Raw genomic sequence first — 203,233 nt, forward strand, 5'->3', positions numbered from 1 at the left:
CAACGACAAATCTTTTTAAAAACATTCTTCAGGCACGTAGGTACTAAAATATTGAACAACTCGCTTGAATAATAAAATTGACGCAGAAGATTTCTGAAACCGGAAACGGAACGTACAAACAAATTTACAGACAGATGACAAATATACTATCGAAAAAGAGAAAAAAGCAAATTTTAATAAATTGAACAATCTCTATCAGCGCTTCCAAAATACTTCATTTTATTTCCAAAACTGATTTTGTCTTTTCTTTTTGATTTGTCATATAACCAACGATTTCAATTGCGCTTGATTTGTCACGTCTTTCAATACAGTTCTAAAATAAATTTATTTATTTTTCTTTATGGAAAAACTAGCTTTCGTGTACCCAGCGTTGCTGTGTGTTATCCTTAGGAGATAGACATATACTAAAACAGACTTTTCTGTGTGCCTTTTTAAGATATACAATTCCGTAGTATATTATGTTCATATATCAAAATAATAGAAGCGTCTGAAAATAGTTCTTTTATGACTTGATTACAAAACATGGTCTTTCCATAAATATAATATTCATGAATTATATATAAACCATAAGAAGTTCTCTAAATTAAAGTGAAAACCTTATCAAAATACGTTGCGTTGTTTAGAAAAACAAAACACAATAACAGACAGATGCGGATAACGGCTTAGTTTTATAATATTTAGAAATTAACCAATGCCCGTTTGTGTCCAAATTAAAACAACTTTTCGTTCTTTTCAATTAAATCGAATGTGATGCTAAAGTTCGTTCAAAAGAATAAATTGGCGTTTTATTTATTTTTTTAATTCGCAAATTTTACTAATGTAAGTAATTAATTATTGGATTTTTAACTTCTGGTTTATTTTTAATTTTTTTTTTTTTTTTTTTTTTTTTTTTTTTTTTTTTTTTTTTTTTTTTTTTTTTTTTTTTTTTTTTTTTGAGTTGAATAGATACTTAAGTAGAACGTGTTTAGGTGAATCTTCATTGTTTTTTGTGTGGAATCATCTTCCACGAGTATCTATTGAATGTTTCTTTGTGTGGAATCATCTTCCACGAGTATCTATTGAATGTTTCTTTGTGTGGAATCATCTTCCACGAGTATCTATTGAATGTTTCTTTGTTTGTTCCGCACTTGTTCCTTTACCGTTCATCCGATTTTGCTGAAAATTTTCAAAGTTTGTTCTTATTAGTGCCAGAAGTGTTTAGTGAGTGGTTTGAATTGTAAAAAAGTCGGGGACCCTCGAGAAAGACATAACGCATCATCTCTGCACTTGAACGCCCGATAAAGACTAATCATTATTTATAGTAAAATGAGACGAAAGTGATGAACGAAGAATACGGTGTAAGGACAATGTATGACTTGGAAGTAAATGGTTGAGGAAGTTGAGGATGCCCAAGGAAGACATGGCACGATGAAGTGAAACCAATCCTTATTAAAATACAATAATATTATTTCGAACTCAAGGGTAATCTAGAATTCACAACCTATTACACAAACCATTTACAAGTCAAGAAACATATCTGGTTTTCTCATTGGCGAATTTTCAAATATTCGTCAAAAATTAATCTACTTCATGTACGGGTGTTTTTTTTCTGATCTGTAAAGAAGATTATTTTAATAAGTTATGCATTAAAATATGTTTTGAATTAAAAATACATCAAATTTGTTATAACTATAATAGTATAATATAATATTATAACAAGCATAATCTAAAAATAGCGGTGAGTTCAGATAAATAGCAAATGTGTTCTGTTTAGGCAACAAAGATGGTAAATTCACGTATATTTCAGCATTTTTAATTCATAACTCAATTTTGAAAATCGTTTGAATTTACATTAGCGGTACGTCTTCATTTTTCTTATTTTCTTCTTCTCAGATGAAGTTAAATTCAGAAACAAACATTTTGACATCGGCATCGATTGCTTGTTTTTCTTTTTGTGCTAGTATTATACACATTGGTGTTCGTAAATCGTTATCTTCATCGCCAGCCATTTTTACATTAAATAGTGTTATGATTATCTCTTTAGTTTATTTGTTTTTTTGTTCGTGTTTAAATTCTTAAAGTCAAAACAATTTAACGATCGATACTTTTTCCGCTTTTGAGAGGAACGGATTAGTGACATTTTTTCATATAAAACTTTTTGGGTTTGACGCCAAAATATTTAACTAAAGCAAATATCTAGTAATTTTGTATTTAAATTATAAAATAAAAGCCATAAAAAATTAGCTATTTCATAATTTCGAGGCAACTTTGGCAATGCGTATAATTTAGCGGGTGGCCTATAAGGGAGAATAAAATAACTTTGTTGATATCGCTGAATATTTTAAAATTTGTTCTTATTAGTGCCAGGAGTGTTTAGATTGTGGTTTGAATGGTCTCTACCATTATACCTCTGAATACTTAACACAATATCTCTGCACCGTAATGAGATACGGAGTCGAATCAAACTCTATGTAATGTAGTTTTTTAACAGTAACATTGAACGGTGGAAGAAAAAGGAGACACCTGAAAAAGACATTAGCAATAAAGAAACATTACGGGGTCCACTAGTCGTGAAATTATCAAAAGGATAAAATTTTATCAACCGATTTATGTAGGAACCCAAGTTTGTTGTAAGTTAATAAAAATTTATATTCCAAAAACAAATGCTTTTTTAACCACTCGAACGATCGCGCGTCAAAAAACTTTTTTCTCCGATTGCTCGCGGTTTTTTGGCGACGAATTTGAATATTTTCCGCCAACATTAAAAAAATCAAACCTCCGAATTTTAATACGGAGACATAAAACTGATTGTAGTGCTATACAGCCAATGAATTCACCTATATTTTTATAATTATTCTATATTTTTAGAATTGATAGATAAATTATTAAAAAATCTTAAACTTTATGAATGCGCGAAATTAGCGTTTTTGTGATTTGAAATTGCCGCCAGTGGCAGTTTTAAATATCTTTATAGAATATTTTCTACGTTTTTATGTTCTCTATGGCCTGTTTGATAACCACAGATGCAAGAATATAATGGGAAAATAATTTTTTGTACGTTATGCTCTCTTCAAAAGTTTGGTTAGAAAATAATTTTTTAAAATTTGAGTGCGTGACGTGTCAAAATTGAAATCACTGTATTATACTATATAATAAATTTACCACAAAAACTGGTATTACGTTAGGAAGATACATTAACTGTCTACAATTATTAATAAGCATAGTCGCCGTGTTGGCTTTATTTTATTCATTTGATGAATTATACAGAGAGCCTATTTCACGATGTCAAAATCATGGTGCTACTTTTTAAATAATTGTAAATTAGAACTGGAGATTTGTAACCATGTTTTTATATAACGTGCAAAACGAGGAAATAAGGCTTAAAATGAGATATACATCATAGATATAAACATTGCCAATATTTCAGGGGGATACTTTGAAAGTTGATGAAATTCACCAATATTTGACGAAAAATCACTACTGACAGCTACCTTAAGGTCAATCTACATAGGGTATATCGGAATATGTAAAATGATGATAAATTTGTATATATATATATCAAACCTTTGTATGACCGTAGAATGGCAAATAAAATCATAGTGATAATTTTATATCTAAACGCAAAGGTATCGAAAAAAAATGGATGAGGGGAAAATAATTGATGGAACCAATAATTGATTTATTTATTAAGCCCTAATATCCTTTTAAATCAATATTACAGTTGTATGGTTACAATGAAAGAGCAGTATTTTGATTTAAACATTGTTTACACACTTTGTCATAATAAAAATGTATTCAGTTTATTGGTTTATTCATAATTTAAGAAAATCAATACATAATAATATCATTGTGCCTCGCTATAGAGTGAGATTCTGAGTATCGCTCTGGTGAGGGACCACCATTCAGAATTGAACATTGCTTGAATTGGCTTAGTTATGTTTAGTGACTAGATCTGGAAAAGACTAATACCTTGATACATTAAAATTGCCAAGAATACATACATTTCCTCTTTATTCGTGGGAGCCCATTTATTGGTACGCGCATGACGCTTAAATTGTTTTTTCGCAATCCATTGATCTGCATACCTGTTGGTCTCTCTCGCGATCAGTTCAACGAAATCTGCATCAAAGATTTTAAGAAAGGCATCCACAGGTTTGCCCATTTCGTCGGTATTGAAAGTTGGTCCCGGCGTGCCTGTGAAAGTCTCCCTTATCCCAGTAAAACGTAAGATATCATTAGACCAATCGAAAGAGTAACCTTCAGGCGGCAGAATCAAACGCATTGCCTCACTATCTACCTGGTCTTGTCTACTAAAGTCTATGGCCATAGCGGAGTTAGGTGAAACGTTGATAATATTATGATAAGGTATTGGCGGCATGCAGAAGGTATCCTCATCGCTCTCTTCGTGGTCGACGTCACTCGCTTCGTCATCCTCGTCGCTCGATCTGTCCATTTCTGAAACAACAGAAAACCCAAATTAATTTAATGTGTCTATATTACGATAACCCACTGCCTCTGGTACGGCTTATGACTCGCAATACGATGGTCGCGGGATCAAATCAAATAAATTATATTTGAATAATTAGTGTTATTTTCACACAAAATTCATTTAAAATAATATATATTATATTTGCGGCACGTTCCAGAGTGGAAGATACCCATAGTATCGCCCTGGTGTAAGACCCCATTCAGAATTGAAACGTTGCTTGAAATGGCTTTTGACGGCCGGCATAGTCCAGTGGTAACGCATTGGACTGCCATTCCGAAGGTCGCCGGTTCGAACCCGGCGTGCGCAAATAAATTTTATTTGATTGATTTGTGTTATTTCACAATTAATTAATTAAAATAATAATTAAAATAATATATAGTATATTTGCGGCACGTTCCAGAGTGGAAGATACTACCAGTATCGCCCTGGTGTAAGACCACCATTCAGAATTGAAACGTTGCTCCAAATGGCTTTAGCCGTGTTTAGTGACTAGATCTGAATAGCCAGGTACTTCCCCATCTTCCTCTTTCCCTTCCCCACTTACCTTCAGCCTCACAACATCCCCCAATTGGGGATGCCATAGTCTCACTGGCTCCAGCTGAGGCTCTTGTGAGGTATTCATATAAAAAAAAATATAAAAAGTTAATCAAATACTTGAGGCGGGCAATGTCAGGAGTCAGAATAGCACAGTCAGGTAGGTATGGAATGAAGAAAAGAGTGTGTGTGCCAAGATCGAGTTGCATGGTGGTTCATCCTCTCTGCCTACCGAAATGGCGTGAAGGTAAGTTAGTTAGTTTTATAACTCACGGTTTCCAAGTACAGACTCTTCTAGTACAGCTGCCTCGTCCACGTTACTTTTTCTGCCCATGTCTGACTCTGAAATAAAAGAAAACACAAATTTACAGTAGAATTTGGATATAATGACTTTGCATTTAACGGTCTACTGTTTTAAGTGACGATAATGTAAACTCTAGTAAGGTTTCATAGCTTTTAGTAGGAAAACGTATCCGTTTAAAGTGACCAACTACGTAAAGCGACCTATTTTAATGATAATTTGTCCGGTTACAAAACCCACCTACCAATACAGCCTCGCAACACAATGAGTCCCGTGAAGCGAAAGTGTTTTTTCAATTTAAGAAAAAAATGCTGTATTACACCGTTTAGAAGCCGGTGAATCAAATGTAATCCTCGCAAAGAAGTTCGGCATGTCTTATTTCTCACTCTGCAATACCCGTTACAGAAAAAAGATGTGTAATGATGCATCCACGACATAACAACAATACATTTTGTATGTTTGTTATGTGGAATTTTTAAGTACTATGCTTATTTCCTGCCAATATACCAACAGTGAAACTGTGCTAGGGATATCAATATAAAATATAGATAATTGATTTTATATTGAGCCCCTGGTATGACATTTCAAAAAATAAACTCACCGTTCCCAAACGCCGACAATTCTTCGTAGAATGGTACGTCCACCCACAGCTCGCTGTGATAGCCGGCTTCCGGAGAGAAGAGTTCCCCACTCCGCGATGTCCCAGGTAACGGCTCGGGAGATGCTGCACGGATAGGCATAATTGGTGCATTGGGAGCCGTTGATTGGGTCTGTGCGGGAGTGGACATCCACGGTGGTGGTACGGGTCGTGGCAACGGTGAAGGCGTCCCTTGTGAAAAGGGACACGTTGTTCTCTCCGGAGATGGAATTCTGAAAACATTTACATAAATCATAGAAAATTGTTCTCATTCACGTGTGAAACAGTAAGTACAGTATGTAAATAAACAATAAAATAAGAACTCTGTAAAATATGCACTGAATGTGCCAAATGCACAGAGCGCTGAACTTACCAACTCTCACTGTAAGAGTGGAACGCTGTCAGGAAAAAACAATAATATTGTACCAAGCATCTAAATACGATTACTTACTTTTGTTTAGTTTTTCTTGGAGGTGCGGTAGGGAGCAAAATGCGCGCCGCCTGCTTCTTGAATTTTCGGCTTTCCAGCTCTAGCCGGATGGAAGCAGGCAGGGCCCTAACAGCCTTTAGGGCCTTGACGCGATCTTCTCGCACCAGTAGCAAAGCAGGGTCGCTGTTTAAATAAATACAAATATATGATGAGTTCAACGGCCACAGCAAAGTACTTTCATAAAAAAACATTAAAAAATACTAACACTCCAGACGAGGCTGCAATTGCAGCTCTGCGTTGACGTCCACGTGCAGGTAGTCCGGCACCAGCTCGTACCCCACGTCTCCCTTTTCCTCTGCCTCCTCTTGCAGTCAGCACCGCTCTATAAATTTTAAATTGAAAACACTTAATGTAAGTACTTAAATGTTTAAATTTTGTTAAATATTGCACTAATATAAAATTTGAAAATAATTATTGGGTTGTGGAGTGATCCCTTTCCCTGGACGACAGCTGTTTCTGCACAAATTTGGTAAAAGTAAACAAATTAATTAATTATACAACTAAATTACTAAATTTTTATTGTGTGACGAAGGCTTTACACCATTTTACATGTGAAAAAGAGTCAACTTTTGACATATGACTTAAAATAATTGGTTAGCAAATATCTGTATTAATAATGAACCAATTCAAATAAAACTTATATATATCTCTTTGTTTTGAATCACTGTGATGGAATATCTATATTTCAAATGCGCGAGTGCAGTATTTAAGACATTATTGTAAATCAAAAACAGATGACGTCTTCAGTTGACGTAATCTTACACAAAAACTTCAACCAAAACAATATAATACAAACAAACGAATTAAAAACGCATTTCAAAGATAGATAAGTCAATCATGATTACACAGATATATAATTATGCGTTAAAAACCCAATAAATTAATTACTTACGGCATTTTAGGAAGAGTCCAAAATTTCGTGAATGTTGAAAATTTATAATTTTGTTTTTGACAGGACGCCATAAAAAAACCGCGAAAACTCGTTAAATAACACTTCAAAGACAACGGATAAGTTCATAGACAAAGAGAATATATTATCAGCTATTCGATAAAACAAGTAGCTGGCCATAGAAACGTTTTAAATAATTACAATAAATATTTTACGAATGGTAGAAAAATCGGTCCATTTTTGGACCGATATCAATCGCAGAAAAATAAAAGTGGTCGATTTTTCGACCGAAATCGTTCCAGTGGTTAACAAGTTTCCTTTTTTATTTACTATTGCACAGGAGATAATAAGTAGAGCAAGATTGTTTTTTTTAAATAAATACTCTTAACTCACAAATAAATACTCTTAACTCCCAAATAAATACTCTTAACTCATAAATAAATACTCTTAACATACAAATAAATACTCTTAACTCACAAATAAATACTCTTAACTCTCAAAAAATGTGAAAAATAGCTGAAAACGTGAAATATCTAATTATTTAATGGCCTACATTTTATAGATCAAAACATAAATATGAAAAGTAGCTCTAATACGTACTAGATAAATAAATGTATTATTTACCATACATTTGATGTCATTCAGATCTCGTGTCGATCATTCTCACCTTCATATCTCAAGGTCTTTGTAATTCGTCGCTTTTTTGATCTGTGCTGGAAAATTTATCATACTTATTATTATTGAATATTGTTACAGCCTCCTTCTGTTCTAAAGAAATTATTTGAGTTTTTAGTTCTTTAGTTCCATGTATATGAGAGCTGTTTACTGAAGTTAATGCATTTGGAACCCTGAAAACTTATTATTTTATCAGAATGAAAGGCTGTATCTTTTACTATTCTTCCACGGAGTAGTCTCACTAACACATAAACACAAAGACACACATCGGAGTTTGTTATTACGATATTGGTTCAATCTATACCAGACCAAGCAACAGTTTGCAGTGGGCACAAAACATATCGCATGTCTGACTGAATCCTCGCTCCATACACCTCAAAAACAAATGGCTCAATACAAAAAGGTACAAACCTACAAAACCAGCAAAAAAATGAATGGATGTGGTTAATATTACTCTTTTTACGCGGGTTTTTAAAATTAATCGCAACTCTGAAAGCAATTTTTATAGTCGAAATCAGGCTTTAGCATCACTGTGAAAACTTTTGGATGAAACTGATCTGCAAGTGAAAAATGCTTAAAAATCTGTTTTAAAATTCACTAACTCGTTAAAAGGTTCACATCATTTTTTTAATACAACAATTTTGTTGTTTGTATTGAAATGTTCCTTTTTGCGTTGGAGTCGTTCTATTTCCAAATTGTTCTACGTGGCAAGTGCTACGAAATGCTTCCACTGTACAGTAACGCCACCTGTGGCTCTGAATTTCGTATGGCCGCCTCTCTGTCGCTCGTATGGACGCGTCCTCCTCGCTCTAACGCTTCCGCCGAGTCTGCCAAGTGACGGCAACTGGTTGACGCTGTAACCGGGTACACTTTGGAACACGTCCGATATACGTTAAGGACACGTTAAACCTTAGTTTTGTGCGAAATTGGGCAATAAAACGTATTTCACTTCAAATAAATATGATATATAATACTGATTTGTAACCATCTTAATGACAATTCTTTTTTCAAATTTTTACACACTGTGTAGGTACCATAATATGAATTATTCAGATTTAACGGCTCGTAGAAGGGTCTATCCTCATCCAAAATCTGGTAGGATAAAAAGGCAGTATACAGCATGGACACCATCATGAAACGGAAACAGAAGGACTTATTAAACAGGACATCGCTGCACTGAGTAAAAAAATATGTGAAAATTGTGTAAGGAAAAATAATTGCCTTCCTAGCCATGAAAAAAATCTTGCATTTAATTTTTTTTTATTTATATCTATTTTTATATGCATAAGGTGTTCGCATGTACGGCGTAAGTGTTATATTTTAAATCTATCGCTGACATTATGAGCAAATTGCTACCAATAAAAAGAATTGGTATGAAGTTCTTATCTAAAAGTTACTCAGATGGTTCTAATAATGAAATGGTATGGTGAATAGATATGAGTTGAGTAGCTGAGATATGTTTTATTACCTCGTGTTTTATAAAGCGCAAAAACTTTTTAATAGCATTGCAAAAGCCGTGAAGGAAGCAACAAGTCTTTTCGTACGTTATGTACTGATTACGTAAAAAAATATGGTTTGAATACTTACCAAAATTAGTTTTAGTTATTTATTATAAAAATCAATATCTAATTACCTGTATTTCTAAGACTTAATCTTTGCTCCTGATTTATTTAACTTTATTGTGAAATGTATTATTTCCACTTGATGCATGAAAACATTTCGCACCCATCTAAATAAACATAAAAAAATCAATGAGATTAAAAAAAAAACAAAGCCAGTGAGCATACGGAATCCCCAATAAGGGTATGTGTGAGGCTGATAGAAGTATGGATAGTAAGGAGATAGGAAAGAAGAAGGTTACGCGATGTTTCTATTACGAATTGTAGTCTTCTATCCAGCATGAATTGGGATGCAATGGTACTGTGTAAATACAACATGATGTTCAATTAAAATATTACGTCAAAATCCTTGCAAATTAATTAAAACGAATTTTATCCTATCTGTGTACCGATACAAGAGGATTACCGTTTTACCACGGAAAGTGTCAACTTGTACATTTAAATTAGGGTATTATCAACGGAGCTACTTATAAAAATTTAAAAAAAAAAAAATTATTGTGTGAACCGTCCTCTACGGCCAAATAAAGTATCACAATATGTTGGTAACGCGCACTGTATTGTTAGAGGTGTTGTTCGAAGGCTGTGTTTGTAAGAGACGTAGCGCCGTAACCGTACTACGGTTCTACGACATAGAGCCTTAGCGTATTCTTCCAACTATTGATTGCTCATGTATAGAGACATGGAATCGCGGGAATGACAATTGTTAAGTATATATATTTCGGTAGTCGGTGCATGCATGCGTGATGGAAATATTCTTACGTAAAGCGTAAAATTATTTTATTTTTAATAATTAATAATAATAATTCTTAATTTGAAATGCGTATTTCTTTTATTTAAATATTATTAAATCTAAATCTTTGACAGATCTAAATCTTAATGATGTTTTAAAGTTTACTAACGGTATTCATTCGAATGTAAAATTTCTAATCGTCTCTTATTATTTTTCTGCTAAGCAAATATTCTAAGGCAAATATTAATGAAAATCGATATCCTAGGCAAATATCTTATAAATACTTCCAGTGTTACAAGTTCTACCGATACGCGAATATACTGAGGCGAATATTAATAAATATCGATATCCTAGGCAAACATCTTATAAATACTTTCAGTGTCACAAGTTTTTCTGATACGCGAATACCCTTAGGCAAATATTTTAATATCGATTTCCTAGGCAAATATTTCCAGCGCCAGAAGTTTTTCGTTAATTATAATATCCGGTAAATATGTTTAGTAACATTTGTATAAAGTGAAGGGAATTAGTTTAAATGTAAGGCATCCAAAAAAAATCAGTTATTTCAAATACTCACTGCTTGATGTTCCTTGTTAGTTAATTAGTCTTACAAACCGATTTCTGTCGAGCTACGTTGCTCTTTTTTAATAAATATTTTATCTTATTGAAAAATTAACGAAGTTGAACCAAAAACTATCTTCTTTTTTTCCTTCATTTTTTTTATATTTTTCTTTTTATAGTAATAATAGTTTTTATAGACATAATATTATTCAAATGTATTTTCTGTTGTTGCTATTAATGAATATTTCATAAATTTACTTTAAAATATAAAGTTTTGAACTATTCATTGTAATAACCAAGATTTCTAAGAAAAAATACTTTCCTAATGTTATGATACAAATCTTTTTTTTTCAATTTTTGCTGTTTCAGATATCTACTTTATATCTTAAAAAACTTGCGATAAACATCGGTTGTTGGCCTGTATTTAGAATGAGAATAAAATCATTTGAACTTACATTATTTCTCATTGACAGAGATATAAAATTTCTTTTTTTATAAAAAATGGTTTCAAATGGTAAATGATTTTATATTTTTCACCTGTAGAACTTTACAAAACTATATTAATATATTTTTTATGTTTGTAACTAGCCGATTTTAGATATTTATCAAAAAAGATAAAAGTGATTTGAGTGACACTAAAAGTTAACTTGGCAGAAAATATATTTTTAAAGGTGATTTAGGAATATAATTTAATTAATAATATATTGACAAATAATATATAGAGAATTCAATACTACTAAAGTATAGGAATCTGCCACCACTCCTGCCATTTGGTCGAAAAAGTAAATTAATATACATAGTTAAGCTGTGATTGGTTATGAAACGGTTTTTATTAAATTACGTTGATAACTACTCGTAAAAATTATTTGAAACATTTTTCCCTTCTTGTATTGGTTTTATAAAACTATATCTTCAAATTTGTATTTACATAACAACCAACAAAATTTTACTTTCTTGTAAATCGTATAGTGGAAAATTAATTTTTTTAAATATCGCCCATACATTTAAATGTAAAAATTTGCAGTTTTTTTCTTAATCCGCAATCAAGTGTGATTCTGGATAAAGGCAAATCCAAGCTTCTTAACCTAACTATATTTTACCTCACTTTACCTTACCTAACTAAACTCAATCTAACTGTATCTTACCTTACCTTACCCAACTAAACTCAACATAACTGTATCTTACCTTACCTTACCCAGCTAAACTCAACCAAACCGGAACGAACCTAACCTAAATTTTTAATCCCGTAAGTCTAGCACGTTGTGAAGCTCTCTTAAGCTACCAGTGAAAGCACTAATAGCGAGATTTATCCAAATCTTTGAACCTTTCAGACACGTAGTGGTATCTTCTGCTCTGACACTATATTAAGCGATTTTCACGTCTTTGAACTCTTGCTATTTGTATTGTTCATATACAAATAGCAAGAGTTCATATACAAATAGCAAAGATTCTCTTTGTCAAATATTTTGGTATGTTGTTTTGACCATGTATCTTTTAATCATAAAAATACTATTTCGTTAATATCTTCAACTGATTTCCATATTTTGTTGGCTGCTATATTTTTTTCAATTAAAAAAATATATATTTGAAAATATCTTTAACCTATGCAGTATCTGTGTTATGCCCATCCAATCTGTATTTATTTATATGGGACAGCTTTTTACTTTTCTACAATAAATTATTCATTTGAAATTTGAGATCGATAAAAATTACGGAATTTATCAGGTCTCAAAAGCTTAGTGATCATAGTATTTTTGTTTGGTTCGATCCCAACCCACCATTATCTCTTTATTTTCTATATGCAGTTATTTTTCATATTTCGTTTAGCTTTTTAAATATCATCCTCTTCTTCAACTCAATGCAAACTTTTCTCAAAGTAAGCGAAAAATCCAACAACATTAAAATATGATATCTAGTAAGAAAGTTAATTAATCTATAGATTTCCGCCGACAAACACCCGTAACACAGTCATACAACACACTTGCAAAAACACATACTAAAGGGGTTAAAATATCCTGAGAAAAATAACAAAGCAATCGCCCACCCCCTCCTTCAGAGGGGGCGTGAGGGAGGGTAGAATCGGGGGGGTGGTTTAAGGGGTCAGGGGGTGCGTTCCCCGCGTAGTACGGGGGGGGGAAATAAGATAAAAAGTGCACGAAAAATTGATATGGGGGTGAAACGAAAAGAAGAGAGGGGGAGAGAGAGAAGGAGAGTGGTTGAGACAGACAGAAACTATTGATCGGCTACGAAAATTCGGTTGCGCTTTGGGAGGGTGCAACTGCGTCTTTCGCATAAAAACCCCGTCACAGCTAATCTTAGACGTGAACGGCGGCGGTGTACCAAACTACCCATCATTTTCAACGTATTTCCAAAATTCTTTAGTGATTTTATGATCTCACAACGCTTATTCACTCTTTGAACAATAATGTATTGAAGACGTACTGCGTCTATGTACGTTTCCTGATGTCTAAGAAAATATATACGCTGCATGTTTCTAAATTAGTTCATGAACCAAATCAAAAACCATGACTGATTTGCATTGCATTTCAATTATGTTTTAGCAATTTGATTATTTCTTTAATTTCATTTTTTTCTGTGTGAACACTGTACTAAAGATATGGTGTGTATTCTATGATATATTTAACGATATTTTGTGTGTTCTGTGATATATTTAACACTGTATATTTAACCATATGTCGTGTGTTCTATGATATATTTAAGGCTGAATACTTAACGATATGTTGTGTGTTCTAAGGTATATTTACCTGTTTATATTTAACGATATATTTTGTGTCCTATGATTTATTCAACGCTGTGTATTTAACGATATGTTTTGTGTTCCTTGATATATTTAACAATATATTGTGTGTTCTATGATATTTCTAATGTGTTCTCTATGATGTATTTAACGATATATTGTGTGTTCTATGATATATTGAACCAGTATATTTAACGAACTGTTTGAAAAACTAGGTGATTTATAACCAACTTTTGTGTGTGTTACAATAATAATAAATGTTTTTTTGTCTTCCTTTTTTGTTATAATTAGAAATAATGATATCCTCAATGGGATCTCCCGTATATTATAAATACACTATGAAGTAACTGAAATAATTATTAATATTTTGTTGTATTTTTTTAGTGCGGTAAAGTGGTTTTTGTCTCTTAATATTAAATAGCACAATGTTTGTTTATATTGGCATAATATATTTTTTTATTTTTTTTTCACTATGCTGAAATGTATTTTTGATCAATCGAATTGTACTTGGAATTAAGAGTAATGAAAAAAAAAACTTTATCTGAGATGTACCTTTTTCAGTTTACCTTACTAGCACAAATTCTGCTCTTGAGGTGTTCCGGAAATACTTCATAATAACATATATTTGTATTTTCTTGTAACTTTTACTTGCATACAAATTTGGTTTTACAACCGGTTAGTGGCTGAGTTGGAATCGCGTCTGGTTCCCAACCAGGCATCGAGAGCTCGATTCCTCGAATGGCCAAGTCCTTCATCACGACACAATCAACATTTTCCGCTTAGTTTGATGGTAGTAAGAGATTTCAAATAATGTCAAATTATTTGTACATAACAAAAAAAAATACTTCTCAGATAAAATTTTATACTACTCTTTCATTGGAAGCATTCTTTTCTTAAAATGGCAGAGTTGATATAGAAATTTAAACCACATTTTAAACCGGCCTTAGCACATTTTTTTAAATAATTTTTTTTTTTTTTTTATTGATTTCACATAAACCTTTTTAAGGATGCTGTCTGGGTAGTATTTTATGGGAAGGAAGAAGAGACTCTAAATTTTGAACAGATCAACGTTATAAGCGCGGGGAAACACAAATGCTGGAAAGTTATTCCACCGTTGAGCTGTTGAATTAGGAAAACTTATATAGTAGATCAGAGATGCGCATTATTGTGACTTGAAAAGACACTTTGACAATTATTTTGTCGTCACGATAGAATTTAATCAAAAACTTTTACGAAATTGGGTCAATATGTATTTAACATACGTTCGTATACGACGCCGTTGACGGCCGGCATAGTCCAGTGGTAACGCATTGGACTGCCATTCCGAAGGTTGCGGGTTCGAACCCGGCGTGCGCAAATAAATTTTATTTGATTAATTTGTGTTATTTCACAATTAATTAATCAAAATAATATATAGTATATTTGCGGCACGTTCCAGAGTGAAAGATACTACCAGTATCGCCCTGGTGTAAGACCACCATTCAGAATTGAAACGTTGCTCCAAATGGCTTTAGCCGTGTTTAGTGACTAGATCTGAATAGCCAGGTACTTCCCCACCTTCCTCTTTCCCTTCCCCACTTACCTTCAGCCTCACAACATCCCCCAATTGGGGATGCCATAGTCTCACTGGCTCCAGACGGGAGCAGTTGGGACTCTTGTGAGGTATTCACTATAAAAAAAAAAAGATAGTTCCACTGTGGTTTGACATTTGAAAAAATTAACATACAGGATTGAAAATATATAATTTAAAATATTACTTCGTAAAATCTTTACATAAGGTAGAGGATAAGGGATTTAGATTAGCTATTTTAATAATTAATATTATGTGTCTAATGGGCGATTATTAAAATAAAACACATCTGATGAAAATTCAGTAGTTTTATTTTGTTATTACATAGGGTATTTACGAAACTACAAAAACCTACAAAACAGCCAAATCAAACGCATTTTAAAATATATCATATTTGAAGTCGAAACCATGTACGTGTATCCTAAATAAATATTTTGAATACTGGAAGAAGAGAATTACTTTATCTAATTATCGTTTTTGATATTTTTATACAAAATTTTAGCCATTCTATTATTTCTCCGGAATATCCAATCCAAAAACAACTAATTTAATGATTTTTTAAGTGTATCCTAAAACTGTACAAAAATGATTTCACACCTGACAAAGAAATTGAAAAACAATCAAAAATCATTGAATCACAATGAGTGGAGAGATAAGTTGAAGATAGCAGTTCGTAGGAAGCTAGAAGGTAATATGGAATGGGGTGGAGGGGAGAAGGTAGTGTGCTTGCAGTTGGGTGGTCGGGAGGGGGTAGGGTATGAACGGAGCTACGCAACTACGACACCGGATATATAATTTTTCCCGCGGATGTGTTAGAACGCCATTTTCGTTCCAGTGTGCGTGTTTCCGGCTATCCCTTGGTATAATTGGTGCGATTCAAAAGTAAAGCTTTGATTAAAGAAATTATCTTTGTTATAAATACCATAGGCCATGAGGAAATTATCTTTGTAATAAATACCATAGGCCATGAGGAAATTTTCTTTGTAATAAATACCATAGGCCATGAGGAAATTATCTTTGTAATGAATACCATAGGCCATGAGGAAATTATCTTTGTAATAAAGACCATAGGCCATGAGGATATTGTTCTATCGGTATAACAATGGAAGATGCTCTGAGGAACTAGCGTCATTGATCCCTTCGGCACCGGTGTGTAGTCGGAATACACGCCAAACGCGCGCCCAACATTTGTACACGGTTGACATTTGTCACATGAGAACGGGTCGCTTCTACGATTTGTTCTTAAGTTCAACAGCTCGGCTGTGGAACGAACTGCCAGCCTCTGTGTTTCCTCCCTCCTACAACATGGGACTCTTCAAGACCCATGTTCACTCCTTCCTCTCCACAAAAAGACCCTCCACACATCATCCCCAAAGATGACACAGGCCCTGAGAGAAATTATTTTCTTCGGGGCCTCCTGTGTGGAGTTAATATAAAAAAAAAAAATTTAAAAAATTATCCAATCATTTTGTTTTAATTTTTACCATTGGCTCTATCCTTATTTTAAGGAACTTTCCTATTCACATGAGCTTACTAATAAAATGTTGTTTTTTTAACGATAAACTAATGTTTATAAGATAAGGCTTTTATGCATATCACAAAGAATAATAAATTATTAAAAGCAATAATTAGTCGCCTGCCAAAATAAAGTTGGTTGTTTACAGGTGAAAAAATATAATAAGCAGTAGTTGTTGATTAAAGTACTAGTACATATTGAATTATTTGGCGTGTTGGAAATAAGCCGACGTGGCTCAGTGGTCCAGAGCGTCTGACCGGACATCAGAAGGCGTGGGTTCAACTCCTGTCGGTTTTAAATTTGTATTGATATTGCAGACGACTAATTACTGTTTATAATAATTTAATAATTTTTTTACAAAGCACTTACAACAAGTATCAAATAATTAAATGAAAGAGATACATAAATAATTCTATGCCCTAGATCAGGGGTCTCCAAACAACGGCCCGCGGGCCGTATCCGGCCCCCCAGTGTCTTCCATCCGGCCCGCGACATCTAATGACCAGTGTCATCAAGGACCCGTGACAGCTAATGGCTAAGACTTTGGTCAGAAGGGGCGAAAACTCCGCGAATTTTTTCGTGCGAATAAATAAATATGCTCGTTGGCGAGGTACTTGGCACCAATACATTGCGTCCACAAGTATCGCGCGAATATATCAAGAGGATTTTTTTGAAAAATCTTTATTTGATTCGCAATGATATCAAGGTCTGAGAAACGAGTATCAAAAAATATCTTCAAAGCTACGTTATCTAAAGCTATATTTTCATCGCTGAAAATTCTATTGTCTACCCCCCCCCCCTCCCTAGGACAGAAAATATGGGTGTCTAGAAATTAAAACGGTTTTGGCCCTCCGAACTCACTGGAGTAGTCAATGTGGCCCTCCGGCTGAAAAGTTTGGAGACCCCTGCCCTATAAATAACAAAATTAATTGCCCTTACCTACGTACCTACATCTTAACATTTCCTTCTCTTTTCCTTGCACCTGTCATATTTATATAATTGTTTAATATTAATAAAATAAAAATGATGCGAAACCGCACAAGAGACCCAACTGCTTCCACCGTCTGGAGCCAGTGAGACTGATATCCCCAATTGGGTATATTGTGAGGCTGAATGTAACGGGGAGAGACACAATATGGGTATGTTGTGAGGCTGAATGTAACGGGGAGAGACAGAATATGGGTATGTTGTGAGGCTGAATGTAACGGGGAGAGACAGAATATGGGTATTTTGTGAGGCTGAATGTAACGGGGAGAGACAGAATATGGGGAAGAGAAAGGGGGCAGGTACCTGGCTATTCATATATGGGGATTTTTGAATTATGGTCTTACACCAGGGCGATACGATACTAATAGTATATTTCACTCTGGAACGTGTCGCAAATATACTACATATATTTTTTGAATGAGTAATTGGTTTTTTATGTTATGAGGTGAAGGCAGTGAGGAGGGGGAGGAGATGGGAAAGAGGAAGGTTGGGAAGTAACTGGCCATTCAAATATGGCAACTTTAAGCAACGTTTCAATTCTGAATGATGGTCTTACACTAGGGCGATACTGAGAGTATCTTCCTCTATAGAATATGTGAAATAATACGATTTAATCAAATGAAATTTACTAACCCGCACCGGGATTTGAACCCGTGACCTCCAGCTTGTTAGTCGGGAACTATTTTTGTCTCATACTCAATTATTTATTTGTGACATAGTTACCTGTGTTCTAATACAATTCCTCACAAATATTTTATTTTTTTAATTATCTGTTAGTATGAAGTTTGTTTTTATTTTCTTCCAATTTTATTTCCTTTGGTAATTCGACTAATTTCTGAATTGCTCCGTACATCTAGTACTTTGTACTTATCATTTTTTTAGAAGTTCAACACAAACACTTCTAGTAATTTTTTTTATTTTAAGAATATAGTATTAAAGTAAATAATTTATATAAATGACAAGACAACCCTTTCGACATTTCATTGATTTTCGTATTTCATAATCCTTCAGTATAATCATCATAGCTCTGTTTTGTAGTATTGTCAATTATTTAATTAATCCATGGTTGGTGAAAAATATTACGTTACATTTTATGTAATGTTAGACTTTATTATTCCGAAACTATTAATAATAATAATAATACTTATTTTTCGGAATAACTTTATTGAGTAAAACCTCAAATTGTAATATTTAATTATTGAAGACAATATTAGCGATTTCTAAACGAAAATTTTAAACTTTTTCCTGGGTTCGAGTCCTAGATGTGACCGTATCCTTTTCTGATTTTTCTGTTTCAGATTTTCGTTTAGAAATCGCTAATATTGTCTTCAATAATTAAATAATAATAATATTTGTATAATTTATAAAGCGCCGTTTTTGTGCAAAATAACCTCAAAGGCGTTGTACAAATATATAATACACTTCTACAATGATCTACTAACTATATATGGAGATAATATACAGTACCATACTTATCTCTAGGTCACTTGAGATTTACTTCATTAAAATTAACTAATTGTTTATTAGCAAAATTTAGATACAGCATTTAGAATTTAATTGGAAAATTGGATATAATTGGACTTTCTTTCAGGAATGGTATTTTTAATTCAAGGGTATAAAATTTCGACCAAGCAGCAAAATCTAATTTGATTATCTTGGAGATTGCTCCCAAATTTGATAGTTGGACGTACTTGAAATTCATAGTGTTAGCAGCTGGTCACTATTAAACAATCTGCTAGACCTATGCAAGACGCCCAGTTCCTTAGAAGTCCAAATTAATGACACTGTGTCTATGCATCCTAACATGGAAACAGTTCTACACAATTTATTTTTTTGTGGAGACAATGCAAACCATCGAAAAGAAACCTTACCTTTCAGTTGCACCACGTAAATACGGTCGGGATGTTGGTATTAGGGGTAGTTCTATGGAAGGAGTTGGGTGGGATAGGGTGAAATTAGTGTGGGCGTTAGAAAGATGGGGGGAACGTCTATGGAAAATTTATGGTGCTCTTAATGAAATTTATTTTCAGAGAAAACGCGATATTTTATATGAAACCCGTTGACACCGGTGTAGAAAATACTAGATTAGTAAACCACACACTGTTTAAAATTGATTGATAATAATTTATGTAAACAGCAAACTAAAGAATGAACTATGATTTTATTTTATTTTATTAACTATTGTTTAAGGGCGTGGTGTGCCAAGATTGATAAAATAATATATTTGGCTATCTAAAAACTTATACTTCGCATTGGATCCCAGTATTACTACTCTAAAAATCACTTCGTCGTGAGACGAACGTAAAAAATCGAAACTTTGGGTTTGGTTTAAATGGTTTACGCTGTGTTTAGTTCCGTTTTTAAATATTTGCGAACTTTTCCACTTGTTTATCATCTCTTTTTAACATTTTTTTGTGGTCTGGTCCTTGTGTGGCATATTTGAAAATAATACTACTTGATTACAATTTACTTACTGATTTTTTAAGATACATACATAACTGACTATTTTCGATGAGAACTGTTTGGATTTGTTAATATAACATAATATTTGATTCAACTACTATGAATCCGAAATTCTTTAAAGGTGTAAATTAAGAATAATTGCTAAAAATTTTGCTTATTTATTGGACAAATTTCTCAAAGCTTCTTGCTTAGATAATTGTTTATCAGTTATATATTACTGGTAGATCCTACCCGTTCCACCATTAATAAAAATGTTTGAAAAGTCGCTGAAGGAAGATAAAGCTAAACACGGCTTATTGCCCAAAAATTATTCATTATTATAATCTTTATGGTCAGAAGCTTAAATCATAATCGTCCAGCTCTTAAACCAATCGGGCTTTACAGTGCAGTATTGTAGTTCTTTGGCGATGAAAATCTTTAAATATAATAATAGTCTTGCTCTACCAATCGGGGTTTGTGGTCGAGAGGTAAGGCTCTCCACTAGCAAGCCAAATATTATTTGATTTATTTGTGTTTTTCAAAATTTATTCAATTAAAATTATATATAGTATACTTGTAGCACGTTCCAGAGTGGAAGATACTCTCAGTATCACCCTGGTATAAGACCACCATTCAGAATTGAAACGTTGTTTTGAATGGCTTAAGCCAGGTACTTTTTTACCTTCATCTACTCCATCTCCTTCCTTTTTCCACTTCTTTGAGTCTCACAACACACCCCAATTGGTGGTGTCATAGTCTCACTGGCTCCAAACGTTTGAGAGCAGTTGGGACTCTTGTACGGTGTTCACATAAAAAAATCGTACTACACAGTACAGTATCATAGTACTTTGGCGATGAGAATCTGAAATCATAATAGTCTTTTTATACTAATCGGACTTCACAATGGTATCATAGTACTTTGGCGATGATAATCTTAAAACATAATAGTCTTTTAATACCAATAGTATTATAGTACTTCGGCGATGAGTATCTCAAATCATAATAGTCTTTTCATACCAATCGGACTACACAATAGTTTTATAGTAATTTGGCGATGAGAATCTTAAATCATAATAGTCTTTTTATACCAATCGGACTTCACAATAGTATTATAGTAATTTGGCGATGAGAATCTTAAATCATAATAGTCTTTTTATACCAATCGGACTTCACAATAGTATTATAGTAATTTGGCGATGAGAATCTTAAATCATAATAGTCTTTTCATACCAATCGGACTACACAATAGTTTTATAGTAATTTGGCGATGAGAATCTTAAATCATAATAGTCTTTTTATACCAATCGGACTTCACAATAGTATTATAGTAATTTGGCGATGAGAATCTTAAATCATAATAGTCTTTTCATACCAATCGGACTACACAATAGTTTTATAGTAATTTGGCGATGAGAATCTTAAATCATAATAGTCTTTTCATACCAATCGGACTTCACAATAGTATTATAGTAATTTGGCGATGAGAATCTTAAATCATAATAGTCTTTTCATACCAATCGGACTACACAATAGTTTTATAGTAATTTGGCGATGAGAATCTTAAATCATAATAGTCTTTTCATACCAATCGGACTACACAATAGTTTTATAGTAATTTGGCGATGAGAATCTTAAATCATAATAGTCTTTTTATACCAATCTGACTTCACAATAGTATTATAGTAATTTGGCGATGAGAATCTTAAATCATAATAGTCTTTTTTACCAATCGGACTTCACAATAGTATTATAGTAATTTGGCGATGAGAATCTTAAATCATAATAGTCTTTTTATACCAATCGGACTTCACAATAGTATTATAGTAATTTGGCGATGAGAATCTTAAATCATAATAGTATTTTTATACCAATCGGACTTCACAATAGTATTATAGTAATTTGGCGATGAGAATCTTAAATCATCATAGTCTTTTTATACCAATCTGACTTCACAATAGTATTATAGTAATTTGGCGATGAGAATCTTAAATCATAATAGTCTTTTCATACCAATCGGACTACACAATAGTTTTATAGTAATTTGGCGATGAGAATCTTAAATCATAATAGTCTTTTTATACCAATCGGACTTCACAATAGTATTATAGTAATTTGGCGATGAGAATCTTAAATCATAATAGTCTTTTTATACCAATCTGACTTCACAATAGTATTATAGTAATTTGGCGATGAGAATCTTAAATCATCATAGTCTTTTTATACCAATCGGACTTCACAATAGTTTTATAGTAATTTGGCGATGAGAATCTTAAATCATAATAGTCTTTTTATACCAATCGGACTTCACAATAGTATTATAGTAATTTGGCGATGAGAATCTTAAATCATCATAGTCTTTTTATACCAATCGGACTTCACAATAGTATTATAGTAATTTGGCGATGAGAATCTTAAATCATCATATTCTTTTTATACCAATCGGACTTCACAATAGTATTATAGTAATTTGGCGGAGAGAATCTTAAATCATTATAGTCTTTTTATACCAATCGGACTTCACTATACTATTATAGTACTTTGGCGATGAGAATCTTAAATCGTTAAAGTCTTGAATTTATACGAACCAGACTTCATAGCACAGAATCAGTGGTAAACATTTCAAGTTTAGTCTAATACATTTGCGGTCACTGACAGAGGATGGTGAGGAATTAAATAAGACTTGTTTTTGCATTTGTCCGGTTTCCGTTTGTTTGTTACGTAAACGTAAAAAAGCTTCACGGGAAGTACTACACAAAACTCTGGAACTTCGGAACAAAGCTTTGCCACGTGATATGCAATGTATTTATATCTTTAAACAGTTGGATATTTTTGTAATTTTATTTATTTATTTGGAGTAAGAATTTATACCTTTCGAGAATGCATTTAAAACAATACCTATATAAAATTTCAGAGAAGAGAGAAAAGAAATAAGAGCACAAGAGTCCCAACCATATATAACCGTACATAAAACAGGAGTGCCAATCATCTGGAACCAGGAAATAATGTCATACCCAATTGGGGTATATTGTGTAGCTGAAGGGAGTGGGTAGGGGAAGGAGATGTGGAAGGGAAGGTGTAAAAGTACGAGGCTATTCAGACCTTGTCACCAAATACAGCTAAAGCCATTTCAAGCAACATTTCAATATTAAATATTGAAATGTTGCTTGAAATGGCTTTATAATTGTATATATTATGATGGTAAACAAGTGCTGTTAATTTTTTGACAATTTTGTGAGTTTTCCTAAAAAAACGTTTAGTTATAACAGTTATTCTTAGATTTGAATGAAATAAGGTAATAAGGTATATCAGGTGAAATATATATATAGAAATATATATATATATATATATATATATATATATTGCACCTGATATACCTTCAAAGATATATTCAGAATTATCTGTTAATTAATAATATAATATGAAGACAAGATTAATATACAAAAGTATCTTATTGTGGTATAATTTGTTATACTAAAAGATCAATTTACCCATATTGTATTAAGTTTCAAAAACATAGGTTATGTTGGAAGGTCAAAACTGATGCTATATTTCAATGCGTAATATTATTACGTTCTTTCATTATGATATGATATCTGGCTATTTGAAAGGGTAAATATTATTAGTTTTTTCGTGGAACTTTTACAAAATAATTGGTACGTAGTTGGTAACCTAATAAATTGACTTCATATGTACTTTCTGCTTTAATGTTGATAATGAACTAGGACAATCAGGAATGATTTTATTTTATAAATTGAGTTTTATACATTTATTTTAATAACCCTTCACTTATCTAAAATAGATTTTTTTACAAAATATAATATAATTTACAAACAATTTTTGTAATTTTTTTATTTCAAATTGATCATATCAACGTGATAAAAAAACTGAATATCATAAAAATTAAGTACTTTGTTCAATCATCACCAAATTTTGTAGCTTCATGATCGTGTGTGAACAATTTGTTTTGCATGGAATCTACTTGGAAAATTTCAATTTCAGCGTCAAGCAATATAAACGGCTAACAAGCAAACGCTTCGTGGCATGATATAATTATGGATATAATGCATTTATCACAACTTTGTTTTACTCAGCTGTTTATTAATATGTCAATGCCCAATGGGTTTGGCTATGGAAGCTTCACAGAAGATACTTGGAAAAATTCTGATATTAATTCTTAGATTCATTCTAGGCTTGAGTCCACGCGCACGTTATTTTTATTATCGATAAAATTATTTTCAAAATCAAAACATTATTTTTAATGCTTTTAGCCATGGTTAGTGACCAGATCTTAGTAGCCGGATAATTCCCAACCATCCCCTACTTACCTGCTCTACTGCCGCCCCTACTTCTTTCATTATTTTAACATTCACCGATTTGAACGCGCCATAGTCAATGAATGTGGGCATTGGAACTCCTAAGGCAAAATCAGGTACTTTTGAATTTGTTGAATTTGCCGCTTAACCCAGGCAGCCTTATTTTTATTTATGCAAGTCACTTCGCCAAAATTTTCTAGCAAAAACTTAATTTGCCACAATGTTCAATAAAACCATGTCCAAAATGGGGATCTTAGTATGAGATTTTGAATATAAAGGCTTGAAACAACATTTTTTCTAGGTTTTTTTATACCAACCCCACATAGGACGCCCTGAGGAAAATAATTTCTCTCAGGGCTTATGTCATCTTTGAGTATACTGCGTGGAGGGTTTTTTAAGGAGAGGAAGGAGAAGAATCTCTGGGAAGGAAAAAGGTATGAATCTAGGGATCAGTGTGTCCAGCGGTGCAAGGCTATGCGTCGGAAACCAGATGGAGAGTTCAGAAGGTTCATCACCTCCCCTGATGAACCCAGGCACCCCTGCTAAATATTATGGCAGAGGTATTGGTGATCCAAAAATGGTTCCAGGGGTGGCGATAACAAAACCTGCCTCCCAAATTGAGACTCGTACGATTAAAGCATATCAAATGAAAATATCAACATATCTAAGCGAGCAAAAATTTAAATGAAAAGACGAGATTTTGCTTTACTTTGCATTGCGTCGCATTAAGAAAATTGAAAAGATACACATTAAAATACATAACTAACAGGTTTGCAATGCAAATAAATTTCAATTTATTGGTTCAACTTGTCAAAAGGCAACGAAATTCATAAGATTTACTGCAAAAGATATTTTTCTACCATATAAAAACTGCCGTGTCCTTAAACATCGTAAAGATAAAAAAAAACTTTATCACAGGTTGACAACGAACTGTATATTGCATACGTCACACTACATCATCAACATTACTTTCCTTTAAATATGATTTTTTAATCATATAAGGTAAATACTTATGATATTATATTTTAACGAGAAAGAACCGAAACACCTACTTACATTAATTTAATAACACGTTTATCATTTCAATCATCAATCATCAATCATCAATCATCAATCATCAATCATCAATCATCAATCATCAATCATCAATCATCAATCATCAATCATCAATCATCAATCATCAATCATCAATCATCAATCATCAATCATCAATCATCAATCATCAATCATCAATCATCAATCATCAATCATCAATCATCAATCATCAATCATCAATCATCAATCATCAATCATCAATCATCAATCATCAATCATCAATCATCAATCATCAATCATCAATTATCAATCATCAATCATCAATCATCAATCATCAATCATCAATCATCAATCATCAATCATCAATCATCAATCATCAATCATCAATCATCAATCATCATTCATCAATCATCAATCATCAATCATCAATCATCAATCATCAATCATCAATCATCAATCATCAATTATCAATCATTAATCATCAATCATCAATCTACAAGCACTTTACTATTCAACTGCATGTGATTGTATGTGTTGTGTGAGACAGTTGCCTACAGCGTGTCTGTAACCCCTGACACATATATTCTCAGCGGCCGTTGATCCTTCAAAATGTCTGCGATATTAGAACGGACAAGCTGGTTTCAAATTTTATTTTTGTTTAACGTTTGCGGTGGGGTGGTGAGGACATGTGATTTCTTTCAGGGAAATTTGATTTCTTTTACAGCTTAGAAGCAAATAGTTAATCTAAGCTACGTGTTAATGACCCGACGAAGTTCAAATGAAAATTTTATCGTTTTAATAAATTTAGTTTTAATCAAATCAATTATGTGTTGAAAATTATTGGGATTTCGGGGGGTGCATGCTAAGAAGTTTCGCATTCCTAAAAAAGGCAAGCACAATCAATGTCAGTAAAATTGTAAATAATTCAAAATAGAAGTATGCGAGCAGTATTGACTTGTTGTAAGTATTCTAAGATAATTATTATGCAGAAAAAACTTGGAATGTTAAGTGTGAAACTGCGAATATTTTACAATACCCTAATATTTATATTTAAGCTAAAAAATGAGATGCTCTCTATATATATGTTTAAGAATGTTAATTTTAATTTTGGAATACATGGCTACCCCACAAAAAACTGTGGAGATTTTAGATTTCCCAAAACAAATTTGTCGGGAACCCAAAATAATCTCTATTTTAAAGGATTTAAATTTTTTAATGAATTACCGACAGATGTTACAGAAGCTAAAAGTCTTGCTTCTATTCGTGGGTTATGCCTAAATACCATAAAGAATAAGCTGTATTGTAAAGTGTCATTAATGTAATAGAAATAAGTTAAAAGGTTTATACTAAATTTAAAAAATTTACAGCTAAATAAAAAAATACAAAAAAAAAATTAAAAATCAAGTGAACGGAATACTTATGTAGAGTCATGTCAGTAGTCTGAGTTACAAAAGTTTTTGTATACTAATAAATGTGATTGAAACATTGCGTATGGGCTGAATTAGAATTTTATATTGGTTCATCCTCTTTATCTACTTTTACGGTGATATAGCATGATAGTTAAATAGTTAGAAAGTTTAAACCTGACAATTTAAAAAATGTATACGTGAGACCATATTATATGAATTTGACTTTAACAAAGGGAATCTGAAGAAGACATAATTGACTTATGTAAGTTTTCCATCCCCTGTGAAATATAATGATTTTGATAAACCTTCGTATCATATTTTATCAAACGAAAGAGGATATAAAGCTTTGGCAATGACGTGCTTCTCTAAAAAATCTACTTAAAATTGCAATAAAATTCTACGTATTATTGTCTTTGTAGATAAGTATTAAAACTGTCGAGTATGTAGTATTTGTTACAATTTTCCGGAAAACTGTAATATAGAATTTAGAAGAGCGGACATTTTAAAAAGCGTTATTAACGAGGTGTCATTACGTCCATACCCATCAATTTCTATAACAATGCACATCAGATGAAATCCAATAATGGTGGCGAAACGGCATTTCCACCAGAAAGCAATTTCCTTCATGGCCCGAAAGTTATCGAACCCGAGACGTGCACACAGCCAGCAGGCGCACTACCACAAGGAAACGCAGCGGAATCCGAACGGCGAATCTTGTCGTCCCAAACCTACCCACCCCCTTCACCATCCTCCTGGACTCACACCATCCTCCGAAGTGGAGGCTCACACACTTGGCTCCAGTCGTCTCCACACAGACTCACCGGTCGTCTCAACTTCGCCCGAGTCTATGCACACAGCTGTTTGGGATAAGGGCGGAAATTTTGTGAAAATTTAGCTAAAGATAATTCATAATCTGTGAAATTAAGAATTGACAAACTTTTTAAATGAAACAATATTTTACCAATAAATTCACTAAGCCTGTATTTAAAAATAACCTACATTATAACGTTTTAAAAAAGCACATAAATGAAAAGTTATTTGCCCTAAAAGTGTATTCAAAATATCAGAAAAATTATCGAAGGAAGCAAAAACTTTGTGGCTTGACATTATTACAAAAATGAAACAATATCTTTGTTTTAAACCACTTTATTAAATTTATATACGTCGACCGGTTTCGGTTGAACTCAACCTTCATAAGGACAGTACAAATATGTCGACGTATATACATTTAATAAAGTGGTTTAAAACAAAGATATTCTTTCATTTGTGTAATCAGAAAAATCATTTCGAAACAAATACGGGTAGACAATATTTTTCTCAAAATGAAACATAAGCTCCGGTGTACTTAAATTCGCTCAGGTTTTCAGCCAGCAGCGTCATTTCCATCGTTTGCTGTGAAGTTTTTAAATGTCAATTTAATATACGTACATATTAAGAATTTACTCAAGAAGCCAGTTGGTATCATAAGGACGTTAATATTAAATATGCATTTTATTAAATACTCGGACAAAAGAGCATTTCTATATTTTTTGTTGAGAACATCGGTCACCATTCTACATGTATTTATTTCTGTTCCTACGTTTTTGGGATTCGGCCACTGGGGAGTCCCGCTAACCCCCTTCCCACCGCCTTTTGGGTGGTGAACCACCCCCAGCTAACTACCCAACTACCCCCGCAGAGATGTGGAAAAGAAAAGAACGATAAACGAAAGGAAAGAAGGAAGAAAATAAAAGAATAAGAAACGCCGGGCAGATGGCTGATGCAACACGTACTTTGTCTTTACGTTGCTATTAAAAGCGTTAATATTGCATTTTTAAATTTTTTGTTTGTATGATATTTTTACAAACAAGAAACTCATATTTGTCCTCCGATACGAGCTGAATTATTTTTTTATTCCAAAAAGATTAGTATGTTACAGATCCAGATTTTTTTTATATATACAGGGTGTTAAGGGATGTACTCGACATACTTTAACCAGTGATTGCTGATCTTATTATTGTTTTTTTTTTTTAATTTAATTAAAATCAAATTAAATTAAGTTCTGCAAGTATTTTTTGGTTTTTGTTATTGTTACAGCTGTTTCAGCTTTCAAGGCAATTCAAACTGTGTTTGACACAATTTGAAAGCCGAAACAGCTGTAACAATAACAAAAACCAAAAAATACTCGCAGAAATTAAGAATATAATTATTAAATTTAATTTAATGATTATATTATTAAATCTAATTTTAAATAAATTTAAAAAAAAAATAAATTGAATTCTACGAATTAAACCCAAAAACAATAAATAGACATTATTTGTAGTAAAAAAAATAAAACCCATTTTTTTCTACAGTCTTTTTAAGGTTTTTTTTTTTTTAATGTTTTAAAATATTTTTTTCTTCAAAAACAGTTATTAAAAAATTCTTCAGATTGTCGTCACTGGTCACTCAGCCGAGTAACTGCCCAATTCTTTACATCAACCCAAGCTGTCCGATACCTACTGATTTTCTATGTTAAAAAAAATGGTATAAATGTCACCGGAGGACAAAAATTTAATTACATTTTGTTAATCATTGATTAAAGTAAGTCAAGTACGCCCCTTAACACCCTGTATACAATATATGTAATGCATATATTAATAAATGATACATTTTTTATTCACAAATATTTGTTTGAATTCAAGTTGTTTTTTTAATATTTTGGAAATCAAGGTATTAAAATTAAATTGGAAATTATTAAAAAATGGCAAATACAATCTTAATCACCTGATTATGTATTAGCTACTATTATATATCTTCTCCGTAATATATTGGTGTATAGGTTAATAATTCATCTTTGTTTAAAAATCTAGGTAATTTTCTGGTACGAGCGCAGTTCCAGTGAGTTATTCCAAGCTGCACTCATCAGTGTAACCTGAAAAGAGAAATTCAATCAGGAGTCTTGAAAACCTTGTGTTATTTTTAAAGGGAAGTTATCAAAAAAGGTTTTTACTATCTGTTATTGGTATTTTTCAGCAATAAAGTACCACGTTAAATACATATTTCAAAACCATAGATGAAGGCACAAATCTTTATTAAATATTCACATAAACATGTCAAAATTCGTGTAAAAATAGCGAAATAGCTGCACAAATATATAAGTATATTTTCAAAGTCCCTAGTAGTATTTTTTAGTGGGTAGATACATCGTTATAAAATAATAATTAGTAGTATTTTAATTATACATTATATGAACCAACGCATTGCTAGTTTTCATTCCCACATTGACCTATTTAAAGAAATAATCACGCATTAAGTCATTAAATCCAATTGGAGTAAGTTTTGACCACATACAGTATCTAAACAATGATATATATTTTAAACACTAAATACCACGTCGACGGCAAATATCTTCGGAAGTATTGCGTCTTCGAAAATTTTCCTTAGTCTGAATTATCGTTGAACCGTACAATTCATGGAAACCTTATCATAGACGAATTTGTTTAGAAACATATTTAGATATCCGAAAACAGCCTGACCTTTTGACGTTGGCAGAAGTGATAAATTTCGCTCACTTTACTTTACCAGCTTGCTGTGACCTTTCCCATAATAAACAAACTACTTTGACTGTATGCAGTTCCATTGGCGTACGTTCTTGAGGACAGCATGCTCTCTGAATATGATCCGTAATGGGGAATCACGAATTAAGTCTCTCTACTTTTTTATGTGAGACTAGAGAGTATGGAGAGAGGAAGGAAATGGTTCACTGCGTTTGGTGACTTGGCGAGGGTGCCAGGTTCATGGGGTGGGATTTTTCTAGGTCTTGGCCGCAGATACGTCTACGTCTGGACATATGAAGGAGACTTTTTGATCTATCCAGCCGGAATATCCTGACTCATTGCATTGGATTTCAGTAGGGATGAATTCATATATCCGTCACTCCTGAATACTCTGACCCACCCTTTAAACCTTTTTCCTTTGCAGAACTTCCTCTACAAAATACGAAACACACGGCATCCCTTAAGACGACACCAGAGCCTTCCTTGACGGAAATCATTATCTCAGGACCTGCTGTGTGAAGATAATGTTAAAAAAAACATAGGGAGAGTGAAGAGCGGATGTACGTGTTTATTCAATAATGAAATCATATACAATACTGATAGTACATATCTACCACTCTGAAACTAGTAATAAAACTATAATATATTATTTTATATTAATAGAAAGATATGACTTCTTCATTTTGGCCACATTAAGTACACCACCCAAACAATAAGCAGTAAAACTTATTTCATTGGATCGGGATCGACACCATCATAAATTCCAAACAAAAAGTGTATTGCCATGACATCTTACTGAGCCCAATTAGACAGCACTATAGGCGGGCTCTTGTAGTGAAATATATTTCAATGGTCAGGACGTACTCGAATGTGTTTTGTTTATTATTATCAAACAGTTGAAATAAAATAAGATCGTACTTTGATATTCAAATAAAATAGTGTTTTTGTTAGCATAACTAAAAATGCAAACAACGATTTTATCTAACTTTTCATTGAAAAAAGCTCTATGACGCGAAATATATTGGAAGATTCAAATAATATCGTTCATTTCTCCTTGTTATTTCTATTATATTGGAGGTTTCGCGGAATAAAGCTGAGATATAAATTTCAATATTAGAGTCATTGTTATAAATCGGATATTTCTTAGTCACGACTTAAGGCGATGCACCACTTCGTGTAACATTTGGAATCGAGCCGCTAACAATAATAATGCTTATATAAATGGCGATAAGGTTTAAATTTCGGCTTAACACCAGCAAAAAAAAAGTGTTTCAGTTTACTTTGCAAAATCCAGGCACAAATATTTTGTTATCATTTTCTAAAAATTTAATTTGCCACATTAAATAGTAAAACCATACCAAAAGGGTTTTAAAATTATGATTTTTTTTTAAATATAAAGCAGTTTTTAAATGCCTGATACCTTATCTTTTCTGAAATTATAAAATATTTATTTGAAAAAGCACTATTTTTTCTAACGCCAAGATATGTTTTAATTTCAGAATTTAATTGAAGTATTCAAAATATATTTATCTACGCGATCATGTTTTTGATACAAAAACACACGATTTCGCATTATTTTTTTGGGCTTATTTTTCTAATAGAGATCCCCACATAAGCTATATCGGGACCCATATGAAATTTTTTTCCTTTACATGATCATTTTTTTCAAAATTAATATTTCGTACAGATAGCAATACCTTAAACTATAACCATGAAAGAATCTGTCATTTGCCTTTACCATCGTCAAAAAATCAAAAATTCACATTGACACACGTTCTCAATCAGTAATATTGTTAATAGTTTGTTTATTTAGTTTAATAATGTTATATATTTAACTAAATAAACAAACATTTCTGCATTATTTATTTATTCATTTTTGTAAAATCGACAGTTTACATTTAATCAGTTTGTACATAAGTATTATATAGTAAAATGAAACCAATTATGGATTTCCTCATTGTGACTTTAACTGAGACAGCATAATATGGATTAAGTTATTTAAATTTGTGAGAAATGAATATGAATAAAAAAATGTATTCAAAACAAAAGATTAAATAAAACTAAAAATTTACAAAACAATACATTTATAGCCATGGAGAGAGGTTGTAGATATAAATCAAATCATAATAGAGATATAAACAATAGAGACATAAACAGTATTCACAAACCATCAGAGGAATATTCTTTTATGGACCTCTTGTATTTGGTAAGTTTGCAACTGAAAATATCAACCTTGGATAATACGCTATTGTAATTATTGCATAGTCTGTTCAGGCAAGAATTATATATTAAATAGTAACCTACGTAAAACAATGACCGATCAGTATTAATACAAAACACGACGTACGCGCAACGCCCTGCACCGTTCCAATAATAGTTTTCTAAATATACTCAAATAAATAAAATAAAATCGCTTTAATATCTTAGAATTATATATATTTTTTCAGGATATTTTATATGTAGTAAAAATGTCTTTATAATATCATGACGCTAAAGCTCTAAGTTTCGGAGCTTTAGATTACAAATAACAGTTTGCAATTTCTACTTTACCATAAAGAAACATTATTAAACGAAATTCTGCCAACAGACCACCTGGTTTTGACTCAACTATGATTTTATCAGGACATATTTTAAGTTGTATATGTACCATATAAAATATGTTTACAATATCACCAAATTTGCTGACATCGAAATGCATGTTCTTAGTGTAAAAGTGATCAACAAACAGGTATCAACGTTGAAAATGGTTCAATTTAAAATCTCCCAGAAGCTATTTAGGATCCGCAATATCGAATTTGATTATTGAAGCCACCTCTAGTATGGAGCCCCTACATACGATAAAAACCATTGACTTGTTTGATAGAGTCCACTATATTTAGAGCCCAGGCATCAGGTAGGAATGCTGTCCTTGTTCTACCAGTATTTCAATAAAAGATACTCCGAGGAAACATATATTTATACATAAGAACGTGTGGTTTCAACCAATCTGTTTCAAGGTTAACAGCTCGGCTGTGGAAGAATTGGCTTGCATCTGTGTTTCCTCCTTACTACAAAGAATAATTAAAATAATTTACACGTGTAATGTTTTGAATAATCTTTTACAATGATGCAATGCCATAATTACAATACGGCTCTAAAAAATCCAGCACAACGCATGGCCGTGATATTATCAATCGGAAAATAAAATCGTTCAGCCTTGAAATATTACGATAAGAAAATGCATCACCCGTGCTGCGTACATTTCGGCAGCGCAAAGTGCATCTTATCCACTGCGTTGCAAATGCACTTTTTGGCTGCACTGACCGACGTAATGTTAAATTCAATGCAATCATTCAACTATCGCCAATTGAGAAATTTAAATAAACTATGCACATAGCCAATTTTATATTCCAATGCCAGTATATTATAGTTCAAACGCATAGTAACAGAATGCATTGAATAATGTAGTGCGGATAAATTTTTTCGTTCTTTTGTGGTCATGTTGAAATTTACATTCCGTTGTGATTCAAATATTGTGTTGAAGAAATTTTTTTGCCGTGACGAATGTGATGCAACTGCGATGTATATAAAAATATATTTATTCAATAAAAAATAAATTAAAGACATTATCTATATTATATATAGATAAGACACTGTATATATTATATGTAGATAGTGTCTTTAATTTTTACTAATAATTTTTTTTTTCTAATCTGCGTTCCAAATTTTTCATCACCTCACTGGCGTTTAAGTGGTGTACATTTTAATTATTCTGTGGTTAACTTCCTTATTTTAATATAAATCTTGGTGTTGTCTCTTTCTAGCACCGTTTGTTTCATATTTCTTACTATGATGATTTGTGAGACAACGATTTCTATGAGACCATATGAGCTGTTCCGAAAAGCGAACAAATTTAACTGAGGAGTTGTAAAAAATATGTAGTTTCATTATAATTTTCCTTTTCGCTACAATAAGGAACTGCAGTTTAAAATATTGTGGCTAAAAAATATACCCACATATCAATACACCCCGATTCTAAATATATAACTTTAAGTAGATTATATTATTAGTTGAATTTAAAAATCATCATTTAAAAACGAATAAAACACTATCACATTAAAACACACTGTTTGGTTGACACGAGTGAACCTGCTGATTCTGACATCACCACCAGTCTACGTGAATAATATATCTATGGTCACCCATACATTTTCTTTCGTGGTAAAGCTTATTTTAAAATACCGGTAAATTATTTTTCAGTTACGGTCATGGATATATTTTTGCACATTGGTTCAATACAATAACATTAGTGACGAGTTGCTAACATTTTAACTAGGGTTCTTAGATTTTAAAAGTGGGTAGTCTGAAAAATTAAAAAAATCACTTGACTCCCATCCAAAACACAGCGCCGATTGAAAAAAACAAAGGTTTTTTGAGACAGGGACTGGTGACGTCGAACGTCACGTCCGTAGATTTGGTGTGATTTTGGAAAAATTAAAAATTATTTTAACTACTGAAAAAAACTTCAATAAAAAATTTAATGGTATTTAAGCTAGAATATCATTATTCACAAAAAATGGACTGGAGTTCCTTATCTAATCGGGATAAATATGCAAAGTCGTGACCATATATAAGCCTCAAGAAAATTTAAATGATTTATATGAAAATTTATATGCATTGTTTACATATATGAGATAATAAAGACAGTCTCTAACTAGGAAGGATTTCCGTTTTGATGACACTAAAATTGACAATTTATAATTTAGACTACAGATATTTAGCAATATAAATTCATTTAATATCAAAATTGAGTGCCAAAAACATTTAAAATCATTTTTTCGATCAACCCTTAACAACCATACAAAAATGATCACATTCTCTTGTATCGTATTTCTTGCACTTGTAAAAATTTAAATTTTATATTTCTTAACCATACTATGTTTCGATTAGATCTGCGAGAAAATCTAGCGAATTAGCTAATAATTGATAATCATGTCAAAGTGAATATCTATGTCGAGATAATATATCACTTTCTCACACAGCTGACAGTACTAACAGCCATATACTGTACGCTGGTAGTACAAAGGTACCTACTGGGAAAGCCGAGAACCCACTTAACAACCCCTAGACTTTTTTCGAGCCCGAAAACCTTTGACTGCAGCTACGACACCTCGTAGCCGACTTGAGGCAGCTACGCCGTCCTTTGTCTTCGGGAAAATTCTGGAATTTCTGGGAAAAAACTGCCGGAAATTCTTGTTTTTTACGAGAAACTTGACGTGTTTTTTGCAGATGCAGGCCATTGTAGCATGCACTTCGAGCGTTTTATTATGCGGGCGTTAGAGCACGTGTGAATTTTCAGCAAATTTGTGAAATGACTTATTTTATTTTTATTTTTTTAATACACCAACTTTGTGTCTTTGGCCTCCCTCGTTATGTTACACATTTAACACAAAGGATTACAAAAGAAAAAAAATATATTTTTAAACGTTGCGATAAGGTGCCTTTATGATATCTTACACTCTGTATCAATCTATCTTAAAAATTCCATTGAGTTCCAACCTCTCGGAGTTCGTATTTTTTGATTACATGAAAAAAATGGTTTTTCTTTAATAAAGTTTTTTTTAAAATAATAATAATACTTTAATCTGCTGTAAAATTTAAAAATGTATTTTAAAACTAAAAAAAACATTGTTTTGACGGATTATTGAACATAGAGACTAAAATGAGCGAATCGCGCTATCACTTGAACCAAAACCTAATTGGATGGTACTGAAATTTATTTCGTATTTTCGCTGCCGTTAATTTGTATAATGTCATTCAATTTCTGAGAAATGGGTATGTGTGTCACCAAAAGTTGATAGAATGCATTGTCATCGACAACAAGTCTATTTGCTGAGTTTCGGCTAAGTCGGATTTCGGATATTGGGTTAATTTCCTTTTCCATGATTCCATTTTATTTATTCATTCAATAAAGCAAAATAGAATTTCAAAAAGATGTATATAAAATAAATAAAATAATATTTTACAGGAAAGTACAACAATAATATATATTTCAAATAATACGCTACACTAAAGTACAATAATAATATATAGTACAAATAATACGTTTCACGAAAGTGCTATAATAGTATATATTACAAATAATACTTTTCACGAAAGTACTATAATAAGGAGATAACAAAGATGTAAATAACTATCCTTGCTAAATACGTTATCAAAAATAATAGAGAAATTAGCTAAAATTAGGTTGATGTCTTATGTAAAAAGATATGAAATTCTCTCAGATAATCAATTTGGCTTCCGAGAGAACATGGGAACAAGTGATGCTGCATTAAAAATGATCACCACAGTCGTAGAAGCTCTTGATACTGGCAATAAAGCAATGGCCGTCTTTTTAGACTTGTCTAAGGCATTTGATACCGTATCCCACGGTTTACTCTTAAAAAAACTCAGTTCAATGGGTATTGTTAATAAATCTTTAGATTGGTTCAGAACATATCTTGAAAATAGAACACAGAGAGTAATAATTAATGATCACATTAGCTCAAATAAATCAATTGTATATGGTGTTCCTCAAGGTAGTGTTCTGGGTCCAATTCTATTTTTGTTATATATTAACGACCTCTGTAAACTGAAATTTTCTGGATCTTCAATTGTATTTGCAGATGACACTGTCTTGGTGTTTGCTGCTGACACATGGAATGAAACGTATGCTAAGTGCGAGGCAGGATTAAGGGCAGTCAAAAATTGGCTTGATCAAAACTTGTTAACCTTAAACATGAACAAAACTAAATATATTACTTTTAGCATTTCCTCTGTAAATCAACCATCTTTGGAACGTTCATTAAAAATACATTGTTGTGTGCAGGAGTGTAACTGTCAATCTTTGGAAAGAGTAGACAACATCAAATACCTGGGTTTAATTATTGATAAAAATTTAAAATGGAACAATCACATTACTATATTAAGAAACAAAATAAGAAGGCTAGCCTACATTTTCAAAAATCTAAGAAACATATTGGACAAAATTACATTAAAAACTGTATATTATGCTCTTGTTCAATCAATGCTTTCATATAATGTTGTCTGTTGGGGTTCTTGTAACAAGACTACCTTAGAGCCTTTGAATGTTGCGCAAAAATTAATTTTAAAAATAATGTATAAGAGAAATTTTATGTATCCATCAAAGTTATTATATAGTGAAAGCAAAATTATGACAATAAGGCAGTTGTACATAATACAGGCTCTCTGTAAATTTTTCAACAACACTATTACTGCTAAAAGATCTCAACAAGTGCGCAGCACTAGAATGGGTTCTTCTTTAATGTATCAGCCGGTGTATACCAGAACATCCTTCGAACAGAGGAGTTTTTCATATAAAGCTCCGTTGCTATATAATATGCTTGGAGAAAATATAAAAACTATAGGTATGTTAAATTCATTCAAGAAAATGGTCAAAATCTCCGTACTAGCTGAGAGTGATGATTTTGGATCACCCATGTTGTCGCTTAAATCATAATTCCTTGTGGAAGCTCTGTTTCGATACAATCCTTATTACTTCTAATACTTATTTACTTCTAAAATAACTTTTGGTTATATATTATTATGTTACTTATTACTATTATTATCTACTTAATTATCGTATTCATATTTACTTTAATTATTGTCCAGCTAAATTATTTACTTACTTACTTTTTACTATAATATTATCTACTTACCTATCGGTTATTATTTACCTATTTTTATTTAGTTATTTTTATTTTTTCTTATAATCTATTATTCATACTATCCATGTTGTAATTGTTAGTATGGTTACCCTATGCTTGTCTGATAAGCCAGCACAGGTACCTTGTACTTTAGTTAACAGAAGAATATTATTGTTGCCAACTTACTTACTAATGCTTCTTTTGTTGACATTTTGTTTTTATTTTTTTCATACATTTGTTAATAAAATTTTGTTTATTTTGTCTACCGGTCTCGAAACGTCCGCGTCATAAACTTTTCTTTTTTGGTTTAAATTTAATTTAATGTTGTTATTATTTTAAATTTACATATTTGTATTGTTTTAAATGATATTATTGTAAAGCTGCACATCTTGATACAGGAATGCCCTAGTGAGATGTGCAGAGCATGCTTTTTATGTAAAAACTGTTTTTTGAATGAAATAAATAAAATATATATATATATATATATATTACGAACAATACGTTGTACGAAAGTACTATAATAATATATATTTTTGGAATACCTTCCTAAGAGACCTCGCAAACTTATCTATTTTTATCTTTCAACGACATAAATCATTGTTTTTTTCCAGGCATATATAATTATATAGCCTCTAACAATATATACGCAATTATTATTAAAAAGTTTACTTAATTATGTTCTTGAAAGTAGACAAAAGAATATTAGTTTCCGGCTTAGTAGTAATTTTATTTAATATCTTCCCGTTATTGAATATCTCCATTCCTTTCTCTCTCATTTTTGGACTTTTTAAAGAAAGGAACAGTTGTAAGCCCATTTTCGCTTTGAAATATGAAAAACGTATGAAAAAAACAAACCGTCTACGGTTTTGCTCAAAATCCAAGTCAAGGAAAAATAGCATTCGTGGTAAGGGAGTTTAAGGTCAATTTGAAGTGAGGACTTTTATTACGTCCAATTTTTCACCAAAAGCCAAGCGGATGTAAATAAGTTTTTTAATTTCGTTTTTCCTCCGTCTCAGACAAAAATAGGTGCAAAAGTGCTCCTGGATAAACTAGCGCGTCTTTCTTCAATCAATACCTCACAAAAGCAGCAGCAAAAATAAGAGATTATTTTTGGTACCTAGTTTCCAATAATAATTAAACAAAACAATCAGTCCTTTTTAAAAGTCGCACAGTTTTATGCATTCATTCCTATTGTTCAAAAAATTCTACCCCTTATTTTATGGTAATTTTTGGATTAATTTATTTGATACTTTTAAATTTTACTTTTCGGGCGTTTCGTCTCTTTTGATGGTTGCTTATAAAAACTTTTAATATTATAAGAATGACTTGAAAATACTATTCGGAACGGTAAAAAGACAAATTCTTCTCATACCGCAATAATTGTTAAACCAAAAACTATTTGAGAATTATTAATTTTTTTCTGACTGAACATTATGCTAACTTTTTTACATTAATTCTACAGGGAACCTCGAGGAAAATAACTTCCCTCGGGCCCTGTGTCATCTTTTTTGGTGTGGAGGGTCTTTATGAAGAGGGGAAGGAGTGAACATGTGTCTTGAAGATACTCGTGTTGTAGGATGAAGGAAATACAGATGCCAGAAAGTAAGAAGAACTGAAGAACGAGTCGTAGATACAATCCGTTCTCATGTCACTATTATATTAACATTTAATGCATTTGGGAATTATCTTAGCTAATTAGTTCTTTAAAAACTATGTTACTTTTAGCAAAATACTAATTCATATTCCTTTCTCACAAATTTAAATAACTTATTCCATATTATGCTGTCTCATTTAAAGTCACAAGGAGGAAATCGGAAAAAGGTTTTATTTTGCTAAATAATACTTATGTACAAACTGATTAAATGTAAACTGTCGATTTCCCAAAAATTAATAAATAAAACAGGCTAAAAATACCAAAACCACATATGCATTTTTATGGATGCCTTTTCTATGGATTCCTCATTTGGGGGATATTATAATTGTGAAGAATGAAGGAGAGAAAAGGAGAATAAGAATTTTGTGTAGAAACTACTAGAATTATTATTCATTTGTAGTTATTGAACAGAGCTAGAGACATTTAAAACAACATTATATTTCAGGACGACTGATGCTGTGCTGCAGTCCCATACAAAAATACTATGGACAAAATAAAAAATTTAAAATTATAAATTATTACATAAACAATTTACACTCAAACAGGTTGGCTCAGGGAAAAAACTGTTTTCTGAGAAATGATCACAGGGAACATGTCTAATGAACCAGGTCATTAGGCATAATGCATTTGTTAAATAGAAAGGTGTCATCTCAAACACAAAGCAAATTAAATTATCGAAGAAAGCAAACAGTTTGTAGCTTGACACAATACAAAATGAAAAAGTTTTTTGTTTTAAACCACTTTATTTTATTATATACGTCGACCGGTTTCGGTTTTACCTTTTAGTTTATATAATTTTTTCCTTTAATATTTAGTTTATATATTTATTGTCCTGAAGAAGGTTGAGATCAACCAAAACTGGTCGACGTATATAATAAAATAAAGTGTTTCTTCATATGAAGCGGTTACTTTGTGATGTGACATTATAATTTAAAATTAAACAATAACTTTGTAAACATCACTTATAGGTAAATACTTAATGCCGACCGGGTTTCGCTACAACCGTAGCTTCATCAGGACAGTATAATATGTATAGTATTTATATTTATTATCATTCATCAAATTAAACTCGTTTTTACATTTTATACCGGTTTTCACCATATAAATGTTTTATTTTTTTAACGAAGCACTCCTTCCCTTAGCACTAACACGAACTTACACCAGAAAAGAATATAATATTGCACAAAATTGTATACTGCAAAATCTATTGATCATGTAAAATTATTCAATATAAAAATACTGCCTAATAAAGGCACATATGTAGTTTTTTTAGCAAAAATAACATGCAAAAATAATTTACACACCTTTTTAGAAGACTCAGTACTCGAAACAATCACAAAAGATTTATCTTTTTAACACTGATGCTGACACTTGCTCACTTTTCTAATTAAAGTTGCACTTTTCTAAGTATTATGATTAAATTAATCTTGTTTCATCGTTACCTGTAATAAGTGTTTCGAACTAATATGTTTTGCTCACATGGGCTATTAGACACTCAACCTGCAGGAATTATTAGTATTACCTTTTTTTCGTGGCAATTACGTAGTAAAATATAACACTTTATGTTTAAGAGAAGCTACAAGCCAAAAATGTGTATATTCTTGGTGTACCTTATATTGTAGTTAATAGGCATTAAAATCGCTTGATAAACGGAGTCCATAAACATCCGATTTCAAGTAAACTGGTAAACTTCACAAAACTGGTTTTTATTTATTTAGTAAATAATTTTATAAAAAAACTTAATCAAGTGAAACTGTCACGGATAATCTTAGCTTTAATATTGTATTTTTTGAAGTTGTTTCCTTTACGCGTTCATACATTTCTATTGAAAAAATTTTTTTTTAGTACTTCACATTTATATTTTTTACTGAGTAATTTATTTTAATTTGTATTTTAACGAAACGATAGGAAAACCGTCAATTTATCTAAAGCATATTTTTTTGGTATTCATAATGTACACCAATTCGATATAAAGATTAATCAAAATAGTGATTTAGCACTAAGCTTTGCCTTAACCACCATAATTTATTATTTTACTTATCGACCGGTTTCACTTAACCCAAGCTTTTCAGTATTTAATAATTTTATTATTTTGTTGAAAAAAAATGTTGGTCTCTATCGTTGAATGGATCGCAGCACTGTGCGACGCATCTCTCTTTCTAATTCAAATATCAAACTATAAATATACCTCTAATAATTTATAAATAAAATTGTGTATCTCTACAATAAAAATATTTATAAACATAAAAAATTTATGTATATACATTTAAAATTTTATATTATATTTATGCACAATTTTTTTAATGAAGTAGACTTTGTATATTTTGAATCATTAACTTCTGGGTCTAGAGCCAAAATTATTATTGATCTCTCATTGAGCTATTTGGAGAAAACAACAGAAGAAACACAGAAGACAACCTAATTAAAGTTAGCTAAAGTCATTTAAACGGTAATAGGTTAAACCTAATAACTAATAGCGTTTTGTCTGCTCTTCACACTTCTTGAAAGTTGTTGCAATTGAAAAATTTCGCTTAGTAAAAGAAATCTTTAGTAAAAAAACTTTCAACTAACTAATATATATAATAGCGTTGATAATATTATGTTACATTTTTTTATCTTCCAAAAGGCTATTTTATACTTATGAGAGATAAGGATCTAAAGTCATTTTTTTATTTCAAGTTTTAAAATGGTTATTTTTGTTCCTAATAATTTTATCTTCGTTGTTGTTATTATTTAAATTTAAATTTACGAATCTTTTTTGTGGTTTTATTTCGATTACTGTATAAATAATGACTTGCCATTTAATAAATAAAGATTCGAATTTTTAAAATTGGAAATTCATATGTCATACGGCATATATTCTGGTCTAGTAATGTGTAATTTCTATCACTTAAGAAATTCTAAAAATAAAGTACTATAGGATTCATATGTCTTAGACTTATTTATAAATGTGGAAATTTTAACTATACAATTGTAAATGTTCTTCAAAATGCCCTGGAAAGGATCTCAGACTTGTGATGTCCCAAAAGGAACCATTCATCTATTCTGAATGCAATTACTAATGTTATCCAAATTGGCTCTGGTAATAAATTACATCTTTGCGATTATTTCTAGGATAATGAAACCATCCTGTCATTTCGAATGCAATCAACAATGTTCTCAAAATTTATTTTGACAGCATCGCCATTCCATTGTAAGAATATTATGTACTAAATACACAATTTGGCTGTCCTGAAACGGGAATCCTTCCCAGTTGGACAGACAAAGGATCATTTTGTTTGTATTGTTTGTAATTTAAATATATAAAAACTAAAACTATAAAAAAATAAAATAAAATAAATTAACCATTTCGCTACTTTTCCGAGATGATGGACTGCAATACAATTTTCTCCCGTCACAAATTTCTAGCTTAATTCACATTCATACATCATCTTTCACATATTATTCTACAGCATAAAAATAAACACACTCATCCACCAAAACACATTTGATTACCATAGTCCAAAATCAATATGAGTCCGCGCGACAATATCTCAATTCTGAAACAAACAAATTCAACTGGCTATTTTTAATTTAGCAATATCTGTTTGATCTTGAATGCAATCATACCTCTGCAGTATGCCTACAAGCATGCATATTGTAAAATCGTTTAGATCCATGTATGTACATGTAAATATTGGTTCGAATGCACCCAGCACCTGTTGAATTTGAAGCTCACATTGCAGCCAGTATTCGCGTCTCCACAATAGAGCCACCATTTAATAAAAATATTTTTTAAATTCCTTTCCGATGTCTGTGAATTTTATTTATTTTATCTGTGCTAAGTGAGTTATCTGTTAAGGGCATTATTAGTTGTAGATTAAAAAATAAAAACAATTTTAAAAACTAAATAATATACGGCATATATATTCGCCTAAGAATTCTTTGGAATTTTTTTTTAATCTTATAAAATGCTTTGTGGAGAAAATGTTAAAAGATAAGAAGAAGATGATGTATTTTTCACTCCTTCCGACTGTGCACTTATACACATTGATGTTATGTAGAACATCTGGCATTATAATATCGCTAAAACAGACACAGTATTCAGTATTGCACGTCGCCTGATATCTAACTACTATAAACCAATCATTTATCCATCCGGTTAGTGGCTGACATGCCTCTCGACGCGTCGTGAAAATTCCTCGACCGGGTAAGTCCTCCTTCACGATACAAGCAATATTCTCCGCTTAGTGTGATAAAATTTAAATTAATATATATTTACATATATTTTTTTTTAAACAGCCAAATTTTTCACTTTTGTTTATTTTTTTAATGGTAAAATAATAGCCCTGTGGTTAAATCGTCACTGGTTCAATCATCTATTAGCTGTCCTCCATCATTTCAGAAGTAACATTTTGCATCATAGCAACTTCTAATTTGGTAGGGGGATTTGTGTTATGTCTCTGCTTTACTTGTAGATTACTGTGTTGGGAACTTTTTGATAAAGTAAAATGTTCTACTTATAATTGCGTTTATTTACGTTACAATAAACAGTTTTGGATTTAGCTACACTGTTTATTACCCGAGGGTTGGTAATTCTCTGTTTCTAGAAGCTTGTTGTCTGTCGATAATATCCCACCGGCAATTGCTACACTCTAGCGACATCTGTCGGACTCTGGAGTAAGCTTTATGACTAGTGCCATCTATCGCTCTAATACCCAACTTATTACATACATCACAGGAACCCCACCCGGGTACCATTTATTGGATAACCAACACCTTTGCTATTGATCACCTTAAGTCGTGCGCTACGTTTGGTGATATAGCATGAGTGTCCGGGTTCATCGGGTCAGGTGTGTTCAGGATGCCAGATCGGGAGAGGCTAGTTTGGGGAGACTCTTTAACCTCTCCAACTGGTCTTTCAACCAATCACCTTAAGCCGCAGTAGAGGGGTATTTCCATATATCCTTCACTCCTGGACTCACTGATTAAATTGATGAAATTATTTTTCTCAGGGTATCCTGTGTAAGATTAATGTAAAAAAAAATAAAAATAAAACCTTAGGAAGAAATCCAAAACAGCTCTAGAGAGACTTTGCATTAAATAGTCATTAAAGAAGCATAGATGATCCTTGTTAAAATGATGAGTTCCCGATTTGAATAAGACCTAAAGAAGAAGATCGTGGTATTAAAATACTGTTATTATTTTCAGTGGCAGTCCGTGGGGCTGGCAGTGCATTGCGGTGAGGGGCGGCTGTTATGGCAGATTGCTCGTACGCTCGCTGCCTGCAGGAGAGACGCAGCATCCGTCGTGAGCTGCAGCGCTGGACCAAAAACATGGTGTACGTCGTAGGTGAGTAACGTAAAAAAACTATAGTGGCAATTCTCGGAACCAGCAGAACATGGAAGAGGTTACTTATCACTTTCCCAATGAAGGTATAAGGAAACTGGTTGTTTCCACCTTTGTCTTCTAAAACTCTTTGTTCTTATTAAATCAAGCAACATTTAACAATGAGAACGATTCTAGACCCTCAATAACATATATATGTAGTACATGAAATTATTTCTACTCGTTATGACCGAATCTAAAGAGAAACAGTAAAAGTAAAAAAAAATGTTAATTTAATAGTCAAGTTAAACTTTGTATGAAAATTTAAAAATAATAACAACACAAGTAAGGTAGTTTACTTTCTATCACATGACAGTTCAGTCATAAATATTCGTCATAATTGGCCTGAAGGTAAAAAAAATCAAACTTCTACCCCTTAAAACCAATTCACCAAAATTTTCCTTGAAAGAATCTCAATTTAAGAATTGGGGAGAAACTCCCGAAAATTTCGTCGATCGACCGACGCGTGGCACTGTTTTCATCCTTAGGAATATCGTGTCTAGATAGCAGAACATTGTCGTAATAGCCCGGCCCGCAGGAATGGTTGTTTGTTCTTACGCTCGCTGCCTGCAGGAGAGACGCATCATTTGTTGAAAGATGCAACGCAGGTCCAAGCAAATGGTGTACATTGCGTCGTAAACGAATAAAATCTTTTTTTTAAATTAATTCAATGACTTTATTTTCAACGATGGGTGGGCATTTAATGATACCTCTCTGCACTTTAATGAAGAGACACAATATTTTATGATATCTTTCTGCACTCTAGCGAGGAGACACAATATTTGACTATCCTTCAAATGAACACATACGTTGACTATCATAATTTATTATTAGGTTTGTACGTTTTGAACAGCGTTACATTGTGCATCAGCAGGGCAGATGTAAGGAACACTGTAACGTTAACAAAACGGCAGGATAACCCTAAAAATAATCTTGAAATACTTTGGGTTGTGAAAAACCTTAATTAACAAATTTTGATATCCGATGAATTTTGAAAATTATTTAATGTTTATTGGGGGTAGTTAATTAGTATTTCCAATCATTGTTTATAAATTTAAACGTTTTCACGATTTTGGGTATATCTTGCTGTAAAGTACTAGTAAATTCTGTCACATATTTTGGCACAAGAAACATCATCATCATTTTCATCCCCTTTTTCTAGACACAGTTTGGTGATGGAAAATGCCTAGGTATTGTACTTTTTCAGAAATATCTCCACTCAGTCAACTTCATGAAAATATGAGGGGAGAGTAGAGAAAATAAAAATTTCATTGATGTGCCCAAAGTTAAAGCATAAAAATGCTGCTCACCAATTAATTTTAACACTAAGTCATGTAACAAACAAACATTAGATTTAAAGCTTCGCAGTAAGCATGCAAAAAGAAGAAGAATAAATTTGGAAAGAGAGATATGTAAGTACAAATGTTATTGAGAGCGCACTATAAAATGAATATTAAAAAACTAATATATTTAATAGGCGAAAGCGAAAATATATTATAAAACGTAACTTATTTAAAACAGAGCGTAGCGTTTAAAAAAGCGCTGAGAATTTAATTATTCCTAAACGTGTTAAATAACAGAACCCGGACTGTTTTTTACAATACGTGGAGCATACTTGGTGATTTTTTTTGTATTTTTTATTTAGTTATAAAAAAAATATTTTTTTATATCGAGTATAAACCTTTTAACGACTTATTTCTATGACATTAAAGACACTTTACAATACATCTAAAACTTTTTTTTATAGTATTTAGGCATAAACCACGAATTTAAAAAATAAAATAAAAAATTACATGATTCACTTTTCAATTCTTCGAATATGCAGAGATAATCTTAAAAAATAAAGTGTATTTTGAAAGTTGCGAGCCTCTTTTCGGCATCATAACATAAAAATTATTCAATCAGCAAAAAAAAATAATTATTGCAAAATAATGTAGTAGTAATATCCTGACTGACTGAATATTTATTTCTTTTATAAATTAAAAAAAATTGTTTATTATGAAAAAATTTCCAACCAAAAAAAACCTCTCATCAGAATATAACAACAGATTGGATATTTTTTGGTGATGTTTGATACTGAAAATGAGGCGTCATGGTTTTCATCAGTTTTCCGTGTATTAGCGTAAAAAATAATGTTAATATTAAAATAAAAAATTAATCATTGTTGAAAAGTTAATAAGAATGTGATATCACCTTTAAAATAATTTTTCAAGCCTACTCGGTAAGAGAAGTACAAACGAGTTTGTTATAAATCGGTAGAAAGTCTGAATGCGAGTTCATAAGACAGAAATAAGAATAATATTGACATAAATAACATTACGGGGTATTTATTATATATTAAAGACATTTAAAACTGTATGTTTTCCCAAATAAATTACAAGTATTCATCAACTTTCAATATAAAACGGTTAAAATCAGAATATAATTGCTGAATTAATAAAAACTCAGCTGTGATATCTGAAAATGGCGGTACCTGCAAATTATTATTTATCGAAACAAATTCTTCGCTAAAAAGTAGGGGATATTATTATTGTAGGATTTGTGCCGAAAGAATTTATAAAATATTTGATTCAAAAACGAATATTGCCAATTTTCTTTCATTAGATTATGTTTTTGTAGAGCAAATTAGAATTTTAACATAAGTAAAAAATTAATAAAAAAATACTCGTTTCTATAATGCGGTTAATTAATTAATTAATTCAAATTCAAAAAAATATTATTTTGGTAAAAAAAATGTCAGCCTGTAAAAATTTTGGTTCCGATTTTGAAAATTTAGAGTTCGTTGAACGCATACTCAGAATGATTTCACATCACTTCACTCATGCACCGATACACCGACAACCAAAATGAATATATTTAATGAGACTAAATTGAACGGTCATTTAAAAATGCAGAGTCAAAGCTCAAAACCATTTCCAATACTTGTTCGATATATACGCACCGCGAGCCTTATGTTTTAAAGTTAATCGAGTAGTATGGCGTGAAACGGGTGCTCCCTTCCCTCCCCAAACCCCAAAAACCTCCCAAACCACCCATGAAACCTCCCAAAAAACCTCCCACCTTCCCCATACCCAAGAAGGTTCTATTCTCATGCTGCCTCCGTCTGTCTGCAGGGGTTGTGATAGCTCCCTCTCACCACCTGTTGCCAAGCCAACGCTCTCATCCGATGCACCAATTTTCTCGAGAAGAAATTTTAAGTTCTGGCAGACTGGGAGACTGGGTCTGGCTTTTCCTGGTTCCGTCTCACGCTTTCCTTTGTCTCGGAAAAATAATTAATTACTTTCTTGATGATAATAAGACCGCGTAAAATATATTTTTCTTAACATGCGAAATTTCTAAGAAACCTGGCTCTGGTCATCATTGAGCATATAAAATAGCATAAAAATTAATTGAAATTTTATAAAAATGTGTTTCTTTTATCAAAGAAAATTTTAAATTCATTTTTATTTTTAGGAGGTTATAATTATTAGTTTTTTTTAATATCTATACATTTTTAAGTATTCCGATCATTATCTGATTTTCATTGTTTTATTGTAGAACAAAAATTAAAAAAAAAAAAAAACCAAAAATACATTAAAATATCACATTTCTTTATCACGAATAAAAATTCGTTGATGTGTGGAAGGAAATCCACAAACATATTATTTTAAATATACAGGTTTTATCATGCATTATAATAAAATATATTTAAAACGTTTAAAACTTAAGAGATTTAAACGCTCTGCGATTGATCGGCGCGTTCTGACCGAACTTCTTTTTTTTTATTCTTGCCACTTATTTATTTTATTTGTTTTTTTTATTATTATTTCATACCGACAAATGGACTCTTCACGAGGACGTCATGCCTTCCATGGACCTTATGACGTCATGCAAACTTCGTCAAACTTCTATCGTTTTGGCAGGCTTTGAAAAATTTAAATATTGAAAATTATTTTTTCTATGAAAACGACATACAGTCATAGCGCTTGCAACACCGGCTATGTGAGTTTACCAAATTTTACAAGGGAAGCAAAAACATTTAAGACGGGTTGTATCTTCATGGTTAATTTTCAAGTTCTGTAAAGGTTCTATTATTCTACTATATAAATACTCGAACGTTGATGGTCAGACCCAAGTATACTTTTATAGTCGAAATTGATACACTTTATTTTTTCCTTTTGATTGCCTAATCATTTATTTGTTAATTAGAAGTAACTTTTAAAACTTATTGAAATATTGTTTTCGTAGTATTATAAATATAAATATTATTTAATAACGCAAAGGTTTTAAATTTTTTTTTAGTAAAGACATGTTTTCATGCACCTTTAATTTGTCTCGGATTTTTATGTAACCATACGTATATTAATTTGAAACCCGCCATGTAAATTCTATTAAGAACCTCCTTTGTGTAAAATTCAGGAAAAACAGTATGGCAAACCATTTTCCTTAGCTTAAATCAGGAAAAATTGTTCCAGACCAGTCTAGCCTTCGACGTGGAGGTTTTGAGGGTTGGGAGGCTTTTAGGGAGGTGCAATTCGTGAGGAAAAGGGTATGGAGGTTTTCCCCAAGGATGGGGGAGATCTGTGAAGTCACTCATAACAATGAAAACGAAGCAGTGTTAGTAAAACGCGCCGGTGTGGGTAGTGCGTTTTATTTTTTATCCCATCCCCTCGCTGTGTCTACGTTTTTTTTTCAGTTGTTATATAATTTGCGGTCAGGGCGTGTGAACATAAGGGTTTCAGACGTTCCAAATGGATGTTGCTTGTTTACACATGTTTAAAAATATATTTTACAAGTTTAAAATGTGTTTTAAAACTTTAAAATGTATTTTACAATCTTAACGTGTATTTTTCAAATTCAAAATGTATTTCATGAGCGTTTATTTGGAGTGTGTTTGACCAATTTAAAACGAATTTTACAAACTAAAATGTATTTTACTATTTTCAAAGGTATTAGTAGTTTAATATAAATTTAAAATATATGTCTTAGGTTTAAATAATCTAATTTTAAAAAAAACGGTGGAAACACGAAAAAATACATACATGAGTTCAAATGAATTCAACCTTAGAGCGCAATCTCGTTTACTGATTAAGGCAAGAAATAGTGTATCTTCTTTCCCTGCACAAGCAGAAAATACTACAAACGGTGAGTTTTAGCGTTGTAAAATTTTCACGATGATTTTTTTCTAGAATTTCATTATCAATGCGATTACGTTTATTTAGCAATATCAAATCTATATTCAGTTATGAAAATATGAAAACACATTTAATTTCTGATATATTTATATGCATTATTTTATAATTACAGGCAATATTAAATCGCAAAACAAGTATTCATAAAACGTTTAAGATTTTTTAAATAATATCCTGGTAAAACTTCATCGGGGTTAATATATTAATTTTATTCATATGGTTCACAGTTATATTTTTTAAAAAGCTGCAGGTTTATTCGATAATCATTTCTTCCGTACATTCAAATCTGATCACATAATCCGCTCCAGGCGATAATAAAAGAAACATAGTATGTTCCCCATAGACGCCCTTGTAACGGCACTACGACCCGCTAGATGGTGTTTTATTCCATAAAGACATGTACCAACTCCCAAACAAAATGCATCGGTATGTCGCGACTAGCTTTGTCCCGTTCTTACCCAAAGGATCGAAGGAGAATAATTTTTCTTAGTCTAGCCACCTTTTAAGTATATTAGTGCATCAATGTATGGGTTTCCTATTTTTGAGTCAGTGTTGGTGTACAAACCGTGGATGATCAAAGTATTTCTATACTTAAGTGAATTTCGCGAAAGTATTTTTGTACTGAAGTAAAAGTTCGTCCAAGTGTAGGAGACTAGGTCAGGTTGGACTGTTTTTCTTGTCCGTTAGAAAAGGCGTTGCAATTTTTTAATTATTGTTCCTTAATTGTTAATAAAAATGCAAATTTTCTCTGTCAGAGACTTTTCTTATGTGAATTTGTACAAGATACAAAACATTAAGGGAAAAGTTGGGAAGGGAAGAGTTCAGACAAGGGGAAGGTTGGGAATTACAAGGCTTTTCAGATCTGGTCACTAAATACAGCTAAAACCATTTTAAGCTAAGTTGTTATGCTAAACGGGGGTCTCACGGGGATTGCGTATATATCTGTTACTCTGAAATGAGATGGAAATAAAAAATAAAACGTTTTAAATTATAATTGAAACAAAACTTTTCTCGATTTAACTCTTCGGATTTCAAGCCCGTGTCTCTTAGTTCGGATCAACGTGACTTATCACTCGATGGAAGAATTTTTCAGATATGTAGTTAATTAAATATTTATTGTTTTTTAAGATGTGGGTAAGGTCAAACCCATTCAAAATAGAAATTTCCTGTTGAGGAAACTATTGGTTTTGAAACATGTTGATAACTATTAAATTGGCCGGTCGGTGGCTGAGTTGACATCGCGTTTGGGTCTCACCCAGTCGTAATGTGTTCAATTCATCAGCTGGCTAAGTCCTCCATCATACCACAGAAAAAAAAATTCGCTTACTGTGGTAGTAGTAGGAGATTTTCAAATATTGTCAGGTTATTCTTAACCCTAGAATATTAGTCTTTCGTTGAAAAAAAATATTGGTGTACAGGGTTTGTTTTTTAATCATTGAAGGAAAAGATAATACTAAGAAATCTAATCAAAATATGAAATTGAACAAGACACAAAAAATAAAAAAGGTAAAAGTCTCAACCGGGAATCGAACCCATGATCTCTGTCTTACCGGCACAACGCATTCAAACCACTCAGTCACTGCGATATAATTTGTAATGTAATTTTTTTCGATCTTATAAGATTTAAATTATATTTATGGGAACCAACTTCAAAAGTTATTCCAATGGAATTGAATAGAGTTTATAATTTTTAAAATTATATTTAAAAGATATTTTAAATTACGCATTCAGAAAACACCAACAATCTACAATGAATACAACTTTTGGATAAGGAAATTTTCAATATTGCTCTTTAAAATTATTTAATATCCCCCGCAATAAAAACCATTAAAAAAAATAACCGACTTAAAAAAAGAGGAAGTACCAGCATATGAATTATGGCCATGGCAAGGAGGAATAAAGATACAATGTAGCAACCTATGTTATGTATTTTTCTAGAAATTGCTATTTTTTTCTAAAAATTACGCACAAAACCACGTACAATGTGAACTTAGAACGAAGTACCCCAGTAAGATCACATTCTTTTCAATATTTGTAAAAAATTATAAAAAAATAAAATATATAAATGTTTTTTAGCGAATGATATTATTAGTGTCACATCTGATCCTTATCATTTTATGTTGAACACAACATATTATATAAAACATTAGAGCGATAGAGGTACATCGAAATATCGCGTTTCAAAAATTATCTCTTAAGACTCATCGCTAAATAAATACATTTGTCATGTTATTATTATTCTAACGAATTTTAACGGTGTGAGTCTGCGGCTTCTGACTAAATATTAACAAGTCGAAAATAAAAACGGTACCCATACTGATAAAACCCATACTATTAAAATTCGTTAGAATAATTATAACATGACCAGTGGCTGAGTTGGTATCGCGTCTGATCCAGGCGTCCTGAGTTCAATTTCTCGGCTGGCTAAGTCCACCGTGACATAGGCAACTTTTCCGCTTACTGTGGTGGTAGTAGGAGATTTTCAAATATTGTCAAGATCTTCGCAACTCGGGAATGATATCTTTTCTTTAAAATAATTAAAAGAATATTTTTCTTTTAAATGTTTTGGGTACTTACATAATATTTTTTTATGTATACTATTATTTTTTTTTAAATAAATTATTTTATAAAAATGATATCAAACTTGTAACTTTTTTTGCTCACACAAATAATTAAGAACAGAATATGATTCCGAAATAAGCCTCTACACACCTACGCATATGAAAATTTTCGGTCTTTTTGAAATGCCTTTTTTTCATAGACATATGAATATTAGTAGACCTGCCCTAAGTGATTAAAAGCGTATTATCCCCACTCCCCATACCAGTTCCATTGGAGCCGGCTGGGCTCGCGTATGGCCTCAAGTGAAATTTGAAAACGTGACGTCATCATTCTTGTGCGAACTATGGTCGAGGCATCATCGGTTCATTTTACGAAATAACACGGCAAAATGTTGACTTGTGATATGAAAACTTGTAAAAATAGATGTGAAAAAGAGAATAAACCCAATTGTCGTATTACATTCCATAAGTAAGCATTATTTTACTTTATTTTAAGCTTATTCACACCGTATTATATGGATCAGTTTTAGAAACATATACTATCACATCACAATGTAGCGATTCTCAAGTGTGCTCATCGTTGTTTACTGGGGTAAGTAAATTATGAAACATTTGTAAAAGTGTCTTAACTAAATACTCTGAAACTAACTACGACTCTGCAAACAGATGAAATTTACTTTGCCGAATTTGGACTTCGCAAATTAGTTCATAACGTGGTGAGTAATTTGCGCTCCCATGTAAAAATGTCTATTCATTCAAAAGCAGATTTTACTTTTAAGAACTAAATGGTGATATTATAATGCGAGATGCCTATTTACTGTCAGATTGATTTATTGACGAATCACAGTCAGCTTAACCCCCTTCGTTCTTCAACAGTTGATTTTACCCCTCGCCATTATCTTCTCGTCTATTAATTCCTATGTCTGTGCTTTTTTATATTTTTGAACCCTTAAAACTAATTTGTTTTGATAAATCAAATTTCTGTACATATTTTTATATTTCGGGAGCTTAAATAAAAAGGTGTTCAACTGATGGCTTCCTCAAAAACTGTTATGTCTAGATCTTATGTTTAAAAAAAACGATAAACATTCGCGCAGTAGTAAACATTTCACAATTTATAGAATAACGTCTTAAAAATATCTAATAATTAGCAGAAAACATTTGTTTTTTTTTTCTCGACATCATTCTTTCCTATCTGCAAGTCATTGGCCGATAAAGCCCCTAAGAATGGCATATCTGTGTGTTCATATTTCACAGTCCTGGGATGAATGACATTTAAGCATCTATATGGAAATGACTAGATGGTCCACGAAGACATTTTCACAAATTTTACGAATTACATTGTTGTTATTTTCTCGACTCTAGGCTCATACCAGTATTACGCTAGTCGTACGTGACTTTAATTATAATGTAAAATCTAGGGAAATAATATTTTGTAGAAACAAAGAAAACAAAATAAACATTTTAATCATAATTAAAATAAAACGTAAAGATTAAACCACCGCCATCATTTATTAATACAAGCCGTGCTGTAGAAAATCAACTAAAAGTGAAAGAGAACTATTTTTGTACTTTTGTACTAGGTTTAGCAGTTTTTGATACTAATCTAGTACTACTTACTACTTACCAGTACTAACTATACTACTATATATTCTAACAGGTACCTTTAACCGTCAGTTTATTTTCTATAGCACGGACTGTATTAATGAAGATAGCAGTGATAAAATTGAATTATAAAAAAAACATTTTAAAGTAAATAGAAATAAAACCATGTAAAATAAACAAAATATTTTACAAAAGATAATTTTAAAGTGCATGTTAATCGTGGAAGGATAATCTAGAGGAGTACATATTTATGGTCACATTATCAAATTAGAATTTTTGGTATGATAAAAAAAAAGAAATTAAAGAAAGATAGACTAAGAATTTTCTATTTTTTAAACGGTGTTAGGAACTTTTTAACGTTTACCTTAAAAAATCTCGTTCTCTTTCAAATATCAAATTTTAAACACGGATAGTAAAAATGGATATAGTATTATTTGATTTTATCTCGGTATGCTTTGTATTTTTTACGAGCCATGATTAGTGTGAAAGTAAAAAGTGTCATATTGGTATAAATGCCGAAAAGAGTATAAGAAAATATACTTGTTTACATTACCTATTCGTATTTTTATTCGATAATCAAATTTTCAGAATAATTCGGCAATTTTAAAAGTTGTAATTTGATTGTTTAATAAATATCATTAATTTAATCACTTTTTAGTTTCACTACTACGATATCTTAAGTGCTTAGGAACCTTGAAATACGTGCACATTTCTATTTAAAATAAATGTTTAATACAGTATTTAAATATCTTACTAACGTTTAAGAAGACCTCCGTAGTTGAATGGTTACTAATTTGGTGGTGAGGGGTTGATATTCCTTCGTGCGCAAGTAAATTTTATTTGATTAATTTTTCACATTTAAAAATTTATTCATAAAATTATAAATATTATAGTAAATTTGCGACACTTCCCAGAGTGGTAGATACTTTCAGTTTCGACCTGATGAAAGACCACCATAAAATGGCTTTAGCTTATTTGGTAACCAGGTCTGAATATCCAGGTACTTACCCACCTTCTTCCGCCGCAACCCCTTCTCCTTCCACTTACCTCACCCTCACAAAATACCACAATTATTGGAGATGTTATAGTCTCATTGGCTCCTGACGGTTGGGATTCTTGTGCGGAACTCAGATAACAAATTAATGTTTTAAAATTCTAAATTTTCCTCATTTTCAAAATCCGGTAAGATATGATTAACTTTTGAAGAGGTATGTTGCCAGTGTGAAGATTTTTTTTTTAAATTTTTTTTTGTCTCTGATTGATATTATTGTTACAATAAATATTTGTTTTTATTTCATAATTGTTTATATCTATATAACTTATCGGTTAATTACATGTTTTTATGCTACTTCAGACAAGTTCAATAAAATAGCTAAGCAGGTGAGAATAAAATTTCTAACGGTAATAAGTAACAGTTAATTAAAATAATAGTGACCTAAAGGTTTGATATATTTCAAGAAATATATCAAATAGCATTAAATTTGTGCTGTACCTAACGACACTGTTGGACCCACGAAAAGGAAAGTTGAATATAAATTATCAATAAAATAATTAAATTTCAAAATTTATTTGAGACTACCTGATGGCGTATCTATAGTATTAGATTTCAAAGTGTCTAGCTCAGAAAGTTATCAGATTGCTTATTTATATACGTTCACGAAATTTTGGAATCAATAAAACCGTTAAGTTTGTCTTTTATCTTTGTAAATATCTGCAGCTCACTTTTGACTTTTTCGGACCCATTGAATTTTTGAATTGAAAAATCGAGATTAAGCACGAATGTCACTTTTCAAATTTTATCATGGCAACAGACTGAATAAGTAGCTAGAATCAAACGAAAACAATCGTGCGCAAAGTCAATACTTTCAGCAACAATTGGAAAACGGAAAGAGGAAAATCTATGTATCTTTTTTAAATGTACTTACGATCAACCACTTTCATTTTTCCCTAATTTGGGGTTAATAAATTATCTTAAAATTGAAAATTTTCCGCCCCTGTTAGAAACAAAAAATTTCACAATACATATTCAAAAGAATAGTTTCATTTCATAAAGAACTTTTCCGCACCAACTTTTCCTCTAACTAGTGTAACTTGTCCATATTGAGACTTCATATCATTTGTTTTAAATAATATTTTTCTGTGAATATTTATAAATTAGGATTTACGAAGTTTCAATTAATGAAATATTAAATTAATATTACGGTATGTTTTTATTTTAATATTTTTCATTGTACTTTGTATCATTTAAGCTATATTTGTGTCCATTTTGTTTCTAATTTATAATAATTATATTTATCTTCATTATAATTATTTCCTATATGGACATAATAATGTTGAAAGTGTTAACGTAGAGTGTTTGAAGTTATTTTTACTCCTTGAAAGAATATAGGAACTACTTTGCTATGAAAATATTGGTATTCAAATCTGATATAATACAATAAATAATAAAATATATTCAGATTTTTAATAGTAATAACCTTTACGTCACAGTTAGTTAATAATTGACAAGGTTCTTAAAATCAATGGTTTTCAGAGGAAATAAGATTATTGTGCGTCATGTTAATACCAAATTTAATGGGAAATAATTAAAGATAATGTTAGAAATAACCCATGTAATAAGGTGGTAATAAGTCAATTGGCGTAGAGTTCCAGCTTTGGTAATACTGGAGAACCTAGGTTCCAGTCTCAGTTGTGACCTTTTTTATTTTTTGTGTCTGACTGTACCATATTTTTATTGAGAATTTTTGTTATTATCGTCGTGAATGATTAAATATTTTAAACCATAACAAAGTAAGGAAAATGAAGATTAATGAAAGTAAAATATTATTCGTTAATTTACTGTATCTCCTGCACATGTCAAAAACAACTTAATCCAATCGGCCAAATCAAAAAAAAAAATCGGAAAATAATATGCAAAAATTTTGAAAGTGATAAAAAAATCCAAAGAAACGAGGCGAGTCTGCATTCAAAAAAGTCTTAGTTATGAAAAAATCCAAAAAAAATTTAAGGTTGCTGTAAGAAAAATGAATACGCGTAAATTTTCGGGACATTTATAGTGCATGGATGGAGAAATTGGTGTGAGTATAATATTTGAAGCGTTGGTAAAGGGGATAATATGATGCCTGGGATAAATCAAATAAAACCCTTGATGTAATGTGTTGAGATTAATCGGTATATGAGACGATGCATGAATATCATTGAAGCAAGAAATGTGTTCCGAGACATATTTGTTTGACTTTATATCCTGAATACTTAGTTAGTAAGTTACAATTATTAGATATTCGGCAAAAGACGTGTATCTATAAAAAAAATCAATCACCATCTTACATCGCAATATTTTATTTGTTTTTACTTTTGAATTTACTTCCCATTTGATTTGAGTTCAAATAATTACGCCAGTCAAACCTCCAACAATGTCAAAGACTCCTCGTTCGGCCGACTGTACGCGTACAGTCCGACAATCGCGCCAGTGAGACCAATACAATAAAAAAAGTTGATACACACAGTAACGTCCACACACCGCCAACTTCTTCACGGAGGCACGCACACAGCCATACAATTTTTCACCAACAAATACACAAGAAAATTATTTGTCCGTTCTGACGCGCCGGCGCAAATCTCCAACACATTGACGCGACATACTGACGTCTGTGTAAGATACAGCAAAGGTTACTAATACAGTGATAGCGTACAGCAGAAATGCACCGAGTATTTTATAGGTACTTGCAGGTTTGTGTGTGTGTTGAACTGTATCCGTCATTATACATTGCACCAACGCATACAGCTACACCGTCTCCCTAGTACGTAGAGTTCTAGTATGCATTTCAGCCGGTAGATTGCAGTAGGGTTTATGCACATTCGGTTGACGGTCGTCTTTGTATTAAGTAGTTGCTAGATCTAGAAGTATGCAATGTTATGGTTTTTATATTAATTGCAACGCGCTCCTGAATCCTCTCGATTAGTTATCGTGTCGGGTGTTGTCTACGTCACGTATCCGTGACTTTGGGAAAATTTTGGGATGCAAACTCAGTTCAAGATGTTCGGGGCCAAATCTTAAAAGATGCCGCTGCATTTCTTAGCCGAAGTGAATTTAAAACTTAACCCAAATAATACAATAATAATACCTTATTTAACCATATCTTTTTCCTATTACTGTGTGAAATTACCTTATATTTGTTTTGTTTCAACGTTTTAAAATCAAGTTAAATATCAATTAGCATAGTGACTTGTATCTTCAATATATTTATTTTGTCGAGACAACCTTGTGCCCTTTTGAATGCATTCTAAATATATTTAATTATCTGTTTAATTAATTGTAATTTACTGGTGTTCTTTAAATTGCGAGTGATTTTATTAAATGCAGTTTTGACCATGTTTTTATTTTTTTAAAGTTTATTGCTAAGATTTTAATCGCCAAATTTTTGTTTTGAGTTTACATCAGTGAAATTTTAACTCCAATTCCAGTTGTATTTGTTTTTTTTGGATCCCATCATTATGTAATTTAAATTTGATTGATTAATTAGTAACAAATTGTTTAATTAGCTTACCGATGTAATGACCTTTTAATTTTTTAATTTAATTTTAATCAAAGTTTATTTATTAATTACATCATCTTAAAATCGGAAAGTATTTGTGGATTCAAAAATATTTAAATAAACTGTGAAAATTAAGGATTCATTTCAAATTCAAGTAGGTTTTATTTGTTACCTTTTAATTTTTAGATAAAACATATTTTCAATAGTCTAAAAATCAAACAAACATATCTCAAAAAATTCACCTTACTTGGAACGCGAATTTAAAATTCAAAAACAGTTCCGACGGCCGTTAACAATAAACAAAAAAGTGTGCGCAAAACTCTCAAACAAAAATGAAGGTAAATAATTCAAAATGAGGCCAGTGATATTAACATTAAGTATCCCGAACGAGAGAGAAATCAATTTGTCCCAAATTCGAAGTGTAAAAGAATAAAACAACTGTAATAAACTAAATACCTATCGAAAATCGCGCGAGAGAAGTTTTTTGGCCTCAGGCAAACGGAAAGCCGTCGGAAAGAAATATTCGCGATTGCATTATTTGCGGATGCGTTTTGGGCGCGTTGCATCATAAAGTGAATTGAGTTAAAAAAGCGAGTGCATATTTCCGAAGGACAGCTGTATACTCGTCTGGACTCCATTCCGCTCAGGCCATGTCCTTCCCCAACACGAAATGGAGAGACGCCGCTTGATTCGGGCGCCAAAAACCGGATCGCCGTACGTGCTATGGACTAACACGACATATCGACCATAATCAGCAACAATATAAACCTAAAACCAGACCAATTAGAAGAATAAAGCATAAAGAATCAAAACTGCTACACAGTGCGTAACAGAAAATGTCAAAATCGGCGGGAAGGCGGCGTTTGAAAAACGAACGTTTCAAATCTCACCGTCAGATGTCAGCAGCATGCAATGAAAACTAAAAACTAGTGGCACAAGCACACTACCGCGAAGCTGAATTTTCAGTAGGGGGCTACCGGGGTATCTAGAGCCTAGTACCTACCCAAAGTAGTGCGTTGTAAAGTGCATGTTGAGTTTATATTTCGTTGTTGTTATTAAAGTACCCCCCTGTACCCTGCAGGGGAGCATTGAAAGAAAGAAAGACTACAAATAGAGTACACACGCATACGTTTCGTAGTATTCGCAGCTCGGAGGGGGTTTTCGGATTTTGGAGGGGGTGCCATTTGGTTTTAGAGACGGACCTGCTCAGCCGAAGGAAGGGGCCCGACAGTAAGTACTTATATGCAAATTAAAAAGTGCACCACAGATATGCCCACAGTACTACGTCTGGGTGCATTCTGAATGCATTTTTCGTTTTAATTAGAAATACATTTCGCTTTTTTGGTACAAATGCTGCGAGAACGGCGCTCTCTCGCGCAACTTGATGAATTATGTTCACCGTTTTTCAGATACTTGCATGTACGTGTTTGCTTTTTTGGAGAGTTATTTGTAGATTGCAACTTTACGATTTTAAAGAGATAAATATTTTCGTACCTACATAAAATTTGAAGTGTGTTTATAATTTGAAAAATGAAAAAGATTGAATTTATACGTAAAAACTTTTCAGAAGGACATTTCAGGGCGTACCTACATATATTTTTTTATGTGAAACCGCACAATAGTCCCAAACGCTCCCAATCATCAAAAGCTAGTGAGACTATGGCATCCCCGATTGGGGTATATTGTGAGGCTGAAGGTAGTAGGATGAAGATGAAAAAGAGGAAGGTGGAAAAGTATCTGGCTATTCAGATCCGATCAACATACACGGCCAAAGCCATTTTTAGCAACTATTCATTTCTGTGAAAATAATAATCTGAAATATACTAAATATTATTTTATATTAGTAAATTGTGAAAAAACACAAACCTGATTTGCGAATTTATGATATTGTTTGTATAGTTACCTACTCAAAAAGATTTTTTGTTTTTTAAATACTTATAAATGCATATTATAAAGTCAGCGAATGTAGGAAATTGAATTTTTAAATAAACGTTTCGGTACCTACCTACTTTCAAAACTCTAAAAATTAGCTTTATTTGGAAATATTGCTCACCTTAAGGTTTTTCTGCTATTTTAGTTATTTTTAGAGAGCAGCTTTGAAATATTCAAGAAGCTTTATGATATCGGTTGATGAAAATAATATTTATTAAACAAATAAAATATTGAGCAACACCGCAATGTAACCGGCAGGGAAAAATGCATAATGTACCTACTCGGCATTTTGTGTTGATGAAACACATTTCTAATTATTTGTGCGTAAGTCAGGCAATTATATACAAATATGAGACGAGCCTGCCTCTCACGTGCTTATTCTGAAAATAAAACGACGAGTTTCTTGCGCGTAACATTCTGCCGAAGAAATAAAACCATATTACAGTTACGTCTTTCTTCCTCCGAAGCGGCAGTAAAAAACAAGTTGTTTACGAGGAGGAGCGCTGCAAGTCGACTTCCACATATGTCGGTGCATTTGTGGAGAACTGCAAACTGCACTTGCAGTGGTACGTGCACTCGGCAAGCAGAGATGCGTCTAACAACACAGGCCGGGGAAAAGTACCGCTCACATTATGTTTTCCTGGTAATTGATTGATTGGAATACAAAACAAATAAAACACATTCCCGAGTTAACAAATAAGCTGGAAATATTTGATTTTTTCTTTACTGCCATCATTGTAAGCGAAAAAAGTTGTTTGTGAGGAGATAAATAACTTATTAACGAACGGATACTGTTGCGTTGAATCTCTTGTTTTGAACTGTCTGTTTATCAAGGATCGAAAAAATACATCTGCCACGATTATGGACACTGTAAGACTAATCAAAGCGTTGGGTCAAGAATGAGGAGAAACTGCAACATGGCTAAATACTTCAAAGCTAACAATGTACTATACAGTGAAGATATTTAGGTTTAATTGACAAATATCATTAATACATATCTGAAATAAGGTACTCCCAGTTGGGATCCTTGTGAAACTCCCCATAGTTAATGCTAAAATAATTATATTTATTTTAAGAGCAAGTAAAGTTACTACTGTCTTTTCTTTATTTCGTGACTCACGGTGTCGAAGGCTTTTTGGAGGTCTACAAGAATTGCTACGAGATAGTTTCCACTATCTATCTTGGTTCTATTCTATTAGATGTAGTCTTTCACCTGGTCGATACTGAAATTACTTTTCAATGTGCTTTATTACTATAAACCCTAACTCACAACAACATCAGTACATGATAATCCGTTAAATGAATGCCACACCTTTTGATTCGTCTGTACAAAACTGAGATAATTCGAGTACCTACTCACTGCACGCAACTATTAGCAAATATAATGCATAATAGCTACATCATTATATCTGTACAATGTGCATCTATAATGCTCTCTTCTTTTTTTAACACGCATTCCTTCACTTCCTCTTATAGAATTACACTGTGAGAACAAAATATTAACCTTTACGGCGATTTTAGTGGCATCTTCTAACTTTTGTGAGAAATGTCCATTTCAGGAGTGAAAATCGTATTTAAATCAAAATATCAATAATAAAATTATTTGTAGGTTTGTTTCACATTTGAAGCCTAATATAACCTTTTGTATAACCTTGATGAAGGTTCGGGGAGAATCGAAACAGATTGGTTTATAAATTGAAAATATATAAAATAAATTGGTGTCGAAACAAAATTATTTTATTAAAATTATTATGATTCTTTTCAAGTTCTGTTACTATATCATTATTGCACAATTGTTTCTTACAACTGAAAAAAGAACGTAATTTTAATAGAACCATCACAGAAATTAAAAACGAAGTTTTAAATTTGATGAATTGTGCAAATTCGGTCTTTCAACCCAACTTAAATAAAAATTACAAACCTGCCAGTGAAAATATCGATGTACCTATTTGATTTTATTGCTGCTTTTATATAATTCAGTGGAAATAACATTCCACACTTGTATCAAAGCTATCAAGAAAAGTATTTATGAAAAATAGGAAACGTTGTAATCATATTAACAAACCAGATATATTACAAAATAGAGTCCTTTAAAAAGTGTTTTCATGTGTGTATTTTGACGTCATATCCTATTTGCCTATCCTTACAAACATAGTGTCATATTGTGCATGCTGAATACAGCAAATTTTACTCAGTGGTCTGGCAGATAAAATTGGCCTTCCAATCTGAAAGTCACGAGTTCGATATCCGGTAAAGTTTATAAACATAAAAGCCGGTGAGACTCGACATAAAGCTGATACAATCAACACACGTGACTTGTAAAAAGAAAAACTTAAAAGAACTTAAACAAACCATGTTTGTATTTGGGTATTTCCGCTAAAATTTGTAAACGTTTTTATTAATTTTTTTATGTTTTCCATTCCGTTATTTTTACGTTTTATTTTTAAATTTTTACCATAACCAGATTATTACAAGTTGAAAATTTTTCATCGCAGAAATTGTGGTAGTGACGACCATAATATGTAATCTTATTTGTCCAAAATATTATTAAATGTAATAACGTAAATTTATTAGTAGACGTCTTAAATTTATCACTTAAAAAAGCAAAAGATTGTTACTTCAAACACCACAAAAGTAATCTCATACCTAAAATGATCGAAATCAGACTTTGTTTCATATACACTACTTTTCGAACTAAATCTAAATACTTAATTAAAAACCATAATTATGTTAACTGACTAAATAAAGTAAATTAATAAATTAACATGTTAAAAATATATAATTTTTCAATATTCTATAATATATTACTATTAAAAAATCAAATTACGATCATGAGACATTTCAAAAACGCAATTTACAAACTTTGATCAAAATGCCATTTTTTAAAATATCGGTATAATGTTAGAATTTGTGTGACTGAGAAAGGTTTCAATAAATTGTAAAGCAGATTTTTTTTCAAATGAAGCAAACACTTTGGGGTGTGACATTATATATTGATTGAAAAAACACACTTTGTAATACATCACTTTTTATTTTGAATCAATAATGACAGCCGACCGGGTTTCGCTTATCTCAAGCTTCACCAGGGTTTATTATGTTAACTTGTTAGCCCTGATGAAGCTTGAGATAAGCGAAACCCGGTTGGCTGTAATTTCTGATTCAAAATAAAAAGTGGTGTATTACAAAGTGTGTGTTTTCAATGAATACAGATTTTTGTTATTATTTTTTATGAGTAGTGTCATGGGTTACATTTTGTTCGTGTAAGACTTGTAACTTTTGCTGTTATATTTTACATACTGTAAATTGTAGCAAAAAGTGGCATTTTAGCTAATGTTTTACACATTTTATAGCTGACTAGTTACTACCTGATTTCAACCTAAATTCTAGGTTATTTAACATTAATTGATAATGGCTCGTTGTACAAAATGTGTATTCTTAAAAGAAGGTGCTTTATCCTAGAAATTTCACCACGCTAAATCTCAATGTTGGAGTGATTTTTTAGAGACAAAGATAGGGAATTTCTTCTCCACAGTTAAGGGATATTTTTTATTTTATTTAGTCGCTTACGTGGGAGTTACGATATACGAAAAAAGAAATATTACGGCGCTTTAATATATTTGTATAGTTACAGCGTTACGTATTAAATTCTAGCATTATCCATCAGTTATTTTCATCAAACCTCTTCCCAAAATTCAAAACACGGGTCAAAAGGAACACGATTCATATTATAACAACGTCTCGCCGAATATACAACAAGCGGAGATAGGTGCTGGGGTTGGGTGGTTAGGTAGGTGGTTTGTTGGGAGTCTGTATAGTCTTGTTGCATCACACCTACTGAAAGGCTGTGCAGGAATGATTTGGGTCCAGGACACCTGTTGTGCCGGAAGTGTCCGGAAAATGAACACGTTTGGATACCGAACGCATCCGGCGAGAGCTTGTATTCCCGGTAACAAGTACCTATATGTTAACGGGCGAGTAATGTGTTAATGGAAGAATTAAATTACAACGCTACCTTAGAAGTGCCGAATATCAATAATTGATTTTGTTTTCCAATAGTAAACAGGTTTAAAATCATCGAACATTCAAAAACTCGTGAATAAACGAGCATCTTTTAAAACAATTTCAATTTAGTTATAATTAACAGTTTTATAGTTTGATTAAATAGCGAGTAGCATAATGCCTCATCCTGAATTTATAAATGTTCATTATTCTAAAACAGCCAAAAAGCTCTTGAACTTTGAGTTCTGGCGTTATTAAATGTACACAATGTCTAAAATTTATCGGTCAGTGTACTTCTTTTGCTCTCAACTTTTGTTTGCACCTTTAGCTACGAAACTTTTAAATATTAAATCAAAGGCATAAAATTATGACATATCTATTCGTACATGTAATAGGTCCAAATATACTTTTTAAATTAATTCCTCATAATACCCATTTATGAATAGTTAATTTGGCACTTAAACAACACTGCAGTATTGATCAGTCATTTTTACAACATTTATCAAAAATTCAAACAAATATTTTATCTTTATTAGTTTGAATTACACTATTGAGTGATTCAAACTAATAAAGATAATGGCTTATTTGATAAAACCTTTCACCACACGAAAGTACTATAGAAACGGCCAGCTCATAGTTCACCGTATGACCTAATACGATCGTTCCGCGAATACAAACCCCATTTACCTATATTTGTTTCATCCACACAAAAAAGGTGAATTGTTTTAGATTATGCTTTCTCCATTCGTGGATGAAAAAGCGTTTGGTAGTCTCTTAAAGTCACACTCATCCAACAAATTTAATGTAATAAGTGTTTCTCAATATGTATTAGGAACTTATTAGGGTTAATGGTAAACAAGGTTCAGTCACAATTTAATGAGATCCACGGATAAAAATTGAGTAAGGCTTTTTTATCAAGATACTTTTAAAAAATTGACTGCATGAACATTTTCTTATAAAATATTAGTCACTAAGAATATATCTGAACACGTTTTCACGCAGATGGCATTGTCCAAATAAATATAGTGGACGAAAAATAAAATGCAAACGGTAAGATGCGAAAATATAATTATTTTTAAGAACACGTTTTCCGACTTCCCGATACCATATTTACTAATACATATAACATACTTTATATATAACATACTTTACTGATAGTTTGCTATAAATTTTTTTAAATAATTCTTTATAGACCTCCAGTCCCGTTTTTAACATGAACACAAAAAAATTACCAGATTTGTGATAAATTAACAATATTTCATATTAGTATAAGATTATAGTATAAGATGATGTATAGCTAGTAGATTAATTAAAACCTGGCCCTATAACATCAGAAGAAAGACGAAGGTATGGAAGTGGAAATCAACAATGACTTAAGTGAACATTAAGAAACAAGATGCTTAGTAATAACGTTTTCATAATGGTCCTGAATTATACGAAAATTTGGTCACTTATCTACACACCGAAACAAAAACAAAAGCGTTTGAATACAGAAACGCATCATTTAATACTTTTTTTATTGATATATTACCAGTATTTTTTCATGATACAAAGATACATATTAATTATCGTGAGCCTCACAATAATAAACTGTGAGGCTCACAATAATAATGTGCTGATGTCCCTATTTCACAATTTTATAAGAAAAAATATGTTTGTAAATAAAATTGACTGTATTGAAATCGATTTAAATTAACAAACTAAAAATAAATATTAAGAAATAAAATAAAACAAACAAATAGAAATATATTATTAAAGGCAGTATTAAAAAAATTGTCAATAAGTATCTAATGATTGGTACAGTATTGGTATGATAAAAGTTTTTTTTTAATATGGCCTCTTTTATTCTTTAATCCAAATCTTAATTTTTTTGTGATATTTTTTATATTATTTCGTTCATTTTATGTGTCGAGTGTAAAATTGTAGAATGCTTTTATTTCCTGGTATTCGATGTGTATTTGTCCAATTTACAAACAGGTACATTTAGGTTTGAAAATTATAAGCATACGTGATGGTGTTTTCCCCTTCTGAGTTATTAACTTCAAAAGATCCAACAGGATTGATTAAAATTTGCGCACACGTATAGTTTCAAGAAACACCAATTTATATTGGGACCTAATGAAGTGGTTGCGAAGGTAGTGGAAGTTTTTTAATTCACTCATAATCACAATATAGTCCAATTTCCATGCATACCCGTCGATTAAACTTCAACATTGAACATTAGTATTGAATTATTGAAGATAAGATTATCGATTTTTATCTAGGATTTAAACTTCGCCTTGCCGGGGCGCAGTTCCATCAACTGAGCTAATGGGTCCCTAATTCGTTTGGTTATATTTAACTGTGTCATACTTCAAATAAGAACTATCATTTGCACATTTTCATTTCTCAAGATTCAATTTGAACTAAATGCAATCTATGATAGTGTCTTGGATAAATAAATACTATTTTAATTTTAATGTGCTACATCTATTGACTTTTTCTGTAAGCCTAGGATGAATACATATATAATATTTTATGCATATAAAATATTCACGTTCACTTGCAGAAAACGTCAATAGATGTCGAAAAATGATTAAATATTACAATTAAAGACTTTTCTTATACAGTTATTCCAAAATTTAAAAAAAAAAAAAATCTCAAAATATTATGTTCTGATAGATTAACAAATAATAAAAAGAGAATAAAACTCCATTATCTGGGTTACATCATTAAGAACAACTACTACAAAATTAGTTTATTGATTTTAAAGCGAAGCTAGATTTAAAGCAATGGAAGACACCTCGAACTTCACTATTTCAAAATATTTATAAATGATTACGAGTATGAGATCTGTTGAATTATTTTGCAAGTCAGTAGATTGTAAAGTTGCAATATCATTTTTAAAAATTCCCAACTTCAGACAAAACAAGCAGCGGTCCGTTAAGAAATTTAATACAAATGTTCGATACTTGTTGTTTTAGTGAACACTCCAAACAGAGAAGTCGGCAGTCATCAAAGCAATTCGCACTTTGTAGAAATGCCGCTCGGAACGGAAAATCGAGTTACATCAACTTTAAATTTCGGGACGTGTTCAAGGACGTCCATCTTATACAGAAATTCATTCTTTGCCATCTTTTACAACGTTTTGTTTTACTCGATCCATATTGTATGTCTAAAAGTTTTTTTTGGGTAGGTTCATAGAAACGTATTTTTTTATTAAATATTGACGGTTGTGCTGAAACCACTTTGCGTTAGTAAAATAATGCACTGAAATACAGATAATTTTTTATATTTCTATTTTTATATCTCAATTTGGTAGGCGGGTATGAATAGCGCCGTTCCGGGAACCATTTATTGGATAACCAACACCTATGCCGTAGGTCACTCCAAGTGGTTCGCTAAGTTGACTTTGCAGGGGTGCCCGAGTTCATGGGGGTAATGTTTTTTTAGGTCTTGACGGCGGGTTTGTCTGCCCGCTTACTGCATGGCGGGCCAGATCGGGAGATCGTTATCTCTGTCAGACTTTCCACTTCTTATAAAATTATTCCAAATGCACAAATCGATCCACCAGCTCTAAGTATTCGTCATTCACAACTATACTGCACGCTGTTTTTGTACTGTCTGTTTTAAACACCATGGCATTAGACTCAAATTCTTCATTAACTCATTTTTCATACACGTTTTGATCATCCTAGACAAAAGAGACTGAATGTACATAGATCTATGTTTTCTGTTTTAAAATATCTTAAGCAAAACTCTGTGTGTGAGCCACATTAAAGTTTCGGTCGCCTACCGCTTAGCCACCCTGCATTATTAATTATCGCTCGTCATCGTGGATTGATTTTTTTTTCAAAATGCCTCAAATAATAAAGCACACAGTACCTTCGTAGTGTGCGGAAAATGGTTTCGGGCAGTCACATGGCTATCGCATGATGTCACGAAGTAAACTCGAGTGCTGCATCGATTCTCTTTGTTGTGGCTTTAAAAAATGCATTCGCTCACAGATTAACGACGGATAAAGTGGTTTTTGTCATTTTTAGGCCAATTTTAAATGCGTTTTATGGCCAAATGGAATTTAAAATAAAGTAAAATAATTATATATAATATTGTCACGTGCAAATATGCATTTTGTGACGCTAAAATAAATAGGTAAATGCAGACATAAAAATAGATTCCTATACTTTTTACTACAGTAACCCCACACAGGGAAAATAATTTCTCTGTTTTGGGTTACTCACAGGGAAATTATTTTCCCTGTGAGTAACTGTATCTCATCCTTTGGGATGCTGTGTGGAGAGTCTTTTTTAATAAAAGGCAGGAGAGTAAATTCTTGAAAAGTAAAAGGTATGAGAGTTGGTTAGGAATCTAGGGGTTAGTCCAGAAATCCAGAAGTGACAGACATATATATCTCGCTGCAGCGCAAGGCAGTGGGTCAAAAGACCAGTTAGAAAAGCCAAAAGGTCTCTCGAAACTAGCATCTCCTCAAATCAGCCTCTACAGGTCTGGCACGCCATGCAGTTGGTGGGCAGGCACATCCTAAATACACCTCATCCGATGAACCCGGTGGCTCCTGTTAAATCACCAAACGTAGCGAACCACTTGGAGTGATCTATTACAGAGGTGTTGGTAATCTAATAAATGGTTCCCGGACGGCGGTGCCCAAGCCCGCCTCCCAAATTAAAAATGCTTGTTCATAATTTGCCCATTTTTTATGGGGATACAAAATAATTACAAAAATCGTCGTGTAGGTGAATATGGAAAATTAACTGATTTGGACAAAGGATTTCACGTTTCTAGATTAAAATAACTATCGAAAGAGTAGATTAAAGGTGCTCGAATACGTAGTTTGTTTTAATTGTTTCGCGTGTAATAATCGGGTCAATAAGACATTATAATTTTTTTATGCAACAATGTGTAATAGTCAGTCAGAGGCAGTGGGACTATACAAAACCAGGTGATGTAATGTTAGAAATATAGAATAATAGAGTGAATAGAGTGAAGATAAAAAAAAGGTTTATCTACTATCGATTTTTCACTAGCGTTATGTTTGAAAATAATATGTTTTCAAATTCATTACACTTAATTTTTTTGAAAAGCGTTAAAGTTTAAAATTATTTTCAGCATTTTTTTCTGAAAGTGGATGAATCTATTCTGTCTAGGTGCTATGTAATTTGCCTATACATAGGAGCTTTTTTCTAGGTGAGAAACCTGTGATTAATCTAAAATCTATTTTGTTTGAAAAATGCATTCGAAATGATCCCAAATTGTACTAAATTCATTAATATGCTTTATAAAAGATTCTTTAATGTTTTAATTTCAATAACTATCTCAATCTACAAATTATTACATACATTAATAGCTTGGTAAGCTATGTACCGAAAAATAATGGTAAAAATTATCTAAGATAACATTTATTTTTTCCTTATTATATTTGTCAAAAACTAAAAATATATTTACATAAACGTTTCCATCGAAACATAAAAACATAACATTAAATTAATACACTAGTACATATAAATATTACTTATCTGATTTAAGCCAGAAAATCAAAATTACTATTAAATTCCTTTGAAAACTTTCACCTCATTTTAAAACTAAGTTTTTCATCAAAGACCAAAAAAATATTTAAAACAAAGCAAACAGATTGTGGATTCTAGAAATTAATTGATTTCTTTAATCTTTCATTTAAATTTCATCGCATATAAAATGGATCAATGATTTTGGTTCCGGAAATTCAACAATATCGCAATAATAACGACATTACCATAAGGGATCTCCATGGAATCATGATGCCCTGTTTGGAACAACATATTTCGCTATATTGGAACCGCAAATTCTACAAGCCGGAAATTAAAAATGCCACCAATATCCGCGGTAAAATAGCTATGGAGAATGTGTTATAAAATATATAAATTAATTTTAAAAATACTTTTTCCTCAAAGATCACAAAATGACTCTTCCTTTTTGGTTAAAAACTAGGTTTGAGAGAAGAAATAAAAATAAATCGTTACTTCTATTAGAAAGTGTTTGCTCATAAGTTAAAGCAAAATTACATTTACTTTTTTCATTCGAATTACCTAAAACTAGTTTTTAACAATAATTTTTAATTCGTGATGTGGGGAGGTAGTGCAATCCCATACGTCCTATATAGATACGAGTTTACATATTTTTTGTACAATAGATATGTGATAAATTCAAAAATAGATTTAAAATTAAGGAGAACTATGCATGGCGTGGTCTTGAGTGAGCTCGGGCCCAGCGCTCACTCAGGAGTGGCGCTTGGTGCTGGTAGGCTGCGGTCACCACCGTGTTGTTTTTTTGTGTTTGACAGCTGAATTTCTAGATTTTGGAGCGTTGCTGAGCCGTGGCGACGTTTTTTGCTATACTCCAGGTTTCACGTAACCCACTTTGGGAACCGCTGCCATAATAAATTCTTAAAATTACACTTCATATCCTGAGTCAGTTTTTAGTTTTGATTAAATAAGTTGGTTCAGTTTTATACCTTTCGCGATCAGGATTTGGTCCGCGGTTGCAATCCCCACTCTCATTTTACTTCAAATATTAACTCCAACATATACACTATATTCCGATCACATGTTAATCCTTACAGAAGTCATTAGTCATCAAAACTGTTTTGCTATAAGTTATTCATTTTTGAAAACGTGACCTTTCAAATGTCTACCTTGTTTCTGGTATTATGTGTTTTCCGGTTTCACAGTTATAAAATCCTAGTTCCATTTGCCTTTGCGCGCTTTTCGTATAAATTTTTTCAAAGTTTTTAATTTAATTGCTGTCTTGGGAGAGATGTAGTAGCACCAGTAGCTGCTCGTGTTTTTTTACTTATTTATTGCCAAGCCCCGCCCTGTTTTCCGCTGCCCGGTGAAATATTGAAACTGCCACGCCACTGAGTTTTTATTTTTACCATTTTATGTTTTCCGGGGAGAAATTGCGAGTTTGTCATTTTCAGCTGCATAAAACTTTAGCTATTCTGATAAAACGGTTAAAATATATTATACTAGATGAAGACCCCGGCATTGCCCGGGCATTGCGCAGAATTTTTTAAAACTAATCTAGACCTCTCTCTTGTTTTGAAAGTCAGATGTGCAAAATTTCATCAACCTCTGAATAAAACTGTAGATTTGTATACAAATCAAATCCATGCCACCCGCACACTTCTAGCTTCATTCACATTCATACATCATTTCATACATACTCTTTTGTAATTCTGACTCTTGACACTACCCGATTCAAGAATTTGATTCGTCCATCGTGCTATTTCTTCCTCAGGCGTCCCCGACTTCCACCACCATAAATACTATTTTCAACATTTATTTATTTACTACACGCCCTAATGGGCTTATTCACACTGCAAAGTTTAATAGTTGAGTATCACAGTTATTATAAATTCTAAAAAATTAAAACAATAAAGGAAACATAATACAACAAAAAAGAAAAAAATATTAAATGTTACAACAAAAGCTATAATAAAATAAGATACATTAGTAAAAATGATAAGAAGTCTCACATAAATAGATATTCAAAATAAAAAATAAAAATATATTTATTGCGGAAATTATAGATGTCAATTTGTGTCTCGATATATAAAAGAATTGAAATAAACAATATTTATATATGGATTATTTTTAAGATGAAATATATTTCCCAGATCAGAATATTTATTTCCGAGACTGCGAAGTCTTGGAATCGGGGAATTTTGATAAGACAGTGTCCTGGTGTTGTAAAAATAAAAGGGTAGTAAATTTCGGCAAGATCTTTTGAGTATATGGATGCTGATTAATTGGAGTAACTCAGGACAGTCACATGTTCAAATTATATGAGCGTCCCTTACTGTATCGTATAAATTTATTTATTTTTGCATTCTCATCTGTATAAATACACTTGTGAAAATGTAAATGCAATCATTAACACATTTTGACCTCGAAAAATGGCCAAAAACAAATCTATATACATATAACCGATATTTCAAATTTTTTTTTAAACCAAATTTACATAACAAAAAAGGGACAATTTGTTGTTTTAAAGGTACGATGAACAAACTTACTGTACAACCTTTCATTTCGTATTTTTGATGACCTTTTTACTTTACTTCAACAGTTTGTCGACTGTACAATGCTCGTGTCTATTCCCATCATATTAGAGTTAGTCGTGCACCGTTAGCTAGTTTTTTTAACTGAAACAACGGTAAAAAAACACAGTGACAAATCAACACACTTTGAGCGTGACATAAAGTCATGCAAAGTGACGAAAAAACCAGCTTTATGCCAAATCACTATTTTGATTAATATTTATAAAGAATCGGTGTACATTATGAATACCAAAAAATATGCTTTAGATAAATTGAAGGTTTTCCTATCGTTTTGTTTGAGTAGAATACAAATAAAAAAGTAAATTACTCAATAAAAAATATAAATGTAAAGTACTAAAAGATATTTTTTCACAATAGAATGTATGAACGCAAAAAGGAAACAATTTTTAAAAAATATAGTATTATAGCTAAAATTATCTGTGACAGTTTTACTTGATTAACTATTTTACTTTCTTATAAATGTATTTACAAAATAAATAAAAACCAGTTTTGTGCTTTAAATCGAACGTTTCTAGATTCCATTTATCAAGCAATGCCTATTACCTACGATATAAGGTATACAAAAAATATACACATTTTTGGCTTGTAGCTTCCTCTAAAATAGGTAACATTAGGTTAGTATAGTGATTTATTTTTGGGGTATTACGCCGTTTTGTACTACCCACTTCTTTAGCCAACGTTTCAGACAGCATTATAGTGTCCATCATCAGGGCAGGTAACACTGTCCAAAACATAACGTAAAGAAGGAGGTGGCGCAACATGACATAATACCCCAAAAATAAATCACTATAGAAATTATTGTCCATGAAAATATGAAATCGTATCTACATTAGGTTAGGTTTACAGGACAGTTTTTCAACACTTTTATTGACTTTTTACACTTTTAAAATGTACGTGTAGTGTAAAACCAACTAATTTTTGCTTTTATAGTCTCAAGTACGTTAAGATAAAAAGTATACACCAGCACGAAAAATCAATTCACTTAAAACAAAGTTTTTTTACTATACTACATCTAATTTTGTTATTAAGTGAAACAATTTCAACTTTCCGTCACGGCATCAAACGGCACGACCAAGTTGCGCCAACATTTCATCCAATTTCAGTAAAATGTCTGTGTGTGTATACGCGAATGCCACCAACAGTTGATAGGATGCATTGTCATAGAAAACAAGTCTATATTTCACGTTTTAGTTCGATCGGATATCGGAAAGTGGGTTAAGTTTTACTTCAAAGATTTGCATTCATTCATTACCGAAAAAGGAAATTGAAATTGGAATGGATGTATTTAAAAAAATACTTTTTTGTTAAGTATTCTGCGAAGAGTTAAACTACAATATTATGTGCAGAGTCATTTTGAGCTAATTTTTAACTGGCAGTTCAGGTTCGTTTATTCGACACCTAAGTCGATAAAATCAACAATACAATTCGATCGCTATATTCTTAAATGAAGCGTACGTGTTGCTGAAATTAGCACTCTAGTAAGCTAATCAACCTTCATTTATCTAAAAACTCGTAAAGCAGCACACACGCGCACACAAACATATTGTGGGGCTTAGCAAACACGACTTACATATATCTACGTGTTAGAAACCCACACTACGTGATACCTTACACAGGGTTTGGCCAAACTACGTCAATGATCAAAAGTCACTTGTCTTAAAATTTTGTATTAAAAACAAAACTTGTAACTGTTAATTAATTGATTAACAGTGCTGGCATTTTTACCAAGCTTAACTTGTGTTTAAAATGGATCATGTTTGATATCTGCTGTGAGTAAATCATCTTACGCACCGGATTTCTTTATTCAAACCTTTGACACAAAAATAAATATACCTCAGGTAGGAATTTTTCATAAGCGGGAGATACAACCAAAATTTTCCTTGTGAAAGACCTCTACTAAAAATCAAAACGTTGGTGACTTAGTAAGATTTAAATAAACAGGTTCTTTCCAACCTATATTTTTCAACACATCTCACAAAGTACCCCAAATAGGGATACCACTGTCCCATCAGATCCGAACAGTCGAGACTCTTGTGATATATTGAATTAAAATAAAAATTATTTAAAATAAGGTGTTTCTCAAAACCAGCGTCATTGAATTCTTCTTCGACAAATATACGAAAGACACCCAAAAATATAAATAAAATATTTTTGCAGGACTAAGAACAATTCATTTTTATAACTCTTTCTTGAATCCAATAACTAAGCGATGTAATAAATTGCTAGCGTTTTCTCCATTCACTATTTATTTTCCATTAAATGACCTGCCACACAGCATCCCCCGAAAAATACTTAGCAACGTGCGTAAGTGCGCGCTAACCAAAAGTAAGCATGCACTTTCCTTATGCATTAATTATTACATAATTTTAACCTAATGTCATTCTTAAAGAAAGAAAACTTTATTTTTATTCAGTCAATCCATTATACAGATTAATGATAATAATATCATTTATCAATTTGAAACTGTTAGAGACTCAATAACACGTTACCAAGAAATGTCTCACCCTGCTCTGCGGCGTGAACTGTCAAAAGAATATCGATTGCCTTTAAATATAGGACATTGCCGTACATATATACTTACGTATGTTCTTATTTGTCTCACTCGAGTAGACATAGACATAGACACATCCCACGAAGCTAGGCGAGGAGACACCTAGACGAACTGTAACGCTTCTGAAATTGTTTTATATGTAAAAATGTTACTTCTTCTTAGAAATTCATGGTAGTATAATGACTAAACGTGCAACATACACATTTATCTTTATTTCAATTTCAATATTTTTTCAAAAGAGGGTCATTAATTTACTCTGAAGAGGTTTGTAGCAGCGTAAAACTGGTTCAGCCAAAAATAAACTAGTAGATAAGGGTAACATAAGTATTATTGTGTTTTCACCGAATAATGGGCTAGGTGTTTTTTTCTAACTACCGCAAAGAGTCTTACAATTGTATCCCTTAATCTGATATATTGTCAAACAAAAGGGAAAAGAAGGACATGGAAAAAAGGAAGGTCGGAAAGTACCTGGAAATAAGTGTCTCAATTACCAGCAACATTATCTATATATATCTAATAACATCAAGACACGGGTTCAGTTCCCGTTGGCGGCATTTATTTTACTCGGGAGATATTTTAAATTTGTATTGATATTTCAGGCGACTAATTATTGCTTATGATTATTTGTTATCCTTTATGCTATGCATAAAACCTTATCTTATAAACATTAGTTTATCATTAAAAAATAGTAACATTATCGATTAAAGATTAAAATACGCTCTTTATTACTTTAATTAAAATTTTCACGAAATAAATTTCTACAATAATTTATATCAGCAACGGTTTATTCAGAATTCTAACCATTCAAAACGAATTTGTTGCCTGATCGTCAAATAAATAATTCATCGAACTTCGTTCTAGTTGAAAACGTTCGTATGTACCAATTCAACAAACACAGTAATAACATATAGTATGAAATTCGAAGTTGAGCAGGTAATTACAATGGGACACATTTGAAATTAAGGCGTATTCTCGGATTCAACGATCCATTCAATGAAACCAAAGTGCATTTTGCTAAACAGATTAGAACATTTTAATTGTCCCCGTAAGAGAAGTAGTTATTATACGATTGGGATGCATGTCAAGTTAAAAATGTAGAAAACGTTAAAAAGAAAACATTTTCTGAATAAATAATATTATCCAAATAGTTCAAATTTAGGTGCATGTAGTTCAGAAGCTTAATTTTTTTTTAGTTATTAGGAAACGAACAGTTATACGTATTTCATTTTTTTAAAATAAAGTGTTACATGGTTGCATGAACCATTGATGTTTCAATGAACATACAAAAAAAAACTTACAGTAGAATTGATAGAATTTTTTTAAACACAGATTGAATGTAAATATATAGATAATGTAAGAATAAACAAAAAATATATTTTTTTACAATTTTTTTTTTATTTTTATTTTATTTTATTTTATTTGGGAAACAAACAGTTATACAAATATATTTTAATACAAATCATTTTTACCAAGTTGCATAAACCAGTAAAGTTAAAGTTAAATTATCATTGATAGTCAAAATAAAGAATGAAAACGAGAATCTTACACGTAACAAGGGTTTAGGGTTCGAAAATGTTAACGTTTCGATTATTTTTTTTCTTATAAGCATTCAGTAAATTAAACTGAAGACAAATGGAAAAATGTCAGCGTCTGAAAAGATTCTATTTTATCCTGTGCACGTTCTTCTGAAAAATTGGCGTTGTCTTCAGGTAGTTTTTGAGTGTGGGATGTGGAGTTAGTTTTTTCGCACGTTTTGTACTGGACAGTCGATAAATGTTTTCTAGATGGTAGTCATTATCAACAGCCTTGTTGATGATGTCAAGTTTAAAAAAAAATGGTGGGGTATATTTCAGTGTTGATAATTAATGGAATGCTAATGAGTCTTGTTGTTCGGGTGTTTGGAAGAACTAATAAATGGATGCTTATGAGTCTCGTTATTCGGGGGTTTGGAAGGACTAATTAATGGATGCTGATGAGTTTAGTTGTTCGGGTGTTTGGAAGGACTAATTAATGGAATACTTATGTGTCTAGATGTTCGGGGTTTGGAAGGACTAATTAATGGAAATCTAATGAGTCTATTTGTTCGGGTGTTTGGAAGGACTAATTAATAGAATGCCAATGAGTCTATTTGTTCGGGTGTTTGGAAGAACTAAACTAAGTGATTCAGAATATTTACATTAATAAGTGTATCGACATGAAATCAAATTCTATAAGAGTACGTATGAGATGATATATTATTTTCGTTATTTAAGCAGTGGCGTCTCGTGAGTTTTGAGTGCGATAGGGTGCTAGGTTTGACAAACTCGACATTATTGATGCTGATGATTGATGTTCAAAACTTTTTTTTTATTTTTTATTCAAAATATTCGTAAAAAAATTTTTGAAAAAAAAAAAAATGTTTTCGGATACAACAACATCAAGAATGCTATTTTTTCGTATTATTACCATTCTAGTACAAACAAAAGTCACGAGCCGCCACTGAATTTAAGAATGGATCTTTTGCCATGAAAGAGTTGTGTGAAGTTTCAGCATCTCTCACGCCTTCAGAGTAGCGACATTATTGTTAATTTTTCTTTTATTAACCATAACCAATTAATTTTTATAAATATTAACCGGAAATAAGGAATTACAGAATTTTTCCAAAGAAATATCACCATCTCTATGACAAATATTTTTTCAAACTTTTTTCAGGCAGTAGGTACCATAAAATTGATTATTCGGATTTTTTCAGCTTGGAGTAAGAACCACGACCATTAGAACTATGGTGACATAAAATGTAGTAACCAAGACGGCCGCCGTCTTAAACCGGAACCGGAACGTAACAAATAAATTTACAGACAAACAAAATGCCAGATGATCTAGACACGACTTTAGTCTATTAACAATAAGAAACTACAGCTAAGACTTTTAACCAACCAACGTATAGCAACATTTCGATTCTTAATTGTGGCCCCCTATCGGGGAAATACTAAGAACCTATGTATGATGTATTGCAAATTACATATTTATTTCATATTGTGCGTGTCAAAATACACATTTTGATAAATGTTTTAATATTGAACTAATCCGGATTTCAAGGAGGTCTACCAAAAAGTTCGTCATCGAATTTATTAAGATCAGAAAATGTCTTTTGATAAAATAATTTAATTGACATTTCAAATACAATGAGAGAACTTTAGGAGAAAGTTTTTTGTGTTTTTTGTACACCACACAACTGCTCCCAACCGTTTGGAGCCAGTGAGAATTCGTCATCCTCAATTGGTGTGAGTTGTGATGCTAAAGGTGTTAGGGAGGAGAATAATATGGGGAAGAGGAAGGTGCAGAAGTATCTGGCTATTCAGATCTGGTCACCAAACACGTCTAAAGCCATTTTAAGCAATGTTTCAACAAGACGAAACTTAGAGTATCTTCCACTCTGGAAGATTCTCTTCGTCAAAGCAGTACGATACTGTACTGTGAAACCCGATCGGTATACGAGTAAAAGCAAGACTTTTATGATTTAAGATTCACCAAGAATATAATGATTATAAATTAATTAAAGCTAATTTACTTGCGCATGCCGGGATTTTATCTGGCACCTCCCAATCGCTAGTCAAAAGCTTTACCAAAAAAGCTCACTTAATAACAGTACCTAATAAGAATTTAACGATATTTCTTCTAATAATTTTAGAAATTCTTTCTTTTAATTGGTAGTATAAAGCTCGAATAAATTTCCAAACAATCCATGGTTCCGTACTTCCCATTTTTATCAAGACATCAACATTTATTTATTTACTAAGCGTACCTCAAAAAAAATCGTTTTAAATCAACTCATAGTTTACAAAAAGGGTTTTTTCACAATTATTACTCCTATTGTAGGCTTGGAGCAATCTTATAATATAACTTCGATTCCCACAGTTAATCCTCTGTCTATCATTTCAGACCGTCCATCATATGTTAGCATAATTATATTATATGTTCTGGCATACCGCAGTCAAATTGTAAATAATTATAACAAAATTACTTTGTAATTGAGATTCTTTTTGTCCATCTTCAAATATTTATCTGGTCATCTTTGTGTAACATACATTCACATAAAATTGAACGAAAAAAATATCATTAATTTGGAAGGCGCTTAAATTATACATAACATGTTCCAATTGATTTTTTTTACATCAACCCTACGCAGGAGGTCCTGAGGAAAATAATTTTTCTATGTCATCATTGGGAATGCTGCGTGGGAGGTCTTTTTTTATGGAAAATAAGGAGATTTTGCTCTGAGAAGGTTAAAAAAATGAGGGATCAGTCTGTCCAGGAGTGACGGACATATGAATTTATTCCACCCACGGCGGTGCAAGGCGATGGATCGAGAAACCAATTGGAGAGGTCAAAGGGTCTCAATAAAATAAACCTCTCCCGATCAGGCACGACAAGCAGCTGGTGGGTAGGAGAAACCTGGACACACCTCACCCGATAAACCCGGTCAACCCTGCTGATTCACCAAAGGTAGCGAACCACTTAGCACATACGTCTGTCTTAGGTCGCCACCTATGGCAGAGGTGTTGGTTATCCAATAAAGGTTTCCCGGGGTGGCGGTGCCCAAGCCCGTCTCAGAAATGAAATACCAGAAGACGAGATTTATGCCAGAAATTCTGGTACTAACTACTATTTGTATTCCTCATTGCCCAGAATAGAGGGAAATAATCATAACGAGTCAGTGGACTTCCATAATTTATCACTTAACAAATACAAAAGAATGTTACTGAGGCAGTTAAGTTGTGTAAATTAAATATGTATTGTATTAACATATGATTTTACATTCGTAAAAGCCCCTAAAAGGGACTTTAATTAAGTAAAGTAAAGTATTAAATTATAGTGAATTTATGTAATTAGTTAAGTAAACTACCCGAATTGTCACAATTTTTTGGTATTTTATGCTTATTAACGGGCATTAAGACAGCCATGAACTAGTGATTACGATTATTTATCTATTTATTGCACACCCAATAAATACCACACTATACTACATACCCCATTGAATGTATTTGCTTCTTGAACTAATTTTATTTACACATAACATTGCTTCCTTTAAAAAGCAAAAATACAAGCAGATATGCGAAAATCCTTAACTACATCAGTTTGTTATTATGATTAAAAGATTAATACAACTATAATGTACTATTATTATTTATTATTTTTTGTATCGTTGTACTCGTATGTAAAAGCCTAATGGGCCTTTAAATAAATAAATCATTTTCCCGAAACCCCTGAATTAAAAAAATATTACATATTTGTAATAAGCATTTACTTTGTGGCTCGTCATAATTTACAATAAAAGATATAAAATTGTTTTAGACTACTTTAATTTTAATTGTACTCTACCGGTTTCGGAAGCACCCTTCCTTCGTCAGGAGAGTGTTAAAACTAACCTTTGGTACAAAATATTGACAGATATATACACAAAAATATAATTCAGGTGTTTGAGTGGGAGGTTAACAAAGGGGGACGGGTAATTGGGGGAATTTCAGCAATAACATAGCGGCTTACTGGAAATATATCTAGAATGGGACTAAACGATAAATTAATTTGGTTATTCAATATTCTAGCGTTATTATTTAGGGATTTTTTGATTTCAAGAGCTTCTAAGTTATCCAATGCTAGTATATTGAATAACCAAATTAATTTAAAATTAAAAATATTACTCCAAATATTATAACTTCCAGAATTTTTTTGTAGAATACATTCGCACTTATTTTTCGTTAATATTTATTAACAAGATTTTCTAAAACTGGGACGGCTCCACTGGTCAACATATGGAATATACAAAGATAGAATACGAGAACAAAGGGTTTTTTTATTCTTAAATTACAGGATGAAGTAGTGTAGATAAAGTTATAATTAGGTGAATACATGGTAGAGAAGTAAACACAATATCCTTGGGCATGAGAAACATGAGTTTCTCCAAAGATGACTTCTTCGATGTCTAATGATGACATATGAAGTTAAAAATAAATTAATTATTGAAAAAGAAGATATTATCAATCTGAATGAAACATGAAACAGAGCAAGACACAGAAAATAACAAAAAGGTAACGGTTGTCACTGGGAATCGAATTCAGGATCTCTATCTCATCAGTACAGCACAATGAATGATGTTGATCAATGAATTCGGCAATTTACGTCATTTTTATCGATCTTATATTTCAAATTCAAACTCATTTTCCCATATTTCTAGCTGCTGTCTTTTTTAATGATTCCAACGTTCTAGCTCAATCATTTTCCACTTCGGAGGCTTGTCAAATATGTAGGTATTACATTATTAAAAATTTTGGGAACAAATACTCGATATGTAAATATAAATATGGCAATTTATTGGTCCTTTTCATCTAGTAGAGTTGATTTGTTTGATGAAACTGTTTAACTCTGGATGTGCAAATATTTTTTGTATTTATATTTATATTTTTGAAGAAAGACAAACATTCTCCGGGTTACAAATAACCTGACAATATTTCAAAATCTCCTACTACCACCACGGTAAGAGTAAAATGTTTGTAAATAAGCATTGGTTCGATGGCTATTTTTTTAAAAATGAAGTTGTATACAGGGTGTCCGGGGGTAAAGTGTACTAACTTCGGGGGATGGCTCTACATGCTTTTAGAAGTAGAAAAAATGAATAACTTTTTAGAAATTCCAACGTTTTAAGGTAGTTTTTATGTTAAAAAATTTGAGTTGTTTGTATGGGAAAATAAATTATTAATAATAATCCCAGACACCCTGTATGTAAAAGCATTTTGAGCGTAAATAAATAAGTATGCATATTTTTTTGTATATGAAGTACTTTGTTTACACCACTTTTTAATTAATAATAATCCACATGTTTCAAGACCAATGGCTTCTTCGTCAAGATAATGAAAACTAAGCATTTAAAAAAAGATAAGAATAGACAAATAAGTACATTTATACAAAAATATTAAAATATCGTACAAAATAAATTAAATTATCGTGAAATAATTAATTATTACATATATATGTGCCAAAGCATTTTTTTATAATATGTATTTCAAATTTATGTATAAACCAAAAATTTTGATAATTTAACATAAAATAATCAAGGAGTAACTAAATAACGAAAATAAAAATACAAAATTAAATTAATTAATAATGATATTTTTATTTTTTTAATGACACCATAAAGGTAATTTGCGATTTTCAAACATAAATTTTTCTTTTAATTTTGATAAAATTATTAACCTTTGCATAAATAAATCTTTCTCAACCACTAGGCCAAATTTATGTCGCTATTATGTCTTCAGTTTTTATGCATGAATAAAAAAATACAAAGTGTCACACAATAATGAAGTTTTAACAGAGAAACTGCAGATCGCAGACTGAAGCAATTTAACCCCGTCGAAGCGTGAAGGGTTAATTATTGAAGAAATCGGCGCAGTGGAAGTAATACGTAAATGATTGGAAGTAGAAAGGTTTAAAATGATAATTACGTGTCGATAACTGATGACGTTAAGTATTGAGCCAATAAAGATAATGTTGTATTATATATACTAAATGTTAGTTAGAAATTTGTTTAAGCAGTAAGTATTAATAGAAGCAAGATGGATCTTGTATAATTATATAATAATTATAATAATAGTGCCCTGACACTATACATTTGCTATCTTTGCATATACCTCCAAAATATACTAGACGGTATATTTTATTCTACAACAATAACTTCGCTACGAATTCTGTGTTAGAAAGAATACATAGGTCGGGCAATGAACTAAGTGATGTCGCTGACATATTTAATTTAAACTTCAATACATTTAAAGCCAAAATAGTCCACCATTTTTAAAATGTAAATAATGTATTAGAAATCATTATATTTTATTTCGATTTTCTTTTGTTTGTTTTATACTGTTGTTAAAAATGAAATTTGTAATTTTCACGTACTTAAAAGCCCAATAAAGCGTCAATAAATAAATAATTAATCGGGTTTTTGGATGTACACTATGTGCACTGATGTGTTATATTTAGATGAGACATGAAGCGAAAAAATAGGTTTCGCTTTTTTACCTGCAACATAGCAATTTTTATATAAAATTTCACATTTATGTATAAACCGAATTTAACATAAAATAATCAAGGAGTAACTTAGATAACAAAAATAAAAGTACCGAAATAAATATATTAATAATAACATGCTTATTTTTTAAATGACGCCACAAAGTGAATTTGCCATTATTAGACATTCCATTTTTTTTAATTTTGATAAAATCATTAATCTTTGCATTGCATAAATAAATCAATACTGGGATCTTTCTAAACAACTATGTAAAATTTATACCGTTATTATGCGCCTCTAATTGTAGCTCCATAACTATGTGTACAATTTTTCTGCAAGTTCGATTAACAGCACGAAAACACGAAATGTGCCAATATGATTACAGGTATATTTGACCGTTTTTAATGAGTTTTCGTAAAACAAAATTCTCAAACAAATACCAAAGTACTTCTTAATTTTATTTTCAACTGCCAAATAATATGACCAACACCCCTGCCATAGGTTTTGTGTCTTAATGTTATCTTCTCAGAACTTTCTCTCCTTCCTTTCCCTAAAAAGACCCTCCACACAGCATCCCTGAAGATGACATAGACCATTAAGAAATTATTTTTCCTCAGGATTTGTGTGGTGCTAATGTAAAAAAAGTAGTAATTTTACAAAGTAATATTTTTTTAAAGATAATTATCAAGTTTTTTTGCAAATCATTTAAACGTCTTTGTTTTCTCTGATTACAAAATCTTACGATATTTGAATAAAATATATTTGTGCAGTTCACAAATTAATATTTATCTCAATTTTTATAATTGAGTAAAAATTAAAAATCATTAAAGTTACTAACAACTTATTTCTATGTTATTTTGTCATAGAAATATGTGGGTTATGGATCCATTATTTTGTTTCATGGTTCTGCGTTATATTCCGATGTTTTTTTAAAATAAATATTAGTGTAGATAAAAATTGATACATTGCTACAAAATACAACATAATTTCCAAACAACAGACAATTTTATAATTTATATGACTTAAATAATAATTGTGTATAATTTCATGGTGATCTCAGCACGTCGAGGTTTTTACCGTTCGTGACTTATTATGAAAATATCCGTATCCCTATCTGCCAACGTGATTCAAAAATATAAATGTCCCCTTCATAAAACTAAATAATAATTTAGTGCCTTATCTACAGACTGTTATCAGAAAAGCAGCAAAAAGAAAAACACGTTTCGAGGTGCCATTTTTCAAACCTAATCAAATTGATAAAATGTTTAATATGTTGGCGCTATCAACGCTTCAAAAGTGTTCTTGCTATTTCAAAACTATTCAAGGATAGCCAGATGTAGCCATTTATATTTTGTGATTATAAATGTATGAGTTTTTAAAGTTAACCTTAAAAAAATGTTGTCTAAATTATTTTTTGAATATTGAATTGACTTGGGTTTCTCAATGTAAAATCTTGGATTGATGGCAAATGGAATCCATCTAAAAAAGTAAGGACAAACGGGTTATATGTTTTTTTTGGTAAATTCACCACCATGAATTCACTGACCAAATGAACCAATCACAATTTCCCTACCACAATTCACCGCAAGGAAAGTTCACCGCGGGGAAAGTTCACCGTGGAGAAAGTTCGCCGTGGAGAAAGTTCACCGCTGGGAAAAGTTCACCGCCTTTAAGTTAAGTAAGTTAATTGCAGTCGCGATTTATACATTGTATAAAAAAAAACCGTAAAAGGGGGTTAATAAATACATTATTTCAATTTTAAAAATTCGCTGCGGTGAATTGGGTTCGGCGAAATATTGTACTTAGTAAATTGTGGTCGGTTAATTGTGAGCAGCGAATCAATATGGTCGGTGAATTTTCCTAAAACATTTTTCGACATTCTTGTGTGTGACATGGAAATCTAAATGAACTACACGTATGAGTGAAGTTTTGTGGATCTATAGTTGCATCCAAATGCATACCTCGAACACAAATAACATATGAGGACACACGACTCATATATGAGTACTTTGTAGAAATGCATAAAATTACGAATTTATACAATAATTAGATGGTAGATGCAAGAAGGAGAAACCTTCATATTTGATTATTTTCTTCATGGTCCTATTCTGTTTAGTGAATACAACTCAATGGTACCACTGGGAGAATCAGTAGGGCTATGACGTTCCAATTAAGAAATATTAGATGAAGTTAGTGTGGTACTACCTAACTGGTAATTCATTCAAAAGTATCTAATATACTGCAATTGTGAATCCATGGCCGGTAGGGTATTATAAATAAAATAGGGTTTGATAAGATACTAAATGAATCTTTGTTCATTCCTTCATCTTGGCAGTATAATTGAAGATCTACAGTGTCTGCCCAAAAAACGTGGTGGATCACCCCTCTAGCAGTAGAGAGGGGGAGAATTTTTCAAAAATACATGTTTATAAAGTAGATTGAGTGAGGTATCTTTTACAATGTTTTCATTCGTGCTGAACCGAATGAGACCACTCTGAAGTCGATAGAATCAATATTTGGTTAGATAAATTAGGTGTTTAGCATAGACATATGAATATTAGTAGACCTGCCCTAAGTGATTAAAAGCGTATTATCCCCACTCCCCATACCGGTTCCATTTGAGCCGGCTGTGCTTGCGTATGGCCTCAAGTGAAATTTGAAAACGTGACGTCATCATTCTTGTGCGAACTATGGTCGAGGCATCATCGGTTCATTTTACGAAATAACACGGCAAAATGTTGACTTGTACTATGAAAACTTGTAAAAATAGATTTGAAAAAGAGAATTAACCCAATTGTTGTATTACATTCCATATATAAGCATTATTTTACTTTATTTTAAGCATATTCACATCGTATAATATATATCAGTTTTAAAACAATATACTATCACTTCGAGAAACGTCTGGACGCGAAACACAAAGCTGGTTGGTTGCTGGGAAGTAAATTATGAACATTTATAAAAGTGTCTTAACTAAATACTTAAACGAAATATTCGACTCTGAAAAGGGAACCGAATTTTTTTGCCGAATTTGGACTTCGCAAATTTGTTCATAACGTGGCGAGTAATTTGCGCTCCCATGTAAAAATGTCTATTCATTCAAAAGCAGATTTTACTTTTAAGAAGCAAATGGTGATTTTATAATGCGAGATGCCTATTTACTGTCAGATTGATTTATTGACGAATCACAGTCAGCCTTACTCCCTTCGTTCTTCAACAGTTGATTTTACCCCTCGCCATTATCTTCTCGTCTATTAATTCCTATGTCTGTGGTGTTTAGTAAAGAAGGCCTCCGTAGTCATGGGGTGGGGCTCGCGACTAGCAAGCTGGAGTTCGCGGGTTTAAGTAAATTTTATTTGATAAATTGGTGTTGTATCACAAATGGATTAAAAATAATATATAGTATTGTCTCAATATTGCCCAGGTGTAAGACCACCATTCAGAATTGAAAAGTTATTTGAAATGGCTTTGGCCGTGTTTGGTGACCAGATCTGAATATTCAGATACTTCCCCACCTTTCCCTTTTCCATTTCCTTCCCCTCTCTACTACCTTCAGCCGCACAATATACTCACCCAATTGGGGATCACATAGTCTCACTGAATCCAGACGGTCGGGAGCAGTTGGGACTATAAAATAAATAAATAAAAAATAAACCTTGAAAGTAAAGAAAATAACAAGGTTTATCTTCAAAAATGAATGTATGACCAATATTTTTTTGTAATTTTTATTTCGTCATTTATTAAATGCATTTTGATATTATTTTACCTGAACCTATTATTATTTTATTTCATACATTACGACAATCCACAAGTCGAATGCTTTATATGTAAAAATAAATAAAATGTTAAGATTATTTTTCAATTTGATTAATCAGAGGCTTAAAATAATAGAATATTTCAGGTGCCCTGAGAAAGAATTAATTATTAATATTTCAGAATGATGAGTTATTTTTAAATTATTTATTTCCACTTTGCGTCAAATACTTTGCTACGCCAGCATTGAATCGCAATAACAATAATAGTTTTAAAAATTATCGTGATAACGCCGTAATAATATTTCATGCAATAATAATTGTAATTACGAACACTCGTGTAATTCTATCGTACTTACCAATTATTTCAATTGGGAATGTTATCTTTAAAAAACGATTTACAGAATTGCACACGTTAATGCGCTTTGAAAATTTGTTGAAACGTTCGACTGTTTAGAATTTATTTATCGAATTGATTCATGATTGCTTGTGATTTTAAATCTTCCACAACGCAAAAGGTTTTTGATTACTATTAGTGTAAATTATTAAGTAAAAAATTTCAATAATTAAAAAAAAATGAAACCATCTTCAATTTATCAATATTTGAAAATAAATAAACAATACACTAAATACGATACAATTTTCTCGCCGAACATGTTGTTTTTTGTGGTAAACTGCTCTCAATCGTATAGAGCCAGTGATACTACGTAATCCTCAATTGGGGTATGTTGTGAGACTGAAGAATGTACCTGGCTATTCACATCTGGTTACTAAACACTGTTTTTTTTATTTTTTTATTATATATTATCCACTTTACAAATATAAGACAAAAAAATAGCGATAAGCCAGTTTGTCTAACGGGTTCTTTACATTATACATCTTATTATAGTGAGTTTACAGTTACATTTTTACAATTGTATGCATAAAACAAAAAATTAAAAAATTTACTGATATATAATAAAATAAAATTATGAAAAACATAAATAAAAATTTTAAAGTTTTTAGAATAATATATCATTGTAAGCTAATACAAATTATTTCTTTCAGTAAGCCAAGTCTTCAGTAATTTCACCAATTGTTTGTTTTGGGCACAGTCAAAGCCAATTGAAGCAACGTTTCATTTATGAATGGTTTTCTTATAACATGGCCATACTCGGAGCATCTTACACTTCGGAAAGTGCCGAAAATATATTATGTATTATTTTAAACGAATAAATTGTGAAATAACACAAATGCATCAAATCAACTTTATAGCTGAGAGACTTACTCCTCGACCACGGACACCATCAAATTGCACAATGTTAATAGTTTGGGTGTCGTTTTAATAATAGTTTATAAATTCAAGTAATTTTAAGAATATATAATTTTTTTTTAAACATAAACTTGTTATTATACTAATATGGTAAAACTGCTGTTTAGCCGTTTTGTTAAAGCGTTGACTTATTTTAGGCAAAAAGAGCCTCATTTCTGCTTCCCCTTGCGTATACATCATAAAAATGTACAAAGTACGTCAAAAATAATATCCTTAAAAGTGTGAATTATTATCAAAGACAATATTTGTAGGGGAGCACTTTGACTTTTTGTGAGGTTGTAGTGTTTTTTTTAGTAACGAAAACTTTTTCTATTTAATTTGTGGTCTTATCGGCTATGTTTCATTCCAAAAATCTTTAAAAAAATAAAAAACAATAGTAAAATTATTGATACCCGTAAGCTTTTGAAGAAATTTGAATAAAATTAAATATGGTGACAGAAAAAACAAGCTGACAAAAGTTTCGATAACTAAGAAAATTCGGACAGAAAAATGACGCCAAAGATCACTCACTGTTTATGAGTTTTTGATACTTTCTAACTTTAAACAAATTGATTTGAACGTAATAGTCGACCATTGCTTTAGGCTAGTTATTGCAGTTTTGCAAATAAAGTAAGCCGACAAAAGTTACCAAGACCTAAAAATGTGGACAGAAAAATGATCCCAGGGATCATTGTTCAAGAGTTTTCGATAATTATTTTAAGTTAGTGTTTGCTGGTTTTCATTACAAACTATTGACTATTGTAAATATACGAATACAGTAAATTATTTATCTACGACTTGCAAAGAAAATGCATTTATTTTAAATTATAAAAAATAAATGATTACCCTGTTTGTTCATTTTTGAATATCGTAAAATTTTAACAATTAACAACCAACTTGGAAAATGGTGTTCAAAAACTGAAACTTTATTTATTTTTAGATTTCACTCTTATCGTAAAATCGCTAAAAGCACGACCCTGAAACAATATTTGCCATTCGCGCAAGTTTGTATAATTTTCCACGCCTCTCAGCAGAGTAGCCGAATTGCATCAACTGCACAAAACCCTCTCTATCACACTGCAAACTATCGGATTAGCACGACTGATAGTGGCAATGAACAGATAACCGATAGATACGTGATGCAGTCCGCTATTTTAGGTCAGTGTCTGCCCTAGTAGCTGTGCAGTTGCTTCTTTTTGCAGAGATGAGGGCACGGTGGCTTTTTCAATAAATTTAATTTCATTATTCTGAGTATCATTGTGAATATGAAGAATGGAAAAGGTAAGTTTGGTCTCAATTTTAATCTTCTTTATGTCGCTCTAGTTTTTTTGGTATTAAGGCTTTTGAGATAGTTTTAACTTTTCAGGTGAATCTTTTGTCTTCGTTTTAGGATTTTATCGTCCAAAATTGTATAATATCCATCGTAGCATTAAGATGGTGGTAGTTCTGTATTCGGTTCATTCAAATTATTTTTCTATTATTTACAATTCATTTCTCTTCCTGGGGTGTGCCCGGCTTCTTTTTTTCATGCAGTTAAACGTTCTTAATAGTTGTTTTTTTATAGAACGTTAATCATAACTTTATATATTGGTTATTATGTTGCGCTTTCTCCTTATTTAGCCAACGTTTTGGACAGCGTTGAAGTGTCCACAATATCAGGGCAACTGCCCTGACAACGTAGTCCGAAAGGTTGGATAAGGAAGGAAAAAACTCAACACGGCTTAATTAACCCAAAAGTAAATCACGATAATCAACCAGCTGGTTGAAAACGGTTCAATTACCTTAGGTTAAGGAATAAAATTTTGCCAGATTATATGTCGTGTAAAAAGTATTAATAGTACAATTCATGGCTATCCTACTTGAAGCTGCAAGGATTTTAGGCTTCCTGAGACAAATTTATTGAGAACACAAGACAATATTTATTATTAAGGTTTTAAAATGTTCAACGGACACACTAAAAGGTAGCCGTTTTTGTGGGTTATGCCTCAATATTGTGAAGTCCAAATTAAAAAGAAAAATTTTGATGTTAGTATTTGTATTTATATTCTCTGATTAAAAATTGTTGGAAAACAGAAGACAGCTAAAAATGCTGTGTCTTCTCTATCGGTGATTCAGTGGAAACTTCTTAGTGCTTATATCAAATCCAAACTATACCCACCACATAATAATTTATATACAGTACTATACTTACATGGTAGGTCACTTAAGATTAACACTTAATTAACATTAGTGTATACCTTTAACGTCTGTCGTGTAATTTACATTCACATTCAAACATCATTTTACATAACATATACACATACATCTTTTGGTTAATCGCCTCTTTATGTAATCTGACACAACTGTCATATGTCATACGATTCATTTTTATGTCTTATTGGAGCGAGGTTTGCTTAATTTTTAACAGCACGCATTGGGTGCTTAATTTTGTAAAAATCCCATTTCATCTTGTTTCCCTTATCCTATTCGGGTTGGAAAACCATCGCTTCGATAAGGCGCCTCCAGGCGTCAAATCTCCTAAATTCTTAATAATCAGCCATTTCATTTAAATTCTAAAGACGTATTGTTTCACAGAATTAGAAAAAATCATCAAATTTCTAAGTTAATTTTCAGGTTGTGTCAAAATTTTATTTGAGTTTTGTTATTACATCATAAGGGCCAGTTGGTTCACAAAACTGAAATAATAACAGCACTTTTATAGGACTTGAACATTAACGTTAAAATTTGATGAATTGTTCTAATTCTGTAAAACAATCCGTCCATAATAATCAATAATTGATTCTGAATTCCAAATAATAATCAACCACAACGACATGATTGGTAAAATTTCTTGATAAAATTGGCCTTCACATTTGGCCATTAATCACATTTCTTTCATCTCCATTTGTTTGCATTTTTTCTTGCAATGCTATTGTATTCAGATGTTCAGGTTCCTATTTTTGGGAACCTTATACCATACAATTTTGTAATCACTAATACCAACTCTAAGCGTTTATGTCAAAACAATATTCTATAATCATCTGTATATTTGTCTAAACTCATTTTCTGTATTTTTATTAAGTTTGTCTATTTCATAGTTTTATTTTTTTTTAAATGTTACCAATTTTCGAAAAATCTATTCTTTCAAATGACGAAAAACGCCCACTGTTATTGTACACGGGTTCGTATTTTTATAATTTTGTAATTGCCTACCATTACCAGCGCTGTACTGTTTTTGTTAACTATTCGAGTGATTTGTGTCACATATATACATTTACTATATTACTTAATTATTACCTTTCCTCAAAATATAATTATGGAAACAAATAAAACTGCCAAATGCGGTTACATGCCAATGATTTCACCTATAATTCACCGTTTATCTTATATTTTTAGGTTCTATTTATTTGGCACATTATGGCAAGTGATCACTCAAAACGTTTTTAAAAGATGGCAAAATATGCCAAAAATCTTTCAAGTGGTTAAGACACTATTCTGTAATCATCTATATTTTTAGCTGCACTTATTTGCTGTATTTATTTTTAATTTTGTCTATTTCCTGCAACTACAGGGTTTTCTAATAAGAGGTGTTATTTTGGTATTCAATCGTAAAAGATCAATGGTTTCGTTGCTTGTGTGGCACGTAGCTCCGTTTTGTTGAAATTAAACGTTGTCCAAATCAATACCATCCAATTCCAGCCATAAAAAATCATTAATGATCCCTCGATAGCGCAATCCATTCACCGTAACTGTTACTCCAGCCTCATTTTCAAAAAAGTAAGGTTCAATGACTCCGTCCGACCATATACCGCACCAAACAGTCACACGTTGAGCATAGAGAGGCTTTTCAACAATAATTCTTGGGTTTTCCGAGCCCGAGATGCGACAATTTTGCTTGTTGACGAAGCCACCGAGGCGGAAATGGGCCTCATCACTCAACATGATTTGCATTTGATTCACTCAAGTGAATTTCAATAATTTCAATGCGTTGTTGAAGCGTGTATCGTTCCATTTTTATTAATGACGTAGTTTCTACTTGTCAAATGTTAAAAATGACAGCTTCAAAATTAACATCTACCGAAATAGCGGGCTATTCAAAATAACACCTCTTATTGGAAAACCCTGTATAATTTTGTTTTTAAAAACTATATGTCCAAGATCATTCTTAAAGGGTGAAAGCAAAAATAAATCATTTATAAAAAACGACGATTTCATTAGGTACTGTTTAACTGTTTCGAATATATTGCACTTGTCGTTGATTGTAAGATGCTTGTCAGAAGTTTGCATAAAGTAAGTAATTAGTTTCATTACCGGCATTTTCGTGATTATTATAATTATGACGTACATCAATGAAAATCTGGAACATTCAAAGATGAAGTTCGTCTTAGAATTAGAACGAGTAACGTAGCAACCTACGGATTATGAATGTACGTTGGTCTTATTTGAGGTATAGGTTGCGTGCAAAACGCAAGATGTAAAATTATCCCGTTACCCGTTAATCTTCTGCTTTATGTCATCTTCGAGTTACCTCCCATATCCGGCGAAAGGCAGGGATGTTAAACATTTAGAAGTAAGGTTTTGATTTGCACAATTTAATATCTACATACAAAATTAACATCAATCTCAAAAATACATTGGACTGTTCTACAATTCCACCATTTGGAATCGCACGTTGCTTGTAATTGCTTCAGCTGTGTTTAGTGATCAGATTCAATAGGTCACGAACTTTTAAACTTAAATTTTTCCAACATTCTTACCTCCCTTCTATATTCGGTTAGTCGATTAGGTTCCATTTTGTTAGGATTAGGATTAGAGTAGGATTCTAAATAATAAAAAAAAAAAATCATTTTTTGAGGAGGAACCCCGGGAACCATAATCAACCCCTCTGCCATGAGCATCTTCCACTTTATTTCATTTAAAGATCCTCTACACAGCATCCCCGAAATCGTTTTTCAACATTTTCTGAATATTAACATTCGGGATAGTGGTTCCATCCCAGATAACTATTATATCTAACCTATCACACACCAATCCTTAACCCAATTTGCTTCCCTGCTCGTTTTCTAAGAAAAAATCTGCTATCCCTCAAATAAACTATCTGTTAAAACAACTACCTTATTTTTTTACGTTATCTTAATAATGGAACAAATTTAAAATAAAGGAAAATATTTGTATATATTTTGTTGGAAAGTAAGAGCTTCACAAATGCACTCATAGAGGGCAGTGTATAGAGCTTGCGTGGAAGTCCGCAAGATGGCAGCTAGTGGCCAGTAGTTGCCAGGACCAGTTAGAAGGCTTCCAGACAAACTTAGTGTCTCAGATCCCATTTAGCCAGCTTCTATGTTGGTCGTCTACCGAGTCACCATTGTAATACGCGAAGCATTAATAAATCCCTGATTTATCATAAAACCTATTATTTATAATCTCCTTCCACGACGAATTGGAGAACTGTTTGTGGGAACACAACATATGTCAAAACTTAACATCAATTAATCGAATATTCTAATTTCGGTTACATGTTGTGCGTTAGTCCGACGTGAAATCTGGTTCAATAACTCTAATTTGCTTTCATTTTCATAATTGGAACTGATCGACAAAGTACCTACATATAATAAAATATATTTAACAGAAATTTATTTTAATTGTCGTCTTCAAAATTGGAATAGATTTGTCAAGAATTCAGACTATCCTGTGATATTTCACAGGTCTTCGCTAATTATTGCATCATTTATTTAAAGAAAAGTCCTTTTGAATATCTGTTTACGATTCTTCTTTCACAATAATATTGTAAATAAAACGCAAAGTATTTTTTTATTTAATGGGTCAATACTAGGTTAACACGCGTAGAGCTTATCTTTACTTCGAAAACTTAAAGGAAAATACTTGGTAATAAATATTTCCCTCCGATTTCTCATTTTTAGTCATCTCGAAAATAGAACAATTAAAAATAAACGAAATCTTTAATGATAGGTCAATACTTGAGAGTATGTTAACAAGTCAAGAAAACAGTCGTAATACAGGGTTTTCCAATAAGAGGTGTTATTTTGAATAGCACGTTATTTCGGTAAATGTTACTTTAAATGCTGTCATTTTTTGACATTTGACAAGTAGAAACTAGGCCATTAATAATAATGGAACGATACACGCTTCAACAATGCATTTAAATCATTAAAATTCACTGGAGTGAATCAAATGCAAATCATCTTGAGTGATGAGGCCCATTTCCACCTCAGTGGCTTCGTCAACAAGCAAAATTGTCGCATCTGGGGCTCGGAAAACCCAAGAGTTATTCTTGAAAAGCCTTTCTATTCTCAACGTGTGACTGTTTGGTGCGGTTTATGGTCCAACGGAATCATTTGACCTTACTTTTTTGAAAATGAGGCTGGAGCAACAGTTACGGTGAATGGATTGCTATCGAGAGATGATTGATGATTTTTTATGACCGGAATTGGATGGTATTGATCTGGACAACATTTACTTTCAACAAGACGACGCTACGTGCCACACAAGTAACGAAACCATTGATAGTTTACGATTGAATATCAAAATAACACCCTGTAAAACCCTTGTAAAACCCTGTACTATGATTATTGAAGGAAAGGGTTTCCTGAATATCTGCCTCTGATTCCTCATTCAAATAATGCCCAAGAGATGGTAACTCGTGTGTGATTATAATCTCTAAAGTTAATACGTATGTGATTGTGAATTCGCTGTGTATTATAGAAGTGTATGTATGTATTAGTGAGCGTACAGAGGCGGTTCGTAAATGAAAACATTTTTGTTAAATAGCTAAATTGCTAAAAACGTCACAATGAAGGTACACTGTTTCAAACCCCATATTTTTCGACTTCTATTGATATTGGAGCATTTATATTGATATGTGATACGAAATCTGCTGCTCGTGTTTTTGACATCACGATAATGTTTACAAATAATTTATTTAGTATATATCACTATCAAAATGAAGTTAAAATACTAATACTAAAAATATATATTTATAAGTGACGGTTGTTTCGACATATGTGTTAAAATGACTGTAAGTACATTTCGGAACTTTACGATATTGATTGGTCTTATGTTAATTTTTTTTTACGAAATGGTAAATCAAGAAAAAAGAATAATACCTTTAATTTGTACGTTTGTTTCATTTCTGTATCTGAGTAAATCAAATGTTTACGTCCTCAAATAAATGTATTTTATTTGTGTTGTGTTGTTTGTTCAGACTCAATAAAATAAAAGAGCGTAAATCATCGTCAGTTAAATTCTTCTTCTCTTTGAATGGTTACTACGGAACTTTAAACATACGCTACTGTTCTAATGTTTACCTATACACTTTGACACAAATATATTTATGAACTTTGTGAGAATTGGTACTTATATAAACATACAACAAGTACAACATTCTCATGTGTATAGGTGTGTGTGTCACGGTGAATTAATATCAATCAAGAATATACAATAAATATCCATTATATATATTCATATTCAGTAGGTACCTACATACTACGGTGACAGCCTTATTTCATGATTTGAACCAAAGTTTCAAACTATAAACTACAATTTCCACTAATCCTGACGTTCGAATGACGTCCTATTCGTGGGGGATGGAAATTTGGAAATCAAATCATAAGTTTTCATATTAAGGCTTTGTTTTCCTACTAGTGAAATTTCAATGATAACAGTAACGTCTAGAGGGGTGTAAATATGGTTGATTTCAATATTATTAGTAAAAAAAAACACATATTTAAAAAAAACATATTCTAAAGCAATTAAGTGTTTTAGAAAAGTATTGAAAAAACTCTTATAAATGTAAATAAAATCACAGATGAGGAGTTGAAACGTTTCAGATGAGAAGAATCTTTATTATATGGTTTTCTTTTCAATAAAATTTATTTAGCACACTCTAATATTCAAACCTATAACAAAACAGATTATTTGACGTAGATTTTATTCTCTCCATGTATAATTTTGACTTTTTGCTATGTACAATTATTATTAGTTTAAATAATACGTTTTTCTTTTTATTGTGTCTTCTCTCATTGGTTGTTTGCTATCTTCAGGGTAATGTTCACCTTGTAAGCTGCAGTCCGGATCAACTTAACGGAAATTCACTAATCACATGGATCTTTATAGCGGCGAATTCTCACTACGTTTTTCATCAATTTAATCTGGTTCTAATTAAAAATTCTCAATACAACTCCAAATTCAAGTATATATCACACATAAAGTATGCAGCTAGCTTCGACACAAAAATTCATTATAAAATGTCACGTTTCTTTTCTCTCTTAAATTCTCTTTTAAATTCCAGTGAATGCGTTGTATACTTTTAACCTTATAAGAAGATAAGTAGCATTTCTGCTTTTGTTCGCACTGCAACACGTGTAAATTTGTTGTTGCATAACATTCCGAAGATCCGTAAAAACACATAAAATAAAGAATTTTTGAAACACACATGTTTTCGCTTCGAAAGTTTCAAAATTAGATTGTTGGTTGTTTGTTTGTGTCAAAATGCATTATAATTGCACGTACATACTCGGCTATTTCTACAGTTGGTGAAAAGAGGAACTAAATGACATGGTGTTTTTCATTATTCAGTTGTAATTTTTTTTCGTATTGTGTTTCTCATAGAATTTTATTTTTGACATTATGATCAGAGCGATGCAAGTGGGAAAATCTAAGAAAAACAATGCATGATGCATTAGTATCAATATTTTGATATTATAGTTTGAAAACATGAAAAAATTCATGCAGAAATTCTGAGACTAACTACCATATGTATTCCTCTTTGCCCATAATACTAATAGAAGGAAACAATTATATCAAGTCAGTGGACATCTTCAATTGATCTTTAAACAAATATAAAATGTATATTTTTTAATATTCATTTGTAAAAGCCCCAAAAAAGTGCGTTAATTAATGAATAAATAAATAAAACCTGTGAATCAATTCACGATAAATTCAGTGTTAAGACAGGCTGCTGTTATTTTATGTTATCTTTTAAGCTTAATGATAAAATATTAACATTAAATAAATTCTCAAACAATTTATAAAAACAATATTTACAATAATGTAGATACTGATGTTTTCACATTATGTTTTAGCATGTGTAAGTAATTATTCAAGCTCTGTCATTTGAATTTCAACAATCAAGGGCCTTACAATTAGGTTCGCAGTTCTTACGTACCTAGGTACTGTGTAAATAAATCAATAGGTAACTAAAAGATTGCGCAACCAATCACGAAAGCGGGTTCAAGTCTATTGCTTTTTTTTAGTTATTTTGTTGATTAACATCAAGTAATTACATACATAAGCCTTTATATATCAAGATTTGTAAGCAATCGAAAGTGATTAGAAACGCTTTCAATGTTTAATTGAATAGTGGAACACCATCGTCATACTCTTGTAAAGATATTTATTAGACTACTTAACCAACTAAAAAAATTGAATTAATTTCATAATTAGTTTGCTTTAAATACATGTATTTATTTATTGCATCTCACTATACATAAATCATGTTTTTTTCTCATAAAAATCAACCTCACTAGGGCTAAGCATGTATCAAGTTTAACAATTTATATTTGAGTGAAGCAAACATAGAGTAATCACAAACATAAAGTAATACTACATTCAAACAGAAAATATTTCAAAAAGAAAGAAAAAATACGTATCCGATGAGTTACTACATGGGTAATTTGACAGTATATTGTAACAATATTTGAACCATAACTACATATTAATAATTATTCCCAAGAAGAAACAAGTAGATAATAAAGACAGCTAGGGTGACATTCAGTTTTTAGCAAATGGATTTGATTAGTTATTCATAATTTTTCATTAGGAAAAACCTAACTATATACATTATAAATAATTCTTTCGAAACTGTATCTGCATATATACTTTTTTTTCTTAATGTTTTGCTTCTTTCAAAAAGCTTGGACAATAATACTATCGACATAACATTAGCCTTTGGGATTGCGGCGAGAGAAACAAAGACAAATAACAATTGATTACTAAAATGGTAACAGAACACTTTCGAGCATGTAAACTCGGCCACCCGGACAAATCGGCAATTTTCGAGCATTTAACTGAAACCGGCCAATTCTTAAAGCTCAATAGTTATTTGTTATTGGTATCCAATAATTAAAAGCTACACCTAAACTAAACGCAGAAAATCATTTTAAATTATACTGTAATACCAGCTCTTAGAGGATTAGAGTTGGCGACACGGTATTACATCTACATCCTTAAGCTCTCACTTCACCACAATATTTACACATATGCCCTGATGATGGACGCTCTAATGCTGTCCAAAACGTTGGCTAAAGGAGGAGGCATAATACTCCAAAAATAATACGAAAATTTTTTTGCAGTGAAAAACTCAAATCATATCAATTTATTACTATTTTCTTCACAACACCGATGAACTTCGATTAGTTAAAATATTAACTAATTCGTTTATGTAATCATGTTTGTGTAACTCTGGTTCAAACTCGGATTTGTTTTCAATTTGTCATATGATAACTCAACGCAATGATAATTCAAAACACATTTTAAAAAAGATATAAAGTCAATAAAAACAATTAAAAAAACTAACCTCTTACCTGTTTAATTTTGTTTCATAACTTTCTAGCACTTTTTAAAGGTGTGTTCAATTGTCATTTTGATGAGTTATCCGGACACCTATTTTCATAATGTTTTCAAAATTGGAACTGTTGAAATCTCTTGGAATGATTCTTGAGAAGTAAGGTCAGATCTCGTGATTTTTCAAAGATGTAGGTTTTTTAGCCAACAGGCAATTATCAATTCTACAATAATTACAATAACCTGTGATTTTTAAGGGTCTGCGCTAGTAGTTTACGCATAAAAAACACACCTCTGTTCATTTAATTGCTTACTTTACGATGACCTAAATTACATCCCGACAGTTGGTTTGATGCATTTGTTTTGCACTAATGACTTGCAGCTACATACGTGAAATGGAAGCATCTTGTACAGGGTGCACTTTCGTCGTGCTGCAACAATATGCCAACAAAAATTATTATGTGTGAATGAATTTTAACATTTATCCTAAGAGATGCAAGAGTGTAAGAAAGCCTACTTTTTATGAAAATTATAGAAATTTTGTCGGATGATGTTCAATAGTGATTACTCATGTACATCATCAGCGATAGTTTCTATCTCTCGAATTATCTATCTGACTAGTTATCAAAATATAGTCAATTATTATTCAAATATTGTTCTTCTTATCTCTATCATATTTTATATCTTCACATGTTTTATTACAATATATAATAAATAATAAAAATTATTTCTCACTCCAAAGGTCACCTCTCTGTTCCTCTATTGTGAAATTATTTGTATTTTTTTATTTTAATTATTTGAATTCATATTTTAGACGGGCGAATGGCGTGGATATGTTTTTTGTTTATACAAATCTACAGTTTTATTCTTACATTGATGAAATTTTGTACACTTAATCTTCAAAAAATGAGGAAAGTGAAATGTTTATGTTACATAAGCTTTCAAAAATCCACCCCATTCCTTAAAGTGGAATATATCTCGGGCAACATCGGTTTTTTCAGTTTATTGTAATTAGAGACCATTATGTTCAGCCAAATAAATCTGTTATTTTTAAGGCCATAATTTCCTCTAAATAATTGGTAATAAGTGGTAGGTGTTTGATGAAATTGTCTAACATGATCATGCCAACTGAATACCTACACGACGAGTGTCGAAGGTCAAAAGATGAATAATTTTGTATTTTAAATGGACACAAAAAATACAATACTCAATTTTACAATGTACGAATAGTATTTATAACAAATTTGCTTTAATTTATTTTTTAACGTTTATAAAATAATTCTTTAAATTTTCAACACCCTATCAGTTTTAGAGCGTGTGCAACTAACGGCCGCATGATGATTGCGTAACCTCAAAAAAACACCAAAATGTTTATATTAGTTGATTCATCAGTTTTATTAAATGTTTCTATTGCCCATAGTTATATTGTGATCTTACTATGATGAATTAAAATTTTATGTATTTTTAAAAAATAATTTACAAACCCGCAAATACTCAACTTAATTCATAAAACAAAACATATTTGTTTGTCTAAAAAAATATAGTTTGATAAGCACTGATGTCATTTCATGTGTAGAAATTTTAGATTAAAGCCACTAGTTTTAGCTCGCTGCATCATTTCCAGCATGAACTACAGAAGTTTGAATCTTATCGCTATTTAGATACCAGCGATACGTGCTTAAAACTATCCGCCTAAACGTGTAGCATTAAGAATTAGCGGAAATCACGTACTCCTTACGCAGATGTCGATAAGGTAGATATTCCCGCTTAACGCTGGCTGCTTATTTTGATTTTTGTAAAAAATATAAATTTTAATTTATATCTTATTTTTTTAAGTTAAGGCACAGATATGTAATTTGTTTTTAAAAGAAAGGCAAACATTCCCGGGTTACAAATAACCTGAAAATATTTTTAAATCTTCTACTACCACCAGAGTAAGCAGAAATGTTGCTTGTGTCGTGATAGAGAACTTAGCTAGCCGAGGAATTGAACTCACAACTCCATGATTGGACCCAGACAAGACGCCAACTTAACCAGTGAGCGGTCAAAAATTTGAAAATGTTTTCCGTCCAAATTCTGAACAACTTAATTTGCCACATAACACATTAAAATCATACCCGAAAAGGTGTAACTAAGTAGAATATTTTGCAATTCATAAAATTGAAACTTTTTTGAAGTGAAACTTCTTTAGGCGCGTAATGGATTTTCGATGGACGGAGTAAAACCGAGTCAGGATCGACACGAAAATGCGGGTACCCCCACCACCGCTCACCGTTCACTGTCCCTCTCTCACCATATGCGCTTGTTGAGGTGGGGGAGCCGCTCACGAACGTTCTCTCTCTTCTCTTCTTTCCTCTCTCTCAGACACCAGCGAACTGCGCCACGCCAAGCATCAGCTGCTTGGTTAGTATACTGCGTCGTGAGTGTAATACGAGTGAAATACGTAATTGATTGTGGTTCATACGGTTTAACAAAAGAAGTTTCACTTCTGTCTTGCGTAGGCTTGACACACCCACTTTTTTTTTGTAGGTTTAAATAGACTTTTTTTAAATACTCGAATATAGCAACGATTTTTAAACTAAAAACGCATAATTTCAAATTGTTTCTTATTTCATCGCGAAATTTTTGTAAAGAATCTATACACTTTAAGACCAGATTACTAATTGAAATTTGTTTATATGATAGCTGTTTTTTTTTTTCATAGACATTCAAATTAATAGACTAGCCCTAACACGAAATCTCGGTATCATTTCGACAAGCTATAGGCAAACCAATAGACAATATTTTTGGCACCAGGAATACTTTGAATGAACTATGACATCATTCGTAAACACCAAAGAGCGCACATTAAAATATACAGACCATGCGCAGAAAAGTAAAGTTCGCTAAAGTAAGGTAAAGATTTGCAGCGCAGTTCATTGTGAGACTCTTCTGCGCATGATTTGAATGTTCGTTCTTAAACGAATTTCCTGACGTAGTGACGCTAAAATAGGGTAACTAAATTGTGTAACATTAATTTTGGAAATAAGCACTAACTTTGTTTACCGGATTAGGGATACGTGGTTTAGTTTTATAAAAAATGTACAAAGGACTAATAATTCGTAAGCAGATTTTATTTTCAAATACCGAATGGTTATATTACAATGCGAGTTGCATGTATATTGTCAGATTCATTCATTTATTGATAAATCATTGAAAGTGGTTCCGCGCTCTGCGCAATTTGGTTTGTTCCCCTCTCCCGGATAAGCTCGTCTATTAATTTCAATGACTATGGGTTCTTACGTAATTTCGCACGTTTTTTGTCAGGGTAGCACATCTGAGTTATGGATTAATTGTGATTTACAACAACGATCTTTGATTAAATCTTACAATTTGTTATAAGTACATTTTATACGCTAATGTATGCGACGAAGCTGTACAGCGAATTTCCTTTTTTATCAAACTCGGTAATCAAGCTCACAACTTCCAGATTGGCAGGGTCCTAATATTGTGAAATGAATCTATGTCAAATGCTTATACCGTCTTACTAATGGTATTCTCCTTACATAATTGACTCCAGTTCGTGCTGAGCAACGTTAATTATTTCTTAATCAATTTGTTCGTTAGTGACAGTCATCGATTACACTATTTCTAATTGCCAACTTTCTTATCACACTCGACAATTCTTACGTATGGTCAATTTTCAATTTTACATTTCATTTCAAACTAAAACTCAACACCGAATATCTTCGATAGTTAATATCATCTAATATAAACCTAGAAATATGTACCTACGTTTCGCTTATCACAAGTATACACCTAGTTACGTGGTTTCATCCGAGATTAAATATGTATGTATGTTTTTAATGTTAAACCTCACAAGAGTCTCTGCAATCTTTAAAGACAAAGGCATTGTGGTAAGGCGGGTTAAGGTGGGAGCTATAGGAAAGAAATTATTAATGCAGGCCTTGAAGAGTAACAATTTTATGAAGGAGGAAAATAGATTATGTAAATCCAAAGATCAACACCACTCGAGAGTATTTTTTAACTAAGATAAATAAGGAACAAAAAAGTTTATGTTTTCCAGTAGGTTCACGATAAATTATGCCAAGTATTTAAAAAAATTACAAGTAAATATCGAAAAACAATATTATTTATAAACTGTATTTAATGCGAGAAGAAAACAGATAGCACAAGTTTTTAATATAATTTCTTAGATCTTCGTTAAAGTTAATTTTTTACGCATAAAAATAAGCGTGTTTTTATATATACAGTTATGCAGACCCTCCTTGCCTGACTCTCATTTTTACGTCATCTCAATCGTAGTCTTCTGGAATTTTTACTCGTGATATGGCCCTACTCAAGTATTTGGTTCATTTGATTGTGCCATGGCTTCCTTAGGCATCCTCGACTTTTTTTTACTGTTCACATTTGCGTTATATATTCTCCTTACACTTTGTCCTTCGTTCAAACCATCTGAACGTTCCTTTCTTAATCTTAGGTACTTATTACGTATAACGCTGACTTTTTTACCATTCTATGTGCTTTTATTACCTATGTAACGAATTAAACAAGGCAGTATAAAATTCATCACTTTAAAACTTTTCAAGTATGTGTTAATATTTTTCACTTTAAAACTTGAAAAGCATGAGTATAGGGTTTTCCAATAAGAGGTGTTATTTTGATATTCAATCGTAAAAGATCAATGGTTTCGTTGTTTTTGTGGCACGTAGCGCCGTTTTATTGAAATTAAACGATGTTCAAATCCATACCCCTTTACACACGAGTTTTAGACTCTTGTAAAGGTAAACATGTTAATTTTTATTGAAATATGTTCTTACTATGTAAATTTAAACATTATACTGTATTTTATAAAATAAATAAAAATATTAAAAAAAAAAAAAAAAAATACCATCCAATTCCGGCAATAAAAAATCATTAATCATCTCTCGATAGCACAATCCATTCACCGTAACTGTTGCTTTAGCCTCATTTTCGAAAAAGTAAGGTCCAATGACTCTGCCGGACCATAAACCGTACCAAAAGTCAAACGTTGAGGATAGAGAGGCTTTTCTACAATACTTCTTGGGTTTTTCGAGCTCCAGATGCGACAATTTTGCTTTTTGCCGAAGCCACCGAGGTGGAAATGGGCCTCATCACTCAAGATGATTTGCATTTGATTCACTCAAGTGAATTTTAACAATTTCAATGCGTTGTTGAAGCGTGTATCGTTCCATTTTTATTAATGACGTAGTTTCTACTTGTCAAATGTCAAAAAATGACAGCTTTAAACGTAACATCTACCGAAATAGCGGGCTATTCAAAATAACACCTCTTATTGGAAAACCTTGTACATAAATACTGCGTTTCGCGGACGAGTCCAATAATGTGATGAATCAAAAACGCACTCGTTGCACTTTACGAGTACCAGTGCATCGCATGGTCGACAGATGCCCCTTGCACATTATTTTTCAGTCCCGACTGCTGACTGCAAGATGCACCGGCGACTTGTAGCCAAGGACATCTGCTTTTGGATTTTCATTCACGCACACTTGTGGCGGTGCTAACAATGCACTAAAGAGCGCAGTGTATTGGTGTGGGTATAGGTGCAATGCATACGAAGATTTAATCTTATCTACCCATATGAACTAGCTAGGACGCTTTATTGAAGATATTTGATACGCGTTACTTCTTTAATAGTGTAAGCGTACATTTTTTTAACTGGTATGCATTCAAAAAAGGTCCTGTAAATATCTACTCGTATACACTTAAATATCTATTTGTACACTTGACTTATTTATAATTATACGCACATTTTGACAATTTCAACGCACTGAGGACAGGAATAAGTGAACCTCGGTCGTTTTGAGGATTTTGGGTTTGCCCTTTTTTATGTGAAACAGCTCCAACTGCTCCCAACCGTCTGAAGCCATTAAAATTATGACATCCCCAATCGCGGTATGTTGTGAGGCTAAATGTATCGGAGGGGGAAAGGAGATGGGGAGGAGGAAGGCGGGAAAGTACCTGGCAATTTACTCATATATATGGTGATTTCTGAATGATGGTCTTACACCAGGGCGATACTGATAGTATCTTTCACTCTGGAACGTGCTGCAAATATACTATCTATTATTTTTTTTATATGAGTAATTTGTGAAATAACACAAAATAATGAAATAAAAATGATGTCCCATGCACGTCGAGATTTGAACCCGCGACCTCCAGCTTGCTAGTCGAGAGCCTTACCCCTTCTCCAAGGAGGCTCTCATTTTAACTAATTCCGATGAATTCGTAAATATAATATTTATTTTTGTAACGAATACCCACGGGATGTGAGTTACTTATATTTAAGGCAAACATAAACAGAACCTTACCATTAAAATATTATACCTAAAATGATTCTTATTACCAAGATTATTGTTGGCTAGTTATTATGATAATATCTGTCCCTAAAGTTTGCAAGGAATAATGCATAAAAAAAATTGCAGAAAACTTGAAATACTGGGTGGTTCCTGTTATGTTAAGTTCCGCTACGCACAAGTTACCATTGAAACTAGACTTTAGCTTGCACCCCTAAAATAGTTAAAATTCATGCAGAGAAACGGTGTAACGGGGTTTACTAATAGGTTTTGCAACGGCAAATACCGTTTTGAGTAGCTTAAGTCAAAAGAGAGTTATTTTATTTTGTTTTATTTGGAAAACCAACAGTTATAATATTTTATAAAGTGTAGCAGTATAAGTAATATAAAATACAACCAATAATAGGTTTCTACTGATGGATCTTAATTATTTAGTGAATATAAGAGCAAAAAAGTTACATTGGCCTATAGGGATTGGATGGGAATTAGAGAAAGGGAAGGGTATAATAATAATAATAATAATAATACTTGGATGACTTGTATAGCGCCGTTTTTGTGCAAAAACACCTCAAGGGCGCTGATCTAGTAAGGCGGATGGATCTAGTCTATGTGATGAGTAACTTGCTAATGTAAATGTTATTTTATGATTTTAGATTTAAAAATGCGAGGTGTCATGTTAAATAAGTCAAATGCGTTGTACGAATTGTTGAAAATATGGGAAGCCCGGTGAATGAATGTATTTTGTTTTGAATTAGTATTACAATGAGGGATGTTTAGTATGTGGTTTTGTCTGGTTTGTCTGATGGGTACTGTACCCTTAATTGAATTCTTTCAAGTAATTCTGGGCAATCTATCTCGGAGGTGGCTATTTTTTGTAATAATAGTACATCTGCGGAGTTTCTACGACTTTCTAGTGATGAAATCTTGAAAAACGAGTTAGTGACATTTTAGCTAAAATTAGATTTTTGGGGAATTAAGTTCCTTAGAATCATATTTATAGACAGCGAAAAAGCACCGAAAATATTCTTACTCATTTCGAACATTTAAAAAAGTCCTTTCCTGATAAGTATCAAAATGTCCCTTGATATTATAATAGTGGTATTCAGTAAACTGTGTGACAGAACGGACGATCTCCAAAAGAATATAAACTCAGCCATCCTGACAAATTGGCAATTGCCGAGCATGTAAACATATAGAATACCTCTAATTACGGATGCAATTGAAATTCTTAAAAATGCCAAATAAGAGTCAAAAGAGAAAGGTCAATAGTTTTTGATATCCGATAATTGAGGGTTGCATCAAAACTTAAAACTAATGTATTACCAGCTTTAAGAGGATTTGAGTTCGCAATAGTAATAAGGCCAAATAAGCCGCAATACTAGTTGGTTAGAAACTTGAAAGTGTATTGTTATAAACCCTATCTAGTTACGAGGATTACGAAAGAATCCATAGAATCAAAAATTTACACATTCGCCCTGATGATAGAAATTGTAATGCTGTCCGAAACGTTAACTAATGAAAGAGGTAACGCAACACGGCATAACACCCCAAAAAATCACTTTTATACTTTTGGCCGTGAAAATCTCAATAATATCAAACTGTATGACAATTTAAAATTCGGAAAGTTTTTAGGAATGTGGATTATTCACATATTATATTAATAAAATGAAATGGCTTGAGCCTTTTTTGTGACAAGATCTGAAAAGTCGTGTACTTTCATCTTCCTCGCCTTTCCCCCGATAACTTTCAACCTCACAACATACCCAATTGGGTTGCCATAGTCTCACTGGCTCCGGTTATGTTAGGTTTTTTTATAAATACGTGTAGCATAATATTATTGCACCGAAAATAATTAAAAATAATTTTATAAAATGAGTATTAAAAAACACTGTATGTAACTAAACACTTAATTGATTTTAATCAAATGCACATTCTGTTAGCAGAATTGTATAAACAGAGACAGCCAAAATTAAATGCATCTTTATTTGATCAGTTGTGTTTTTTTAAATATTTTTAAGAACAAATTTGAACACTGTACAAATAACAATGCACGGTCCTAGTTTGTTTTGAAAATATTTCCACATGTCGTACAATTTAAATGCCTTACTCACGATCCGATTTGCAGAACAAATAGCAGGACAGCGTGTTGAACCACCAATCGAATTATTATTGTTCTGACGGCCCGACAAGAAGAATAATAATATATCACTGAAGAAGAAGATAATACTAATAAATATAAATGAAACATGAAACACGAAGAGATACAGAAAAATAGAAAGGTAACTGTGTCAACTGGGAATCGAATCTAGGATCTTTGTCTTACCGGGACAAAAATATATATTCATAAGTGACATAATTATTTCATGTTGTTTTCGTCGACCTCAATGTTAAATCCATAATTAACAATATTATCTTCAACATACTTTACATATATTGTATATTTTTCTTCAATGATATATTACATAAACGGAATAATAATAATTCGGCTGGCGGTTTTGCCTACGCACCATCCGACTTGCAGAACCCCAGCATGCTGTCCTGCAAGCTGTAAGTTGACGTGAAAATCGGATGATGAGTAGAGGCTTTTAGCAAACTGCGTTCGTTTAGCGACCGTTTGTTTAGTGCAGTAATTATGTGGTATATTTGTTTATTTCACCTATTTATTTGCATTAATGCACCGACGGACGAGTCACAGGTGTTTTTGTCTAGATTTTATTCTGGCGTGACAAGGAGAAAAGTGAAATGTCATATTTATGACATTCCAAAATGTTTACGTTAGATGAAATTGTTAGTTTAATAGGGGTATAATATTTCGTCATATAAATTGAAGTGAACCCAGCTTCACTATAATAAATCTCATTTAAAATAAGATGAAATAAAATATTTTTTATGTATATATCAAATATAATCCTTTTAGTTTACTTTGTATCCTGGTGAATGAACCTTTGTTTTTTTACATCAATTTCACACAAGAATTTATGAGGAAAATAGTCTCTATGCTGTGTGGAGTGTCTTTGCCGAATTCAAGAACGACCCGTTCTCGTGTCACAAATTTTATCCGCATACAAATGCTAAGAGCGCGTTTTTTGTGTTTCCTGACTACGCACGGGTGCTAAAGGGATCAATGACGCTAGTTTCTTGGAGCACCTTCCATTAAGATAATGGTAGAATAAGGATAGTTTTTCCACCTGACGCCTGTGCTCTTAAGATTACAATCCGTTTTTTAAGATATGGACCACTCGTTTCTGCACAGAGTCGAGGGTTTTTTTTCAAGTACCTTTGGGCTCCAAACCAATGCCAAAAAATGTACACCTATATGAAACCAAAGGTTTTAGAACCTTTCGTATCAGCCCGACTTTGCGATAAAAACATTATTTTTATTAGGATTTTATTGCAAAGCGGAAATACACGCAAATTCTCCGATCTTCCAACAGCGTTTTTAAGAAAAATAACGGTCAATAAACACGCAAATTCTCCGATCTTCTGACAGCGTCTTTACATAACTTTCAATACACACGCAAATTCTCTGATCTTCCGACAGCGTCATTAAGAAACATAGCGATCAATATACACGCAAATTATCCGATCTTCCGACAGCGTCTTTAAGAAACATGACGGTCAATATACACGTAAATTCTCCGATCATCCGACAGTGTCTAAGAAACATGTCGGTCAATATACACGTAAATTCTCCGATCTTCCGACAGTGTCTTTAAGAAACATTGCGGTCAATATAAAAGTAAATTCTCCGATCTTCCGACAGCGTCTTTAAGAAACAAAAGGTCAATATACAAATGGTTTGAGGGTTAGAAATAGTGATTTAAACAAAATAATTATTTTCATGTAACGTAAAAAAAGAGTTTATTCGCATAATCAAAATGATATTTTTCGTCAAATTATTGTTTTTAAAAAGTTTTGCAGAAAATGTTGCCTAAAAACTTTTTCTTGTATTTTATGAATATTTGGAGCCAGATGGTATCATTGATAGTTAGATTATATAAATTACTTACCTGATTTATTTACAATCGCATATGCCCTAATAACACTCTAACACTGTCCAAAACGTTGTAAAAAAGGAAGAATCGCTGCATGACATCAGAACCCAAAAATTAATATTAGTGAAAATCTAAAATCATATTCAACCAATTTTTTGAAACACATTACAAATAAATCACAATAATATGAGAGATATTTTCACCATACCGCCAATAAAAACTTAAAATTACGATTTGATGAGAATTATCTCTATCAAGTACTAAGATTTTATCTCGGAGAGAAGATCTGAAACGCATTTAAAACTCGTTAGCCTAGAAATATGTAAGCCGTAAAATAATAATTATTCTAGTAATTAACCATAATCCTCAAAGACGATGTAAAATAATCAATTATGCCAGCATTAATGATTTAATCAAAAGCATCTTTAGTAATTTTTTAATGATAATTAGTGGTGAGTTTACATTTTTGCCTGTAAAAATAAGCAAAAATACTTAATAGTGTTAAATTATATCAAAAATTAAAAACTAAATAATAATTTAGTAAATAACATATTTTATTTTTTATAGTTAATCTCGACTGGGTATCGCTATAACCGCAGCTTCTTCAGGGCAGTAAAATACTTTACTAAAATCTAAAATCTACAAGTGACACGTGTTTATAGTATAATTTTATATTATATATAGCTATCACAAAGGGTTGCAAAATTGGGTTGAGCTCCAGATGGTGGTAGGAGCAGGCGGAGGATTTGGAAAAGAGTTCTCTTTGTCAATAGGTTACAACCTAAATATCGGAAATTTATTTAAGTAATTATTTATTTTTTTATTAATTTTTGGGAAATCGACAGTTTACATTTATTTCAGTTTGTAGATGAGTATTATGTAGCGAAAATAAAACCAATTATAGATTTCCTCATTATGGCTTTAGCTCTACTGAGACAGCATAATAAGGAATAAGTAAATTAAATTTGTAAGAAAGGAATATGAATTCAAAAATTTATAGAAAAAAAAAGATTACATAAAACAAATATTTACAAAACAAAACATTTATCAATACATTTGTAGCCATGGAGAGGGGCAGATATAAATCAAATCAAATCAATCAAATCAAAATCAAAGGGTAGATATAAATCAAATCATAATAGAAATATAAACAATACACACATAACATTATTCACAAATCATCAGAGAAATATTCTTTTATGGACCTCTCGTATTTGTTAAGTTCGCAACTGAAAATATTTACCTTGGATAATACGCTATTGTAATTATTCAATAGTCTGTTCAGGAAAGAATTCTGCTTATTTTTAACTGACCGGTCGCTGACTGAGTTGACATTGCGTTTGAGTCCCCCCAGTCGTAGTGTTCAGTTTCTTGGCTGGCTAAGTCCTCCATCACAACATAAGTAACATTTTTCGCTTATTGTAGTGTGAGTAGAAGATTTTCAAATATTTTCAGGTTATTCGTTAACCGGAAATGTTGGTCTTTCTTTAAAAAAAATAAAATAATATGATGAATATAATAAATATATACCGCCGCCTTGGTAACCATTTACTTGATAACTGCCATAGGTCATCACAAGTGGTTCGGTACGTTTGGTAACTTAGCAGGGGTGCCCGTGTTAATGGGATGAGGTTTCTCCGGGTCTTCGCGGCAGATGCATATGCCTAATTAGTGCATGGTGGACTGAGAAACGTCTCCAGACTCTCTCGACGCCTTGCACCCAGATTCCTACCGTCCCCTTTTACCCGTTTCCTTCTCAGATCTTCCTCCTATTCATTTATTTAAAAAAAACATCACACAGCACCCCTAACTATGATATAGGCTCAGAGGGAAATTATTTTACTCAGTTCCTCCTGTTTGGAACTAATGAAACAAAAAAGTAAATAGCCTCCAGTTAATGACGGTCCATTTTCTAATGCATCGAGCTTTCTTAAACGTAGTGAAAGTTACTTCATGTAAAATATTTGAAAGCCAGCTATGTTCTAGAACACCAAAAAACTAATAACCTATAACAAATGAAGTTAAACATAAATAAAAATATCTGCTTTAACGATTATTTATTAAAGCATTTTATGTTTTAGGACACCAAAAAACTGTTAAACTTTATATATATGCAGCTCTACAGAAACATAAAACTTTAACTATTATTTCTTTAGTACTTAATTAATTGATTGCCATTCAAAAGAGATTGTACTAAGTAACATGACATTTAATCAATTAATTGTGCCAATTTCCTAATAAGATCAATAAAGTGGCAAATTTACGAGGTTGATGTAATAATTTTTAGTCAGTTAAAAAAATTTCTGTTACAATTTTAGGTTGTGCATTTCGGGAACATTTATGAGAGAAAAATCTATTTCTAGAGTTGAAGATGCTCTCAGTATTGCCCTGGTGTAATACAATCATTCAGGTTCCAGATCTTAATAGCTGGGTACTTTTCCGCCTTTTTCTTCCCCATATTCCCCTCTTCACTACCCTCAGCCTCACAACATACCCCAATTAAGGATGTCATAGTCTCACTGGCTTCAGACGTTTGGGAGCAGTTTGGACTTTTCACATTAAAAAATAAACTAATTAGATTAACAAAATGTTTACATTTTTGTTTTACTCGAATTCTAGTTTTGTAATGGAGTTATTTAGAACTTCGTGTTATTTTTTGTTTCGCTTAAATTAACAAGCAAAGCGGTGCTAAAACAAACACACTATTCAAAAAGTCACAATAATTACGATAAATTAATGTAACGTTTTTAAAATTTAGAGACTTTTTATAAAATTGTTTCAATAAGAGTGCTAACGTTTATGTGTTTTGTCCATCTTACCTCTCTACAAAATTATAGAAAACTTTGTTTGGAGAACTTTAAAAGTAGTTAAAGAAACATTAAAATTGCGCGATTAGTGGCCGAGTTGACAAATATCTCTGTTTTCCACTCAAGCGTCGTCCATTCGATTGCTCTGATAGCTTAGACCTCCATCATTACACAAACAACATATTCTGCTTATAATGATGGTAGTAGGAGTTATTCAAAGGAGTGTTTTGTTTTAAATTACATCATATTAAGTATTTTTATCACTTTATTATTATGTCGTGAAGCGCTACCTCAATTGAAATCCACAATACACCACTAATTATAGAAATAACAATAAAATGAATTCGATGAAACATCACTAAAAATAAAATAGAAATATCCGGTATCCGGACGGCTACACCAAAACTAAACGCTGAAAACCACATTAATTCAACTAATTTTTACTTACATAAAAGGATTACAGTCCGCAATACGGTATCATTTCTACGGTGACCGGATAACTCATCAAAATGTTATTTATTTATTTATTTATTGTAAGAAACAAACAGGAATTTTATACAGGATTAGTTATATAAGAGGTTAAATATGAGGTAAGCCAAAATAGTTTCTTATGCCAATGTTGGTTAATGTGATATAATACAAAATTGTAACTGGTTATAACCATTAACTGAAAATGAAATAAGTAAAAAAGAAATTTAAAAAAATCATATATATTAGAAATATATTCGAAGGAATGAGGAATAGGAAAGGGCAAGAGGCAGAGGAAGATGGGATAGGGACAGGAGATGCTCATTTTGTACCTTTTCTATAAATGTGCATTAATTTAATTAACGTTTGTGCGTACGCTTGACTATGATGTTAATTCATCACATCTTTAAAAAGTTATATAAAGTCATGGAAAGTGATGAAACAAAAACTTTTTTAACTGGGTTAAGTAGGTTAGGTTAGATTAGGTTAGGTTTAATTTTTTTTTTCATCGTTTCTAATGACTTTATATCACTTTTAAAAAGTGTGTTGAATTGTCACTGAGTTGAGTCACCACAACCTTAGATTACACATATGCCCTGATGATAGACACTGCAATGCTGTCCGAAACGTTGGCTAAAGAAGGAGATAGCGCAACACGGCATAATACCCCAAAAACAAATAATATAATACTTTAACAGAATTCACACATTTGACTTGATCATGGACATTGTATAGTTGTCTGAAACGTTCTAATAGTTTTGAATGTGAACATCCCCTGAAAAAGAACCTAATTCGTCTCCTTAAAAGCCTCCCGCGTAACCGTGGCAACCGTCACGTGACACTTGCAACCGTAATCCGCGTTGTTCCTGCGGTCATTGGTTCAAGGTTCCGCTTCACCTTATTCCGCGGCTCTAGTCACCGGGCTGTTCTAGGCTCTCCGTCTGCAGTAGGCCGGGTGCAGGCTGTACTTGCATCGCTGCATGGACAGTTGCTTCGGGGAGAGGTAGGTACGGCCTGCACTGCTCCGTGCACCATGCACCGTGAGCTATCATAGAGTTGCATAAGTGGCAATGCATTTATAGCGACATTTGCGGTGCTGTTCCACGTCAACGCTAGCAATTCACAACAATGTTATTTTATTATATTTAAGATATTGTAAAATGTTTTATGAAAAACCAAAACAGTTCCATTCATTATCTGGGTAAATAAACAATTTTACATACTTGGTACTAAAATTTCAAAAAAATATATTTTGTGAATATCGCACAACAGAATTGCTCCCAATCATCTGAAGTAATGTTAGAGTTCATGTTTAAAAGCATGAAAAACATGTAAAGCTCCCGACTAACAAGCTGGAAGTCAAGGGTTCAAACCCTGGCGAGCGCAAGTAAGTCATTTAATCGATTTGTGTTATTTCAAAAATTAAAAATTGAATAGTTCCTCTAGAGTGGAAGATACTCAATACAAAGATAATGGCTTTAGTCATGTTTGGTGACCAGATCTGGATTGCCAGGTACTTCCCTACTTCTTCTCCCCATTTCCTTCCCCTCATCATACCCCAATTGGGGATGCCGTAGTATCACTGGCTCCAGACGGAGCACTTGGGACTCTTTTGTAGTTTTTTTTTTATTTATGTGGTAAAATTACATAAATTTTTAAAAATCATTTTCAAAAAGTACAATGTGAAAAGGTCATCCTATCAAACATACAATTTTCGGTTATCCGTGCTTCTAGATTTTCTCTGAATGTTCTGTCGTTTAAAAAATTCGAACTGATTGTGTGATGAATTTAGACTAGCGATAAAGTAGGTAACTTCCTATAATAATATAATATTTTTAACACTTCTTTAAAATTATAACAGTTTTGTCAAGATTTCAGGCTTTTCCGTGATTTTTCACGATTCTGCGCTAGTATATTTATATTTAACTTCAATATGAATGCGTTGCTAGCGGTTTCATAGAATGCACCAAGTGCATTCTATGCAGCACCGTATTACTGCACCGGAGAGTAATCCCACGTTTTTTGAGTCAAGGTGAAGCGTTGAATGGCTCAATGGTAAGGAAAGGTAACACAAACAGCACGACTTTGGCATTGGACAAGACACAGCACAGTACTCGAGTACTCCTTGATACTCGCAATACTCGAATACTCCTCGGTACTCGAAGTACTCTATTCTAGGGCCTTAGAATCGGCACGTTATGGGTGACAATTTGATGAACGATAAATGAGATATTAGGTGTTCACGGAATTTGTTGCGAGACTTTTGTAGTTTTTGAGCCTACAATAATTACAACGACATCATCTCACCATTGGTATATCTACTCTGATGATGGGCAATAAAAACCATTTCAAAACATTGTTTAAAGAAAAACGAAGAAAAAAGAAAAGAAGAAACGCAACCCGGTTCAATCACCCAAAAGTAAAGGAATAAAGTACCTATTTACAATAGTTTTTACAACTGATTGTTCTAATCAAATTTATAATACAACAAGAACAAGAAAGCTTTCGCATTTTATTGGTAACATTAGAATTTTTTGAATTAATAGTTTAATTTTTTCATTTAATAGCCCTATATATATTTTTTTACAAAATTATGTATATTTATGTATAAGAATTATAGATATTGATTATATTTGTAATCCTCATCGCTAGGATATCCTGAGTTGAGGGGGACTAGTTTTTGGAAGTCTTTATTTATTTAATATCAACGGTATAAATATACCATAAACAATAAATCAAATACAATGACATCAGAAAGTATAAAATGATCAGAAACTCTAAAATGATATTAAAGTAAGAGATGCAGGTACACGCAAAACTTCTAAGTAGACTTTCTAGGTTTAATTAATATTTATTGAAAATATATGATATTATAGCTTTCTTGCAGTTAAATAGATCCTCCACATCTGCTTATCTATTACTAACTTCATGTAATTTAGGTATAAGTGAGTATTTTCAATGCTCAATCCTGGCATTGATACATTTAAACATTATTTTGGAACAAGTAGCTCGCGCAAGTTCATGAAATTTTAGTTAATTAATTAAATTTTAATTAGTCTATGGTTCGACTTCATGTTTTGGGTAAGGTTTTCCAGAAACTTTTAAGACAATGTTTTAAATATGCTAGTTAGTTCTTTATCCGGTAGTTCCGTAAGCCAAGTTGCTAATGAGTTTGTCGATTTGTGGTTGTCACGATACTTAATAAGTAGTCGAGTTTTAATCTCGTAGTGGGTACCAACTTGTACAATAAAAATGATTTTTCAATAAATATCAACGTTCAGAGCTTATTTTTGTACGTTGTCTATGTATAAAGCACTGTTAGTAGTTATACACAGCATAATAAATATACAGTTAAGTGTATACAGTCCCTCTTACTAATAAAATTGTGCTTAATTTTATGCACTTAGTTAACAATCATTTGGCAATATTAAATGTTATTTATCAGTTGTGCGAAATTTGTAACACGTTTATTAGTGAGGCGCGACGTATAAATATGTGAAAAGATTACGCAACCATACGCAGGAAAAGATTTTTTTGTCTACCTTTGATTTTCACTAGCATGACGAAATGATGAAGAATTTGGTGAAGGTCTGACTAAAATCGATAAAAGAATTCAAACTGTGAAATTGCGTGTATCATATTTGTTACATCCGCACAGATGATACGCTGTCAAAAAATAATGACACAGCAGCGACCGTAAGGTTAAATCTACTCTGTTTATTAGAGTGTCAATTATTATATTATGTAAACTTATTCTCAAAATAAGAGATAAATTTATTTATTTTGAATTTCACGCCCAGCTGGGCTTTCACGTGTTTATTTGTTTTACGCAAAGAACATAATTTTAACAAAATGAAAAATACTCTAAAATGCAAGATGGAAAACGAGTAGATTACAAATAACCCAATAAATAAATTAAATAATTTGAAGCATAGCTAGGTAGTCTGTGTCAATAGATTTGTTGTTCTGCTTGCCGATATAAATTCTACTAAGACCTGTTTATATTTAGTTATTTATGCGTTTTTAAGATGTCAACATCATCAATTCTCCCGTCGGAACGAATATTAATAATAATATAATATTGAAAGAATACAAAATAATTTTAAAATGGGAATTCCAGCAATTTTTTTGAACTACAACACTCTAGTAAATGAAATGAATATGCTTCAATTGTCTGACAAAAGGATTTTCACTGATTTTGTATTCGTATATAAAATTCTAAATTATGCATTTGATAGTACAGAATTGCTTGCATGAATAAGCTTACGGATTCCACTATTTAATACTATAAAAGTTGGGATTTATTTCAGTGCGGAAATTCTGGACTTACTACCATATGTATTCCTCATTGCCCAGAATACTTATGGAGGGAAATAATCATAACGAGTCAGTGGACATCTTCAATATATCACTTAACAAATACAAAAGATTATTAATGAGATAATTTAGATATTTTTATTAAAAATGTTTTATATTAATCTATAATTTTTACTATTCATATGCAAAAGCCCCTAAAAAAGGCATTGATAAAGTAATAGAGTAGGTAATACAAAATTATGCTCACTACCCAAATTCTGTGTACGGCGAATAGAAGTATAAAATTTGAATTCCTTACTGGAGTTGTCGCAATAATACGGTGTATACTGCATCGATGTTGGTTTATAAGGTATATGGAAAGAAATCGGGGTTAGTAATTCAAGACTTTTATGGAATTTTTATTTAAATAAGTCATTATTACTATCCTTCATTCGGATAATTTTAATATTTTAGTTGGCACAGTAGATAATCATAATTGACACATTCCCTTGTAATGCCGATTCTGAAGTTAACCAATTTTAAGAATGTATTGTGAATTATTTCAACCCATTCTGAATTCTTGAATTCTTTCGACACATTCTGAATTATTTCAACCCATTCTGAATTTTTGAATTCATTTAACACATTCTCAATTCTCGAATTATTTCAACCCATTCTGAATTCTTGAATTCATTTAACACATTCTCAATTCTCGAATTCTGTCAACCCATTCTGAATTCTCGAATTCTTTTAACACATTCTAAATTCTTGAATTCTTTCAACCCATTCTAAATTCTTGAATTCTTTCAACACATTATGAATTCTTTCAACCCCTTTCTGAATTCTTGAATTCTTTTAACACATTGTGAATTCTTGAACTCTTTCAACCCATTCTAAATTCTTGAATTCTTTCAACCCATTCTGAATTCTTGAATTCTTTCAACACATTCAGAATTCTTTCAACCCATTCTGAATTCCTGAATTCTTTCAACACATTCTGAATTATTTCAACCCCTTTCTGAATTCTTGAATTCTTTTAACACATTGTGAATTCTTGAACTCTTTCAACCCATTCTGAATTCTTCAATTATATCAACACATTCTGAAGTTAATCGATCTTACAAAAATATTTTGAGTTGTGAGCGAGTGAATAGATTGTCTCTTGCAACAATTTTTCAGGTTCTAGAGCCAGGAAAATAGTAAGCATTTACACCTACAATATAGACATCCAGGATTTAAAATCCCACGCCCCAAACTCATAAATTAATAAAATATTCAAGTTTTTATTTTTTCTTTTATAACCGTTAGATGCTGCTGGTTAAATTAACCAATAATTGGTTCAAATAGAATCAAGACAAAACTGGTTCCAGCTGATGATTGGATTTTAGCATCCAGCGGATGCTGAGATATAAGTGCCGTGTAAAATAGCTAGATAACATGTAATGATATATAGATAGATAAGTAAATTTAACTTGCGGATGTTGGTTATTAAATTAATGTTTGAAGGGTGAATAAAACGAGGATTTGTAACACGTTGTGGCTTAAGTTATAACGACAAACAGCGGATCCAGAGATCTCTTTACAGTTTACAACTGATGTTACATACACATCGACCAAATATTATATTTTATATATGGGACTTACTAATAAACATATTTAAAATTGTGCACACTTTATGAACAACCATTCACGTTTCGTAAATGTTTTTTTATCAGTTGTATAAAATTTAAAATATGTTTATATTAGTTAGGGGTAAATCAATTACTGTATTCTCTGATAAAAATGAGTACCGGTGTTTTTATCAAGTTACTGTTAAAAATGTGACTGCATGACCATTTTCGAATAAAAAATTAGTAATTCAGAATATATCTTAACACTTGTTCACGCAGGTGGCCTTGTCCGAATAAATATAATGGACGAGATTCTAAAATATTAATATTTTTAATAAGACGTGTTCCGACTTCCTCATAACGTATTTGTGCTTTACTGAGAGGTTGTTGTGAAATTTGAGAATCCATCGTTGTAGGCCTCCAGTCCCTTTTTTAACAGGCAAATGAATAATTTTACCTGATTTTAAATAAATTAACAATATTTCATACCAATATTTTTTTCCGTGTACATTATTAATTGTTTTTGTGTTTGATTCGTACATCCCTATTTAATTCAAATCTATTTAATTCTTACATCTCCATTTAATTCGTACATCTCCATTTAATTCATACCTCTCCATTTAATTCGTACATCTCAATTAAATTCGTACATCTCCAATTATTTTTTTATGTAATTCAATGTCAATTAAATCATTTGATTGTAAATTAACATGATTTACGTCACATTTAAAAAAAAACTTTATACCTAGTTGTTTTAATATTTTTTTGTCTGAATAAGTAGGTACGTCTTGACAAAACGACAAGTATAATGTATATGACAATACGATAAGTATAAATATATATTTTGGTGCGTTTTTATAGGAAGAAACAATAAAATATACATATCACGTCACCGAACTGCATTGTGAAAACGAGATCCCTGAGGCGTATGTATGTTTAACTTATATACGAACATTTTATGGCTGTGGAGATCTGATATGAATGCAAGATTGATGGAAGTATAATGAACAAGATGAAGAAAGGGTCTATTAGATGATTTGGACTAAGATATTAAAAGGAAATTAAAAATGTGACACATTTCTAATAAAAAAATATTTCCATGATTTTGGTCAGGAACTTATATGTTCATTAATTTAGTTTACATAACAATAATAAATGATAAAATGGCCATTTTCTAATATTCAATGCATAATTCTTACCGGAACTCGAAAAACTACACACAGATTTCCATTGGTCATAAACCAATGTACGCCACTGCTAAGCAGTTAATACAGGGTGTTCGGGGTAAAGTGCACACTTCAAACTTATGGTGGTGATTCTACTTGATGGTACCCATAAACTACCTTAAAAAGTTTATTGTATTTTTTATTTGTATTATCATAAAGAATCATGTCCCGAAGTTAGTGCACTTTACCCCCGGACTCCTTGTATAAGTGTTAGTTAGCAGTGTGCATTTTCAATACAATGCTATCACATTTGACCTATGTTTTTATGAATGTAAAATAGAAAACATGATATGATTATTTGAGAAAATCTCATTGTTAAATATGATTATGGGCATTTCAACCTAACAATTTTTACCTTAGACATAACAAAGATAAACTAACCAGCTCAATTAAGAAGTTCGGCATCCTTTTGATACTCGAGACGTTTAAATAAATTTAAAACATGAACATAATATTATCAAGATAAGTATTTAAATAACAAAGTATGGAATATTTTTTAGATGCGGAGATACGTACTTCTTAGTATTTAATTAAATCTACCTATATGTGAACAAATGGGTTCAAGAAATTAATGAATTAAGGACAGAATAACTGACTTGACAAACAAGGTGATATAGATATCAATTTCTTTACATCTTCTGGTGCTCTTTCCTATCAGAGGTTGGCTATTATCAGGATATTTTGATATAGCACGTTGATGTTATGTGACAAAAATAAATCCATAAATTTGTTGACACCATATTACTAATCTGTATAAATTCATTAACACTGTATTACTAAACCTGTTTGAATGTGTTGATATAATATTACTAAAACTGCGTGGATTTATTTACACAATATTAATAAACCTGCATGAAATTATTGACACAATATTACTAAACCTGTATGAAATTATTGACACAATATTACTCAACCTGTATGCATTTCTTGATACAATATTACTAAACTTATATGAATTTATTTACACACCATTACCAAACATGTATGAATTTATTTACGCAATATTACTAAAGATGTATGAATTTATTGACACAATATTACTAAACCTGTATGAATTTATTTACACAATATTACTAAATCTGTATGAATTTATCAACACAATATTACTAAACCTCTATGAATTTATTGACACAATATTACTAAACCTGTATGAATTTATTGACACAATATTACTAAACCTGTATGAATTTATTGACACAATATTACTGAACATGTATGAATTTATTTACACAATATTACTAAACCTGTATGAATTTCTTGATACTATATTACTAAACATGTATGAATTTATTTACACAATATTACTAAAATGTATGAATTTCTTGATAAAATATTACTAAACATGTATGAATTTATTTACACGGTATTACTGGTGCATGAAATCTACGAGGATATCTTTTGAAGAAAAGTGTAATCGGATAACTTAACGCATTGACAATTCAACACACCTTTAAAAAGTGACATAAAGTCATGAAAAGTGATAAAACAAAAACTGTGAAATATGTTACCTAGGTTAGGATGCTATTATTAAATACAGCGAGTAGAACACATCTTGACCTTTGAAATAATCGAGTGTTTTTTATAGTATTTTTATAAGCTCATAAAAAATAATAAATCAGACCTATAAAATCTGTTTTAATATTCAAAATCTTCTAGCTACGAATCAATTTTTGGTTATGGTTTTATTACATAATGTGGAAAATTAAATTATTTATAAAATGATGGAAAAACATTTAAATATTTGTGCCATAACGTCCGCAAAATAAAATATTTGTGCCAAAACGTCCGAATAAAATATTTGTGCCAGAACGTCCGCAAAATAAAATATTTGTGCCAGAACGTCCGCAAAATAGAAGATTTGTGCCTGAACGTCCGCAAAATAAAATATTTTTGCCAGAACGTCCGCAAGATAAAATATTTGTGCCTGAACGTCCGCAAAATAAAATAAATTTTGACGATGCCACTTTTTGTCGATGTTTTTTCATGCACAAATCAAAACTTAAGCCTTAATTTAAGCCTTATCGCCATCTTCATAAGGAGTGTTATTATTAGCGGCTTGATTCAAAATGTTAAACGACGTAGTCCATCGCTTTTATAACTTTATATCACTTCTTAAAGGTGTGTTGAATTGTCAAAGTGTTTAGTTATCATGAAACTGAAGATAAGATAAGTGTTTATGTTGGACCAATGAGAAGACTTTTATCAGAACAAGGGCCGAAATTGTTTAAACACGGCCGTACAAAGTACCCGCGTTATCAGCGAGATAACTCGTTGACTGAATGCATCGCGGCGTACTGGGATGCAACCGTGGTGGCTTGAATATTTTAAATCGTGGCTATTAAAAATGTTATTTTTTCTGGTTTTACGTTGACCAGCATTCACATCTCTCTAGTTGATTAATAAATCGTTAAAACTATTTTTAAACACGTCTATTTGAATTGCACTTTTGTATTCGTGAATGAATACATGTCATGGAAATGAAAATTAATCCACTTGACGACATTAAATCAAGCTGAAACTCAGCATATAGACTCGTTGTTGATGAAAATGCATTCTATAAACTTTTGGTGGCATTCACGTATACACACGCATTTCTGAAATTGGATGAAATTAGCGCAGCTAGGTCATGCGTAGGAACGTGGCGGAAAGTCAAAACTGTTTCACTACACGATAAAAATAGGTTTGCTCCATCATTGCACAAGCATTTTTTTTCATTTCATACTGATGTTGGTAGGGAGAATACAAATAGTTGTCGGTTATTCGCAAACCACGAATGTTTTTCGTTCTTAAAAAATAAGAGAAAAAGAAAGAGTTCTTGTCACAACCAAAAAATTATACATACCTTCATAATATTTAGTTTATTTGATATTTCAACTATTGTGAAAGCTTAAATTAAAATAGTTTGTCTAATTTATTGACATTTAAATGGCAATTTAAAATTAACCAAACCCATTTCAAGCTGAAAAAGTTTCGTATAGGTACTAAGAAATCTCATGCAGTAAAGCTCTGCAAATAATGCAAAATAAGCTCATAATGCAATTTGCACGTACGTTTACTACTGGTTACTTCTAAATATTAAGGAAACTTTTTCCATTAATTAAATTACTATTATAACATCCACATGATTAATTTACTCTTATAGTATCGACCTAATCACAGAGTAATAATAAACGGTCTAACCGCCCTTGAAAATAAACGCCGCTGGCCAACTGGCCGCTGTATTTCCCACCCCTTTCCTTCGTTTACAACAAATGCTAGCTAACAACAACATTCGTACACAACACATAGTATAGTATAGTGTAGTGCATAGGTCGGCATAGATTGACCAGGAGGTATGCACATATATGCGGTACTATTTTTATTGGGCAGAAACGCCGAGGGGCGGAGCCTCGGGACCGCCCCTAGCCCGGATCGCTAGTGCAGTGCGGGCGCAGTATTAGAAATATTTGAATTTAGAACTATGCGACTAAAAATAATAACGGTTTATTGCGTTCAGTGGAAATCGTAGGAAGAAATATTTGCATGTTCGAATCTAGTTTCGAGTTTCTGTTCTTTGTAGATAATTTGAATTTAGAACTAAAAATATCAAATTTAGTGTGTACGATTAATAAATTAGTGTCTTATTGGCTTATTGGAATGGTTTGAACTTAGAACTATGCGACTAAAAATATTCAATTCATTGAGTTAAAGGAATTGGTACGATTAATCGTTGTCGTGTTTATGTGTAGTTGTTTTTTTGGTATTTTTCATTTATTTGAATTTAGAAATATGCAGTTAAATTCACCAATGCGTAAGATTAGTAAATAAGGCAATTAGTTGATTATTTGGAATATTTGTTCGATTTAGTGCTTTTTTGTCTATGTGGAAATATTGTCCTCACTTTCCGTAGATATTTCGTTATAATTTTTGGTAGGAATAAGGCTGACAGAATGGGGGAGACGAAGGAGAAGCATGGGAGGAAAGTTGGGAAGACTCGACTGTCCACATCTGACTGGGTTTAGTTTATTTTATTTTAATTTTAAATTGTTTTCTTATGAAGTCGATACATTTTCGAATGAGGGGAAATTTAAGAAGGTGGGTACTATACAAAACCCATTTTGGTAATTTTTGAGAAAAAAAATTATTTATTTAATAAACTTACCATTGTCGAAATGGTAATTAATTTGATGGCGTCTAGAGTCAAGGAGCTTACTGCTATGCTATGGAGATCGCTGTTTTTTTTTATTTATTTTGGTTCATTTTTCATTTGTAAGGTTCTGATAAAATTATAAATAATGTTTTTTTACAACCATCTATTGTCAGTGAGACAATGGCATTCCCAATTGAGATATGTTGTGAGTTGTGAGGCTGAAGGTAGACGAAAGGTAAAAGATGGGGAAACACCTAGTTATTCAGATCTCATTACCAAATACGACCAGAACCATTTCAAACAGCATTTCGATTATGAATGTTTGTCTTTTACCAGGGTGATACTGGAAGTATCTATAGCAGCAAATATACTAAACACAATATGATTGCAATATTTGAAAAAGGTTGCTTATTTATGGAGTGCATTTCAACAGGAAACCGTAATTATTTTAATTCGCACTATCCTTATACTACAGACTTGCAAGTATCTCAATAGGTGTTCTATTAAATTATTCACTAAATTTTGTTGTTAAACTCGATTATTTTCCCAATGCTTCCCACTTAAAAATACATCACCAGTCCTGTTTAAAGCCTAACCCCAACATCTACGAGTAGAATAGGTACTAGTTATATTTAGCAGTGCAAGTCGTAGAGGCCCATTGCAAGCTCTACGCCGCGCCGCCGCGCCGCAGCAAAACACCTGCCCAATCGTAGGCCCTGTAGCAATCATGAACCGGCTGAATTATTAATGCCGACTTTGCGATAAATGACTGCAAAAGGTAGTGGATTTCAACTATTACAAGGATTGTACATGATTGGCATTATGATTTTAATGATATCGTGGAATATTCATTGGTGGGAAATCGGGGAGTAAGAATGAGCCTGTTTAATTCATGTGTTCCATTATTTAATGACTGAGCGTAGCAAAATCTTGTTTTAACTTGACTGTTTGGAATTTCACATTTCTGTAAATTTGTTTGTGACGTTCAGGTTTCGGCTCAAGATGGTGACTATATTAGATAGGGTGACCGGATAATTCATCAAAATGATAATTCATCACATCTTTAAAAAGTTATATAAAGTCATGGAAAGTGATGAAACAAAAACTTTATTAACTGGGTTAAGAAGATTAGGTTAGGTTAGAATTAATTTTTTTTCATCGTTTTTAATGACTTTTATATCACTTTTTAAAAGTGTGTCGAATAGTCACTGTGTTGAGTTATCATGGAACCGTATAGTAATTCATAAAAGCACATAAGTGTGGGTACGCATGTAAAAATAGGGACTAGTATGTCATTACCATTAATAATCGAAATAATTAAAAAAATATGCTAATAAGTTATATAATAATTAGCATTTTTTAATCAAGCTCTATCATAATTATTCATATATCATAAGATTGTTATAATACGTTAATAATTTATTACATGGACGTGTATTAACTGCTCGTCTATTTAATTAAAATAAAACCTACATCAAATTAGCACCCTGCGTTGGGTTATTACCTACCTAACGCGTTGGATCAAATCTCATAAATATGATTGAATTAACTCTTGCATTGTGCATTCATTCGTTCGAAAATACTGTATTAAAAATTAAGTTTTTTTATAGTAAAATTACGTTACGTAAAAAAAATTCACTCGACCGTTTTGCCTTTCGTCCGTCTGTCAATATGAGCGTACGTTCTGTTTCAGTTTCAAGGTGGTGGCTGCTTTAATTGAAAGATTATTTCTTCAAATATGAAATCATCGTATTTATTTGGACTTTCAAAGCCATCTAAGTTAAAGTTTCTCAAAGGAACTCAAATGGCCCAACATACTTGCGACCAAATTCTTTCTGATAGTATTATTTTTTGGAATTAATAGTCAATGCAGCTTCTGTTACCGTAACACAGACAATTTTTTCTACAGATTTTCAAGTGAAATTTCAATTTTATATTTGCCTTGAACCTTACAACCTTTTATTTTTTTATATTGATATTGAGGAAAATAATTTCCCTCAGGGCCTATGTCATCTCTGGGGATTCTGTGTGGAGGGTCTTATTTGAGAAGATGAGGGAGTGAATATAGCTCTTGAAGAGACCCATATTGTAGGAGAAAGGAAACACAGAGGTCGACAAATCGTTCCACAGCCGAACTGTTGAACTAAAGAACGATTCGTAGAAGCGAACCGTTCTCATGTGACAAATGTCAACCATGTACATAAGTTGGCTGGTAACGAAGGGATCAATGACTTTAGTTCCTCGGAGCATCTTCCATTGTAATACCGGTAGAAAAAGGACAGGATACCTACCTGACGCCCGTGCTCTAAAGTTTTTAATCTTTTTGCTAAGATAGAGGAATCTAACAAACAGATTTTTCTGCTTTTTTTTAATAAATATTGCTTGAATAAAATCACAGTCAATCGTAAAGCTAAGTTAATTTAATTATAAGTATTAATTGAATCATTTGAAGACGAGATTAGCTATTAAATCTTATAATAATAGTTTTTACAAGCTTCTCAAAATTACCAAGACAGTGTTTAAAACTCGAGAAGACTTCAAATTAAAATAACAATATTCATGGTTGCATCCAAGATAAAAATTACAATTTTACTGAACTCGTTTGCAAAGTATTACCATAATATTCGCCAGCATGTTAAAACCTGTTTTTCCTGCATTTTATTTCTGTTTCTTCGTTTTCGGTCTAGTAATGCAAGTGCAAAAGTGCTTTTTATCTATTCAAAATTGATGCATTAAAATTGCAGTTTGCGTCCGAATACTTACATGTGTTCAATTATTTATGGCAGTGATGCGCTTAGAGCGTGACGGTTATTACTGTGAGAAAGGAAATTCTCATGGAGAATGCGTGCGGACTCACATCCTAAGCGCTTTGACCGTTACTTTTCCTAGGTTGATACTCGTACCTTTCAACGAAAAGATTATGCAAGAAATGTTTTATGTTTTTGCTATAAAATTAACAATATTTGTTGGAGATAATAAATTGTTTTATGTGGGTGTTTCTTGCTGCCATGTGGGTGAGAATGTGTAATTGGTACTGTCGCAGAGGGCGAAATAGGTACGAAATCTAAATGTTAGTTATATTGCAAGTGTTAAAAGGTATTATATAATGTGGTCCTGCCTCTGAAATCTCCATTGTAACCTTTCTTCTGTTACATGTATCCCTAATATTATTACATAATTAAATACGTATGATGGTGACAAGTTTCTACATAAAATCATTTAATGCACCTTAAATTATATGATTTATGCCTTTTACGCAAAATAAAAACACGTATTTTAATATGTGCTTTTTTAGTCCAATTAGGAATTATTTCATCAACTGCAACATACCCATTTAATAATAATAATTCACAATCTAGGTAAAAGTTTCAATGGAGTCTATAAAAAGTGTATTAATTATTAAAATATTTTGACAAATGCATTATGTTATTCCACTTGACGAATTCAATTGTATAAATATCTTCCAGCCAAAAATGGCGTTTGCATGGTTATGAAGATCTTTCTCTTAATAACTTGACCCTTATTGGAGGTTTACTATCATCAGAGCAATCTTCACCTTCTAAAATCTAAACTGTGGTTAGAACATCACTGAATTCCTTTGACACATGACATAGGCACAATTGTGCCTTCATTTATTTTGTATGAAAAATCAGGCAACCTATTTGCGATGAACATTCAATATCAAACTCAACGTGTAATGCTTGTGAAAAAAAAATCTCCCATCATTTCCTTGCAAAACGTATAAAGGCACAATTGAACCTTTGCCGCCTATTATGATACTATATGATTATATACCCACGAATATATATTTTTTTAATTTTGCTGGTATAATTTAATTTAAAAAATCACTTCCTTGCAAATGTATGAAGGTACAAATGTAACTTTGCCGCCTGTTATAGATTTTGATGTTTTGTTTTAAATTGTGCTTTTATTATTCAACTAAAAAATTTAGAGATTTCACGAAATTTCAGGTCAATAAAAGATCTACAAAAAACAATAACGATCTAAAATCGTTAAAGTTACAATTATAACTCTTCCGTTGGATAAGTATTCAAAATGCAGATTATTGTACACTTATTATTGTACTTCTGGAAAAGTAATTATTACAATGTACACAGAATTAAAAGTAATTTTCAATGAGATTCATTGCATTCGCAAACGTTACGTGTGTTTCCAAGTCAACAGTTGCAATAAGTTTGTCCATCAAGTTCTATTTCTTCTGCCTTAATAATAATTCTATGAGACAAAAAATAATATACAAAGCTTTGTTAATTGGCAGTACTAGTATAATTATGGAAAAAAACGAAACTTTTTTTAAATAAATTAAATTTTTTGTACATGATAACAGAATCGTTTTTAGTACTTTTGCTAAGCCGAAGTTGTTTTCTTATTTATTCTTACAAAATGATAAATACCTGGAGAATTTCAATAATGATATATAATTGCCATGTTGAATCTCTTATAGCCAATTATTATTTTTAACTCGCTCTGTTGATTAATAATACTTATTGAATGCGTAAATTAAGTATGAATATATTTCAGAGTTGACAGGCTCCTGCATTGATTTAAAAGAAGTATTGAAATAATCGCAATAGACCGGTTTGTTGGCAATCCACTGAATGAAATTAAAACCAAGTTCAATGGTGTTGATCGTCTTACCGTTACACGTGTTTGATATTGCACAACTGAGATGTTTGAAGGAGATTGTATAATACAATTTATTTTTAAATGCCTTTATGATAGCTGCGTGGTTAATTAGAAGAGTTTAATAGAATAAATCGCTGTCTTCAGACCCAAAATAACATCGCTAAAGCTGTGGTCGCCGGTTTGTAGCCATTTTGTCGACATCTTGTTATTTTTATATATATTTATAACCCCTTTACATAAAAGGGATCAACGACAACCATCAGCAACAACTAGCACTGCACCTTACCACCTCCGTCATAAGCGTTGAGGGCGGTGCCCAACACGGTTTGTGACTACTTCACTGCCACCATTCAGAGACCTTAGCGCTCTGACCACTGTGATCCTTTCCTTCCATCGCAGCCCTCATCTGTGCTGCTATAGTTACACCTACACCTTCAAGATTTTCGAGACACCTGGAAGCTCCTAGACTCCAAAGCTCACCGATCTAAATGCAGTTATCCATAGTTGTATAGTAAATTCATTTATATGTTTACTTAATAATATGAAAACCAGCATCTGCCACAGATTTTTACCTCTTCCCGCATACAAAATACAGCGTAGTTTGTAATTTGTAAACACCTACATTTTTTCCACACAAATGATACGATTTCAATTCGAGATGCATGTAAAATTTCATATTTTCCTCTTTACCAATGCCATAATTATTCTAAACCGGTTATTCAATTCTTGTTATATTTATTACCTTCTTATATTTTTTTCCAAACAAACGCGTTGGCTATTTGCAAGTACCTAATGAGATGACGTCAGAATATTATAAAATTAACTACCTGTTTCGCAGTAATTTTGTAATGAATTGTATCATTGTTTTGAAAATATTTTGCATCGGATTTTACGTAATTGTTTATCAGGTTTCATGGCCATCTTGACGATTATTACAACATATATAGATGCAATCTTATCTACTTCTCTAGCGTAGTGGTTTTAAATGCCACCTTTTGACACGAGATTGCGATGTCTTCGTACAAAAATGCACAATATTGACAATGAGAACACAATAATATTCTTGAAATTAATGTCAATAAATTCGCGATTGAGCCCTAAACAATTGCAATTTATTTAAAGTGATGACCTAACAGAACTCGTTTTTATCGTTGTTTTGTTTTGTATTTTATGATATTCTTCAAAAATTTCTTCCGTTTTGCCAGAAAAAAAGTATTTATTTGGTAGCTCATATTACACATTTATTCACAGATTTTTTTTTGAAAACTTCTCAAGCGTACTAGATAGTTATACCAATACCATAAATCCTATTTGGTACAAATTTTTCAATGATACAAACATCTTCGCATTTTCTCTTTAATTTCATTGATAAAAATATTTATTTGAGAAGACAATACATCTTATTTTAAAAATGGATATAGAAAAAGCCCAAAATTTCATGATCCTATGGGATTTTTTTTCTGCTTTATAAATGATGTGGGACGATTTGCCGACCTCCGTGTTTCCTATCTCCTACAACATAGGTCTCACTCCTTCCTCTCCTTAAAAGACCCTATTACACAGCATTCCAAAAGATGACTTAAGATGTGCGGAGTTAATGTGAAAAGTTGGAGCTGGGTGTTAAACTGGAAAGTTCATAGTTTTGTCAGTTTCGGTAGGACGTTAACGCGTTTTAAAAATATTCAGATGTACAGTTACAACTGAGCACCATTTTGAAAAAAAAACCCTTTCGATGATGTAATCCTAGTCAAACGCATCACAGCCTTTAATTTTTATTGGATTTTTTAAGATAAAATGGTTATAAATCTAATTATACAAGTGCTCCTTATAATCATAAATAAAATCTTACATCTAACTCAATAATTAAAGCGTAATTGTTTTACTTAAGAGCATCATTCTCGTATAATTTCACTGTTAAATAAAATTAAAATGGATAAAATGTTCAGAACAGCAAAAATTTAATTCATAATTACCTTATAGGGTGTTTCGTAATGTAGTAAAAATTCATATTTGTTTAGGGCGTTTCTTTGTCAGCCATTTTAAGGTTATATAGAAAGTCTGCCGCTGCACGTAATGCGGAATAAATTATTCTAGTTTAAATGTAGAGGGTTCTCAAATAGTGTGTACTCTATCCATGTATGGAAGCTATACATATGCATTTTCCGTAACAAGGTATACAATGCAATGTCTGTTACAAGTGGAATGCTGGAATATGACGGATTGATGGGAAGAAAAATATGTAAGTGATGTATTATAAGAAAGGTTTCACTGTGAATTTTTTAAAAGAAATTTTAATTTAATAAGGCTGGGTTGATCAATATATGTTTGGCGTACAGTATTTTTTTCTGATTTTCGAACAGTAAAATTATTTTAGCATGTAAATTTTACTCAATATTTGTTTACGGTGTCCGGAAATTCATAGTAGGTACAATTGAGAAAATGATACATTACACAGAAAACCCAAAAAAAAAATGTCATCAAGGTTTCTGAAACACATATATAATATTCTTTAAAGGGGCACCTTTCAGTTATTTATTATTACTTACTAGTCATGTAAGTAAGAACTTACTTTCAAATTAGTTTTATTTCGGCAACTAAAGGGTTAAAAAATTGTGGTGGAGTCTACGGTTCGGCGCATTTTAAAATATACTAAACAGCTGATATTTACCCCCTAGCGACTTAGTGGACGATTTATTTTCAATTTTTTCTTTAAAATTTCACTCCAAAACCAAAAATCGAAAAAAAATTACTTCAAAATCGACTACAAATGTGATGTAGATTCACAAGTTTCCCGCTTGCACGTGATTTTCCATAACACCATGCATATATTAAATAAGGTACTATTAATTTATCATTATTCTGCCTTCCTGTACAGAATGGAAAAGTAGTACCTATCGGTTATTCGAATGACTTTGTTTAATTCAGGACGCCATAAATACTAGTGTCATAGAATCAATATCAATTTTCTCAGTACTAAAATATTCCTACAAACGCCGTTGGACATCAAACTAAATGCACATCTGAAAATAAACCTTTGTGTAGGCTTCGAAGGTTCGGACAGTCGGAGAACGGAGGTACGGAAACAAAGCCTGAATCGTTGCGTAGTAAATGAAGAGACCTTAACCAACTTAATCTTTGTTCTGGCAAAATGGGCATGTTTTGCCTTTGTTCCAAATATTTCATAATGATTTTTAACGTATTGATAAATTGTTTATTTTATTTGAAATAATTAGCAAATAATTAGTTCCCTCTGCACTAGGAGTTCAATCGTGTTTTTAACTTTATTGAACTAAGATTATTTCCAATTTATTTTTTAAATTTGTGAAGTATAAATTTTACAAATGGCTTTTTGATAAATATAATACAAACGATATGACATCGTCTCTTTTTAAAGCAGTTTAATGAAAATTTCTAAGTTTCCGTAGATTACGAAATCAATAATATTACGTGGTTGCGAAAGCAAATCAATTTCACACAATAAAATTATAGTTGTTAAGGAAAATTATTTAAAGTTTCGAATAAAAAAAAACTGAAATTATGTTAAGATTCAACTATAGTAGTTTTTTAATGTAATTTTGTGAAACTAAGTTAACCTGCTGAAAGTTTTTCTGCATCATGATAAAGAATGTTATATTTATTTATTATTATTAAACGCCTTTTTTCGGGGCTTTTACATGAGAATATTAGGATCTACATTATTATTGAACATAACTGAATTGCTTCATTAAAAAAATTTTATATTTGTTTAATGATAAGTTGAAGATGTCCACTGACTTGGTGTAATTGTTTCCCTCCATTAGTATTCTGTGCAAAGAGTAATACATGTGGTAGTTAGTCCCAGAATTTCTGCACTGAAATAGATCCCGACTTCTAGTATAACGAAGCGGAATCCGAAAGCTTATCAATTCTAGCAATACCGGACTATCAACTTAATCATTTGGAATTTTATGTAGTAATACCAAGTCAGTGGTAAAATCTGTACCCGAGAAGCATACGGATGCAAGTCCAAAATTTGAAGAAATGAGTTTTTGATGAAGACATGAAGTAAATTATCATGTTCATTAGTGGCAGAAAGATGCAAGCCCTATCTTGAATATTTATGGTATTTTCAAAAATATTATAAGGATGCAAGAACCATTAGCACATTCACACCGTAGAAGCATAAAGATGTACATTGGACTTGCATCTTTCTGCCTCTAACATTACTACGCTTTCCATGGAAGTAAACATTCGAATGTAGACTCAAGTCCATTTTGCGTCCTTCTGCCTCTAATTTCTATGTTTTCTGTGGAACTAAACAGAACAATCCCAGTGCTCTCATCATTATTTATTGCATTCCTGCAATAAATAATGATGAAAAAGAGTATTTCCGTGTATGAATGTATGACGAGGTTCAAGAAACAGAATTCTTCTTAAGAGACTGATGGAAACATAGGTGGTGATATTATTATTGAAGACCTGACCATGTCACTTATTTATTTATTTACTTACATTTACCTTACCTCATCATTATACTACTGAATGGACTATATAGGGATGGAAAACAGGTGGCAAATGAAGTAGCTTCTTGCCTCTTAAAGTGGATATACAGCGATATGGGGAATAATGTTGAAGAAATAACCGTATGGTCTGACAACTGTGCAGGTCAAAATAGAAATATAACAATAGCCATATCCTACGTATGGCAGGTTTTATAAAAAATTAAAAACCTCAAGATCATTCATCTTAAATTTTTATTACCTGGAAGTAGACTCTGTCCATTCAGCGATTGAAAGGGCAAAAAAAAAACTACCCAATTCCAAATATTTTACCGCACGACAAAAAAAATTAACGGAAACAATTCATCAGATATTGCAAAACTCATATCACATAGCACTCTATTTAGGGTGAATTGCCTAATACAAAAAAAAAATCAGTTCATTGTACACTCAATGAACTTAGAAAATTTCAAATATTTAAATTCCCTTTAAAACTGGTTCACAATCACCTTTTGTATATCGAAAGAAGAATATAAATGGTAAGGGTTTCCTAATATCAACGGTATTATGGCTACGAGCTGACGTAAATGTGTCGGGGATGCTACTGTATAAAAATGTTTTTCAGGAAACTGAATTTAAATATTATTATATTAGAAGAAAAAGGAGAGGTGTTTTGAGCAGTGACCGGATAAATCATCAAAATGATAATTCATGATAATTTCCCATTTTTAAAAAGTTATATAAAGTCATGAAAAGTGATGGTAAAGTGAAGAACAAAATCTCTATTAACTGGGTTAGGTTAGGTTTAATTTATTTTTTTCTCGTTTCTAATGACTTTATATCACTTTTTAAAGGTGTGTTGAATTGTCGATTTATCATGGAACCGTTTTGAGCACCCCGGAGGTATTGCCCCAGGTAAATACAATTCCAATCGCATTAAATACACCAAATTTTGGTGTCCTACAAAAGATGTTACAGTGGGTACCAGAGCCACTGCACTTTTTTTACACTTATTTTTTTTAATCTTTTTTTTCTCTGTCAGATGACGAAGATATGGAAAATACCAATAATTTGTAAAAATAATTATAATTAAATAAAAAAAATATATAAATAAAATATATATTTATATATACCGGTTTTATAGTTATTATTTTACTTCCAAATGAAATTTCAACATTGATCTATTTTATTTATATTTATATTTACCTATAAATATCTATTTGATTTTTTAAATATGATTTAAGATTTTCACGGCCAAAAGTATTTTTGTTATTTGTTTTTGGGGTATTATGCCGTGTTGCGCTAACTCCTTCTTTAGCCAACGTTTCGGACAGCATTGCAGTGTCCATCATCAGGGCAGATGTGTTATTTATAACCTGATGATGGACACTGCAATGCTGTCCAAAACGTTGGCTAAACCCAGTAAATATAAATATCTATTTTATTTATAGGGAAATATAAATAAAATAGATATTTATATTTACCTGTTATATAGTTATTATTTTACTTCCAAGTGAAGTTTTCAACATTGATCCCTTTATAATATACCATGTGTCATACCAAAATATTCAATATCATTTTTAATCAGAAGGACTCAAGTCCACAATGCTTTTTTTAAAACATTTTTTTTAGGCTTTGCATATAAAATATTTTATTTTATTTTCTCATTTTCGATACAAAATTAATTGATTTAATAGGATAAAAAATAAAAATCAATTATCATGAATATCCGCAGAAGTTATGAGACCAAACTTACAGAAAAAAAGTATTTTGGCTCTCCTGAACATTTAGCTTTTTGGACTTGCATCCGTATGCTTCTCGGGTACAGAAATATTTAGCGGTTTTTTAACTAATTGCTGTCAATTCATTGTTTCAGGACTAGAACGGGTCGCTGAGGAGTTGATGGGTCGCAGGAAATGGAAACTCTATCAGGACGTATTACTAGCCAGAAACCTTCCACTTCAGCAGCCAGATCAGAGCGACTCACCCGTGGAGCCTTCTTCAGCAGAAAACCACAGCCTCCCGGAGGCGCTGAACCTCAACCCCCAAGCAAACCAGACCTCCGAGGGAGAAGACCGACCCATGATAGCCACCACGGAAGCGCTTCAGCGCAACAACAGCGCTACAGACCTCGCGCAGGATCCGCAAGACCTAATCCCGAAAAAAGAACAAGAAAAGCAACCAGATCTTTCAATTTCGCTGGACGAAGACTTGAAAGAAGTTCAAGACCTAAAAACAGAAGACGGGCCAATACTTAGAGAAGAAAATTGCAGTATTCCTCAGACCACAACATTGAAAATCAAGACCATAGAAGAGATCAATACTGTAGGTGGAAACAGTAATAATGGTAATAATGGTGGGGGAGGACCAACAGAAACTATTTTGGAGAGTTTGATCAAGAGGAGCAGCACTGGACCTCCGAGGAAGCCGCAACCGGTAGACTGGAGACCGCAGGACAAGTGCTACTTCTGCGTTGATGGTGAACTGGTGAGGCCAGGTGTGGAACAGACTCCTGCCGCACCAGAACCTCCTCCGGTGAGTCTCATTATTTTTCGCTTCTTTAACCTGGGATAGTTTTAATGCTATATCAGCAACATTGGTGTTTTCCTATAGACCTTGTTCACAACGATTAGAGTAGTTTAGATTGTGGAAGCGGCTTCCTCACTCCATTGGATTGTTTTTTTTTTTTTTTTTTTTTTTTTTATTAACGACAAATATAATTACAAAGTTAAGTATATTATTCGCAGTCCTCTTCACTAGGTATTCCTGTTCCGAGACGGACTGTAGGTTTTTGTATAGGTGTAGATCGTGATTTCCTTGTTAATTTCTACAAAAAAAATTTAAAAAATTGTCTTCACATTTGTTCAATTCATAATTTTATTGATTTCCTCATCTTCATGTTTACTTAGCCATAATTTGATGTCGTTTTTAAGTTTTTGTGTCTCCGTTGTGTTTTTGAGTTCAATTGGGAGGGCATTATATAGTTTTGTAGCATGGAAATGATGATTTTTCTGGCCAAAAGACGTATTTAATTTTGGGATGTTCAATAGTTTTGAGGATTTCTTCCTTGTTTTGTTGAACCGGTAGTTTTATTTAATCCATTCCAACAAACACTTTTAAGCGTTTCCAAATCTAATGTTAAGTTGTCTCTAAATGTTGTATGGAGTAACAAATAATGTGCTCTAAGATAAATGATGATAAATTAATTATCTGATCTTTACTGTCACATTTACACCCTAGTATTTCGGCTTGATATCGGAAAGAGTATTTTATAGTATTTTTTGGGCAGTTCTCGGTAGACTTGCATTGTAAAATCATTATTATATTCAACACCATTATCTTCTTAACTTGTTTATTCGTGACTAGACCAATTATCCCTCCTACATGCATCCTTAGAAGGTTAGATATTACTAGCAGTAGTAAAACTGTCCATTTTATTTTGTTCGTCATAAGAAATTAGGTTTTTTTGTTTATACTTCCGTTTGGCTCTATTCATCATTGTAAAAACGTTGTTTTATCTACTTGGTGACTCCTAGACAAAGTGACTAACATTATTAAATCATATAATTAAATTATTTCTTTTGTATGACGATCTGAAACCTATTGATGAGTGTTCCCTTCGGCTGACTCATTAGATGATTTTTGTTCAACTCCTAACATAAAATTATGTTGCCTGCGTGACTGATTTGAGTTTTAACAATACCTATGATGAAAAAATAATACGTAAAATAAATTAACAATTTGAAAGAAATCATTAACTCACAGATTTTTTAAATCTACATGTTTAATTAGCTTTACGCAGAAGTTCTAAACGAAAATTTTTTTTTTTTTCAAAATTTTATTATTTGAAAATTTAAAAAAAGCCATCATCATGTTAATTACCTTCTGATATAGGTATTACATTTTATTTCATATTGTTCAACTATTTCTTCATTATAACTAAGTTAGTGTTATTAGAGTGTATTATTTTAATGAATTTGAATTTTAAAACATGTTACATTTTTAGTAAGTCTTAACCCAGAAACACCTATTGTCCTTCTAAATGACACACATTTTTACTCCCATAGGATGTAGATTTTTTTTAGTCTTGAACTGCATTAAGCGATAGAAGCGTAGAAGGACGATAGATAATAATATATATATAAGCTTAAACTGATTTCACGAAAAACCTCGGTGTTTGCACGAAGGACGTAACCTTTTCTTCAGTTTCCCCAATACCTTCTGCTAAACTTTTCAATTTCCGGTTAAATTCATAGTGCTTAGATACTCATTTCTTGCGCTTCCTCCAGTTTCTGTCTCAATCTTGTATTTCCTTACGTATGGAGAATCAATTTCACTAAAACATCCAAAAAACATAATGCTTTTGTGTTGAATTATACAAAAGAAATACTTATAAACCCGTGGCGTTTCAAAACATCCACTTGGATTTGCTTGAAGCTCAATGCACATATCCGTTTTTATGGTGTTTCTAAAGTAAAAAACGGTTCCTAGCGTACAAGAATATTGTTTTTTACAGGGAATTAAAGTACATGTTAACTCTTGATAGGCCAAGATGCCAAACAAAACGTCTGTAATCAAGTGGGTCTTCCGACGACCCCATATATTTTTCTGTCTTATGTGCTTTTAGAATATAGAAATCCCAATTATTCAGTCAATTATTAATGGTAACTTAAGTACTTGCGCAGAAATACGTAAAATACTAAAAAGGTATGTAAAATATTTAAGCTAATATAAGGAGGATGGTAATATTGGGTACTACCTACTCCCCCACTTGGCTGCGGGATAGTTAATATTATTTTAGTTTGTCGTTTTGTAATTTGCAAATACGTTTATTTTATCAGTGAAAAAACGCGCAAAAATTATAAAACTATGTATTTACAGAAAATCTTCATATTACTTATTTTTACTGTGAAGAAAGCTTATTGCGGGAAAATATAATAAAAATCAAGAATATTTTCGATGACTTTCATTATATTATTGTCGAGAAAAAACATTTTTCAGCATTCTCAAACCCTATGAGCCTTAGTCGTAAGTCACTAGAAATAAGTCTTAAATGTAAATCACTAGTCATAATGAATCCTAGATGTAAGCCAGCTGTATTTATTATTTAATAAATACATTTGTATAGCGCCCTTGAGGTGATTTTGAACGAAAATACGCTACATAAATTAGACAAATATTATTTATTTTCCGACTTTATGTCCGGGTTAAATCTTCCCCACGAGAAAAACTGAACCCTTCCACACACTTTTCCACAAATGATCATCGAGTCGATCCACATTATGCAAGTGCATTATATAAGCATAATAAATACAAAACAATACAAGAACAACACGTCAACTCACCAGACATCAAATGGGAAAATAATTCACCGACTTTAATTTTATATAGGTTCGGCTCGATAGAACTCCTAATTGGACGTATAAATCCTACTGATCTTTCAATATAAATATTTTTTTTAAATATATATACAAATTTTTTGACAGATCTAATACGCCTAAATTTTGAATGAGAGAGCTAGGTATAATGCCAGTAGCCGAAATAACAAATGGTAATATTTTTATTGTCTGAGAATGCTAAATTCTTTTTATCTCATTTCCTACATCTTTGTATTTTCTTGTTTTTTCAGAAACAGATTTATGAATTTGGAATAGTAATTATTATTATTATCAGTAGTTATTACGTGGAAAATTGTGAAAGAAATATTAAAATTTCATATATATAAAAACACATTTTCTAGTAGGACGGTAGAATTTACAAAACCATAATTTAGCGAAAAACAAGTACGGCGGGAGATTGCAATTTTACCTCTGGTATTGCAAGGGTTAATGACAGATTTTTCCTACGCTATTCGGAATACTTCCATTTACAGCATACCAAGTCAAATCCCATTCCCAAGTGAAGCCTATCACGCGCAAAACAACAAAACCCATTTAAAATATCAATCGAAAAGCGCCCTAGGCGAAAATTTTGCTAGCTCCTAGTTTAAATCAAAAATAAATATAAGAAAAACTAGATTTACTACATGCAGTTCAAAAAAAATACTATTAAATAGATATATCATTTCAACAGCATAATTAGAAAAAAAAATACTGTAGGACCTTTATTTCAACGGTATTTCTGCGTATTTTTTTGTAAATTAAAAAGTAATATTACATCGAAAGGGTTTATTGTAACCTCCCCTATCACCCCGCATAGCTTACGGTACACCCTATATAGTAATATGTATTCCCATAAACTTGCTAATTGCAGATATTTGTTTGTATTGTAGAGTCCCCCAGCGGCCAACGAGTCGGGCTCCGAGTCGGAATCGAGCCGCTCGGGCCCCAGCCCCGCGGGCACGGCTGGGGGGCCCGGCGCCGCCCGGGCGCCCCCTGGCTACCTGCTGGGGCACCAAGCACAGGCTCTGGCGCACCTGCTCCAGTTGCAGCAGGCCAGACACCCCACCATGAACCAGGTGACTAAACTTAGCAATTAAATATTTTATAAAATTTAATATTGTCAAAATACATAGACAAATTAATATTTAGAAAGTATAATACCTATAATTTTCATACTTTATCGTGATAAATGCGAAAAAATTTTCATTTATCGAAAGATCTCTTCTTATATCCTATGTTAGTGGATATGTACTGTAAATGATTTATATATTATCAGCGCATATTAAATAATTAAAATACAAATCATTAGTAGAAAAAATGTCCCTTCACCTTATTTTGTTTATTTTAAGACATCCTTAATAAAATTGCTAGTTAAGCCTTCTTTCTTATTTTCCTTCGTTTTTTTAGTGTTTTTCTAGTGTGGTATTAAACTACTGTTAAAAAAATGTTAATAATCTTTTACTGATTGCTATCTATCGGATAATTACATATAGTTTTAATCACTGTCAAACTTGACTCTTTTCATTTCTTGAAGTTTTTTTGCAGAGACCCTTTTTTTAAAATGCAACAAGTTCACAATTTTTTTTCATCATTTTAATTGACTTTACAAACGTATGTTGAATTTCCACCGTCCTAAAATGTCATGGAACCATCATGAACACCTCGCTATGAGAATCTATGCTGAAGTGTTCAAGTATTTTTGATGCAGTATCGATGTGAATTGATGGTTATTTCATTGTTTCAGGTCCAGTCGATGGCAGCATCACTAGCAGCCGTGGCTGCGTTAGGTTCTCCAGGTCTCAGGGGAATGCCCTCCATTCCCCAAGCCCTGGTACCTCCAGGACTCTTGGCCCCACACTGGTATCTGCAGCAGAGGCAGGAAAGGTAATTCATAATTTATATCTTTTTTAAATACATCTTTTAGAATTTTGATTTTTTTTCGAAAATGAATTAATGTAAATCTTGGATGTGGAAATTTATCCACTTTCGATTTGATTCGATTCGATCAAGCTGAAACTTGGCAAATATACTCGCAGTCGATGACAATGCATTCTATGATTTATTTTGAGTTAAATACCTACACGAAGAAAAATAATTATTACTAATTTATTAAAAATCTCTTCAAATTATAGAACGGGTTTGCATGACAGGTTTCCTGAAAATTTTTAAATAAATTACGAATATATTATCATTTCTATATGTTATGCATTTGATACATATAGAAATGATACCTTGATGAAAAAACGATATTTTTTACATCGTTTTATTAAAAAATTATTTTTTTAGTATTATTGTTTATAAAGTAGCTCTGGAATTCATAATTATATCATGTTGCATTTTTAAATATTCGAAAAAATTCCACGGACAATAATACGGTTCTGTCACAAAAGAGATAAACCGATTGTTGTGTGTTGTGTGTTGTGGGCACATCCGTTATGCTTTATTAAGGTCAATTCTTAACTTCAAATTAAATTGATCAATTTTCTGTTCTGCACAGATAATCCATTGACTAGGAGACGAATGGTCTTAAGTAAATTGGCGACATCAGTTTTTCTTTCAAATTAGTACAGGCTAAAAAATGGGATGGTCCAAATTCTTGACAAATCTTTCCAACTGAACAGACAATTAAAATAATGTAATAAATAAATAATTAAAAATATTATATAGGACGGCCGCCGGTCGAGAGGAAAGACTTTTTCTTGACCAGCATCTTCAAATCTCGACGTGAAAAAGTAAATTTTATTTGATTAATTTGTGTTATTTCACAATCTATTAATTAAAAATAATATATTGTGTACTTGTGGCACGTTCTGAAGTGGGAGATACTCTTGGGACGGGTTGTTTCGGAAAATTTGAACAATTCTTCAAATTTCAACGTCCTTTTTCGGGTTCTGTGAAAGTCCCATTCAAGTTCTGTTATTATATCATTATAAGCTATCGGCTTGAAAAACCTGAAATAATAACAGAACTTGAAAAAATATTTCATAGAACTTGAAAATTAACTTTGAAATTTGAAGAATTGATCAAATTCTCTGAAACAACCCGACCTTATTATCGCCCTGGTGTAATACCACCATTCAAAATTGAAACGTTGCTTGAAATATCTTTAGCTGTGTTTGGTGACCAAATCTGAATTGCCAGGTACTCACCCAATTCCTCTTTCCCATCTCCTTCCCCTCCACAATACATTCATTCTCACAACATACCAAAATTACCAAAAAATAGGTAGGAACTTTATCGTTTGTCTGAATTCTTCACACTATCAGTTCCAATTTTGAAAATGACAAATGAACTCCAAGCAAATTTGAGTTCGCTGAATCAGAGTAACACACGATTTTTTTTTTTAATTCAGTACTTAACATTTCGTCTGTCCGTTAGTTTGTTTGTACGTTCCGTTTCAAGATGGTGACCGTTTAAATGGTTCAGAAAAAGTATTCTTTTGAATGTGAAATCATCGTACTTTCTTATTAGCTTTTTTAAATATTAAGGTACCTACCTGACCGAAGAAAGTTTGGAAAAAATTTTCATTGATATGGTGACATTTCTTTGGTCAAATTGAATATTTTCTTTTAAATTAAATAAGTAATATGGCTTATAATTTTGTAGGGAGGTACTTAATTACTTGGAAATCTTATGATTTCGGAGGAACTTTAGATTTTTTTATTAATCTAAAGTTACCTCACATCGTTGTGTGTTCTAATAGTTTTAGAAACATAAAAAATTACAATAATTGGCAAACAATGGATTCTTAAATATTTGAATGTAAGTACATATTATACCTATGTCAAAAAATATCAATATTTGAGGAAAACCTGTTCTCTCAATTCCTCTTTAAACTTAACCATCTTCTCAATCTCAGTAACTTCCTTCGGGATTTTGTTATTCAGTTGGACGGCCTGGTACATGAGATATTTCTGAGTGCTTGATTTTTTTTCTTTTTGGCAATTCGATTTCCCTTGCATTTCTCGTCCCGTGTCCGTTTTATTTATTAATTGAATAGGAGTAAATTAGGTCAGAAGTCAGGACATAACTACAGGGTTTTCCAATAAGAGGTGTTATTTTGACATTCAATCGTAAAAGATCAATGTTTACGTTGTGTGTGTGGCACGTAGCGCCGTTTTATTAAAAGTAAACGTTGTCCAGATCATTACCATTCAATTTCAGTAATAAAAAATCATTAATCATCTCTCGATAGTGCAATCCATTCACCGTAACTGTTGCTCCAGACTCATTTTCAAAAAATTAAGGCCCAATGACTCCACCAGACCATAAACTGCACCAAACAGTCACACGTTGAATATAAAGAGGCTTTTCAACAATAACTCTTGGGTTTTCCGAGCCCCAGATGCGACATTTTTGCTTGTTGACGAAGCCACCGAGGTGGAAATGGGCCTCATCACTCAAGATGATTTGCATTTGATTCACTCAAGTGAATTTTAATAATTTCAATCAGTTGTTGAAGCGTGTATCGTTCCATTTTTATTAATGACGTAGTTTTTTCTTGTCAAATATTAAAAAATGACAGCTTTAGAAGTAATATCTACCGAAATAACTGGCTATTCAAAATAACATCTCTTATTGGAAAACCCTGTACTAGCTTAATTAAAAGTACCGTAAATTCATTACTCAACTGATTTTCAGTTAAATTTTCCAATTTCTGAAACCGCTGTTGCTTCTTCTCCAAGAAGTCTATTCTTATGCGCATAATAGTGGATGACCAATTCCTGGTAATAAAGGTCAATTAAAATGGACAAAGAGAAGACCGAATGTAGGTTTACTAAAGCAATTATTTTCAGGAATTAAAATCGATATCACGGAATCAAAGACCAACGTTTTGCCAAGTAAGCAATATAGGTCACTGTGTTTTAAGGCAATGCACTACGTCGTGTTATATTTTAAATTGAGCCGCTATCAATAACAACCCTTACGTAGATGGCGATAAGGTTTTAATTCCCGCTTAACACCATCCGCTTGTTTTGATTTATGCAGGAAAAAAACATGGCCAAAAAGTGCCTTTTATTTTATTTTGTGTATGTTCTGGCATAAATATTTAATTTTTTTTCAATCATTTTATAGATAACTTAATTTGCCACATTATACAATAAAATTATATCAGAAAATGGGTTCGTAAGTAGGAGATTTTGATTTTTTAAGGTAGTTTTCATAGGCCTTATACATTATTTTTTTCTGGGCTTATAAAAAGATGTATTCTACCCGCAGTATTTAATTAAAGCATCTGAAACATTTCTAGGCGACCAAATTTTCCAACCAAAAACACATGATTTTGCATTACTACGTATGGCATCGCCTTAAAGCAATTTTAAACCATCGGCCTTATAACCAATACTAATCAAAAGTGATCGAACAACGGATTGACTAAAAGAGTTCTAGAGTGGAATGTACTCTCAGTATCGCCCTAGTGTAAGACCACCATTATGAATTGAAATGTTGCTTGAAATAGCTTTTAAAATTGGCCAGGTATTCCCCACTTTTCTCCCATTTATTTTCCCTCCCCTCTACCTTTAGCATCGGGGTTGCCATATTCTTACTAGCTCCAGACGGTTGGGACTGTTGTGCGGTTTCACATTTTAAAAAGTAAGTTAACTATGATATTTATTGACAGCTGAGATCCCCGGCGTTGCACGGGCGTTATAGTTTTTTTTCGAAATTTTATGTAAAAAGTGACATTCCGCTTGTTTTGAAGGTCAAAAGTGCAAAATTTCATCAGATTCGAAATAAAACTGTAGTTTTCTATACATATGAAATTCAAGTCGCCCGCTCGGTGTCCGCCAGAGACACTCATCTTTATGTAAACCAATAGATAAAGTCTCCGATGTTGCCCGGGCATTAAACAAAGTTTTTTTTAATTTGATGTTTTCAGTGACCTTCCTCTTGTTTTAAAGGTCAAGTTTGCAAAATTTGGTCAGTCTTAAAATAAAACTGTAGATTTGTACACAAATCAAATCCATAGCGTCAACCACAGACACTCCTCCTGAAATAAATAAAAAAGGCCTAGTTTAAATCTGTGGCGTCGCCCGGATTTCAATTTACCCGGACTCTGTGATTTTGAACGTGAAGTGTGCAAAATTTCATCAAGAACTATCAAAAGTCATCTTTAAGGAATGGGAAAAGAGGTCCAGGTATTTAATCGAGATCTCATATATACAGCGACCTTTCTCTTATTTTTAAGATCAAGTGTGCAAAATTACATCAATTTTTAAATAAAATTGTACATTTTTATAAAAAAACAAAGTCACGCCGGACTGCCTGCCATAGAGACTTTTCAATTTATATATATATTATATACATATTTATAGAAATATACAAATTAAAGCGATAAAATCACGTACGTAGAATGAATAAAAGTGACTAAGTCATTTTTAATGTAGTGTGACATTAAAATTAAGGACAAATTCAAGAGATAAGTTATCTCGAAATGCAAAATAGCGGCCAACGATTATTTTCGTACGTGCTTTAAAACCGAATACAGTACAGTACTGAAGAGAGATAGCCAAATAATAAATATTTTTATCTCAATGTATTGACCCAGTGGGTAATTTATGTTAATGTTGCGAATTGGTGACTCACTCCCAAAACATATGAGTATTGATATCAGAATATGTTTTTAACTCACAAAAGACTCGTGAACGTCGAAATCTAGAAACATGAAATTTGCACATATTTTTAATTTATGTGTCAGAAAATTTATTGGTGAAATTTATTTAGTTCACTTATTTTTTCTTCGTGAGCTGTGGAGTTTTGTAATCTACGTTGAACGGTTAAAAGACAGATAAAATGTATTTTATTGCTTGTACCAAAATTAAAATTTTAAAAAATATAGTTTTAATTTTATTATATTTCACTTTGGAACATTAACAAGATTTTAATACTACTTACGATCGTGATTTATTTTTGGGGTATTATGTCGTTTTGCGCTTTCTCCTTCTTCAGCTAACTTTACAGACAGCGTTACAGTATTCATCATCAGGGCAGATGCCTACCCTGGTGACGTCAGGACATATGGCCAGTAATGCTATCCGAAGGTGAAAGCGAAAGGCGGCATAATATCCCAAAAAGAAGCTATTTAGAAATCTATTTAAATGATTATCAGGCTTTATGAACATTCAAAGATCCTGAAGCGCATGACGAAATATCAGCATTAAAATACTTTTTTAATGCTGATATAACGTCTTTAACGTTTTGAATCGATTTGGTAGTGGATGTAACTTTTTTGAGTTAATCCAGTACCAATTTGGAATTATAAGGTTTAATTTAAAAAACGGTCATACTAGCTATCAATTCACTATTGTATTTTTAAATGCCTCATAGCTTGCCTAATGGATCCATAAATATTTTTAAAAATTATTAAAACATATTCTTATTATAAAAAATCAGCGACGCTATTTGCGGTTGCTTTGTTCCTTTCCCATTAATTGAGGTTCAGTCCAACAGTTCGGGTCCATTATGTATACGTAGCATAAAGAAGATCTCTTAAGACCCCGTTGTAAGCGTTCAAAGATGGTTTGAAAGGGATTTAAATACGACTCATTTGCAATAGAGCAAAAATCTCTAGACAAATGCTTTATATGCATTTAAAGATACACTGTGAATTTTTTCATGCTTAGAACATATTAAATAACAGAACAAAACTTTTTTTTTATATTTTTCTGATCCTACTTTGCGATATTTTCCTATCGAGGGAATTTCATTTTTATTTTTTTATTTCATTTATTTTTTTATTACTTTTTGGCGTAACTAATATTTAGATATTGTCTTCAAAAATAATAAATATATTTTTTTCGGAACTTATAAATTTAAAAAGTTAACTTGTTATAAATCGGTAGAAATTGGGTCTGTCAGTGTGTATTACAGACATTTAAATCTTATAAAAATTAATTTCTATCATGGGTAATGATATTGCGGATGCCTTGGCAAAACAAGGAGCGTCCAACCCTGTTGTTACCCTCGTAAACCACATTCCCCTATCTGACATTTTTCCATCATCAAAGATAGATCCCGTAGTGATATCATCGTAACACAGAATCCACTATGACATTCTCGTAACACAGAAATACACATTACACGACATTATTTTACTATTACCAAATTATAAATAATATTATATATCTTTATTTAAGAAAGTTTGTACATTACAACTATAAATGCATATTACGGTGTATATTGTCTATTGATTTGTAACTTTTTTTTAAGGTTATAAAATGAACAGAAAAATACATAAATAATATGATGAAGGTAAAGAAAATAAAAGTACAGTTAATTGAGGTTTATCAAATACCACCTCACTAGGCTAGCCTGTGTTGAGGAAGAATTTATCGAGTTAGTTCCTAACACCTTCGAACATACCTATACTTGTATTATGATGTATTCCCTCAATAAAGCGGTGACTTCAATAACTGCGAATTTGGGTGAATGCACCGGTAAAGGCCCTATTCTTATTTTTGATCCAAGTTTTTACATTATCTTTGAAATTTTTTTGTGAATCACATTGTTTTATACTGTCTGGAAGAATGTTGTAGAGTCTTGTCGGAAAGTATTTAAAGTTTCGTTGACCAAACGTAGTATGCTTTATCGGTATTTGTAGTAAGTTTTTGATGTTGCTTCGAGTACTTCGTGTATTTGAACTTTTTTCATAGTAATTATGTATATTTGAGTAAAATTATAAAAAAAACCTTTTTATTCAAGATTACCTCAGCAAGAGAGGCCTTCTACGCCGCCACGTTCGCCTCCCGCCACCTCGGAGCAGCCCCTCGATTTGAGCGCACGCCCCGGGGGCGCGGGCCCCTCGCTAGGGCCCCCGTCTCCTTCGGCGCTTGAAGCCCGACTGGCTGGCGTAAGAGGGGCTCCGATAGACCCTAAGATGTACAAGTAAGTTCTACGCTATCTACTTAAATGACTCCAAGTACTCTTTTCATCGTTTTTTATTTTTGGGGTATTATGCCATATCGCGCTTCCTTCTCCATTTTGTACAGGTAAAATAGGGTTTGATGAATTACAAAATTCGTGCATTCATGAAAATTTGTATAAATAAAGATCTGGAGAGTCCGCCCAAAATAGTGGTTGAACACTTCTCTAGGGGGAGGGATGGGGGGGAATTTTTGAAAAATACATGTTCACGAACATGTTTTCATTGATACTCAATCGGAGGAGACCACTTCCAAGAACACAGTAAGCTCAACACAGTATACAACGTAACATCGTGAAAATCTCAGATCAGTTTTCCTACACTAATGATTAACCACAAAGCTACGCACCAACCATCATACCTGCTGAATTTCTTCACCACAATTATTTTAGAAGAAGTTAGAAACTAGTTTAGAAGAACTAAACGCACAAGCAGACAGACGCGGATATCGACTTTATTTTGTACTATTTAGTTAGTGTTAATAATTTCTCAATGCCATAAAAATTTTAAATACTTTGCACCATATTAATTCTGACCTGTTGTGTGTAAGCCATAAAATATGATAAAAACTTTTCAATGATATAATAAGCTAAAATAACTTACACCAGATTAATTTTGACCTGTTGTATGACAGCCATGTTATATAAAAATAATTACTTCATAATAAATAATGATTGCTCTCACAGAATAGATCACGTAATGTATATTGTCTTTCAGTTTGATCTGGCGTTATTTCTGTATGTCAATTAATTAATCATGTTGGTTGTTGATCAACCCGAAATTTATGTGACGAACGGTCAACAGTATATTGCAAGCATTTATTTACTCAGGCTACATTTTGGCGATATAAATACAAAAATAATATCCACCCAGATGTTTCTTTTATGCTTTTGATTTGCACATGTTGGTCTATTCATATTTATGCCCAAAAATACCATAATACAAATATTTAATATTTCATATTTGTAGCAAATATGAATTTTTGACCGTGCCAACAATTTCGAAACTTCAAATAATCGTAATTTTGTATTGTTCTCTAAAGTTTTATCCCGTTATACCTCAATGAAGCAGTTTGTCAACAGGATGTACATGTTCAATTATATATAATTTAAATATGTATACATAATATTATTACTAATTAAAACAAATTTCTCAGGTGTGTAAATTTTAAGCTCAGAATTCCCATTGATTACATTAATTATGTCAATTTGATGAATCAATTGCATTTAATAACACTCTCTGACAGGAGAATTATTTCATACCTGGTTGTGTTACACAGCGTCATTAACAACTTAATTGACAGTCCTGCCATCTTTGCCACTATTAAATTCCGTGTGCCGACTAGGAATACTAGTCAAAATATAATATTATTCTGCAATACATACACAACTAACTATTAGACACACCTATTGACCAATAGGATGATCTGGGCAACAAGTAAGGGTGTAATATTGATATATTTATTGACTCCAATTATATAACTAAGCGTAATCTATACTAGTACTCTGTTGAATCCTACAATTTAGAGTAGCGTTGGTAATGTAGTTTTAGTGTTTTGTCTTACAATAGTTTTGTTCTAATTTCTATTTTATTTTATGTTACTCTTACGTTTTACTAATACCGTTTCAAATATACATAATTTTTTTAAAAATATATTCTCATATTACTTGTAATCACAATTTTACATTTGTGTATTCATAAATCTATTTTGTACATACTTTATAATGGATTACATCTATATACTGTTAGTATTTCCTATATAATACAGATATTCTCCTATATACACTGCATCACGTATCACTTTTATGTAAAAGACTTTTTAGACGTATAAATAAATAAATAAATAAAAATATACATAATATTTCTGCTACTTGCAAGATATTCAGATTATTATTATTGGCACACATAATCTAAAATAACACTTAATTTACATCGTAATGATGATTCGTGATGATTAGTATAAAGTATTTCTACTTATGAAGAATGTTTCCGGCATATATCTGAATCGATTTGGGAATTTACAATTTTTTTGTGTTACTTGGCAACGTGTTAAATAAAATTTAAAGTAACTAAACATAAATTTATACTGACTTGGTACACGGTGTCCGAAAACTAGCGGCACAAGCGCGAAACTGATGAGTACACCTACGTCACGTAGAGAACCTAAAAAAACCATTTTAAGCCTTTTAATTTATTTTTGCACTCTTTTCTGCACACTAAAGGGATAAAAAACTTTTTTTAACCTGATCTACGCTTTGATGCATTTAAAAAGACAACAAAAAAGCTGATAGTAGCTCTCCGTAGTGATTTAACCTTTTGAATTTTATCACAAAGATTAGAACTCAAGGTAATCAATAACGAAAACTCAAATCAAAAAAGTTATGACAATAAGTCGACGCGTAATTGGATGTCAATTTACCACTTCTGACGGTCACAAATAAGAATCGAACCGGATGGTCGGGTGGTTAAGACGCTGTCCCGATAAGACAAGAGATCCTGGATTAGAGTGGTGTCAAAACCATAGATAAAATATATCCGAGCTAATATGTCTGCTTTGATTCATAAATACATGATGTCCGGAAACTCATGGTTTATTTTATTTTATTTTTATTTTATTTTATTTATTTATTGTGAAAAATAGTATATTCCATTTACATTTCACAAATAACAGTTTATAAATTACAGTTTATAAGAAGTCAGTTCATACATTTATTTGCATGGGTAAATACATCAATACTATCTGATTAACCAGATTTGTTAAATAGTATGCTTATTGCCGTCTTAAATTCTCTTTGGTTCAAATTGAAAATGTCAATCACAGAAGAAATGTGATTTAACAAAGTAGTTATTCTTCCCAAAGGCATGATCATTGGTAGGTTGGTCCTGCCCCTTGGAAAAATAAATAAACTGTGCTGTCTAGCTCTGATGAAATTATCAGGGACATAAAAAGAAATTCGTTCCAGAATATCTGGATTGCAAATGTGCCCATTTAGCAGCTTGTGCGCCACTAACACCATTGCAATATTTCTCCTAACGTCTAGACGTTCTACCTCCTTTGCAAAAATATTTTTGTGATAAATATTCGTTGGAATTTCGAAAAAGGTTATTTTTATTTTTTACTTCTACCATCATATATTTAGACCCGGACATCCTGTACAAAGATTAACCTGAAGGAAAACTTTTTTTTAAAGCTTCGAAAACAGAGTTCCTTGGAAACATGTTATAATTTCGGTAGAAATTTTGAATGTGAGGTAGTAACTAAAAAAATTAAAACAAATTTTTAAATACACTCTTTGACGTAAAGATTTCCATAAATAAGAATTTGATCTAATATTTTAAATCATTTCCTCTCAAACATCACAGACTTCTCGCGAATCATCAAATGCCAAAAGGTCGTTAAAACAATTAAATAACAACATGTTCAATGTTCATACGGTAGCACCGTGTAATACCAAACCATATTTTGCTCATGTTTTGAAGTTTATCTTCGGTTTATGGAGGACCATTAAATCCAAATGACTTTGGACTTTGAATTGCTGAAATTGAACCCTAAAATTTTACATCCAACCTACCGGGAATTAATAAAAACACCAGTCTTCAATATTTTTCAGAAACAACGAGAATTATGAACGACAGAGAACTCACTAAATGAGTAGTTACGATATAATAATAATATTTGGATGATTTGTATAGCGCCGTTTTGGTGTAAAATCACCTCAAGGGCGCTGTACAAATATATAATACATTTCTACGATCATCTATGTTATTACTAGCTTCATATACTGAACAGACTATGCAATAATTACAATAGCGTATTATCCAAGGTTGATATTTTCAGTTGTGAACTTACCAAATACAAGAGGTCCAAAAAAGAATATTTCTCTGATGGTTTGTGAATAATGTTTATATCTTTGTTATGATTTTTTATTTTTTTTTTATTTAGTAGCTATATTATACATTTTTTTTACATTTTTATAAGAATATATATATAAAAAATAGATGTTGATTATATTCATAGTACTCCTCACTAGGAGATCCTGTGCTGAGGGGGACTAGGTTTTGGATAAGTTATTCAGCGACTTCTACGGTATGACTCCATGTTTTGGGTAAGGGTCTCCAGAAACTTCTACGACGATGTTTTAAATATGCTAGTAAGTTCTTTTTCCGGTAATTCCTTAAACCAAGATTTAATGTTCTTAATGCGGTTGTTTTTTGTTTTGATTTGTTTGATACTAAGTGGGAGTTTGTTATATACCTTTACTGCTAAAAATTCAGAGCTTCTTTGTCCAAAGGTAGAGTTACACTTTGGTATAGTTAGTATCTCTGTATGTTTGGCTCTGGTTTTATGAGTATGTGAGGTGTTTTCCTGAGAATTATTTTTGAGGTGTTGTACCAAAATGTTTTTGGCATAGATTTTCTGTATGCTTGGAACGTCAAATTGTTTAAAAATTTCTGTTGTTGACGTCCTTATAGCAACCTTTAGTATGGTCTTTATGATGCAATTCTGAGTTACCTTCAGCTGTTTTATATGTTTTGATACTGCTGAGCCCCATCCTATTATTCCATATTCCAATTTGGAGTGGCATAAAGCATAGTAAACTCTCTTTAAATCCCTAGCTGACAAAATGTTCCGTAATTTTTTTAAGAAGTAGATGAGTTTAGTTAACATTTTTGAAGTTCGATCAATGTGTGAATCCCAGTGTAGTTTATCGTCAATTTCAATACCAAGATATTTTATGCTTTTGGTTTGAGTTATAATCGAGCAGGAACATTTGATTTATATCTACAACCTCTCTCCATGGCTATAATGTTTCGTTTTATACAATCTTTTATTTTGAATAAATTTTTTAATTCATATTCCTTTCTCACAAATGTATTTACTTATTCCATATTATTCTGTCTCAGTAGAGGTAATGTCACAAGGAGGAAAACCATAATTGGTTTTATTTTACTATATAATACTTATGTACAAACTAATTAAATGTAAACTGTCGATTTCCCGAAAATTAATAAATAAATAAACAAATATGAAGATAATAAACAGTGCCATACTTATCTGGTAGGTAACTTGACATTAACACTTAATTAACATTAACTAATTGTTTATTAGCAAAATTTAGATACAGGATTTGGGACATGATTGGAAAATTGTGGATATAAATGTTAGTTTCAAAAGGTTACACAGAGAATTTATGTTTATGTGAAACCGCACAAGAGGCATAACTGCTCTCAACCATCCGGAGCGGGTGAGGCTATGGCATCCCCAACTAGGGAAGTTGTGAGGCTGAAGGTAGTGGGGAGGGGAAGGAAATGGGGAAGAAGAATGTGGTGGGGTAAATGGCTATTCGGATCTGGTCACCAAACATGGCTTAAGCCATTTCAAGAAACTTTTCAATTTTGAATGTTGGTCTTACACCAGGGCGGTACTGAGAGTATATTCTAAATAACTTGTATCCAAATGCATCTTCTCAAACGATCTTAAATATTGTTCTTAACTATCATCGGTTTACTTCTTCTTCTTCTAAGGCTATTTATTCTCCACTCATCTCACATCTGCTCTTCTAACATCTAACGCGAGCTCATAAAAACAGCATTATTTCTAAAAATGAAAGTAAAAAAATCCTTATCAATTCCAACGGTACTTGTGTGTATGCATTTCGCAAGAGACAAATTATTGTTTCGCAGAAAAAAATAATAAAAAGTTCCAGTCAGACTATGATAAGACCAATCGTTCTGGCAGCCGTGGCGGTGCATTGACCTTTATGTGAGCCAACGGTGCTGCGCTTATATCAACTAAATAATGCATTTTATTGCACTGAATCAAGCAATCTAATAAAATTTATTCCACAAGTACACACTCAAACAAGGCAATGAAAACAAATATTGCGAAAAGATGCGTTTTTCATGAGTTATGAGATAGCTGTATCCATTCAACATATCATTTATTTTAATATACACGGTGTCCGGACACCCGTAGTATAAACGGAAATTAATTGAATCTACATTAGAGGTGTGCCTAATATAACGTTAACAGGTATGGATAACATAGTATCTTCAAATAATGGCATACCTGTTACTCTAGTACCGCAAAACATAGTATTGAATAACTTCCCGTTATTTTATAAGTCGACTAGTCGACCGTTCTGACATGGAACGGTTGACTTGTAAAATAACTGAATAACTAAATAATTCGAATAACGAACGGAACGGAATAACAAAATTATGAAATAATGTTAACTTTTTGGAACTTGGAAGTCCCAAGTTCTAAGAAGGTAAGAACGTAATTCGGGTAATTCCCGATCACCGAAGATATACGAAGTATTGTTTGATAATTTCGTTATCCCGTTCCTTTCGTTAGTGGCATTATTTACTTATTATATACTATTTTAAATGTCTCGGATTGATTTGTGGCTTCGAGAATAAATTCTGTAAAAAAATTAAAAGTTTATGATTTTTTAATAGCTAAATCCTAAAAATATGTGATAAAAATATATGATAAAATATAGTTGGATTCATTGCCTAGATATCAATTTAATCAGTTTTGTGTGTCTCCATATTCAAATTCGGCGGTAAGATATTTTTAATGTGGAATGAACTTTTTTCAATGTCAAGCAATCAAGGAGAATATTTTTTATCTCTGTAATCGCACCAGTGGTAAAAATATATATATTTTATTTGAGGTATTTATTCAAAATTAATTCAACAATTTTATGTACTTCATAATGTATATGCAACCTAACTGTCACTAGAAAAGTGCAAAGCAATAAAAATCATCAAATTATAAAAAATATTTATTTTATGCTCCTCTCCTGCCCTAATATGAATATAACATATTATAACATTTCATTATCAACTCAGCCGCTCGGCCCCAGCAACGAATAACGGTGCCGTTCGTTATTACGTATCTACAAGCTTATCCAAATTCTTGGAATACTATGTTATTAAATAACAGGTATGATATTATGTTATTGGGTTGGGGTGTTATTTGTTATATTAGGTATCGGAAAAGAACCGTTATTCACACCTCTAATCTACATCACATTTGCAGTCGATTTTGTGGTATAACATCTTAACTTATATAACGTCAGAGATCAAAATAAGGTGCAGATTCTCCAAAATAGAGCAATCAGAATAATATGTTTAGTATTTAATTATTGAAGACAATATTGGCGATTCGTATACAAAAATCTGAAACAGAAAAATTAGAAAAAGATACGGTCACATCTAGGACTCGAGCCCAGGACTCTTGCCTTGCCGGGACACCGCTCTACCAACTGAGCTAATGGGACCCTATCTCCTTCAGTCATATTTAACTGTAACTGAAATATTTGCAGCAAGCTCCACAGTAGTAGATACTTTTGAAACGATGCTTGAAATGGCTTTACCCATGTTTGGCGACCAGATCTAAATAGCCAGCTACTTCTGCACCTATCTATTCCCCATCTCCTTCCCTTCCCTGTTACTTTCAACCCCAACATATCCCAATTTGGAATGCCATAATGTCACTATCACCAGACTGTTAGTGGCAGTTTCGACTTTTGTACAGTACTCACATTTAGAAAAAATATATTTAAAACAAGCCTAGATAATTGTATTATTGAATATTACGCGTAGCATATTACGAAAACAAAATAAATTTTTTTTAAATAAAATTCTTAAGCAATTAAAAAATACGTTCTTAAGCCATTAAAAAAATACGTACTTTAGCCATAAAAATACGCACTGAAGCCATTCAAGATACTACTTTAGCCATTGAAAATACTATTAGCATCACGTGGTTCGTTCTAATTTCGTCCGTTAAAATATCGTAAATCACATTAGTTAAAACCACAATAATAATCGGTTAGTGAAATATTTTCGACTCTTTGCGTTAGTAAAAAGTTATACATATTTTTTTAAATGCTATCAGCAAATACATTATCAGCTTTTCAAAATACAAGGAAAGTGTGACCAACCACTATCATCAAATAATCTGATGTAGCCAGTGATATAAAACTCATAAACGTTAAATATCAAACTTTTTTTGGTTTTTTTTCAAATTTTTTTTTTTAAACATAACCTTACCCGGATTACAAAATTATTGTTACTCGGCAGAAATTTTTTTCAAATTTCAATTTGTATTGATATTTCAGGCGACTAATTGTTGCTTATAATAATTCGTTTAACTTAGACTATGTTTCAGTAAATATTATTTTTTTAAATTTGAAATCGTCTTGTTTATTTGGACTCAAGATTCGTAGTGGTTTTTTTTTCAACTTGTAGTACCTACTTACGTGCATTAAGAAAGCTAAAAAAAATACTGATAATATAGTGATTTTTGAACAAATTGTATAATTCCTTATTTTATTTTTTTGTATGTTACATTTATCAAAAAATCTTATGATTTCAGAGCAAATTTTGGTTTTGATTTATTAAATAAGAGAAAATTAGAAAATACTTTTTTTATTGTTCACATAATGACTACTTGATAAGCGGAAAATATTGCTTCTGCAATCCCGGTTTTAACAGCATTACCAATACTTTTAAGAGATTCTTAATAAATTAGCGATGCTCATTTTTCTTCGTACGGTGGTCGGCAATCTGCATTTCGACTCATAGGACTCCGATAAAAGTCTATGTACCCGAAGCAAGGTAAATTTTATCTGTGAGTGAAATTGATGAAACTTTATCAAATATCCTGGCCTTCCATTGTCTTGTCTTGGGCCTAGAAGTCAACAAGAGACAACATTTTTTCTTTCAAATCGGTGTAGATCACATTTCTATCAGTTAATTAATATCTTCAGAGATTTGAAATAAATTGTTTTTCGTAAAAATTGATGGCGTGCGTGTGGCGTCGAGAAAATAATCTAGATTTTTCTCGACGCCACATGCGTAATAATTTATGGTGCCAATCTTTAGTAAAATATATCAATGGCAAGAATGAAAAAAATAACAGGCCAACGATCGCATGTTTGGTACCGCAAATGTGACCCAAAAACTACCTAAGGTCGATGTTCTATTACCACAAATGTCACCCAAAAATATGTCTAAAATTCATGAATTAATAATTTCTTTGAGTTGGGGTGACCTATAAAGCACTGACAACAAAAGATATTCAAGTTTCGTAAAGCCAGAGCTTACCATAAGAGATTTTTTGTTTGCTTCAGCTTATCGATTTTCTACTTTATTGTTATGATTATAATAATAATAATGATTTATTGTCTTCTTTTCTTAGTAACATATAGAGATAATGATATCCTCACTGGGATCTCCCGTGCTGAGGTTTTCATTTACATATTATAATTTAATTATAAGAAATTAATATTACAACAAAGTAACAAATGAATTTGATTATAAACATAAATCATGTAGTATAATTTTATTTTTTTTATAATTTTAAAATAAGTAAGATAGTGTTTTTTTGTATAGTTCAGTTTAGTAGATTCGGTTATAGTCTGTGTTTGATATCAGTATATTTTCTATTTCAGATCTCCCTATATTAAGTATCCAGCTTTTATTTGAGACTTAAATGTTATAATGTTGAGGTTTTTTGAGTAAGAGTGATATTTTATTGTAGAGTTTAATACTAGAAGCTTTTTTGCCCAAAAGTTGTATTAGTGGTTATTTGTTGGATTTTTTATTACGTCAAATGTTTCATTTGTAAACTTTTAGAGAAGAGTATTGAAAACTCTAAGTATTATTTACATCGAACGTTTATTCATCATTAAAAATCACAAATTTTATAAGTCTATTTTATTAGTAAACTGGTGCAACACTCTCGGGTACTAATTAGCAATTGGTAACTTGTTCACTAGTGCCATTTTTATTTGGTGTTCAATCACCGTATTGTTTGTGTGGCGTCATTATCCACCACAATATTCTGCCGTCTGTTTCACGGGACATTAACCCTTCTTGTGATTAAATTGTTTATTGTTTTTATTCAGCATCGTGTTTTTTTGTTATCTAAATTGTTATTTTTATTATTATTGTAGTCATTCATTATTTTAAGTTTTGACTTGGACCATTGAACTTTAGAAGATCTGGCGTTACGATGAAAGTTGTGAGAAAATTTTTTAAAAAATATCAATTAACATAGTAATATACGCTTTGCAAACAAATGTATTTTTTAACGAATTTTGAATGCCATTAATAGTTTTATAAAAATGATTTGCACAGTGGAAAATAGGCAAGATTTTTTGCAATAAGCTGAGTGAGGTCGTCTAGGATTCAAATTTAAATATAAAAAACAACCGTGTTTGGTGATCAAATCTTCCTCTTTCCCATCTCCTTCATATCTTTTTACCCTTCAGCCTCACAACAATACTCGAGGATACCATAGTATCACTGACTTTGAGACTGTTATGCGGTATTCATTTTTTTTTTAATTGTTACTTATCCACTTATGTCTATGGACTATTTGTTTTCCTTCTGATTTCCCTCCAATAACCCATCTGACCAAACCAACTCCTTTACTCTTGTCACTCTGTGAAAATGGAATATACGCTAATATATAGGAATATAATGCAGAACCTACCTATCTTAACTTAACCTCATATTAAAATAGTAATGTTTGCTTTAAAGTATGCTTGATTTATTATATTGTTGGTGTCTTAAAAGAAATATTACAATATTCATTGTGTCCCGAAACTCATAGTACAAATCGTCATGATTTTTTTTAAATATTTTTCGACATTAAAGCTTTTGGGGCCAGGTCTTTGCTTTGGCGCATTTTAAAAGATATTAAACAGCCAATTTATATTCCCTAGCGATCAACTTTCTCAAATTTGTCCTAAAAATACCAAATTAGGATTTGATTTAATGAAAACATAAGCTCAAATAAATAAAATTAAATAAAAACAACTTAAAAATATACTGAAAATGTGATGTAGATTTTCCAGTTTCCCTACTTTTGTACTATGAGTTTCCGGACACCGTCTACAGTGGTTATTAGCGAAGAACTTTCAAAACCTTTCTCATCCGCTTCTTTTCCTATTTTCCAGTTCCAAAGCATTTTCAAATAAGTAAGAAATAGTTTTTAAAATAGATTTAAACTTTTTGCAAGTTAAAGATTCAAATGTTTTGAACAAATTAACCAATTTATGATTAAATTTATAGTGTCCAATCCTTCGTTTGGTTATGGGAAACCGCACAAGAGACCCAACTGCTCCCAAAGTCTTGAGCCAGTGAGACTATCCCCAATTAAGTGTATGCTATGAGTATCTGGCTATTCAGATCTGGTCACCAAACACGGCCAAAGCCATTTCAAGCAACGTTTCAATTCTGAATGGTTGTCTTACACCAGGGCTATACTAAAAATATCTTCAATTCTGAAACGTGACACAAGTACACTTTATATTATTTTAAATGAATAATTTGTGTAAAGAACATAAATTAATCAAATAAAATTTACTTGCGCACGCCGGGATTTGCACACCTTACCCCTCGACCATGGTTGTTTTACCAACACAAATTTTTCTATCACAGCTCTCATCATTTATTGTCATGTTTAATTCAATATCCTCTATTTTTACTCTTTGTAAACTATAATCAATTAAATGATATCACAGACTAAGCTATTATATCGTGAAAGTCTCTTTAATAACATCACGTAATTGTGAAGTTTTCAAAAATATTTTTTAACATTTTCTACGATTAACATATCGAAGAAAAACATAAATTATACATACAGGTCATCGTAATTCAAGCGTAATTCTAGAGTGGAAAATACTGTCAGTATCGCCCTGGTGTAAGACCACAATTCAGAATTTAAAATTTGCTTGAAATGGTTTAGCCATGTTTGGTGACCAGGTTTGAATAGCCAGGCACTCTCCCACCTTCAAGTTATTTATCCTTTTACCTATACATATAGGCACGGACAAAATAACGTCTATATCAAATTTTCTTTTCTCTTTATTCATTTTACGAACATAAACAATCTTAATATAAATATAATATACAGCAGAAGATGGACAAAATCATTTCATTTATAAATACAGAAGAGAATGGACAAAATCATACCATTTATAAATACAGAAGAGGATGGACAAAATCATATTATTTATAAATACGGAAGAGGGTGGACAAAATCATACCATTTATAAATACAGAAAATGATGGACAAAATCACATCATTTATAAATACAGAAGATGATGGACAAAATCATATCATTTATAAATACAGAAGAGGATAGATAAAATCATATCATTTATAAATATAGAAGAGGATGGACAAAATCATACCATTTATAAATTTATAAATACAGAAGATGATGGACAAAATCATATCATTTATAAATACAGAAGAGGATGGACAAAATCATACCACTTATAAATGTTCAAGGATTGGTTGATTTAGTAATATTCATTTTTTGATAATTACCAATTACTCGTAGTACATATGGTTTTCTGGAAATGGCCTTTGAGGATTTTGCCATAGGTAGATATTCATTATCATTCTACTTCGAGTAACTCAATTTTATTTACAAACTAGCTGTACCGCACAACGCTTTGCTGCGGTTCTGTATGTCTGTGCAGATAAATAAACAATAGCGCGTGTTGCTTTAAGTTAAGCGGGAATTTAAACCTAATCGCCATCTGCGTAAGGGTCGTTATTGATAGCGGCTCAATTTAAAATATTACACGACGTAGTGCATCGCCTTAAATGTTATTTCGTAGATTTATTCAAATTCTTTCAGCTAAAAAGAACTATATTATTCTTTCTAACACTATTTTAATCATATTTCTCACCATAATAAGAAATGAAACAGCTTAACTTGTATCGGGCTTGGATTATATCTCTCAAAAAGAATCAAAAATATACATACAGCTACAAGTAACATGTTGTACAACAAATATTTCTAAGCGAATACCGTCTGGAGCCAGAGGGATAATCGCATAGCCAATTTGGGTATGTTGTGAAGCTGGAGGAAGTGGGCAAAAAGAGAGAGGGAAGAAGAAGGTCGGGAATTACCTGGCTTTTTACATCTTTTACTAAACACGGATTATACCCATATCAAGCAACGTTTCGATTCTGATTGGAGGTCTTTCACCAGAGTTGGTACCTACTCATCTATTACTCTGATTGCTAACGAACTGTTGTGACTCCCAGTGTCCAAAAACTCTTCAATGAAAACATAACACCGTAGAATTTTATATGTGATCATCAGAGATGTGCTTTATTTCAAATAAATCTATTTCAAATGGAAATGCTTTTCTAAAAACCATTTTGCATTTTGCATTTTAAATGCTTTTCTCGATGCATTTTCCATTTGAAATGCTTATTTGCAACATTCTTCCTACTATCTCCATTCATCTTTTTTCATAAGCCCCAAATATCAGTCGGTCCTCAACCTCGCTATGAGAGATAATTTACATTTGTCAAGTTGCTCCCTGGTAGAAGCCCTGGTAATTGAGTGATACCATTACAAAAAATACTGATTCAAATACTGAAAATGGGGCCATGACGCTGTAATATTAAATGTTAGATAGCAGTTTCTATGTTTTTACGTTGGCAACATAAGTCCCGCGCAAATTTTTTGTGGTTTCATAATCTATAGTCGTGGTGTTTTTGGATTTACCATCATGTAATATATTTTTCTACATTGATGTCCATTATTAAATGACAAAATTGTTTAAAAATTCTATAATTATTTTAATGGTTTGATCTGAGAAACCATTTTGCATTTTCAATGCATTTTGAAAATAGGTATTTTGCATTTAAAATGCTTTTCTAAAAACCATTTTGCATTTTGCATTTTCAAATGGAGAAATTTTGACCCATTTCCATTTTGCATTTCAAATGGTTTTGGTTACCCATTTTAAACATCTCTGGTGATCATTATAATTGTGCTCCGACAGCCAGAAGGCCATTGTCCTTAATTAATTTTCTTTAATTCTGAGGTTCTAATCTTGGATAGCAAGGGTATTCATATACCTCTGAATCTCTGTATTATCGACAGTTCTACATTACCACTACAAGGGCCATCTGTGAAAATCACATCAAACTAATATCAAAGATACCACAGGAACCAACCGTTTTTAACTTAGAGGTCGCCTAAAAAACTTTAAAGCACAAAATGGCGTGTACCTACGAGATGAACGATAACCGATGTACTCTATCGACTTCAAGATGAGCTCCCACATCCCTACTGCGTGCCACATCTATATATCATCTACCATACACGATACACACGACAAAGATATATGCTCACAGACACAAATACTTCATTTTACGATTCTGCCAAAACTCAACATCACAACTGCCATTATACAAATAATTCAACACTCCTCACACATCAACACCAAACCTGCCTTTAATTCCGACATACACCGGTATAAAACACGAAATCAAATACATTTATCGTCATCTACTTACACGACTAAATTTGTAATGAACTCCTTAAAATAAAAATCATTATAAGCAATAATTAGTCGCTTGAAATATCCATAAAAATTGAAAATATCTAGAAATGCCACCGGCAAGAAATATTTTCAATTTGTATGGATATTTCAAGCGACTAATTATTGCTTATAATAATTTGTTGATCCTTTGTGCTATGCATAAAACACCTTGTCTTATAAACATTAGTTTATCATTAAAAACCTTGTCTTTAAACATTAGTTTATCACTAAAAACCTTGTCTTATAAACATTGGTTTATCATTAAAAACCTTTTCTTTTAAACATTAGTTTATCACTAAAAACCTTGTCTTATAAACATTAGTTTATCATTAAAAACCTTGTCTTTTAAACATTAGTTTATCACTAAAAACCTTGTCTTATAAACATTAGTTTATCATTAAAAACCTTGTCTTTTAAACATTAGTTTATCACTAAAAACCTTGTCTTATAAACATTAGTTTATCATTAAAAACCTTGTCTTTTAAACATTAGTTTATCACTAAAAACCTTGTCCTATAAACATTAGTTTATCATTAAAAACCTTCTCTTCTAAACATTAGTTTATCACTAAAAACCTTTTCTTATAAACATTAGTTTATCATTAAAAACCTTGTCTTATAAACATTAGTTTATCATTAAAAACCTTCTCTCCTAAACATTAGTTTATCACTAAAAACCTTTTCTTATAAACATTAGTTTATCATTAAAAACCTTGTCTTATAAACATTAGTTTAATCTTATAAAAAATAATCTTTACAATACATCACATATGCGCAATTCAAAGCATTACGTATCTAAAACTTTCAGTAACAAACAATAAAATATTGGCAAAATCTCTTAGAAGATATTTCTCAGTAGCTTTATTAACAAATGACACAATCATTCTTCGGAACTCTAATTTCTGTATATTTTTCGTATCTATGAAATATTTTTCAATTAAGTCTGTTAAGTTTGTATTAAAATCTATATACACTTTTCATTAAACCATCTTTTGAACTCTTATACTTATGTAAAATAATTTCCTCTTAATTGTACAATGTTGTCTTTCCAGAAGTGAGTTTTATAATACACAATATTATAGTACTGACAGTAAAAAAGCTACCTACTGCCTCCTGGCAAAATAAAACTAGTTAACTCAACGATTAAAATAACAATTTTCGTTTCCAATTTGTGCGTATGGCTAAAAATCCGATATGTGTGATTGAAAAAATGAATTCTGGAAGTTTGAAAACGTGCGAAAATGTAAATATGAATGCGTGCGATAGAATGGGATTCCGGGTATCGGACTGTTGAACAAATATTGGCCTTTTGTACAAACTAAACTCATTTTAAATTTCATCAGAAGTTGTACAGTGTCACTGTTTCGGAATTTTGTTCCTCTCTCCGAAATTTTGCAGCTAGTGTTTGCATTATACAGCTGGTCGACTGGGAAAAGGCAGAATAAATTAAAGTAAAACAAAAATAAATCTTCCGAGAAAAAATAAATGCTGCCGACAGGAATTAAACCCGCACATTCTGATTTCCGATCAGGTGCATGGTAAGGTAATGGTTAAAATTAAGAAATGGACGCGTTTTTTACACTATCTTTAAATGGGATGTTTCATTATATTATTATTTTAAGGGATGCTGTATGGAAGGTCCTTTTTATTGGGAAAGGAAGGAGGGGACATCTAGAGCGGAAGAACGAAGAAAGGAGTGCAAGGAAAATATATAACGCTAATTCAATGTTAAGGCGAAGCTTAATGCTAAACCACTATTTTGATTAATCTTTATAACGAATTGGTGTACATTATGAATGCCAAAAACATGCTTTAGATAAATCGAAGGTTTTCCTATCGTTTCGCTTGACTAGAATACAAATAAAATAGTAAATTACTCAATAAAAAATATAAATGTAAGCTACTAAAATATCCGTGACAGTTTCACTTGATTAACTTTTTTGCTTTCTCATAAAATTATTTACAAAATAAATAAAAACCGGTTTTGTGTTTGAAATCGAACGTTTCTAGACTCCACTTGTCAAGCGATTTTAGTGCCTTTTACCTACAATATAAGGTATACCAAGAATATATACATTTTTGGCTTGTAGCTTCCTCTTAAAAGAAGCTGAGACGCTCGAGAAAGAGATGGCACGTTTGAGTGAATCAAATACTTGAGTCTAGTCGTGTCAAGAGTCAGCATGTATGAATGATACGAGGTATGAATGTGAATGAAGCAAGAAGTGTGCCAAGACAGAGTTGTGCGGCAGTCCATCCTCTCCACCTATCCCTGCGAGGAAAGAATTGATGGATAGTTAGTTAGTTTATCATTTATTTTCATCTTATATCAAAATATCCTCGAACATGGAAATAATCGACAGAGAGTGCTGTTAAAAAAATTGAAATGAGCGTAACTTCACAATCATTCCGTTAAAGTACAAATCATACAAATATAATAACTGCCTGAATTTAGTCCGCCTTGGTTGCCTCTAAAGGCAACAGATCATAAATTCTGCAATCTTTCTCGAATAAAATATCACAATTATTATTAAACGTAATGGGTAATTTTTAAATCTTCTGTAAAATTTTATAATAATTGTGAGTTATTACCTTTCAGCTATCAGTCAATGCAGAATATTAAACAAGATTGGTTGCATACAAAAAAGGGATCCCTTTGAGAATTATCGTCGTGTTAATATGTAAATTAGATATACAAGCCAATAATAAAAAAGTGTAACTCAATATAATCAATTTTAATGGAGTTTTATTCCATGGTAATAAGGTTCGGATATAGACAACATTGTCATCTGTGCTTATTCCATATTAGAGGTTGCCGGCTCGACTCCCAAAGTTGTCAAAAGGTTATTAATTTATTGACGTTCACATATTTTAAATAAAGTTTAAATTACTTGGCATGTTTTATTTTGGTAAGACAACATTACATCAGTACGAAAAAAAAATCAAACAGAGGCAGCTACATATATTAGGTTGGGTTAGGTTAGATGTGGTTCATAGGTTAGGTTATGTAATGAATGGCAAGTATAACAACGTGCTTTATATACGATATAATTCATTTTATCAAAAGCTGAAATGAACCGAGAATCGGCATTAATGGGGAAATTCAATTGACAATAACTTAAAATGTCAACAAATACCTCATTTGACAAGAATATGAAACAGTCCAACCTTGGTGTTCAATTTATTTGTCACACACTTCGGATTTTCAAATCATTTGTCACATAATTGCATAAGATTTTCAATTAATTTGTCACAAAATTACTTCGGATTTTCAAATCATTTGTCACATAATTGCATAAGATTTTCAATTAATGTGTCACAAAATTACATCGGATTTTTAATTAATTTGTCACGTATTTGCATCAGATTTTTAGTTCATTTGTCACATAATAACATATGATTTCCAATTTTATTTTCCAAGGAAGCAAATACTTAGTGGTGTGACATTATATATTAAATGAAAAAACACACTTTATAATACACCACTTTTATTTTTGAATTAAAAAAGATCGCCAACCGGGTTTCGCTTTTCCCAAGCTTTGTCAGGGCTTATTATTAACTGGAAGAGCTTATCATTAACTGAACAGTTAATAATTATCCCTACGAAGCTTGGGAAAAGTGAAACACTTAACCACTTTGTTAGAATTAATACATTGTGTAGGTACTAGTTTTGGTTATACTCAACTTTCTTCAAGATAGCATTGTTGAAAACTAACCTACGTACTAAGTACTAACCTACTTTACATTAAATCTAATGTAACGAATGTTGCATATACACACGCGAGCCGAACTGCCGAGCTAAACCACGACTTATGGGAATGGAATGAAGCAACCTCAAATAGCTCCAAATCGCAAGGGATTGCAAGGGTGTATTACAAAGTGTGTTTTTTTCATTTAATAAAACATCCGTGCTGAGCCGAAAAGGTAATTATATGAAACTCCCTTCATAGAATAAAAATCGCAAAGTTTGCTTTGCTTGTTATAAGTATTAAAAAAATCATATAATTTCAATAAATGCCACTTTAGACATTTGTGGTAGTTCGTAGATCACCCTTTTAGAGTAGACTTATGGTCTAAAGCTTAGCAAAAACCTCTAGAACCTAGTAAAAGCTCTACAGCAAAAAGAGACTTCTTACTAGTATTTTCATAAAATCAGAGCCACGATGAGAAAAACTTTATTTTGTACATTCTTTATTTTTTTTTGGGACATATACATACACAATATACACATTATTTGAGAACAACCCGTAATAATAATAAAAATTATAAATGTTTTTCTCCTTACTTTTTTGTGACAAATAGAGATAATGATATACTCACTGGGATCTCCCGTGCCGAGGAAATCATTTACATATTTTTAAAATTTGATGGTATGGATAATATATGAATTAATTATAAATACATTACTTAGATGGGTTCAAACTCATCAAATTTCAACGCTACTTTTCGGGTTATGTGAAAGTCTTATTCAAGTTCTGTTATTATATTTTTATAGGCAAGCCGGCTAGCCGTTTGTCAGAGCTGAAATAATAACGGAACTTGAAAAAATCTTTAACAGAACTTGAAAATCAACTTTGGAATTTGAAGAATTGTTCAAATTCTCTCAAACAACCTGTCCATAGTGTTTCTTCTGAAATAATTATAAATATTTTACATTGTGTTTTTAGTGGAATTGGATGTTTTTGTGTCAGTATATTTTCTATTTCTAACCTATGTTACCTTTGGTATGTATCCAGCTTTTTATTCGAAATTAAAATGTTGTGATATTTTTCATGATTTCCGAATGAGAGTGGGATTTTGTTGTAGAGTTTATTACCATAGTTACATTAAATAGATACTTTTTTATTTATTTGTGTGAGCTAAATTCGGGGAAAACAGAGGTCCAATCTGATGTACTTTTTGTATCAATATCGACTAACAAAACTGTATATCCGGGCGCTATTGTTGTCGTTAAAATACAAAAAAAATAATAATCGAAAAACGGCGAAATACTAAAATGGGGGTGGCAAACATTCCGTCTGCGTTTACACACTGTCTGGTGGAGAGAGCCAGTGGCGTAACGTGTTATCAATTATATACGGGTGTCCGGGGGCAGAGTGCACAAACTTCGGGAGGTGATTCTACATGATGGTAGAAGTAAAATATATTTATAACTTTTTCCGAAATTCCATTGTTTATTTTCCTATACAAAAATATTCTCCATAGAAGAATATTTATTTTCCAATACAAACAATACTTCTTAAGAGGAAGCTACAAGCCAAAAATGTGTATATTCTTGGTATACCTTTTATTGTAGGTAATAAGACATCTAAAAAATGGCTTAGGTACCTGAGTTTTAATATAATGAAGAAAAAAAATTATTAAAGATAAACTTATGTTTACAATACAAGGTTTGTATGCAAATAATATAATAATTAATATAATGAAGAAAAAAAATTATTAAAGATAAACTTATGTTTACAATACAAGGTTTGTATGCAAATCACAAAGGATAACAAAAATTATTAGCCTGAAACACAAAAATAAATTGAAAAAATCTTAGGAGAAAAAATAAATGCTGCTGACGGGAATTGAACCCGCACACTTCTGACTACCGGTCAGTTACACTAACCACGTCGGCTTAATTTTAACCGCCAAATAATTCAATGAATACTAGTCATGTTTAAGACTAATATTTAGTGCTTATAATTATTGATTTTTTTTAATTAAAAATTCTACAAATTATTCATTAAAACTATGAAGAGTCGTAAGTTATTTTATAAAATTATTCTTATCAAGGCGTTTTTTTATTGAATTCGTATGTTCCCCTCTATAAGTTTCCCCCGCTACTGTTGTCTGTGGAAAAATAAGTGTAGGTAATGACAAAAAAGGTGAAAAAAAAATAACAGCCCGAACACAAGCGGGGCGTTAACCCGCCTCAGACTTGAGCCCGACTAATTCGCTGCGTTGTATTTGAAACATCACACTCGCGAGGATTCGTCTCAAATTTTTAATTAAAAACTTTTGCTTGGCTTTTTATCACACCGTTAACACGTGTTGGGTTTTTATACGGTAACAAATTTCTTTAAAAAGGGGAAAATAAACGAGAAGCAAATATTTCACATTATGAAAAGAAATTAATTGTTTTATAATGGCATTTCGAATACTTATTGCTTTTATTGGGAAGTTCATCAAACCTTAAAGATGAGCGTAACTTTAAAGAATGTGTGTGCATTCAAATTTGAGGGTAACTTTAACGAATGTGTGTACATTCTTATTATTATATAATTACGACTTTTTGTCCGGGTTAAATCTTCCCCATAGGAAAAACTAAACCCTTCCACACACTTTTCCACAAATGTTCATCTAGTCAATCCACATTATGCAAGTGCATTAAATAAGCAAAATAAAGACAAAACAATACAAGAACAACACGTCAACTCACCAGAGATCAAATGGGAAAGTAATTCACCGACTCCAGATATTTTCATATCAGAGGGTTCGGCTCGGTAGAACAGGGCCTATAAATCCTATTGATCCCTCAACATAAATATTTAAAAAATCTTTCGTAATCCTACATGTATTTAATAATAATATTATGTATACATATTTAGATTGTATGTAATTGAACATGTACCTCCTGTTGACAAACTGCTTAATTGTAGTATAACGGGATAAAACTTACAACAATAAAGAACAATACAAAAATTACGATTATTTGATGTTTCGAATTTGTATATGTATTTAAAATGACTGTTTATATATAAATTTTTTGATAGATCTAATACGGAAAAATTTTTAATGAGAGAGCTAGGTATAATGCCAGTAGCCGAAATTATTATAATTATTAAAATTCTTATTATTATTAACTTTAATGAATGTGTGTCCATTAAAATATGAGCGTAACGTTAAAGAATGTGTGTACATTAATCAAACTTAACAAAGAATATTTTATAAATGACATATGAACAAATAGTGAAATATATATTTTTTGTATTTCTACGACAGTTAAGAAAATTAAACCCGAGTCTGCAAAACGTTTCAGAGATCTAAACTTAGGTGGCTGATAGGTTTGGAAGTCATCTTCCGGCATTAACTATGAGGAAACAGCGGAAGAGAAAACAAATCATTAGGTATTTCCTAGAGTCGACTAGGACTATCCAAGGATTATAGTTACCCATTTGATAGTTATATACGCCCAAGAAAACAAAAAAATTTTACGAAAATATTCCTTGTATATTTTACACTAAGAACGCGTTTCCCTAATGCCAACGCTTCGATGTCTGAGTCTGCAAACAAGTTACACGTTAAGACTAACATATTTCTACCTCTACCTCATTTGTGAAATACGAGGGTGGTCTGAAAAGTTTCCGACCTCAACGCAAAGATGGCGGTACTCATCAATAAAAGCTAGTGAATGTAGCTGTGCATCTTTTGACAGTTACTGACAAAAGTTTCGGCCATTTTGGACGCCCAGTTTTTAGTTGACAGTCGTTTGAGTGGGTCGATGTCTGTGTTTTTGTGAAAATGGAAAAAAAAATTGGGCAGCTGAATTTAAACGTGGCCGTAAGAGCTTGGGAGAAGATGAACGTTCGGTACGTCCAAAAACTCCAACTACTAAAATACCAATAATGTGTTTATATGTTTTTCCCCAGCCGAGCAAAGCCACGTCTAGCTCCCACTGGTGGCCGACGCGCTTACTCCGAAGCGGAGCTACAAATGGCACTGCGTGACATCCAGTCAGGAAGACTTGGCACCAGGCGCGCTGCGGTGATCTACAACATCCCTCGCTCCACGCTGCGCAACAAGGTGTACAAGCTGGCCGTGGAGAGGGAGCGGGAGGCGCGTCTCCCGGGACAGCTCTCAGGTGCTGCTGACAGAGGTAACGGGGCAAATGCGAGCACTGGGTTACTTGGTGGTGGTACTGGCGGCTTTAAGATTGTAGTATATATATTTAGATCTAAGAAGATTCTTATCTTCTGTTATCCTTGAAGAGTCCCGGTAGTCTCCAGAAAATGTCTCCACGCCGCCGTACAGTCTTTTAATTTTTGATCTATCATAGTCGGTGCTACAATCCTTGAAGAGTCGTGAAATACCTCTAAACTTTTTCTGTCTCCTGCTACTGACTAAGGGACCTGACCGACTGTAAGAAACGTCTCTTGTCGGTTGCCTATTGTCATTTTACAAGTTTTCTTTCCCAAGATTTCTATACTTTCACACCGTCCGTTTTCCCAATTGTAGGTCTTTTCTGGTCAATACTACAATCCTTGAAGGGAGCACTCTGGATACCACCTGTAGGAAATACCTCTGTACTTGCTGGTTTCCTGTTTTTATTTTTGGTCATTGTCCAGTTTATATTGTCTCATATCAACTTCAACGAAATTGAAGTCCCATTTGTCATTCTCATTTAATATGTAATGTGAATATGTTATTTTTTCAATTGGATTAATCTAATACACTAAGGTACCTGAACCACTCACTATCATTTGACCCTATGGTTATGGTGTTTGCTTTCACACCGTTTAACCGCCCAAATTTTAATTTTTCAATCAAGGGGACATATTCTAACGAAAGTTTTCTATAGTGTCATGATGTATATTATGTCATCACTTACTTCCTATGGATCTATACTTGTTATTTGATCTTTTAAATCTTTTAATATTACTAAGGTACTTTGTTTAACTTGTCGGTATGAGAATGAAGATAAGTTATTTAAAAAGAATACAGAAATAATAATTAATGCTAAATTATACTTTCAGATTGCATTGGTATTGCATGTATTATCATTAAGCTGACAGTACCGCCACTAATTTGATTATTGAGTCAGAAAATAACTAAACATAATTGAGTAAATATTAAAATAACCTCAAAATATTTCCTTTGTATGGTAATAAATACCACAGTTCAAGGCTTTTAAGTCATTTGGTAAAACGATGAATCAATCAATCAGCATTATCGAATTATTTTGTGTTTGCTTCACAGTGCTCTATTTTGATATGTGTTGTATCGTATGAAAAAATGCATGTTTTTTTTCTTTTAGGAATAAAAACTTTTTAATTCAAAGATTTTTTTAAAACTGTAGTTTAATTACTTGCATAACAATATTTTATTTGTTTCAGAAGAGGACTCCAATGATATCACGGATGACGTGGATGATGACAAAGATTCAGTGATGGACGAAGATAAAGAGGAAGACAGAGAACTTCCTAGACCACTGCTCTCCATGGAAGACATTCTGCGTTACTCTCAAATGGAGAACTCCAACTATGGTCAGTCAGAAAATCTTCGATCGCTGCTGCAGAAGGGAGGACAAAAGTTCTTCGATATGGAAAGTCCAAAGAGAGAACTGGCTCCTGAACCTTGGCAAACTCAAGAACAAAACGTAAACACCTATATTCAATCAATCCTTATGGCCAGTGGACTAGGAGCTCAAATTCCTAAACCTGAAGAAAATACCGGTGGTCCAATGATGCCAGAAATAGTAAGACTCTTGGCGGAAGAACGACAAAACATTTTAAAAGAACAACTCATGAAACGAGAACATCTCAACAATGGAAAACAAAATGAATTATCCGAGGATGATATTGCAATGAACAAAAGAATATTCTCTAGGCAGAGTTCGTCAGCTAGTTCCGTCATCACAAGAAATGATAGGGCAACACCCGGTAAGAAGTCTGACTCACCAGAAGATGAAGCAATGGAGGTAGACCAAACAGGAGGAGAGTCAAGAGATTCACCTTCCAATGTTATACTTAAGATTCCGTCCTTCAAACCTTTGGCGCAAGGACAAAATTCTGGGAAGAATGGTGGTGAAGCCTTCTCGGGTCCTGCCACTTCGCCTCTCCCGTATTTTAGTCGCAGTCCTCATCAAGACATGTCTTCCGCTACTCGCCCCTCTGACCGTCTTTCTCCATCCATGGGACACGTAAAAGGAATGTTTTCTTTAAAAGACGTCATTGCTAAAAGCATTAGTCAGAAATTCCAACAACATGGTCCATCTTCAAATCATAACAATGACATGAGCCATATGAAAGTTAATTCCGCAATGGATGCTATGGAAGGCCTTGCTTTCAAGCGTGGCAGCATGACGCCTCCCGTGGGGGGACAAGGTATTTCAGTTATCAAAAACCTTACCAGTCATGACCTTACAAGAAATTTTGGTTCTAATAACTCTGGATCACAAAATCAGCAAAACAACGCTGTAGGTGGAAAAGGTACTCGACCAAAGAGAGGGAAGTATCGCAATTACGATAGAGATAGTCTTGTAGAAGCCGTTAAGGCTGTTCAAAGAGGAGAAATGTCTGTTCACCGAGCAGGAAGCTATTATGGAGTTCCGCACTCCACACTCGAGTACAAAGTCAAAGAAAGGCACCTGATGAGGCCAAGAAAACGAGAACCCAAAAATCCCAACCAAGATGATAAATTACAATCTCCTAGCGCTAGCAAGCCTACAGATATTCCAGGTGCCAGCGTATTGAGAGCTGAAAAACCTAAAGTGATGCAGAAACTTCCATCAAAACCAAATTTCCCTGCGAGTTCTCCCAATGGGCTGAAGATGCCACCTATCTTCGATGGAAATTTAGGTTTGGGATACAATCCCTCGCCGTTTCCGTTTTGGGCCCACGCACCTCCAGGATTCCCAGGATTACCTGTAGAGTTTTCTCAAAGAAATCCTGGCACATCTGGAAGCTTCCCTCCCAACAACGAATCGTTTTTTGCTTCTCAAATGATGCAGAGATTACAGGAGGAATCAGCTAGGCTCCCTGGTCCAGCGAGGAAAGATCCTTTGCTGGACCCTGCAAGAGAGATGGCAGATATGTACGACGGCGCAGTTGGAGCGAATGGTTCGTTTCTCGAAGGGATCATCAGATCTAGTTTAGAGAGACCAGGACAGAGAAGTGGGAGTGGTGAGGCGGAGAGTGATGGAGAAGCTGTGAGAAGACGACTGCGGCCAGATGATTTACTTCTAGCGGAGGAGATGAGAGAAGCGGCCCGGAGACTCCGTGCGAGGGAGACCGGCGCTCCTCCCCCTCCTACCCAGCCCCACCCCTCCTAGATTAGCGAGGAGGTGATTTGAAATTAATCTTTATTTTTCTGCCGCGGCGCCTGCGCGTCCGCCGCTGTTGCAAGATGTAAAATATAGATATTATTATATTTTTGACAAGGTGTATTGCTAGTGACCGAAGCCTTGCCAAGAACAACTCGAGGTGGAAACTGACGAGGAACGGCTTACCTAAATCCACGACCACGCGCAAGCTCGACTTGAGTTTCTCCGGGCTTGACTAAGCTTAGATTTCCGAGTGCTCTCCTCCGAAGTTTCCAGTTAAGTGAAAGCGGGCACTTTGGTTCTGTGGAATGTAAGTTTTCCATTTGAGGCGCGATATTTTTGATGTTCTATCTCTCTTGAATTTATACATTTATCCAAATTAAAAGTAAAAGTGTTATATTGTATGCATTTATAAGTGTTTGGCGTTCAAAATTATACATAATCTCTAATATTAATGTACGTTTGGTGTATTCGGCTGAAATTATCTTATTCTATTTATAGTCATATTATACCCCCCATTATATTATCTACGTTGATGTTCGTGTAAAATTAATCAAAATTTGTCTATGTGTCTTGACCGTATTGTATACCTCACCGAATATTACATTATATTAGATATTCTTTGAAAAGAAAAATATCTGAGCGGCGAAGAAAGTTTGTATCTCATATTGTATTTACAAATTTCTTTTTAAAAAATGTCGCGACTGCTTTCGAGGAACTAAAACTAAAACTCTTATTATTATTAAAAAAAAATATTTAAAAAATTACGATCATCAGACAGTGGTCTGATTAAAAAAAAATTATGTCTATCTGTGATTTACCAAAATTTTGAATGTATATTTTCTCTAACAATATCTTAGGGGGCCGAGGATAGTCGGTAGATTACTTATAATTAGAGAAAAAAGGAAACAAATAAATCTTATTAAATGTAAAGAAAGCGCAGCGGGAGTTTTGTAAAAAGTTAAAAACCAGAATCTTTAACTTGTTTTTAATTAAAACAAAGAAGTGCAATTAGATCGATTAAACAGTAACATATTTGTTATATTTACACCATTACTTATATGCATATATATAAAGTTAGTATATATATCTATATACCTTAAGAGGGAGATTTGTTTTTTTTATAACGGAGAGATATAAGATTGATAAAGTACTGGTAATTATGATTAGCATCAATAATTCAGATGTCTGGGGTCGCGTGAGAGGACCTTTAAACGTTGCCTACCCTGCAATTCACAATCATTCGCAGTCTGCAGTTTCTAGACACAACAAAACAACTTTAGGGCCTTTAAACGTTGCCTAGCCTGCAATTCAGTCATTCGCAGTCTGCAGTTTCTAGACAAAATAAAACTACTTTAGAGCCTTCAAACGTTGCTTAACCTGCAATTCACAGTCATTCGCAGTCTGCAGTTTCTAGACACAACATAACTACTTTAGAGCCTTCAAACGTTGCTTAACCTGCGATTCACAGTCATTCGCAGTCTGCAGTTTCTAGACACAACACAACTACTTTAGAGCCTTCAAACGTTGCTTAACCTGCGATCATAGTCATTCGCAGTCTGCAGTTTCTAGACACAACATAACTACTTTAGAGCCTTCAAACGTTGCTTAACCTGCGATTCACAGTCATTCGCAGTCTGCAGTTTCTAGACACAATAAAACTACTTTAGAGCCTTCAAACGTTGCTTAACCTGCGATTCACAGTCATTCGCAGTCTGCAGTTTCTAGACACAATAAAACTACTTTAGAGCCTTCAAACGTTGCTTAACCTGCAATTCACAGTCATTCGCAGTCTGCAGTTTCTAGACACAACATAACTACTTTAGAGCCTTCAAACGTTGCTTAACCTGCGATTCACAGTCATTCGCAGTCTGCAGTTTATAGACACAATAAAACTACTTTAGAGCCTTCAAACGTTGCTTAACCTGCGATTCACAGTCATTCACAGTCTGCAGTTTCTAGACACAATAAAACTACTTTAGAGCCTTCAAACGTTGCTTAACCTGCGATTCACATTCATTCGCAGTCTGCAGTTTCTAGACACAATAAAACTACTTTAGAGCCTTCAAACGTTGCTTAACCTGCGATTCACAGTCATTCGCAGTCTGCAGTTTCTAGACACAATAAAACTACTTTAGAGCCTTCAAACGTTGCTTAACCTGCGATTCACAGTCATTCGCAGTCTGCAGTTTCTAGACACAACATAACTACTTTAGAGCCTTCAAACGTTGCTTAACCTGCGATTCACAGTCATTCGCAGTCTGCAGTTTCTAGACACAATAAAACTACTTTAGAGCCTTCAAACGTTGCTTAACCTGCAATTAACAGTCATTCGTAGTCTGCAATTTCTTGACACAATCAAACAACTTTAAATGTTTCAAAAAACATTTATGCATCAAAATCAATGAAAGCTTAACTGATTAATTTTGTTAAAACCGTTTAACCACACAAGTAAGCGTTTGTGTCGTTGAAGAACTTCAATAATAAAGGTTTCACAAACGTTGAAGCATTTATGTCCATGAAGACAAATATTGCAACATTATACATGATTTTTGTAACTCGTGCCCCATAGATTTAATTGATTTTAGGGTTAAAGCTTTAGATCCCCCTAAGTGAAACGTTCAACTTTCTACACATCTTCCCTAAAGATGAGCAATCCTGCAGGACTATCAGTGACGTGGGGTTAGAATAAGAAGGTAAATCAATACCGCTTAGTATCTATACATAGTAATTTCTCATTATAATCGCAAAATTGATATTGGGTGTCATGCCATTTTTTTTAATTTTACATTCAATAGAATAGCTGAATCATATTTCTCAACTTAACGTTGAAGTTGGATGATTTTGGATTGCAGTTCAAGCACAACATTATCAATAAAAGGTCCTCTACACGTCGCCATAAACAAATCCCTCTTTGGAAAGAAACCTCTCACTACAACCCACCGATACCTTACCGAAACCAACAGTTATAGCCCGTGGTAGCAAATGAACCTAACTATTATAAACTAATAACTTTTTTTAAATAGGTACATTTTCACTGTGTTGTTTTTTGACAATATCCAAATAGATTGTCATTAAAATTATTACGGTACCTAGTTACTATTTTTTTTAAATGAGTTTATTATCAAAAATTGACAAGACCAACGGTCCATATGGAGAAATAATTGATGTTTTGTGTTCATTAAAATTCTCTCCAATGTTATTCCTTTCAAATTCGTTTCAATGACATTACAGTCGTCTGAGGTATAATTGTATGATTTTAAGATAATATTTTTAACTTCAATTGAGTATTTGATGAATTAATATTGTATTCTAACATGTTCAATTTTTTCTCACCTAGATAACTTTATTTATATTAAACACAACGAACGCGTTCGATGTTAACACATGAAAATATAGATTTTTTTAAACAAGTGTTTTGTTAGCCGCTAAATTTAAACTGTGTAACATTTGCCTCTATAAAGAAATGATTTTTCTGAAATCAATGGACAATTGGCAAAAAAATAGTGGTTTTAAACAAAGCAATTAGATGGTTAGGTTCATTTGCGAGGGCACAATTCATAAACCGGATTAAAAAATAAACCAATAAACCAAACACACACGCAAAGTAACAATAATAATTACAAACATAAACAGTTATTGGAAAATAAAATGACTCAGTTGTAAAATGACAGCAGTCAGTTATGCTAAGCCATATTGTTGAACAGGATAACGTTTAATGAACCTAACATAAGCCACCTTTGGGCGCCGATACATATTTTGTCGGACCAAATAATATTTTTTATGTTGTTGACATAAACATATCTAATATCTACAGAATTGGAGTGAGATGTACTAGCTCTCAGTTTAGGAGAATTGTTGGAATAAAGTTATTTTTGGATTTATTATTCACGTAACGATTATAAAAATCATTCGAAATATCATTCGCAATGGCGCGAGCAGTAATCTTAAATGTCTGGTGCTTGGGAAGGCTAGATCTCCCGATATTTGGTTTTTAAAAGTCTGTCTTAAATTTATCTAAAATTATTCTGTAACAAAATAGCATAACGAGTAAACATTCCACGGCAATGTTGTATTAACTGCAAGCAAAGGAACATGTGCACACTTTCAATGTTCTACAATATCATTCCAACCAAATATGTGCCAGAAACATCTTTGTATTTTTCAATGCAGTTTTGAAATGGAGCTAACAAAGAAATCTACATCATTACATACATAGTAATTGATATAATATTATATTATTAATAAATGTAATTAGTTTAAGTTAGGTTAAGCACGTACCTACTCAAACAAGAGCCACCGAGAGCCGAGCAGAGGACAGAGGACCGACAGTTGACAACGTGTTGGCAGTCAACAGTTAACAGTTGCCAGCTGACAGCTTGTGTAAATTACTCGCGTGGCATCTTACTATCAGTAGCTAGGTAAAATATATTGTAAGTCACGTTAATTCACAGCTAGGATGGTCAAATTGTTTGTAGAAGCGTCTGGAGTCGTCGATAATGACTTGTAGATGCGCGGCGCGCGGGCAACTCAGGTTTGCCGCCTGTTTAGCTGTCACGTTGACAGCTAATCCAAGATGGCCGCCGTAGCTGCGCGCGCCCTTAGGAAACTTACTTAGTATGTGTTCAAAATTATGTGCAATTTTTAACACTGTTTATATTTTAATGTTTTTCAAACACATAAATTTCCATTTTTCTCAATGTGATATCTAGTTATTATCAAAAAACATTAAGATAATGCTTCTTTTATCATTGTATTATTATTATCTTTTATATTAAACTTACTACTCACCTGTCGTTATTTTTTGTGGTCCAAGAATTTCACTTTGTGACATAAATATCAAATTTACAAATTAAATCTTATACATACTATTTATATATTGAAGTATCTTACCAAAACACATGTTAGTTTGTGTTTATATATTGAAGTATCTTTCCAAAACACATGTTAGTTTGTGTTTTATAAAAACTATTGTATACGCCCATGTAAATGCAAGTGATATATTGATTATTTGTACGCTGTTTAGGTTAGGTATGTGCCTATAAATGTTTGTTTAAAATTTTGAAAACGTTAAAAACGTTAACTTTTCTAAACATTGGTTTTTAAAAAGCTTTTAGATATCTCTGTGCTGATTCAAAACGTAAATATTCGTCAAACGAAATTGATGGATTAGTTTGTATGTTATCAGTACTATGTAATGTGAAACTTTATTACACAATTATATACTTCTTGTGTGACAGTGTGTCATGTTGTTCTAAATACAAAATGATTTATTATTTCGAACAATTTATTTTATAATATTATAATACGTAATAAACAGATTATTGTTACAATTTAGATATTTCTACGAAGCGACATTTTTCATCAAAATCCCATCACATCATTTGCATTCCGAACCCCATTTTTGCCATCATATCCTTCAACATAAAAATACTATTCAATTAATGTTAAACTCAACATTTTCCCTTCACAATCTCAACATTTACATTCCAAACTCCATTATTTTGGTCATCAATCTAACAATTACAGTAGGTATATCTCATTGTATAAAACGTCTTTTCAACAATATACCATCACAGTTTCATCTCGTTCTTCAACGAAGACAGTTTTCAGCTACAGTATTCCTAAATGCACATAACCTTTGTTCATCATTAATCCATCACAATCTCAATATTTACATTCCAAAATCCATTATTTCAGTCATCAAGTTGTTCAATTAAAAGACACTTATTGATGAACTAAACGTGTTTTCAGCATTAAACCATCACAATCTTATCATTATTTTTTTGCATTCCAAACTCCCTTACTGTTGATTATCAAGTTCTTCGGCGTAGACTCCTTTCAAATACAGCATTCCGTATGACAAACTGAACATTTACATTCCAAACTCCATTACTTTGGTGATCGAATACTTCAATTTAAAGACACTTTTCATTAACCCATCACAACCTCAATAAACTCTTCCCAAAGATCATCAACTTTTTTGATCCAAAAGTGTGTTTGATCACACCTGCAAAATGTCTACATTATCATTGATCATATTGAAGAAGACAACACAAAACATCATAATCCTATTTCAATCTCACTACTGACATTCCAAACCCCATTATTTAGATCATCGTGTCCTTCAAAGTAAAAACATGATTTCGATTACACAAACCCTCCATTCCTTTGTATTCCTTTATTAATTAATGAACACAACATGTGTTCATCGTAATTTTAATTTATATCTAACAATTTATTTTACGTGTTATCATTATTATTTGATTTATTCTTTTTCAAAACCTTTCGAATATATTATTATCTGTTTAATTAATTAATTAATTAATTAAAACCTCGAGAATTACTTAATCGTTTAAATAAAAAATGTTTTGCGTTACATTTATTTTTTAATGTGTTACACAAATAATTTATTTTAATAGTTTCTTTTTTCATATAAGTACAAGTTTAATGATTATTGATTATATTAAATATTGAGAAATGATTGTTAAAATGTTATTATAGATAATTTATTAAATTTCCCAAGAAGGCAAATTGAATTGTCTCGTGAACAAAGGTAAAGGCGGTGTACATATTCATATATATAGTTATAGCATTTTTATTATTATTTCGCATTAAATGTAGCTATTAAAACGTTATACTTGAATATAATTTCATCATTTTTTTCATTTTATGTATGTATTTACATCTAAGCGTTTAGCTTTTTTTATGTATTTTAAATATAGTAATTGATTGCTAGGGAAATATTTTTTTATATAATTTAAACAAACACCCAAATATGGCACACGATTTCTGTTGTGAGTGTGATTGATTCGATTAATTATTCAATGATTAATTGTGTATGCATTATATACATATATATTATATTTATATAACATTAAATTTACTATAATTACATTCATAAGTACTGTCTTCTACTATTATTACATTACATATTATTGTGTTATATTATTAATATTATAATAAATAAATCATTTTCCGTTATGATTGATTAGTGTGTAATTCATTGATAATGCGGTGTTCATTTTCACAGTTCAACTTTTTGTTTTGTTTGAAATACATTAGTTAATAAAGAATCCAAATAGTAATACAGTCTACTGACAGAACAACCTTAGTCTGCCCAAATTCAGACCTGCATCCAATGCTTACTATCTTGTATATGGGACATTATGGGGTCTGTGCGGACTGCAGTTGTTTTATTCAGAACTTAAATGTATTCTGACATTGTAAAATAACAATTCGGACATGTATGCAAATTGATTGATTCGAAATTTCTTATCGTACTTTCTGAGAACATTTTTTCCAACATCTGTACTCTTCTGAAACGGGTCTGGAAAGACGCACTACGGGAGAATATAAAATATTAACCGGAGCATATTTGTCCATTGTCAGATCTTGAATGTTTTATCTTTGTTCCGAAATGTATACCAAATGATTAATCCAGTTCTTTCTGAGAGCGTTCTTTCCTTATATTTGTTTCAAAGTGAACTATGTCAGATATTATCGAATCCATCAAAAGTTAGAAGTGTTGGATTCGATTTTTTTAACATCGTTTCTTAAAAATCTAACTTTTCATGCGTTTGTTCATTCTAAATGTTGTAAATTCGTCCTTTTTGTTATGTCTATTCCCTTGTAGGGTACGTGGAATGAACAGGGGCAAAAATTTTAAAACGAAATCAGGAGGAGTGGTCTCAGAACAAGTTATTCAAAAATATCACAAAACAAGATAACATAAACATTTATTTATGCAGTCCTTATAAATGGCATAGGGCCGACTCATGTCGACTAAAATTATGACGAAAAATTGAAAAAAAACTAAATGAATGGCTTGGGGGAGAAATTGGAATTGTGTGTTCAAAAGATGGTGCATTGTTTTCTTACTTCAATATTATATTTCGTTGGTAGGTGTAGTCAAGACTTTTTGAAAGATTTTGAAAAGTTGTGTTAAAATGGATGGAATGTTGTTAAAAAATTGAAGATTGTTGAAACAATTTAATTGGCATTGTAAAATTTTGAAATTTAAATTTAACGGTTGTGATTTTTGAAGAGAAGTGTTTCAAAAGAGGCTTTAATAGAGGCTGTCGCAAGCGACATTTTAATTAAGACTGAGTCAGCTAAAAATAAACTTAATTGGACATTTAAATCTTAAAATTTAAGTGAATTGCTTAAAAACGAGTGTTCTGAACACGATTCCGCTGTATGCCATGAAATACGTAATTTATTTGTTTAATTTTAGTTTTTGGAACATATTGATTTTTTCTCATAAATTCCGTGTAAGCGGTACACTACTTAAGGTGAAACCACATTAACATTATCAACAACAAACTCCTTCAATGTTTGTGATTTAACCTTAAATGGTGGTCCAAAATCCAAGGATTTGTCGAGTTTTTTAATGGGAATCATTTAGAAAAAATCTAACTGTTCCCTTTTTCCATTTTCATTATAAAATAGACAACGGGACCAAGCCTATGAATCATATCCAAAAAAATCCAATCACTACGCTAAACACTCTGAAAATAAAATGACACTATCAATCATAAATATCAAACTAGTCTACGATTCTTGTAAAAAATTCAAATTCATTTCTTATAATATTTTTTAACAGTTGTGTTGATAAAATATTAATATGTACCATTCCATTTTTGACAATATATATAACTGAATGTATACTTAACATTGTAAAAAAATACTTTGGATGTTTTAAAAAGTTAAAATTATTGATACGGATTGTGGTGTGTGTGTATTTTGCCTTTTAGTATGAAAATATAAATATCAAATTATTACTAAACATTTTGACCGCATTTTAACAATGTATTTTATATGATTTTGTAATCGGATCATGATATCATTGCGTTTTCTAAAAAATATAGAAAAAATATTCTTTGTTTTAAAAATCATTTGGTCAAGATAAAGACCAAAACATAACATAAATGTATAGTCCCGATTCAGAGAAAACTGTGTCAACCAAATTTAAAAAAATTGTCTACTCCCATCTCGGAAGACAACCAAGATAGCCGCCAAACTTGTACCAACTTTTCGTACGTTGTGGATATTTATTGACATACTCAAGTTGAAATTGCTAATAAAACATCCACCAAATTTGAAATCAGAAAAACAATTATTCATAATTTCATGATAAAAATTTTAACGATACGCCTTTGCGTGGAAAAATTTCTATCGCCAGAGGTGCGTCAATTTCAGGACATTAATATCAAAAGATTTGCCTGAATTTGCCAACTATCGTTACGAAATTAACGGTAGTGTGATCAAGTAAATGTCGTTTTTTCGAGAACTGGAGTACATTATTTTGTAAATTCATCAACAGAATTACAATATCATCATTGAAATATCTTTTGTTCATCCATTAAAATATTTTTTCAACATTTAGAAAAGGAAATGATTAATGATGCTTTGGCTTTATGTAAGAAATGCTCGACTTGAATTGTGACATGGAATTTCTATGTGAAATATGTATTGTCTGTATAGACAATAAACTTAAATTGTTAAATAATTTAGACTATCTTGATGTAATTGAGCCGAAAATTCGTTTGAAAATTTTTGAAACACTTTGGAGAACGGAGAACCATGGGATTTGTTATTTTCAGAGTATATTAAAGAAAAATACTATGTTATCGATAAAAAAATGAAAAATCTGAAAATTATAAACTAATATAAATAATATTGTACTATATTTATATTGTGACAATGGAGTAAACAGTATTTAAAATACTGTAATAAAAATATTGAAAAATGAAATGCTTTTTTACTATCTGAATCTAAGTCATAATAAGTGTTATATTTTAATCCTTGTTTCCAAAAAGATCCATGCTTCGGAGCTTTTTTCTTTAAAGGAGTCCTATTATCCTATTCTGAGATTTCACGGGTTTTTTAAAAGTAAAATATTAATAACAAGCAACGAAACCATTGATCTTTTACGATTGAATATCAAAATAACACCTCTTTTTCGGAAACCCTGTATAAGTATACAAAAATAAAGCCAAATAATGTAGACGTGGTTACATGAATAGTGGATTAATATAATATATAATAAAATGGTTAGTACACGTACTTTGAGGATTAGCTGTAATGTACGTGTAAATTAATTTTTTATTTTTATTTATTTGAGTAAATTTTGGATACGTACAGAGTAATACATCTGAATTAATTTTTCATTTAAGATGATGCGTATGAAATAAACCAGTTAAGTTCCATTTACAATCTTTTTTATGGTTACGGGCTAGGAAGAAAGTAGATACTTAAAGTTTAAAGTGAAAGAAAACATTATTATAAAGGAATAATAAAAATAATTGTTTGTTGTTAATGAAATAATCTTATTTATTTTCTAACTGAGCAGTCAGTGTATATTCTAAGAAACTCATAGTTTTTTTGAATAGTTTTGGTTATGTTAAACATTAGTTTTTAACTTCGTCAGTGCCTATTCTAAGAAACTCATAATTCGCAAGGTCAGTTTTGGTTAGGTTCAACATTAGTTTCTAACATGACAGTGCCTGTCTAAGAAACTCATCATTTGGACGGTTAGTTTAGGTAAAATTAGGTTCAACATTAGTTTCTATCATGGGCAATGCCTATTCTAAGAAACTCATCATTTGCAATGTTAGGTTAGTTTCAACATTAGTTTCTAACATGGGCAGGGCCTGTCCAAGAAACTCATCATTTGCAAGGATAGTTTTGGTTAGGTTCAACATTAGTTTCTGACTTAGTCAGTGCCTATTCTAAGAAACTCATAATTCGCAAGGTTAGTTTAGGTAATATTAGGTTCAAAATTAGTTTTTAACATGGGCAATGCCTATTCTAAGAAACCCGTCATTTGCAATGGTAGGTTAGTCTCAAAGTGCCTACCTAAGAAACTCATAATTTCAAGGTTAGTTTAGGTTAGTCTATTTTAGGTTAAATTAGGTTCAACATTAGTTTCTTACTTGAGCAATGCCTATTCTAAGAAACTCATCATTTGCAATGTTAGGTTAGGTTCAACATTAGTTTCTTACTTTGGGAATGCGTATTCTAAGAAACTCATCATATGCAAGGTTGCTATTTATTACTTGAAAATTGTTACTGTTTATGGTTAGTACAATTGCATAGTATCAATTTATATATTTTTATTATATTCATTTAATAGCACCTTACAGTTAATACATTAAGTAGAGAAGAATAAAAGAAATGAAGAAAGAAAATAAATAAAAGCGAAGGGATACTAGATACTTTTCTGATTATATCTTACCTCAATCTACTACCAATTTAATTATTTTTAGACTATGGTTTCAGATGTGAGGGGATTTTATTATAAGTTTTCGGTCAGAGGAATTTATGGGATTACCTACTTTTATAGATCGCTGTGTTGCTCATTACCACAGAAATGTCATGAATTCTTAAAATATAATATGCTTTTTTTGCACTCTCAACCAACAACCGTTCAACTTAAAATCAAACAAATTTACAGAGAGATGAAATGCCAAATGGTTGAGTTAAAACATGTCGTTGCTACGCTCAGTCAATCATAAGTCTGTGGGTCTCCGTGGAAAATAAAATATATATATATATATATATCAAAAGGCGCCAAAATTCGAGCTGCCCTAGCTCCTATTTTACTAGTAGTGCGCCATTACATCATATCGATTTATCCAATCTGAAAGGTTATATTTACTTGTCATAACCTCTAATTAAAGTGATTTCTTCAATAAACACAACCTAATTACCTTCCTAAAATAAATTAAAGAACAAGTCGCTACATTTATTTAATGAAATTACCTTGTGCAAAAGAAGATAACCATGAAAAATTATTCATAAATAGTTTAAATAAACTGAAAAAATGTATTTATTTGGATCTTAAATACGGGGCAAATTGTTGCACCAATTGAAAATGGCCGACCTTGAACGAGTGCTCGCCAAAAGTTCCCTCCGAAAAACGAAATTAAAAAAAAGAACGGAAGAAAACCCGCACCAGACAACCTTCGAAACACAAAACAAATGTTGCCAGTGAAATAAAAAACCGACGAGCGAGTACCGGGGTAGACAAGTACTCAAATAAATATTAACTTGAACCTTCATGGTCAAATTATTTTGTGGGAGCAAAAATAATAAATGTAAAAATTTTATTTTTACGATCAAGTTCGCTGGGTTGGAGGCTCGGTCTTCATAAAAAGAATCATAAAAAATGTCAATTAAGACAAAATATTGTGAAAATAAAATTTCAGTAAAATTTTTGTAAATAAATGAAAAATAATTGACTCGGTTTATTAACTATTTTAATGAAAATTATCTATACGTTTCGGAAAAAAAGGTTCCTTCGTCACGATACAGGGTGAATTAAAAATTAAGATATTACAATAATTAGTGAAAAAAAAAAAAAAAATTATTTTGGGAGTAGAAAAAATATCGATTTCGCCAAAAATGAGATAGATTTACACGGAGAAAAATGAGTATTGCTGATATAGTAAAATCCTATTACAAAGGTGAATAGCAGCAGTTCATGCAGCTGCTTTTATTACATAATGGTAAAATGCGAAAATATTTGATTTTTATGAGTACTTGTTCCGACATCGCCATAACACATTTGTGTTTTCTGGTGGTTTATTAATAAATCTTTCAATTCATTCGTTAAAGGCCAGCAGTTCCGTTTTTAACCGGAAAGCGAATAATTTGAAGAGATTTTTCATAAATTAGTAATATTTTATATCAGTAAGTTTTCTCCGTTTATTCATTAAAAATGATGTTTGTTTTCTAAATAGAGGTGTTCCATGCTACTCAAGCATTTTAAATGTTTTTCCTTTTTTAATTTATACATATATTGTAAAATAATAAAAACCTTGAGCTCTCTGTTCTAGTGATCTCGATAACAGAGCGGTAAGATCCTTGGATTTGAACTAAGAGTTTACGAATTCGAATCCAAATCATTAACAAATGAAAAAATATACCTACACGTATAGGGTTTTTTCGTTTATATATATATATAATATATATTTAAATATGTACCTGATATAATTGCTCATTTATCGAAGGTCAGTTATTCTCTCAGTATTTTTTGGTTAGCAACTTAAGTAAATAATAATTGATTGAGATGAAAAAATTCTAATTTGTTATCAACCCATACTTACCCTGATATATAGTGCAATAACCTCGGGAGGTGAATCTGTTATAATGCATGTAAAGAAAGATAAATAACTTTTTTAGAAATCCTAACGTTTTAAAGTAGTTTTTAGGTAAAAAATAAATATTCTTCTATGGAAGAAAATATATTGGAATTTCGAAAAAAAGTTTTCAATGTTCTTTTTACAATTTTACTTTTATCATGTATCACCTCCGGAAGTTTGTGCACTTTACAACCTGACACCCTGTAGAAAATATATAAATTTTTATTATTTTGGAAAATCGCTGTTGAATCCTTTCCGTTTCCCCTGTAAAATATTGTTAAATGTTGACGGTAACTACCCCTTTTAATAAACACAGTCGGTATAGTGTCGAAACGTAGCTAGAAATGACTTTAGCCATGTTTAATGACAGTGAGTTCAGGCTAAAATTAAATTGAATAGTTTTAAGTAAATTACGTGCAGATTGACACAGTACTTTGCATGTGGTCAAAAGGAGAACAAATAACGATCTTTCAAAAATTCTATGATTTTTAAATACACGCTAGCAACGCCATTGGCTGCAAAGTTAACCGTGTCAAGCTGTACCTGCATATTTCAAGCGAATGATTTGTTTGCTCTAAACAAAAAGGGTGCACTGCAGGTGATATTTCAATTAAAACCTTCTCAAATCATGATAATTGTTTGGAATATTGAAGGGCCAGTGAATAATGCATTCTGTGTACGCAAGAAGTTCACTTCCCTTGAACTTTAGTCGAAAAGTGCATTCAATTTGGTGCATTGTAAAAGCCAAGGTCTGTGCCAGCGGAACGAGTTTGCTGTTCGATTTTCAAAATAAGACGAGCATTTTAACGTAGCCAGGACCGTAATCAGGGGTCACGCGTTTTTCTTTTATGCATTTACACAGTTGGGGTGGTCTAAAAATGCTCATTAGAAATTTACGAGCTACAGGATTTTTCATTCACCATGTTTAATTATGTCCATATGGTGATACTTCAAGGGTTAGTTGATTACATGATAAACTAAAAAATAGAGAAAACAGTTAAAAAAAAATAATTACAAAGATCAAACTTTTTTTGTACTGACGTTATGCATATCAATCGTATTAGCACATGCTTGTAAAGCAATACAATGATAGCTAATGTCAGTATCACCCTGATGAGTAACCGGAATGCAGAATCTAAACGTTCCTTTAAATGGCTATAGCCGTATTTAGTGATGAAAACTAAATAGTCATTTCCCATTTCCTGCTCTGCCCCACTTCCTTCAGTTTCACAACGGTTTATCCCTACGAAGGGATTTCATAGTCCTTTTGGATTTCTACAGTTCTGACTCCTGTGCAGTAAATTTTAAAAAAGTGAGATAGTTGAGAGTTGGTATGTTCTATGTTTTTACGAATTCTTTTATTGGATATATACGAGAATAAATGAATTAACTTTTTCAGGCAATTTTTGAACGCATACTTAAAAATGTATACTTCAAAATGCTTTCTACATGGTTTACAATATTACAGTGTAGAATAAGTATATAAATATTTGAAACATTTTCTTATTTGCTAACCCCCAAATCCAGTCCTTAGAAGTGCGTCCCATGGTTCGGCTTTCATGGCCACAATTTGCAAGTTAACGACCCATATCCTACAGCGTTCAAAGCAGCAAGATATAAAGCAATCATTTCGAAGACAACTGAAAAACAAGATCCAAACCAAACCAGCGTCTTTCAATTTTTCAACACGTAATCAAAATCAACCTTTTTACAAAACATACATTTACTATTTTGTAAAATTTTATTAAATCAGGACTAGTCTTAACTTTGGTCAAAGATAATTGAAATTTCAGTTTGAATGCACAGTGTAAAAAGAAATATTTTATTTGTCACTTCGAAATTGGTCCTGGCTTGGGGATTAATTTTGCCCTTTTTAAAACGATTCAAGAATGTATCACTTTAGTTCAAGATTTTTAAGACTTTTGTCTGTATTTGTATTACCCAGTCATACGTATAAATCTGACAAATGATTATTATTATTAAGACATATTATTTTGAGGTTGATCGATGTTGATTAATATAAATTAAGGTGACAGTGAAAAAAGCTGTGTATCAAGAAATATGTTCATGCTATAAAACAATCCCATTTTGTGGATGTTTGTGCGGTGTTCACATTTTTTAATACTTTTCCTTTCCACGATTGTATGTGGCCCTCTTGTCTTCTGACTGATTTCCCTCCATTAATCCTCCTGTCAAAACCAAGTACATGGTTTTCCAATAAGAGGTGTTATTTTGAATGGCCCGTTATTTCGGTAGATTTTACTTTTGAAGCTGTCATTTTTTTACATTTGACAAGTAAAAACTACCCCATTGATAAAAATGGAACGATACACTGTTCAACAACGCATTAAAATTATTAAAATTCACTTGAGTGAATCAAATGCAAATCATCTTGAGTGATGAGGCCCATTTCCACCACGGTGGCTTCGTCAACAAGCAAAATTATCGCATCTGAGGCTCGGAAAACCCAAGAGCTATTGTTGAAAAGCTTTTTTATCCTTACCGAGTGACTGTTTGGTGCGGTTTATGGTCCGGCGGAGTCATTGGACTTTACTTCTTCGAAAATGAGGCTGGAGCAACAGTTACGGTGAATGGATTGCGCTATCGAGAGATGATTAATGATTTTTTAAGGCCAAAATTGGATGGTATTGATTTGGACAACGTCAACTTTCAACAAGACGGCACTACGTGCCACACAAGCAACGAAACCATTGATGTTTTACAATTGAATATCAAAATAACAACTCTTATTGGAAAACCCTGCACTTTGCTTTTGTGAAAGTTGAATACACGCAATTATTGTGTGGGAATTTTACTAAGTCCGCTCCGGACGCCGAATTTCTAAGGTGCCAGGACGCTGAAAAATACAAATCATCCTAATATTATTGATTACAGTGATTACCTGCCTAACTACCGAGGCGTCTACCGGTTTCGACAGAGGACGTCAAAATTTCACTCGCGCCATGTGCCGTTTGATTGAGGGCCAGCCCTGATTGAGTCGTGGTACGGTTTTCCGGGAGTCGTACGGCTCATCAAAAAGAGCTAGATCAATTGTGCGGCTCGTTCATAAATAACTCATCGCTAGTAGGAACATACAATATACATATTGCAGTACTCATTCCAACACTCTCAAAAATGGCCCTAAACATCAGTTCGTAGTCTGCTAACTCAAGCAAAACTACAAATTATTTTCTGTAAATTCTGTACGGGTAACTAGAAGAATGTATTAGGTTTATGAAATTGCAGGCCCTTAACTAATGAATTGATAGGTTACCAAAAATTCTCAAACTGTGAACTTTTAAACTCTAAGACATACATACCAAAATGTCTGTAGGTAATTGGGCGCATTTAGAAAACCAGTGAAGGCAATTTCGAACGTCTTACCTAAAATTTACTAATTTTGAGAAATTAGTAAATTTTAAAATTTTTTGAGAAAAATTACTAATTTTGAATATTTATTTTATACGGAATCTCTTCAAATTATTCGTATTACGGTTAAAAGCGGGATTGAAGGCCCTTAACTAATGAATTGATGAACAAGTTTTTAGTAAAATTCGAATGTATTATCATGATGTCCGAATACGTTTTCATAAAAATCCTAATATTTACGCATCTGTTTATTGTATATTTTCAAGGCACATGCATGAACACGTATTCCAATATATTAAGAATTTACTAAAAGTTTAACAGGAAACGGCCTGTAATCCCGTTTTTAACCGGGATACCAATAATTTGAAGAGATTTTTAATATATACTATAGATTTATAATTTACGGGTATGCATATCTTTCGTAGTATATCTTGCGTTAGCAGACTACAAAGAGAATTATCCAATTTATAAACGCTTTTATTTATCGTGTTAATGATGCTGACTGTCCATATTTACATTTCACATAGAATATTGTAGGAATTATAACGAGATATGATTAAATTTAGCAAATAAAAGTTTCTGCATTTCCTACTATGAACTGTCAAATCGCAATAAACAATACAATGGTACCTACCAGCCTAAAGATTTTGAAAAAAGAATTGTAACTCAGATTGTGACATTTCTATGGACAAATTGAATAATTCATGAAACAAAAAAAAATGTTACGTAAAACATCCATGGTTTAATTAAATTCACAGTTATTTAAATACCCACATACAAATATCTTGATTTCAGAGAAAATTTTGGTTAAAAAAAATAATGCCTTTAGTAAAAATTAAGTCAATTCTGAATAACTTCAGTGAATTTTTCCATCATCAAAAATTCGCGACATTCTGAAATTGCCATTCATTAGGCTCCAATTTTCCCCACAAAGCAATGTTGTCCACTAACAAAAATGCGCATATTTGTGCACTTTTAATGCGCTGGCAACACCGGACACGCGATCTGTCGATTTGGATAGAAAACTTGGGTTTAAAAAGATCGTAGAGGCGAGATAGACTGCATGAATTTTAATTAACACCATAATTGTGGGCATGGAGGGGAAAAATGATATGCCTCTGTTGTTCATCCATTTCGGTTTGGTCAGCAATATGGAATGTTATTATTCATTTATAATTATAATAAAATATTGACTAGTTTAACCGGAAATAGTAATTTTAATAAATATGAAAGTTGTTTCGTAGAGCTCTGCAAGGAAAAAAAAAATTTAACCCCTCAGGCTTTAAATTTATTTACTTACAAGCGTCGGTTTAATTTCTTATAAAAATTTGAAATACTTTTAAATGTGCTACATTTTACTTCGGACGCTTTAAGGGTTAAAACATTTCAAATAAGGTAGACGGTCATTGTTCGTTGCATACCAGCAAAATCACCAAAGTGATATTTTCCATTCCATCAATGGGTTGTTGAGTCCTAAAATGCCCCTTTTCTTTAAAATGCTTTAAAAATAAATCTGTTCTACCAGGTGCCATGTCCCACCTTGTCTATCCCACTCTCCCACATACATCTATCTCCGCATACACTACATATTGTTTGACCAGGCGTGACGGCGATGTAAACTAGAAAACCAACCTATCAGGCCCACCCGTGATACTCGTACCTTCCAAGACGCCATATTGTTTGTTTGAAAAATATGTCTAATAAAAGCTGTGCACTCGGGTGATGCTAAGTAATTCAGTAGGTAAGAAATTGTAGTAAAAAATTGAGGGCGGTGCGATAGTTTAAATGGTTTTAAATGGCAATACCAATGTGGTTCAGAGCGAAAAGAAAGTAACTACAATAAACCGCTATGGTTCAAGAGAATATTTTTCACATCAATAACGGTAATCAGAAATTAGTGGCACTTTCTGGTGATTCTACATCATTGTTGGAAAATTCAAGTCTTTTTTCTTTAACACTGCGGGATAATTGAAACCATCTATTATCCCTAAAGACCTTTTAAGTACCTACCCAATACCTCAATATGGATATCTTCTTAACAGTCCACGAAAACAGAATGACATAAATAAGACAGCAACAGTTCCAATAACAAACTAGATTTGCTAAGTTTTGCGTTTTCTGCATTGGTTTCATGTGTGTCTCATTTTTTTGGCTTTGCATCATTATCTCTATTATAAATTCATATTGGTTCTTGTCCGTGCTAGGTCGTCAGCTGTCCTATAAATTTTTATTTCTACTGACCACAAAATATTATATACCATTCAATTTAATCTTGTTCCTCTTTAGTACAATTGTGTAAGAGTGTCTTTGATTTATTAGATAGCAGGTAAAAACTAAAGCCCATAACTAAGTAATAAACGGTCGAAAAGCGATTGTTCCGCGGCCCTTCCAAATGACGAACAATTCAATGGCTTCTTTAGGCTTTCCTCAAGGTCTTGCTTTGCGTCTTATTTATGTCCTTCAGTTCTCGTGGGCTGTTGAAGACATTAAAAAAGATGTAATGGGTAGGTACAATAGTACCTAATTGTAGTTTATTAAATGTCAGTCTGTTAACATAACCTATAATTTTTTTAATTACTATCGCAACACCGATTTTAGAACGAAAATTATTTTGAAAACTACTCGATTTTTCTTATTGTTTTAAATGCTAAAGTGCGCTTCTTTTGATTCGGCTTATTATATCGAAAAGCATGTGACCTTACTGGGGTACCCCGTTCTAAGGTCACATTGTACATGGTTTTCTGTATGAATTAAAATTAGGTCAAGTATTGTATAGGTAGGTATGTTGATTTTTTAAGTAAATTTTTGTAAGTATGTTAGATGAGTAAAATTGTAAATCAGTATTTAGAAGAAAAACATAAGCGTAAATCTTTGTTAACTTGCAACAATGTATCTATTTTCTTCTTTCCAGTGTCCATTATCCATAATTTAATATTTCTTCTGAATTCGGTTAATTTTTAATGGTTTTTATTGCAAGAGGGAGAAAATTAAAGTATTTTTATATGGAAAAATTGCGTATATTTCTTTGTCAAAAAATCATTTTAGTTGTAGTTCGGTGGAATATGTGTTGTAATAAGAAGAACACAAAGTACAATTCAAAAATATTCTCTTATTATCTCGCTAAGAACCTTAGTGATAATAAACGTGTTTTAAATTTTACATCACTAGCTATTAATGTATCATAAAAAGTTTAGTTGTTTATTAGATGTGTAAAATTTTAAACACGTTTATTGGTAAGGGGGTATACTTATTTTATTTCATAGTTACTGACTTTCTTGTCAATCTTTCCAGCTCAATAATCTACAGTTTTTACCGGCGACGATTCGGGATGCGTGACTCCTCCCTCGTAAGGGCTGGAACAATGATGCATTATTCAAGAAGCCGATGATGAGACGTGACAGGAATTCAAAAGCGTCGAGAAGATATGACAAATGTCAACGTTTGGCCAGAAACTGTCCGCCATTAAAAAGGTGTTTTATATTCTTGAAAATCAAAACTGGACATGGCAGTTTATAAATCAATCTCAGTAGTTAGGTACTACACGGCTTCAACACTCTTTTTCATATATTTATTCACAGACATAGGAATTAATAGACGAGAAGATAATGGCGAGGGGTAAAATCAACTGTTGAAGAACGAAGGGAGTGAAGCTGACTGTGATTCGTCAATAAATCAATCTGACAGTAAATAGGCATCTCGCATTATAATATCACCATTTACTTCTTAAAAGTAAAATCTGCTTTTGAATGAATAGACATTTTTACATGGGAGCGCAAATTACTCGCCACGTTATGAACAAATTTGCGAAGTCCAAATTCGGCAAAAAAATTCGGTTCTACTTTCAGAGTCGAATATTTCGTTTAAGTATTTAGTTAAGACACTTTTATAAATGTTCATAATTTACTTCCCAGCAACCAACCAGCTTTGTGTTTCGCGTCCAGACGTTTCTCGATGTGATAGTAACAACTGATTCATATTATACGATGTGAATATGCTTAAAATAAAATAAAATAATGCTTATATATGGAATGTAATACGACAATTGGGTTTATTCTCTTTTTCACATCTATTTTTACAAGTTTTCATAGTACAAGTCAACATTTTGCCGTGTTATTTCGTAAAATGAACCGATGATGCCTCGACCATAGTTCGCACAAGAATGATGACGTCACGTTTTCAAATTTCACTTGAGGCCATACGCGAGCACAGACGGCTCCAATGGAACCGGTATGGGGAGTGGGGATAATACGCTTTTAATCACTTAGGGCAGGTCTACTAATAATCATATGTCTATGTATTTATTTTATTATTATTAGGAAGCAAATTAACAAAAAAGGGAAAAACATGGCATCATGTCTTATTTCTGTCAGTTTACGAATATTCCATAACCAATTGCTCAATAGGAGTAAAGTCGCAAGCTGAAAAAAGATGCATTAATCAAGAAATTTCATACAGAAAACGTTTCACCGATTTCATGATGGCTTAGCTCACGGCATTTTATTAATCTATGTATTTATTTATTCATTTATTTATTTATTAATTTATTCATTATTTTATTAATTTATTTATTCATTCATCCATGCATTCATTTATTAATTAAATCATTCATTTATTTACGCATGTATTTATTCATTAATTAATTCATTCATTTATTTACGCATGCATTTATTCATTAATTAATTGATTTTATCATTCATTCATTAATTAATTCATTTTATTATTCATTCATTAATTAATTCATTCATGCATTCGTTAATTTATTTATTTATCTATTTATATATTATTGATTTATTTAACATTTATTTATGTACCTATATTTATTATTTATTTATATATTTAATTGTTTATTTATTTAACTATTTTTATTTTATTTTATTATTTATTTACGTACCTATATTTATTTAATTATTTATTTATTTATCTATCTATATTTATTTATTTGGACGCCCTGATGGGCTTTTACATGATTCATATTTTACTACATAACACAGTTCCAACAGAAGGTTTTTATTTATTTATATTACAGCTTTAGGGAAAAAACAGGCTTCTGCTGTTATACATACTGACTATTAGCATGATTATCCTTTGATATTGGCCAATTGATTAGATGTATGTTGAAGAAAGAATTTTCTTTATTTAATCCATTTCTAACCCCTACATACCACCCAATTTGGTTGGTTCAACCCATAAATAAACCAATCACGTTCAACCGTTGTGTCAACCGTTGAGTTCAACTTAACGTTTAACTCAACCATATTGATAACACCCGCTCAACTAAATCGAGTCGTCTGTAAGGCTCACAATATTTTGAATAGATCATTGGAAGGTAGATGAATAATTTTCTCGCCAGCCTTCGTGTGCAAATTTCCAAATACTAGATTAGGTACTGGAAGACAGCCCCCTGCATAAAAGTGAACGCACACCGTCACAACAACACCTGCCCGGGTAGGTACCGCAACCGGGTACATATTACTGCATATATAGCAAACAATCCATCCAATTAGCCAACTTGCGTGCAGCGCTGTACTGACAATACACCAACAAAAAACTTACCGAGGAAAATTCAACTTCCGTCAGTGACCTACCTTACGCCGAAATAACGTGAGGCCCTTTGTCTGTGTATAGAATGCATTATGATTGCTGTCCGTAAAACACGCAGACATTGTAATGTCATCCAGATACATGCCCGCCGGTGGGTGGGTGCTTTTATAATATTATCCGATGAATAATGTATACCACCGGAGTTAGCGAGCCGAAAAAGCGAACGTTGCTATGTGCAAACTGGCGGGAAAAGAAGTGACGGCTTCTGCTATATGGAACACGTTTGGCAATTTTACCAAAAAGGTTGGCATGGAATACTTTCCAAGATTTATTAAATGAAGGATTGTGATCTTTAGAACATAATATTAGTTGGAGGGTAATGCTGTTTTGTTTTACTAGTATTTTAATTGAAGACGCTCATTCTCTATTTACGAACGGGTCAACGACAACACGGCATTTGTGATTCCTCCCTCCGACAAACTGATTTCAATTTCACCATTCTTTCTTTAAAAAGACTCTCCAAGTAACTCCAAAGATGACATTGATCCTGAAAAGTTAAATTTAATATGGTTAGTAAAAATTAGCTGGCTTATGTCAGTAGCTTAAAAAACGATATAAACCGTTGCTTATCACCAAAGATATTAGAAGAACGAGATATGCTATGTTGGCCGCCGGACCGTAGCCGGAGTACTACCTAATTAGGGTACTTTGAACGGTATCGGGACGTGTACGCACAGAAATCTGTTCTATGTATTAGTGCGGATACCTTAGCGCAAGCGAAGGTGTGCAGTAGTATTGGTGAACAAAACCGGCGACACTCGGCAAAACAATTCCACTCAGTACGAACTGCTCATAGCACATCTCGTTCTTCTAATATCTTTGCTTATCACCAATGGGCTCAGGTACGTTATTTTCGTAATAATGGAGTAAAATGTACCACCGCTTATGAAAAGGATAGCCAATCAAAGAATATGTGTGTACGAATGAAATAGCTATATAGTTCAGAACGAATCAACTACGTATAATACTGAAAAAATCATAAAGTGAATAGTCCTCCCTCAATTTGTCAATTATAAGTTGAGTGTACTGGAAAACGAATAGAATGAAGGCTTGTATGAAAACGATCGTTTGGTAAACTTGGCTATAAATAATTCCGTCATGACAATGCATTTATAACGCTACGTGTACAAAACCCTTACCGGAAAATCTTTCCCGCAGTCATCACTGTTTCAGCGGCCAGTATTTATGTGTGTACCTCGGCTTCGTTCTGTTTTCTCCCCCTTTTTTTTGCGGGAAGTCGTTATTCGGCGTTGAGCAAGGTCAGTAACAGAACTGGCCGCGCGGGTTTGGCGGCTGGGCGAGGCGAGCCTACCTCAACGGGAGCGACGACCCAAATCATGTCTTCAATTCGATACAGTCGCCATTTTGGGGTAACCGCTCTGTCATTTCCAATTTTCAGCGAATAATATCGAAAGGGAATGAAGATGGCGCCTCACGAACCTAAATTATTGCAGTTGAAGGAAAATTTGACGTCATAATGTCTCCATGGTTTTTCGTCAAAGAGGATATTTTAGTACGTACCTAGCCAAAGTTTTGCTGAAAACTTGGAAAAAGGAGGTACCTATCTATGGGTAGGAAGATGATATACCTAATATAATATTACTCGTTTTATTAAATTGATAAGATAGGCTTATACGTTGAGTTATTTCGGCGCCCTTGAGAATCATTCTAAGGTGGGAGTTTAAAATATTATTCAAAATGTATGTTTGGTAAGTAGGTACCTAGGTACTTAATGAAATGTGAAAAGTTTCTTGCAAATAATTACAATATGTATTGAAAAGTAATGATAAAAACATAATATTTAAACGTAAACTGCAGTGTCAATAAAATATGGTAAACTAGATAAAGCCTACTCATATGTAAAGCATTTAAGCAAAATGAATCATCAACATAAAAAAGTTTTTTTTTCAACTTGAGGATTTAAAAAAAAAAGTCGCAAGTTGCGCCACAATACGAAGTATGTCAAAAAATACAAATAAATAGTAGTATATCTGTGTGTAAGGATAGAATGGCCAACCTTATGATTCCAGAAATAGCCTCATTTTTAATGTCAGTGCCATACAAATTTTTCTTAAAAAATGATAACTCCTTCATTTGTACACGCATTGCTTCGTACGAAATTTTATAGCATAGTAATGAACATCAGAATCCATTTCTAGCCAAAAAAAATACCCTTGAAAATTCAAGTCTCTATGTCTATGAAAGGCGATTTTCAGCCCACTGTGCGCCGACTTGCCAAGGAGCCAAGGCGCTGATAATCCCTTAGGGCCTGTGTCATCTTTGGGGATGCTGTGTGGAGGGTCTTTTTAAGGAGAGGAAGTTCTGGAAAGGAAAAAGGTATGAGGGGTAGGTAGGAAACTAGGGATCAGTGTGTCCAGGAGTGATGTATAAATATATCCCTCTCACTGCGGCGCAAGGCGATGGGTCGAGAGACTAGTTGGAGAGGTCAAAGGGTCTTCCTAAATCAGCCTGTCCAGATCTGGCACGCCACGCAGGTGTTGGGCAGGCGCATCTTGAACACATCTCACCCGATGAACCCGGGCACCCCTGCTAAATCACCAAACATAGCGAACCACTTGGGGTGACCTATGGCAGTGGTGTTAGTTCCCGGGGCGGCGGTACCCAAATAAATAATTGCACTAAGCTGGTTAAATAATTACATAATTTACAATTAAAATTATACAGGGTATATCGGCAAGTACCCGACAAACTTTAACAAACTATTCTTCAGCACATTTTGAGTAAAAAATGTTATGGGCGCTTTGCTGTCCGGTAACATTTTTTTTCCATTAAAAACAAAAAATAAATAAAAAATCCAAACTCCGTCTCTGTCATTGGCATTGTTTCTCGTGTTCAACAGCTGTTATTAGCAAGTGTGTCAAAAAGTGTCCTGGCTCTTTCGTACACACTAAATAATAATAGTTAAAAATGAGACGAATGGTGCCGTGCCATTTCGTTGTGATTATAATATAATTAATGTACGTACGTACATTATTCAACGAAACTCGAACAAAATATTGCCAGACGGGTTTTCAAACTTTGACAAAGGATAAAACATTGGTGACATGTGGTGAAAATAAGAATAATACATTTTTTATTAAAAAAATGTTACCGGACAGCAAAGTGCCCATAACATTTTTTACTCCAAATTTGCTAAGGAATAGGGGGAGTACGGATATTATCGGACAACGTATATTATCGTCCAAGTGTTATTTCTCTTCCTGGAGAATAGATAGGGCGATGCAAGTTAGTTCATAATATTGCTGCACTAATTCCTCGTGTCCAGTGTTTGCATGGCTCTCGCCAAGACCGGTTGTGTCGTGTTGTGCCCAGAAAACGAACTTTGACTCCCGGATATTGTGTCCTTAGCTTTATTCAAAGACAAATAAAAGGTACGATATTAATTTAATTACTTTTGTGTATATAAGGCTGTACACTACATTTCAGTGGCAATCAAATGACGATCTATTGTTTTAAAATTTGTGTCCCATACCAGGTAGACGGTTATTTTTTTAACTCCATGTCGTATGGATAATATCGGACATGGCTGTTATGGATGATATCGGACACACGAATTAATTCTTATTTTTTATTTATTTATTTAAATTAATATACCAACACGAAATGAAGTGTTTCACATATATATTATGAAAGTATGTTGTACCATGAAAACTATGTACAAAGGGTTTGCTATTGTTGATTTTGAAAAAAATTTTCGAAAAGTTCATTCTGTTTTTCTTCCATTTCTCCAGATAATGCCGAGATTCAAAAAAAAAGTTGGAGCAGGGGCTCGGTGTGAATGGAAGGATTCCAATATGAAATTGGCAGTGGAATATGTTCACGAAAAGAAGATGACGATTCGAGAAGCTGCCTTATTTTTTGATGTCCCTAAAAGTACACTTAATGACAGGTTGTTGAAATTGAAGAATGGATTCCCAATTGAGCTGCACGTCGGTGTGGGTGGTTATAAGCCCACATTTTCAAAAGTTTTTGAAGACTGTTTAGTCGATCATGTAAAGGATTTGGATAACCGCTTGATTCCGTTAACAAAAGATGAGTTCTTAGAACTTGTATTTAAATTGGCTGAATCCCAGAAAATTCCTCATCGGTTCAATATGGAAAAGAAAAAGGCTGGCAATGAATTCTACTATTCATTTCTGAAGAGACTTCCAGAATTGTCGTTACGCACCCCAGAATCTACCAGTATTGCGAGGGCCGTTGGATTTAATAAGCCGCTCATAAATACAATGCTGATAAGACGGGAATAAGTTGCGTGCATAAGAACACATTTAAAGTTCTAAGCACGAAGGGTAAAAGGCAAATGACTTCCGCAGAAAGAGGCAAGACGATAACACTTCTTTTCTGCATCAACGCGGCTGGTGACCATTTCATCCCTCCACACTTCATTTTTCCCTGCGTGAAGATTGCTGAACGTTTGAAAATGGGTGCACCGGCAGGAAGCACGTTCCATGCGCAACCCAGTGGATGGATGAATGGGGGTATATTTTTGAGTTGGTTCAAAGCATTCGTGCAAATAGTGAAACCAACAGCACAAGATCCAGTGCTATTGATAATAGACGGTCACGGAAGTCATAGGGAATATGATGTTATAATTTTTGCCCGTGAAAACCATGTTCATATGCTAAACATTCCAAATCACACGTCAAATAGGTTACAACCACTAGACCGCACCTTCATGAAGCCTTTCAAAAACATGTTTGATGTGGCTTGTACTAATATCTGAATATGACATAGCTTCTCTAGTCAACTTTGCATTCGCCAAAACATGTCGAATGGAAAAATCGATAAATGGTTTCGCAGCTTCGGGTATTGAACCATTTAATCCTGATATTTTTACAGACATAGACTATCTGTCATCGGAAGGTTTAGATATTTCTGACGTTGATTATGAAACAAGTCAGTTACAGAAGAGTTTTTCACAGAATTAAATAAATCAGCTACAGAAGATGTGGTCATGGTGGCGAGGAAGAAGCGCTGGTCAGAGACGCTGGAACCAGGGCGCTTGTAATCCGAGTAGCGCTTGCCAGGGACGGCGATCTTGGCAAATCGATTACTGACTGACTGACTCGCTGCGTCGGGCTTATTTATACTACACGGCCGATGGCAACAGAAGGTAGTTAAATGGCAACTAAATCGAGGCCACTCGCCCAATCTGGACCTTTCGCGAACTTTCGGCGTCGCGGCAATTATGCCTAGGCGGTAGACTCGAACCTTCTGGCGAGTTCTCGTAATGTGAAAGACGGATTTGCGATAGTATTGTCGCCAATAGACAAGTAGGTGCTTGAAGTACGTAGGTTGCTCTGTTTTGATTTCGACTGCGAGTACGTACCTAAGTAGCAAGTAGCAAGTACGTACCTAAGTAGCGTCGAGCTGCTTATTATTAATGAATTAATCTGGATTCTTCTGCTACAAATTCCAGAAAAAGGCGTTACACAAATTCAGAAATTTTGACATCGAGCCCCTATAAAAGGGATCTTGAAAATAAACGCGATGAATCTAAGGCGAAGGAATTAGCCAAAGAGCGAAAAATGGAAGAACGGAAAAAGAAGAGCGATACCAAAAAACTCAGATTAGACTTAAGTATAAAAGTAGGGCAGGAGAAAAAAACTGGAGATAAAACCAAAATAAAAAGAAGTTCCGTAAAACCGTTGAATTTAAGTGCACTTCCAAAGAATTCCAAAATTGTAAATAATGAAGCGAAAATACAAGTACCGGGTCTCCCCATCAAAACAATACAAGAAAAGCTAGCAGGAAACAGTAAACGCCAAAACGATTTTCAAATCGGTAAATCAAAAAAGAATCCGCCCAAACACAACAAAGAAAATAATGTTAACAGCATCAATTTTAAGAAAGCTGATAAACTAAAACTACATAAGGATTACAACAAAAATGAAGTTTGCATAATCTGTGGAGAAAGCTTCGAAGAGGACTGGATTCAATGCCAAGGTTGTCACGGATGGGCCCATGAAAATTGTACAGGTCTTGAATCTTACCAGCATTTTTACAAATGTGAATTGTGCCAGAAATAATTATTATTTTCAGTATATCATAACGTGTTGTGAAAATTTTTAACACGGTTTTACCACTTTTTTAAAATCCTTTTTTTAATTAAAAAAAAGAATATTTTTTGTTTACTTTCGTGTCCGATACCACCTTTGATGTCCGATAATAGACAATTCTTTCAAATACTTTGTTACCCTTTTTCTTGTATTTCTCTTAATTGTATTTTTTTTAAATAAAGATATTGTGTTGATGTATGTGAAGTCTGTTAAATGTAATGTTTAGAAACCGTTTTATTATAAAATAAAATAAAATACAGTGCTAAACCAGGGAGCTAATTTGTCCGATAACACCCGTCAAATTCCGATAATAAACGAAAATTTCGTAATTTTAAAATCTATATTTTGGGGAACAGTGACGGTTATTGATTTTTAAAATTACCATATCATGTAGATCTGTCCTTTCCACTAATGATTGATTCATAAATCGTGTATATTGAAGCAATAACAACAAAATACAAATGAAAAACACTATGCGTCCGATAATATCCGTACTCCCCCTAGCTGTTTAAAGTTTGTCGAGTACGTGCCGATACACCCTGTATAGATCATCAAGCCGCTGATTATTTGAGTTATGTTGACCATTTATGTATAAGACTGAGCAGTGGCGGTTCGCGGTCTAAATCATTGGGAATTTAACATTAAAGCGATTTAAAAAAGGAAAGAAAATCGGCTTTTTGTGGGCAGCTTGTCTTCTTCATCGAATATATGGAGTCACGTCATTTTAAAAGACTGCAGATCGAGAGGACCGTTTCGAAAAGAATTAGCACAATTAATTATTAGTGTACGTAGTTTAAGAATAATCATAAAAATATCGATAATTCCTACTGCAATAGCGACTTGAAATATTACGTCCATTGACTAATACATTTGTTGTTATAGGTACGAGTATGTATAACGAGGAGTGGCACTGAGTAAAACGCTGTGTTCTAGTCGATTTCTAAGTGCTGTCAAACACGAAATAATTGTTGACCTACAGAATCAACTAAACAAAATGTGAATATACTTGATGACGATAAAGCAAATATTTTTATGCGCGTAATATGATTATAATTGTGAAAAAATCGGCGTACGTGCCGTTAGGATGGAGTAGATATCATGTCACCCGAATGCATTCGATAATGTTCGTAAAATTTCATTTCCGAGTCCGACAACGTCATCGCGGTGCACACGAATAAAGAATTTTAGCGTACCTATACTGCATACTAGCATCGTTCGAAACAGACTTTATATTGTATAAAATATACCTTACAGGTTTATTAGCTTCCTTATGCGTTCTGGAATCCGCGCTGGGCCGGCGAGATGTTCATTCGTAATGGCGGATTTTGATACTGTGGAGTAGAGGTGGGTGAGTTCTGCATTTTTCCGGAGGCATCCGAGGACTGCTTCCTTTTAAAAGAACTCGAGTTCTTGGAGTGGGTCCCGGGTCCGAGTTCTTGGGTGCGGACTGGGTACTGGGCGACTACCGGGACGCACGGGTCCGGCCAAGGACTCGGCACTCGGACTCGGATAGAACCCGCGAAAGAACTCGGACCCGTAGCAGGACAAGGACCCGCACAAGAACTCGGACCCACACGAGAACACGGAGTCAATCCCGTCACCCATCGCACCCGAGTCGCGAGTTGTGCAGTTTACATTTTGGCGAAGTTCAACGAAATCCATTCGTGTCTTGTCGTGTTCCAGCTGATTGGGCTACGGCTAATGCGAGGCCGTAACGGATGTAGTATTAGGTTCCAAGTTCCAGATGATAATTTTAGCACACGCGTAAGCAGTAATAAATCAAATGTAGTAACATAAATTTCGGTTGTCGTTGAGAATTTGTCGTTTTCATAATCTCTGTCCATCGATATAGATAAAGGTACTTGGTCGAAGCCTCTATCAAATGAAACTCAGTAAAGGCGAGATGTTTTAAAAACAAAGTCAGGAAGTAGTTAGGTACAGCATTGAACTATTAAAATTTTAACAATTAACAACATGTTTTAATATCTATTTATTCCAGTCCATTTTTTTTAACTTTTACAATACATACACACTTTGTTCAATATATTATTGTAGGATTTGTGTATATTATATACTTGATTTGTATATTTTTCC

General features: G+C 32.3%; 2 protein-coding genes across 3 annotated transcripts; one reads left to right on the forward strand and one right to left on the reverse strand.

Moving 5' to 3' along the window:
- Positions 1 to 2,264: 2,264 nt before the first annotated feature.
- Positions 2,265 to 7,369, reverse strand: LOC149411608 (uncharacterized). The gene is made up of 6 exons (XM_089646703.1): positions 7,323 to 7,369; positions 6,636 to 6,752; positions 6,392 to 6,553; positions 5,905 to 6,173; positions 4,277 to 4,434; positions 2,265 to 2,276 (listed from the first exon to the last, which is right to left on the reverse strand). Exons 1-6 carry the CDS (start codon positions 7,325 to 7,327, stop codon positions 2,265 to 2,267), a joined length of 723 nt encoding a protein of 240 aa, XP_089502829.1. The 5' UTR covers positions 7,328 to 7,369.
- A 37,633-nt stretch (positions 7,370 to 45,002) lies between these two features.
- Positions 45,003 to 179,853, forward strand: Eip93F (Ecdysone-induced protein 93F). 2 transcript variants are annotated; one of them, XM_089646904.1, is made up of 8 exons: positions 58,348 to 58,398; positions 59,217 to 60,260; positions 135,113 to 135,771; positions 139,508 to 139,693; positions 140,362 to 140,501; positions 147,321 to 147,503; positions 169,550 to 169,776; positions 171,014 to 179,853. In XM_089646904.1, the coding sequence occupies exons 3-8, from the start codon at positions 135,139 to 135,141 to the stop codon at positions 172,948 to 172,950; spliced, it is 3,306 nt and encodes a 1,101-aa protein (XP_089503030.1). In that variant the 5' UTR covers positions 58,348 to 58,398; positions 59,217 to 60,260; positions 135,113 to 135,138; the 3' UTR covers positions 172,951 to 179,853. The 2 variants fall into 2 exon arrangements, with proteins under 2 accessions (XP_089503029.1, XP_089503030.1); XM_089646903.1 differs by lacking the exons at positions 58,348 to 58,398; positions 59,217 to 60,260 and adding an exon at positions 45,003 to 45,122.
- The last annotated feature ends 23,380 nt before the right edge of the window (positions 179,854 to 203,233 follow it).

This window comes from Hesperophylax consimilis, chromosome 25, assembly GCF_061612785.1.
Source record: "Hesperophylax consimilis isolate HC1 chromosome 25, BYU_Hcon_1.0, whole genome shotgun sequence".
In the NCBI taxonomy this organism is placed as follows: Eukaryota; Metazoa; Arthropoda; class Insecta; order Trichoptera; family Limnephilidae; genus Hesperophylax; species Hesperophylax consimilis.

Bases quoted from the DNA above. Each gene is read 5' to 3' on its own strand.
- LOC149411608 (XM_089646703.1), bottom strand. The intron at 6,554-6,635 runs GTTAGTATTTTT...TTATTTAAACAG, and splicing joins ATTGCAGCCTCGTCTGGAGT to CGACCCTGCTTTGCTACTGG. The intron at 6,174-6,391 runs GTAAGTAATCGT...AAATGTTTTCAG, and splicing joins CCAAGAAAAACTAAACAAAA to AATTCCATCTCCGGAGAGAA.
- Eip93F (XM_089646903.1), top strand. From the start codon at position 45,029: ATGGCAGATTGCTCGTACGCTCGCTGCCTGCAGGAGAGACGCAGCATC. The intron at 45,123-135,112 runs GTGAGTAACGTA...TCATTGTTTCAG, and splicing joins AAACATGGTGTACGTCGTAG to GACTAGAACGGGTCGCTGAG. The intron at 140,502-147,320 runs GTAATTCATAAT...TTTTTATTCAAG, and splicing joins CTGCAGCAGAGGCAGGAAAG to ATTACCTCAGCAAGAGAGGC.